This window comes from Pleurodeles waltl, chromosome 11 (assembly GCF_031143425.1).
Source record: "Pleurodeles waltl isolate 20211129_DDA chromosome 11, aPleWal1.hap1.20221129, whole genome shotgun sequence".
Taxonomy (NCBI): Eukaryota; Metazoa; Chordata; class Amphibia; order Caudata; family Salamandridae; genus Pleurodeles; species Pleurodeles waltl.
This window is the reverse complement of record NC_090450.1, coordinates 575,081,253-575,369,610: the sequence shown is the minus strand read 5'-3', so window position 1 is coordinate 575,369,610 and position 288,358 is coordinate 575,081,253.

Below are 288,358 nucleotides of genomic sequence, written 5' to 3'. Positions count from 1 at the left end.
GTAAACGCACCCTCAAAGTGCATGTCTGGTAATAAGCCCTCAGCAAGAACATGAACAGATCAGCGTCCAATGAAATTAAGTGCCTCACAGAAAGGCAAACTTTCAGTGCACATTCAAAAAGGCACCTGAGGCATAAAAAAACAGACTGCACATAATCCAAAACCGGTCTGAATGACAGAGACCAGTTGCAATCCAGTTCTTCCAGTAGTGGTGCTCCGAAATACTGCCTCATGCGTTCACAACACAGTTGAGCTGGTGAAAGCTCTTTCAGTCGCCCTTGTTGCAATGAGGCAGCCATTGCGAATAAAAAAACAGCAACAGCTTGATGCCATCTATTATAGCCAAAGTAACTGGAAATCCCCCGAAAATATTGAGTAGATGGCTAAAGCTATTGAGCTAAATATAGAGGAAAAGGTGGTAACAAAACCCAAACCAACATCCTTAAAGAAATCTACAATCCCAGTAGTACTAGACGTGTTAAAAAGTAGTCCCATGTGTCCACCAAAGTGTCCCAGAAAGTTTGTATTTAAGAGGGACTGTTTTTCTGCAGATAACCTCGCCAATTGGAGCGCACGGATTCTTGTGTGCAGATGTCAGCGCCACATGCTTTTGAAATAATAAAGCCTTTAGTCTGCTTAATTTGTCAAAATTCAAGTTTGAAATAGCAATGTGAGACCAAATATCTGCTACTTTCGTCTGTTGTGTAGGGGGAAAAAAGAACATTCCTGTAACAGGTGACACTTTGGGACTCCAAAACGATGTATGCTATTCCGGCTCGCAATCCACAACAGTCCCCACTGTAAAGAAGCACATAGCTTCCAATAACCTCATGTATTAACCATTCAGCAGGCGATATTTCAGCCACAGTGAAGGGCTACTTCTCGATGTTTAACATAAATTAACTTCCTTGCTACTGCATCAAATTAAATGCTGGAAATATGTCCCTCGCGCTGACATATTGCCAGGGAACCTGACCAGATTTCAGTGCCAGTAGTGTCCAACCCAGCTGCATAATGGACCTTAGCTGACTCTGTCCATGATGTAAAAAATGACATGTCAGTTTGTAAAATGTCTATTGCAGATGAAACGATGTTGTTTAAAGTGTATATGCGGTCAGACAAGGTGTTAATTCCATTATCTTCAATGGCTAATGCTTTCTGTAAATTTTCCTGATCTATTTGCCTTAATCAGGCAGTGGCCTCTTGTTGAGAAAGTTTTCAAATTTCGTTATAAATTGCGTATCAGAAACAGTTTTTACATTGTCATCTGGGGCCTAACAAGAAATTCTGCAAGTCTGTGTTGTTAGAGAGGAGACTGGGGTGAGGAACCTTTTAACCATTGCTGGCACAATATCCCTACACTGTGTGTTGTTACTATACCCGAATGTTCTGATGACACATAGTGAAGCCCTGGTCTATTCGTTCTAAACCCCCCTGTGGAGTTTACAAAACGTGAATGACAACCATGTGTGTCCACTGGCCACAATAACCACCCGCCGGGCTTGAAAGTGATGTGGTAAATTTTCCATTTTGGACCCACCCATCGAGCTGATATTCAGTTGCATTAATGTATTTTGCGATTCATAAAATTTAGTAGGGATATGGGGCACATTCAAATCCTTAAAATTTGCCAAGCTTAAACAACTTGTCTGTTGTAGAGTTTCATTTCAAAATATCATTTGAACAGGTATCAGGCATGCTCTAAATAAAGCTTCCTTTCCCCCTATTTGCCAATTTTTAGTTCCCCATACACTTTTTAAATCAATCGACTTCAGCAAATATTAAATGCCTTCTATAGCCAACCGGGAAACAAAGGAATCAGAATAAATCAATTTTGTATCAGTTAATAAGATATGGTGCATTTCCATTACTGGCAATTTAAAATAATACGACTCAACATTTTTAACATTGTGCCCAGAAAAATATGCAAACTTTTTAGAGTATGTTTTCAAACTCCCCATTGGCGGAGTTGGACAATGTTCCCATTGTGTGTAATTAAAAATAAGTCTTTGGAGTACTTGCTTTGTGAATGTAATGATGTCCATAATGTAGGAGGCTGGCCTGGCTTATAGTGGGTACCTTGTGGTACTTACACCTTGTGCCAGGTCCAGTTATCCCTTATTAGTAGAATAGAGGCGTTTCTAGCAGCTTAGGCTATTAGAGGTAGCTATGGCAAAGCAGCTTAGGCTGAACTAGGAGACATGCAAAGCTCCTACTATATCACTTATATCATATAGCACAATATCATAAGAAAACACAATACTCAAAAATAAAGGTACTTTATTTTAGTGACAATATGCCAAAAGTATCTCAGAGGATAGCCTCACTTAGGAGGTAAGTAATATACACAAATTATATGTACACAAACCTAAAACAGGTAAGTAACAGTAAGAAAAGTAGTGCAAACAATGTAGAATCACAATAGGATGCAATAGGTAGACATAGGCCTAGGGACAACACAAATCATGTACTCCAAATGTGGAATGCTAATCACAAATGGACCCCAGGCCTATGGGAAGTTGTAGAGGGTCGCTGGGACTGTGAGAAAACAGTAAGGGTGTCCAAAATAACTGTGAGAAAGTAGCCTCTTTCTAGCCTTGTTACCCCTACTTTTGGCCTGTTTGTGAGTGTATGTCAGGGTGTTTTCACTGTCTCACTGGGATCCTGCCAGCCAGGGCCCAGTGCTCATAATGAAAACCCTATGTTTTCAGTATGTTTGTTATGTGTCACTGGGACCCTGCTAGCCAGAACCCCAGTGCTCATAAGTTTGTGACCTATATGTATGTGTTCCCTGTGTGATGCCTAACTGTCTCACTGAGGCTCTGCTAACCAGAACCTCAGTGGTTATGCTCTCTCTTTACAAATTGTCACTAACAGGCTAGTGACCAATTTCACCAATTTACATTGGCATACTGGAACACCCTTATAATTCCCTATTATGTGGTACTGAGGTACCCAGGGTAATGGGGTTCCAGGAGACCCCTATGGGCTGCAGCGTTTCTTTTGCCACCCACAGGGAGCTCTGACAATTCTTACACAGGCCTGCCCTTGCAGCCTGAGTGAAATAACGCCTAAGTTATTTCACAGCCATTTACCACTGCACTTAAGTAACTTATAAGTCACCTATATGTCTAACCTTTACCTGGTAAAGGTTGGGTGCTAAGTTACTTAGTATGTGGGCACCCTGGCACTAGCCAAGGTGCCCCCACATTGTTCAGGGCAAATTCCCCAGACTTTGTGAGTGCGGGGACACCATTACACGCGTGCACTATACATATGTCACGACATATGTATGGCGTCACAATGGTAACTCCGAACATGGCCATGTAACATGTCTAAGATGATGGAATTGTCTCCCCCAATGCCAGAGTCTCTAGCTCAGACCCGGGTACTGCCAAACTACCTTTCCCGGGGTTTCACTGCAGCTGCTGCCAACCCCTCAGACAGGTTTCTTCCCTCCTGGGGTCCAGCCAGGCTTGGCACAGGAAGGCAGAACAAAGGACTTCCTCAGAGAGAGGGTGTTACACCCTCTCCCTTTGGAAAAAGGTGTTAGGGCTGGGGAGGAGTAGCCTCCCCCAGCCTCTGGAAATGCTTTCATGGGCACAGATGGTGCCCATTTCTGCATAAGCCAGTCTACACCGGTTCAGGGATCCCCCAGCCCTGCTCTGGCGCGAAACTGGACAAAGGAAAGGGGAGTGACCACTCCCCTGACCTGCACCTCCCCTGGGAGGTGCCCAGAGCTCCTCCAGTGTGCTCCAGACCTCTGCCATCTTGGAAACAGAGGTGCTTCTGGCACACTGGACTGCTCTGAGTGTCCAGTGCCAGCGGGTGACGTCAGAGACTCCTTCTGATAGGCTCCTCCAGGTGTTGCTAGCCTATCCTCTCTCCTAAGTAGCCAAACCTCCTTTTCTGGCTATTTAGGGTCTCTGCTTTGGGGAATTCTTTAGATAACGAATGCAAGAGCTCATCAGAGTTCCTCTGCATCTCTCTCTTCACCTTCTGCCACGGAATCGACCGCTGACTGCTCTGGAAGCCTGCAAAACTGCAACAAAGTAGCAAAGACGACTACTGCGACCTTGTAACGCTGATCCGGCCGCCTTCTCAACTGTTTTCCTGGTGGTGCATGCTGTGGGGGTAGTCTGCCTCCTCTCTGCACTAGAAGCTCCCGTGGGTCGACGGAATCTTCCCCCTGCAACCGCAGTCACCAAAGAACTGCATCACCGGTCCTCTGGGTCTCCTCTCAGCACAACGAGCGAGGTCCCTTGAACTCAGCAACTCTGTCCAAGTGACTCCCACAGTCCAGTGACTCTTCAGTCCAAGTTTGGTGGAGGTAAGTCCTTGCCTCCCCACGCCAGAATGCATTGCTGGGTACCGCGTGATTTGCAGCTGCTCCGGCTCCTGTGCACTCTTCCAGGATTTCCTTTGTGCACAGCCAAGCCTGGGTCCCCGGCACTCTAACCTGCAGTGCACGACCTCCTGAGTTGTCCTCCGGCGTCGTGGGACCTTCCTTTGTGACTTCGGGTGACCTCCGGTTCACTCCACTTCGTAGTAACTGTTCCGGCACTTCTGTGGGGGCTGCTTGCTTCTGAGTGGGCTCTTTGCCTTGCTGGACGCCCCCTCTGTCTCCTCACGCAATTGGCGACATCCTGGTCCCTCCTGGGCCACAGCAGCATCCAAAAACCCTAACTGCGACCCTTGCCGCTAGCAAGGCTTGTTTGCAGTCTTTCTGCACGGAAATACCTCTGCAAGCTTCTTTACGACGTGGGACATCCATCCTCCAAAGGGGAAGTTTCTAGCCCTTGTCGTTCTTGCAGAATCCACAGCTTCTACCATCCAGTGGCAGCTTCTTTGCACCAACAGCTGGCATTTCCTGGGCATCTGCCCACTCCCGACTTGATCGTGACTCTTGGACTTGGTCCCCTTGTTCCACAGGTACTCTCGTCTGGAAATCCATCGTTGTTGCATTGCTGGTGTTTGTCTTCCTGGCAGAATTTCCCTATCACGACTACTGTGCTCTCTGGGGAACTTAGGTGCACTTTGCACCCACTTTTCAGGGTCTTGGGGTGGGCTATTTTTCTAACCCTCACTGTTTTCTTACAGTCCCAGCGACCCTCTACAAGGTCACATAGGTTTGGGGTCCATTTGTGGTTCGCATTCCACTTCTAGAGTATATGGTTTGTGTTGCCCCTATCCCTATGTGCCCCCATTGCATTCTATTGTGACTATACATTGTTTGCACTGTTTTCTATTGCTATTACTGCATATTTTGGTATTGTGTACATATATCTTTTGTATATTTGCTATCCTCATACTGAGGGTACTCACTGAGATACTTTGACATATTGTCATAAAAATAAAGTACCTTTATTTTTAGTATATCTGTGTATTGTGTTTTCTTATGATATTGTGCATATGACACTAGTGGTACTGTAGGAGCTTCACTCGTCTCCTAGTTCAGCCTAAGCTGCTCTGCTAAGCTACCTTTTCTATCAGCCTAAGCTGCTAGACACCCCTCTACACTAATAAGGGATACCTGGGCCTGGTGCAAAGTGTAAGTACCCCTTGGTACCCACTACAAGCCAGTCCAGCCTCCTACAATACCCCACCCCAAGACCCTGAAAAGTAGGAGTAAAGTTACCCTACTACCCCAGAAAGACAGTATAGTCGAGATAGGGGATTCTGCAAGAACCACAAGCACCAGCAAAACACTGAAGACGGATTCCTGGACCTGAGGACCTGTAAAGGAAGGGGACCAAGTCCAAGAGTCATGAAAGTGTCCGGGGAGAGGGGGGGGGGGGGCATGAGCCCACTAAACCCCAGATGAAGATGCAAAAGGGCTGCCTCCGGGTGGAAGAAGCCAAAGATTCTGCAACAACGAAAAGGGCTAGGAACTTCTCCTTTGGATGGAAGATGTCCCACGGCGTGCTAGAGGTTGCAGAAGTGTTTCCAGACAGAAATACTGCAAACAAACCTTGCTAGCTGCAAGAGTCGCGGTTGAGGATTTTGGGTGCTGCTGGGGACGAGGAAGGACCAGGATGTCGCCGCTTGGAGGAGGAGACAGAGGGGGCGCTCAGCAACTCAGAGAGCCCCCACAGAAGCAGGCAGCACCTGCAGAAGTACCGCAACAGGCACTTAGAAGATCTGAGGACAGCGGTCGACTCAGAGTCGCAAAGGAGGGTCCCACGATGTCGGAATCCAACTCAGCGAGTTGGACAATGCAGGACAGAGTGCTGGGGACCCAGGCTAGGCTGTGCACAAAGAAATCCTTGGAAAAGTGCACAGAAGCCGGAGCAGCTTCAGATCACGCAGTACACAGGATTATTGTCTGGCGTGGGGAGGCAAGGACTTACCTCCACCAAATTTGTACAGAAGGGCCACTGGACTGTGGAGACACTTGGACCCAGCTCCTGTGTTCCAGGGACTTCGCTCGTCAGGATGAGAGGGGACCCAGAGGACCGGTGATGCAGAAGTTTGGTGCCTGTGTTGGCAGGGGGAAGATTCCGTCGACCCACAGGAGATTTCTTCTCAGCTTCCAGTGCAGGGTGAAGGCAGACAGCCCTCAGAGCATGCACCACCAGGAAATAGTCGAGAAAGCCGGCAGGATGAGGCGCTACAATGTTGCTGGTAGTCAGCTTGCTACTTTGTTGCGGTTTTGCAGGCGTTCTGGAGCAGTCAGAAGACGAAGAGGGAAGTGCAGAGGAACTCTGGTGAGCTCTTGCATTCGTTATCTGAGAAATAGCCCAGAGGAGAGACCCTAAATGGCCAGAAAAGGAGGTTTGGCTACCAAGAAAGGAGGCTTGGCTACTGAAAGAGGTAAGCATCTATCAGGAGGGGTCTCTGACGTCACCTGCTGGCACTGGCCACTCAGAGCAGTCCATTGTGCCCCAACACCTCTGAATCCAAGATAGCAGAGGTCTGGGACACACTGGAGGAGCTCTGGGCACCTCCCCTGGGAGGTGCAGGTCAGGGGAGTGGTCACTCCCCTTTCCTTTGTCCAGTTTCGCGCCAGAGCAGGGTTGGGGGATCCCTGAACCGGTGTAGACTGGCTTATGCAGAGATGGGCACCATCTGTGCCCATCAAAGCATTTCCAGAGGCTGGGGGAGGCTACTCCTCCCCACCCTTTCACACCTATTTCCAAAGGGAGAGGGTGTAACACCCTCTCTCAGAGGAAATCCTTTGTTCTGCCTTCCTGGGACTGGGCTTCCCAGACCCCAGGGGGGCAGAAACCTGTCTGAGGGGTTGGCAGCAGCAGCAGCTGCAGTGGAGACCCCGGAAAGGCAGTTTGGCAGTACCCGGGTTCTGTGCTAGAGACCCGGGGATGCATGGAATTGTCCCCCCAATACCAGAATGGTATTGGGGTGACAATTCCATGATCCTAGACATGTTACATGGCCATGTTCGGAGTTACCATTGTGGCGCTACATATAGGTTGGGTAGCATTTTTTCCGGATCTTCTCCTTCCCCCACATGAGTCTGTGTTTGATGCTGTTGCCTTTGAAATCTCTAAACCCATTCTGGTGCCAGTAATACAGATATTTACTGAAGGACTGGATTGGACTTTTTTATTGGAATTTGGGGTTGTGGTTGTGAGCTGACTGGTATTATATGGTTGGGAGAATCTTTATCCCATCCTACTTGGTTGCGATATAACGCGGGTGCCTGTGCTATCGCCCAATCAATAGCGCCAGCCTCCCTGAGGTATACTCTCATCTTACTGAATCACGGTACTGGTCCTTGACCTGACCTGCAGTATTCTGCTTGACTCTGTCAGGTTCCTCCCACAAAGCCTCTAGTTGCAGTTTTCCTAAAACCTTTTTAACATAAGCCCCCCCCCATGAATACCCCAAGTCTGGCCCTCAAAGTGATCTCTCCAAGGGTTTCCAAGTAAACTACTGCCTTAGGGTTACATACTAACCTTAACCAGTATACCACTTGTCTTAGGGCTGATAGTTGATATTGGCACCAGGCTCAGCTGTGCTGTGCAAATAGAGTCTTCAGGGGGGTTCCCGGTCCCAACCCCAATAAAGATCTTAGAAAATTATTCTCAGCTACTTGCAGCACATTGTTATTCACATACCCCCAAAGCTCTGCCCCATAAAGAGCTGCGACCACTGCCTAATGGGCGTATACTTGCAAGATTATACTGATGCTTCTGGTGCCAGCCTTGTGCCCAGGGGCAGCTCCTCCACAAGGGCGGAGGAGCATCGCCCCTGTGGCCAAGAGCCAGAAGATGAAAAATTAAACAATAGTTCCACTATTGTTTTATTTTTCATATGCTGGCTCAGCCTGCAGAATAAGGAGGGGCAGGGCTGGGTCATGGCAGGGGGCATGAGTACAGAGAGCACCTAAGTGCACATGTGTTTTTGGCCGTCCGTCTCATGTGGGCCAAACATGCATGCGCACTTAGGTTTCTCCAGCCCGGCTGTGTTTAACAGCTGGGCTGAAGAAACTGCACAGACCTCATGGCTGTGTCTGAGCAGCAGTCCAACCACTCAGACCAACCCTGGTGCTGCTTTTATGCTAGCTTTAGCATGAAGGCAGCACAGGGATTGCTGGGGAGCCTGTGCTGGTGTCCTAGTGAATGTTTGGACACCAGAAGATGAGCAGCGAGTGAGATGGCAGTGGAAATGGAAAGGTTAGAGTGTTTTAAAATGCTATTTCATTCTTTCCCCCGTCATCCCTCACACCCACCCCCACTGAGAATTGCGTCAGCCGCTGCAGCTTGTGCCTAAACTTCAGAATGGCCCCAGCTGCTGGGAAACATCCTTTATGCCGAATTTTTTATAACGAAGTCCTGGTTAACGAAAGCGGAACAACGCTTTCTTTAACCACGACTTCGTTATTTTGTGCCTTAACCACGCATGTCCTGAACAACGAACATGCATGGTTAAGGTACAAACAAGGGAGTCGGCTGAGGAGGACGACGCAGATGACAAGGTGACGACTCAGGTAAGTGGGGGGTTTTAGGTTTTGGGGAGGGGGTGGGGTTGGGGGGGTGGGGCGTTTTTGGTTTTGGGTAGGGGGTGTGGGGTTGGGTGTTTTAGGTTTTGGGGTGGGGTTGGGGGGGTGGGGCGTTTTGGGGAGGGGGTGGGGGGTCAGGGGGTTTTAGGTTTTAGGGTGGGGTTGGGGGGGTGGGGCGTTTTTGGTTTTGGGGAGTGGGTGGGGGTCAGGGGGTTTTAGGTTTTGGGGTGGGGTTGGGGGGGTGGGGCGTTTTTGGTTTTGGGGAGTGGGTGGGGGGTCAGGGGGTTTTAGGTTTTAAGGTGGGGTTGGGGGGGGGTGGGGCGTTTTTGGTTTTGGGGAGTGGGTGGGGGGTCAGGGGGTTTTAGGTTTTAGGGTGGGGTTGGGGGGGTGGGGCGGTTTTGGTTTTGGGGAGTGGGTGGGGGGTCAGGGGGTTTTAGGTTTTGGGGTGGGGTTGGGGGGGTGGGGTGAGGGATGTAGGGTGAATGGTGCCTATTGCTAATGATTTTATCAGGAATGCCTTTACAACGAAATATTGTTGTAAAGGCATTCGTGGTAAAATCATTAGTAGTAAAGACGAGGTCGGTGTTCCGACCTCGTTGTTAAGGTTAGTAGTAGTTTAAAATTCGGTGTTCCGTCATATAACCCCAGCTGCTTGCTTTAGGATTATAGCCGCCTTCCATACATGACTGTCCCAATTTAAATTTTCCAACAACTGTACACCCAGTTAGTCAAAGTGCTTAGTAGTATCGATTGGTTCGCCATCAATCACTAGTTTTCACCTGAGACTAGAAAATTGCTGCAAAGGTACCAAGTAGCCTATGGGTTGCATTCTCTGTACTGGTCATGAGCACCATGCCATCTGCAAATAATAATATTGGGACCCTCCTGTCGGCTACAATAGGAACATCTCACTGTCCCTCTAGGAGGTAGTCATCACATCATTCAGGAAAAGGTAAAACATTGGTGCCACCAGCACACAGCCTTGCCGGACACCCTTTTGAATCTGGAAAGGGTCTGTACACTCCTTACCCGGCCAGTATCTCACTCTGGCTGTATTACCTGAATCCAGTGCCTCTATAGCTTTAACTAAGGCAAGATCACTCCTAAGCCCAGCAGGGACCTCCATAATTTGCCCTTATACACTGAATGAAAGGCAGCTTTCAGGTCTATAAAAACCAATTACAGCGAGAACCTCTTAATTACTGTAAATTTATGTAAGATCATATAAAGGCGAATGACCAGATCAATAGGTCCTACACGGGACCGGAATCCTGCCTGCACTTCTGTAATGACATCCTGGGTGTCTACCCCTCCCTGCAAGTGGCTAAGAAAGGTTTTCCCTAAAACCTTCCCAGGTTCATCAAGGAGGAAGATCGGCCAATAGTTAGCAGTGCAGCCTCGATCACTCTTCTTGTAAATTGTGACAATTATGGCAGATCACCAGGGCGAAGGTACTGCAGCCACTTGAGGGCTGCATTAACCACTTTAGTGAGGACACTAGACCAATATTAGGGCACCTCAAAATGACGGTCCACAGATACCAAATCAGTGCAAGGAGACTTATGCTTCTTTATAGCAATCCAAAGGTCCAGCTAAAGCAGTACTATATAAGGTACTAAAATGGTGAACCGAAACAGACAGACCTATATGGGTTTCTACAGCATTTACTGTCCTCTTCCCCGTCCTAGTTACCAGTTCCCAGAATTTCTTGGAATTGTTCTCAGCTGCAGCCTCCCTCAATTCTGCCCATTGAGCCTTCTGGTACAACAATTTCTTGGCGCCTAGGAAACACTTGTAGTCTCTTCTACACTCTTCTCTTCGCTAGCGGGGCTCCCATGACGCTGTGCTAAGGCATAGGAAACATCTCTTTTCATCCTCACACACGTTAATACCAACTACCTTAGACACTGTGGGTTTAGACCACAAGGCCCGAAGGCCACTTACCATCTTGTCCTATGTGGCTAGGATCGAGGGGCTATCACTGGTCAGGGTATCTATGATGGTTGCTCCATAGTTGTCCACTATATATTCAAGTTGCGGGAGTTCCTCCTTCTGCAGTTTGACAAGGAAATATCACACCTGTAATTCCTTGCAGCCAGGTTTGTCGGGCATTTTTCCCCGATGGCTAACATCCTCATTCTAAGGGCAAGTGGTTTATGATCACTCTCCACTCTGTGGATCACAACCGCGTTAAGGATGGACTCGTAGGCTTCCACATTAACAATTACATAATCAATAACTGAGGAACTTTTCTCGTTGTCAAAGGTTGCCTTCGCAGCACCATCTGACTTGGTGTGATCATTAACAAAGCGAAGTTGGTAATTTAGCAAGAGGTTGGAAAATGCCTCATCCTTTCTTGTGGACTTAAATTAGCACATAGCTGACTTAGGGATTCCTAGGTTATGGTCTTCCATCAGTTTAATTATTATTGATGGCATCACAGGGTTGTGTATTAAAATCTCCGCAGATCATCATCGGACTCCTACCTCCTTTACCCCTCCTCATTAATTTGTCATCTATCATAGCCCATTTAATACTTCCAATATATGTAGAGCAATCATCCGAGAGCGCTTGAACCTACGGGGACCAGCCTGGTGGGATATATATATTCAGAATGTCAAAACCATGTCAACACCCCTCCCCCACCGTCTCTACCCCAGGCCTAAGCCTCACATGCTGGAATATTAGAAGAAAGTGACAGGGATTAAAGTTCTACTTGCTCTTACATGAAACCCATAGTGAAGGACGACTAGATGGCCGCCCCTTCCAAGAACGGGCATCTAGTGTGTCAACCCCCAAGAACCTATTTATGCATATTTCACTAAGGACCCAGGTTTCTTGGAAGCAGCAATTATCATGTTGGTTGACAAATTATCCTCCATTTTGCAAGCAAGGCCTGCTATGTTACATAACAGAATTTGCATGCATTCCCCTCTGCGTTATTACAGGGGGGAAGGTATGAAAGCAGTATATGCAGACGAGGTGTCAGAATGGAGGGGAAAATCCTTCTTTACTCGGTCAAATCTCACTCTGGAGGGAGTTCCTGAGTCTAGCCAATGCTTACGCTATCCATGACCAACCCTCATAGTCATTCCCAAGTTTCTTCTCACCACGAGTGGGAATCCTGATTTGCCTACTATTTTTGTTGGAAGTAATGGTCAGGATCTCACCCACTCTATTGCCATCTGTCGAGGACCCCCTCATTGCCCCCATTACTGCAGGTCCAAATCTGTGCAAGCTGCCAGTGCTCATCATATCTATATTGCTCCTGCACCCCTCATCCAGGACCAGTTTCCTCTTGGCTAATATCAAGGCAGGGCTGCACATCGACCCCCCTTATGTGGAAGCAATCTATATGGCTGAGAACGAGTCTGGCTATACCAGGCAGTGCAAATTTGAAAAGAGCAGAAGGGCAAGAGGCAAGTGGCCCATCTGAAGGGGCAGTGGGGTGGGCACAGCTCTCACCACGGTCAAACCGCTGTTGCTTGCTCCCCAGCTTCAGTAGTTTCATATCACTAGAAGAAAGTACTCTCAGCTCTGGAACATCAAAGAAGAGAGCCTGCTGCGTTGATCTATTTAAGGGTTGATTTAACCCGACATCTGGAAAAAGGTTGACAAACTCCAAACAGCACCCATAATTTCTTCTTCCAGATAGGATGCCAACAGAGGCAGCAGTGGGGTCTTAATCGGAGCAGAGGTCTTCTGTACTGTCTCTATAGCTGATCACTGGAGGTGCAATAAATGGTAGAGCGTCTGGATTGAGGCTGGAGGACACCTCAGGTTCCTTAGAAGTAAATGCACCTCCATGCCCAGTTTGAGCTGCCACTATATTCTGAGGCCAAAGCAGGGAACTACCGGCGTTAGATGCTCTACTTATGCACTTCCTAACAACCGCTCTCTTCCTAGAGACTTTTTTCTGCTTGGGCATCCTTGGCCTTTTAGGATGTATTAGGCAAGTTGCCTCTTCAGTTGGACCTCCCGAACTTCGGTAGCTGTCACAGTGGGGGGCTGGAGTAGTTTCAGAACCCCCTGCATTGTCTAGACTCCTTCCATCCTGCCTTGGGACATCAACCAGCAATGGAGAGACTGAATTGCAGGAATCTATATTATTCACAATTGTCAAGTCCTTTTGGCTTGCAGTTTGAATTACCCCACTGGATGCATGCCACTTGGAGTTAAAGAACAACCATTTTAAAGAATGTACTGGGAATAGTGTAAACCCCTTCTCCTTTTTCGCTGCATTCCCCTTCTTCTTGGTGCCCACACTCAGTCCTTCATCTTCTTTGCCTGAGGCTTTTCCCAGTGACCCAGAGGTTCTCACCTCTGAATCCACATTGCCAATCAATTCTTGTTTAGAGTTAGTAGTAACAACAGCATTTTCAAGGCTGCTAACCTGCTGCTCCTCTATGGGCTAGCTATCCCTCCCCACTGTGATAGCCCCACCACCCTCTCCACAACCACATGCTCCATTAGCACGAGGAACAACCATAATCCCATCAGTTTGTGTTTCACTCTCAATTTGTATTGGGGTATGCGTCTGAACAGTGTTTCCAGATGGAACATTCCTTTTAAGTATCATACATTTGATCTGGCTATATGGTCAGTTCCCCGAAGAAATTTCTCCACTACCACAAGGATTGTTGCTAGATGATTATTTAGTACAGCCATAGCCTCAGAAATTACAAAACCTTGTGGAGACTCTGCGGGTATGGGAGTACCACTCAAGTATTGGCTAGCAGGGATACTGGAGAATGGAGTCATTCAAACAGAGCCCCCCAATAGAGAGAATACTGCAATTGACAGATTTAATGTCAAGAGCAGCCTCTGTCTGGGCCACCTCAGAACTGTCATCTAGTATTGATGGCGCATCGGGCAATTCACAGGGTCCAATCCTTCTTGCACTTGCCTTGTTATTAATAACTACTGGGCTACAGGGTACATCTGGGAGTATATAGTGAAGAAACATCACAGAGCTTTCACTCAGGTAATCACTTTTCCCTTTTCATTTCCCATCTCCCTGGTAATCGCTTGGCACTATTGGCTCTCCATTGCAGCAACTGTGGAATGGGCCTCTAGCTCCTTCCTTCTCTGGGACGAAGACACAGATTTGTTCGCTTCCTTTGAAATATCCATCAAACTTTGTTAGCTTTTGAAAGTACAACATAATCTCTTATGGGTTTGCTCACACATGGGTACCAGTGCTGGGAATCCAGACAGAGCAGTTTCAGCATCTCCAGCAACTCTCATTTCAATGGTTCCCTCTAGGCTTCCGCTGCAGTGCTCTTCTACAATACCCTCCAAGCCATGTCCCTGTGTCATTACTTGCTTCACTGACCCTAATAGCTCAGCAATCCGCTGCAGGAGGGGCACCTTATCCACCTTCCGACAGAAGTTAGTTATTAGCCCGAAAGAAGGTCTAGAAATGGCCTTGCTCTCTGTGGCCTCATCGCAGCTGCGGTTATTGGCATCCAAAAAAGTTGCAGGGAGGCAAGGAGTGGGCCCTGTAGACTCAGGACCATAAAGGGCATCAGCTATCCCTGCCATAGTCCTGGGCTCCTTCCGTCCAAATCCTTTTGCTTTGGGGTGCGTTATAATCAACCTATTTAACACTCATTGGGCACCTCAGTATTTCGTATGCTCTTTATCATCGTATTTCTGCAAAGTTGTGTGCAATGGCCAGACCTCACTTAATAGCCAACTGTCTTAATGTCCAGTACTGCGAGTAGCTATGTGACTTGTGTCAATATCACGCTGTATCATACAGTGCACACTAGAATTACAAGGGTTGCTGCAGTATTCACCACACAGATCAAGGTGGCGGGGGAGGACACGGAATAGAGCAAGCCGCACTGAGACCTAGACTGGCTGCTTTCATGCCTCTCTGGCTCCTCTCTAGAGCTCTAATGCCACAGCCATGCACACCACTCCTGTCTTGAACTGCCACAGCACACTCTATATATCCCTGGTGTATGGGTCATCATCTAGGCCAACCGACTTGTGAGGGTCTTCCTTTACCAGTCCTGCAGCCCCTTATTCATGTGTCCTTATGCCCTTAATCACCTTCCCATCTGTGCTTAATTCTATTCATGATTCACCAGAGCGCTGGTAATGCAGGGGTACACGGAGTACAGGCTGGGAGCTGGCAAAGTAATGGGAGCTGGATGCCGTGCAGTTTGGTGGCTCGCGGTTTGGCAGCAACTCACCCAACCTTCACCTCCGCCTGTTAATCTGACCACTGTGGGGGTCTAAGTGGTCAGGTCCTAAGGAGCCCGCAACTTACCCCGCCTGCTTCTCACACCTCTCCTTCTATGTCAGGCCGATCCCCGCTGGCTCTCCTGCCTCACCGCACCGCTATATGTCACTAGTCCGTGGCTCCCCTACCCCGGAAGAGGAACTTTGATTCTCACGTCACTTCACACCAGTGAACTTTCCTCACTCGACAGTGAACTCTCCTCTCATATCAGCTTCCAGCACCTATCTGATCCTGTGGCATGAGGAATTATTGAGACACAAAAGATTCATTGGTACTTTTTAATCCTCGGTCTGAAATGTGTTGATACCACGTTATCTAACAACCTAGTATGAATACTAAGAGACACATTAATTGGAGTACAGTTCTCCTCGCGTGTGTGTGATATTAAAACTAAAATATAAACTACTATAAAGAAGCAATAGTAGGAATATGTCAAAAGACAAAGAAGGAAAAAGCAAACAAAAATACATAAATTTAGTTTTACTGGTTCAAAAGACTGTCCATACGCAGAGGTGGAGGGAGGTATTTTTACAGTGACAATAACCTCCCCCCCCACCTCTTGTTCTATTTAAATGACAGGGTCCATCCGAACATCCAAAAGATGGATCTATGTCTTCCTGCCATCTACCTTGAAGATAGTGGGAGTGACCACTGTTACGGTAAAAAGACCCTCAAATTTGGATTCTTCCATTTACTGACAAAGTTCCTCACATACACCTCATCGCCTTTGTGCACAATTTGGAAGCTGACCTCAGCGGTGGCATGCATTTCCTTTCCTTTAGCTACCTGTTTAGATATGTACTTTACAACTTTTGTTAACTCAGAGAGATAGACATGCATTTCATCATTCAACATTTTAGCTGTATTTTCTCCCTGTGCCTTGCTTCTAGTGGCAGGTATTTGCATATTCATAAGTCTCCCTGTCACTATCTGATGGGGTGTCAGGTAATGATCAGAACTAGGTGTGTTCCTAAGGGAGTAGTATAGTGCTAATGGTAAGCAATACAACCATGTTTTATGCAACATGGTGCATAGCTTGCTGATCTTATTCTTCAGTAAGCCACTGAGGCTCTAAACAATGTCATTACTCTGGGCACGATAAACAGAAGATAGTTTATGTTTTATCCCTAACATTGTCATGTGTGAAAATTGCATTAACAAAGTGTGTGTAGTTATCAGATCTTATCCCTTCTGGGATTCCCCAGCAGGAATCATCTTCAGATCAAGAACGTAGCAGCTGACTTAGCATCACAGTAGATGCATGGTCCTGCTTCAATCCAGTGAGAAAAAGGACAAACCACAACTATGAGATATGATAGTTGCTGCACCTTTCTATCATGCCCACAAAACAGAGATGGAGAGTCTTAAAAGGACCTTGTGGTTATAGTATCGTAAAATGTATCACATTCAAGGCAGGATTTGGAGGGAATTGTTGACAAACAGTACAGTTATGAATGTACATGCTAAACACATCAGAAAAGCGGGAAACAAACCAATCTAGATGATAGTTTGAGATATGGGCTGGTAAGCTCAACTGGTCAAGAGGGATTATAAGTAAAGCCTGAGGCATCATTGGTTAACCTATAGATATTTGCCTACAGATTACATCATCCCCTGACTGGGAGCATCCTCTAGTTTCCTATAACCGTTTTTCATGCAATGGAGCAGTTTCCTGTAACTCTTGAAGATGTAAACCTGCTGTGTCAGCATGATGAGGTGTAACATCTGGGGTACCGTTTGATTCAGACTCAGATGGTGAGGCAGCCAGAGCAGTAAAACAGGGACATGTTGTGAACCTGATGGTCCAGAGGGTGTGGAGGGGGGGTGTGGGGAGGAGTGCGCCTCGCTGGGTCTTTAGCTGCCCAATCTGCTAATGCACTCTCCCATGACACAAAATCCAGTCTGTTTGTACGTGCCGCACATTTCACAACAGTCACTACCTGTGGTAAGGCAAATGCCTCTATTAAAGTTTCTAAGATTACTATGCGTAACAGGACTCCAATCTGACTTCAGGAAATCACTCTTGATCCATCTCACAATGCTGGAATGTACAGTGGTAGTTACATAAGCCAAATCTTAATAGATCATAATAACTTTTTCTATTCCTTGCTTAAAAGCCACTACCCACTACTTAACTCTGCTGCATGTGCAGAATAATGTGCTGGTAGTAACTGCTCCACTATACTGAGTGTCTCTGAAGAATCATGCTGCTGTGCCCTGACTACTGCTGCAGCACCTGTGTATTTGACTGCTGTATCCTGGTCAACAGTAAAGGAACCATTAACAAAATAGGCAATACTAATGGGAATAGGATTCTCTGTTGCTTCACTAGATTCAATAGGAATCTACGTTGCACAGTCATGCACATCATCCTCAGAATCAAATATAGGATCAGCAACAAATGTTGCAGGATTCACCATATGACAATTCACAATCTTCAAAGGTGGTAGTGACAGTATCACTTTGTATCCTGACACTCTCTGTGTATTTAAAGTATGCTTAGCCTTCGGAATAATAGCAAACACTGCATGTTCTGCATAGAGCATCAACGGTGCCCCCATGACAATGGGGGTACTCTTCTAGACTGAAAAGGCTGCAATAGTGAGAGCTTGCTCACAGGGATAATGTCCTCTCATCACTTGAATTCAACTGTCCACTAAAGTATGCAATGGGTTTATGCCCTAGAAAATATTTTTGTGCAAGGACTGCTGCCATCAACTGACCATTGCAATGGCAAATGAGAAAACTCCTTAGTGTAATAAGGAGTCCCTAAACCATGGGCATTCATTATCTCAGTTTGCAATTTTTGAAAAGTCTCCCTCATTTCTGGTGTCCATGTTACCTTATGATTTCTATCTTTCTCCTGTGTAACAGAAGTCAGCAAGGGGGCTATTAAAGTGATGTAATCAAAGACCCATTGTCTCACATAATTACAAAGGCCAAGAAACTTCTGCATTCCCTTAACAGTTTCTGGCTCAGCCATTTGACATATAGAAGCTGCTCTCTCAGGAGTTACTTGTTGACCAGAAGTTGACAATAACTAACTAATGGCCTCCTCCTGACAATACTAAACTTTGTTTTTCTTTACCTTGTAAACCCCCTGTGTGAGAGTAACCAAAAGAGATATAGTAACTTTTCTACAAAATTGTTCTGTAGGACTGCAAATGAATATGCCATCGACATACTGCAACAAAGTACTGTCATGCAGAAGGTTTGACATATCATTTGTCACCACCCAGTTGAAAATGCTAAGGGATTCACAATACCCTTGCGGCAAACGTGAATACAAATACTGAGTACTGCCATAGGAGAACACCATCAAATAATGACTGGATGGAGAGCGATGCTAAGGAACGCATGCTTGAGTTATGACAGAGAAATAAATGTGCATCCTGAGGGATATTTGTCAAAATAATGGAAGGATTTGGAACAATTGGAAATTCTGGCACACTACATCATTCAGGGAACGCAGGTCTTGAAACATACACCAATTATTACTCTTAGATTTCTAAACTGGACAAATTGGGATGTTACAATGGGGATTTCCACTGGTAGATTAATCCTTGCTCTAACAATGCCAGTGTAGTAGGGGCAATGCCCTCATCTACTTCTTTAGAAAGGGGATGCTATCTCACCCATGGTATGATAGCACCTTCCTGTAATGTAATTCTCAGCAGAGTAGTAGTACCAATAAGGCCTACATCATGAGGACCCTTTGCCCATAAGGTGTCTACTTGGAAAAGATCTGCAGCAATGGCTCTACCTGGTGTGGGCGTGCTCACCACCAAAATTGTCCTTAACTGTATGTCATCCTGAAAGACTATAATCATCAAACAATTGATTTACAGTATTTCGTTAGCCCCTTTGCTTGCCAGGCCTTTTCCTCTTAAACCATTTGGGGCAGTTCGCGCTGAGGCCCTCATAACTTTCTGTCCACATAAGCTACCCATGCCATATTTGCGTCCTTTTTTTTCAACATCCTAGGGATTCTAGAGGTACCCAGAGTTTGTATATTCCCCTGTAGGAGACCAAGAAATTAGCTAAAATACAGCTGGAATTTCGTTTTTTTTTCTAAACAAATAAATGGGAAAAAAGGGCTGCAGAAGAAAGCTTGTATTTGTGTCCCTGAAAATGGCATCAACAAAGGGTTTGCGGTGCTAAAATCACCACCTTCTAGCTTTCAGGAACAGGCAGACTTGAATCAGAAAACCACATTTTTAAAACACAATTTAGGCATTTTACTGGGGCATACCACATTTTTCTATTTTTTTGTGCTTTTGGCCTCCTTCCAGTTAGTGACAGAAATAGGTGTGAAACCAAAGCTGGATCCCGGACAGCTAAACATTTCTGAAAAGTAGAAAGAATTCTGAATCCAGCAAGGGGCTATTTGTGTAGATCCTTCAAGGTTTGCTTACAGAAAGTAACAGCTAAAATAAAAAAATATTGAAATTGAGGTAAAAAAAAAAAAAAAAAAAAAGAAACATCTCTGTCCACGTTTTCTTCCATAACTTTTTCCAGCTATGGCAGATTTTTTCAAGCAATATACCGCTACGTCGGCTGGATTCTTCTGGTTGCGGGGATATATAGGTCTTATAGGTTCGTTAAGACCCCTAGGTACCCAGAGCAAATAAAGGAGCTGTACCTTGCTATGGGTTTTCATTGTATAACTGGTATCCAGCATTTCATTTGGTGAAATATAAAGAGTGTAAAATAGGTATCCAGGAAACCTTTGTATTTCCAAAGAGGCCACAAGATAAGGTGTTGAGAAGCAGTGGTTATTTGCACATCTTTGAATTCCGTGGTCCCCATATTAGCATGTGAATTACAGGGCATTTCTCAAATACATGTCTTTTTTAAACACTGTCTTACATTTGGAAGGGAAAAATGTAGAGAAATACAATGGGCAATAGCACTTGTTCTTCTATTATGTGTTCCCCCAAGTCTCCCGATAAAAATGGTACCTCACTTGTGTGGGTAGGCCTAATGCCCGCAACAGGAAACGCAACATTGGCACATCACATTTTTACATTGTTATCTGACATGTTTTTTGGAAAGTGCCTCGCTGTGGATTTTGGCCTCTAGCTTAGCCGGCACCTAGGGAACCTACCAAACCTGTGCATTTTTTTAAATCTAGAAACCTAGGGGAATCCAGGATGGGGTGACTTCTGCGACTCGCACCAGCTCTATTAACCAGAATCATTTGCAAACCTCACAAATTGGCAAAAAAAAACATTTTTCCTCACATTTGGGTGATAGAAAGTTCTGGAATGTGAGAGGAGCCACAAATTTCCTTCCACTCAGCATTCCCTCAAGTCTCCCGATAACAATGGTACCTCACTTGTGTGGGTAGGCCTATTGCCTGCGACAGGAAATGCGCCAAAACACAAATTGGACACATTACATTTTCCCAAAGAAAACTGACCTGTTCTTTTCAAAGTGCCTAGCTGTGGATTTTGGCCTCTAGCACACCCAGCACCTAGGAACACCTAGCAAACCTGGACATTTCTGAAAGCTAGACACCTAGGGGAACCCAGGATGGGATAACTTGTGGCGCTCTCAACAGGTTTTGTTACCCAGAATCCTTAGCAAACCTCAAAATTTGACAAAAAAACACTTTTTCCTCACATTTTGGTGCTACAAGGTTCTGGAATATGAGGGGAGCCACAAACTTCCTTCTACCCAGCATTTCCCCATGTCTCACGATAAAAATGAAACCTCACTTTTGTTGGTAGGACTACTGACCGAAGCAGGAAATGCCCCAAAAAGCAACATTGACACATCAAATTTTGACATTGACAACTGACGTGTTTTTTGGAAAGTGCCTAGCGGTGTTTTGTGGTCTCTAGCTCAGCCAGCAATTAGGAAAATCTACCAAAACTGTGTATTTCTGAAAACTAGACACCTAGGGGAACTTAGGATGGGATAACATGTGGTGCTCTCAGCAGGTTCTGTTACCCAGAATCCTTTGCAAACCTCAACAATTGGCAAAAAAAACACCTTTTCCTCACATTTTGGTGATAGGAAGTTCTGGAATCTGAGAGGAGCCACAAATTTCTTTCTACCCAGCATTCCCCCAAGTCTCCCAATAAAAATGGTACCTCACTTGTATGGGTAGGCCTAATGCCCGCAACAGGAAATGCCACAAAACACAACATGGACACATCACATTTTCCCAAAGAAAACAGACCTGTTTTTGCAAAGTGCCTAGCTGTGGATTTTGGCCTCTAGCTCATGCGGCACCTAGGAAAACCTAGCAAACCTGGACATTACTGAAAACTAGACACCTAGGGGAACCAGGATGGGGTAACTTGTGGTTCTCTCACCAGGTTCTGTTACCCAGAATCCCTGCCAAACATCAAAATTTGGCCAAAAAAAAACTATTGTTCCTCACATTTCAGTACTGCAAAGTTCTGGAATCTGAGGGGAGCCACAAACTTCATTCTACCCAGCATTCCCCCATGTCTCCTGATAAAAATGGTACCTCATTTGTGTGGGTAGGCCTAGTGCCCGCAACAGGAAATGCCCCAAAACACTGCGTGGACACATCAAAATGATCAAATACAAAACTACCAGTTTTTGCCTGGGGGAGGGGAGGGGGGAGTGCACTTGCCTTTTTGGTTCTGGGCTCAGCATGTAATCTCAAGAAACCCAGACACTTTGGAAAACTATACACCCGTGGGAGTCCAGGGAGGTGTGACTTGCATGGATCCCCTAAGTGTTTTCTTACCCAGAATCCTTAGCAAACCCCAAATTTAGCTAAAAAAAAATCAAATTTTGCCCACATTTCTGTGTGGGATCACTGCACTGGCACAAATTTACTACCACCCAACGTTCCCCTCAGTCTCCCGATAAAAATGATACCTCACTTGTGAATGTGGTGCAAGTGCCTGTGACAGGGAAGAGCCAAAAACATGTCGAAATGGAGGGGGAACCAAAGCGGGTCGAAAAGGGAAGTTTGAAAAAACACATATTTAGGCTGACAAGTGCAGCAGAATTTATATCGGTATAGATGAGACAATGCTGGGTGGTAGGAATTTTGTGGATTCCTGCAGATGCTGGAAGGTTCAATCACAAAAATGTGGGAAAAATGTGTGATTTCAAGCAAAGTTGGAGGTTTGCAGGGAATTGTGGGTAAGAAAATGGTGTGGGGTGCATGTGAAGCACACCACCCTGGAATCAACCAGATGTTTATTTTTCAGCTGTGTCTAGGTCTTGTAGATTTTTCTACATGGTAGCATCCCAAAGTCCAAAAAGGGCAGCCCTCATCACTCCAAGGAGGACGATTTTGAGAGTTAGACAAGCTCTCATGGCCCAAATGTAAAACCAAAACCCAAAATAATCAAATGTCCTCTTCCTTGCCGTTGGGATAAGATCTTTTAGTGTGAGGGGGAGCTGAAAGACTGTTACACCCTTCAGTCAGGTGTGAAATGGGAAGCGATTCCCCTTCCATACCTGCCCAGGTGAGGGAGGTGGGAGGTCCGACCGGCTCAATAAATATAACACACACACCCATAAGACATGGTTGTAATCACAGGCTATCAGAGCGTCATAGGTCTGTGCTCTCTCTAAAGTCTCTATTTGCAGTATAAACTCACTGTCAAATATCCAAGAATCCTGATCTTGGAAAAGGAACTCTTTGGGTAACTGAACCTCCCTTCACAATAGCTCTTGTGTTTCTGTCATTATTGTGTACACCCCTGTGGTAAATGCTTCTATATCAGTGGGTTGAACTCTAATTTGATCTCCAGTGGAAGAATCTACTGTTACAGCCATGATCCAGGAAGGAGAAAGTCCAGGAGTAGAACAAATCATAGCACCTCAGGTTCACAATAAACTGTCATGTTTAGTTTAGCCATAAGATCTCTCCAAATAGATTACCTGGGGCAGCCGGAGAGAATAGCAAACAGCTGTCAATGTACCTCCTTCTGTTTCCATTTCCACTTGTTTAGCAAACAGAACCCTAATTAACACCCCAGAGAATCCTTGTGTGTCTATCGATCTATTTGAAATTGGAAGGTCTCCCTCTCCAATACGAGATTGGGTTGCTTCTGTGTGTATCTACGAGGAATTCATACCTCTTATTATTGATAAATACAGTCACAGTGGATTCTTCATCTGGCCTGTACGTCAGTAACAATACTGGACACATGGGAATGCTCTACGGGCATCTTCACTGCATATATTCTCCCACGTGTTTCCTCCCCTTACAATCACACCTTCCTGTCCACTTTGAGATTGAATTGCCATTGGGGGTATGTGGTAACGTTGCTGTGGCAGCATTTATTGAACTTCCTGTATTACTGGTTGCTGCACATTTTGTGGTGGCGTTTGAAGTACATATAATATTTGCAGGTTTGCCTGTGGCTGCAGTATGGTATTCACTGGCAGACTGTAAACCCCTGTCCCATTTTGGTCATCACATCTCCTAGTCCTGCAATCCTTAATGAAATGTTCATATCTATGACAATAATGACATGTTTGATGCATCCTCTGGGGACCTCTTCTGCCCCTTACTCTACGTCCTCCTCTACTACTACCTTGTGCCCTTCCACTATCCTGTTGTACTGTTGTTGGGCAATCCCTGGGACCATCATTTCAGTAATCTGGGCGGTGGTTGATACTACAGCCCCTTCCACTCCTGCCTTTTTTGCCAACTTAGCTGCTGCCTTCTCTGTTTGTTTCTCTCTTTCTCCTGTTTCTTTTTACAAAAATGTATTATACATGCCTGTATCTCCTCCAGGGTTAGGCTTCCAACGCCACTATATTATCAAGATAATCATGCATATCAGAGGGTAAACCCTTCTTTACTACATTATAAAACAAGACACCATTTCCCCAAGTTACTTCCCAACTCTGCCCTATTTCTTGATGCATTTTTCTTTCATCCTACTGAGGAATTGAGCAGGGTCCTCATTCGGCTGCAGTGATTGAGTCATGAGGGATCTGATGTCTGGCCTATCAGGACACATCTTCCACAGTTGATCCCAGACTACCGTCCAAACTAAAATGAATGGGGAACCATCATACCTAGTGTCCATATGGGAAACATTTCTCACCCCACCCTTGTGGAAAATAGTATCCGTCTCATCTCCTACTAGAGAACTAAGTAAACTCTTTATGTCCCCTACTACCAGGGTAATGCCTGCAGTTCTTTTAGCAAAGAATCTAATCCATTTCCCTGCTCCCTCTGTAAGTGGCGGTAACAACTGGTTAAAATTCCCCTTGTCCATTTGTGGCCAAGGAACATTTGCCCCAGGTCCCTTAAGTATCAGAAGCATTTGATATACGGAAGTAACAGAATGTTGGGGTTGTGCTGCCTGGCAAATTTCTGCCACACATGCGAACATTTCTGCATATGGGGATTGACCCAATCTAGATCTCCCTCACCATAAAGAATGCCATGTCATGTGGAACAAAAGACCTTTGCCGTGGCCATGGACTCATCTGCGCGGCAAAATCTTCAGTTCATCCTGCTAAATTATCCACATAGTGTACAACACTCTCCTTCAGCAACTATCTCACTAGTTGTGAGATCAGTGCCACACAGAACCGACTAAACACTCATCTGCTGCACTGGTCTATCATGTAGTGATAATCCTCCTACAACTTCATAAGATTCCATCCTGGGATCTGGCTGACAAAGTGCTGCATAATATTGCATCTGCTCAAGCTCTGCTCCTCGGGGTTCCAATCACTCCCTTCATATAATCAAGCTTGATAAGGGGCCTTTCACAAGAGCTAATGTCATAGGAAGGGTGCCTCGCCTCTGGAGATCGAAGTATTTCACCCATGTTGTCTACATGCTTATGTAATGACTACTCTATTGTCAATCTTCCCACAACTTTCCTGAACCTGTCCTGAAAATTATCTCAATATCCTTATCTCCTTGCTTCCCTCGCATTTCTTCTTTCCTCACTTTGAGATAACCAATTTCTGAACGCTCTCTGGTGAAACTATTATACTCCCCTTCTCCTTCTGTCACAGTGGTAGATTTTCTCTTGTCCTCCTAGAATCCTCATCTCTTTCTCGGGATACTGGTCATCGCACCATAATAACAGTCCTGTCTACATAGTCATTCGATCTAGCACCATCTACATTTCTCCGTTGTGGTTCAGACATCCGCTCCTTAACTACCCTTCCCGTTATATCCCTCTTCTGTAACAAATACAATGTTGCTGATGAAACAAGCGACTGATCGTCACTTTCTCTTGGACTCCCCTCTATCCTCCTGGGGAGAGGATGGAACTAAATGTAGTGTAAACTGTGCATCTAATTGCCCTGAAAACTGAGTCACCCACCCTTACATGTCTTGGAGTACTTGTCTATTGCCGTTTAGACATCTGTGGGGCAACATTATGGGATCCCTTCAGAGATTGTGAAGGGGTCTCAACCTCACGATTCTCAAATCCCACTGCAGCTTCCTGTAGCTGTGCCAATAGATAAATACCTGGTACCTTGGGAGAAATATTTGCAGTCATATGGAGGTGGGAGAGCAGACCGGGAACTAGATGTATCGGCGTTTGAGGAGTACTTAGACTTTTCACAAAAGACTCCCATAAGGCTAAAGTGGCTTCTCGCTTCTCTAATTTAACTCCTGCATATTTGTTCTTGAGATGTGTAAAAATGTGTGTGCTTGAGTGGCCTTAAACCATTCCTTACAATGCTTTTGTAAGCTTTTTTGACCAACTGGAAAGGTCTTTTGCATGTGTTCTAAGGGACCATAGTCCCCCGTATTCCTATATTTTTAAATTTCTTACACTAGTCCTCACAAATAAGAAATCCATCAATTTGTCTTTTCAGTCATATTAAGCATTATACCTCACAACAACATTACACAAAACCATCACTGTGGCCACATTTCTATTTACATGTGCACATGTGCATTCATCAACTTATTTTAAAAAATATAATCACTTCAACTACTTCAAAATGTTATTTGCAATTGTTTGACTCTAAACTGTAAACTACGTTGGTAGTAACGGGTCACTTCCCTCCGCGCTCAAGAGAGGATAACCCTCAAATTATGCGTCTCATAGACCCTACAATGACTGCTGGGCATTAGGTCCAGGACGGTGACTTGAGAGTTCAGATCACATTTGGAGGTATAATTTAGCGACATCAGCTTTTCAGCTGTCCGTCTATGTCAAGATATTGGAAAACATATTGGATTCCCAACTTCGAATCAACCACATTGACCACTGTCAATCTTCTACCGGGAAACACACTCTACAGACTATGCAGTGTCTTAATTTAATATTGTTTCAACACTTGTACAAGATCTTGAATGCAATAACCTTATTTACAATACACATGTTTACCATTGCCAAAGGGACAAGTCACATCATATAGAAAACATGGAATAAGGTCAACATTATCCTCCCCTTACAGCTGGCAACTCTGCATCCTACCCGCCCCGTGAATAGGCAGAACTTTAGGCAAAATGGTGTCTGCTTAATTCATCAAAGATGCTCAATAGTCTATGCAGCAGGGGTAGGCGGTATTCTGACAGTAGCAGTTAGTTGAAGATAAATGGGACTCCTATCTGGCTTGCCAACAGTTGTAGGGAAACAAATAAAAGAAAATAGGACTCATCTTGGCAAAACAAAAGAAGGTTTACTGTCGCAGCAGGGATCGTAACTATCCCCACAGAGGTAGACAGCTGTCTCAAATGGCTGGTAACGTGACCTCATATTTCTCACCTTGAAATAGTTTCACTTTGAATGAATTATATATCCCAAACTACAATTCGTATGCATACTTTAGTGATCTGTAAATATATGCATATTATAAACGTAATGGTGGCCTTTCACTAACTTATTAGTAACATTAATTGTATCCTTCTCATCAGTCTTACCCTTGAACTTGCTTGCAGTGCACGTATGTATATAAATATATTACGCAGTGGCGCTAGCCACTGGGTAGTTATAGTTAGGTCTGCGTTTTGTTTTCCCAATAACTTTGGTGCCTTTTGGCAAAGCTTCACAAAACTTTGGAGTGATCCAACAAGCGAGGGCCAAGAAAAAGGAGGGGTACCAAAACACATCTTACCCATTAATTTTACCATACAAAAATTGAACAGCGATGCTGAAAAAAAACGCTGAATGGAATTACACCAAATTTGCCAGAAAGCTGGATCTTGGTCCAGAAAGCATGCTTTTTGTAATTAGGTGTAACTTTTTTTCAGTAGTTCTTTTCACAAAGGATCCTTCGGTCAGAGAGATCTGAAGGTGAGATCTGATTGGCTGCCACCACATCAATAACGATGGCGCAGCATCCAACTCAGGACTTAGTCCTGATTGCTGAAAAAAGGTACAAAAAGACATAAGGGGGCAGGGTAGAGATACCCTAGCCCACTAGGCATGCAGGATGTGTCTAGGGGGCCCGCCTGGGGTCAAACCTCCCCCCTTAAATCTTGCTGCAAATTCACAGAGCATTCGCTACTGGAATAAAAACCACATGGGGTATGCCAGGGCCCGTGGGGTGGCAGAAAATGTAATTTAAGGAAGTGCCTATGTGCCCCCACCTCCCCAAGCCTCTGGAAGGCCCCAGGGATCCCATCCCCAGGGGCTGACAATACAAGAAAAGGGAGAGTGCATGTGGTCCCTATCCTTGAGCCTGCTTAGGCCCCGGGGACTCCATCCACCATTCAAAAAGGGAGGAGGGAATGCAGCCACCCTTAACGACCTGGGAGGGTGGCACACAACCCCCCCTTTCTGATACTCCATGGGCCTCAAGTCCCATCCCTTAGGCCCATCACCACAAGAAAGGGGAGGGGTCTCGTGGCCACCCTCCCCAAGCCTCCATAGGCCCTGGGGCCCCAATCCCCCAGGGCAGATCTAATATTAAAGGATAGAGGGTATGCATCCCCCCCCCCCACTTAAGCCTTTAAAGGCCCAGGGGCCCCATCCATTAGGCCGGCTCAATTACTGCATCCTGGGGAGACCACCTCGGGGCACAGTAGTTTCCCTGCCCACAATGGCACGGGCAGGAGAGCATGCCAGATCCCACCAAGGGGGAGCGTTTCTAAAGCTCTAACCACCCGAGAGCAGACATGCCCTCCCTGCTCGCAAGAACTCGGGCTGAGAAAGCATGTCTACTCCCAGTCAGCAGGAACTTTAAAAATGCTCTTGAAAGTTGGAAGCAGACTTATTTCATTGCGCTAGCTCTTGCGGACAGGGAAACTTGCATTGCTCCCGCCCAGCAAGAGCAAACAAAAGTAGCTGATCAGGGAGGGAGTGATGTCAGCACCTGCAGCCCACAGGATCGGTTCCCCCCCAGCTCACCCAAAACTACAGTTAAGTAGACGCCACACTACTGGCTCATGGGGGGGGGGGGGGGGCACATGCCGCCTTCCCTCTAAAGGCCCCGGGGGATGGGGACACCTGGGCCCCTTGTGTCTCGTGGAGGGGGTCTGCACGCCCCACCCAAACAAATGTGTTGGCCCTGGGGCATGGGGTTCCCAGGGACCTTAGTCTCTTGGGGTTAGGACCATGCGCCCCCACCCCTGAATAAAAAATAAAAAAAAGGCTCTAGGTGACCTGGGGACCAAACTGGCTGGGGGAGAGGGTCAGACAGTCAAGGGTATTCCAGAATTGCAGTGGGGACAAAACCCAGATGAAAATATTTAATTAACTGCAGTTCCAAGCACTCATTCTACTTAATTGTGTAGGTGGATAGCAATACATAAGGCCACAAAATGAAAAATAGAGGGAATATTAGAAAGCGTGGAACAATAGTGATGTTAATTATCTTTTCGTAACTGCTGATTAAATTTGTGGGCAAAGAGCAGACCAAAACTGATTGAAGAGGTGGGGACATAGAAAAGAAATTAAGATGAAGGGAAATGTGAAGGTCTTCCCAAAGGAGCACCAGGGAGAGCGTAGGTAGATTCAAAATCGAAGTTTATTGCAGGTGTAGAAGAAATTCTAGCCACAGTCAAGCAATAGATCACACAAATGAGCAATCATTGTTTCTTAAAGAGAACAGATGATCTACATAACGGGGGCATAAGTGCCAAGTTTTCAGACTGCACATGTGTGACATTTCCATGGTTTCAGTGCACTTATGAGCGACATTCAATGACCAAATGTGTGACACTCAGGGTGACACCTTCTGGCGAGCAAACTCAAGCACTGAGGTCCATGGAAACAGAAAATATCGGAAAATACACCCATATGACCAATGAGAAACTATAAGAAGATCTTGAAACTGCTGCAAAGCACCTGAAATGGTAGAGGACTAACCTAGTGCCCTTGTAAGCTGATCGTACAGTAAAGCAATTGTGTATCCGTGACATTAAACAATAAACCACACTGTGAGAAGGCAGAAGGTCTACCAGGCTGGGCGGCGCCTTTCCTTCCACCTCTCACTAACTCACAGGACAACTGTCTTCTCTCTTTACAGAATATAGCGTATGACCACTTTAAATAGGGTTTCCTGGAAGAGGAAGGGACTGAGTCCCATTCACGTTCTCAAAGGGATATGACTTAGGCAGGTGAGTAACAAACTGCAAACCAGGGAAGGTCCCAATAGGGGAACCCCTGAGGTTAGACGGGGAGGTTTGAACAGGAAATGCTTTTTATAGACAAAAGGGTATTGGTGGTAACGTATGCTGTGCATATGTATTTGGTTATTTCTTGTGCTTTCTTTTCCCCGCATGCACACCGTGTGAATGGTGATGGGTTTATGAACAATAGAAGAGTAGAGTCACTTACCTGTCGTACTCTCCTTCTTTTCTGAGATCCTCTGCTTGGTGTCCTGGTGCCCCAGAGACGTTGCCTGAAGGAGAAAAGGAGAAGAACTTAAAGCTTTGAACTCTGTGTCTCCCATAATAACAACCAATTAGCAAAATAAAGGAAACCCTAACCGAGCTTTCATTTTGTCATTCTTGCTAACCCCAACCCTGACACGTCTTTCAGAGTTAGTAATTAATTAATGTTTTATGTACATATGCAAATACATACAGTTAAGTAAACAAAAAATACTGCCATAGATTGTCACTTGCGTTATAAAATAAACAAAGAACTATTAACGTCCATACATACGTATAGTCAAGACTGATTACAACACCTTCCAAAATGGGCAAAACTATCAATCTCAAACAGCAGTGACCGACACTACTGACCAGCAGATGGCGCCCAGTGCAACAATCTTTTTCGCACCCCATGACCTCCTTCTTCACAGCTTCCCTCACAACCACTGTCCAACAGCACCCCTCATTTCTACATAGTCCCTCCGTCACACACATTTGATTTGTTTTTTGGCACTGCTCATGCCAGCATAGAGTGTCAGAGCATATTATATCATAGAAGCATTACACAGAGACAATGAATCATATGTGTGTAAATCAGTCCAGGAAATGTTACATGGACAATGAGGATTACAAGGTGTAGGAGTCACATGTCACAGATACTAGTAGGCAGTATATTTTAGAAGTATTTGGTCTGGAGAAGCACAACCTCGGTTTAAAATGTACCACAGTGGTTGGGGTTGGCTTTAATAATAAGAATGCATTTGTACCCAAGCTAACGCCTTTTAGCAACATTAAGTTCTGTGATATGCACTATACACATCCTTTGCAACAGGCATGTTAGCCTTCTGTGCTACTGGTGAGTTAAAACTTGCACTAGACAAAACTCTGATCTCTCTCCAGCAGGAATATTAAACAATACATTATCTTTGACTTTTCAACAGAGTCACTGACCGTGCTGGAGAAATAGGACCTCTTGCTTCTCGGCTTAGATGCTGTAGCTGCAGTCTGTGGAGTCACTCTCCCTCCATACAGCAGCTCAGACTAGTGCTGTGATGTGCTGGAGACTGCCAGTCCGAAGACGCAGACTGGCACAGTGATCTAGACGATTCCAACGCTCTTCACTACAGACTGTAAAGAACTGTGTTACATCTCATCTGCAGCTGAGCTGTAGATTAAAGTCATGGTGAAGAGGGCATGCTGTGGGGCACGCTGTCTTCGGAGCTGTGCCCTGTGCCTTTATACACTCGTCAGCCCCCATTGACCCCCCTCCCTCCCAAAAAAAACAGAGCAAGACAGCATGTGTCTAGGAGATCAAAGATGACACTCCTTGGACTTTCATTTAGTTCACAGCAGCAACAATTCTTGGTGGCCTGGGCTGGCTGCAGCAGGAATATGAAATAGTGTCTAAAAGGCTCCGGTTGGAGCATATTTTCTGTCACTCCACAAATGAGGTGACTGCTGAACTTCATTGGTTGACTCAAGACTAATACTCCACCTGCCGCCTGGCAGCAGAAGACCTTTTTGTGGTGGGCAGCAGGCCTTACAGCTACACGCACATGCATGCTACTATTGCTAACCAATTAGTGCCGGGAGGGGTACACAGATCAGCCTCGCTATGTAACATAACCAACACACAGTCCAGTCAGGATGAACCAGCTGGTCCCGTCAAAGCAGAACATAATATCCATTGGCGCCTGTGCGCAGTCTGCCTTGAGTGCGTCACTTTAGCCTTACGAAAAACAGCAGATTCTACCATGACAAGAGGTTATACACTCAGCTTTTTTAATAAGCTGATTTGCGTGTGATACAGAGACTAAAAATGCGTTAGTGTAACGTGAGATGTGTGACACTTGGCAGGGGTGCAGGGGAAAGCTATACTAGAAAGGAACAAATTATATAAAAATATTTACAAATGTAAGAACAAAATACCATACTACTCCCTTCCCAAAATACATAGGAATAGTTTTCTTAGACTTGCCCCGATGATCCACCACCACAATTCTATTAAAGTTCCAAGTGCAACCAACGTCCATTCTAGCTGCACTCCAGGCCCGATAAGAAGCACTGAAATGTGAAACACCGTGTCTTTTCCTGGTAACTTAGGCCCTCATTACGATCCTGGCGGTCAGGACAATTTGGGGAAAGGTACTGCCAACAGCTGGCGGTACCTTTTCTCAAATTATGACATTGGCGGTTTGGCTCAATCCAAACCGCCAATGTACCAATCCGGCCGCCAAGGTGGTAACGGCCCTGGGCTGTAGACTTCGGTCTCCCGGCGGCGTCACAATCCAACCCTCGGGGTTATGACCCCGCGTACCGCCATGGTTTTCGTGACAAGCGTACCGCCACAAAAACCATGGCGGTAGGCACTATCAGTGCCAGGGAATTCCTTCCCTGGCACTGATAGGGGTCTCACCAGCCCCCCTCCCCAGAGTCCTCCCCCACCCTTCCCCTCCTTACATTTACACACCCACATGCGCACATATACACAATCATACACACATGCATACCCACATCCATCCACGCATGCAATCATACACACCCACACACCGCAACACACACAACGTACACTCACAGTCATTCACGCATGCATTTAACGCGACTCACACCCGCATGCATGCATACAAAAACAGACACACAACACCCTCACACACGCACATACCCCCCCACCCCTCTCTCCTGTCAGAGAACCCCACTTACCTGCTTGCAGGGGGTCCTCCGGCAGGAGACGGGATGCGGCGCTGCTGTCAGCAGCAGCATCCGCCAGCAAAACACCGCCAGGCCGTATCATGGCTCATTATTACGGTAGGCGGTGTTTTGCTGGCGAGGCGCTGCTTCTGTCAGCAGCACCACCTTACCGCCGTCTGCCACCATGACCATTGAAAGTATTCCACCAGCCTTCTGGCGGAATTCTGTTAAGGGTCATAATGCGGGTGGGCGGCTGGTAGCCACAGCGATGGTATGTTGGCGGCCGTGGCGGTAGGCGCCATTTGCCGCCAGTGTCATAATGAGGGCCTTAATCTTGACCCGGTCACCCACCTTGACTGTTTTAAGTTTGACAGCTTCCTGGTGATCATATTTTTCCTTTCTTTGCATCAGTACATGTTCCTCTCTTTCCTTCAATGTCATTCCTTCCTGATCACACTCACCCTCCTTATCTTTTTGTGTAGTTTTTACCCAAGGTGGGTTTATAAGGGTGTTAGGAATCCACTTTCTAAACAGGAAGAATAGACTTACCCCGGTGACTAATGAGGAGTGAACATATACTCTGTCACCCTTTCCTTTACTGCTTGCACCCAAACCCGACTGCTGGATTTGGCAATCTGAAATGTCTCCTTTAATGTTCTATTAAACCTTTCTACCATTCCATTGCTGTTGGGCTGGGAGACAGAACAACTTTTGTTTTTTATTCCCCTTTTATATAAAAATCGTTCAGTTTCCTTAGACGTTAATTGCAGCCCATTGTCCCTAAGTATTCTTGCTGGATACCCTTCTCTACTAAATACTTCAGAAAGAAACCTTAGTACAGCAGAAATGTTAATCTCAGATGCCACAGAAACTTCTGGCCACCTAGATAGCATGCATATGGCAACAATTAAATATTTGTCAACTCCTCTTGAACTTACTGGACCAACAATGTCAAGACCAAACGCCTCCAAAACTTCACTTGGAATACCTCTGCAAGTCATGGGAACAGTTGTCACATTCATGATTTTATCCCTCATGTCTCACGCTCCACAATCTCACACACATCTTTCTATCATTATGTCCAGTCCCGGCAACCTTTGTGAACTTTGCTCAGCAACGGCTCAAGTATGATAATGGGAAGAATTAATCTAGCCCCTCTCAAAACTACTGCATTTATTACAGACATATCATGAAACACCTTGGCCAACCCTGGGAACTTTTTCAGGGCTCCCACTCTATTTTCTTTCAAAATGATCTAACTGCAAAACTGAGCAAGTTCTTTGTCCAAGTCCAGTTCTTGCAACCACTAATCTTCAGACACACAACCTCCCGCTACACTAGAAACCTTAACTTCCTCAGCACTCCTCCACTCATCACATCCACCTTCCTGATGCTCATCATCCACAGACAACCTAGAGAGAGATTCTGCCACACAATTCTCTATTCCAAAAATATAAATGACAGAAAATTGAAAATCCTGAAGGCCCACTAACCATTTACGTATCATGGAAGATACTTTGTCCAATCCCTTTATGTCATGCACCTCTTGTAAAGGTCTGCGATCTGTTTGAACTAGGAATCTAAAGCCAAACTGCCTGAAATTCCTAATGACCTAATGTACTGCAAAGGCTTCCTTTTCAATAGTAGAATATCACTCTTGGCGAACAGCGCTCTTTGTAACAGTATATCCGGCTTGCACTGGCTGTGCGTGTTCTTGAGTTTTGTAGAGAGCACGATCCTGTGCGTGTGATGCTCAGGCTCATGGTGAGGTGATGTTATGCATGTGTTCCTCAGGCTTGCAGTCTGCAAAGCCTGGGGAGGAGACGTTGCCAAAAAATAATAATATATATAGATATATGTATTCAAGAGTCTGCCCAATATTTATATGGTGTAAGAGTAATCCTAGCAAATAATAAAGCTTAAGGTATGCGGAATGAACTTGCAGGAGGTGGCGTTATTAAAGTTTATAAAAGAGTCAGTCAGACAATCTTTATTTCTGCCTAATGGCCATAAAAGAACATAAGAAAATGATTAAAACAATCTAAAATGTAATCCTACATAATACAACCACACATTAAAACAGTTTAAAAGGGATAATAAAAATAGTCCAAATCATCCTGAATCCACCCTTTTCCCTCTAAGCCTTCACATGCACAGCAGGATGCTAAAAACAGCAAATACAATACACCTCCTGGTGTTGCTTTTTAACATTCTAAACGTGATTCTGAAGTTCCTCAGCCCCCCAGTTACGACGCAGTGGCAATATCCACTTCTTCCTACTCCCATGGTATGCTGGGCACAATAATACCACATCGTCAGCAACCTCCACCTCTTCTGGGCAGAAAGGACAGGTTCTAATTGAAACAGAACTAAAATGCTAGCATACAGCAGTGGAAGGGCACAGGGGTAGAATCCCTAAGTGAAATTTGATATACAACAACCTGGCATAATGGGGTCCAGCTTCATCCAAATAAGGTCCCAAGGACTACTCCAGTTTAAACTCCTCAAAAGGAGGCAGTAAGGGAAACCACCCTAGGGAGACTCAAGTCATGCTGATCTACAAAATGCCAATATGCTCTTTTAGAGTCTGCATAGGAATTAGTACAGAATCTTCAGAGCCGATCGAGAGACTGTCAAGCCCTATCTGCCTTAAACAGTCTCTCACTGCCATTAACCAAGAAATCTTTTTTTTTTGCCTCCGCCTCCCCCATTACCTCTTCAAGAGCCCTGCAGAGTAAGCTCAGCTCAGGAGCTGCCCATAATCTCTGTCAAAACAGCAGTGGTTTCAATCTCACCACATCATTCATTTTCCTCAGTGCATGATCAAGCTGTAACCAGTACAAGGGAGTACTAACTGGAAGATTATTTAGGCTCCTTATGATTGGTTTTCGACTAAATCAAGAAACCTAGCTTCTAGGTATGCCCATAATTCACCACTATACAAAGACGCACCTAGCACTTGTACATCTCAAGGCCTGGAGAAAAAGTTTGAAATGCAGAGGAACGCTGGGCTCTCGAGATACCCCCACAATAGTGTTCAAGCCTAAGTTTACATTTCTGTACCTGAGCTAACCAACCAAAATGCCTTTACAATGTGATCCCCAAGTAATCAGATACTCAAATGCATTCTAGCTTTTCCCAATTGAGGATTGGATTCAAGCAGAAGTTGATCAAGGATTGAAGACCATACGAACGAGTTACTTACCTTCGGTAACGACTTTTCTGGTGGATACATTAGCTACCTGTGGATTCCTCACCTAATGAATACTCCCATGGCGCCAGCATTCGACGGAAATCTTCTTCCTAGTCTCTGCACGTCGACGAGGACGTCACTCTAGCCCACGCGACGCCGTCTGACGTCATACAGGCAATAAGAGGTCCTCGCCGACGTGCCGACGTCAGTACCAACATTTTTTACGTGCATGAGAACAGCAACCCAATGCAATGAAAGAGCAAGGCAACATCCCATAACATTGTAAAATGCACAACATTGCAATAAAATGGCTGTAAATGTAATATAACTCACTTTTTTTTTTTTTTTAAACCAACAAATATATGCAAATCATGTATATACACAAAGATATATACATATATATAAACATATAAATATATACAAGTATCCATATATACAACATCTATTGCACCCTTGAAGACCAAGAGGAGCGCACTCAAGGATTACTTGGTAAGACCAGAAAGGCAACGGGGAGGCGGGTGGGACCGTGAGGAATCCACAGGTAGCTAATGTATCCACCAGAAAAGTCGTTACAGAAGGTAAGTAACTCGTTCTTCTGATGAATACAACTACCTGTGGATTCCTCACCTAATGAATAGAGTCCCAAAGCAGTACCACTCCCAGTGGTGGGTGGCGAAATGGTCAAACCAAGAAATCCTGCAGCACTGACCGTGCAAAATGGCCGTCCCTTCTGACCTCAGAGTCCAAACAGTAATGTTTCGCAAAAGTGTGAAGGGACGACCAAGTTGCGGCCTTGCAGATGTCGACCACAGGAACACCCCAGGCCAAGGCCGTAGTGGCCGACTTAGCTCTGGTGGAATGAGCTCTAATGCCATCAGGAGGATCCTTCTTTGCCAAAGAGTAACAGATTTTAATGCAAAGAACAACCCACCTGGAGAGTGTTCTCTTGTGGACTGCCTTTCCTCTCCTCTTGCCCACGTATCCGATGAACAGCTGATCCTCCAGCCTGAAGTCCTTCGTTCTATCTATGTAGAAGCTTAACGCCCTCTTTGGGTCCAATCGATGTAGTCTCTCTTCCTCCTTTGAAGGATGAGGCGGAGGATAGAACGTGGACAAAGTAATTGTCTGGGCCAAATGGAAGGGTGAAACAACCTTCGGGAGGAAAGCAGCCTTGGTCCTCAACACCACCTTACCCCCATAAAAAGTTGTATAAGGGGGTTTTACCGATAAGGCTTGCAACTCACTCACTCTCCTTGCAGATGTTATAGCCACCAGGAAGACTGTTTTAATAACCAAATACCTTAAGGGGCAAGAATGCATTGGCTCAAAAGGGGACCCCATAAGGAAAGTGAGGACCAAGGACAAATCCCATTGAGGCATAACGAATGGTTTTGGAGGATATTTATTTAGAAGACCTTTCAAGAATCTGAGAACAATAGGGGATTTAAACAACGATGGTTGATCTGGAAGACAAATGAAGGCTGACAGGGCAGACAAATAACCTTTAATGGTAGCCACTGCACAACCTTTCTGCGCTAGAGACAGAGCAAAAGACAAAACATCTGACAGATGAGCATGTAAGGGATCAATCTGTCTCTCTCCACACCACATAACAAATTTAGACCACCTATTAGCGTAGATAGATTTAGTGGAGTGTCGCCTGGCCGCTAATATAACATCCACTACATCAGGCGGGAGAGAGAAGGAACTCAGGTTGCCCCGTTCAATCTCCAGGCATGTAGGTGTAGACTCTGGAGGTTGGGGTGTAAAACCTGCCCCTGCGACTGCGAGAGGAGGTCTGCCCTGAGAGGGAGACGGAGCAGAGGGCACAGTGAGAGTTGGAGAAGGTCGGAGTACCACACCCTCCTTGGCCAATCCGGAGCTATTAAGATGACTTGGGCCCGGTCTTGGCGAATCTTCCTCAACACTTGAGGAATCAAGGGTATGGGAGGAAACGCGTAAAGCAACTGGTCGCACCATGTTATCTGAAACGCGTCCCCCAATGCTCCCTGCACCGGATACTGGAGGCTGCAGAATAACGGACAATGCGCGTTCTCCCGAGTGGCAAACAGATCTATCCGAGGAAACCCCTACATCTGGAAGATTAAACGGACTTGATCTGGATGGAGACGCCACTCGTGGTCGGCCAAGAATTGGCGACTGAGACTGTCCGCACGTACATTCAAGACCCCGGCCAAATGATTTGCTACCAAGCAAATCTGATGGTCCTTTGCCCAGGACCATAGTCGAAGAGCTTCTCTGCAGAGAAGGTACGACCCTACTCCTCCCTGTTTGTTTATGTACCACATCGTGGTAGTATTGTCCGTCAGGACCTGTACCGACTGACCACGAAGGGAAGGGAGGAAGGCCTTGAGAGCCAGACGTACAGCCCGTAACTCTAACAGATTGATATTAAACATCTGTTCCTCTGGAGACCAAAGTCCTTTGATCTCCAGATCCCCCAGATGCGCTCCCCACCCTAGAGTGGAAGCATCCGTTATGACCGTGGCGACTGCGCGAACGGCTTTCCTTGCGAAAGATTGTTGCTCGCAATCCACCACTTCAAGTCCACAGCAGCATCTCTGGAGATCTTGACCGCACCTTCTAGATCTCCCTTGTGTTGAGACCACTGCCTTCGGAGGCACCACTGAAGAGCCCTCATGTGCCAGCGAGCATGCGTGACCAACAGTATGCAGGAGGCAAACAGACCGAGCAGACGAAGGACCTTGAGGACTGGAACTACCGCTCCATTTCGAAACATTGGAACCAATTCCTGAATATCTTGAACCCGCTGAGGTGGAGGAAAGGCTCGATTCAATGTTGTATCCAGTACTGCCCCTATGAACAGGAGGCGCTGAGAGGGCTCCAGGTGAGATTTGGGCACGTTCACCGAAAAGCCCAGGTCGAACAACAACTGGGTTGTTGACTGCAGATGATACGACACAAGCTCCGGGGACTTGGCTTTGATCAACCAGTCGTCCAAGTAAGGGAATACTGCTATCCCCTTCCTTCTGAGCTCTGCCGCAACCACCGACATCACCTTCGTGAAGACTCGAGGTGCCGAAGTAAGACCAAACGGGAGGACCGCAAACTGATAGTGCTGCGACCCTACCACAAACCGGAGATACTTCCTGTGCGACTTGAGTATCGGGATATGAAAATAAGCATACTGCAAGTCGACAGACACCATCCAATCTTCTTTGTTCAACGCCAAAAGCACCTGTGCTAGGGTCAGCATCTTGAACTTTTCCTGATTGAGGAACCAATTCAAGACCCTCAGATCCAGGATCAGTCTCAACCGACCATCTTTCTTGGGAATCAGGAAGTACCTTGAGTAACAACCTCGACCCCTTTCCTGCTCCGGAACCAACTCCACCGCGCCCTTTGAAAGGAGGACTTGAACCTCCTGTTCTAGCAACAGGAGGTGTTCTTCTGAACAATAAGATGGGCGGGGCGGGAGGGGGGGCGGAAACTCCCGAAAGGGAAGGGTGTAGCCTTTCTCCACAATACTGATAACCCAAGTGTCCGTTGTAATAGTCTCCCACTTGTGGAGAAAATGCCGTAATCTTCCCCCTACAGGAGAGGAGTGAGTGGGAAATGGTGGAAGCCTAAGGCTGCTTTCCCTGCTGCACCCCTCCAGAGGATGAGGAAGAGGCAGAGTGCTGCTGAGAGGCTCCTCTGGTGCGGGCCCTACCCCTCCCTCTAAATGATCTATAGGGATGAGAAGAGGCGGGTTGCTGGAATTTCCCCCGAAAGGAAGAGGAGGAAGAGCCACGTCCAAATCCACGAAACCTCCTGAAAAATCTGGAGGAGGTAGAAGAAGGGGCTTGTAGTCCTAATGATTTGGCTGTGGCCCTGCTTTCTTTGAACCTCTCCAGGGCCGAATCCGCCTTGGCCCCAAACAGTTTGTCCCCATCAAACGGGAGGTCCAACAGGGTCGACTGCACGTCCGCAGAGAACCCTGAGTTGCGAAGCCAAACTTGTCTCCTCGCAACCACAGCCGTGCCCATCGCCCTAGCCACTGAGTCAGTCGTATCCAACCCAGATTGGATAACCTGGGTTGCAGCAGCCTGGGCATCAGAGACGATATTCAAAAGCCCTTGGGGAAGCTCCGTATGGGAAGATGTTATTTCGTCCATAAGAGCATAGATGTACCTCCCCAAGATACAAGACGCGTTGGTGGACTTCAACGCCATGCTGCAGGATGAGAATATTTTCTTGGACTGAGAGTCCAACTTCTTGGAGTCTCTATCCCCCGGCACCGTCGGAAAAGATCCAGGCGCAGATCTAGAAGAACAGGAGGCCTGGACCACCAAGCTCTCCGGCGTAGGGTGTCTGGACAGAAAGCCAGGGTCAGATGGTGCAGCCCGATACCTCCTGGCCACAGCCCTATGAACAGCCGAGGAAGATACCGGCTTCTTCCACACCTCCAATACCGGATCAAGCAAAGCCTCATTGAATGGTAAAAGAGGCTCCGCTGCAGTAGAGGCCAGATGCAGGATCTCAGTCAACAAATTCTGCTTCGCCTCCGCTACCGGCAAAGGCAATTCAAGAAAGTTAGCTGCCTTTCTTACCACAGCGTGAAAAGTGGGTGCCTCCTCAGTATACTCCCCTGGAGATGACAAGTCCCACTCAGGGGAAGTATCCAGCCCACTAGCTGTATCCAGTCCATGAAGACCCTCGCCAGAATCCTCTATCTCTCCTTCCTCCAATACCCGTTGGTATTCCTGCTCCTCTAAGAGACGGAGAGCACGCCTCCTAGAATGTAGCCTCTCTTCAATACGCGGCGTCGACATGGCATCCGCCGAATTCGAGGAACGACGCCGATCGCCGGATCCATCCGACGCCATGTCCGGCGCCACAGGCAGCTTCGACGCCGAGGTAGGAGCTGGATGCAGAGAGGCGCGTCTCGGAGCCTCCGATGGTCCTGTCGGAGTCACTGGTCGAAACTCCGAAGTCGACTGGATGGAAACCTCCGGGGACAAAACCTCTGGGGCCACCGGAGCGGACACCGGAGTCGACACCGGCGCCGAGCCCACATTCCCTAAGGAGAGAAAGGGCATGAAGGGTGCTGGCCGTAGCGGCGCCGGAGCACCCAAGGTGAAAGCCAACGGCCCCGAAGGACCAGTTGGAGCACCTCCTGGAGCCATCTGCTGAAAGATGGTATACATCGCATTCAAAAATGCGGTATTATCAGCTCCAGGGGCAGGAAAAGCCGGATACTGGGGTGCCTGGATCGAAGGCGACCCCGACGCCAGCCTCGACGTCTGCGACGCCGGAGAGAACACCTGAGGCTGCGGCACTTCAATCACTGAAGATGTCTGCCCAGGCGAAGTCGGCGAAGCCGGAGAAGGCAACGGCGTCGATGGATGTGGAGTGACTGTGGGACTGACCTCCCAAGTCTTACGACGCCGAGCCGAAGGCGACCTCGATCGAGACCTCTGGCTGGAATGGCGCCGTGAATCCCTACAGCGCCGGGAATCTCGATGGCACCGATGAGTCTTCGGCGAGGAGGACTTCCTATGATGCTTCTTCTCCTTCCTCTTTGACTTCGCCATGAAGAGTTTAGCCTCTCGCTCTTTTAGGGACTTGGGATTCATGTGTTGGCATGAATCACATGTTGCGACGTCGTGGTCGGAGCTTAAGCACCATAAACAGTCCGAGTGCGGGTCCGTAACGGACATCTTGCCCCCACACTCCCGACAGGGCTTAAAACCAGACTTCCTCTGAGACATAGTAACTCTCAGATAAAAATCACGCAGCAGAAAAACACACTGTAACTTCGAAAGCAACAGTAGCTCCCTCGAAGATAACCGTTTCGAATGCACGGAAAAAAGGGAACTGACGTCGGCACGTCGGCGAGGACCTCTTATTGCCTGTATGACGTCAGACGGCGTCGCGTGGGCTAGAGTGACATCCTCGTCGACGAGCAGAGACTAGGAAGAAGATTTCCGTTGAATGCTGGCGCCATGGGAGTATTCATTAGGTGAGGAATCCACAGGTAGTTGTATCCATCAGAAACGTGGTTTTACTGTGGTTTATCTCAAGTGCCCACTGCCTGCTGAAGTCCTCAAAATCATCCAATAATTGCTGAAGACCCATTGGTGATCTGTATAGTAACAGGGTGTCGTCCGCACACAGAAAGGCATGTATTTTGACCACAGCGAGAAACGGAGCATCACCCCCACCCTTTGCCTGATGGGAAACTATGTCATTAATATAAAGGAAGAAAAGAGTAGGGGCCAGCATGCAACCATGCCTCACACCCCGGATGACAGGAATGGGCTTGGTTAACTCGACCTGAGGGCCACACCTAACCTGTGCATAACTATCCCATTGTAATTGAATGATCATCTCTAACAAATAGGCAGGGACACCCAACAAGGGCAAAACCTTCCATAAAGATCCTCTAGGCACAAGGTCAAAGGTGGGTCGGAGATCAACAAACATCACATAGAGCTGGCAGCCCCTCAGAGTCACGTACTTCCAAAACAACATTCATAATCGGAAAGCTTGATCAATATTACCAATACCATCACGAAACCCAGTCTGCAGCGGGATGAGGACATCTGTGTCTGCCATTTATTCACACAGCCTATTTAACAAGATTTGGCTAAAGAACTTTTGGCGCAGAATCTATAAACCTGATAGGTCTATAATTGACTGGGGATAACACGCAGCCCTTTTTTTAATAAATTAGGATTATTTCAGCCCCTGCCCACATAGTCGGTATAGGAGCTTCAGGCAAAAGGCAGATAAAAAATATTACAAAATAGGGGCACCATATGTCCTTGAACATTTTGAACAGCTCTCCAGGCACTTTATTAGGGGTGATCATGTGCATGACATGTTACTATCCTGCCTTGGGGTTACGACCATATCCACTATTAAAGGCCATAGCCTAATATTCAGCAAGTTGTAATCAATTAGGCTGGTGTGCTGAGGGCGGTTAAACGTGTGGCTCCTCCTCTTATTGGATTTAGATCGCCCATTGCATGCCCAAAGCCAATTATTCAAAACAGACCCATTCAACTGCAAAATTGCAGGGGTCCATTTCTTCACTGGGGGCTGAGGGGGCGGGGTTGGGGACCCCAGAGACCTCCCCAACCCCTTTTCCCCACCTGCAAAACAATATCTTCATCATTACTAAGGTCCTCCATAAAAGCTGTCAACGGTTAAAATTTACAATTAAACTCGCCAACTGTTTTAAAAGTGTTAGGAGCCACACTGGTCAAATGTCTGCTAAGCAGATTGATTCCCTGCAACTCCCCTGCACATCCTCCAGGCCTACAGTACAGGTTGAGTGAGAGAAATACCCCACCAGAAGGAAATGTGAGGACTACACTTTGAATATCTGGACTACCCAGCTTAATCTCCTTAAGCCTACAACGTAGGGAAATCTTAACCCAAATAGAGAGTGCCCCTCCCGCCGTAAGCAATTGACCCTCAGTAGAAGGACTCAAAGGATCCGGGGGACTTTCAGATGTAGCCCCCTGCCTAATAAGAATCTCTAGCAAATATAACCTTTCAGTCAGGGGAGGTAGATATTTTTACATTACCGATTCAAACCGTTCCAGGATGATGTCCCAGTCAATCTGATGTATCTTGTTAGACTGCTGTGAAATTAAATCTGCCCACCCCTTCGCACCACTACATCAACTACTCCTTATACCGGACGGGCAGTGCCCCCAGATTTGGCTTTCCTTTTACGATTTTTACAGGGGCCAGTATCACTGGAGGGTGTAATATCTGAGTCACAATAAAGAGTATTAGATGACTGGGACACAGTCAAAACCCCAACATCAACAGCAGACGGCTCTGGTGTGCTCAATAGTCATGTAAGGACCGGTTCTGAAGGTAGGTTAGCTGGAGAAGATAACAATCTGCTGGGAACAACATCAAAATCCAGAGAGAGACGCTGCTCAGCTAGCTCAATCTCCTTGGAAACAATGCAAACTACTCACATTAAAAATGAGTCTAAAGTTGATCCTTTAGATTGATTATTGGCAAGGGGGCCTTATCCCCAGTTTCTTTCCTCCTCCCCATGGGTATGACTAGCCACAGTACTCCCTGATTGGTAAAAGCAAAACTGGCTAATGACAGGCCCCCAGGGAAGGAACCAAGGTGGTGTCCTCGTTCATCCTCTTCCTGTCTCCGACGGGCCCGCCCTTGGCCTAGGAATGGCCGGCATGTCCTCGCGCTTTAGAGCACCAAGAAATGCAGCAGCTGGTCACGGTGCAGGAACTGCTTCCTGGTGCTTGCTAGGAGCTGAAGTCCTTCCCCTTCGACACACGCAAGAGCCAGCCCAGCAGGACAAGTCCTTGCACTTTACAGGGCCAAGAAATGCAGCAGCTGGTCACGGTGCAGGGGCCGCCTCCTAGGACCCCGATACTTGCTCCTTCTCGCCAGGCACAAGAACCTTTATAAAAGATTTTTCAGTAAGTAGGCAGGACAAACAGACTTCAATCCAACTGAAAGTCGGAATGAGATCCTGGGGCTTTGCATATAGACCCCCAAAAGTAATCCAAGGATAAATGTTTACACTGAAGATAAGATGCCGTCCGATCTGTTTTTAAAAACTAGTAGTGCAGTGTTAGAGTTTCTTGATACGAGGGTAAGTTGTCGGTTGTCACCAATGTGAAATGCATCTTAAAAGAGCACCAAGGAGAGCGTAGATGGATGCAAAATGTATTTATTGCAGGTACAGAAGACACTCCAGCCAGTCAAGCAACAGCTCTCACAAATAATCAATCACTGTTTCTTTGAAAAAAAATCCATTCTAATACAGAACACATAAGGAGAACATTCCATATATCTAACAGGGGAAAGCTATACTAGAAAGTAATAAACCAAATCATAAAAATATTTACGAATATAAGATTGAAATACCACAGGAAACATTCTGGATTAAAAAGCAGAGAACTGTCCAAAATGGCCTTAACACTGGTAAGGAGTTATATACATTGCTTTGATCTTTAGAGTAGAGACTGCTACTATATCTGCAAACATATTTTATGTTTTGGCTTTGTTTAACACAATTTATAATTGTTGAATTCCTTAGGTAATTCATTCTAGTTGTTTCTTTATACACACTGGACATGTAAGAATAGAAATTAAATCCTGTTACTTCTGAATACGAATTCCTGTGAAATACAAGTGTAAGCATTGTTTTTATTGATGTGTTTAATGATGTTGAATAATTTTGGCATCTGTTGCAAAAAGAGTAGAATTTAATATTCTCTAATGCATACATCATAATTTCAATGAGGGTTCTGTGGCACATGTAAACAATGAGGGCTTATCAAGCTGGTAGGAAGGATTCAAAACCCCCCAAAACACTGAAAGAAGGGTTTGAGACCTGAGGGTACCGAATAAGGGTTGGAGACACAAGGATACTGTTTGAAATGTACACTCCTGAGCAATTAAATATAGCATGTTATTAAAGTATTCTCAATATTAAGAATTCTAGTAAGAAAAACCCACAAGACTGATTATATCTCTTGAAATCTACCAGCCATTTTTGTTTTGTTTTTCCTTGTTTTTCTACATGCAACAGTCTTTTTTTTTTAGCTCTTGTGTTGCAGAGAAGTAGCCACTTTTCACTTCCAGATACCCCACATTGTGGTAGAATTTACAGTATTCAAAGAGTTATAACTGCAATTTAAGATGACATCTCAATCCTAAACCATTTAGTCATTGTGTAGTTAGGCTGCCATCATGTTAGGTTGCTGTTGAGTAAAATAAACAACAAGACTGAGTCAGGATTAATCTATATGAATTTCAAAATAAACAGTCTAAACTTCTAAACATCCATCCCAGTTGGAATTATTTTCAGCAATTGAATATCCCTAGATACCTAGATTTGGGCAACCACTTCAATTATTAAGATATATACTACTAGCAAGTTGAAGGGTGAGACTGATGAGAAGGATACACCTAAGTTTACTAATAACTTTGCGAAAGACAGATGTTATATGTAGTAATCTATAAATATATGCATATTAAAAAGTATGCATTGAGAGGGTGAAGTGAAGCACTAGTAATGAATTACATTTTGGGGCATATGACCCATGCAATGTGGGACTATTTCAATGAAAGAACGATTGCCTCACTGAAATGATGGAACATTACCAATGTATCATAATAGAGTTAGATGTGAAACCATCAGTATGAAAGGACAGTTAGAAGACATTCAAATTAATGGTGCTATGTAGGTAATTAATAGAAGTTGATATGGAATCGTTCGAAGAGAAGTTAATATGGTTGGTTGGAAGAGAATCGATGAGTCCACATTAAATGTACTGATGTATCATAGTGCCTGACACCAAGCAAGAGGGACACATCATAGCTCAGGGTAGATACTAAAATGTGCACCAGTAGTATGCATAATACAACAATGATTATTTTAAAGTGTAAGAATGCACCCATAATATAAAATGTAAAGACATTTTAGAGACATTTTGAAAGAGTATTCATTTGAAATTTATGAGAAGACTCTACATAAGTCGATTAGAATCTCAGTGATTGAAGAAACAAATGTGAATGGTCAAACAATGGTAATGGGCACCATACAATGTGTGTACCATTATTGTTGGCCTAACATCAGTAAACCATGGCAGCGATGAGGGTAATGCAATTAACAGTAGAAATATGATACAACAGGTTACTGAACCATGTTAACTATGGGTGTAACACAACCCACTTAAAATTTGACGAAATTGTTTAATCAGTCATAAAATCTATCGAAATTCCATACAATGTTGCCACCATTGTTTTTGCTTCCTTTGTCTTTTCTTTTTCTTACCATTTTTTTCTCTTCTTTTTGTCTCGAACAACAACAATCTTAATTGAGTAGCAATGAATTATGGTAATTTAGAAAACGAGAAAACAGAAACAAATAGCAACACACTGTAACACACTATAATCACTAAATTAACTTTATGTATAACATTTGAGATGTGACAGAGTGACAAAAGGTTCAGAGAAAGTTATTTTGGAAGTAACACAACTTAATTCTCATTACAAGTTAGTTTGTGTGCTGTTTTTAATATTTTAATTTTTGTTAATAATTAATGTATATAGAACGTACCTTTCGTATGTTAATTGCAGAAGTGATTATAGTGCATATGGCAGGGTGCCATGTAATAAAAAAAATAAAGGCAGGACATATACTTTTAAGTTCTCATGTCCTGGTAATGAAAAACTCCCCAAAGTCGCTTTTCATTACTGTGGGGCCTGCCCTTCTCCTGGGCCAGCACTAGGAATTCCTTATATTACCTTTAACCCCTTCTGTGCCCAGGACGTAATGGTTACGTCCTGCGGCACAGTGCTCGTGTGCCCAGGACGTAACCATTACGTCCTGGGCACAGAGCCCAGAGGGAGCGCTAGCGCTCCATCTGTGGGGTTGCTCCCCCCACCCCCCTGTGACGTCAGCGCGTGATCGCGCACTGACTATCAGAGAGGCCTCCTCCCATCGCGCTGGAAGCTGAAGAGAAATACTCAGCATTTCTCCTCCGATCACGTGGAGGAGGCATGAGAGGCTTCAAAGGGAAGGAAGGGGGCAGGGGGGCAAATTTAATTTAGGCCATTTCTGCCCCCCCCCCCCCCGGGGGCAGAGCGGCCTATTGTTATTAGGCCGATCTGCCCCCAGGGTGGCAGAAACCTCTAGGCGCCAGGGTTAATTTTTTTGAGTGTTTTTTTTTTTTTTTTAGAGATGGGGAGCGACCCATTAGGCAACGGTCACTCCCCTGGGGGGTAAATTGTATTTAGACCATTTCTGCCCCACTTGGGGGCAGATCGGCCAATTTTAGGTCAATCTGCACCCAAGGGGGCAGAAACCACTAGGCACTGGGGATCTTTGTTTTTTGCGCCATTGTCACGCAAGGTGAGCGACCCCGTAGGCAAGGTTCGCTCCCCAGGGGGGAGGGGGGCAGGGGGGCACGGGGGGGAATTTAATTTAGGCCATTTCTGCCCCCCCAGATCGGCCTATTGTTATTAGGCCGATCTTCCCCCGGGGCAGAAACCTCTAGGCGCCAGGGCTAATTTTTTTGTGTGTGTTTTTGTTTGTTTGTTTTCTTAGAGATGGGGAGCATCCCATTAGGCAAAGGTCGCTCCCCTGGGGGGCAAATTGTACTTAGACCATTTCTGCCCCCGGCCGATTTTAGGTCAATCTGCCCCCAAGGGGGGCAGAAACCACTAGGCAGCGGGGAGCTTTTTTTTTGGCGCCAATGTCACGCAAGGAGCGACCCCGTAGGCAAGGGTCGCTCCCCGGGGAGGGTGGATGGGGGCGGGGGGCAGGAGGGCAAATTTATTTTAGGCCATTTTTTCCCCCCCCCTGGGGTCAGATAGGCCTATTGTTATTAGGCCGGTCTGCCCCCGGGGGGGCAGAAACCTCTAGGCGCCAAGGCAAATTTTTTATTTGTGTTATTTTTTTTTTTTTTTTTTATTTTTTAAATAGGGAGCCACCCATTAGGCAAGGGTCGCTCCCCCGGGGGCAATTCGTATTTAGACCATTTCTGCCCCCCTTGGGGACAGATCGGCTGATTTTAGGTCAACCTGCCCCCAAGGGGGGGCAGAAACCACTAGGCACCGGGGATCTTTTTTTTTTTTCGCCAATGTCACACAAGGGGAGCGACACCGTAGGCAAGGGTCGCTCCTCGGGGGGGTGGGAGGGGGCAGGGGGGCAAATATATTTTAGGCCATTTCTGCCCCCCATTTCTGCCCCCCACGGCCTATTGTTATTAGGCCGATCTGCCCCAGGTGTGGCAGAAACCTCTGGGCGCCAGTTTGTTAGAGGTGGGGAGCGACCCCTTAGTCAAGGGTCGCTCCCCTGGGGGGAAAATTGTATTTAGACCATTTCTCCCTTGGGGGCAGATCGGCCGACTTTTGTTAGGCAGAAACCACTTAGGCACCAGGGATTGGTGTGTGTGTATGCGTGTGTTTTCTTTAGGGGGGCAGCCCTTTGGGCAAGGGTCGCTCCCCTTGGGGGCACATAACTGTTGTGCCATATCTGCCCCCATTGGGGGCAGATGGGCCTATTTTTGGAAGGCCCACCAGGCCCACCAGAGGCCAGGGAAGTTTTTTTTTCTCCAAAAATAAGAGGTTGGGGGTATGGCCATACCCCCACCCCACATAAATGGGGACAATGATGTTCTGCCCACCAGTGGGCAGATGGGGCAATTACCCCTGATCCACACCCCGGGGGGCAGAAAGTCTACTAGATGCCAGGGAATTAAAAAAAAAAAAATATTGGGGTGGTGGCTACCAACCAGTATGGGCCTGGTTACACCTCCACCTGAACTGAAGGGGGTAACAGTCTTTCAGCTCTCCCCCGCACTCTAAAACACATTATCCCACAGCAAGCAAGAAGACATTTGATTATTTGGGGTTTTAGTTTTACATTTGGGCCATGAGAGCTTGGCTTACTCTCAAAATCGTCCCACTTGGAATGGTGAGGGCTGCACTTTATGGACTTTAGGACGCTGCCATGTAGAAAAATCCACAAGACCTAGACACATCTGAAAAATAAACATCTGGGTGATTCCAGGGTGGTGTGTTTCACATGTACCCCGCACCATTTCTGTACCCACATTCCCCCTGCAAACCTCTACTTTGCTGGAAATCACACATTTTTCCCACGTTTTTGTGATGGAACCTTCCGGAATCTGCAGGAATCCACAAAATTCCTACCACCCAGTATTGTCTCATCTATACCGATAAAAATTCTGCTGCACTTGTCAGCCTAAAAAAGTTTTTTTGCAAACTGCCCTCTTGGACTCCCTTTGTTCCCCCTCAATATCGACATGTTTTTGGCTCTTCCCTTTCACAAGCACTTGGCCCACCTACACAAATGAGGTATCATTTTTACCGGGAGACTGAGGGGAACATTGGGTGGTATGAAATGTGTCCCAGTGCGGTGATCATACACAGAATTTTTTTTAGCTAAATTTGAGGTTTGCTGAGGATTCTGGGTAAGAAAACATTGGGGGATCCACGCAAGTCACACCTCACTGGACTCCCTCGGGTGTCTAGTTTTCAGAAATGTCTGGGTTTGGTAGGTTTCCCTAGAAGGCTGCTGAGCCCAGGACCAAAAACGCAGGTGCCCCCTGCAAAAACATGTAGTTTTGTATTTGATCATTTTGATGTGTCCAGATAGTGTTTTGGGGCATTTCCTTTCGTGGGCAGTAGGCCCACCCACAAAAGGTACCATTTTTATCTGGAGACTTGGGGGAACGCTGGGTGGAAGGAAATTTGTGGCTCCTCTCTGATTCCAGAACTTTCTGTCACCGAAATGAGAGGAAAAGGTGTTTTTTTGCCAAATTTTGAGGTTTGCAAAGGATTCTGGGTAACAGAACCTAGACAGAGCCCCACAAGTCATCCCATTTTGGATTCCCCTAGGTGTCTAGTTTTCAAAAATGCGGTTGTTTTGCTAGGTTTCCCCAGGTGCCGGCTGAGCTAGAGGCCAAAATCCACAGGTAGGCACTTTGTAAAAAACACCTCTGTTTTCTGTGAAAAAATGTGATGTGTCCACGTTGTGTTTTGGGCCATTTCCTTTCGCGGGCAGTAGGCCTACCCACACAAGTGAGGTACCATTTTTATCGGGAGACTTGAGGAACGCTGGGTGGAAGGAAATTTGTGGCTCCTCTCAGATTCTAGAACTTTCTGTCACCGCAATGAGAGGAAAAGGTGTTTTTTGGCCAAATTCTGAGGTTTGCAAAGGATTCTGGGTAACAGAACCTGGTCAGAGCCCCACAAGTCACCCCATCTTGAATTACCCAAGGTGTCTAGTGTTAAAAAATGCGCTGGTTTGCTAGGTTTCCCCAGGTGTCGGCTGAGCTAGAGGCCAAAATCCACAGCTAGGCACTTTGCAAAAAACAGCTCTGTTTTCTTTGTGAAAATGTGATGTGTTCACGTTGTGTTTTGGGGCATTTCCTGTTGCAGGTGCTAGGCCTGTCCACACAAGTGAGGTACCATTTTTATCGGGAGACGTGGGGGAACACAGAATAGCAAAACAAGTTTTATTGCCCCTTGTCTTTCTCTACATTTTTTCCTTCCAAATGTAAGACAGTGTGTAAAAAAGACGTCTATTTGAGAAATGCCCTGTAATTCACATGCTAGTATGGGCACCCCAGAATTCAGAGATGTGCAAATAACCACTGCTCCTCAACACCTTATCTTGTGGCCATTTTGGAAATACAAAGGTTTTCTTGATACCTATTTTTCACTTTTTATATTTCAGCAAATGAATTGCTGTATACTCGGTATAGAATAAAAACCCATTGCAAGGTGCAGCTCATTTATTGGCTCTGGGTACCTAGGGTTCTTGATGAACCTACAAGCCCTATATATCCCCGCAACCAGAAGAGTCCAGCAGACATAACGGTATATTGCTTTCAAACATCTGACATTGCAGGAAGAAGTTACAGAGTAAAACATAGAGAAAAATGGCTGTTTTTTCACCTCAATTTCAATATTTTTGTATTTCAGCTGTTATTTTCTGCAGGAAACACTTGTAGGATCTACACAAATGACCCCTTGCTGAATTCAGATTTTTGTCTACTTTTCAGAAATGTTTAGCTTTCTGTGATCCATCGTTGGTTTCTCACCCATTTCGGTCACTAACTGGAAGGAGGCTGAAAGCACAAAAAATAATAAAAATGGGATAGGTCCCTGTAAAATGTCAAAATTGTATTGAAAAATTGGGTTTTCTAATTCACGTCTGCCTGTTCCTGAAAGCTGGGAAGATGGTGATCTTGCCACCGCAAACCCCTTGTTGATGCCTTTTTCAGGGAAAAAACCACGAGCCACCTTCTGAAGCCCTTTTTTCCCCATTTTAAAAAAAACAATACAATTTTCACTGTATTTTGGCTAATTTCTTGGTCTCCTTCAGGGGTTAAAATGTAATTCCTAATCTGAGAGGAGTACCTGCATCATGTTTAGTACCTTTGGAATGGTAATAATGAATTCTCTCTCCTGGTAAAGTCAAATTTATTACTATCATTTAAGAAATGCCACTTTTAGAAAGTATGCATTTCTCTGCACACACTGCCCTGTATGCCCACAGTATCTCTAATACACGTCTGGCTTGGGTTAGGTGACAGCTACATTTGTGCATTCCCTTCAGACACCCGCAACACAAGATACTCCACTGCATCAGCATTCATCTGCATACTGATGGGTCTTTCTGGGAAGGTTGGGAAGGGCTCACACTTACTCCTCAGAGGGGTAGTGTCTGGAGTCCACACAAAGGGGTGGATAACCTCCCACTGATAGTCTGGAGTGGAGGCTGATCTGAAAGGGGGACCTGTGCCCCTCACAAGAACTCTTTTGTAGTCCCCCACATATTAAAGGCACTTTTTGATACAAATATTGGGCCCATGACCCACTCAAGGCAGTACATTTCTGGACTCAAGACATGCTACTGGAGTAAGGACTATTGTGTGCCAGGATTGCCAATCTGCAAGGACTGACTGCTCTCAGGAACTGCTGCCCTGCTTAGTTGTGCTGCCCTGCTGCTCCTGATCTCTGCCCAGCAACCCAAGACTCAAGCTCCAAGCCCAGAGTGACTCCAAGCGATCCTGCTTTCCCCTCATCTGTCGCCCCACAACTCTTTGGCTTCACCATTTGACTTCACCAAGTGGCCCCTGCCTGGCTTTGCAACTCTCATTGCACCAACTTCACCCCAGAGGCCTCTGCCTACCTTTGCCGCTCTCATCGCAACAACTTCACTCAAGCGATTTCTGGACTGCTTTGCGGCTTGCGTCGCATCAACCTCACCCGGGCGGCCTCTGCCTTGCCGCTTCAACTTCTCACCTAAGCAGTTCCTGTCATGCTTTGCTGCTGGTCTCATCATAGCAACCTCACCAAAGCAGTTCTACCCTGCTTCACTGCTCTCGTCTCTTCAGCTTCACCTGAGCGGCCTCTGCCTTGCGCTTGTTGTGCTCCCCGCTTCAACTTCACTCAAGCAGCCAACTCCACAGCTCCACTGCTCGTACCACGTCATCTTCAACCCGGGAGGCTCTGGCCCTACCTAGCCGCATCCCGCTCATGGTAAGAGAATGACCACGGACATTGGACACCCATGCAGAGGAGTCCCTGGCACCATTTTTTAGTACCATTACTCTGTTCTTGCACATTTATAGTACTACCTTCAGTCTCCAAAGCGAAATACTTCTGTATCATATTGAACCTAAAAAGTATGTAGATAAAGAAGCTTTATTTTTCTAAATAACTGTGTGAAGTCTTTTACAGTGGTGTAGAGTAAGTGAGTGAGTGAGTGTGTGTGTCTCTCTCTCTCACACACACAAGTACTTTACACATTACCTCCTAAGTCAGGCCTGCCTGCTCTGCACCAAGCTACCAAAGGGTGAGCACAGGCTAATTTATGATGTCTCACTGACTTGCCCTGACTACAGCTGTGGTCCCTAGTTAGACAGGGTGCTTACTGCTGCCAACTAAAGACCTGGTTTCTAACAATAGATTTGTCTTGTAGCAACAACATTTAATGTGGAACTAAGTATCTAAACAGCCGTTCCTGCCACTGCAGAAAAGACATAGTGAGCACAACTGGGTGGATGTTTAGCGGACCAGCACATACTACTTGGCAATATTTCCAGATAGTGCTTGACAATTTAGCTTTAGTTTATAGATATTCCTAATAACAAATACGTCCTAAATCGCAGCTGGAATGCTTAAAGCAACAATAAAAATCATAGCACTGCTCTGAACAATTAGCAGCGGGCCCCTTGGAACATGAGACCCCAGGACAATTGTCCACTTTGCCCACGCCTTAAAACACCTCTGGGTATCAGAGAGGCAACTGCCAGGCTCAATACTCCTACATCCCAATTTTTGTGTGTCAACCATGCCTGAAATGCTTGTTCTCAGAATTTAGAGAATGTTTGTGCCTGACTTATCTTGAGTTGCTAAAAATAATTTCAAATGGGTATCAACAGGTCTTCTAATGGAGAACTTCACTCAACTGATTATCTAAGGAGATATCCCAAAAAGGGCTGAATGGGTAGTTTCTAGAGTCTGAAGAATATGTTCCATGCCACTAATGATGGATGAGAAAGGGCGATGAAAGGGAGCTATTAGGGGTTTTGGCCCTTTCCCCCCCTTTTCTAGTTTGTGTTATGTACTGTTTTTGAAAGAGTGAAAAATGTGTATGGCTTATAATGTTAATCAGTCTGTAGATGTAGACTACAAATGTGATTCTTATATTCTCCTCAGTTTTGCTGGTATTCTAAAAAGGACATTTGTCTATGCAAGTTAAACTTACACATGCAAATAGTGATGTGAATTAGGCCCCAATTGTCATTGATTTGCTGAGTTGCAGACAAACACAGAAATGCCTCGAGAAGGACCTAACATGTAAAGTCATGGCTTTCTTCCAGCCCAATTCAGGTGTTGGCTCTGCCAATGTAATCTTGGCTTCTAACCGGCCACCCATGGGGCTGCCAGCAATCTTACACTTCCGTACAACTCTCGTTTCTTCCAACAGATTTCCCTTGACTGTTATGAAGTTTGTTTTGTGAAGCGTTAATATGCCTTCTTAAGCGTGGGCACTATTTTGCTTACACATAAATGTGAGATAAAGTGAAATTGGCAAGTCATTTATCTGGCCCAGTATTGCAGAAATAGTTGCTGCTTGCACGACAGGACATCGTAAGGTAGGATATTTTGTACTTAAGGAGGACTTAAGCCAAAACGGAAAAATGAGGTGGGTGCTTGTGTAGGCCATGGTAGAGTTCATCCAAATCTGTGAAAAAACATGCAACAATTTACAGAAACAATGTATAAGAATCACACACATTTTTCTAAGATCAATGCCAATATTGAAAAAAATACATACATCTGCACATACATGTGTAGATTTAAAACAAGTAAATTTACTCTTACACTTGAGGGACAGTTAGTGGAATGTGGCCTGTTTGTGGGGCTAAAGTGGGAGGCAAGAGGAATGTATGTTTGACACTGTTGTTTTCAGCTCCTTGGCCGCTCTTTGTATTTCCTGTCTTTTCCTTTAGGTCCACTTCGCGCGTAGCCACAGCTTGATTGGCTTGGCAAATGTTGTTTGTGCAAACAAGACCCCTGTCCCAATATCTCACTGCTAATTGCAGTCAGTTAAGGTTTTAACCTGGAACATCTGGGGCCTTAATGTTCGGCACACGGCGCAAGATGTTCTTGCATACCTGCAGACGAACGAGTTACTTACCTTCGGTAACGACTTTTCTGGTGGATACATTAGCTACCTGTGGATTCCTCACCTGATGAATACTCCCATGGCGCCAGCATTTGACGGAAATCTTCTTACTAGTCTCTGCACGTCGACGAGGACGTCACTCTAGCCCACGCGACGCCGTCTGACGTCATACAGGCAATAAGAAGTCCTCGCCGACGTGCCGATGACAGTACCAACATTTTTTACGTGCATGAGAATAATAATAACCCAATGCAATGAAAGAGCAAAGCAACATCTCTTAATATTGTAAATCACACAACATTGCAATAAAATAGCTGTAGATTTAATATAACCTTCTTTTTTTTTTTTTTTTTTTTTTAAACAAATAAATATATTTATACATACGAATCATGTATATACCCAATATATATATAGATTTATATATAAATATACACATATATACAAATATCAAACATGCAAAATGTATTGCAACTTTGAAGACCAAAAGGAGCACACTCAAGGATTGCTTGGAGAGACCAAAAAGGCAACGGGGAGGCGGGTGGGACCGTGAGGAATCCACAGGTAGCTAATGTATCCACCAGAAAAGTCGTTACCGAAGGTAAGTAACTCGTTCTTCTGATGGATACAACTACCTGTGGATTCCTCACCTGATGAATAGAGTCCCAAAGCAGTACCACGCCCGGCGGTGGGTGCCTAAATGGTCAAACCAAGAAATCCTGCAGCACTGACCGTGCAAAATGACCGTCCCTTCTGACCTCAGAGTCCAAACAGTAATGTTTCACAAAAGTGTGAAGGGACGACCAAGTTGCGGCCTTGCAGATGTCGACCACAGGAACACCCCTGGCCAAGGCCGAAGAGGCCGACTTAGCTCTGGTGGAGTGAGCTCTAATGCCCTCAGGCGGATCCTTCTTTGCCAAAGAGTAACAGATTTTAATGCAAAGAACAACCCACCTGGAGAGTGTTCTCTTGTGGACTGCCTTTCCTCTCCTCTTGCCCACGTATCCGACAAACAGCTGATCCTCCAGCCTGATATCCTTCATTCTGTCGATATAGAAGCTCAACGCCCTTTTTGGGTCCAGGCGATGTAGTCTTTCTTCCTCCTTTGAAGGATGAGGCGGAGGATAAAACGTGGACAAAGTGATTGTCTGAGCCAAATGGAAGGGTGAAACAACCTTCGGAAGGAAAGCAGCCTTGGTCCTCAACACCACCTTATCCCCATAAAACGTTATATAAGGGGGTTTAACCGATAAGGCCTGCAACTCACTCACTCTCCTTGCAGATGTTATAGCTACCAGGAATACTGTTTTAATAACCAAATACCTTAAGGGGCAAGAATGCATAGGCTCAAAAGGGGACCCCATAAGGAAAGTCAGGACCAAGGACAAATCCCATTGAGGCATAACGAATGGTTTTGGAGGATATTGATTCAGAAGACCTTTCAAGAATCTGAGAACAATAGGGGATTTAAATAACGATGGTTGGTCTGGAAGACAAATGAAGGCTGACAAGGCCGACAAATAACCCTTAATGGTAGCTACTGCACAACCTTTCTGCGCTAGAGACAGTGCAAAAGACAAAACATGTGACAGATGAGCATGTAAGGGATCAATCTGTCTCTCTCCACACCACATAACAAATTTAGACCACCTATTAGCGTAGATAGATTTAGTGGAGTGTCGCCTGGCCGCTAAGATAACATCCACTACATCAGGCGGGAGAGAGAAGGAACTCAGGTTGCCCCGTTCAATCTCCAAGCATGTAGGTGCAGACTCTGGAGGTTGGGGTGTAAAACCTGCCCCTGCGACTGCGAGAGGAGGTCTGCCCTGAGAGGGAGACGGAGCGGAGGGCACAGTGAGAGTTGGAGAAGGTCGGAGTACCATACCCTCCTTGGCCAATCCGGAGCTATTAAGATGACTTGGGCCCGGTCTTGGCGAATTTTCCTCAACACTCGAGGAATCAAGGGTATGGGGGGAAACGCGTAAAGCAACTGGTCGCACCAGGTTATCTGAAACGCGTCCCCCAACGCTCCCTGCATCGGATACTGGAGGCTGCAGAATAACGGGCAATGCGCGTTCTCCCGAGTGGCAAACAGATCTATCCGAGGAAACCCCCACATCTGGAAGATTAAACAGACTTGATCTGGATGGAGACGCCACTCGTGGTCTGCCGAGAATTGGCGACTGAGACTGTCCGCACGTACATTCAAGACCCCGGCCAGATGATTTGCCACCAAGCAAATCTGATGGTCCTTTGCCCAGGACCATAGCCGAAGAGCTTCTCTGCAGAGAAGGTACGACCCTACTCCTCCCTGTTTGTTTATGTACCACATCGTGGTAGTATTGTCCGTCAGGACCTGTACCGACTGACCACGAAGGGATGGGAGGAAGGCCTTGAGAGCCAAACGTACAGCCCGTAACTCCAACAGATTGATATGAAACACCTGTTCCTCTGGAGACCAAAGCCCTTTGATCTCCAGATCCCCCAGATGAGCTCCCCATCCTAGGGTGGAGGCATCCGTTATTACCGTGGCCACTGGTGGCGACTGCGCGAACGGCTTCCCCTGTGAAAGATTGTTGCCCGCAATCCACCACTTCAATTCCACAGCAGCATCTCTGGAGATCTTGACAGTACCTTCTAAATCTCCCTTGTGTTGAGACCACTGCCTTCGGAGGCACCACTGAAGAGCCCTCATGTGCCAGCGAGCATGCGTGACCAACAGAATGCAGGAGGCGAACAGACCGAGCAGACGAAGGACCTTGAGGACTGGAACTACCGCTCCATTTCGAAACATTGGAACCAATTCCTGAATATCTTGAATCCGCTGAGGCGGAGGAAAGGCTCGACTCCATGTTGTATCCAGTACTGCCCCTATGAACAGGAGGCGCTGAGAGGGCTCCAGGTGAGATTTGGGCACGTTCACCGAAAAGCCCAGGTCGAACAACAACTGGGTTGTTGACTGCAGATGATGCGACACAAGCTCCGGGGACTTGGCTTTGATCAACCAGTCGTCCAAGTAAGGGAATACTGCTATCCCCTTCCTTCTGAGCTCCGCCGCAACCACTGACATCACCTTTGTGAAGACTCGAGGTGCTGAAGTAAGACCAAACGGGAGGACCGCAAACTGATAGTGCTGCGACCCTACCACAAACCGGAGATACTTCCTGTGCGACTTGAGTATCGGGATATGAAAGTAAGCATCCTGCAAGTCGACAGACACCATCCAATCTTCCTTGTTCAACGCCAAAAGCACCTGTGCTAGGGTCAGCATCTTGAACTTTTCCTGTTTGAGGAACCAATTCAAGATCCTCAGATCCAGGATTGGTCTCAACTGACCATCCTTTTTGGGAATCAGGAAGTATCTTGAGTAACAACCTCGACCCTTTTCCTGCTCTGGGACCAACTCTACCGCGCCCTTTGAAAGGAGGACTTGAACCTCCTGTTCTAGCAACAGGAGGTGTTCTTCTGAACAATAAGATGGGCGGGGCGGGATGAGGGGCGGGAACTCCCGAAAGGGAAGGGCGTAGCCTTTTCCCACAATGCCGAGAACCCAAGTGTCCGTTGTGATAGACTTCCACTTGTGGAGAAAATGCTGTAATCTTCCCCCTACAGGAGAGGAGTGAGTGGGAAACGGTGGAAGCCTAAGGCTGCTTCCCCTGCTGCACCCCTCCAGAGGACGAGGAAGAGGCAGAGTGCTGTTGAGAGGCTCCTCTGGTACGGACCCCACCCCTCCCCCTCCCTCTAAATGACCTATAGGGGAGGGAAGAGGCGGGTTGCTGGAACCTCCCCCGAAAGGAAGAGGAATAAGAGCCACGCCCAAATCCCCGAAACCTCCTGAAAATTCTAGAAGAGGCAGAGGAAGAAGGAGCTTGCAGTCCTAACGATTTGGCTGTGGCTCTGCTCTCCTTAAATCGTTCCAAGGCTGAATCTGCCTTGGCTCCAAACAGTCTGTCCCCATCAAACGGGAGGTCCAGCAGGGTCGACTGCACATCCGCAGAGAACCCTGAGTTTCGGAGCCAGGCCTGTCTTCTTGCCACCACAGCCGTGCCCATCGCCCTGGCCACCGAGTCGGTCGTGTCCAGCCCAGACTGGATAATCTGGGTCGCGGCAGCCTGGGCGTCCGAGACCACATCCAAAAGACCCTGGGGAAGCTCCGTGAATGAAGACGAAATATCATCCATCAGCGCATGGATGTACCTCCCCAGAATGCACGTGGCGTTGGTGGCCTTCAACGCCAAACTGCATGACGAAAATATTTTCTTGGACTGCGCATCCAGTTTCTTGGAGTCTCTGTCTCCAGGCACCGTCGGGAAGGAACCAGGCGCTGACTTTGAGGAACAGGAGGCTTGCACCACCAAGCTCTCCGGCGTAGGGTGTCTAGAGAGAAAGCCAGGGTCAGATGGTGCAGCTCGATACCTCCTGGCCACAGCCCTATGAACGGCCGAGGAAGACACCGGCTTCTTCCACACCTCCAACACCGGATCCAGCAAAGCCTCATTAAATGGCAAGAGAGGCTCAGCTGCAGCAGAGGCCGGATGCAATACCTCTGTCAGCAAATTCTGCTTTGCCTCTGCCACCGGCAAAGGCAGGTCCAAAAAGCTCGCTGCCTTCCTCACCACAGCATGAAAGGAAGCAGCCTCCTCTGTATATTCCCCTGGAGATGAAAGGTCCCACTCAGGGGAAGTGTCCAGCCCACTGGCTGTATCCAGACCATGCAGTCCGTCTCCAGAGTCCTCAATCTCTCCCTCCTCTAGGACTCGCTGGTACTCTTGCTCTTCTAAAAGACGGAGAGCACGCCTCCTCGAATGAAGTCTCTCCTCGATACGCGGAGTCGACATGGCCTCCGCCGACGTCGAAGAACGGCGCCGATCTCCAGAAGCATCTGACGCCGCGTCCGGCGCCACAGGCAGCTTCGGCGCCGAGGCAGGAGCCGGAGGACGAGGTCTTGGAGCCGATGGACCAACCGGAGTCACAGGGCAAAATCCTGACTTCGACGGAGGGGCAACCTCCGGGGCCGAAACATCCGAAGCCACCGGAGCGGCCACCGACGCCGGCACCGGCGCCGAGCCCACATTCCCAAAAGGGAGAAAGGGCATAAAGGGTGCCGGCCGAAGAGGCGCAGGATCACCCAACGAAAAGGCCAAGGGCCCCGAAGGACCAGCCGGAGCAGCTCCTGGAGCCATCTGCTGAAAGATGGTATACATCGCATTAAGAAACGCGGTACTATCGGCTCCAGGAGTGGGAAAAGCCGGATACTGGGGTGCCTGGATCGAGGGCGACCCCGACGCCGGCCTCGACGTCTGCGACGCCGGAGAAAACACAAGAGGCTGCACCACCTCAATCACTGACGCCTGACCAGGTGAAGTCGGTGACGCCGGAGAGGGCAACGGCGTCGATGGATGCGGCGTGACCGTGGGGCTGACCTCCCAAGTCCTCCGACGCCGAGCCGAAGGTGACCTCGAACGAGACTCCTTGCTGGAGTGACGTCGTGAGTCTCTACGGCGCCGGGAGTCTCGATGACGCCGGTGAGACCTTGGCGAAGAAGACTTCTTATGATGTTTCTCCTTCTTCTTTGACTTTGCCATGAATAACTTGGCCTCGCGCTCTTTGAGGGCCTTCGGATTCATGTGTTGACATGAATCGCAAGTCGAGACGTCGTGGTCGGAGCTCAAACACCATAGACAGTCGGAGTGAGGATCTGTAACTGACATCTTGCCCCCACACTCTCGACAGGGCTTGAAACCCGACTTCCTCTGAGACATTGTTACCGCAGAGAAGACTACGCAGCAGACAATACACTGTAACCACGAAGGTAACAGTAACTCCCTCGAAGATAACCGTTTCGAATGCACGGAAAAAAGGGAACTGTCATCGGCACGTCGGCGAGGACTTCTTATTGCCTGTATGACGTCAGACGGTGTCGCGTGGGCTAGAGTGACGTCCTCGTCGACGTGCAGAGACTAGTAAGAAGATTTCCGTCAAATGCTGGCGCCATGGGAGTATTCATCAGGTGAGGAATCCACAGGTAGTTGTATCCATCAGAAACTCAGTAGATACATGCTTCATGCAGCAGCTGCATCTCACAAAGAGTACTCAGGTGCGTCTGCAGGCAGGATGGGTGGGAGAATGGCTTGGAGCATATTATTCCAACTATGCCTGGCGCAATGGCTGGGATGTGTGATTTATATCTCTGGATAAATACTCAGTGATAGAGGCTTCGATGAAAAGGCCTGAAGCCCACTGATCCTCCGTGTCAATGGTATGGCCACAAGGAAGGCAGTCTTGAAAGCAAGAATCCTGAGGTGACAATTGTGTAGAGACTCAAAGTTAGAGCACATGGAGAAAGTGAGTACAAGACTAAGGTCCCACTGAGGCATGATGAAGGGTGAAGGTGGAAACATGTGGTAACTCTTTCAAGAATGTCTCCATGCATGAAGGCGGAGCATGATCAGTTCGAGTGGGGAACCCTGCACTGCAGATGCGACAGACGATCCTCCCAAAGGGCCAGCCTGACAGGAGGATCGATGGTCACGCTCAATAGCTCAGGATACCAAATTCTCAAAGCCCATCATAGAGCCACAAGGGTGACTTGGCCCTGTCGTTCCTGATTTTCTTGAGAACTCTGGGCAGGAGTGGTATGGGCGGAAATGCGTACAGGAGGAGTGACCTCTAATTACCATGAAAAGCATCTCCGAGCAAGAGCCGCCTTGGAAACCCCAGCACGCAGAACTGCTGACACTGTGGTTTCTCAGCCATGGCAAATAGATCTAACTAAGGTTCTGCCCACTGCTGAAAGTTCTTCACCTATATCCGGATGGAGACACCATTCATGATCCACTAGGCATCTTTGGCTGAGTTTGTCTGCTCTGGCGTTCAGAGATCCAGCAAGGCGTTCAACAACTAGGGATATGCCCGGACATTCCAGCCATGTCCAGAGGTACAGGGCCTCTTGACAAAGAGTCCACAACCCCATCCCGTCCCGTTTGGTGCAGTACCACATGGTGGTGGTGTTATCTGAACAACTGTACTAGTCTTCCTTTGATGGAGGATACAAAGGCTTTCAAAGCCAGCCAGATCGCTTAGAGCTCCAGTAGGGTGATATGGAGTCACAATTCCATTGCAATTCCATTGTAGACCAGAGGTCTCAAGATCTCCGATTCCCAGATGGCCACCCCATCCCACGAGTGGTGCATCTGTCACCACTGTGAGATTTGGTTGGGGAAGGGAAAGGGGTCTGCCTATGATCTGGATCGTTGTTCGTTAGCCACCACTGCAGATCTTTTGCAGTTCCCTAGATCATGTCAGAGAGGATCCCCTGATACCAGCGGGCATGTGTCACAAGCAGCATGCCCAAGGCCATGAGGCCCAGCAGCCTGAGTCAGTCTCAATGAAATCCAACACAGAGGGTGAAATACTGATATCATAGCCTGAATAGCCTGGACTTGCCATTCAGGAGGATAAGCCTGAAAAGGTACTGTGTCCAGAACAGCTCTGATGAAAGGGAGCGTCTGAGAGGGAGTCAGGTGTGACTTTGGCATGTCTATAGTGAACCCCAGCAAGTGCAGGAGGTCCTCTGTGGTCTGGAGGTGGGAGATGACAGCCTGGGATGAGCCTGCCTTCAACAGCCAGTTGTCAAGATAGGGGAAGGCTGGCATCCCTGGTCCCAATAGATAAGCTGCAACCACCATCACCTTGGTGAACATCCGAGGGGCACTGATAAGGCCTAAGCATGGTGAACTGAAACTGCTCATGGCCTATCGTGAACAGCGGGTAATGCCATTGGACAGGCAGGGCAGGAATGTGGAAGTAAGCATCTTGCGAGTTCAAAGCTACTAAACAGTCTCCTCGGTCCAAGGAAGCAAGGGAGGTAACGAGCCACCCAAATATGAAGTGCATGGCCTCATCAAACTCTTGGAGTTTTGCGGGTCATTCTGGCTCCCTGAAACTCTACCAGAAGCAGAGCCAGCCCAGGCATTGGCTCAAATGTGGTGCCAGGTCTTGAATGATGACACTCCCTCATCTCATCGAAAGACTTCAACAGACGGGGTGTAGTTGAAGACCTATTCGACTTCGTGCTATTCTTACCTGAGAGGCCCGACGACTTTGAATGCAACAAAGATCTTGGACTCTGCAATCGATCCCTGGACCTTCCTCTCAACTGGAATTGAAGCAGTCACAGCATCACATGTCGAGCTTCAGGACCTTCAGGTTCATGGTGCAGCAGTCGATGCAGGTCTTAATGTCGTGGTTGTGCTCAAGGCACAAAAGGCAAATAAGATGCGGGTCCGTCACCAACATCGGCCGGTGACAAGCACCACAAGGCTTGTAGCCGGCCTTCCTAGATGACATTCCGGACACACCAGGAGAAAAATCTCTCAAAAATGCGCTGACAAAAGTCAAAAAAAGCTCAGTCAAAAAGTGACTGACGGGGTTGCTCTTCCCAGATTTACGCTAGTTGGCACAGAAAGAAAAGAAGTGACGTTAGTATGCTGGGGTATCACCTATTACGCACTGCTCACATCACTTCTGGCACAGATGACTCAATGGGGAGCCGATCGACACACAGTGGTACTGCTCACAAAAAGTTTTAGGCACAGAGTGTTACAGCTTACAAAAGATTTTTGGATCCAGTCCGACGCCTAGGAAAATTCAAAGGGAAGGAACCTACGGCTATAAGTCACTATCAGATTAAAAGCAATTTAATTTAATATAAATGAATCCAATATTAATTTTTTTAATATAAAATATTTAATAACAGATTTAAAAATAAAATAAAAAATAAGTTCATTATATTCTATGGCTGGAAGTTGAAATAGCAGTGGTTGGTCATGTGTGGTGCTGGACTTACTTCAGCTCTGAGCTGGAGTACATGTATGACTTCTGGGTACTTTGTGACTGTGGTAACTATACAAGGGCAGTTTATGAATAGCAACGGGCTTCCTCTTTTGTGGGTCGGTGTATATTCTTACCTAAACCCCTTCTTACTCCTGTCTTAAACCCACTCCTCCTTTAAAAGTAAACATTCTCCCATTTTCTAGCCAAAATCCTCTGACTCTTCCACAATTCCTACTAAAACGTGTACTTGCATGCATAAAGATATCTGTATTGAGGGTGGAGATCTCTGCACAGGAAAGATTGGAGAGACAGAGGCGTAGACCTCCAAATATAGGTATGTTAACATTTTTCTGTATGTTAATGGTATTATTGTAGTAGCACTAATATACGATTGTACGACGAAACAACGAATTAAAAAACAACTACTGCCTTAACAACGAGGTCGGAAAACACCGACCTCGTTGCTACTACTAATGATATTACCACGAATGCCTTAACAACGATATTTCGTTGTAAAGGCATTCCTGATAAAATCATTAGCAATAGGCACCATTCACCCTACATCCCTCACCCCACCCCCCCAACCCCACCCCAAAACCTAAAACCCCCAGACCCCCCACCCACTCCCCAAAACCAAAAACGCCCCACCCCCCAACCCCATCCCAAAACCTAAAACCCCCTGACCCCCCACCCACTCCCCAAAACCAAAAACGCCCCACCCCCCAACCCCACCCCAAAACCTAAAACCCCCTGACCCCCCACCCCCTCCCCAAAACCAAAAACGCCCCAACCCCCCAAACCCCACCCCAAAACCTAAAACCCCCTGACCCCCCACCCCCTCCCCAAAACCAAAAACGCCCCACCCTCCCAACCCCACCCTAAAACCTAAAACCCCCTGACCCCCCACCCAAAACCAAAAACGCCCCACCCCCCCAACCCCACCCCAAAACCTAAAACCCCCTGACCCCCACCCCCTCCCAAAAACCAAAAACGCCCCACCCCCCCAACCCGACCCCAAAACCTAAAACCCCCTGACCCCCACCCCCTCCCCAAAACCAAAAACGCCCCACCCTCCCAACCCCACCCTAAAACCTAAAACCCCCTGACCCCCACCCCCTCCCCAAAACCAAAAACGCCCCACCCCCCCAACCCCACCCCAAAACCTAAAACCCCCTGACCCCCCCACCCCCTCCCCAAAACCTAAACCCACCACTTACCTTCGCCAACTCCCTTCTTTGTACCTTAACCACGCATGTTCGTTGTTCAGAACATACGTAGTTAAGGCACAAAAAACCGGAGTCGTGGTTAAAAAAAGCGTTGTTGCGCTTTCGTTAACCACGACCTTCGGGAAAAAAAAGTAGTAAAAAAGGATGTTTCCCCTCATATACTACAAAGCACAGTTTGTGTACAGGCTACATTGTTTATATTTTTTTAACAACCCTGAAACGTTTAGAAAACAAGCTCATTGAAATATGCAGCATCTCTATTAATCTTGTATACATTTCAGCAGTGACAGTTTGAGAATCCTGATGCTTCCCTCACAAACGCCTCTTTGCATCCTCCTCTTGGCATCTTTTCTGTCCTGATGCCTGGCTATCAGCACCATTATACAAATCTCTCTAAACGCCCCACATTATTGTTTCAACATTTAACTGCACACCCTCATGCTTCATGCATTCAGTTATTGCAATGAGTGACTGGGTGATGGAGGGGCATGGTCTAGGTGTCTTTCTACAAAGACTAGCTACACTGGTACGTTTTGCTTTCCCTCTGCCTGGAGACTAAGGCAGATGTAGAAATTCTACAGCCAATTACCAGAATTTCAAAAATATGTAATACATCTGTAAAATATGGGTGTTCAGGGTACTGTCCCTAGTTATAGGGCTACACAGTGCATTCACTTTGTGTGTTTCCACCTGAAGCCCAACACGTTTATGAAAAACATGTTCTACTCCTAAACCACCTGGGGCTATAATCCAGTGATGGATAAAGGGATGAGCCAATAACAAAGGCGAAACCGGTCCTGGATTGCCTGTGTTCCGGTTCACGGAGGACCTAGCTGAGCAGTTCGGGCTGGACTGTTCCCAATGGAGCAGAGTCCAGACTGATTTGCATATAGCTGGGTCGAAAATGAGGTGGCGTGGTGTGCAAATTAAGGCTAGACTAGAATACTTTAGGATAAAGGAATGGTGCAGTGAGTCGTTCCACCAAAGGCAGACTGACATAGATGTCCAAATCCCCTCAACGCGACGTGCTTGCGACCCCCCCCCCCCCCCCGCCCGCCTCCCCACGTTCCCCCTCTGGCAAAATATTTGAAACCTGGCATCCTCCCTCTTGCCCCAACCACTCCTATGGTTAGGTAAATAACTGTGGAGGTGCTGCAAAAAACGAATGTTCCTCCCCCTCAACACATTATGATAATCGGAATTAATGCTTCTCACTAATGTATTTCACAAAATAGCATTTAACAATTTCTCATAATAAATACATTACTTAATTCTGGCAATCTTTGTCATGGTGATGCTTAATGCCCACTATTAGAACTGTTAAGCTGAAAATAATGACATCTTATTCAAATTCCAGACAATTTACAGGGTCATTTAAACCCTGGTAGGTAGCACGTCGACTTGGTAGAAGACTTGGCTTCTGACCTCCCTGGAGTAACAGCGCCTGTTGTATAGAAAGATGCCGGTTTGCCTGGCAGCATCCCTCTGCCTTAGTTGCATCCACTGGTACAGCAGAGCTGAATTCCTTGCGGCTGTCATGTTTTCTACCCCCGCTGGGACTTCATTTTTTTGTATTGTGTTTGTGAAATACAAAAAATGAAGGGCCATGACACACGGGAAGATTTCTTCCTGCACGCCAGGGCTTTTGATTATTTTCCTTGTCTGGGACCGCAGTGCCCCACATAGCGCTTCCTGGCAGGGATATCCAGTATTGGTATTCGACCTAAATAGAGCAGGATGACAGCCAGGGTATCTGTATAGTCCTCTGAGTTTCTGCAGGCTGAGGCTCCACCAGTAACTACGCTGTAGTTCCTCACGTCGAAATAGGTTACGAGATTCCCTTCGTTTGTGCTGTGAAGCCAGATGGTGCTGGTGCCACGGTGCATGATTAACAAAAACTGAAGAGTGATGGGGTAGAGTAGGGTTAGCAGTGGCACCTAACTGACCAGAAACCACTGTGACTGAATGCGACTTCACCTGACCACAAATATCAGACTTGTATTAATGAAAAGAACACCCTCCTGGTTGGTGGCGTAGATCCCAAACCTGATATTCTGTTAAGCGGCCTTACAGCTTCCAGCCCCAGGCTTTCACTTGATGCATACTTGTAATCTGGCCTTGTAGCCCTAATGAACTGAAAAAAACGAGAAAAAAAACTACAACTCTCAGAAGTCACTGAAAGTTGAAATACTGTGTCTCAGTATGGTAAAAGATGAGAGATCAACAAATTTAAAGCGAAAGTGAAAGAGCAAACGGTGGCAGCAAAATAGTCAACTGAAGGAAAAGTAAGAGCACTTGCAGTTTTAGAATCGACCTAGAAAAAAGCAGAACATAAAATAAAAACGTATGAAGAAAACTACAGAAAAAAATACAAAGATGCTAGCAAGCTGACCTGTGGTCTTTATAAAAGGCACTATTTCTCCAATGTTAACCACTTAGCTGCTGGGCCTTAGACACCCCGCACCCGCAATCCCACCCACCCCCCCACGCCGAGCCCTTTTTTTGATATTTAGAGTAGTTTGCTCTTAGGCCTTCATAACTTTTTGTCCACATAAGCTATCCACACCAAATTTGCGTCCTTTTTTTCCAACATCCTGGGGAATCTAAAGGTACCCAGAGTTTGTGGGTTCCCCTGGAGGAGACCAAGAAATTAGCCAAAATACAGCTAAAATTTTAGTTTTTTTTCTTCAGAAAAATGGGAAAAAGGGCTGCAGAAGAAAGCATATGGTTTTTCCCCTGAAAATGGCATCAACAAAGGGTTTGCGGTGCAAAAATCACTACCTTCCCAGCTATCAGGAACAGGCAGACTTGAATCAAATAAACCAAATTTTTCAGCATAATTTTGGCATTTTAATGGGGCATACCCTATTTTTACTATTTTGTGTGCTTTTAGCCTCCTTCCAGTTAGTGATAGAAATGGATGTGAAACCAATGCTGGATCCAGGACAGCTAAACATTTTTGAAAAGTAAGACAAAATGCTGAAGTCAGTAAGGGGTCTTTTTTGTAGATCCTACAAGGTTTTCCAACAGAAAATAACAGATGAAAAAAAAAATATTGAAATTGAGGTGAAAAAACTGCAATTTTTCTCCACGTTTTACTCTGTAACTTTTTCCTGCAATGTCATAATTTCAAAAGTAATATACCGTTACGTCTGCTGGACTCTTCTGGTTTCAGTTATATAGGGCTTATAGGTTCATCAAGAACTCTAGGTACCTGGAGCCAATAAAGGAGCTGCACCTTGCAATGGGTTTTCATTGTATACCAGGTGTACAGCAATTTATTCGGTGAAATATAAAGAGTGAAAAATAGGTATCAAGGAAACCTTTGTATTTCCAAAATGGGAACAAGATAAAGTGTTGAGAAGCAGTGGTTATTTGCACATCTCTGAATTCTGGGGTGCCCATACTAGCATTTGAATTACAGGGCATGTCTCAAATTGACGTCTTTTTTTACACAGTGGCTTACATTTGGAAGGACAAAATGTAGAGAAAGACAAGGGGTAATGCACTCTTTCTGCTATTCTGTGTGCCCCCAAGTCTTCCGATAAAAATGGTACTTCACTTGCGTGGGTAGGCCTAATGCCCGCGACAGGAAATGCAACATGGACATATACCATTTTTACATTGATATCTGAAGTGTTTTTCGGAAAGTGCATAGCTGTGGCTTTTGGCCTCTAGCTCAGCCGGCACCTAGGTAAACCTACCAAACCTGTGCATGTTTGAAAACTAGACACCTGGGGGAATCCAGGATGGGGTGACGTGTGGGCTCTCACCAGGTTCTGTTACCCAGAATCCTTTGCAAACTTCAAAATCTGGCAAAAAAACACACTTTTCCATCAGATTTCGATGCTGCAAATTTCTGGAATCTAAGAGGAGACACACATTTCCTTCCACACAGCATTCCCCCGAGATTCCCGATAAAAATGGTACCTCACTTGTGTGGATAGGCCTAGTGCCCGCAACAGGAATAGATCACACAACAGTCAATGTAGGTCCTTCATGAGGGCAACTGTTGACCCTGCAGTGATCCATTGCTGACGCAGGCACTAGGTACAGGCACTCAAGTGAGGTAGCGTTTTTATCAGGACAGGTGGGGAAACACTTGGTGGTAGGAATTTTGTGGATCCTGGCATATTCCTGTAGTTTGTGTGACAGAAATACAAGAAAAAAACGAGTTTTTATTCAACATTTCACATTTGCAATGTATTCTGGGTAAGAAAACTTTGGGGAATCCACACAAGTCACACCTCTGTGGACTCCCCCGGATGTCTAGTTTCCAGAAATATCTGGGTTTGGTAGGTTTCCCTATAAGGCCACTGAGCCCAGGACCAAAAACGCAGGTGCCTGCCTTACAAAACCAGGTTGTTTTGTGATGGATAATTTTGATGTCTCCACAATACAATTTGGGCGGTGGAATTTGGGGCTGAACTAAATTTGGGAGCTCCCAAGAGAGCACTCTCTCTGTGCTTGCCACCACATGCACCTGCGCTCTGGGTTGGGCTAATCCGCTATTATCCCGCTGCACAGACTGTGCTTGCGAAGTGAAAGCAGGACTGTCCTCATCACCTTCCTTTTAACGTATGGAAGAGGAATATCGAATGGGACTCTTCCGACTGAAAAATCACTCCCAGAGTCTGCACCATTGTCCTATCCCACAGATGCAGTCTCAGTATCTGCTGTCTCAGCCTATGATCCTACGTCAGAGCTGTCCTCTATAACCAGAGTGAGGACTTGAGCAGCAGTCATCCAACGAGATGTCATATCTGCTACTGGCTAAACTGTTGCTCTAAAACACTAGCCTACATAGACAGTCACAGAATTGCTGGTGGATGTGTGTGTGGAATACATGCAACAGTAGAGGTCACCTTACCTTTGCTGCTTCCCTCAATCAGCACATTCTTTCAAGACACTAAAAAAAGACACAGTATTACTTCACCTTGTCACATACCAATCGTCACAGTCTTTAGTGACTCTAGCGCCCAGTCCAACAATCATTATTGGTGCTCCCATGACCTCCTCCTCGGATTCCCTCACTACCACCCAGCAAAAGTGCCTTTCATCTCTCCACATACATTTCATTTGGATTATAGTGCAGTTAATGGGTGACTTTCCAAATGTACTCAGCTATTTGCATAAAATACAGATTTGATCTTTGCAGTAGACATATAAACCTTCTGCGCTACTTTATGGCATCAAAACTGCCACTACACAAAAGTCTGATCCTTTTGTAGAAGAAACATAATCACAAGACTTACTTGACATTTTTATTGCTGCCTAAAAGGTACAGTTGAAAAGTTGAAGTATGTGCATTGCTTTCAAGACGTAAGCTGCAACAACTGCAAGACAACTGGTGGTGAATATATATATATCTTTTATATGTGGGTGTGGTTTTCCTGGGGGCCGATTGCAGCCCCCAAGGAAACCACACATGCGTTGACAAAAGTGATCGCTATATATACATATATATCTGTCTAGATAGATAGGTATATCTATGTAGATAGATATAACTATCTACATAGTTATATAGATAGAGAGAGCGATCTATATATTTTTTAATAGCTGTATGGTTTCTCAACTATTAAAAAAATGAGTACCCTCACAAGGGGTCGCCCTGCTCACGGGCGAATCCCTGTTAATTTCTTGTCTTTCTTTTTTTTTTTTATTCATTTAAAAAAAAAAAAAAAAAAAAAACTGTGGTGGGGGAGGGGGCGCAAACCTACCTGTAAAAATAAATAAATATGCCCCCAGAAAGGGGGCAGCCCGTTTACCGAGGAGGCCAACCCCCCCCAATTGAAATCCCTGCTGTCTAATGGGGGTTTCCTGGCCCTCCATCACAGCTGTGCTGCAACTGAGGGACAGGAAACCGGTTCAGGAAGGCCTTGTTTCGAAAGGAAAGAGTCTCCCCTTTCAAAAGAGGCCTTCCTAAACATCGGGAAGGCCGTTTGGGGCTGTTTTTTCCATTGGAGCAGGAAGCGGCCCTGTGGCCGCTTCCTGCTCCAGTGGAGTAAAAAAACAGTGATGTCAGCACGCCTCGCGGTGCGCTGACGTCACAAATGGGCTGGGGGAGACACGGAAGATCTTCCATTTCTCCTGGGGTATTTTTTAACCCCCTCCCTGGTGTCAGCCACTGGTCGTGACCTGCACCAGGGAGGTAGAGTGGGCCTCGGCGCACTAAAGAGGTTAAGATGTCACTGCACTGGAGACCTATAAAAGATGTTATGATTCTAAACAGAATGCCCAACTTTCAGATGGCTTGTCGACCTCTCGCTAACATGATTACTCCCCCATAAAAAGACAGCACACACAAACTCCCAAATCCCTTGGTAGTTCAGATGGCCCATACATCTGTACTCCGAGATTTAGATAATCTTCAAATTACATATCTAGAACAGCCTCAATCTATATCGAGTCTCCAGCCGTGACAAGCTATCCATCTTTACTCACAGCAGAAATATTTCTTTTGCAGTAATCAGGTTATCATTCCGCCCCCAAAGGTCCTGGTACGGCAGCACTTATAACTGTACAAAGTAAGACGTCAGAGATCTGTGTGTAATGTATGTCACAGGTTCCTAACAAGGCGAGAAAGAACAATCAGCAAATGGAATTACTGCCGAGACAGCTTCATTTCTGTAGTGCACTGATAGTGTCATTTCTAGACCAGAAGAATTTTACTATATGTAAAAAGTGAAAACTTGTAACATTTGCTCCTAAAGAGCATCTAAACTGTACCCAAAAGCATCTCAAATGGCAACCACCGTAAGTCTCACCTCTTCTCCACACCCAAGTACTCTGTGGAATGTGCCTACAGCATCCTTTGCCTGTAAATGTTCCTGATATTAAGGGAGAATAAACCCTGTAAAATCCACAGAAATTCTACACATGTTTATTTTACAAGTTATCAGTGGGGAAAAAAAGAAGTCACTGCATTCTTGGCACAGTTATCCCAGTCACTCCTTCCAGTGAGTCACAATTATTTAAACAACCACTACACAGAGCGCCTAGTAGTTGCACAATATCAATGTGTATTTAAGTCTTTCATTCTCACAAAAAAACGCCTCTGGGCAAAGCTTGCTCGTGGTATTGTTTTTTTTAGGGTACACGAGTCCTAGGCAAGACTTGTATGAATTAAAACAATTGTTTATAGGCCACCGAACCCCACATGAATTCTGGGACAGTAGTTCCTCCAGGTCAAGGGGGTGTAACATATACCGAGAGGTAGAATCCGTGCAGGATTTTCACATCATCTATATAAGAAACATTAAAATAGTATTAATCTAAATGGAACTTATTACATAGGGCAGACTTTAGTGCTTGGTGAACAAGGTACTCCATTGCAAACGCAATGGAGTAGGTATCCTGTCCGCCAAACCCTCGGTCCTCCAGATTCATTTAGAGATGTCTAGGCCTTACGTTTAATGTCAACAGAGACCCTATAGGCTCCATCGATGAAAAACTTCCTCAGATGGCCCAACAGAGTAGGTGCCGTAGAAGGGCACCAGAGTCGAGTTTAGCGCTGGCGCTGCTTGTGCAACAGTCTTTTTTGGCACCCTCCACCCCATGCTCACCTCCTCGGATTCCTTAACTACCACCCGGAAAATGTACCCCTCATCTCTCCATAGCCATCCATTCACATACATTCATTTGTTTTAAATTGCTTGTAAAGGCTGGCATTAATAATCCATTCAGCTATCCACATAAAATATAGTTCTGTTCTTTACAGCAGGCATATTAACCCTCTAAGCTACTTTATGGCGAGACAAAGCTGCCACAAAACTTAAATCTCTTCCCCTAGCGGGAACATTAATCACAATAGGTATCTTGACATTTTAATTGCTTCCTGAAGCCTGGTCATACAAGGAACTTTTCAGCAGGTTCTTTTAAATCGAAAGTTATAAAGTTATTCCTAAAATACAGCGCCCCCTGAGGTCAGCGCCCCCCAATCCAGGTCAGCATCAAGTGAAGCCGCACCACTCGCACCACCCTAAAGCCGGCCCTGGAGGACACTACACTATTCGTCCTGTGTAGTGTGGACCATGTAATGTCTTTTTTCCCCTGTCCATCACAAGTAAAAAGTAAATCCTGGGTTTGAGGGACAGGAAAAAATGTCTCCCACAACCTGGGAGAAATCTCTCAGGATGTAGGGGCTCCTTAGTGTATTGTTTTATATTTATCAGTCCCACATTTACCTTTATCCCATACTCATGTCTTAATTCAATTTCAGCTGATATGTGAATCATCACTGAAGTAAGCCTTCACAACTACATAAAAACGAATAGATCAGTAAATGAGTTAATTGCATGTTTCTTTATTTTTTGCTTCGGATGACAATATGCCATCACAATTCAATTTAAGGGGTATGAAGAAGGCTCTAAAAAGATATTGTCACACCACAGATTGCTTTAAACGAGATTGGTTTCTTGTATTTTCTGTTACTAAGGTGCTCTTTTTCTATTCTTTAGTAAAACAAAAATTGCATTGATTTTCTCTTCCTCTTGAATGCGGGCAATAATTCCCACTGCATCGTATTTTAATGTTTTCTTTCCTTAGTTCACTTGACAGCAAGCCACCTGATACTACATATGTTAAATGTACTTTTTAATGAAAGATGCAAATATAATTATCATACAGGTAAATTTCACAACCACGAACCTTTTCTAAAATAACTGGCTTCTTTCCATATGGTAAAGTTTATTCTACTTACAAAGGCCGTGTTATAAAAAATATTAAATCACTTCTTCAGGGTATTTTACAAGAATAGAATTGAAATTCTGAAAATAATCACACAGAAACTTGATATACTTTGGGGTCCTGACAAATAATGTAAATATTAATCTATACAACTTCCCCTAGGCTGACGTTGAATTGGACAGTGGAAGCTAAGGAGAGTAGGGTGTCAACGCTAGAGGAGCAGGCAGTGGAGCTTTCCTCCACTCTGAAGACGATGCAGTCTTTCAGGTCAAATGCAGTGGAGGCCATAGTGAAACTGGACGAATGGTTTGCAGCTTGACAATCTGCATAAGGTGGCTCTACAGGAGGATACTCAGCGGAAACCTGTGGAGGGCCAATGAGGAAAGATGGTCTCGATTTTGTCAAGGCTGTGTGACATAAAACCTGAAGTAGATAGACTACTAAAAAGGGCCAATGCCGTCTCGACTAAGAAACAGGCAGAGAAAGGGAGCAGATGTGGCTCACTGACCATGATGGAAAGGTGAACGCAGATTTCCAGTCAAGACAGGAGGCAAGCATTATGCATAAACACTTATTGCTGCTCCATGAGCTTTTCAAAGTGACATTTAAACCAGACAAATTCCAGAACTAGAACATATTGGTCGGTCCTTATAAACCAAAGTCCAGCAGCCCTCTTCCTCCCTTTTAATTACTGCTACGTGTCAGTGAAGTAGGTCGTTATCTTACCTTGAATACTTCTTTAGTGTTAGAAATGCGGTCTTTGGTTGGCAGTCAGGTTACCCCCTGTTCAAGCAAGGACCCTCACTCTAGTCAGGATAAGTCACACACAATCCAAATTAGCTTGTACCCAACCTCTGGTAGCTTGGCACTGATTAGTCAGTCTTAACTTAGAAGGCAATGTGTACAGTATTTGTGCAATAAATCATGCAATAACACAGTATAACACCACAAAAAGTATACGTTGAAATATCACTGTAAAAATAATATAAAGTGTCTTTAGTCTTTAAAAAGCAACAAATGTCTCTTGCAAGCACAAAGTACATGGGTTACATTCAAATTCTCCGTAAGGGACCACACAGGAGGAGATGTGTGGAAAACGGGGAGGTGTGCATTGATTTTTCCAGCACACACAGATGATGCGTCGATGAAGGTTTCACGCAGGGCAGGCTTTGCGTCGATTTACAGCACTTAGACTGGGATCCTCTTCGGGTTCCAGGGATTTCGGACGCCCCTGGGACGATGCGTGGAAATCCTGGGCATGCAGAACGAAGTCACAAGAGCTGCGTCGATCTGGTGGGCGATGCGTGGAAATTTCTGCTGCACGGCAGGCGCTGCATCGATTCCTCTCAGGAAGACGGGCTGCGCCGTTCAGGCTCAGCTTTGCGTCGATCCAGTGGGCCATGCGTCGACTTGCGGTCACAACGCTGGCGCTGCATCGTTCTCCTCTTCGGGAAATCGGGCTGCGTTGATCCGGTTCGACGTACAGTGATTTTCTCATCACAATGCAGGCTGTGTGTCGTTTCTTGCAGGCTGTGCGTCACTTTTCGCCGCACAAGGAGTTCTTTTGCAGGAATGAAGTCTTTTTGGTCCTGAGACTTCAGGGAACAGGAGGCAAGCTCTATCCAAGCCCTTGGAGAGCACTTCTCAGCGCAGCGAGAATACAGCAAGGCAGCAGGTCAACAGCAGGGCAGTGGTCCTTTGTAGAAAAGCAGTCAGGTGAGTCATTTAGGCAGCCAGGGACTTCCTCTTGGCAGATTGCAACTTCTGGTTCAGGAATTCTTTACCAGTGGTATCTTGTCCAAAAGTGTCTGTGAAGTAGAAGTGTCTACTTAAGAAGTGTCTTGTGGAGTAGAAGTGTCTGAATTGGTAGGGTCGGAGACCCTGCTTAAATACCCAAATGTGCCTTTGAAGTGGGGGAGACTTCAAAGAGTGGCTTTAAAGTGCACAAGGTCCCCTTTCAGTTCTATCCTGTCTGCCAGGGTCCCAGTAGGGGGTGTGGCAGTCCTTTATGTGAGGGCAGGCTACTGTCCTTTGACATGTAAGTGTCAGGCCCTCCACCCTCCCAGCCCAGGAAGACCCATTCAATATGCAGATGTGTGCAAGTGTGACTGAGCATCCTGTGTTTGTGGTTTGTCTGAGTGAATACACAAGGGAGCTGTCAACTAAACCTAGCCAGGCGTGGATTGTAAGGCACGGAAGGATTTAAGTGTAGAGAAATGCTCACTTTCTAAAAGTAGCATTTCTAAAATAGTAATATAAAATCCAACTTCACCATTAAGCAGGATTTTGAATCACCATTCTGGCCATACTAAATATGACCTGGCTACTCCTTCAGATCAGGATCTGCCACTCAAACAGTATATGAGGGTAGCCCTAATGCTATCCTATAAAAAGGAGCAGGCCTCATAGCAGTGTAAAATGAATTTAGGAGTTTTACACTAGCAGGACATATAGAACACACATGTTCAAGTCCTGCCTTTTACCTACATAGCAACCTGCCCTATGGGCTACCTAGGGCCTACCTTAGGGGTGACTTATATGTAGAAAAAGGGGAGTTTAAGGCTTGGCAAGTACTTTTAAAAGGCAAGTCGAAGTGGCAATGAAACTGCACACACGAGCCCTGTAGTGGCAGGCCTGAGACATGGTTAGGGGGCTCCTTATGTGGGAGGCACAACCAGTGCTGCAGCCCACTAGTAGCATTTAATTTACAGGCCCTGGGCACATGTAGTGCACTTGACTAGGGACTTACAAGTAAATTAAATTAAATAAGCCAATTGGTATGACCCAATGTCACCATGTTTTAAGGAGAGAGCATATGCACTTTAGCACTGATTAGCAGTGGTAAAGTGTGCAGAGTCCAAAAGCCAGCAAACATTAGGTCAGAAAAAGAGAAGGAGGAAGGCAAAAAGTTTGGGGGTGACCCTGCAGAAAGGCCATTTCCAAAATGTTGTTTATTATATTTTATTATAGCCTTAATTATATATCTGTCTATAATTTCTTATAATTTTAACTTGGTAAAGTTAAGGATGAACAGTTTTGTTGGTGGATTTAGAGATTCAAGAGATGGTGAAGAAAGGTGAAACAGAAATGTAAGAAGATTAGCAGACTTTTCGAAGTAAAAATTTTTGAGTGAAAAAGAAAGACAATGGTGAGCACCCAGTGATAAATTTAAGAGATTATAACTGATTTGTAGAGTACAAGTTATTCAAGATGGAAGTCATCCATCTGTTAAGAGGCATTTTACACTTGAAAGACTGGTTGGTGAAGACAGATTTGAAGAGTGAGTATTTCACAATCCCTATGTCAAACTAAAGTCAAAAGTGTCTTCATTTAAAATGGTTAGGAACTCTATATCAATTTGCATGCCTTTCTTTCGGATTGACCTAGGCCCCTTGGCGTCTACATGCGTTTTGAGGCTTGTGGCAGCTTATCTCAGAGACAGGGGATTTTACACAATTATGTATTTTGACAGTTTTTGTCAATCTCTCAGAATCAGGTGGGGCTTAAGATTCTATGTCAGGACCATGGGCTCAGATTATGGTTTACTCTCTCATTTATTCCACTCAGCAGCCTTAATCACAGAACGAATTGAAAACTACAACTCCCATGAGACTTTCAGTACGTCAATGCAACAACCACAGAAAACATCCAAATATAACAAACATCCAGGACCAGCAGATATACTTCTTACTTCGCTGCTCCACAGCCAGATAAGTGCTTTTTCCTTGATATTCATTGTGCCTTATTAATGTATAATTTGGATATGTACTGCTCAGTCATATTGCTCTAGTATCCTTAGTAGGGTGTTTACTGAACAAATTCTGCATTATGGGCTTTGATGATTTTGGCTTTTAATTAAAGCCTATGGGCTGGGAGATGCCTTGGGCAGTTTCTCTTCACCCACCAAGACTGACGCCAGCTCCAGTCGTGCTCTAGCGCCTATTTGTGAGCTCTCGCAGGTGCCGGTCTTGTGTCTGCCTTCAGCAGCTCTTACGCATTAGAGCTCTCCTGGCCTGCAAGAGAGGCACATGGGCGTTTCCTTGCTGGAATTCCCCAGAAACTCTTTGATGTGTGTCTGCCACTGGGTATACAGGGAGTGCAGAATTATTAGGCAAGTTGTATTTTTGAGGATTAATTTTATTATTGAACAACAACCATGTTCTCAATGAACCCAAAAAACTCATTAATATCAAAACTGAATATTTTTGGAAGTAGTTTTTAGTTTGTTTTTAGTTTTAGCTATGTTAGGGGGATATCTGTGTGTGCAGGTGACTATCACTGTGCATAATTATTAGGCAACTTAACAAAAAAATATATATACCCATTTCAATTATTTATCATTACCAGTGAAACCAATATAACATCTCAACATTCACAAATATACATTTCTGACATTCAAAAACAAAACAAAAACAAATCAGTGACCAATATAGCCACCTTTCTTTGCAAGGACACTCAAAAGCCTGCCATCCATGGATTCTGTCAATGTTTTGATCTGTTCACCATCAACATTGCGTGCAGCAGCAACCACAGCCTCCCAGACACTGATCAGGTGAACAAGGAGGCCATGTCATTAGATTTCCTTCTTTTATACCCTTTCTTGCCAGCCACGCTGTGGAGTACTTGGACGTGTGTGATGGAGCATTGTCCTGCATGAAAATCATGTTTTTCTTGAAGGATGCAGACTTCTTCCTGTACCACTGCTTGAAGAAGGTGTCTTCCAGGAACTGGCAGTAGGACTGGGAGTTGAGCTTGACTCCATCCTCAACCCGAAAAGGCCCCACAAGCTCATCTTTGATGATACCAGCCCAAACCAGTACTCCACCTCCACCTTGCTGGCGTCTGAGTCGGACTGGAGCTCTCTGTCCTTTACCAATCCAGCCACGGGCCCATCCATCTGGCCCATCAAGACTCACTCTCATTTCATCAGTCCATAAAACCTTAGAAAAATCAGTCTTGAGATATTTCTTGGCCCAGTCTTGACGTTTCAGCTTGTGTGTCTTGTTCAGTGGTGGTCGTCTTTCAGCCTTTCTTACCTTGGCCATGTCTCTGAGTATTGCACACCTTGTGCTTTTGGGCACTCCAGTGATGTTGCAGCTCTGAAATATGGCCAAACTGGTGGCAAGTGGCATCGTGGCAGCTGCACGCTTGACTTTTCTCAGTTCATGGGCAGTTATTTTGCGCCTTGGTTTTTCCACACGCTTCTTGCGTCCCTGTTGACTATTTTGAATGAAACGCTTGATTGTTCGATGATCACACTTCAGAAGCTTTGCAATTTTAAGAGTGCTGCATCCCTCTGCAAGATATCTCACTATTTTTGACTTTTCTGAGCCTGTCAAGTCCTTCTTTTGACCCATTTTGCCAAAGGAAAGGAAGTTGCCTAATAATTATGCACACCTGATATAGGGTGTTGATGTCATTAGACCACACCCCTTCTCATTACAGAGATGCACATCACCTAATATGCTTAATTGGTAGTAGGCTTTCGAGCCTATACAGCTTGGAGTAAGACAACATGCATAAAGAGGATGATGTGGTCAAAATACTCATTTGCCTAATAATTCTGCACTCCCTGTATTGCAGTGACTTCAGGAGCACTCCACGGGGCGTTGTTTGCTGAGTGGTAAGTGCCCCTCGCTCCGCAGTCCAGGAATTCCTCAGCGCGTCGGGCCATCAATTTCCTTCTGCTATCAGTGAAGGCTAATTGGTTGACCCGAATGCAACGCTTCTGCAGTGGGTTTTTTCCCCGAAAACTATACATAATTAGGCTCCAGTGAAACAGTTTTCACCGCAGAGCGCTGTTTTTCCCTCCTCATAATATACTGACAGGCCCATGGATTAGACGGGCCGTAAGTAATTAGTGTTATCATCAAGCATTGGCATGTACAAGGCTTTTTCCCTGCTTCTGCCGGCATTTATAGTCCCACTGTTCTTTAGATTGCATACTCTTGTTCTTGCCTGACCTATATTTCCCCAAAACAGCAATGACTGGCGCTTCCCATGATTCTTCGGAGTCCATGCAGGAGGAACAGGCACTGTTCCCCATTCATGAGGAGCTTGTGGAAGGAGGTCTCCTCTACGCTGCAACCCCTCAGTCAAAAGTGAATGGAAAAGGTGGTCCGTGGTACCTTATTACCCCTGGTAGGGGATGGCCGGAGACATGAGCCTCCTAATGACTCTAGGGGAGCGCATAAGAGTGCAAATTGGTGAGACCTAATTTCGGCGCCCTACCAACCTATCTCCTCGCATGCTTTTGAGAGACTTTGCCAAGCCTTCCGGAAGAGGCACCTTGATGCCCAGGAGGCTCCAGACATTTTCCAGCCTAGAGATACCCCCAAAGACAATTCTGCTCCCCTCAGGGAATGGGCAATGCTGGGGATGATTCTGATGACTCAGATGGGGACTTGGGTGACGAACCAGGCTGGTGCAGACCCTGGAGACTGGAAGGCGACACTAAGAAACCGAGGCTTAATGAAGACAGAGATACGGACTCCACAGGGGTTCCGTGCATGCTCAACACAGAAGATATATACCACCCTCACTTGGTGTATTGGGTCCCTGCGCCAAATGTGGCATGTTGGGAAGTGGTCAGGATCAGGAAACCAATGCCCAACAGGTCCGGGGGTGTGGGCTTATGGGTGGAATGTCCAAGACGCTCTCTGACCCCAAACATTGATGCCTGAATGACTACATTCATAACACAATTTGTCAAGGACCTGCAAAATGGCCTCGACCAGTCCTAGCGCTCATGTCAGGACAAAGTGCTTGATGTCCTGGAGCTGCTTACAAACAAAAATCTTGGATAAGACAGTAGATGCCAAGGAATCAGGCCATACGATTGAACCAAATATACTATCCAGTTGAGTCCTGTGCTTTTTGGGAAATGCTAATTGTGCCCTTTCAATGGAGCGGAGACGCTCTCTCTTCCATTAAAACTGTGCCTAGATTAGTGGAGTTGGTCGCAACCGAAGCTGGATCAGTGGCGAATCGGGGCCTCTTTGAAGACCCGTTTATCAAAGAGTTGTCACTGTTGTAAGCAACATTTTTCTGATCGAAAAGAAAGAGAAAGGTTTCAGACTAGTTAATAATCTGAGAGAATTCAACAGGTGGGTGGTGTAGCGCAACTTCAAAATGGAATTCTCAGGGACATATTTCTACCAAATGATTGGTTTATAAGTCTAGATCTAAATGACGCCTACTTTATCATTCCATTTTTCACGCCTCACAGATGCTTTCTAAAGTTTGAATGGAACAACCAATTTTTTTAATTCACTTGCCTACCCTTCGGGCTATCCTCGGCACCCTGGTGCTTCACTAAGGTTCTGAGGCCAGTTATGAAATGGCTCTGGGCCCAATGAGTCTGGCTAATAGTGTACCTGGACAACGTTCTCCTTATGCACCAGGACAAATCTACCCTACTATCCCACCTCCAAATGACAAAGAGCCTCTTAGTAGACCTGGGTTTTATTATCATTGCGCAGAAGCCGGACATCACTCGGGCCCAACGATGACATTTCTGGGGTTCAAGGTGGACACAGTACAGCAGTCCCTTCGACTGCCACAGAGGAAGATGCTCCTGATTCAACAGGAAATCACAAGACTTTGGACAAGAAAACGTTCTCGCTATCACCTGGCCCAGATAGTCAGACTTCTGTCTTCATCAATACAGGCAATCTTCCTGGGCCCACTACAGTAGTGCTACAGCAACTCAGAGCGCAAAACCCCACAAAGGGTTTCACGTATACGCAAGAGATTTCCCTCTACCAAGAAGCTCAGAATAAACTGGTTGCTCGACCATATCAAGGTCAGTGGTCAAAGCAGGAAGAAAGCCTTCACATCAACTGTCTGGAACTCCTCGCAGTGTCCTTCGCGGTGAAGAGCTCAAAGGCTAACAGTGTCATGCTCCAGCCTCTTGAAGATGGACAACATCTCCACAGTTCAATGGGGGTACATGATCCAAGGTTCTAGTGGATCTGCCAAAGGGCTTTTGGGAATACTGTCTCATCCATCATTTCATGGTGACAGCAGAATACCTTCCGTGGTAACAGTCAGAGGTCTGGCAATCAAAGCACCTGAAAGATTACAGTGCGTATCAACTGGATCAATCTTTCAGAAACTAATGGATCATTGAGGGCCATGTCATGTGGACCTTTTGCATCGAGGCTCAACAACCAATTTCCTTGATTCTTCAGTTGGAGCCCAGATCATCTAGCAGAGGCAATTGATGCCTTCCGTCAGGATTGGAGCCAATTTCGGAGAAATGCGTTTTCCCCTTCTCTATGACAAAGAGGCTCACTGTGTTGATCAGACAACAGAAGGCAGAGGTCATCCTGGTGACACTGCTTTGGAGAGTGCAAGTTTGGCATCCAGTTCTTCTGGAACTTTTCATGGATTTTCCAATCCCACTTCCCGACACATCATTTCTGATGGTCTCTCATGGCAACTTACACCCACTGGTGTAAGTCAGGAATTTCCTCCTCAAAGCATGGAGGATTACGCAGACATTGGGAAGTCCTATACCTATCGACACAGACAGCCTCCCTCATCAGTCGCGCATGGGCAGAATCTATGATCAAGAGATACGGCTCGGCATGGAGGAGATGGGCACGCTGGTGTGTGCAATGGAAGCTTGATCCCATGGGATCCTCGTGTAGTCCAGACAGTCAACTTCTTGTCAGAACTAACGGGCAAAGGCTTAGCTTATCATACCATCAATGTTTGTCGGTCAGCAATATTCTACGGGTCACATCCCTATGCATGATATTCCGATCAGGGAACATCCACTAGTCTGCAGACTCTTGAGGGGCATTTGGTTATCCTTTCCTCCGGAACTGAAATATTTATCCTTGTGGGATGTCAATGTGGTCCTCCGGATGCTCGGGGCTTAGCCGCATAATCAATATTTATCACGCAAGGCATTAACAGGTGTGTTGGCAATTTTGTTATGCCTTATTTCATGCAAAAGAGTGTCTGATGTGAGAGTGTTGGATGTCTCTGCTCGAATGTTCACCCCAGATGGGGTAATTTACTACCTCATGTCAAACAAAGCCTAATACCAGAGTGGGACACTACCCGGCTTTCCATTAACATCCCAAGTTATGCGCAGTCCGCTCTCAGGCCTTCGAAAATATGATTTAGGAATAGAGACAGCATGAGATGGCACAACATTTTCTTTCCCGCAAGACCCACCGCGGCATCATGGAGCGATTCAGCATCCAGGCAGTAGTGCTTTGTGAAGGCGTGCGTTGTCCTCCATGTGGCTGCACAACAGATGTCTGGAAGGGACAAGAGTGCACAAGAAGTGGACACTGCACGTGTAGAATGTGCACGAACTTTATTGTCCAGCGGTTGACCAGCTTTTTGATGGCAAAAGGCTATGGCACTGGAAATCCATCTGGAGATGGTTTGTTTAGAAACAGGAAGCCCTCTCCTGGGCGCAATGCCACAAACAGCTGACTGGATCTTCTGATTGACGATGTGCGTGCAAATAAAATTTAAGGCATTGCTTGACGTCCAAAGAATACAGCGATCTTTCTGCTCCAGTCTGGGGTCGAGGAAAGAAAGCCTTTAGGACCACAGGCTCGTTCATGTGGAAACCAGTTGGCAGCTTTGGAATGAACTTCGGGTTTGCCTGTAGGATGACTGTGTCGTCTGTAAACCTCAAGAAAGGCTCTTGGATGGTAAAGGCCTGAATCTCCCTTCCTCTGCGAGCTGATGTCAACGCTAAGAGGAACGCTACCTTCCAGGTAAGCTACTTAATGTCTGATTTATGAATAGGTGGGAATGGCTCCTTCATCAACTGAGTTAGGACTGTATTCAGTTGCCAAGATGAAGGAGTTTGTTTGGCTGAAGGAAAGGATCGGAATAAGCCCTTCATAAACTGCTTTATCAGCCGATGAGACCAGAGAGACGGTCCTTTGGGTGGTCACCTATATCTAAAGATAGTAGCTAAGCGGACCTTAATGGAAGCATGGGCGAGACCAGACTTCGCCAGTTGGAGAAGGTACGGTAAAACCTGTTCGTAAGCGGACGAACACCATTCACAGAACACCATAAACAAAACCGCTTCCATTTTAATGTATGTGTCTTATTGGTGCTGTCTGCCCGAGCTTTAGCTAAAACTGTTTGACAGTCCATGGGAATGTTTAGATGGCCGAATTCATTGAACTCAGGAGCCATGCACATAACCTGAAATGCTTGGGATCCGGATGCCTCTCTTGGCCCTGGCTGACGGCGTGCAGGTCCGAAATGGGTGCTAGTTTGATGGGAGGACACGAGGATAGCAACTGAATCTCCATGTACCACAGCTGACTTGGCCAAGCTGGAGCAATTAGAATTATCTGGCAGGGCTCCGATTTGATCTTGCTGATGACCCGGGGAAGAAGGGGTATCGGAGGAAAGGCGTAAGCATAAATCCCTGACCATGCTATCGAAAGGGCATTTCCCCACGACCCGGGCTAGGGATGCCAGCTTGCATAAAACCGGCATTTCGCGTTCTGAGGTGTCGCAAAGAGGTCCAGGTTCGGTGTGCCGCACCTGCGGAAGACTGCATCCAGTGTAGTTTGGTTCAGTTCCCACTCGTGTGAAGATGTGCTCAGCCTGCTTAGAGAGTCTGCTGTGGTGTTGCTGAATCCTGAAAGATGTTCCGCCCGTATGTGCACTGAATTCTGAATGCACCAGGTCCAGATGAGCTGAGCTTCTGTGGAGAATAAGTGAGACTGAGTTCTGCCTTGCTTGTTTATGTAGTGCATGGTGGTAGTATTGTCCGTCCGGACCAGCACTGATGAACCTCGGATTATCAGTAGAAAAGCTTGTAGTGCAAGATACACAGCTCTGAGTTCGAGGAGGTTGATATGCAGCGTTGCATGAGAATTGGGTCATCTGCCGCTGACTTGCAGATCTTGCAGACATGCTCCCCATCCCTCCATCGAAGCATCCGTCGTGATGGTGAACGGAAGGATTTGATTCAAGAACTCCAGACCAACCGAAATGTTTGCTGGTGTTGACCACCACTGAAAGGAGTGGGCCATCCTTGGTGTTACGTGAATGATGCCTACGAAGGACCCTTGCACCTGCTTCCACTGTTTGTCGAGCTCTTCCTATAGAGGGCGCATTTGAAGACGACAGTGTGGAACTAGGTTGATACAGGAGGACATCATCCCCAGTAATGATTTGAACCTCCGAAGTGAAAGAGACTTTTTTGTTCAAACTAATTTTGCCAAGGTCCAAAGCTTGAGTTGGCGTTCTTCTGTAGGAAAGGCTTTTATAAGAGTCGTGTCCAATATAGCATCCAGAAACACTATTCTTCTGGTAGGCTGGAGGTGTGACTTGTCTCTCTTGAGAGTGAGACCTAGTTGTTGTAAAAGACGTAACGTGGTCTTGAGGGAGTGACGTAGAGCAGAAATATTCAGAGCCTTTAGTAACCAATCGTCCAGATATGGGAATCCCTGGTGCTTGAGACGTCTCAGATATGCAGCCACTGGGGCTAAGCACTTTGTGAAAATCCGGGGGGTGGATTTGAGCCCAAAGGGTAGCACTCTGAACTGAAAGTGGTGGCCGGCTACCATGAATCTCAGAAATTTCCTGTGCTTGGGGTGAATGGGAATGTGGAAATACGCATTCTGAAGATCTAGGGAAGCCATGAAGTTGCCTCTGTTGAGAAGCTGTAGTACGTCCCTCAAAGTTACCATTCAAAAGGATTGTTTTTTTTAGATATTTGTTGCGCTGCCTCAGATCCAGGATGGGCCTCCACAGATGGGACTTCTTTCTGATGTGGAAGAATCAAGAGTAGAAACCTCCTCCTCGCTGCGAAGAGGGTACCATTTCTATCGCCCCTTTGGACAACATGTTTGCTATCTCTAGGAGGAGAAGATGCAGATGTTGTTGGCGCTCCCGGTAAGGTGGAGTTTCGGGAGGCCTGGAAGTGAAATCTAGTAGATGGCCATGAGTTATGATGTCCAGAATCCACTTGTCACTTGTGATCTGATATCAGCGTCGTAGATGACGGGACAAGGAGGGAGGTATAGCCAGCCCCTGGAGGCTGTCATTGCCTGCGTGAGGCATCCTTGGACTGTCTTCCTGATCTTCCTCTAGGAGGTGGTCTGCTGTATGCTGCCGCCAGAGGCTGCCTTTGATGGTACTGGGGTCTTGATGACTGATACTGGGAAGAGAAGGGTGGATAGCGAAAGGGCTGGTAGCCATCTCTAAAAGAGGAGTGGCCTCTACCCCTAGCTCCTCGAAAGGGAGTACTCTTGTACTGTAGGGATCCCAACAACCTGGCAGTATCAGTATCAGACGTGATCGCCTAAAGGGCATCGTCGACATGCTTGCCGAACAGGTCTTGGCCATCGTACGGGAGATCCAGGATCTTTGTTTGGACGTCTGGCCTGAAATTAGTGGCTTTGAGACATCCTTGGCACCTTAAGACAGCTGAACCAGCCAGAAGCCTAAATCCCATGGCCGCAATGTCCAGGGCGCAGTCAATCACTTCTTCAGATGTTCGCTGACCCTCTGTAATAATCATTTTTGCGTCCGACTTGTTGACATCCGAGAGGTCCTATAAAGAGTGGGAGATGTCAGACCACAGCTGCCTGTCGTACCTGCCCAGAAGTGCCAATGAATTTGCCGCACGGACCACAATTGCTGACATAGAAGAGAACCTCTTCCCGATATTGTCCAGGCTTCTTCCATCCTTATTAGGAGGGGCTGATAAAGGCGCAGAAGGTTTTTTTGAGCATCTCTGGGCAGCCTGGGAAACCACAGAGTCTGGCTAAGGGTGACCCACTAGGCACGCAGGAGCGTCTTCTGTTGCCTTATACTTTTTGCCCAGCTTAGGTAACACCGCTGGTACTGTTGCCGGGTTTTTCATAATTTTTAGCCCTGGACTCCGGACATGGTCAATGATTGGGATAGCCTTAACTGATTTTGTGTGCGGCTCTTTAAAATTATACAGAACGCAGTCCTGCTGCGTAGATGGTAATTGCAGCTCAAACCTCATTGCAGCTTTCTCCAAGAGAAAGAGCCAATATCCTCAGAAGGAGATTCGACTGCCAGTGGATCCGGAGAAGGGGGTGCCGGGAGAACATACTCATCCCATTCGCGCTGGTCGGATAACACCTCTCCTTCTTCTGCCGCTTCATCAGAAGAGGCCTGGACCTGAGGACTCTGTGGAGCTTGAAGAGGAACTTGTGGCGTCGTAGGAAAGCTGGCAGAAAGCCCGAGTAGCCGGAGCAGAAACTACTGGCGTGGGATCTTTCCTCGGTTGAAGGTAGAAGCATTATCTGTAGTCCGCCAGCATAGCCTGGAGGTCGGACACCAGACTGGAGGGCAAAGATACTGTTTCCTCCTGTTGTGGAGCTGGGTCATAGTACTGTTGGCCATAATATGAATCGTCGTCCGAGTACTCCTGGCCTTTCACGTGAAGCTGCAAAGGACTCCTAGCTACTTCAAACATTGCTTCTTGATCTGAGCCCTCATCCTCATCATCTAAAAATCTAGATGGTAAGAGTCTTGAAACTTTGCTCGGAGATGTAACAGAAGGTGTTAAGCGAGCTTTAGAGAGCTTTTTAAGCAGAGTATGTTGCGCAGGTTGACCCAGAAGTAGTGTAGATGGTCTTTGCCTTTTCATTGGAAACAATCCTGGTGTTGAGGGCAAAAAAACACTTGTCGGCGGGGGCGTCGGCGATACCGTCGTCGCTGGAAACATTGTCACTGACGACAGTTGAACTGACGAGAGTGTCGTCGACGGAGGTGTCGTCGGAATTGTCGTCAACTGAGGTGCCCCATCTCTTCGACGCTTCTCGCGCCGACGACACATCCGTTGGTGAAGATGATACTGCCGTCGATGAAGATCCAGAAGCAGCTGCCATCGACGTAGAGATGGTTACCACCACTGGCGTCACCGATGAAACGGTCGTCGAGGGTATCGTCGACCCTAGGCTTCTTGAATTTGTGAAGTACTTTAGGAGGAGGAGTGGCAGGCTCTGAAGCAGTATCCTTTACTTTTTTGAGGGATTCTGCACCCAGTCTTTTCTTCTGTGGAGAGCCATGCTTTGATGTCTTTTTTCAAGGTAGCTCTTGCCCCTCAGAACTTTCTTTTTTTTTTTTTTTAAGAGATGTTTTGGGGGCAGAAATAGAAGAAGAGGTACTGTCCTCATCAGAGGCAGAGTGTCCAGTCTTACCTCTTTGCAGCTACAAAAGAAGACAACCCTCCCTGTCCTTCAGGGTCTTGGTAGAAAACTTCCTGCAGATTTTGCAGTCCTTAGTCTTGTGGCTGGCGTACAGGCAGTAAATACACTCCTCATGTGGATCCTCCACATATAATCTCTTTTTTAAGCATGAGGCACAGGATCTGAAAAGGCCTTTCTTTGGTGTCTCTGACATGGCAGCCAGTTTGAATCACCAGAGTAGGTAGAAATATCCAAAAGCTGTAGAAACAGGTCTTTTGACAGAAAAGTTTGAGCAGAGCTCAAAGGAGACTCCTCAGCACAACGTGCGGTGGAAAATCAGAGGGAAGGCAGCTCCTCACAGGAGGGTCTAAAGGGGTGAGGCAATCTGATTGGCTCAAGTTTGAGTTTGGGTCTATTTTACAAAACGACTAGGATGGGTTATTGTATTGAGGCCTACTTCATGTATTGTGTGCATATATCTTCAGGCCTGGTTATATATTCCACCGGGGACTCCCATCTCGACGACGGGGATATTCAAGCATGTGAATCTATGAAAGTTCCAATACTGGAGTAAGAAGTGTTAATCAAGTTACAAAAAGAACTAAACAATGTCTTACTCAGTATTTTATTAAGGTTCGTCACACAGCATTAGTTCTGTATGGTAAGATGTCAAAAGAGTATGAGTCTAGAATAAGCCAGTTAGAAGAGGTGGTGGCTATCATTTGCTTTTGTCTGATGTTAAACCCTATAGAGCTGTAATCTCTTTTACTACAGTCAGGTGGGTAAGTATGCTAATGAATTAAGCTGGAGTGAAGTTAAGTATTTTTGAGGCACATTCAGTGTGAGGGGTAATGTTAAGTAAAGAGTTTTTCTCAGGTAGGCATTTGCAAAGATTTTAAAGGTGGCTTACTGGCCGAATGCAGATGTATTCTCTTGGTTTTATCCTAAGCTTGTAGAGCATGTTTCTTCTGTGGCTATTTAGGACTTTAAACATACCTAATGCTATCCTCGGGTCTTGATATGAATACATGTGACATACACACATATAATACAGCTCACAGTCTGGCAACCAACAAAAATATACACACTGAGGAAAATATTTTTTTTGCATTCACTTAAGTGAATACACCTCATGGATTTCTAAATTATATTGAAATAGAAACAAAGCATGATAGAAAAGGGTGATTGTAGATTTTGACTAAGCTGAATACAAGAACAGTTGGGTTTATGCCAGATAAGAAAGAGCTTCACAGATGGGGCTTAAAGGCATTAATTAGTCTAATTCTTCACCACATATTCCTTTCCACAGGGACACCAAAATGGCAACGGGGGCCTATTTTGAAGGATTATGGTTACTTTTCGAGAAAAAATAACATACACTGATGATGGTGTACAGTAGTTGTTCTCTTTCTGCATTATGCCACTTGTAAAAATTGCTATAAAAAAGTCTGGAAAGAAATCTATAAGACATAATGAAGACACTACAAATAAAATGCCACATGTAATTCACCTTTATTCTCTTGCTGAGCCGATTTATTTGATCTTGCATACTGTTGGTTGCTAATAACTGGAAAAGGATAGACAGTAAAAGAGAAGAACTTCAATACTTTCATAGCAATATGTCATGGACAGAAATGCAACAATTGCTTCTAAGTCTTCCTTTAAAATCCTTGAAGAACCTGTGTAATCGCAGAGTATACCAAGAAGGATTTTTTAGTATTCTTAATTGGGAGAAATGACTGGAGACCTCTCTTGGGGTTGTACTTGTAATATGTCTGAAGCACGTATAACTAGAAGGCATCTAAGCACTAAGCTGACTGAGAAGATGATGAAAACCCAGGGCAAGGCAAACCAAAAACACTCCCGCCTCTCAAAAGGGAGGGCTAATTAGACACGGTTGTATTGTGTGAAGAACCAGCACATACTCAATTATGTCCTAAATAGCCCTGCCTAACATAGCTGACCTTGCTTTAATGGTAGTTCCATTATGCTGCGGGTGTTACCCTCTTGCTCCTGCTGCAAGTGCTAAAGGGGTTTGCGATGCATGTCAGTAAAGGCTGTGTTAAGCGTTGAGCTATTGAGTCTATAAAGGAGATGGTGGGTATGATAAATTAAATGGACAGTACAATTCGAATTCTGGTCCAGTCAAGCCTCAAATAAACCACTGTGCAGTTTAGAGAGATCATAAGAAAAAGGTGCAATTTAATAGCAAAATTACCATTCGTCATTTTGAAAATGTTGGCTTTTCAACATAATCCACACAGACTGTAAGGTTTTCTACCTCATGAAAATTGCTAGTTTACCTTTCAGTATTAAGAACCTGTGACATAAGATTCTGAAGATGGACCCTGCTGTGGATACACTTTCAGTTCTTGCCGTTTGTCTTTCTTTGTTAAAAAATGTTACTTTTATGTTAATATCTTAATAGAACAGAATCAAAGAAGTTTCCTATTTTACTGCAAATATGATTGGCACATACACTCTGATTCTGGTGCTATAATTGTTTTTACACAGATCCTTTCCTTCCCTATAACGGGGAACATAATTGCATTCAATAATCTTCTAAACAATCTGTATGATCGCTGTAATGTCCCTCTTCTCCCTCATAATGTTTTGCAGAAACGAACACTGGCCCTGGGGAGGTGGCAGTTTTACACAAAATAACAAAAGGTCGCTTTCTGGATTAAGAGATACCTTTCTTCCAAATTTGTCTCAATTCTATCCAGTGGTTCAGGCGCTATTCCTGTTCAAAATCCCTTCAGAAAAATGCATGGGGAATAAGTGTTTTGGGACCTCCACCTTTTTCTTGGCCCCCTCTTGACAGATACATCAAAAAATTTCAAAACGTGACTCAAATGTTTAGGGAAAACTTTGTGAAGATTCGTCAAGTGTCACTAAACATATAGGCAAGTCAAAAAACGCTTTTTCTATAGAAACTAGGTCCTAACTATAATTACCTAGTGGTGACCTCCACTAGGTAATATATTTTTTTTATTTATATATTTATTCATATATATATACATTTTTCAAAAAGGCAGCCCATTTTTCCTCATTTGTATGCTTTCAATCTACCTCCAGTTTGTGGTGGAAACAGTTATTAAATCCATCAGTAGTCCCACTAAGCTATAGCTTTCAGAAGAGTAGGCAACATTCACAGTACAGCAAGGGATAATTGTGTTGATGCCTCGAGGTTTTCCCAAACAAACTGTTACAATAAGAAAACTGAAAATGAGTAGGGAAAAAAAGGGTGTTGTCACAATCTATACGTCTGTAACTTCTTGTCACAATGGGCGATTTACAAAACAATATACTGTTAAATCCACTAGACCCTTATAGTCACAGGGATATATACGGCTTGTAGGTTCTCCAAGAACCTGAGGTAGCCAGAGCCAACAACTGAGCTGCACTTTGTTTTTCTTCATTGTGTACCAGCTATGCAGCAATTCATTCAGTAAAATACAGACAATGAAAATGGGTATGAAGGAAACCTATGTATTTCTGAAAAGTACACCATTACTTACACAGCACATACAGAATAACATGAAAAATCCAACAAAAAACAGCATATTATTTTCTTTTTTTTCCCCCAGAAATATAAATCTATAGCAACACAGACCACAATCAGTTGCCTTTTACTCTCATGGATCCTCCCAATACTTAAGTTGTGTATGGTACAATGTAAAACAGAGATCTTCAAACTTTTTTGCTTACAGCCCTCCCATTCAAAATGTTTTTAAGTAGCTCCCCCCTTTCAAAACGTTATAGAAAGACACAGGGAGTGGGAGGGGTAGGAAAGAGTGTAGGGGTGGGGCTTATGAGATAATTTCAGGGGCATCTTTTCAGTAGCTCATAATCCACAGTAAGTGTCAGACATAAAAAGTGCAAACCAACTGAAATAGACAAAAAGCTACTTCCAGTAATTGAGGTCTTGTGAGCCCAACACAATCTTGGGTCCCAGTGCAACTACTCCTTCTGCACTATTGATAGCTGCGATCCTGACTAGCAAGCAATTCCCTCTGCCTCTTTCACCCCTTCCCCAACATGTCTGGTCATCACCATGTTTGTTCCTTCCACAATAAAATGAGCTTCCACATGTTGCTCACCGCTTTGCAGAAGGGGTACCCTCATCCCTAATGCTCTCCCTATATCACTACTGTAATGTTAGAAAGTCATAACTGTGATGCAGCAGACCCTTCACTCGCCTGGGCGCCAGTGCCACTTTGCCTGTTTCACTAATGAGAGCTACTGACTTGTGTAGTGAGAAGTCTCCTCTGCCCCTTGTCAAAACCCTCTCCTTCCTCCTTTCTACCATCCCTCTGAAGCCTATAGCTAAGGTGTCTTCTCTGCTTCAAATTTTCCCTCTCCTGGGCCATTGGTCAGATGCCTAAAACAATACTGGCACAGCAACAGTGCACTGAACCCTAATACAAGAAAATAATGAGTAAAACAGCCATAATAGGGGTTAAGGTGGGCCCTCACACCCCTGGGCCCCAATGCCACTACACCTGCAGCACCAATGACACCTACTCATCTGCCCATTCTGCTGGACCATTGTTTCTAGGCCTGAAGCCCAAAGCAGAGTGTTTGCCCCTTTGTGTCAAAATAATGAGAAAAATACCCACATCTCCCTCTCCTCCCATTGGTTGGGACGTTGTTCCCTGCAATACAAGGGTGATCTGGGCCCCAGTGCTCACAAGGAAAATGGCTTCCCAGCCTCACCCCTTTGAGCTAGTAAGACATCCATTACTGGGGTGTAGTGGCCCCTCACACCATTGCCCCAGTGCCAATGCACATACTGCACTAATGGTAGTGAAAAAAAATATCTATATACTGAGCCCACATTTCTCAACACCTTCTTCAGGGCATCACTCTGAGGAAGGGATAAGCTGTCTTATATGTAAATTTAAAAAAATAGATCCCAAATAACGCTTCCTTTCCTGGGCTATTTGATGCTATCCATGGATTTTGCTCTTTTACGCTTTCATTTGCACCATTACCCAGAGGCCCCCGGGGTCCGGATGATCAGGAATCTGAATATGACCCATTTGGTCTCCTCCCTTCCACCCTCTCGACTTACCTGAAAGGACATCTGCATGTAAACAGAGGTCAAAATTGACAGGGTGTATGAGGACTAATGTGCCCATGTGTTTTTAATGTTATAAAAACAGTTCCTATACTTTTTGTTAAAACAACCATCTCTGAATTGTTAATGGGGACCTATAGGTACTTCTGCATGAGAATGAAAGGAGAGGGGTTTAAAGTGCTTTAATTTATGAAGTACTTGAAATATCATGATGACAAAGAATTATTATTTTTGAGAGGTAATGTAAGGGTGCTACATTTTGGAAAGTGTCCTTTTAATGGATTTACTAAAATGCTTGCACTAGGTACAATGTGGTTAGCTATTACTAATATGCATTCTTTAAAAGCACTTGTTTTTAATATAAAGGGAAATTGAAACAATGCAACTCAGCAGCTATGCATTTTTCAGATAATTATGGATTTGCAGCATTTGCCACATAATCCACCACCTGTTGCACGATCTGCAGAAAAAATTGTTTCAATCTCAAATGGATCAAAAATTAGTAAAGAAAACTGGTGACGTGTATGCGCACAGTGGAAGGCTCTTCACAAAGGTTAAGTGGCCAACTTTCAGTTGCTTATTTCTGTATTTGGTTAGTGTTAGTGAGATGCAAAATCTTAGTGTGAAACCCCCTTTTACTACCTTCCATGCTAACAAGGTGATTTTGAGAACCAGGGTGGCTTTCCTACCTAAGGTAGTGACACCTTTCCATTTAGGACAATCTATCACACTTCTGTCTTTTTACTCGCCTCCCCATCCTTTGAAGGAGGAGGACAGGCTACATAGTCTGCACCCGAAGATAGTTATGAGCTTCTATGTAGACAGGTCTAAAGATTTCAGGACAGATGATCAGTTTTTCATTGGCTACATGGGCAAGATGAAGGGCAAAGCCGTCCACAAAAGAACACTGTCAAGGTGGGTCATTCTTTGCATAACAATATGTTATTCACTAGCAAAGAAGGATCCTCCTGAGGGCATTATGGTTCATTGAATCAAAGCTAAGTCTGCCACTTCTGTTTTGGCTGTAGGTGTACTTGTTGTTGACATCTGCAAGGCAGTAACTTGGGCTTCTCTCCACACTTTCGCAAAACATTACTGCTTAGACTCAGAATGAGGAGGGACGGTCATTTTGCCCGTTCAGTGCTGCAGGATTTCGTAGAATAGCCAGACAGGCACCCACCTCCAAGTGCTGTACTGCTTTAGGATTCTATTCAAAAGGCGAGAAATACACAGGCTGATGTATCCATCAGAAGAACAAGTTACTTGCCTTCGGTAACGCTTTTTCTGGTGGATACAGTATCTACCTGTGGATTACTCATGGTCCAGCCCACCTCCCCGTTGCCTGTCTGGTTATACCAAGAATGATATTAGTTGTATATATATTGTATATATGCATTTCTGGAAATGTATATATATTCAAAATGAATTTTTATATAAGGTGCATTGGTAGAATTCAAAAGGTGAGGAACATTCAAAAGATGAGGAATCCAAAAGGTGAGGAAGGTAGATGTGTCCATTAAAATTATGACTTTAAAGCAACATTGTGAGGCTCCAACCTTTGATCTATTCTATCTACACCTCTGACGTGCCTGTTGCAGTTTAGAATGCACACTGGTTTGCATGCTTCTGCTACCTGACCCCAAACAGTCACAGGCGCTGTAGTTTCATTGTGAAAAAACATAGTTAACCACAAACATAACTGCATCAAATTAGGAACTCAAACTGTGGCTGTATCAACCAGTAAATACAACTATTGAAATGTAATGGTCTACAAAGAAACTATTAATACAAACCACACAACGAACTTTCTACTCCAAAAAGATATTCCTTACTTGCCACGGACAGCTAGACTGAGGATCAACTACAGAGACACAGCAAGCTGCAAAAATACTCCACTAGAAATTAAAAAGAAAACACATACACACAAGACAACACACGACTGATCTTGCACAAATCCAAATGTGAATCTGAAACACAATAAAGAATAAGCTAAGTATGCTATAAGTATTGAAACAGTTAAAAGCAATTCAAGCATGGCAATGCCACTCATTTGAAGTAAACATTACAAAACAAACTTCCTTACCAAACACATGCAACTACGCAATCTGTAGATCTATCAGTGCCAAAACCGCAAGCATGAGTCGTCACCATAGAAATCAAGTTTTGCCATACAATAAAAAGGAGAAATAGGCCTACAAAATGGCCTCAGGAGCGTTGAACACAAAGGAGATGTGCATTACTATATACAGTGCAACCCTTGCACAATGTTCCGCTCTCTGACATACAAATTAGAAACAATCCATAGTGCCTAATGCTTTTCCTCCCTCCTTAAGAGCAAGTCACCCTAAAAAATACATGATCTGCCCGTGGTGGTAATTTAGGGGGTGGGGGAAAGGAAATGTAGAAAACAGATGAAATATTGATGGCCCCAGTTGGGGAGCGACCCTTGCCCAAGTCACAGCTGTGCATCATAAACACTATCCCTGGTGGTGTAATGGCTGCATTCCTTCTGCACAATCATGGTCCTACCAGTGATTCCTCAGCAGAAGTGCACTCAAGAGAGATGGAGCAAAAGTAAGAAGTCTTTACTTTGCCTCAGTGCCCCTCTGCCTGCCCGAATCCCCCCTCGAGCACAGGACATACCCATAAAGAAGTCCTCTTGCTGGCTGCCCTGAAAGAAAATGGCTTCCAGAACGTCGTCAGCTGTTTATTATGAAGTCGGCAGACCATGCACTTACTGACATCATTATTACAAAGGGAGATGGGAGGCAGGGGTGGCAGCAGAAGCACGTCCGCTGCCACCCCCAGAGGGAGCATGAGGTTGTAGGGGTTTGCATTTTGGAGGGGGAGAATGGGGAAGCACCAGTGCTTCCCCTGCAGATGGGTGCATGCACTTCCATGCTGAGGACGTGCAGGGCATATATACATATGTGCATACAAGTTTGTATACATGTATGCAAGTATATCTGTATAGAAGCCGTAACTCATATTGATACACACATGCGTACAAAAGTTTTATATATACATATATATATAATAAATAATTTATTTGTAATTAATTTAGTTATGTATTCATGTTTATTTATACCCTAGTTTATAAATATATATATATATGTGTGTGTATAGAGAGAGAGAGAGAGATAGAGACATAGAAACAGACATATATATGTGTTCATATAGATTTACAGATAACAGTGGCATCCCTATGTTATATCTTATAGAGCATTTGTTCACCGTTTCTTGGTGCTAGAACGTACAGACTAAACTAACCAGAAAAGGTTACTTGATGCCATAAGCTTGCTTCAATGGCCAAGTTTTCAGCAGTCTATGGAAGGTCACAAGATCTTTATTCAGTCGGACTGAATCAAGTAAAGCATTTCAGGTGGATGGGGCCAATACTGAGAAGCTGCGTGCCCATGATCATTGTTCCTGGAATGACAAGCCGATCGGCCTGGCTAGATCTCAAATTTTGAGATGGTCTATTTTCCTTAATTCTGACTGTCAGGAAGCTGGGACTACTTCCGCTCAGGGAACTAAATGCCATGCAGCATATTTTGAAGCTAATACGCTGTACTGGGAGCCAGTGAAGCTCTCTGTAGATGAGTAATATGTGAGAGCCGAAGCAGGGAGAAAGATCAGTCCCGCAGCTTCTTTCTGAGTAATCTGCAGTCTGTGTAGGTCACTATAAGGAAGCCCTACATAAACTGAATTAGCATGATCTGATTACGAGTTAATAACTGCTGTAACAACTTTCCTAGCATTTAACAATACCAAAGGTGTGATTTTGCATTTTGTCTTTCATAGAAGGGACCACTTAGAAACTAATGCACCTAACTGACGTTTAAGTAACAGATTTCCATCTATCACTAACCCCAAGACTCTTAGCACAAGTCGGAGTAGGTGTCGGGCAGAGATCTCTGAAGAAAAAGCTATTGTTCCATTGATTAAACCCATTTTTTGGTAGAACGATTTCCGTTTTGTTGGCATTCAGATTCAGATGGTTAGTTGCCATCCAATTTGCAACAAATCTTAAAGCGCTCTAGAATTCTATATTTTATAAAGGACAAGGGTACCCATGGATACCAAGGGACTAGGGATACCTTATAATATAAAGGAACAATGGCCCCTCATCAGAACTCTTATTGCTAATATAATGGGGAAACAATTATTCCCATTTATTTTGTCTAATAGACAATAAAATATTTACTGTAGTGCAATAACAAATAAATAAGTGAGTGAAAACACACACAGAAAGCAATTGTACTCACAAAGACTCAGGCACTCGTATGTGACAAAAAACAGGAAATTAGGTTAGTCACAACTGAAAGCAGCACTTATGCCCTTATTACAAAAGGGTCAAGGCGCAGAGTCACCAACGTTTCGATCCTTACAGAATCTCAGGATCATCATCAAGACTTAAGAACATTTTGCCAGGCACTGTATACACAATAGTACATAAGAATAAGCTGTCCGTATGATAAAAGTGCCCATGAATATGGATACCTTGCAAAAGCAACCTGCCGTCAGAAGGCTGGTTAACAAACAACCACTGCTGCTTCAAGGCAGGTGAAAAGCAAGCGCTCAACTAATTCACTACAAACTATGACCTCTTCTTTATTGATGATCAAGTAGCCCTGCTGGTCAGGAACGCGCTCCAGTCCAAGAGTGAGCGGGAACTGCAATAAGTGTTCTGATGAGGGATCAGTGTTCCTCTGGAATTTTATATAGCAACCAGCAGTGTTGTCTATATGAAAGAGTAGCTGCGAGCCATTTGCATAGTCATAGCTCCTGCATCCAAACGTAGATAGCGCATTGATTAAAGGTTTCAAATGCAAGTTAAACAAGAGGGGAGACAAGAACGACCCTTGAGGAACTCCACAATCCAGCCTAATGGCTGTAGAAGTAAAGTTGCCAGGCTTCACTATTTGTGTGTCATTTTCTAAGTATGCCCTAAGCCATTTCAAGGCTGCATCTTGCTTCCCCGCCTCCAATATACAGTTCATCAAAATCGTATGGTTGACCATATCAAGGGCAGCAGGGAGGTCAAAGGACCAAGGCAGCATTCTTGCCCTGATCCTCTGCAAGACGTTGATCATCGAGGACTGCTGTTACAACGGATTCAGTGCTATAGAATGGTTTTAAGTCTGCCTGTGCTGGATGAAGGAAATCAGTTACTTGTAAATTTCTGCTCAGCTTCTCAGTAACATGGGCCGCCATTACTTTGGCTGGAAAAGGGAGAAGTGAAATTGGGCAATAATTCTTTCACACCATCGGGTCGTCCCCCTGGTACTTCAGCAGTGGGATCACCTCCACATAGTTGAATGGCCTGAGGTACCACACCTTGCTGAAGTGATTTAACAGCTTTGGAAAGGTATGCTATTATCATGGGCATACCTTTCAAAATTACTGGGGGACACAGGCCCTTAGGTGAGCCTGATTTGACCTTGGTTAGAAGTGCTGTTAATCTGAATTTATCGAGATCTGGGAAGCAAGAAGGTGTGGTGGCACTGGTGTCCTCAATGAGCTCTAAGCAGTTGCAAGGGCTAGGAGATGGGATACTGTTCCTGATGGCTTTGATTTTGTCTATGAAAAAGAGATTCAGCTGGTCACATGTATCTTGAGAAGGTTTTGTCTTAACTGCGAGGTTTTTTGACGAGATAAGCTCAATTAGAATCAAGAAAGTTTCCTTCTGAATATTAGCAGCTTTTGAGATCCAGTCACTAAAGATTTCACCAATTTGTAATTTAATTCCTTATTCTTTTGGTCCCTCTTTAAACATTGTTTTATGCTCGTCCAGATAATCTTGATGCCACTGGCGTTCATTCTGATGCAACTTAAGTTGTGCTTTCTGCAAGTTCCTTATTAAACCTGGAAGCCGGCTTTTCTTATTTAACTATACGCTGTTCTTTCATGGGTGCAAAGTGATCTGCTGTCGCTTTTAGCCAGTGGTTTCTGCCATCAATGCAGAATCCCTTAAAGTCTGCTTTCTGCAGACAAGCATCAACTCCAACTCGTGTAGATTAACTAGACTCAATTTCCGAGACTTAATAAGTGTGGTACAATGTGTACTGGTATTGCTCTGGCTGGGAGTCGAAAATTTAATCAGGTAATGGTCAGACCAAATGCAATTGGGAAATCTTTACATTTTTATCTGCTATAGTGACTACTCCACCTCCTTTTTAAGGTCGAGGGTGCAAAGCCCTTTGTCCCTGGTGTAATCTCTCTGTGGGCTTTTAATCACACCCATGTCATTTCCATCAGTTTGGCTGGTTTGTGGGCTTGCCTTTTAAAATTTGCTTGATTTAATTAGTGAAAGGCATGCACACATCATGCCCTTTTCTGTGTTTAGCCCTCCTCGAGCGCACCGGCCAACTTCTGAAAACATACGAGGCACAATGTTTTCCGTTGGGTTTCTAGACTACTTTTTCTTTTTATTTCGTAGGCAGTACAATCTTGCTGGGCAGTAATCGAGCGCTTCGCATGACCTAGACCCCGTTACATGGATAACTGCACTTTTGTTAGTTACATTAATAATTGCACTTTTGCCTTCCTCATAGAGGAGGAAAACAAATGGGCAATATAACTGGCCGGGTGCAGATGGGTGCAGACAGACTTGCCTTAGCCTATACAAAGTGCATGCCTATAGATCGCCACATGTGCACATACTCATAATGATATCACTGTAGATGTGTGTGTGTGTGTATGTATATATATATATATATATATATATATATATATATATATATATATATATATATATATATATATATATACACACACACACACACACACACACACACACATTTAAATTGTTGTACTGTGAGTATTATTGTCATTTGGGAAGAACCAACTCTTGACTAATGTTGGACACAACAAGATTTATGTATTCTGCCATCCCTTTACACACACTGTCAAGGAATTAGACATTTGCAAAAAAAAGTCGGAAAACATTAAAAGAAAAAGAGGGCATTAGATTGAGAGGCATGATGGAAAACATGCGAGCAGAAGACAAGGATTTAAAAAAAGCAGAAGGGTACAAAAATGCAATTCGAACTCCCCAGCAGCCTCTTAGTTTTGCTCCAAGAAATTTGTTGAAAGTGACTTCCATGTCAACAATCAGAGAGTGGAAGCCTTCTCCTCCGCATGATTTTAAGGAGAAAGCCAAACTCCCCTCGAAGTACGCTTGCCAGTTGGCAAAAGAGCATACACCAGATCCCAATCTCCTGATTCTTTGATTCCTTTACAGCTTTAGCTTGCATATCTTACACTCCTACATCTCCTCTTCGGTTTCCAACAAGAGCATCACTAAGGGACGGTGTATTGCCTTTCCAAGAAGTGCTTGCAAGGAGCTGCTAAACTTAATATCCCACTGTTGATTTCTCAACCATCTGTCTTCCTTATTCTGAGACTCTACAACCGAAGGCACCACCGAATCATTTATTAACTTTAAGGCCAGCAGGTCTTCTAGAAACAGCTGAAGAAAATGCCTGAAACTAGCTACTGTCAAGGCTGTAACACCTCACCTAATGAAATAGTACAGGCCTCCTAAACATGATCTGGAGTTCTTAAAGACAGGCCTGAAACTGGATCCAGTCATTTTAACAGTGGTCCGGCTTCACCACTGGAGACATCTGTCCCACAAGAAAGATATCACCAAGAAATGTGGAAAGACATGTGTCTTTCCTTCTAGATTTCTCAAAACGCTGGTAACAAGATTTTATACAAATGATGAGGGAGGGCTCCTTGGTTACAAAATCCCTAATAAGTGTTGCAGCGGACTCTGCAGGATTAGGTGCTGTAGGATACTGCCATGGTATCACTTTGAGAAGGAACTCATGGCTTCACTTATCTCTAAACCCAGATGCACAACAGAAAATATAAACCTGCCTTTTTCTTGATCGTCTATATTTGGACATATTGAAGACGAGATGGTCATGAAAAATGAGGTGGAGACATTAAAAACAATCAGAGTAGCATAACAAAAGAAAATTTGTCAAACAACAATACAGAATCAGAACTCAGAGAAAGGAAAATACTACTATGAGAGAGATCAATCCCCGAGATGGTTGTATCAAACTCAATAATACCAAAAACAGGGTCAAAGACAGCAATATCAAGCAATATAAAAAACCTAAAGCCACCCCTCTAAAAACATCTTGTTCATGAAAAATTCCTCTGGAAATCGACAATGAAATGTCAACACCTCCTCCAGTTACCCACTCCTGTAGGAGGAGAGGATATGTCTCACTAGGAAGAGCAAAGGTTAATCACCACATATAAATAGGTCATGAACATCATAACCAGGGGATACTCAACATGATTCAAGGCAAATGTACCTCCTATACCTACAAAATCTTAAATAACTTGTCAACTATCAACATTAAGCAAGGTAGCATGCGTATTACTATCAAAGTGTGCAACACAAAGGGCCCCATTGAATCAACAAAACCAGTGAGTATACTCAATATATTTCTTGGTACTAAAGAAAGGTCAAACTCAGCAATGCAGGCCAGTTCTAGACCTACCGCTGGTCAACAAATTTGTTCTTGAGGAAAACCTCAGGAAGCTCTAATTTCATCAAATGTTCCCACACAAACAAGCATTTGCAATGAAATGGGTCTTGAGTTTGCTCGAGATAGAGCTATTAGCGTTGTACACTCCTAATCAGACTTTTCTTGCCACATAAACTGAAAATGAAAAGTAATACAATTTCACAAAAGGGAGCAAATTTAAAGTGCCATGCCCTGGGCGTCAAGGTGACTAATTAGAACAAAAAGACCGGTCTGGTTTTGCCTTTGTATAGTAAGAAGAAAAAAAAAGAACGAGCACGATCGGGCTATGTAAAACCTTGAATTCACAAAGGAGCGCTAGGATAAATAATAGAACTGAACTGGTAGCCATGAAAATCGCTCGATTAGTGCCCAGCGAGATCGTGCTGCCTACGAAATAAAGAGAAAAGGTAGCCCAGAAACCATACTGAAAACATGGATCCTCATATGTTTTCAGTAGTTGGTAAGTGCTCTCGCGGAGGGCTAAACACCGGAAAAGGCATGAATTATACATGCCTTTCACTAATGAATGCAAGCAAATTTTAAAGGCAAGCCCGCGAACCAACGAAAGTGATGGGCGTGGCATGGAAGTGGTTAAAAGCCCACACAGTTATTACAACAGGGACAGAGTGCTTACGCTCGACCCTAAAAAGGACAATTGGCTTTGTTTCAGGACACCTATTTTCACATTCCAATCTCTATTGCAAACATTCTGAGTGAGAGAAAACCACTACCAATCTACTGTTCTTCCCTTCGGACTAAAGGCTAATCCCCGAACCTTCTCAAAATGTATGGCAGCTGTCACAGTCTATTTAACAAAAAAAAAGAACATTATTTGTTTACCCATATCTCCATGACTGGGTTATAAATACAAACAATCAAGAGCAAAACAGGAATTTCAAACAATTATAAAGCAGCTGAAAAGGCTAGGCTGCCAAATTAATATGGACAAAACTATAAGAAAACTAGTCTAGTATATCATATGACTGGGAGCCAAGCAAGACAAAAAATGAAGTGTGTGTCCTCCATAGAAGAGTGTCATCTATTCTGCGAAAGTGTAATCACCTGACAAGAACTCCCAATCTTTTGGCTCGCCAATTGCATTCCTCCTAGGATACACTGCATTCTGCATCTACATAGTTTTGATGCCTATCTATTCATGAGGCCTCAACAACAGTGTCTTGAAGATCAGTGGTCCCAAAAAACAAGCAACCTGAATGATGCTATTCAACTAACAGCATCAGCCTTGTCAGGTGAAGTGATACTCTGGAACAGTACCTTCGAGAAGCCCACCCTTCAGCAGCTTTGCCTCTAGTTAGAACCTCACCAGAGTATCAGAGAAGCTATTTGAGGGGAGAGGAAGTAGGAAAAAGACCTGTAAAGAAGGAAAATACCACAAAAACAGGTATAATATAGCACACCAATTCTTTGGAATAATCAGCGAACCACTAGTGGATGATCAGACACCCATTCACTTCTTGGCAACTATTTACGGAGAACACACAATGCACAATATCAGTTGGGCTTGGCTGGTACATACAGTCTACGGAGACAGACAACAGATATTGCTTTCCCCAATGCTGTGAGTACTCCGAAATAACTTGTCTTGGATTGGGACCAATCCCTACTTTTGCTGTAAATCCAATAAACACACTGGTGTGATAAACGCCTCACATTCAGGAGATGGTTTTTAGGGAACACTTCCTCCTATAGTACCTAGCATTCATTTTGCTTTAAATGAAGGTTAGCTTAAGTAAGCAGAATGCCCGATTGTCTGCGCTAAACAATAGTTCTGAGACTATCTCTTGGACTAGAAATAATCAGCATATCATACCCGTTCTGTAGAGCGTGCCTCTCAGTTGAATTGTGCGTTTCTGCCTATGACCTACTGCAGCTAATATGTCCTGGAATCCACAGATGAAGATAATGTCCTCCGTAGGATGAGCCCCTGCTAGCAGCGTGGAGCCTTCGAGGTCAAGTCGTAGCTGCTCTCGATCGCTCCCATCAATAACAGGCAATTAATGACGAGTTCAACTATGGCAGCCATCTTTGCCTAGTCACTGACAATGGTGGCTATCTTTACTTAGTTACTTGAAATGGTGGCCATCTTTAACTAGTCAATGGTAATGGCAGCCATCTTTCACTAGTTACTGTAGGGGGGTACCAACTGCAATACCACCAGCTGCACCCTCCACAGTAGTGTTCTTTTCCACATGATCATCTGCCAGATTTCTCCACTGGACTGCTGATGCTCATCAAGTTGAGTGCGAGATGGGCATGTGAACATTTTGTGACAGGCGTCACCATTACTAACAAGGTGGTGCAACAAGAGAATCTCTTGAAAGGGGTCCATTTTCAAAAGAGGACTTTGTGACACATCATAGAAACAGATGCATCTTTGGCAGGTTGTGGAGCCCATCTCAACTAGCAGACAATTCAAGGCCCTTGGACATAAGAGAATGTATTACTTCGATTTTCAAGAACAGAAAGTGGTACATCTAGCCCTCAAGGCATATATTCAATCCATACCATTGAAAAAATTATGATTCAACTGGGCAACACCACCACTATGCACTGAATCAATAAGCACAGGCGAACCAGGTCAAGGCAACATTCTCTACTAGTACAATCAATCTGGCATTGAGCTCTAGCCAAAGGCATCACAATGACTGCCATGCATATTCCACAACCTCTGAATCAAGAAGCCGATTTCCTCAGCAGACTTCATGAGGAAAACCACAAAGATGTCCTCAATGATGAATTAGTAAAATACATTTTCAAAGAATGGTGAACCCCATCACTAGATCTATTACTAACCACAGCAAAAAATGCCAACACTTTGTGTGCAGGGGTCCAGAACAGAATTCAATAGGCAATGCCCTTTTGATGCACTGCTCAGCTAAATTTTTCTAAGTTTTTCCTCCAATCCCACTACGATTGGTGGTTTTCAGCCTGCCCAGTTCGGGGACAAAGATGATACCAATAGTACTAAACTGGCCAAAACAGGATTTATCACTTGGTTTAAAACAGGAGACTGCCATCAGTCCATTCCTCCTGACCAGACTTTAGTGCCAAATCTAACATCTGAGCCTACAATCCTTCAATTAGATAGCATAGCTCCTGACGTCAGACAATATGGACATATGGGCCTCTTTTCAGAATATATGGAAATTCTTGCTACACCTTAAAATGGTAGAGATTATGTATCTGGTGCCTTGACAAAGGACATAACCCTATCAGAAGAAGTAATTATACACAATTTACTTTCATAAAAAACTACATATCCCCACCATAATGGTCCATCTAGACGCTATAATAGGCTATAGAAAGTCCCCACAAAATAATTATTTCTTTAAAATTCCGGCCTTTAAAGGTTTTTTGGAAGGACTCAAACATTTCTATCCACTAATAAGGAGACCCTCTAAACCCTGGGAACTCAACCTGGTAATATCTAGATTAACGAGACCACCATTCAAATCCATCTTACGTGAAATACTATTTTCCTGATTGCAATTACATCGGCAAGAACGATTAGTGAACTACAGGCTTCATCTGCAGAAGACCCTTTTGCTATTTTTCATTTCAACAGAGTAGTTTTAAGAACTGATCCATTTTTCTATGAAAGGTAGTATCTGATTTTCACATCAAACTATTACTCTCCCATGGTTTTTATTTAACCCACGTAACGGCCAAGAGAACACTGACTTCACTAGATGTTAAGAGAGTTTTAAGATTTAACTTGACAAAATTAAGTACATCAGAAAATCTAAAGTTATTCCTTAACTACTGATCCATCAGACAAGGTTTAGCTACTTCCAAACAATGCAATGCAAGATGGATGTTAGCTTGTATAACTTTTTTGTTATTTACTAGTAAACAAACTTTTACCTGGTAAAACCAAGGCCAATTCCACTAGAGGAATAAAAGCTACAATGACTTGGACTAGGATTGTTCCCGTCACTGAAATCTGGGGAGCTGCTATGTGGAGATATCTTCACACATTCACTAAACCCTACTGCCCAGACTCAGATATGTAGGCAGAAGCCAAGGTCAAACAGGGCACGTTTAGGAATTTTTTTCAGTGATTCCCTCATTGATAAACACTCCTTCTGTGTAGAAATATTTAATAGTTTAATTTATGCCTAACAGCCACCACTGTATACATCATATAATAGCTTGTTACTCTATTCTAGAGTTTGTGACTATCAATGAAGATCCTAAGATGCAGAAGAAAATATTACATACCTGTAAGTTCTGTTTCTGCATCATAGAAATCTTCATTGAAGTAATAAGCAACCCACCCAGATTCTCAGCTATTAAAGTCTGTAGGCAGTTAGGTATTTTGCAATCATTTACCACTCTATCCATACAAAAACTGACCTTGGAAGGCAACTGCCAGTACAAAGCATTGTGGTAAGGGGTGCCTCTAAGGTTCTGTCAGAATGCGGTTCAAACAGTACCCTGCATGTGCCTTCGGGTGGCGTCGTTCGGAGCCGTCTATAAAGGCACCATGCCGGCACACGTACATCAGTCCTGTTACCCACAAACTTCCACACCAGAAGAGCAGAGCCATGGATAGAACGAACAGTTCGTCTGTGCAAGAAACTAGGGCCCTGAAAGGAACCATCCCTGACACTATTAGACATATCCGCAGAGCGGGAGACATGGGTGGGTGAAAGGATTCTGCAGCGAGGTAGTCTCTACCAGATAATGCGTTACCAAAGGTAAGCAAGTTGTTCATCTGATAGAGACTTGAAGCTGTGGATTCCTTACCTTAGAATAGATACAAGACATAACCTCCTGGCGGTGGGCTGCGGATAAATCTTCTCTCACTAGAAAGTCCTGTAGGACCGAAAGGCTAAAGTGTCCGCCTCTCCAGACCTGATTATCCAGGCAGTAGTGTTTTGCAAACGTGTGCAAGGATCCCCACATTGCTGTCTGACAGATATCCAGGACTGGAACACCTCGTACTAGCCCGGTGGTAGCAGCCTGCCCCTGGTGGAATGAGCTCTCAAGCCCTCAGGAGGCTGGTTCTTGGCCAGTGCGTAGCAGATCTTAATGTAGAGAACGACCCAGCGCAAAATGATTTGTTCCGCACTGCCCGACCCTTCTTTGCTCCCACGTACCCCACAAAGAGTTGGTCATCCACCCGGAACTCTGTTGTGCGCTCAAGGTAGAATGACAGCGCCCTTTTTTGGGTCCAGTCAGTGAAGTTGCTCCTCTTCCTAGAGGGAGGCAGTGGAACAAAGAAGGTGGGGAGGGTAATATTCTGACCCAGATGAAATGGCGTTACCACCTTGGGGAAGGAAAGAGGCACGTGTTCTGAGAACCACCTTGTCTGGAAACATAGTGAGATACGATGGCTTAGATGAAAGAGCTTGCATCTCACTCACCCTCCTGGCAGATGTTATTGCTACTAAGAAGGCGGTCTTGATGGTGAGCAGCCAGAGGGGACAGTTGTGAAAAGGCTCGAATGGAGCACATATGAGAAACGTGAGGAAAGTCCCATTGAGGCATAACAATGGGTGTAGGAGGAAACATATGTACAAGCCCTTTAAGAAATCTACGTACAATAGGAGACTTGAAAAGTGAAGGCTGCTCAGGCAGCTGACGGAATGCTGATAAGGTGGAAAGATAGCCCTTGAGAGTACCCAAGGCAGAACCCAGCTTGGCAAGGAATAGTATAAAGAGAAGGATATCCGAAAGAGAAGCAGAAAGCGGATCAAGAGATCTTTCTGCACAATAAAATACAAAATGTTTCCAATGGCAGGCGTACACCATTTTTAGTGGAGGGACGCCTGGCTGCCAAACTAACTTTTAAGACTTCAGGAGGAAGGTCAAAAGCCATCAACTCCGCCGCTCAATCTCCACGCCTGAAGGCGCAGAGTTGGCAGGTTTGGGTGGAGAATCTTCCCCTTCTACTGCAACAGAAGATCCTCCTGAAGGGGCAGCCTAATCAGAGGATCAATGCTCATTTCAGAAGTTCTGGATACCAAACTCTCTGTGCCCAGTCAGTAGCCACAAGAATTACCTGGTGTAGGAGGCTGGCCTGGCTTATAGTGGGTACCTTGTGGTACTTACACCCTGTGCCAGGTCCAGTTATCCCTTTTTAGTAGAATAGAGGTGTTTCGAGCAGCTTAGGCTGATAGAAGGTAGCTATAGCAAAGCAGCTTAGGCTGAACTAGGAGACATGCAAAGCTCCTACTAAACCACTTATATCATATAGCACAATATCATAAGAAAACACAATACTCAGAGTTACTAAAAATAAAGGTACTTTATTTTAGTGACAATATGCCAAAAGTATCTCAGAGAATACCCTCACTTAGGAGGTAAGTAATATACACAAGTTATATGTACACAAACCCAAAACAGGTAAGTAACAGTAAGAGAAGTAGTGCAAACAATGTAGAATCACAATAGGATGCAATAGGTAAACATGGACCTAGGGGCAACACAAACCATATACTCCAAAAGTGGAATGTGAATCACGAATGGGCCCTAGGCCTATGGGAGGTTGTATAGGGTCGCTGGGACTGTGAGAAAACAGTAAGGGTGTCCAAAATACCCCACCCCAAGACCCTAGAAAGTAGGAGTAAAGTTACCCTACTACTCCAGAAAGACACAATAGTCATGATAGGGGGATTTTGCAAGAACCACAAGCACCAGCAAAACACTGAAGACGGATTCCTAGACCTGAGGACCTGAAAAGGAAAGGGACGAAGTCCAAGAGTCGCAATAGTGTCCGGGGGGAGGGGAGCCCAGAAAACCCCGGATGAAGGTGCAAAAGGGCTGCCTCCGGGTGGAAGAAGCCAAAGATTCTGCAACAACGGAAAGGGCTCGGAACTTCTCCTTTGGATGGAAGATGTCCCACGGCGTGCAGGATGTTGCAGAAGTGTTTCCACTCAGAAATACCGCAAACAAGCCTTGCTAGCTGCAAGGGTCGCGGTAGAGGTTTTTGGGTGCTGCTGGGGACCAGGAAGGACCAGGATGTCGGGGGGGCACTCAGCAACTCAGAGAGCCCCCGCAGAAGCAGGCAGCACCCGCAGAAGTACCGGAGCAGGTGCTTGGAAGTTCTGTGAACTCAGAGTCACAAAAGGAGGGTCCCACGACGTCGGAGTTCAACTCAGAGGGTTGAGCACTGCAGGACAGAGTGCTGGGGACAAAGGAATCCTTGGAGAAGTGCACAGAAGCCGGAGCAGCTGCAAATCACGCAGTACACAGGTTTGCTGTCTGGCGTGGGGCGGCAAGGACTTACCTACACCAAATTTGGACAGAAGGGCCACTGGACTGTGGGAGACACTTGGACCCAGCTCCTGTGTTCTAAGGACCAAGCTTGTCAGGATGAGAGGGGACCCAGAGGACCGGTGATGCAGTCTTTTGGTGCCTGCGTTAGAAGGGGGAAGATTCCGTCGACCCACAGGAGATTTCTTCTTAGCTTCCAGTGCAGTGTGAAGGCAGACAGCCCTCAGAGCATGCACCACCAGGAAACAGTTGAGAAAGCCGGCAGGATGAGGCGCTACAATGTTGCTGGTAGTCGTCTTGCTACTTTGTTGCAGTTTTGCAGGCGTCCTGGAGCAGTCAGCGGTCAATCCTTGGCAGAAGTTGAAGAGGGAAGTGCAGAGGAACTCTGGTGAGCTCTTGCATTCGTTATCTGAGGAATAGCCCAGAGGAAAGACCCTAAAGAGCCAGAAAAGGAGGTTTGGCTACCAAGAAAGGAGGTTTGGCTACCAAGAGAGGTAAGAACCTATCAGGAGGGGTCTCTGACGTCACCTGCTGGCACTGGCCACTAAGAGCAGTCCAGTGTGCCCCCAACACCTCTGAATACAGGACGGCAGAGGTCTGGGACACACCGGAGGAGCTCTGGGCACCTCCCCTGGGAGGTACTGGTCAGGGGAGTGGTCACTCCCCTTTCCTTTGTCCAGTTTCGCGCCAGAGCAGGGCTGGGGGGATCCCTGAACTGGTGTAGACTGGCTTATGCAGAGATGGGCACCATCTGTGCCCATCAAAGCATTTCCAGAAGCTGGGAGAGGCTACTCCTCCCCAGCCCTTCACACCTATTTCCAAAGGGAGAGGGTGTAACACCCTCTCTCAGAGGAAATCCTTTGTTCCGCCTTCCTGGGCCTGGGCTACCCAGACTCCAGGGGGGCATAAACCGGTCTGAGGGGTTGGCAGCAGCAGCAGCTGCAGTGGAAACCCCGGAAAGGCAGTTTGGCAGTACCCGGGTTCTGTGCTAGAGAAACAGGGTGTCATGGAATTGTCCCCCCAATACCAGAATGGTATTGGGGTGACAATTCCATGATCTTAGACATGTTACATGGCCATGTTCGGAGTTACCATTGTGACGCTACATATAGGTAGTGACCTATGTGTAGTGCACACGTGTAATGGTGTCCCTGCACTCACAAAGTTCGGGGAATTTGCCCTGAACAATGTGGGGGCACCTTGGTTAGTGCCAGGGTGGCCACACACTAAGTAACCTGCCACCTAACCTTCACCAAGTGAGGGTTAGACATATAGGTGACTTATAAATTACTTATGTGCAGTGAAAATGCCTGTTAAATAACGTGGACGTTATTTCACTCAGGCTGCAGTGGCAGTCCTGTGTAAGAATTGTCTGAGCTCCCTATGGGTGGCAAAAGAAATGCTGCAGCCCATAGGGATCTCCTGGAACGCCAATACCCTGGGTACCTAGGTACCATATACAAGGGAATTATAAGGGTGTTCCAGTGTGCCAATGAGAATTGGTAAAATTGGTCACTAGCCTGCAGTGACAATTTTAAAGCAAAGAGAGAGCATAAACACTGAGGTTCAAGTTAGCAGAGCCTCAGTGATACAGTTAGGCACCACACAGGTAACACATATAGGCCACCAACTTATGAGCACTGGGGTCCTGGCTAGCAGGATCCCAGTGACACATATCAAACACACTGACAACATAGGGTTTTAACTATGAGCACTGGGCCCTGGCTAGCAGGATCCCAGTGAGACAGTAAAAACACCCTGACATATACTCACAAACAGGCCAAAAGTGGGGGTAACAAGGCTAGAAAGAGGCTACCTTCCTACACCTGGAGCGGGTCATTCTTGATCTTCTTGAGAACTCTGGGTAGACGTGATATGGGCAGAAAGGCGTACTGGAGGCCTGAACTCCACTTGCGAGGAAAAGCGTCGCCGAACAATTGCCACCTTGGAAACTCCAATGCGCAATACTGCTGACATTGCATGTTCCATGCGGAAGCAAACATATCTGACCAAGGCTCTCCCCACTGCTGAAAGAGTTCTCCAGGTGGAGACAGCATTCGTGATCCACTAGGCATCGATGGCTAAGTTTGTCCCGCCCTGGTGTTTAGAGAACCTGCGAGGTGTTGAACCACCAGGGTTATGCCCTTCTGTTCCAGCCATGTCCAGTGTCGCAGAGCTTCTTGATAAAGGGTCCACGACCCCACACCGCCCTGCTTGTTGCAGTGCCACATTGCAGTAGTGTTGTATTTGAACACCTGAACCATCTTCCCTTTTACAACAGGAAGAAATGCTTTCAATGCCAATCGGATCACCAGGAGCGCCATTAAGTTGAAATAAAGTTGATTCCGCCAGAGACCAGAGGACTCTGATCTCCACCTCTCCCTAATGGCCGCCCCATCCAAGAAGTGATGCAATCTGTCACCACTGTGAGATCTGGTTGGGGAAGGGAGAGGAGTCTGCCTCTGACCCAATTGCAGTTCACTAACCACCACTGCAGGTCTTTTGCACGTTCCCTCTGAGATCTGAACCGTGCCAGTGAGATCTCCCTGATGCTGTGCCCACTGGAACAGGATGCAGGAGGCCATGCAGCCCAACAGCCTTAGAGTCTGTCTCATCCAGGATAGATGCCGAAACACTGGTTTCATAACCTGAATATCCTGGACTTGCTGCTCGGGAGGATAAGCCAGAAACGGCACTGTATCCAGAACAGCTCCAATGAAAGGGGGCTTCTGAGAGGGAGTCAGGTGTGACTTCAAAACGTTTATAGTGAACCCCAGCGAATGCAGGAGGTTCGCCGTAGTCTGAAGGTGGGTAACGAGAGCCTAGGGCGTAGGAGCCTTCAACAGCCAGTCGACGAGGTAGGGGGAAGACTGAAATCCCTAACCTGCGCAGATGGGCTGCTACCATTGGAATCACATTTGTGAACTCCCGAGGAGCACTGGTCAGACCGAAGGGAAGCACAGTAAACTGAAAATGCTCGTGGCCCACCTTGAACCACAAGTAACGCCTGTGGGCAGGCAGGGTGAGGATGTTGAAATATGTATCCTGCAGGTCCAGTGCTACCATCCAGTCCCCTTGGTCTAGGGCAGACAAGAACTGAGCAAGTGTGAGCATTTTGAATTTCTCCTTTTTGAGGAATCCAAAATTGGACGAAGACTCTTGTTCTTTTTGGGAAACAGAAAGTAGCGGGAATAACAAACATTGCCTACTTCTGACATCGGAACCCTTTGTATGGCGCCCTTGGCCAAGAGAGCCATAACTTCCTTGCAGAGCAAGAGTATATGATCTTTCATCAGCTGTTCTTTTAGTGGAGGCATGGAGAGAGAAGGAAAGAATGGATGGGGAGGTAACAGCCCTTCTGTATGATCTGCAAGACCCATTTGTCCGATGTTATGGACCGCCAGTGAGGGAGATGATATTGAATCCTTCCTCCAACTGGATGCGTGTGGTCTAGGAAGACTTGGGTGCTGAGGAAGAGGGGAGCTGGGTGGTGGACGACTTCTGGCCAGACCCCCCTGTGTCTGAAGGTACCACGACCTCCTTCTCACGCAGGGTGCTGACCTGATGGAGGACATTGGCTGGTCTGTAGATGGCGTGGTACCCCACCCCTTCCGAAGCCTCGAAAGGGGCAAAAGGCAGACTGCTAGCGAGGATGTGCCGAGAGGCCCAAGGACCTGGCCGTAGCCCGAGAATCCTTGAAGTGCTCTAATGCCTAATCTGCCTTTTCACCGAACAGGCGTGAGCCATGGAGGGGAATGCCCATAAAGTGTGCCTGGACATCTGTAGGAAAGTACCCTCTTTCTTGACAAGGTTACCCCCATTTTCTGCCTGTTGTCGGTGTGTCTGACTGTGTTCAGTGGGATCCTGCTAACCAGGACCCCGCGATTATGCTCTCTCCCTTATAACTTGGTTACTTACACCCCACATTTGGTATTCTGGTGCCCCCATGCAAGTCCCTAGTATATGGTACCCAAGGCATTGGGGTACCAGGATATCCCCATGGGCTGCAGCATGTATTATGCCACCCATACGGAGCCCATGCAAAGTGTATCTGCAGGCCTGCCATTGCAGCCCGCGTGAAAGGGTGCATGTACCCTTTTTCACTACAGGTCAGTACACCAGGTCACTATAAGTCACCCCTATGGAAGGCCCTCCTAGCCCGGAGGGCAGGGTGCAAGTACCTGTGTATGAGGGCACCCCTGCAATAGCAGAGGTGCCCCCACGAACTCCAGTTCCATTTCCTGGACCAGTTCCATTTTCCTGGAAACGCATAAAATGACGGGGATGCAATTTTATGTGTGTACTGGACATAGGTCACTACCTATGTCCAGCTACATAATGGTAACTCCGAACCCAGACAAGTTTGGTATCACACATGTCAGAATCATACCTCAATACTGTTGCCAGTATTGGAAGTATTATTCAGTGCACTCTGGAGGCTCCTTAGGGGACCCCCAGCATTGCTCCTACCAGCCTTTCGGGGCTTTCCGTGCAGCCCAAGCTGCTGCCAGCCCTCAAACAGGTTTCTGCTCTCCTGCTGCTTGAACAGCCCAAGCCCAGGAAGGCAGAACAAACGATTTCCTTTGGGGACAGTGGGGTAACACCCTCTCTCTTTGGAAATAGGTGTTAAGTGGCTTGGGAGGGGTATCGTCTCCAAGCCACTGGTATGCTTTGAAGGGCACATTTGGTGCTCTCCGTGCATAAACCAGTCTACACCGGTTCAGGGACCCCCAGTCCCTGCTCTGGCACGAAACTGGAAAACGGAAAGGGGAGTGACCACTTACCTGACAATCACCACAACAGGGGTGGTGCTCAGAGATCCTCCATAGGGTGCCTGGGTTCTGTCACCTTGAATCCAAAGTTGGCAGGGACCTCTGGGAGCAGCTGAGTGGCCAGGTCAGGCAGGTGACGTCAGAGCCCCCTCCTGATAGGTGGTCACCTAGCTAGGTGACCAATTCCCCTTTCAGCGCTATTTAGGGTCTCTCTCTTGGGTAGATCCTCAGATCTGGCTTGCAAGACTCCAGCAGGACTCCTCTGCAACCTCTATTTTGACTTATAGCCACTGGAACCATGACTGGCCCCTCCAGGAACCGACAATCTGCATCCAGGACGAAGACTGCTTGTAACATTGTGTCCATGGCTCCTTCTAGCTTCTGCAACGTTACCCCGGCTGTGCATCCTCTGAGTGCAGCAAGTCTTCAGTCTGCATGAGAAGGAAGAAGGAATCTCCCTTGGAGCGAAGAAGTCACTCCCCTGCATATGCAGGCACCAACTGCAACATTGGCTGGCTGCGTGGATCTCCTCTCTTCCTGAGCTGCGTGGATCCTGTATCTCGGGTGGTGGGCCGGAGTAGACCTCTGTGCCAGCTGTCCAACTTTGGTGGAGGTAAGCCCTTGCCTTCCCACGCAGGACAGTACTCGCATGCACCACGTCTCTTGCAGCTACCAAGGCTTGTGGACATCTCCAAGGGACCATCAGGCTCCGTGTAGCCCCAGCCCCCAGCACTCCTTCCTGCGACGCACAGACCTCTGTGTGCTTCTTCTGCGGCGTGGGACCCTACTCCAGTTGTGCTACATGGGCTCCTCTGCAAGTCTTGGTTCCTAGTCCAGTGATCGCCTGTGAGAGCTGCATATTCTCCTGTGGACTCACTACCTTGCTGAGGGTCCCCTATGACTCCCCCCATGGGTTGAGTCCTCCAGGACCTTGCTGGTCCCCAGCGCCTCCACCTTTTCTTCACAGTGACTTCTGCCTTTGCCAAGGCTTGTTGGTAGCTTTTCCGTGACACTGACCAACTACAATCATCCATCCGGCGTAGGACGCTGAATGCATCCTCCAGGAACTCTTCACCTGCTCCAGGGCTGCATTCCTGACCTGTCCTAAAGTTGACCAACTCCTGAAACCACAGCTGGGTGGATAGTAGCTCCTGCTCCCCCTGGACTCTTCGGTGACTTCTAGACTTGGTCCCCTTCTTCCACAGGTCTTCCGCTTCAGGAACCCACCTCTGGTTTCTTGCAGTCTTGTCTGGGTGTTGTATTTTCTTCTTTTCCTTCCTTTTGGGTAGTTTGGGGAAAATCCACTAACTTACTCTTTTCTTCCTGGTGACTAGGGGGCACTGTGGTAATTTCCTTTTGGGTTTCCTAGTACCCCTAGCTCCCCTCTACACATTCCACTTACCTAGGTGAGGGTCCTGTGTTCGCATTCCATTTATTAGTATATGGTTTGGGTTCCCCCTAGGGTCACTACTGTCTGCATTGCATCTGCACTGTTTTCTATAATTTTCTATGCCTATTGAGGATTACTAGAGTACATATCTAGTGTGTTACTTACCTCCTATTGGAGGGCTGCCTCTCTAGTACCTTTTGGTAACTGTGTCACTAAAATAAAGTACCTTTATTTTTGTAACACTGAGGCCCTCATTACGACATTGGCGGCAACAAACCGTGAATGCAGCGGTATACCGTTACAGGCATTATGACCCACACAGAGAAATCCGCCACTATACAGACACCCACACAAGTTCGCCAGCCCAAAGCTCAGTGATAAACTGGTGGTACCAAAACCATCACTGTTACGCCAATAGAAATACGTCTACAGCATCATGACCCACGAATCACTGCGGCGGACATTGAACCATGGTAAACCGTTGGCGGTACACACAGTTGCACTCAAAGTACACACACACTAACAAAACTACACCACTTTGGACAATTCAAACTACACACACCTGACACACATACACACACCACACCCACACACCCAATTTAATATAAAACACCCACCCACAATACCCACAACCCCTTACAATGAAAAACAATATTGCCAACTGAGAGAGAGACAAGCCAGGAGCACCCACTGAATCTAAGCCACATAACACCATCACCCATACACCATCCACGCACCTCACAGCACAAACCCCAACACATCACCTCACACACCATCACACATACCACTCACACTACACCCATGGCACCACAAAGACACCCCAGGTTCTCAGAGGAGGAACTAAGGGTCATGGTGGAGGAAATCATCCGGGTAGAGCCACAGCTACTCGGATCACAGGTGCAGCAGACATCCATTGCTAGGAAGATGGAGCTATGGCGGAGAGTCGTGGACAGGGTCAACGCCGTGGGACAGCACCCCAGAACAAGGGATGACATCAGGAAGAGGTGGAACGACCTATGGGGGAAGGTGCGTTCCGTGGTTGCAAGACACCAGGTAGCTGCTGTACAGAGGACTGGCGGTGGACCCCCACCTCCTCCCCCACAACTAACAACATGGGAGGAGCAAGTGTTGGCGATCATGCATCCTGACGGACTCACAGGAGTTGCAGGAGGACTGGACTCTGGTAAGTCAAATCTTTACTCTATATCCCTCACACTACCTGCAAGCCATCACAAACTCCTACCCCTACCATCACCCCCATCACTCTAACACCTCACATATACCCCACCATCATAACCCACCCATACCAATACCAAGCCCTGCATGCAACACCAATGCATGGACACCCATCACACAGCATGCACACTAGTGACAATCACTTAGCCAAACCAAGCCCAACTCACACAAGCCAAAGCTGCCTTGCTAATAACAACCATAGAAGGAAACATATCCATGCACAAGATGGCACACGCAGATACAATAACACTGCATTTACATCCCCACAGGACCCCCACTCATCACCAGAGAGGAGGTGCCAGCCACACCCACTGCCCCCACAGAAGAGGCCCACAGTGATGACAGCAGCTCTGCACGCCTGGATTAAGATGACCAACCTGGCCCATCAGGGACCTCTAGACAGTCGGTGACCCTGCCACAGTCCCAAACAACCACAGAGCCTCCCCCTCAGGAGACACCAGCACAGCACCCACCCAGTGGGCCCATATCTGTCCCCAGGACACGTTAATCGGCAGCGTGTCCACCACTACAGGGGCCCCAGGCAACCCCACAAACACAGCACGATCAGGGTCCTGGGGTCAGTGGCAGTGGGCACACGGTTCAGGGGACAGAGGCACAGGACAACAGGGAAGCTGTGAGGACTGCTGTGCGACAGGGGGAGGACAGGCCCAGGGAACCCATTCTCCACAAGGCACTTGCATGGATCCTGGGAGCTTACCACCATTCCCAGGAGACCATGGGTCAGATACTGTACAAGTTGCAGGAGATCCAGCGGCTGCAAGAGGGACAGTACCTGGGGATCAGGGAGGACCCGAAAGACATCCACACCACCCTGGTCACCATTGCAGGGGTGCTGGCAGATATGGCCACCACCATGAGGGAGGCAGTGGCACACCAACTGGCCCCTGACACTAGCCACACCGAAGAACAGCCCTCCACCTCTGCCGGCGCTGGTGGACAGGAGGCCCGCCACAGGAACAAAAGGCCACCAGCACCTCACCCCCTGCAGAAGGAGAACCACCCCGCAAACGGTCTCTGCCATCCAGGCAGAAGCCAGAGAACATAGCCAAGACCCCCGCCAGGAAATAAGACTCTCCTGATTGTCACCCTTCTGTCCCACTCTGTCACCCTGTCCACCTTGAACTGCCATTGCTCCCCTTCCTGTGCCCCTTTGAACAATGCACCTTTGATACAAATAGACTGGACACTACCTTGGACTTTCCTTCATCAGCAACCCAGCCCATTGCAATACCCCCTCCACTTATTAGCACCAAAATAAACACCCTTTGAACAGTGGATTCTGAGTCTGTGGATTATATGACACATGTATTAGTTTCACAAACTGTAAACATTGCAAGTGGCCATAGACATAGGGAAATCAGGCTGCCATGTTCAATGTCAAACACAAAACTGCAATGGAAGGTGAAGTTACAGTGTCTTACCTGTGTGTCACTGGAAGTACTGTTGAATGAGTATACTTCTGTGGTCCACATCTTTTTCTTCTTCGTCACTTTCCACAGGCTCCACCGCTGCCACACGACCATCTCCAGGCTCATCCTCCTGCAGAAAAGGCACCTGGCGTCTCAAGGTCAGGTTGTGCAACATGCAACGATGATCTGGCACACCTTCTTGGGTGAGTAGTACAGGGATCCAACTGTCAGATGGAGGCACCAGAATCTGGCCTTCAGGAGGCCAAAGGTCTCAATTATCCTCCTTGTTCGTCCATGTGCCTCATTGGAACGTTCCTCTGCCCTTGCCCTGGCATTCCTCACTCGTGTCACTAGCCATGAAAGGTTAGAGTAACCAGAGTCACTTGTAAACATCGAGGAATACCTGTTAGCCACACACTCACCCTTACACGCATTCACATGGGAGATGTACTGGTCTGCCAAACACACCATCTTCACATTCAGAGAGTGAAAGCTTTTTCTATTCCTGAACACTTATTCATTTCTCCGGAGGGGGGGGGACCAAATGCTATATGTGTACTATTAATGGCACCAATGATGTTGGGGATATGTCCCAGGGCATAAAAGTCAGCCTACACTGTTGCCAAATCCTCCACCTGGGGGAATACAATGTAGCTGCACATGTGTTTCAGCAGGGCAGACTCTGGTCAGCACGTTGGAGAACATTGGCGGTGACATCCCTAATGCCATGGCCACTGTTGCTTGGAAGGAACCACTTGCCAGGAAATGGAGCACTGACAGGACCTGCACTAGAGGAGGGATACCTGTGGGGTGGCAGATAGCTGAAATCAGGTCTGGCTCCAATTGGGCACACAGTTCTTGGATTGTGGCCCTATCAAGTCTGTAGGTCAGGATAACGTGCCTGTCCTCCATAGTCACCAGGTCTACCAGTGGTCTGTACACGGGGATGTCTCCATGTCCAATTCATCCTCAGCGGTTGAACTATAGGGTGAAAAACAGTGAGCAGAGGGTCATATTCACACGTATGTTGAAATAATGAAGCATCACTTCCTTTACAGAAACAGTATGTGAATTCGAGAGTCAGTTGATGTGCCAATGTCTGCTGTGACGCAGTTAGGTGCCATGGCCTCTGCCCCCCTGAAATGGCGGCTGCCTGACCTGTGAGGAGAGACAAGTAGAAATGAGGTAATTCTGCTGGCATTGTGCGCCGCTGTGGTCGGCGGTCGATGAATGCCGCACAACTTCGCATTGGTTATCATTGGGCCCTATAGGTTCCAGGAGCCAATGGCGATGTACGCCGGCGGTGACGGTATGCACTGCCGCGGATGTGACCACCATTTTCTATCTGTTTACTCACTTGCTACCTGACCTTCAACAGGAGAGGACCTACACTGCAAGTGCTGCTGTGACCTGTGTCTGGAAGCGACAATGGCTTGAGTGTCTGGGGAAAGGGCCCCCGCCTTCACTTCACTTCAGTTGGAGAGACTAGTGGATGGGGTCCTACCCCAGTACACTTTACTCTATGGTCCTCCAGACAAACAGGTGAGTACACTGTGAGCATGATGCGTGGGCCATAAATGTATGGATTGCTGTGTGTAAGCCTCTTGTGGGGGGGGGGGGGGTGGCTAAGAGGTCCTAGGCAGAGTGCTGCATGTCTGGTGGTCAATGTCTGTGCGTAAGGGGATGGGAGGGATATTGTGGGCCATAAGTGTAACAGTCCGGACGGTATGACTAATCCCTTTTTCTATGCATATTTTCCTGCAGGTCAGCGTCCATCAGAAAAAGGGTATTTGGCGTGCTATCGCCAAGGAGGTGCGGACCCTGGGGGTCTTTGACAGGCGGAGCACCCACTTCTACAAACGGTGGGAGGACCTGCGCTGCTGGGAAAGGAAGACGGTGGAGGCCCAGCTGGGGTGCCCGTCGTACCCTGACCTCCCTGATGTTCCGCATCCTGGGGGTGGCCTATCCAGAGTTGGATGGGCGCTTGAAGGCATCACAGCAGCCACAAGGGGGTGAGTACAGATTCAGAATCATGACTTTGCGCGCATTAAGGTTTTACCTGGGTGGGGGATGTGGGTGCCCCTCGGCCAGGGCGAACATGGCAGGGTAGGTCCCTTGTTGGGCAGGTTCTGAAGCACTCCAACCCCAATATTGTTAGTGGGCATCTACTACTGGGCAGGGTCTTGTGGGTTTCAGGTGTGCAGCCAATGGCGTTAGGCAATGTACCCCAGGGGCTGGTGACTAGCGTTGTAACTGGTAGTGCATGGCATAGTGCATATGGCTGATCCCTGTGTGTTGTGTACGCCAACAATAGTGTTGTTGCTGGCATTGACCAGGTGTATCCTCTGTCTACCCCCCCTTTCTTGTTTCGTCACCCTGTCCTTGTGTACATTAGCATCATCTGGCGGAGGAGCAGAGGCACCAGAGACGGAGGGAGCTGCATCCCATACGGGCCTGGAGGGCGAATCCACCGACGGTGAGGGCACCAGTGGGACGGAGGGCGAGGGGAGCACCGCAACGGAGACAGGAGGGGACACTACCAACAGCGACTCCTCCTCCGGTGGAAGCTCCCTGGCGGTGACAGACACCTCTGTGCCCACCCTAACAACAGGTACAGCCGCCAACCCGTGTACCAGCACCGCCCTCCCAGCAGCCCCTCAGCGTGTTTCCCATGCCCGCTCACCCAGGAGGGTGGGCATCTCCTTCACCCCAGGCACCTCAGGCCCTGCCCCAGTCAGCCCTGCTGCCCTAAGTGAGGAGGTTATTGACCTCCTGAGATCCCTCACTGTTGGGCAGTCAACCATACTGAATGCCATCCAGGGTGTCGCAGGGCATTTGCAACAAACAAATGCATACCTGGAGGGCATTCACTCTGGCGTGGCAGCCCAAGAGAGAGCATTTCAGGCTCTGGCCTTCACACAGATGGCAGCCATTGTCCCTGTCTCCAGCCTCCCCCCCCCCCCAACTTCCTCTACCCAGTCCCAATCCCCTCAACCCCAGCCTATCCCAAGCACATCTTCAGACCAGCATTCACCCAAATCAACAAACAGAAGTAGCTCAGGCAAACACAAGCACCACACTTCATCTCACAGGCACTCACACAAGCACCATCCCCATTCAGACACACAAACATCCACTGCCTCCACTGTGTCCCCCTCCTCGTCGTGCACCTCTCTCCCAGTAGCGTCTCTGCTCACACCTGCATGCAATACATCCTCATCCACTACCTCCATCACCAGCACGCCCATCACTACACACCCCTCACTGGCAGTCACCACCCCCACACCTATGCACACGTCCCCCGTGTCCTCTCCCACTGTGTCTGTGACCCCTCCTCCCAAAGTACACAAACGTAAGCACACACCCACCCAACAGCCATCCACCTCACAACAGCATCCAGCTCATGCACCTGCACCCAAACACAGCAGACTGACACCGCCTACGACTCCCTCTTCCTCCACTCCCAAACCTTCACCCTCTTCCCACCCCAATGTCCCTAAGAAGCTTTTCCTAGCCAACATTGACGTCTTACCCCCCTCCTACCGTCTTCCTCCCCCTCCCCCCACTGTCCTTCAACTCGGGTCAGGGTGGCCAGACCCCAGCCCAGCACCTCAGCCGCCAAGTCCATGTCCGCTGTGGTTTCTGCAGCTGTCAGAGGCTCTAAGGGGGCACCTTTCAGCCCAGCCAGTGTGCCACCAACCCCTGCCAAGGCGAAGAAGATTCCGCCACCGAGCAAGGTCAAGAAGGGAACGGCGTCCAGCAAGGAGAAGGAACCACAACCACCTAGCAAGGCCACGTCAAAGACTCCTGCTGCCAGACCCAAGGTGACACCACCATCTGCCAAGGGCAGGAAGGGGCACAGAACAGCAGTCAAGGCACTTCTGCCGTCCAAGCCTGCAGGTGAACGCCTGGTGACTACCAGCACAACCACGAGCACCGCCACCTGCACAGTGGCCAGCACCGCCACCTGCACTGCCGCAAGCACCGTCACCTGCACCCCCACCTGCACCGCCGCAAGCACCACTACTGTCAGCAGCAGCAGCCCCAGTGGGCAGCCGTCCGCGGCTGCAGGGGAAGGGCTGGAGCCTCCCCCCACCACTGGCAGCACCCCCCCACCAGCACTGCCACTACCACCACTGTGAAGCCGTAGCCGCCGGTGGATGGACTGTAGCCCTGCTTCCATGGAGTATCATGCATCCTGGCCACTGCAAATCTCGTGGCTCTGATGCCCAGTTGAGGGACTGTGACCTGGCACCTCCCAAGTACTGATTCACTGGGCACAAAGCCACCTCCAGAACCAGTGGAAGAAAGCATCCACTCGCTCCATCCTTGGCAGGATGAAGCACACTGGGCACACAGCCCCCTCCAGAACCAGTGGAAAAAGGCATCCACTCACCCGGTCCTTGGTAGGATGAAGCACACTGGGCACAAAGCCCCCTCCAGAACCAGTGGAAGAAGGTATCCACTAGAGAGACTGTGGCTTTGCACTCCCCAGGACCAAGCAGTGGGCAAACCACCCACTTGAGAGACTGTGGCTTTGCACTCCCCAGGACCAAGCTGTGGGCAAACCATCCACTTGAGAGACTGTGGCCTTGCACTCCCCAGGACCAAGCAGTGGGCAAACCACCCACTTGAGAGACTGTAACTTTGCACTCCCCAGGAGCAAGCAGTGGGCATTGAGCCCCCTCCAGGAGCAGTGGCATTGTACCATCTTCCAGATGAGGTGCCCCCCCCCTTCCCCTTCCCCCTGAGGTGCATGTGTTTTCGACCTGATGCCCCTGCAGTGTTCTCTCCGTTTTGAGGCAGGAGTCAAGTGTGGGCTTGGCAAATGTATTATGGCCCAGTGGGTCACGGGCTATTTTTGTGTGGACATTGTCCCTCGTATTGTATATATTGTACAAAGTGTTCATTTACGTATTTCTACGGATTTCTAATATAACACTAATTTGACTCCATTCCTTTTGTCCTTGCGTTATTCCTGAGGGTTACAGGGTGTATATGTAATGTTATTGCATCTATTTGAGTGTGTGGTGTTGGGAGTGAGGGTGGGGGTGTTGCGTGTGTGTGTCACTCTCTTTTCCTCCCCCCCTCCCCTGTGTGTTCGGTGCAGTACTCACCGTGGTCGTCGTCACTGGCGTTGGTGCTCCTGGTATATGAGCAGATACACCAGCATGGGGAGGACCTGCAGCTTGGGCTCCATGGCGTCCTGGTTCTTCCTAGAGTGTTGAGAGGTGAGTGGTTTCCCTTCAAAGTACTGTTTCTTCCGTGCTTTTGATGGCATTGGTACCGCCCCGGAAAAGCTGGCGGATGGGCGGGTTGTAATTCTGTGGGCAGTACATTGTCTTCCCTCTGGCTGTTGGCAGTTACCACTGCAGTGTTTGTTGCTACCGCGTGGCGGTCGGAGTGTTAAAGTTGCTGTCTGTGTTGGCGGTTTCCGCCGTGGTAATGATTAAATTTTTGTTATCACCGGCCTGTTGGCGGTATTACCGCCACTTTAACACTGACCACCAGGGTTGTAATGAGGGCCATAGTTACTTGAGATAACTCTGACTATAACTGGTGAATTTCTATGGTTTCATATGTTTAAAATGTGAGGCTAACTATAACGTCCCTGTAACCTTTGTTTTTTTATTAAACAAATGTTTGTGGTTTTTTTTATGTATGTTAATTTTTATTACTATATGTTAATCCAATAACTGCCACATATTGTCTTTGGCCAGGCCCTCAGGCCATCCCCCTATAAGCACCCAACCTTGCACGGCTTTCACTCGTGTATGTCATGGGTTGCCCGCAAGGCCTGGCCTGCAGCCAGACCCTGCGGCCAACCCCCCTACCACCCAACCCCACACTGTGCATGGCCCTTTGGCTGTGTCGGCAGGACTTGTCTGCAGCCTGTTTCTCTGGGTGTGTGAATAGGTGTAAGAGGGTATATCTTAGGATGAGAGTGGCTGTGAGTCTGTATGCGAGTGCATTCATCAGTGTGTTAGTGGGTGCGTCAGTGTCTATGCAGGTCTGTGAGCGTGTATATGAGAGTGTCAGGGGGTCTGTGAGTGGTTGCGTGAGGGTCTGAGTGGGTATATGAGTGGATGCATGAGGGTCTGTGTGTGGGTGCGTGAGTTTCTTAGTGGGTGTGTGAATAGGAGAAAGAATTTGAAAAAGAAAGAAAGAGGGAGAGAGAGAGTTCTTTAGGCTTTGTTGTATGATATATTTAGAATGATATATTTCTGCGCAAATTGAAAATAAAAATGTATTTGGCAATTAAAAATAGTAAGATCACCTTTCAGTATGAGCTTTAAACATTTGCAGTTGAAAATAAAATAACTGAGGAAAATTACTATGGATATACCTAAAGTTGCACCCTGAGCTCTGTGTGAAGGTCTGTGACCTTCATCATTATGCTATCCATTTTCTTTTTTTACTGCTCTGTTTTTTTTAGCCCCTTCTGGGCTATCTTGGACCACAGTGGGAAGCCTTGAGGCCTCCTGTGTGAGCCTGCATTGCTCCAGCAAGCAGGTAGCTGCTTTTCATAGCAGCTTCCTGCTTGCAGGAGCAATGTTTTCATCTGTCTTGCCTGCACGCATATCTGCGGGCAGGGAAAACACATGAAAACTCATGTTTGACAGATCCCGCTGTCAAAAAGTGGACTTTGTTTGCTGTGACTTGACTGCAATTGTCAAAGCAGCAGCCAAGCTACAGCAAATAGCTATGTCCCAGGGGTGGGCACCCCAGGACATAACAGGAGCCGGCCCTGGGAAGTGGCAGTCCCCAGGGCCATCAGTGGCTCCTCAAGGAGAGCATTTCAGGCTCTGGCCTCCGCACTGATGACAGCCATTGTCCCGGTCTCCAGCCTCCCGCTCCAACTTCCTCTACCCAGTCCCAATCCCCTCAACCCCAACCTATCCCAAACACACCTTCAGACCAGCAATCACCCAAATCAACACACAGAAGTGGCTCAGGCAAACACAAGTACCACACTTCATCTCACAGGCACTCACACAAGCACCATCCCCATGCAGACACACCAGCATCTACTGCCTCCACTGTGTTCCCCACCTCCTCCTAGTTCACCCCCTCCCAGTAGCGTCTCCACTCACACCTGCATGCACTACATCCTCATCCACTACCTCCATCACCAGCACGCCTATCACTACATGCCCCTCACTGGCAGTCACCACCCCCACATCCATGAACACGTCCCCTGTGTCTTCTCCCACTGTGTCTGTGACCCCTCCTCCCAAAGTACACAAACGCAAGCACACACCCTCCCAACAGCCATCCACCTCACAACAGCATCCAGCTCATGCACCTGCACCTGCAGCCAAACACAGCAGACTGACACCTCCTACAACCACTCCCTCCTTCTCCACTCCCAAAACCTTCACCCTCTTCCTGCCCCAGTGTCCTTAATAAGCTTTTCCTCAGCAACATTGACCTCTTCCCTACCCCTCACACCCCCACCCCCTTCCCCTGTTCTTCACCTTGGACCAGGGTGGCCAAAACCCAGCCCAGCACCTCAGCCACCCAGTCCATGGCCGCTGTGGTTTCTGCAGCTGTGAGAGGCTCCAAGGAGGCACCCGTCAGCCCAGCCAGTGTGCCACCAAGACCTGCCAAGGCCAAGAAGGGTACGCCACCTGGCAAGGGCAAGAAAGGGACAGCATCCAGCAAGGGGAAGGAGGCACAACCAGCCAGCAAGGCCAAGTCAAAGACTCCAGCTGGCAGAAGCAAGGAGGCACCACCACCTGCCAAGGGCAGGAAGGGGCACAGAACACCAGCCATGGCACTTCAGCCATCCGAGGCTGCAGGTGAAGGCCTGGAGGCTACCCCACAACCGCTAGTATCGCCACCTGCACCGCGGCCAGCACCGCCACCTGCACCACTGCAAGCAGCACCACTGCCTGCAGCAGCAGCCCCAGTGGGCAGCCGTCCGAGGCTGCAGGTGAAGGCCTGGAGGCTACCACCACAACTGCCAGTATCACCACCTGCACTGCAGCCAGCATCGCCACCTGCACCGCCGCAAGCAGCACCACTGCCAGCAGCAGCAGCCCCAGTGGGCAGCCGTCTGAGGCTGCAGGTGAAGGCCTGGAGGCTACCACCACCACTGCCAGCACCGCCACCTGCACCGCGGCCAGCACCGCCACCTGCACACCGCAAGCAGCACCACTGCCAGCAGCAGCAGCCCCAGTGGGCAGCTGTCCGAGGCTGCAGGTGAAGGCCTGGAGGCTACCACCACCACTGCCAGCACCGCCACCTGCAGCGCAACTGCGATTCACTGAGCAGCCGTCACCGCTGGAGAGCAGTGTGTAGTGGTGACTACATGGGCTGCAGTGCGTCCTGGCCCCTGCAAAAGCTGTCGTTCTGACACCCAGGTGATAGACTGTGACCTTGCACTCCAAAACATCTGCATCACAGGGCGCAATGCCCCCTCCAGAACCAGTGGAAGAAGGCATCCAATAAGCCCCTCCCTGCCGGGATGAAGCACACTGGGCACAAGGCCCCCTCCAGAACTAGTAGAAGAAGATATTCACTCAGCCCCTCCTTGCCAGGATGAAGCACACTGGCCACAAGGTCCCCCCCAGAACCAGTGGAAGAAGGCATCCACTTGAGAGACTGTGGCTTTGCACTGCCCAGGGCCAAGCAGTGAGCAAACCACCCACTTGAGAGACTGTAGCCTTGCACTCCCCAGGACCAAGCAGTGGGCATTGAGCCCCCTCCAGGAGCAGTGGCATTGTACCATCTTCCGGCTGAGGTGCCCCCCCATTCCCCGTACCCCTGAGGTGCCTGTATGTTTTCGACCTGATGCCCCTACAGTGTTCTCTCCGTATTGAGGAAGGAGTCAAGAGTGGCCCTGGCCTATGTGTTTTGGCCCAGTGGGCCACAGACAATTTTTGAGTGGGCATTGTCCCGCCTTTTGTATATATTGTATATATTGTACATACTGTTTTTTCTTTATGAGCGTATTTCTAAGTATTACTAATATTAGACTCATTTGACTCCATTCCTTTTGTCCTTGCGCTATTCCTGAGGGTTACGGGGTGTATATGTAATGTTGTTGCGTGTGTTTGTGTGTATAGTGTTGTGAGTGAGGGTGGGGGTGTTGCATGTGTGTGTCTCTCTCTCTTTCCCCCCACCCCCCCTTGTGTGCTAGGTGCAGCACTCACCGTGGTCGTCGTCACCGGCGTTCATGTTCCTGGTGTATGAGAAGACAGACCAGCATGGGGAACACCTGCAGCTTGGGCTCCATGACGTCCTGGTTCTTCCTTGAGTGTCAAGAGGTGAGTCGTTTCCCTTCAGAGTACTGTTTCCGCTGTGCTTTTGAAGGCGTTGGTACCGCCCCGGAAAAGCTAGCAGATGGGCGGGTTGTAGTGGAGTAAGCACTACATTGTCTTCCACCTGACTGTTGGCAGTTACCACCGCAGTGTTTGTTGCTACCGCCATGGTGGTCGGAGTGTTACAGTGGCTGTATGTGTTGGCAGTTTCTGCTGTGGTCATGATTCAATTTTTTTTACCTCCGGCCTGTTGACGGTGTTACCGCCGCTTTAACACCGACCGCCAGGGTTGTAACGAAGGCCTGAGTGTTTTCTTTCATGTGAGTAAGTGCTGTGTAACTACACTGGTAGTGCATGAGCTTTGGATGTCTCCTGGATAAGCTTTGGCTGTTAATTCACAGCTTCCTCTAGAGAGCCTGGCTTCTAGACACTGCCTAGATTACACTAAGAGGTGATACCTGGTATAAGGTGCAAGTACCTCAGGTATCCACCACATACCAGGCCAGCTTCCTACAACATCCCCCGAAAAGCCAGATGTACGTAGCCAGGTGTGGCAACGAAGGACCACCATAGATGAAATCGTCCTACCCACTGAGTCAGTCATGTCCAAACCACACCCTATTGGAAACTTCGGTGCATCTCTCCCATCTTTAACAGCTTGTGTGAGAGTGTCCCGTACGCCCTCCGGGACCTGGGGCAGCACCTGTGCCACCGTATCCCATAAAGTATGGGAAAAATGGCCCAACAGGCAAGAGGTGTTTGCAGACCTCATTGCCAGGCTGGAGGAAGAAAACATTTTCTTTCCAAGCTGATCCAGCCTCTTGGATTCCCTATCCGGGGAAACAGAAGGGAAGGTACCATGGGAAGTGGAGGCCTGGACCACCAAGCTCTCCGGGGTGGGGTGATGGATGAGGAAACTAGGATCATTTGGAGCTGGGCAATGGTGGCGGACAATTGTCCTATTTACAGGAGCCCCTGTGCTGGGTTTGGATCGTGTCCCCAGCAGGACATCAGTGAGGGCTTCGTTAAAGGGTAACATTGGTTCAGATGTGGAAACCCCAGGCTGAAGCACCTCAGTCGGGAGGTTTGTCCTGACCAGCACTGTAGGCAAATCCAGGTCCAAGACCTCAGCTGCCCAACGCACCACCATAGCGTACGAAGCTGCCTTCTCCGTAGCCACTGTAGGAGGTTAGAGCACGCCAGCATCTGGAGAGGAGTCCAGTCTGCAGGCTTCCCCTAGTTCCTCACACCAGTCCATTTTCTCCTATCCATACTCCATATGATCTTGAGACCCCTCCCTTTCTTCACCTGTGCCTGGATGCTTATAATGAGCTCAGGCAATGATCTGGACCCTGTCAGCGCCATCGGAATCTGTGTCGTACAACACCATTTCGGCTCCAGATCATCAGTTATAAGGATGGGGCTTGCACCGCTGGCGGTGCAGGGAGCGTCAACATCAGCAACGATGCCGGAGGAGGCCGACTGTGTGAACTCACCATTGTTCTGGATGCGGTATAGGATCCAAGAGGGCCCATCGGAGCAAAGGCCTGAGCCGCTGGCCTGGAATCTGATGGGGCCCCTGCCAACCCTGCGGGTCCAAAAGCTCCCCACCATGGCCAGCCCGCTCGAATACGAGACGCATGGCTTCATAAAACTCCTTGAGCGGGGGTCGCTGTGGCTCCCAGGAAGGGGGAGGAGGAATGAAGTCTTCCCTGGCATCGGTTCCGTGGAACCATGCCTGGAACATCGATGTTCCAGAGTCACCTCATTGGTCGAAGTTCGCTTGGACGACTTCTTCTTCTTGTACCTCTTCCCCAAGTGCCTGGAGGGCCTCAAGTGCGAAGAACAGGGCTTGGGGCTCCTGGAGTGGTCCTGCAACCTCCTCCTCAATTGGGACCATGACCTTCTAATAGTCCAGCCAACCAACGTCAACCCCTCGTTCTCAAAGCTTTTGGGGCCATGGCCCGGCAGGCAGAATATGACTTTGAGACATACCTGGTGGGGGTCCGTCACCGAGATGGTGCAATGGCATGCGCCACACAGCTTAAACCCCGATTTCCTCGATGTCGCGCTGAACAGACTTAAAAAAAGAGTCTGAAAAAAGATCAAAAAAGGCCTATCAGAACCAGACAGAAGGTAGCTTGATTCCGGATCTGTGGTTAACCAGTGCGGAAGGAAAAGAACTGACGTACGCACACCGAGTGGTGCCTTTATAGACGACTGTGACGTCTCAGACGGCTCCAACAATGCTGACAATGACACGCGGATTCGAACGACGCCACCCGACATCATGCGCAGGGTACTGCTTAGCAAAAATTCTGGATTCCAAGGTGATGCCAGGAAATTCTAAGGTAAGGAATCTGCAGCTAGAAGTCTCTATCAGATAGAGAATATTCTAGTGTTTATGACATCAATGAGGGTCCCTACGATGCAGACACAGGACTACAGGTACATAACCTTTTTTATGGCCTTCCCATGCTCAATCACTTGTTGACAAGGATAGATGCCAGGGCCGCCATTATAATAGCAAACAGCAAGGATAACATAGGACGCTACTGGCTCGGTCCTATGGCGATTGGGAAAGCTAGATTGGAGGCAATTCACCTTACACTTGCAGTTGGTTCAGCATACAAGGGTGTGAAATTCCTCTAGCCCGACACCCAGGACATATTGTTTGGGGTCTAGGACAACAAGTTTCCATGTTTATTTTGTCTTTGGGACAAGTAGGCCAAACCCCCTGCAGCACAAACCATTTGGCTGCCAGTTTACAGTACCACAATATGAAGAAGGGAAGGGAACTGTCTGTAGTTAAGATAATATTTGTACCATTTGTTAATGCTGTTCAAACCTGTATTTGTGGTTCATTAATATAAAGCCTTCATTATTAGGGTGAGCACTCCAACAAAATGTTGTAAGCTCGGACTGCACTTGCAAGAATTAATATTTGCAGAAGCTTAAAAGCAAGAATGATGATTCTTTGCTTTCAAAATAAAGTGTTAACATAAAAAAGTAACTAGTGAAAAATAAAAGGTTTTGCTAAGGTACTGTGAAATTTTAGATACCATTTATTTGAAGCAACATTTAGTAAAGTGTGTTGATGCATGCTAGTATTTCCCCCAAATCATTATTCATAATAAAAAAAAAAAAGGAAAATCAGGGTAACCAGTTTCAACAAAATTATGGGAAACATGAAAATAAACAAGCATTGACAAAGCCAATAAGTCTGACAATTAAGTTCAGCCTTTTAGTTTTGCCAATGCATGACTTGTTTTGACATGGATTTTGTAAAACGCTATGGTTGTGGGAGCTGCCGGGGCATCACCATTAAAACAAAAATGGTGAAAATATTTTTTTTGTCTCAAAAGCCCACATTGCCACTGTAGTCCCTGGCATGTCTGTTGATATGTTCCCTGTGAAAGAGAAGAACGCTTTTATTCTGCCAGTCGATCGATAGATGGAAAGAGATAGGATTTTAATAGGAAAATAAATGGTCTTAACGCCAGACCTAAATAAGGGCCCACTTGTAAAAGAATGTCACAAAAGTGCATCCATGGTATACGTCCTTGCATTAGTTCAGGTTTACAGCTTTGATGAATTCACGAGAATTTACAGACGTAGGCCATTTTCATTCTCCTAGAAAATATTTGAGAACTGCATTGTAGCACGAGCAAATATGCAGTGTGGAAATCTGCTCTTGGTAAAATTTGTTCAGAGTTTACAAGTTCACTTTTCCTCCAACCTCTTTTTTCCCCCAACCCTGGAAGAAGCTTTACTTCTGCCCAAGTCAGAAGAAAATTTTAAATTTTGGGAAAAGATTAGAGAAGAGCTGGTGAAAACCCTTAAAACACGTACATTAATAGGTTTGCACAGACTCAAAAGAACATTCCAACCCTGGAACTGTTGCTTACCACTATCTCCAGCCCCAGTATGTAGATCTACAGAAAGATGGCAAAATAACGGAATTGCTAGAATTCAAGCCCTACTATGGTACAAGCCCTGGCATAATCGAAAAGGCTAGTATCAGAGTTCTTTTATAATGAGATTGCTACCATAATTTGTCACTGATGGACGAGGCATGAAAGGTACAAGTGGACTTTTTTGCAGGACAAGTAGATTTCTGAAGCAACCTGTCCCATGGACAAGTAGATATTCCATTAAATTCCACACCCATGAGCATACAGTAACTCGAACCACTCTATGGTCCGTTTACCTACAATCCAGTCACTTTAATACAGTAAACAAGTAATTCTATGCAACAGAGTCAAAAGACTTTTCAGTGTCTACAAAATGGCTATCACAGATAGTTCTAGACACGCTGGAGCATGAGGTCAAATAGCAGTTGTATACTGTGCTCTATGTAGTCTATATACACAGAATAGGTTTAAGCCCTTATCAAGTGGGAGAAAAGGCTATGCCATAATCATATGTACAAAGGACAAAATGCTTTCCAGATACATTTGTAAATTATTTATGATCATACAAGGCACTTCAATCTATTGTATATGCATGACAACAAAATGTAATGACATCAAATATATCCTCTTGTAATTGAACATCTTGTCTTAATCATCAGTTAATAGGTACAAGTACTACAACTCTTGTATTACTTTGTTTTAAACAACTTTGTTATGTAAACTTTAGAATTCTTGGTGAATTGTGAACACATAAAAATGTGCCCCCAAATAAAGTGTGAAGTGAAGCAATTGCAAATTACGCATCAACAGCGCAACAACAGCACAACAAAGGTAAACAATATTGGGGGAAAATGGGCAAGTCTGACTCTAAACACCAGTCCAAATGTTTCTTATGACCTCGCTTTTCGGGAGGATATGCCCGAAACTGCACTGTTTCCAGAATAGCTCTGATGAAAGGGAGTGTTTGAGAAGGAGTCAGGTGTGACTTCGGCACTTTGATAGTGAACCCCAGCGAATGCAAAAGGTTTGCCGTAGTCTGGAGGTTGGAGACAACAGTCTGGGGGGAGTTCGCCTTCAACAGCCAATCGTCGAGGTAAGGGAAGACTGGGACCCCTAACCTGCGCAGATGAGCTGTCACCAATACCTTCACTTTCGTGAACAACGAGGGGCAACAGTAAGGCCAAAGGGGAGCACGGTAAACTGAAGTGCTCGTAGCCTACCACGAATCGTAGGTAACGTCTGTGGGCCGGCAAGACGGGAATGTGGAAGTATGCGTCTTGCAAGTCCAACACTACCATCCAGTCTCCGGATCCAGGGCAGATAGGACCTGAGCCAATATCAACATTTTGAACTTCTCCCTTTTTAGGAAGAGATTGAGGGACCGAAGATCTAATATAGGTCGAAGACCTTTGTCCTTTTTCAGAACCAGGAAATAGCGGGAATAGCAACCACGACCTACTTCTGGCAACGGAACCCTCTCTATAGCTCCTTGGGCTTGGACTTCCCCGCGGAGAAGTGCCATATGATCCTCCGATATCTGACTATATGAAGGTGGCATGGCTGGAGGAGATGTCTCGAAGGGGAGGGAGTAGCCCCTTCTGACAATTTGGAGGACCCACCTGTCTGAGGTAATGGATTGCCATTGGGGCAGGTGATGGCGTATTCTGCCACCTACTGGCTCCTGATGTACTTGCGGACTAGGAAGGCTTGGAGGCTGAAGAGGGGGCGGGGTGGACTGGGCGACCCGCTGGCTCCCTGATCCCCGGGAACATGGGATTCCGCGCCGGTCGGTAGCCAGGGGGAAAAGGACGCGGTTGGGTGCCTCTTCCGTAGCCACAAAAGGGGCAAAAGACGGGCTGCTGGGGTCGAGGTGCGGGCACGAGGCCAAAGGACCGGGCCGTGGCTTGGGAATCCTTAAAGCACTCGAGCGCCGAGTCCGCCTTGTCTCCGAAGAGGTGTGTGCCATTAAAGGGCATGTTCATCAAGGATTCCTGGACATCCCCCGAAAAGCTAGATGTTCTCAGCCAGGCGTGGCGTGTCAATGCCACTGTCGATGCAACCGATCTGCCCAGAGAGTCAGTCGTATCCAGTCCACAATGAATCATGAACTTTGCTGCATCCCTCTCATCTGTTAAGGCTTGGGACAGGACAGTTCGGGCCTCTGGAACTTCAGGCAGCCCTTTCGCGACCGTATCCCTAAGAGTATGGGAAGAGCGGCCCAAAAAGCATGCGGTGTTCACGGACCGCAGCGCTAGACTATTGGAAGAAAACATCTTCTTCCCCAAATTATTCAGTCTTTTTGATTTCCTATCCAGGGGAGCGGCAGGGAATGCGCCAGATGAAGAAGAAGCCTGGATGACAAGGCTCTCAGGCATGGGGTGTTGGGTCAGGAATTTCAGGTCTGACGGTGCAGGCCGATGGCGGTGGGCAATCGTCCTATTCACAGGAGCCCCTGTGCTGGGTCTGGACAAAGTACCCAAAAGGACGTCTGTCAGTGCTTCATTAAAGGGTAAAAGGGGCTCGGAAGAGGAAGACCCCGGCTGAAGCAACGTCGGTTAGGATGTTAGGCCTAACCTCCACAGAAGGAAGCTCGAGGTCGAAGACCTCAGCCGCCCTTCTCACCACCATAGACTAAGAAGCACTCTCCTCCGTAGCCACGCAAGGAGGAGAGAGCATACCAGTGTCAGGGGAGGTGTCTAAACAACTGGCATCACCCAAATCCTGCACCCAGTCCATTTGGGGTTCAAGCTGGTATTCTAAAGGGTCCAGCGTCCCCTCCACAATCTCCCCATATCCATATCCACAAGAATAAGGGTCTGGATCAACCCTGGGCCCAGGAAAGCCCATAGAGAACGTAATCGGGGTCAATCGACGTTGTTCTGGCTCGTCGGGTATGAGGATAGGATCGATGTCGATTGTGGGCCCAAGGACGTCGGGAGCGACCCGATGCCGGGGAAGGTCACCGTGGCACGACCGGCGTCAGGACGGATCCGCGATTGGATCCAGAAGGGCCCTCCGGAGCCGAAGACGTTGGCTTTGAAACCGAGGGAACCCCAACTGACTCACCTGTGCCCGAAGGTTCCGAAGGTGGGTCGGACCTCCCAAAAATGAGGCGCATGGCCTCGTAAAATTCTTTAGGTTGGACATGGGTGGCTCCGGCACCCGGGAAGTCGGAGAAGTGCGGAGCCGACCCAGAAGAAGGCTCAGTTGACGGAGGCCTAGATCGTCAACGCTCTTCCCGCGTCGTATCATCCAATCGACGTGGTGAAGTCTACTTCTTCTTTTTGTGACCCAATGTCCCAATGACTTGAGGACGAAGAGTGGTGGTGACTCCGCGGCTGGTCTCGAGACCTTCCTCTCAAACGGGAACATGAGCATCGAAGAGCTGAGTGCCAGGCCGCCATGAGCTTCAGGGACCGCTCCCTCAAAGCCTTTGAGGGATGGTCCAACACCCGGAGCACGACTGCGGGTCGTGATCGCACTTCAGGCAACAAAGGCACACACGGTGCGGATCCACCACCGACATAGTTCAGTGACAGGAGTCGCAGGGCTTGAATCCGGTCTTATGGGACATCCCTCAACGCATCCACGACGTAGTCAGAAAATGACTGAGGTAACTCTTCTCCGGATCTGTGCGTAGGCTGGCGCGGAAAGAAAAAAACTGACGTGAGCACACCGCGGTGGCGTCTACATTTGACCTCAATGTCATCACAGCGAGCACGACGGCAACAACACCCGCGGAGTCGACTGACGCCACCTGACTGCATGCAGAGATACTACTCGAAGAAAAATCTCCGGATCCAGACTGACGCCTTGGGAAATTCAAAGGTAAGGAATCTGCAACTAGAAGGCTCTATCAGATGTTGTAGTTTACTCCGTCTGGCTCCCAAACTATCCCGACCTATATTTGAAAAGGTTTCAGCAATAATTTTTGGCAGCTTGCACTCCTGATCCTGCGCAGGAACATCCTGGAGCTATTGCCGTATTGCCAAAGCTACTGCTTCCCCTTTAAGGTTACTTAATATTATTGAGTATACTGTGGCAAAGTTGCCCATTAATTGCATCCTCAGGTCTAGGGCCGGGGCAGCCCAATATTAATCTTGAATACGTTTAAACACTTCAGAAGATTCGGAAGTGTCAGCGTACTGTGTGCGGTTGAATAGAGTGCAGCAAATACTGTACCCCATGTGGTGCAGTTATCCAGTGAGGGAACCATTCCAAATGGCAAGCACATTGTGAGAATTCTATGTTTATCTTGGGGTCCTATATTGGGAAATACTGTTTCCAAAGCACTTATTTTTTTGTGCTGACCAAAACTGAATTTCTTCGCATTTGGTGGGTACTCTACCCACGACTGAATGCAATGTCGCTGGATTAATACCTGCTGAGACTACATGTGGTTGCGCTGGAGCAGCCATTGCTGGGCAGTATTTAATGTTTGCATCACAAACTGTATTAAGCATCTATATACTTGTACTAAATCATTATACAGGAGGCGCACTTCAACTACCCCCACTGTATTAGCATTAGGGTGTGGTGAATATGTGGCCAGCTAGGACCTCTACTACTCAAAGGACCTAGTTTAACATTTTGTGCAGTGTGTGGTAGGGCACCATCAAGCCAATTTTGGCGTTCTTGATAAGATGGAGGTATTTCTAAATATGCACATGCTATGTATTGCAGGGTTTGTTAGCAAGAGTGTAATGGTGAATGGTGTGTGTGTTCCCTTTTGCTGATGGAAATAGTGACTCAAGAATAAAACATTTCAGTTCTATATGCTCCATTTGCCTCAACTACAAATGTAACTGCTCCTCCCTCCTCTGCGAGGCCATTATTTATTAAGTGATTTGTGAGGGGGAGCCCCCTGTTTGCGCAATAACAACAACACACATGGTGCATGGTACTCCTAAACCATTAACCTAGAAGTCTTCTTTTAAGAGTCTATATTGTAAACCATCCTACTCAGGAGTTCCCAGACATCCCAAAGTATTTGGACGTGGTGGGCTCACTCACCTAATGTTACATGCTTCATCGTCAGCCACCTCGTCCCACTCTGGTAAGATGATGCTACCAGAGAGGACTCAATATCAAATGGGGCTATCTTGAGGGAGTTTTTGGATATTATCTAACTGGACAAGGAACTCAGGTCCACATACAATTTATACATATCTCAGGATAAACACCAAAAAGTGTTTTTTTTTTATTAAGGTGGTAGCCTCAATTTGATCACAATAACACCCTAATTGTATTAAGAAGGGGTTCTAATGAGTATTATGCCCAAATGACACCCCTATATATTGCCTGCTGACATGTTATTGCCCATGTGTTGTTAGCATGAAAGCTCTCGGGAATTACTCAGGACTTAAATCTAGGGCCTTAATCCAAAAGATTATTTCAGGAAGGTGATATAAATGAATACAAGTGGTGGATCTACGTTACATATTTTGCTACTTTGTGGTATAACACCCCTATCATAAAAAGAAATTGAAACTTTGAAGGGTGAAGTGCTCAGTTACAGACATATCAGTGGCCCAATAACCAGGCAAAATTACTTAAATACTTCCCTTAGGGAGGCCCATTACTTTTTTTGTAAATATGAGCAGAATGGGTATTCCAATTAAAAACAGACACACAGGGTCTCAATGATAACTTATGAGTAGGAAGGGTTACAATATATAGGCTGCTAAAAGAAGAGTTCTATATTAATGGTTTAGGAGTACCACGCCCCATGTCTGGTGATATTAAGTGAGGCTAGCGTGGCCTCCATTAAGCCTCAACGTTCTCCCTCTGTGTGTAAGAGGGCGAGTACGTCCTGTTGAAGTGGAAACCACTTTAACAGGACGATTAATATTATTCTGAAACTAACTAAGATCATTCTCCAAAACTGAAAGAAAAATGGAAGGATTAACCTTCAATGACGAGGATGTTTTGCCCATTTGGCAGCACCCTCATTAATGGGAAAGACTACTTTGGTGCAAACTCTGTCTCATATGAGCGACTGGGACTCACTGTTCGAATTAAAAAAGGTCCAGGTGAAAACGATCCTGTATGGAGCTATAATGACAGAGTATCTCAGGGGCAATGCTGCCCCCAGGGTTTTGATTGTGACAAATAAACCAAGAATATGCCTAGATGATAAGGAATTCAAGAAAGATTGGTCTGTAATCACCTGGAAGTGAACCAGAGATTGGCTGGTTCTAATCATCAAGACAGCCAAAAGACTGTCAGATGCCATGTTAAATGAGATAAAAACACAAGAGAATGCCCTAAAAACTCAACTAATGATCTCAACATACAAAAAGAAATGTGAAGAAGTAAATAAAGTTTAACTGAGTATAAAGAGTTTCTGACAGTCTAAAATTAACAAATTCCAGAAAGATTTAGCCAAATTTTCTTATGAGAAAGCGTACCCCTATACCAGGGAGGATTACGTGAAGAGAGAAAGTAATTCCTCATACACCTCAGAAGACAGCGATGGTTCCTCTGGAAGTGAAAGATTGTCTGAAAAGTCACAGTTACCTAGGAATATAACAGGCCAGTGTAAGAGGAGCTTCAGTCAACCCCCAACACCAGGGAATGCATACAATCCAGGACCAATGTATCCCCCACCCTAGGGGTGGCCTCCATATGGCTTTGCCTAGGGCCCTCCCTGAATAAGTTTCCCATGGAAAGTATCCCCACCAATGGAACCTTTTTTAGAGCGAGGCAGGGGAGGGGACGATGGAAAAACAGAGAACAGATGGTCTCTTGGAAAGACAAAGAACAAGCAGAGAAAACAAAATACAAAAGGAACCCCAACCGGTCACAGGCCAGTCAGAAGGGACAATATGATAAACCTGAGCAAGAAGGTTCTTACAGAAACCCAAATTAGTGTTATCCATAAGGGCCTAGGGTTTGTACCAACACCAAAAAAAGACCCCTTCCGCTTGAGACTTGAGATAGCAGAATTCTTTCAAAGGATTGGATTATATCGCAAGTATTTTTTCTCATGTGAGGGAACAGACCCTGAAAGAGAAAGGGAAACCAACACAGGGCTCCATAATTAATCCTCGTTTACCCCTGCTATTCAACAACTACCACCTGGGGTAGCTACATTTGAACAAGCTGCTGACCGAGGTCTCAAATCTATTTCACAGAATAATCAGAGGAGATTACAGAACTTCAGCAAGGCAGAAAGGGAGGCACTGAAAGACCTAAAAGCAGATGACTCAGTAATCATTAAACCAGTATATAAGGGGGGAGGAACAGTGATCCTACTAAAGGAAATGTACCATGCAGCATGCAAAAAAATCTGGGCAACCCCTTATATTACAAAAAGTTTCCAAGAGACAGTACACCTAAGATCAAGGAAGAAATAGCATTCCTAGTACAAGGGAGCCTAGACAACAGGTGGATAATGGAAAAAGACGTGTCCTTCCTAATTAAGAAACAAAAACCCCTTATTTCTAAATCATGCCTAAGGTTCACAAAAATAAACTGCCCCCCTCCCCTCTCTCCAAGTTTGTGGATTTCTTTTTAAGGCAATTGTTAGCACAATGCCATCATACTTCAAAGATGCAAAAGATATTCATAACAATCATGGGGATGTGAGTTTTGACCCAGACACATTACTAACTCTGGATGTGGAATCACTCTGCACAAACATTCCCCAAGAGGCAACGCGGGAGGCTAATGAACACCTCCTTATCTCCAGACAGGAGAGAAAAATGACACCAGTAGAATTCATACTTGATTGCGCACATATGGTCCTTACAAGGAACGTATTTAAATATAAAGTGGCATTTTCCCTCCAGACACATTACACATCCATGGGCAGCACGGGTGCCCAGAGCCTGGGCTACCTCTCTGTACACAATTTTGAAACAGAATTTGTATACTCAGAAGACAATCCATTCCCGAATCACATAAGATTATGGAAAAGATATATCGATGACATCTTGGTCATTTGGAATGGCACAAGGGAAAAAGCAGAGGAATTCACTGCCTGGCTGAATAGCATGGATCAGTTCCTTAAATTTACCATGACCATGAGTAACAGAGATACCATTTTTGGACGTGCGAATTTATCATGATGGCCGGGTACTCAGGACAGTGGAATACTACAAACTGACTGATAGAAACCCCAACCCCAAAAGGACACCAACCTTGCGGGGGATGTGGAGTTTGTGTTTTCACAAGGAAGTGCAAAACAGTGGACCTCTGCATGTCCAGACTTTGGATACTAAATCAGCTAACAAACTGCAACTCAAGTCATGTGGTCAATGTGTTGAAATGCCCCTGTAATCTCCTTTACGTGGGTATGACAACAAGGAAGGTGAAAACACAAATCATCAAATACAGGATTTCTATAAGATGCAACAGAGATAATGCCAAGCTCACCAGACCCTATGCTGAAATGAATCACACAGCAGACGACAGAGTGGGTTGTCATAGAAAAACTGGAGCACAAACATATTGATATGAGTAGGGCCCTTCTTAAATCTGAGCAGATATGGGTACTCAGATTAAAAACAGACACAAAGGGTCTCAATGATGACATTCCTAGGAGTTCCCTCAACAATTGAGTACTGTTATTATTGTTAAGGATACTGCACAATACATCCATCACCCCTTATAAATAGAACTGAAATGTAACAACTTGAGTCAGGGTTGGCTCCTATGACTAGTTTTCTCCTTTGTCGGTCTCAATTATGGCTCATAACCAAAGTGGACACTGACTGTAGCATCAATGACACAACCGAATACTCCTATTTCAAAAGCCATGCGCACGTGGCACTTTTTGGCTCCTATGACCATTTTGTTATCTTCATCAATAGTAAGGCCCAAAACAGGGACTTCAATTCCCAGAGTACACTTGGGTTCTTGCAGGCTGTATTCTGCCTTCACTTTGGCAGAGAGCGAAGGGTGCTGTACGCCATTTGTAATGCCCCCCTCCCCCATTAACCCCCCATGCCTTCCAAAAAGTGCAAGTGCGCACTACAATGCCCAGAGGGTAGGTATTCCTAAACGAATCCCCCGCAAACATGCGTAATGAACTATGGGTGTGGCGTGGGTGTTGTTCTGGAACTAGTCACCAGCCATATTAGCACCCCCCTCCCCTTCCATTGAAATCTAGTATGCACTAGAATGCCCAGAGGGCCAAGCAAGTCTGCGCGATACAGGTATACCTGATGGAATCCCTAGTGACCACGCCGATAATGGGCTATGGGCATTGCGCACGGGTCTGAGAACCAGTCCTGGCTGCCAGCTGCACAGGTGAGTGGATGCTTTACTTTAGCTTCACTAATAACCAATACGAACAAAGCATTCTGCCCCATACCATTGGCTAGGAGGCACTTTGCTCAGATGATGAAGGGCATGCTAATTACCACACAGAACTTTAATACCGGCCTCTTGCAATTGGATGGCACATGTAACTTGCGGGCATTTCTCCTTGACTAAGTGAGTACCATACCACGGGGAATCGGGGGAGGGGCAGAGCTGTGTGGAGGCACTCAATTTTGTGCAATACGAGTAATTAAATCAGAACAAAATGAGCTGCATTATCTACAATATCAGGCCTCTGACCTCAATACAGCTCATTCAAGCATTTTATTAACTTATACGTTGACACTGTGTCCTGAGTGTGTCTATAGGAGAATCCAGGTGGGGGCCGCGCAGAGTTGTGTGGAGGCACTAAATCTTGGGCAATAAGAGTAATGTAGCCAGAAATACATTAGCTGCATTATCCATGATATCAAGTTTTTAACTTCAATGTAGCCCATACGAGTATTTTATTAACATATACTTTGACCTTGTGTCCAGGGTGTGAGTATCGGAGACACCCCTTCGGAACAGACCATGAGGCTAGTAGGCCATTTAACATAGGCAATTTACCTTTAATCAACATAAGCCAGATGATTTGTATGTTTGTTTTATTCATGTGTGCCCTCTGTCACTTGTCCCTTGCATGTTAGTGTGTCTTTTTATCATGTGTGTCATCACCTACCTGACAAAGTAATGTGCTTCCCAAAGGGGAGCATTTAAGTAATTTTGCTTGATTATTGGGCCACTGATATGTCTGTAACTAAGCTCTTCATCCATCCTATTTTCTATTTTTATCTGATAGGAGTGTTCTAACACAAAGTAGCAAAATATGTAAGGTAGGTCCACCAAGACAAGGCAAACATTATTCTTGCTAACAACATGTTCCCAATTTCCTTAATTGACCAGCCAACCCATAAGGGCAGTAAAGTACAGTGCATCATAGTTCAGTCAGGTTCACTAGACATATCCCCCTCAGCATGAGATGCAGTGTTCAAGCTTTCCCAGCATTTGCAGCGAGCGATATTGAACTGTCAGGGAAATCATCAGCAGGCACCTTCAGGCAGTCCATCAGGGGTTCCCATGCCCTGGCTTTGTCAATGGTGCATCGCCCTCTCCGCACTTCTTGAAACAGCACCCTGCCCTCACAGTCAGCCCACTGTAACAGAGCAGTTCTCCATTTATGAAGTTGAGGAGCGGAGGTTGCTTTCCAACACATAGTAATCTCTCTCTCTTGGCCAATACCAAGGCTAAATCGACAAATGGAGCAGAAAATGTATGCTTAGACAGGTGGGGAAATCCACCCAGTTATCACACCAGGAGGGTACAGGGTATTGCTCTCTCAGTAACCTCATTCACACATTCAATTACATCTGTCCAGTATTGTTGCAGTGCAGGACAGGCCCACATCATGTGGAACATCTCAGCCCCTCCCTCCACACAACTGGGGCACTGCGATACTCTTGCACCATATGTTCGCATGATTTTTTCTAGTGTAAGATATGGTCTATGCAAGCAATATTAGTTGATAAGCTTAAACCGCTCATTGAGGGAGACTGCAAATGTATTAGTAAGGATGGAAGCCCACTGCTGGTCAGAAACCTGGGTGGAGGACCTCCTACCGACTAGGTTTCAGTACTTCTAGGGACACATTAATATTCGCTTGGTATAGAATAGGGACAGCGCTGGTTTTCTCCAATGCTGTGCAAAGTACTTGACTGCTATCATGTGTCGAAGGTTCCACTGGCCTACCACCCCAGTGGTTCCACAATGTTATTACAGTTGTGTGGTGCATGAGAAATTGACCCTGGGATAAATCAAATGTTTGTGATAGCTCCTCAAATGGCAGTAGTTATCCATCTCTAAACAGGTCCCCCAGTCATGATATACCCCTTGAGGGCCAAGAAGCTAAGCTTTGCCAGCAGCGTTGGATAGTTCGCATTTCCAGTCCCCCTACCGCCACTGGCCACCTGGGGATCATGATAAGCAGGAGTAGTATGTGTAATGTAGGAGTGTCCCCTCCTGCTTGCAGAAGAGCATATAGCCACTTGTTGAGCCACTGGAGCTGGGCAGCCAAATAGTATATTTCAAAGTCAGGAGCTGCAAGACCACCATCTGAGGTGAGACTGCGCAGTTTAGTCAGGTCCACCCTATCTCTAACCTTGCCCCCAAATCAACTCCACCAGGATTGAGTCCAGTTCCCTGAAGCTGCTAAACAGGATCAGTACTGGCAGAGTAGTGAAGTAATATAGCAGTACTCCCAAGATTATCATTTTAGCAACTGAGATCGTACCAGCCACTGAGAGGGGGGGGGAGTGCTCCAGAAGGCCTCCCCTATGCAGAATGCCCTGACCGCCACCCCAGTGTTCCCATTTAAGGTGTCTTTAATATTGTGGTATATTTTCACTCCAAGGTATTTCATACAAGAGCCCACCCAACTCAGTCTGTGCGGTCTCTGCATTCAAGGGGTCAGCGGGAACAAGAGTGACTTTTGCCAGTAAATCCGCAGGCCCGAAAGAACACCAAACTGTTCCATAAGTGTGACTGCTCCAGGTATGCCCTTTCTAGCATTGGCAATACATTTCTTAAAACCTTGAGGGTGTTATTTTAATCATATCAAGGATACCACGTTAACAGAAATACCAGTTTTTGTGGTTTATTCTGAGATATTTTTACATTGTATCTTGACCTGAGTCCCTTGTCCAGTTAGATAATATCCAACAGCATTCTCAAGATAGCCCCACTAGAGGTCGAGTTCGCCCTTGTAGCTTCATTTTACCAGAGTGGGGTGAGGTGGCCGATGATGAAGCACGTCACATTATGTGAGTGAGCCCACCTCGCCCAAGTCTTTGGGATGTCTAGGAAATCCTGAGTAGGGAGGGTTACAATTTAGACTCTTAAAAGAAGAGTTATAGGTTAATGGTTTAGAAGTACCACGCACCATGTGTGTTGATGATGTGAAGTGTGGCTTGCATGGCACTCCATTAAGCCTCAATTTTCTCTCTATGTGTATAAGAGTGCTGCTATTACAACATGATGCGGTTCCGCCATATTTAAAAAATGTGTGGTTCAGATATAGGGACAACAACTGGGAAATTAATCCTTTTATAGCTTCAAGGTTGAACAACCTACAGCAATAAATAGGTACTGCCTATCTTAGCTGAGGAGGAGATCCCTAATACTATGGATAACCCTCACCTCAGTGTTATGACAAAGAATATAAACTTTGCAAGCTATCAGAAAGCAAAGTTTCAACTCTATTAAGGAAACAGAGGCAAGAATTATCCCACCTATGGTGGAGAATGTTTCATGTTAATATTTTCACATGCAATTCTCTATTAGTTGGAGAAAATAAGATATATATTATGTTACAAAGGGGTTTAATATTGTTGTGAAACATGATTCAACATACATGTTCGACCATTACAGGGAGTGCAGAATTATTAGGCAAGTTGTATTTTTGAGGATTAATTTTATTATTGAACAACAACCATGTTCTCAATGAACCCAAAAAACTCATTAATATCAAAGCTGAATATTTTTGGAAGTAGTTTTTAGTTTGTTTTTAGTTTTAGCTATGTTAGGGGGATATCTGTGTGTGCAGGTGACTATTACTGTGCATAATTATTAGGCAACTTAACAAAAAAAAAATATATACCCATTTCAATTATTTATTATTACCAGTGAAACCAATATAACATCTCAACATTCACAAATATACATTTCTGACATTCAAAAACAAAACAAAAACAAATCAGTGACCAATATAGCCACCTTTCTTTGCAAGGACACTCAAAAGCCTGCCATCCATGGATTCTGTCAGTGTTTTGATCTGTTCACCATCAACATTGCGTGCAGCAGCAACCACAGCCTCCCAGACACTGTTCAGAGAGGTGTACTGTTTTCCCTCCTTGTAAATCTCACATTTGATGATGGACCACAGGTTCTCAATGGGGTTCAGATCAGGTGAACAAGGAGGCCATGTCATTAGATTTCCTTCTTTTATACCCTTTCTTGCCAGCCATGCTGTGGAGTACTTGGACGCGTGTGATGGAGCATTGTCCTGCATGAAAATCATGTTTTTCTTGAAGGATGCACACTTCTTCCTGTACCACTGCTTGAAGAAGGTGTCTTCCAGGAACTGGCAGTAGGACTGGGAGTTGAGCTTGACTCCATCCTCAACCCGAAAAGGCCCCACAAGCTCATCTTTGATGATACCAGCCCAAACCAGTACTCCACCTCCACCTTGCTGGCGTCTGAGTCGGACTGGAGCTCTCTGCCCTTTACCAATCCAGCCACGGGCCCATCCATCTGGCCCATCAAGACTCACTCTCATTTCATCAGTCCATAAAACCTTAGAAAAATCAGTCTTGAGATATTTATTGGCCCAGTCTTGACGTTTCAGCTTGTGTGTCTTGTTCAGTGGTGGTCGTCTTTCAGCCTTTCTTACCTTGGCCATGTCTCTGAGTATTGCACACCTTGTGCTTTTGGGCACTCCAGTGATGTTGCAGCTCTGAAATATGGCCAAACTGGTGGCAAGTGGCATCGTGGCAGCTGCACGCTTGACTTTTCTCAGTTCATGGGCAGTTATTTTGCGCCTTGGTTTTTCCACACGCTTCTTGCGACCCTGTTGACTATTTTGAATGAAACACTTGATTGTTCGATGATCACGCTTCAGAAGCTTTGCAATTTTAAGAGTGCTGCATCCCTCTGCAAGATATCTCACTATTTTTGACTTTTCGGAGCCTGTCAAGTCCTTCTTTTGACCCATTTTGCCAAAGGAAAGGAAGTTGCCTAATAATTATGCACACCTGATATAGGGTGTTGATGTCATTAGACCACACCCCTTCTCATTACAGAGATGCACATCACCTAATATGCTTAATTGGTAGTAGGCTTTCGAGCCTATACAGCTTGGAGTAAGACAACATGCATAAAGAGGATGATGTGGTCAAAATACTAATTTGCCTAATAATTCTGCACTCCCTGTATATGCTTAATGAATTGGACTCAGTGTCAAACAATTAGACTAATGTTTAATTTATTATCATTGAATGACCAGAAAATGGAACAGAAGAAAAGTTATCACAGTTCTGAAGGCTGCCGTGCGAAGAAAGAGAGGTGACAGGGAACCCTCAGTCATTGTCAAGGTGTTGTATGCAGCAAATTGGCTAATTCAAATGTTTTCCTTTCCCACTGCTTATAGGAAATGTAGTTTTGTTGTTGTTTGAACCTATGAGGCTGCTGGAGAAAATCATGCATAATCCTCGTCTCAATTTCTAACAGAATTGAATTTTCCTTTAGAATAGCTAAGAATGTTTTCTTTCTAACCAGACTCTGGAAACTTTAAAGTTATTGCAGCATCAGTGTCACTATCATTAAGCAACTTTGGGTTACTTTTTGTAATACAACTATTCCATATATTATACACAATTTACTACAAACAACATGCCCATGCCTTACCCTATTATTGCCCGGAGGAATCCCATTCACTGACTAAGAGGCCTTTGATATGTTTTACTCAGATAAGACTGGTCTTTATTCAAGTGAGTTAAAAAGTCTCTGTCATTTTGCTTTCTAACAGCTCAAAGGAACAACATTGGAATCTAATGTGTCAAAGATAGACTTTTTTGTGTTTCAAATCAAAGCAGTTGTTCACTCTCATCAATATATTCAGAAATACATCCTTGCATGGATTCTTTGGCTGCAAGGAATTTTATTCTAATTTTATGGTGGGCCACTGTGTGCACTGCTCTTAAGTCTTTCTCTTAAACCTGTCCTTTTGTACCCTTTTCATCACTTGCTCTAGCTAAAGTAACCATGTCTTGGCACAGAGAACTCACAGTGGCACACCAAGCTACTTGAAATGTCTGCATACTTATACAAAGCTCTTGCGATAATAGGCAGAGCACTAGTCCTGGACATCTGCGACTTTCCTCCTCTCACTTCTACGTAGCTATGAGGTCTTCTAGGGTGGTCTTTTTGCTTAATGTCCGGGTGCTGTGAAGTCATGGAGTGCTACGCCTAGTTCTTCCAGATATGACTACCCAACAGGGAAGCACTAATACCCTGGCAATTGGCACTTTCTTCAAATAGGGGCCAGTTTATTTTTCCTTTCTGTAGTTTGGTTCTTGAGTACCAGCAGTTTCAGCCTAGCATTCACAAGCCTAAAGATCAAGATTTTACTTTCTAAATTCAAGTATTTACATGCCTGCAGATTTTGCTAGAAGTGGCCCTGTCATATATACACAGAAAGCTTTATATGCATTTGTGACTTTTTACTTTTGCAGCTTTTAGGCCCTAATCTGAAGGGGGAAATCCTTCTGTCCACCATGTCATTGTTGGGACACAGAAAATCCCAGACCATAACAGGTACTACAAGCTACTAATTCTTTATAGTGATTTGACAGAAGGATTAAATTAACTTTGTGAGAACTCACCATTATTCCGTAGGCTTTCTCATATTATTGTCCTGTCAGCATAGGAGATACATAGAGATTAATTTGGAAGCTGTTTCTGTAGCTGGTTGATAGACTTTGGGAAGCAAATACCACACATGGGGAAGCACTTCATACTTGGGCTAGCGTGCTATACTGACACGGAAGTACAGACGCACTACTTTCTCTTACAAAAAAAGAAGTGTTTTGTTATTATCCTATAACTGAGGGATTGGTGGGAGGTTGCTGACAGTGGGAAGAAAGCTACAAGCTAGGAGTATCTGAGTTACCATGTAAGTATTCTTGCCTTTTGCCCTGTCTCCCACTCTGATCTTTTGGTTTGACATTCAGGGTACAGAATAGAACACAGTATTAAGCTGCCTAAGCCTATGCACACAGTTTCGGCGAAACTTGCTGTCAAAATTGTGTTTCACTTTTGAGGATACCTGTAATGCTTCTCCAGGATGGACTTCTTTCTCGTTGATTGTAGTTTGCTCCTCCAAATCCTAGATACTGATATAGGCGCTAAGGTTCTGTTTGTCACAATGCATCTAGATTTGACACTCCCCTAACGGCCAACACAACATCGATAGCCAATTAACAAAATTGCATTTCGTGAACTGACCTTAAGTTAATCGATTCAAGAGACTATAGAGAATTATTTTAAACAAAATGATTATGGGATAGGTGCATAATAATAATAATCCAGGATTTGTAAAGCACTGCAAATCACGTGTGAGGGTCTCAAGGCGCTGAATTGTAGGCACAGGACGATTAAGGCCCTGATTACAACACTGGCGGTCGGTGTTAAAGCGGCGTTAATCCCACCAACAGGCTGGCGGTAAAAAAAAATGGGAGGGTGGTAACAGACGCTGGGCTGGAGACTTCGGTCTCCAGCCGGGCAGTCGTCACAATCCCACCCTCGGGCTTACGACCCTGCATACCGCCATGGTTTTTGTGGCAAAATTACCACCACGAAAAACCATGGCGGTAGGCACTATCAGTGCCAGGGAATCCCTTCCCTGGCACTGATTGGGGTCTCCCCTGCCCCCTCCCCCTCCACAGAGCTCTCCCCCACCCTAACCCTCCCTTGCCTGCCCCCGCACATATACACACCCATATACACACATGCACACATGCATACCCACTACCACCCACGCATGCACACATACATACCTACCTACACACCGCAACACACACCAACATACCTTGTCACACACATGCATTCACAACGCACAACACTCAAAATCACTCATTCATGCACGCATTCAACGCGACTCACACCCGCATGCACGCATTCCAATACATACACACACACACCCCACATACACACAACACCCCCCTCTCCTGTCGGAGAATCCGACTTACCTGCTTGCAGGGTGTCCTCCGGCTGGAGACGGTCTGCGGCGCTGCTGTCAGCAGCAGCGTCCGCCAGCAAAACACGGCCAGGACGTATCATTGGTCATGATACGGTCGGCGGTGTTTTGCTGGCGTGGCAGTGCTGCTGTCAGCAGCGCCGCCTTACCGCCGTCCGCTGCCATGACCGTCGGCGGTGTTCCACCAGCATTCTGGTGGAATACCGTCGGCGGTCATGATACGCGTAGACAGCTCGTAGCCAAGGTGGGAGTATGTTGGCGGCCGTTGCCGTGGCGGTAGTTACCGCCAATGTTGTAATGAGGGCCTAAGTGATTAGTCTAGAATCACAGGATGGTCAGTCCATACAGAGACTCAAACTTGGTTCCTCTAGCTCCAAAGTCGGCAGCTCGGGCAGTTACACTGTACCCTCTACCCCATTGAACCATGGAACATGGTATGGGACATGGCCAAGGCAGTCATTAGAACTGACGTAATTTCACACACTGCCGCTATATTCGACACCCAGAAAAATATAGATCTAGAAAACCAGATAGGAAACCTGTAGCTCTGCCACAAACAAAATAGCTTCCATTGGGCATACAGAGAAATGATAATCACAAGGGTTGAACAAGAACATCTCCTAATTAAGGAGACAGCCAACAAAACGCTTTACATGAACCAGAAATACGACGAGAAAGGTAATACAGCGATAGGTTATTAGCATACAAGCTGGGGAAACGCCAAACTAGAAACACAATCTCATTAATAATAGAAGAAGCGGGACACACACACTTCACAACACCATATATGACAGCAATCCATCACTACTAAACCCCTAAACAAAATAACCCACAATAGTTACCTGGAACCCCTGGGAACTTGATTTCTCCTTGAGCAATGGCCCTATAACTAATGACAAAGTCAGGTCCACTATTAAACAAATCAAACCAAAAAAGCACTGAGTCAAGACCGGACTATCAGCGTCTTTCTACAAAGCATATAAACATACTACCACCCCCACTCACAACACTATACAATTCATTTTTGCAATCAGGAGAACTCATTCCCACAATGACCTAGTCCACTTTAACTCTATTATTGATGCCAGTCAAAGATCCCAGCTCTTGCGCCTCCTGAGGCCTAGGAAAATAATAAAAATAATACTAGACTTGCAAGTCGAGTAACCTGAATAATCTACTCGACCTAACTATAATGTACTTGACCCGTAAATGGGTCTCAATTGGGGTTATCGCAGACAAATATTTTAGTTTACAAAGTCTCCTTTTTCTTCATTCTCACATATGAGAACACCTCTAAATATGTGAGCTTAGCATTTCTGCTGTACAACGAAAGCGCTTTTGTTTGGTTACATAGACTAAATGGTTGCTCCATGTATATTACGAATCTAGCCCACAAAGGGAACATATAATCCATGACTTCCCTCTTAGTTTACTAATAAAATTGCCATCAGGGTAGAAGTTTATGTTTAAACACGTACTTTTAATGCATATATTACTAAAGCATGAATAGGCAGCACACTGTCATTTACAGACTGTAAATTTCCAAGAAACGTCCTAAACTCATTGCACTAACTTTCAGCTTTACTGATAATACAAAATAGTGCATTAACAATCTGTGAAAATTGGGTTTCAGAAAGCATATGTATCATTTGCAAATCACCAAGCAAAGTGTTGTGATTTGTTTTCATCCTTGTATAATATTTTTCATCACACAGAAGTACAAAAAATGGGCTATAACAACTACTGAAATATATTTTGAAATGTTTGCACATTCAACATTTAACTAACTATTTATACAGCAGGTCAGAGAGTTCACCTTTGAAAATGCTGGAACTCAGCAGTCAGAAGTAGAATTAATTGTAAAACAATCTGACCTTTGACCGCTCTCTCTGAACACAGAGGTTCTGTGACAAGATCACAAGAATTAAAGGCTTGTTTATTGCTCCTGCACTTTCTTACTAAAAAGAACACCTGTTCTTTGTCAACTTGCCAGAAGGGGAGAGTAGGTCCTGAAAATAGCTCGACCTGATAAAATATGATTCGACCATAGCGAGTGAGTGGGTAGAATTTCTGAGGCATGCTCCTCTAGGCTGATCGTGTTGCTGAACTTCAGAATTATAATCTTTTCATCCATCCTAGCCTTGCGCATTCACAATGCAGGACCCCTACCAATACTGCTAGAACAATCAGGGTTCATTAAACACAGACAAGCAATTCACAATACCAGGCTGGCATACAATTTAATTGACACAGTAAACAAACTCAATACATGAATGGCCTTTCTTGCTCTAGATACAAAGGTGGCTTTCGATAGAGTAGATTGGCAGTTCATAACGAAAAAACTTGCCAAAAGAAGGATAGACCCCAATCTTTCCACTAATACCGACTAAATTTAGACAGCCCAAGTCAAAGCTAAAAATAAATGGCCAACTATCTGATAAACTGATACTTAAGAAGGGCACGAGGCATGGATTACCTTTGTCCTCCTCAGCAAAGAATCATTCGTACAAAAAAAAAAAAAAAAAGCTATTGAGAGATCCAAGGCCCCCCGACTTGGAACCTAAAGAGTACTTGCTTCTCCTGTTCGCAGACAATGTGCTTTAATTCATGATGGACCCTGCTATCTGTATGCCAGCACTAGTCCGAGAACTGGACCTATTTGAGAAGGTCTTGGGATCCAAGATAAACGATACTAAATACTCTGCATTAGGGATCATGGACCCCCAAAGGTTCTCCAAAACCGTACTACAGAGAGGGATTTTCACTGGAGAGAGCACCCGTTAAAAGACCTAGGAATCACAATAACAAACAATACAACACATACTCCGCAGGCAACATCCCACCTTTATTACACATCCTTTATAAGGACTAGTATAAATGGTGGCAGATAGGGACCTCCTGGTTAGGGCAGGATGTAAGTGTTAAAATGAATATCTCTGCCCCCTCCCCCATCACTTAAGCAAATCAAACGGAAACTCTTCCACATTGCTTGGGGCAACCAATCCCAAAAGGTTTCTAGATACATGATGTTGAAGAAACCTGCAGACATAGGAGTAGGGCTACCTACAATTGAAGGATATACACAGGTGCATGGCACCGGATCCACAACACCACACTCAGTACAGGAGTGGAAAAACACTGCACCAAGATCCCACTGGCTAACATACTCTGGCTACCACGTTAAATATAGGCCAAACCCATCCACCTCACTCCAACCTATGGTGATCCTTTTAGACCATTGGAAGTCAGTAGCTCGTATTCTATGCCTGACCTCCTTCCCATCCCCCACAACCCCAGTTACTCATAACCAAGAGTTCCTGCCAAGCCAACAAGACCCAGGCATCTCTCGATGGACAGAGGGGAACCAGCTACAAATTGGAGACTTTTATAAAGACGCAGCATTAGTAGATAGGTACACTTGCATAGTTCAATTTCAACTCTTCCCAAGTGATGAATACATACTAACCCCACATGCTACACTGATGAGAGATGTTTGAATCCAAAATAAAGCCCTAAGGGACAGAGGTGCTCCAATATGAAACAAAAAAAGGGGCTTCCCTATTATACACTCCATCCACTTACAAATTTGTTGGAGCAGAGAGTTAGACCAGGAAATATTAAAAGACACATGGGGACAAGGTATAGACCTGGGCAGCAAAATTGTCTATCTCCTAACTAGATCGTATCTCACACGTTAGGATAAAAGCAGTCACAAGCTGATTAGACCTCTGTTACAGGGGATGTGGGGAGAGAGGAGATACAATACATGTGAAGGATATGTCCAATGCCCTGTAAATACTAGAAGAAAGTAATCCTAGAACTGCAGGGGATACCAAAACTGAAACTCTTAAAAGTGCCTTGTTCTACTGCTGGGGCCCTTGAATACAACTCCATATACCCACTGACAACCCCTTTGGATAAAGTCATGACACACCTACTATTGGCTGCTCGTTAGCACAATTCTGGAACCTAGTCATTCCCCCATCCCCCTCACCATTCACGCACACACACACACTCCATGCACGACACACCCCTTAAATTTGAAAAGACCTGGGATTCATTTTGAACTTACATGAAGACCGGAGAAAGATATTGTGGAGCCCTGACAAGCAGATCGCTGGTTCTTCGCCTTTTGGGAATGGACACAATGTCCTCAACCCCAAAGACTTACTCCTCAAATGATGACCTTTGGACATCCTTCACCTCCAATCCAACTACAACAAAACCGCTACCCTAGAGTGACCCACCCTTCCCACTAATTAGACCTAGGGGGCACTCATGTACACCCCACACACCATCAATGGGCACAATCATATACAATGGATAACTATGCATCTGTAAGCTTCAGTCAATGCCTTGTTAGTGTGTACCATTTGAATATTATGTACTTAAAATGTTGAACTATGTAATGAACCTATGTTAATAAATACAAGTTTAAAAGTAAAAAGAAAGAAAAAGTATATTGCTAGCAAAATGTTTTGTATTTGGGATGAGCCACAAAACCAGGCTCCAGATTTCTTCAACGGCATACCTGGGGAGCACAACCAAAGCCTCCTTACCTCAGGTGGAATATGCTCAGATGCTGGATGGATGGTCTGACACACATGGGTAAAGCAGTGAGGGATGGAGGATGCTATCCATCTTGCACTGGTGGTGTTGACTGCAGCTTGGCTGGCTGAACTCACTGCCTCCATATGAAACAAAGAATTGGCTTGCAATCTGTAAGGTCCTAGTATTATCAAGTTAACAAACTGTAATGAGTTCTTGGCTTCAAGGGTTTGCAGTTTTCTTTACTAAGCAGAGACTGCATGCAGGCCCATAAAAATATGGGGAAAAAAGGGACTTGTTCAGATGACACTCGGCCAACACTCGGTGATGTAAGGTGGAAAAGGCCACAGGGACACTTTGTCCCAGTGTCAGAGTATAAAGGTCTGAGGTGAATAGGGTCTGAAGCTCATTAATAAATCTGGCATGGTTATGACGAGCATGAAGGATGACTCTGCAGAGAGGAGCTTCAAGTCAGAGGAGGCTACAGGTTCAATGGTTTATGCATCCCTTGAGAAAGTATGGGCCGTAGAAAAGTGGCCACTGGGCCCTAGATGTTGGTCAAGAAAGAGGGAGTTGATTTTTGACAAACGGCAGATTTCTGTATGCATAGTGCTGGTTTTGAGCTGTTAAATAGAAACACTTTTTGTTCCTGCAAGACAGGTATTTGGGAGCAGCTCCAGTAAGTTCTCTGAACACAGCCAATCATTGCTAGGAAGCCAGAAGTAATCTGAGCCATGAACAGAATATTGAACTTCTACATGGAGAGGAACTGGTTGAGACCATAAAGATCAATGATGGGGCAGCGGTATGCAGTGTTTTTTCTTACAGCTAGCAGGTGTAATATCCTTGTCTCCTGACCAACTGGGGCACGGGTGGACGGATATCACCTGAGAGGAGCTACACTACCAAGAAGAACCATGAATATGGTGATCAGAGTCTAGTGTTGATACTGAAAGGAAAGCAATACTCCATTGCAGAGAAGAGAGCCTCACGCAAGGGAGCTGAAGGTGGTGGATGGACTAAAGGGAAGTCATTAGAATGTATTAGTGTCTTTTGTGGTCTGGGTGGTCTTAATCTTTCGCTCGAGATGCTCTCTCTTGTTTCAGATGATCAAACTGAAGAAAGAGGAGGCAGGTAGGGGACGCTTGAACCAAAAACAGGCTCTGACTTGAAAAGACTGCTAAGCTTTTACTTGCTGTGGAGTTCTGGCAAGTACTACTTAGATGGTTCTCAGCGGTTTGCCCAGGACCTTGTCCATCTTGTACTTGAGGGACCCTTGAAAACTTGACTGAAGGAGTAGATGAACACATTCTTAACAGCGACTAAGAGTTCAATGTGTTTTTTTCATGGGCCTCAGGCTTTATGTATTGTAAAACAAGACTTTAGTCATGCCTGTCTGTCTGTGTAGAAGCTTTTGTTGATTGTCTTTGTGGCTGTAGCAATTAGGTTCCAGGTTATCAGCAATATCTGTTCTGTCATATCTTTACAGGTAAACAAAGTTATACTCTTTTATGGCATCATTTCGAATTGAACTTGTCACAGAGTGATACCTGTGGCAACCAATTATCACAACTGACTGAGCCAGGCATTTTCCAGAGAAAAAGACACCTTTGTATTGGGGTGCACGATACTGGTTGTCCAGAGTTTTTGAAACAGCTAGCTTGGATTGTGGCTTTGTCAGACCTCCTGAGCCTCATTGAGGACCTGGGTCCTAAAGACAATTTGAGGTTACGGTAAGGAGCCAAGACCACTACCAGAGCAAGAATATCCTTTTTCTTCAGTGTGATAGAACATAGCCTTATAAGGGGAAGAAGACTTCAAGAGCTGGTTACTTGAAGTTTTGCTAATCAATAATGTTACCATTAGAATTCTTGGCCTGGATCAGTTGGGGACAGTTGGACAGATGTTTGCATTGACATAAGAAACAGAGGGATTTGAGGCTAAGCCTCTTTATGACAGGAGCTAGATCATAGACACCCAGAGCTGTAGAAAGGGCAAAAGAAGTGGGAACGATGCTGGTCCCTAGCGATCCAATAGAATCTTACTGGCTATTAACTGTAAAATCAGAGTATTCATGAATGAGTCTAACCTGAGGTAGAATCTAGATATCTTGGTGACTACTGAGCTTGGATCTGAGGAAGACACAGTAGGAAGAATGAGCTCAAGAATCCTGTGTTTGCAATCCGAAGGATCATAGGACTTGTGTCTGTCCATCATGGACACAGAGAGCTAGAGAGGCTGTGAGTCCATGTACTGTGTGACCTGCGCTAAAATATATGGAAGGGGAAAAAGGAGAAAAGTGTGGCATTCAATTCAATTTCAATTTATTTTATTTCATGATTTGGAACTCCAAAGAGGTCCAGATGTACAAAACTCAACAAAAACAATAAATACAAAAAAATAGAATCAATAAAGAATAAACAACAAGGTTATCTTTAAAATACAATACCTCAGGTCTCTACCCATCACTTTTGTCTTAGAATACCGTTCAATATTTACATATCTAGAACAACAGTCTCAAAGGAAAACTTCTGTATGATCACTTTAGTTCTCCATCCCTCTGGTCAATTACACAAATATGATCCTATGCAAAGCGTTGTGATATACAAAAGATAAATCAATAAAAAAATATACACTCACATTAAATCCCACAATTAACAATAAGACCAATATATATTTAAAATATCTTAAAACTAAAATCCTAGAACAAAGGAATACCTTCTATAACCATTAGACAGAGTCAGAGACCTCTGCTGCTGAGTGAAATTTAAAGATTATAGAGGGTAGTCTATAAAATGTTATATTTTCAGGTGATTGCCCAGAAGCTTTATGCAAAATAACAATTCCATAACAATCTACTATGTATATAGTGCATTAACCCTAAGATAATAGCTTCTGGGAAGTGCCTGCACATCACGTTCCTACCGGCTTATTTCGCATTTTATATTCCTATGAAGTGAAATGTTCTTAAAGATAGTTCATTAGGAAAGTACATTCCGTTCCATCCACCAATGGATAATAAAATCAATAAAGATTTCAAAAGGACTTAAACTTAAAAGTCCTAAAACAGAATATTTCATTCAGTGGCTTGTACATACATTTCAAAACCTCTCCTGCTAAACACATATTAAAATTCAAGAAAAGGTGTTTCAGCCATTTTTATCCTTAATTTAACTAAGGAGGGACAAACAAATAGCACATGCTTAAAATTCTGTACCCACAACTGACAGAGATCACAAATGTTTGAGGATCCATCCCACTTGGAAGTTAATTCTTTAAGAGGTAATCTATCTAATCTCAACAAGATGAAAAAGCGCCATACCCCATGTGGTAAGTTCCAAGATAAATATGGTTGGGGATATTTAAAAGTCACCAAATTTGTTAACGGCCTAAGCCTCCTCTTTTGGCATCAAGACTCAATATCCAACAGGAAACGTTTACCCCTTATAGCCTCTTTTAGGCTCTTTTTAAATAACAAGGGTGGTTGAGATAAGATAAGATAAGATAAGATCAACATCTAACTCAAGCAATTGCACAGTAAGGTTATAATTTCAAAAAAACTGCGATTTGTCTCTTAGCATACCAAAAACTTATTTGTATGCTAAATGTTTTAGGGTAAATTCTGCACTATGTGCTAAACAAAAGGCCCTCCGGATTACCGCTGCTAAGCCCTGTGTATAAGCACTCGTAATACCGAATTCAAGCCTTAACCCCTTCGCTGCCAGGCCTTTTCCCCCTCCTGTGCCAGGCCTTTTTTTGCCTATTTGGTATAGTTCTCGCTTAGGCCCTCATAACTTTTTGTCCACATAAGCTACCCATGCCAAATTTGCGTCCTTTTTTTCCAACATCCTAGGGATTCTAAAGGTACCCAGACTTTGTGGGTTCCCCTGAAGGAGGCCAAGAAATTAGCCAAAATACAGTGAAAATGTATTTTCTTTTTTTTTTTTAAATGGGGAAAAGGGGCTGCAGATGAAGGCTTGTGGTTTTTTCCCTGAAAATGGCATCAACAAAGGGTTTGCGGTGCTAAAAAAACCATCTTCCCAGCTTTCAGGAACAGGCAGACTTGAATCAGAAAACCCAATTTTTCAACCCAATTTTGGCATTTTACTGGGACATACCCCGTTTTCACGATTTTTTGTGCTTTCAGCCTCCTTCCAATCAGTGACAGAAATGGGCATGAAACCAATGCCGGATCCCAGTAACCTAAACATTTCTGAAAAGTAGACACAATTCTGAATTCAGCAAGGGGTCATTTGTGTAGATCCTACGAGGGTTTCTTACAGAAAATAACAACTGATTTTTTTAAATTTAAATTGAGGTAAACAAACAGCAATTTTTCTCTACGTTTTACTCTCTAACTTTTTCCTGCAATGTCAGATGTTTGAAAACAATATACCGTTACGTCTGCTGGACTCTTCTGGTTGCGGGGATATATAGGGCTTGTAGGTTCATCAAGAACCCTAGGTACCCAGAGCCAATAAATGGGGTTTTCATTCAATACCGGGTATACAGCAATTCATTTGCTGAAATATAAAGAGTGAAAAATAGCTATCAAGAAAACCTTTGTATTTCCAAAATGGGCACAAGATAAGGTGTTGAGGAGCAGTGGTTATTTGCACATCTCTGAATTCCGGGGTGCCCATACTAGCATGTGAATTACAGGGCATTTCTCAAATAGACGTCTTTTTTACACACTCTCTTATATTTGGAAGGTAAAAATTTAGAGAAAGATAAGGGGCAATAACACTTGTTTTGCTATTGTATTTTCCCCCCAAGTCTCCCGATAAAAATTATACCTCACTTTTGTGGGTAGGCCTAGCGCCCGCGACAGGAAATGCCCCAAAACACAACGTGGACACATCCCATTTTTTGACAGAAAACAGAGGTGTTTTTTGCAAAGTGCCTACCTGTAGATTTTGGTCTCTAGCTCAGCCAGCACCGATGGAAACCTACCAAACCTATGCATTTTTTTAAACTAGAGACCTAGGGGAATCCAAGATGGGGTGACTTGTGGGGCTCTGACCAGGTTCTGTTACCCAGAATCCTTTGCAAACCTCAAACTTTGGCTAAAAAAAAAAAAACACGTTTTCCTCACATTTCGGTGACAGAAAGTTCTGGAATCTGAGAGGAGCCACAAATTTCCTTCCACCCAGTGTTCCCCCAAGTCTCCCGATAAAAATGATACCTCACTTGTGTGGGTAGGCCTAGCGCCCACGAAAGGAAATGGCCCAAAACACAACGTGGACACATCACATTTTTTGACGGTAAACAGAGGTGTTTTTTTACAAAGTGCCTACCTGTGGATTCTGGCCTCTAGCTCAGCCGGCCCCAGGGGGTCAGAAATGGGCTAAAATAAATATGCCCCCCCCAAACCCCCCTGGGAGCGACCCTTGCCTACGGCGTCCCTCCCCATGCTTGACACTGGCACAAAAAAACAGATCCCCGGTGCCTAGTTGTTTCTGCCCCCTTGACCTAAAATCGGCCGATCTGCCCCAAGGGGGGCAGAATGGTCTAAAGACAATTTGCCCCCCAGGGGAGCGACCCTTGCCTAAGGGGTCGTGCCCCATCTCTACAAAAACAAACAAACAAAAAAAACACACAAAACAAAAATTAGCCCTGGCATCTAGAGGTTTCTGTTCCCCCTGGGGGCAGATCAGCCTAATAACAATAGGGGGAGCAAAAATGGCCTAAAATAAATTTGCCCCTCCACCACCCCTCCACCAACCCCCCCTCCAGGACCTAAAATCCAGGGAAGCGACCCTTGCCTAAGGGGTCGCTCACCATCTGTAAAACAACAACAACAACAAAATCCCCGGTGCCAATTGGTTTCTGCCCCCCTTGCTCATTTTAACCCTGATCACCGGAATATTAAAAGGTAAAGTCTTGTCTGCAAACAGTAGATAGGGTGGCTGGATTCCAGTGAACCAGCTCTCACAGTCTGCAAGTGAGTGCCTGTATTGAGGCCAGAAAGTTAATACATTTTCATTATTTTAACTCATGCGCGACATTCCAGTAATTGTGCTTTCATTAATTTTTTTTTATGCCAGTTTCTGACACGTTTTGCTTTTATCAAAGCTCATCAGAGGAACCCAGCATAGGTACATAATTAGTCATCTATGGTTTACAAGGCTCTTGCCTGAGGTGATCCAGTTATCTAGTCTGTTTTTGAACAACCTATTTGCTCTTCATGGTTTGCCTTCTATTTTTATCTCTGACCACTGAAGCAGAGTTTCAGTCTCATTTATAGAATGCATCTACTGCTCTATTAAATACGGACTCACACTTCTCCACTAAACAAAATACCCAAAACAATAGTCAGATGGAAGAAACTAACCAGTTTACTGAATTGCGGCTTCACTGCAACTGTGCCTGTCAGGAACAGTACAGAATAGATTTTCTGCCATTAGACGAATTTGTATACACTAATACCCAGCATTCGGCCATGTACTTAGTCATACAAGCAATCGCTGACACACCTTGGCAGTCATGATGCCACAGCTAGCCACAGTCCTGATGGTTATTGCGAAATCAGCATGCATGTGTATCTTCTTACTCATATGTATTCTAACGTCCTCAAAGCCAAGACAGAAGAACGTCCAGGAATAAACATGAAGAATGGCCTAGTATTCCATTAGTGATTTAGCTCTCCATTTCTGAGTTAGTGCCATTGATCTTTTCAGGGACCCCCAGAAGTGAAGGAGCTAGATTAATTTGTAAATACGTTCACTACTTCGGATAAAACAACAAAAAAGAGTGTTCAATTGGAGAGTTTTTGGAGAGGCTGGTAAGGCGGGGTTGAACAGCAAGCTGTAACCTACAGCAGGACTTCTCAAAGAATTGTCGAGGTTCCTGGGGGAGAGAGCTGCTTTACGAAACCAGAGATGCCTGCCTCCTCATCTTCTTTCCTTCTGAGTGCATTCACTACAACAAAGGAGCCCACAGGGAAAACTACAACTTTGCTTCTAGCTACTGAAGTGAGCCTCATCCATTCTTACTAAATAAGCTTCAGCAGAGGCGAGGGGACTTTGTGCATAACTGGTGGCTTCTATTACAAGCTGCATGAGTGCTAGAGACTGTTCAAGGCGTTCACAATCCAGCCTTTTCTCCTCAAACAACTTGATTTATCTGTTAAAAAAATAAATGCATTTTAAAAAAATGACTGATCATCGACGGAGATCACAAAAACTGATGAGAAAAAAAAGTCACTCACATGAACTGTCTTTATCTCCATGGTTTCACTCAGCAACTTCTTTTCCCTAAAATAGAGAGATGAGAGATTCTATTTTGTGATAAACCTGGTTGAATTAGGCGTTTTTTCTCCATGGGGTTTTATCTGATATTTTTTTTTTAAAAAGGTAAATAGCTCCTCATGTGTGTGAGATCACGGTACACACAATTTTAGAAATTTCATGTTTCCCAGACCAATGAAATGAAATAAAATATGCCCAAAAAGTAACATTTACAGTTCAGTTTGCCAAAATATTAAACCAATGAACAGTTATTACCTTCTTTAACAGTAGTTATGGTGGCTCTTCTAACTGCAGATTCCTCCCCTTTACAATAATTCCAGGTGAGGAGGATATAGCTAGCTTTACAAAAGCAATTGTTCCTCTGTTTCTCTGTGTCAGTAGGTGATGCTGAGGTTATTGCAACCAGGAAAAGTGTTCAGAGTTTGGAGACATACTGGACAGCTATGCATTGGTTCGAAGGCAGTGCACATGAGGAAAGCAAGGATTAAATTCAGATCTCACTGTAGCATCAGAAAGGATTTGGGAGGAAACATACAAGTCAATCCATTCAGAAACCTCATCATAACAGTTAGTTTGAACAACAATGACTTATCCAGCAATCATAAAAAAGACTTAAGGGACAGACAAATAACATTCAACGGTGCCCAATGCAAGTCCTTGCTGAACCAGAGCTAAAGCAAACGACAGGACATTCAACAGTTTGTCTCGCAACAGGTCCTTATCAAGGGTGCAACACCAGACTACAAATATGCCTGAGCACCACCATACAGAAACTTTGTAGAGGACACAAAAATGACATCCACAACTTAGGGAGCAAGATCGAACCATGTCAACTACCACCACTTAATCTCCATGCATGAACGTACAGATTGCACAAGTTTGGGTTTAGGACACCGTCTTGCTGTTGCAACACGAGATCGTACCGAAGCAGTAGCCAGATCAGAGGAAAGAAGCTCATGCCGATCCACTAGGATGACATGGGCCTGGCCATTCCGGATTTTCTTCAGAAATTGGGGCAGGAAATACAGTGGGGGGGAAAGCATACGGGAGACCTGTGCTCCACTCCATCCGGAATGTGTATCAGAGAGTGAGCCTTCTTAAAAACACCAGTTCGCAAAACATCCTGCCAGGTGATTCACAACCAGGGAAATGCTCTGATGTACCAGCCAGCTCAGGAGACCGAGTGCCTTTTCGTTCAGGACCCAGAACCCCAACCCACACTGCTAGCTACAGTACCACATGGCAGACATTTTGTCCATGTGAACAAGAACCATTCTTCCTTTGATGGACAACAGAAAGGATTTCAATGCCACCCGAATGGCCTGCAACTGCAACAGCGTGATATGGGAAAGGATCTCTACCAAAGACCAGAGTCCTCGGATTTCCATCTCTCCCAGGTGACCTCCCCATCCCAGCAACAATGCATCCATCACAAATTTTAGTTCTGGGAGGGGCAGAAAGAGGAATATGTCATCTGACCTACTGTGGTTGAGCAGTCACCATTGCAGGTCTTGTGCAGTCTCCTCCAAAACAAGGATGGAATCTGACAGTTTTACCTTGTGCTGGACTCACTGAAACTTCAGGTACCAGTGCAGAGCAGGATGCAGAGAGATCCAGGACCAAGGTTGAAACATCAGGATTGTTGCCCGCAAGTCCTGGATTCACTGTGATGGACAGAAGGCCCACAACTGCACAGTATCAAAGATGGCTCCAATGGAAGGAAGCCTTGGAGATGGAGTCAAGTGTGACTTTGGCGCATCAACAGTGAACCTGAATGATGTCAAGATGTCCGCTGTCGTCTGGAGGTGGTCGACAACTGACAGTGGCAAGCTAGCCATCCAGGTAGGGGAATACTGGAATTTCCAACCTCAGAGGTGTGCTGTGACCACCACCACCATTTTTGTAAACACATGAGGAATGCAGGTGTGTCTGAAGGGAAGATGGCAAATTTAAAACGTTCTTGGCCGTCCTTGAACAACAAGCAGCGGCTGTGGGACTGCAGGACTGGTTCATGAAAGTAGGCATCCTGGAGGATCAAAGTATACCATCCAGTTGTCTGGATCCAGGGCAGACAGAAACTGGGCCAACTTGGGCATCCTGAATTTTTCCTTTCACAAGTAAGTGCTAGGAGGGTAGAGATTTAAACTAGGAAAAGGAATACGTCCTTCTTTGGCACAAGGAAATAGAGGAGCAACCGCCAGTTCTTTTTTTCCAGGGCTGGAACCCTCTCTATGGCTCCTGCAACCAAAGAGTGTGCCCTCTTAAAGCAAGATAGACAGGTGCTCCTCTGAAAAATGCTCTGAAGTGGGCAGAAGATGTGGTAGATAGAAAAGGAATGTCACAGCACGGACTTGTAGAATGATCTAAAGGTGCCACCTGTTGGATATTATATTTTGCCACCTCAGGAGACAATGCTGATCCGGTCTCCTATAGGGCCATCGTGCACCACTAAGGGCAATCTATGCGGTTTGGAGGCCAAGCGTGATGCCGAAGTACCACACTAGTGCTGACTGTTCTGCCCAAGCAGTCAGTAGTGTCCACTCCAAAACGGATAATATATTTGCCCGCATCTTGACCATCCTGAATGGGTTGAGCCAGATTGTTCCAATATTCGTCAGGGACTGTCAGCAAGATCTAATAAACCATGTACCATAAAAGGTGGAAGTATCTCCGAAGCAAACAGATGACAGTGACTGACTGAAGGTATACACCCACTGAGGAAAACATTAGCTTTCCAAATGCTTTGATTCTCTTTGACTCTCTGTCTCAGCCAGTTGTAGGGAACAAATTGGGTTTCACCAAGCTGATGGAAGCCTGAACCACCAGACTTTCAGGTGTTCAGTACTGATTAATTAGGTCTAGGGTGCCTGACACCGGCTTGTTGTGCCTGGAAATCTGCCTGTGCACCGGTGGGCAGGAACTAGATTTACATCTTCTTTGAACAGTAGTAAAGATTTAGAAGAAGTCTGTCTATGTTGCAAAGCTACTCTTATTGCATTTGTTTGAACTTCCTTAGTGGCAGCTGTATATTTATTACCTCTCCTGCAAAGGAGGCTTTGTATTCAGTTGATGACTCATGGAAGAACACAATTCAGTATGTTGGGAAGTGTCCAACCCACTGGCCTCCTGCAAGTCCATTTAAAGTCTCTCATCATCATGATTAGGGGGAAAATAATCCCCATAATTTTTTCTGTCATCTTGTAAAGCCGGTTGACTCTGATCAGAATTTATAAGAAAAAGTCACTGCAGTTAGTGATCGATCCGGCTCCAAGGTAAAGGCATTGTTCTTTCTGTCTTTGTTGGACTGAACTGCGACAAGGTGCATCAGTCCAGTTGCAAGAGGCAACCTCGTCGAGACTGGGAAATATTCAGCTCCGAGTCCGATATGACTATTGAGGCAGAATTTTCCTTCAGCGCCATCTGGGCCGGCATCTACTTCAAAGGGACCGGTGAGTATTTTCATGCTGGACTGAATTCGCCTCTGACGTCACAGCAGAACCTGAGATGGGTTCAGGAGGCACGGACGGTGACAAGTGCAGCTGTAACCTAACGTTGCCAAAAATCCTTGCGGCCTAAAAGAGCACCAGAGGGAGCCAGACGAGTACCACAGATTTGCAACATGTCCTCTTTAAAGGTTTCATTCTGCGTGGTCAAGGGCATCAAGATGGCATTCGCACTCTAAGAGTGCTCCGGACCCCTCCGTCATCCGCCTCAATAAGCCACGCTGTCCCTGTGCCTACTTTGCCCCAGCCGGGGGCCACGTCTGTGAGGAGGTGCGGTGCGGCGGAGAGCCCGACTTTTTCCCGGTTGTCGCAGCAGAACCGGAAACGGGTTCTGGCGACCACAGCTGGTGCGGGCAGCCTGCGCGCAGTCTAGCAGGAGAAGGCGGGCCGCAGGCAGGCTTGGGCAGTGGTGGACGGTCTGCTGCGCAGGCGAGGGCGCGGCTCAGATCGGGTGCGTCGCCTGCCGTACCTGGTGTTTATGCCGCGTCCCGCAGCAAGGAAGAAGAGTGGTGTTGTGGCCCCCTGGGCTGCGGCCTGTGGTCCGTGTCGCAGCCCAAGGCCTGGTGAGAGCTGGTGAGGCGGGGGGCATAGACGGTGCCCCTCGGCCCTGTGGCCGCCAACAGAGGACCTAGCTTGGAGGAGTGAGCCGTTCCCGCCAGTGGTGGGGCTCGGATCTGCCGGTGGCGTGCCCGGGCTGGGGTGCTGCCGCGACCCCCCCCTCCCTGAGAGGTTGCCAGTTAGTTGTTTCTGGCATTAGGGGCATCCCTTGGGGCTGCAGACTGCGGCCGCGCTGTGGCCCGGGGCCAGGGCGGGGAACCCGGTGGTGATGTGGAGATGGGGCCCTTGCCCCCCCCAAGGGGGGGAGGAGGAGGAGTGGTGAGAAGGCCGTCAGGACTGTGGCTGGGGACCTGCAGCCTGGGTCAGGAGGAGAGGTCGGAGAGGTGGCAGAGGACCAGTTCTGCCCTGAGGCTGATGGTGGTGGGGGTGACGGCCGGCAGCTGGTGCTCTGGAGGTGAGGGCTGGCCTGGGGGGAGCCCAGGATGTGATGGACAACAGGGGCTGAAGATGGCCTGAGGGAGGCCCTGGAAGACTGTTGAGAGTAGACCAGCGGACCCCGGATTCCTAATCCCCCCCCCCCCCCGAGTGCTGTGTTGGGGGGTCCGGAGGCCCCCTTGGTGTTGGAGTTGGTAGAAGAAACCGTTCCCTCGTCCTTGGGTCCATATGCGCAACGGGAAAGGACAAAACAACCAAGCAGCCTCCGGCATCGCAGCAGCGCATTGACCAGTTTGCCAGACAGGCTGCCCCGCGAGCAGCAGGAGAACCAGGGCCCGAGGTGGATGGGGTGAATACAGTCCTTCAGGCCATCCAATCTTCGCAGATGGCTGTTGAAACCAAGGTTGTGAGGTGAGAGAAGACGTGGGCTTGCTGCGTCAAGACCTCCGGAAGGCAGTGGGACGCATCAAAGAGGTTGAGGACCGGATTTCCCAGGCTGAAGATGAGATTGCAGAACTCAAAATTAAAGTTGCCCAGCTGCAGACACGCCCTGGCGAGTTACACCATAGGGCGGAGGACGCAGAAAATTGCTCCAGGCGCAACAACCTGCGATTCGTGGGATTCCCGTAGGGGGTAGAGGCGAACTCGGCAGTCAACTTTCTGGAGCATTGGATTCGGAAGTGGGTCCCGGAACAGCGGTTGTCCCCCAGATTCACCATTGAGTGTGCCCACAGGGCCTTGGTGCCCCTGCCGCCGCCTGGGGGGCCTCGGCGGCTGATGATCACAAGATTCCTGATCTTCAGAGACTGGGATGCGGTTCTGCGGGAGGCCACGGCCCAACCGGACCTCCACTGGGATAACAACAGGATCCTGGTGTTCCCAGACTACACCAGGGAGGTGCAGGCCAGGCGGCGCTCGTACGAAGGATTCAAGCAGAAGCTCCGGGCACTACAGTTGACATACATGCTCCTCTTTTCTGCGCGCCTCAAGGTTTTGATGGCAGGGAAATCCTTCTTCTTTGACTCGCCGGAGGCGGCGTGAGAGTGGCTCAAAGAGGAACACCTTGTGAACCAGGGGAGTTCCCCCCGTCCGGGGGGTGGTCGTCCGATGTCTGGGTCAGTTGGCTCCCCGGGGGCGCGGAGCAGCAGCAGGCGTACCCAGTCCCGTTGGAGGTGAAGGAGCGGTCTCCGCAGTGGTTCCTTGGAAGACGCACAGTCAGACCCGACTCCCTTGGGTGGAGAGACTGCGCCAGATGGCCCGGTATAAAAGCGATCGGCTCCGGATGTTGGGGGGAGCGCTTGACCCAATCTCCCTTCTGAGGCTGACCTGTATACTCTCTGTATGCTTGGGGGGCTGAATGGGCGCCCCCCCATCGGGCCGGGATGGCGGACGACCGCACCACTGATCTTTGAACCAGCATTGGCGGCAGGCCGCGTGGGCCGCCCGGGGACGTGGGGTGCCTCGGACACACCCGGTCCGTCAGAGAAGGAGATGTGGTCTTTGTGGGGACTCAGCGGAAGATGTTTAACTGGACCCGGCTCCCTCCAGAGGAGAGACTGTGCTGGGTGGCCCTGAGGGGAAGAGGACAACCTGAGATGTTGAGGGGGAGCGCCCGAGCCAATCTCCCTTGCTCTCCTGATTCTGATCCTTTGCACTGTGTACACTTGGGAGAGTGTGGGCGAATGGCCCCTCCTGGAGACGAGGCGAAGGACAGCGGTTGGCCAAATTGCAGAACTCCCACCTAAATGGAAGAGTCCACCACTCCACAACTACCGTAGACACTTTGTACCTACTGTTTGGGGCGACAGATGCTTCTGGGGTGGAAGTATGGGGAGGGGGGCAGTTGGGGGGAGTTCAGGGGTTGTTTAGCTGTTTTTTGCTATGGTTGACTCAATGTTTTTCTTTTCACGATGGGCTTGACAGTTCACAATGGAAATGCCGGGTGGGTACACGGGGCACATGGTCCTTAATCTCTTGCTTATGTCCAAATCTGCTAAGCGGGTGTTATCCTGGAACGTAAATGAGCTCCTCGATAAAATCATATGGTCAGCGGTGTTTTGCACCCTCCGTCGCTTTGCTCAGTCTGTGGTAAGGTTGCAAGAGACCCATCTGCTTGGTACTAGATGCCCCATGCTGCTGAGGGGAGGGTGCGATAAGGTCTATCATGCGGGCTTTTCCAGAGGCTCAAGAGGGACGGCCATTTTACTGCACCGTTTATTGCCCATGGTGGTGACTACCTCTCATTCGGATCCACAGGGCCGGTATGTGGTGATCTCCGGGCTGGTGGGAGGGCACCCCATCAATATCCTTAGTGTTTATGCCCCTCCAGGGGCGCTGCAGAGTTACCTGACAGCCCTTGGGAGTGTGGTGGCGGGGCTTCCCCCGGGGCTGACTGTCTTGGGGGGAGACTTCAATTCTGTACTGAATCCAGAGTTAGACATCATGGGGCCTTGGTCTTCGGCTCGAGCGGCCAGGGCGTCGGGCTGCTTAATTGGGTGGAGGGTCTTGGGCTCTCTGATGTCTAGCGAATATGGCATCCCCGGTTGCGGTGGTACACCCACACGTCGGCAGCGCACCGTACCCACGCCAGGATAGATCTCTTTCTTGTTCCGGCCCTCGACGTACCCCGGGTCTCAGGGGTGGAACTACTCTCACACAGGGTCTTGGATCATGCGCCACTCTTGCTTCGGTTGGATGATGCTGATGCGGGTCACGCCCGGTGTGGCGGCTCAACGCCTGGTTTCTCTATTAACCTCAGCTCAGTGTCATCCCCGGGTACGCTCTGGGCTGCCTGTAAGGCCACCCTTCGGGGGCACACCAAGCACCTTCTTCGTGTACGGGAGCGGGCGCGCAGTCAGGCAGTGTCAGTGTTGGAGGCCCGGGCGTTGCGCTTGGAGGGCCACCTTGCTGAGGCCGAAAGTGAAGCGATCACAAGACAGATTATCCTGACTCGGCAAGAGATGAAACACGTTACTCTTGAGACGGCGAAGCACATGTGGTGGGCCTCAGTGGCCTGGGTTTATGGGTGGGGAGACAAAAATGGCAAGCTTCGACACTGGCTAGCGACTGGCCCGATGGTGGGAAGAATTGTTCCAGAAGTCACTGATGAATTGGGAGCGGTCTCGCGATCACCCAGCGAGATTGCGCAGACCTTTGCCGCCTATTATGTAAAACTGTATGAGGAGCGCCCCAGGCCCATGGCGGAGAGGAAGGAACCCCTTTAATATGAGGTATCCTTCCCGAGGATTTCGATGGCGGACAGGCAGGAGTTAGATTAGCCTACTGGGGTGGAGGAAGCCGGAGTGGCCATATCTGAACTGGCGGCGGGTAAGACTCCAGGCCCGGATGGGTTCCTGGATGAGTTCTATAGTAAGTTCCGGGATGTCCTTGCCTCTCATTTACTAGTCATGTGTGAGGAGGCAGAGAGGACTGGGGGATTCCCATCGGGACTGGATCAGGCAACTATTGTAGTAATTCCTAATACGAAGCCCCCTTTGCGGAGTTGCGCAGAGTACCGTCCTATCTCACTCCTTTATACGGAGGTTAAGATTTTCTCCATGATTCTGGCTGCCAGGCTGAGAAAAGCGTTGACCTTGCTAATACATCCAGACCAGTGTGGCTTCATGCCGAATAGGAGTACTAGGCATTGTATCAGACGATTGCATGTAGCTCTGGTTAACAGGGCTGTATTGGCCCCTCCACTGGCACTCCTTCCTGTGGATTTCAAGTAGGCATTTGATACAGTGGATTGGTCTCATCTCCGTGGGCTGCTGGAGAGGGCTGGGTTTGGACCGTGATTCCGGGCATTGGTGAGACTCCTCTACTCTAACCCCACGGCCTGAGTGCAGGTGAATGGGGTGGTGTTGGATCGGTTTCCAATCCAGAGGGGGACTCGTCAGTGCTGCCCTCTCTCCCCGCTTTTATTCGCGCTAGAGATGGAGTTGCTGGCGAGGCTGATAAGAGAGGATCCTTTGATTGATGGGTGGGCTTGGCCCACTGGGCAGGGGGACTGCATAGCATTGTATGCAGATGACGTGCTTGTGTTCTTGGCAAATCCAGTTAGAAGCGGTCCTCAGGTGTTGCAGCTTTTAGGCCTGTTCGCAGAAGCGTCAGGTCTGGTAGTAAACCCCCGTAAGTCTCTCCTGGCCCCACTGAGTCTGACCAGGGACAGCTATGATTGGCAGCATGATACCCCCCTTCGCCGAAATAGTTTCCGGTACCTTGGAGTACACGTAGCACTCTTCCCTGAGCTAGCTTGGTCCCTTAATGAGGCACCCTTTACTAAGAGAGTTAAAGAGGACCTCCAGCGCTGGTGGTCGCTACCCTTCAATATTCTGGGCCGAATTGCATTGTATAAAATTATGGTGCTTCCTCAGCTCCACTATATGCTTCAAAACTTCCCACACCATATTCCTAAGAGGTGGTCTAATGGGATGGAGGCGGTGGCGGTTCCTCTGGCACGGGTCGCGCCCCCGGCTGGCGCTCCGTACCTGTCAGGGAGATGTCTACGAAGGGGGATTGGGGATGTCCAACCTACGCCTTTACCACATGCACCTACTGGTCATTCACGACTGGTTGGGGGGAGGGGCTGGTCGGACCCTGCGTACCAGTTAGAACTCTTGAAGATGGGCCTCCCTGGCCTGTTGGGGATGGTGTATAGTGACTACTGCGAAACGTTCCGGAGGTGACTCGGGTGCGGACGACGGGGTGGTGGCGCCGTCTCACCCAGCAGACACCACTGTGGCGGGGTCTGTGGCTGGGGGAGGTTTCAGCACTTCAGGGATTCCACAAATGGACCTCATAGGTATCTCTCAGTTGGGGGATGTTTGGGCTGGCTCCCACAGGAGGTTGTTTCAGGAGCTTCAGGAGCAATTTGAGCTTAATAAATCCCAATTTCACAAATACCTGCAGCTCAGGCATGCATTACAGAGGCACATTCAGGCGGGGACAGATCTCCCGGAATTCAGCCCCATAGGGGCCAAGGTTATGATGGGCACTCTGGGTAAGGGAGGCGTTGTTGAGCATCTACCGCTCGTTGGTCACTAATACTACCCAAATGCTTGACAAGCTCCGGGAGTGATGGGAGCAGTGGGTGGGCCCGATCGATGATGGCGAGTGGAGAGAGGCATTGAAGGCCCCACTGTCCCTGAACATGACCTCCCGACTCAGAGTGGTGCAGACATACTTTCTACATGTGGCATACCTCACACCCGACAGGTTGCGTAGAGACGGCCTATGGCCCCAGGTGGATTGTCCCCGCTGTGTTTGGCCCCAGTGCAGACTTTTTCCACATGGTGTGGTCCTGTCCTCAGATAGCCAAATACTGGAGAGCAGTGCTCAGTGAGATCTCTGGAGTTATACAAATGGAGGTCGAGGTCACCCCGTTGTCAGTTCTTCTGGGGGTACTTGATGTGGTGGGTCCCAGCAGAGCACTCCGGACATTTGTGGGTGTGGCCTGCCCGGTGGCCAGGAGAGACATTGCAGCAAACTGGAAGGCGAAGACCTCCCCGGCGATTACCAAGTGGCGTTGTGGGGTGGACTGGTGTGCTCAGCAGGAGAAACTGGTCTATGAAGCACGGGGGCACCCAGCCAAGTATACAATGGTGTGGGGAAGCTGGGATGGGGCAAGGAGACTAGTCTTATCACAGTGGGGATGTGTAATCCAGCGAGTGGGGCGGTGGCTCCAATGTGTGTTTCAGCCTGTTCTGCCTTGCACCTACCCAATGTGCTATTGTGTTATTGTAATTGCGCCAACTGTACCAGTGACCTGTTGTGTTCTGTTTGTACTGTTCAATATAAAACTAATAAAAAAGTTTTATAAAAAAAAAATGAAAGGTTTCAATCTGTTATAACATCACATATGGACCCAGAGGCTCAGGGTAATCAACTCCTCGGTAGGGGCCAGGAGTGAGATAGTAGGCACCTTGACATCATTGCAACTTCTCTGGCTTAAAGTGGTGGGACTGGGACAAAACCAGCTTGGCATTTCTGCACTTCTACTTCAACATCAACTTACTGGAAGACATGAACTGCAACAAGGAACTGTCACAGTAATCGCCCGAGATTGGGAAGCAGTCTGCATCCTCAAATGCAAACAGGAACAGTACTTTCAGAATTTCAGTGTTGGGGACGTACAGCTTGACTTCTCATTACCAGGTTGCTTTTGGGTTCATAAGGGAACACTTTTTGCAGGACTTGGAGTCACAGTCAAACCCCAAATATTAGAGGCACAAACAATTGTTTGCAACAGTCCCTAAAAAGGTTTATGAGGACACACTGCTCCCTTTACACTGGAAACAAGAATTATGAGAAAAAAACATGTCAATCGATGAGGAATAGTGGGAGCAAGCTACGGATCCACACAGTGCCCCCTACTGGTGGGAGGGGGGACTAGCATTTAAATCTTCTGAATCCAGTATGGTGCCTTTGGATATTCTAAAGGTGAAGAATCTGTGGTTAGAAGTATCAATTAGTCGAGACAGCACAAAGCTGCATATGTGTACCACTACTGTGCATGGACATCTGTTCTGTTTTGCACTAGACACGAATGACAAACTGAAGATGACAGTGTGCTGGAATAACTTGGTACAAGGATTAACTTCACAGAATGCAGAGGAAGGAGGGAGGAGAGGAATTATGAGCTGTAAAGATTATGCACCAGAAAGAGCATTACTGAGGGTAAGAAACTTGTTGAGGTCGAGGGTCTGAGGAGTGGACTCACCCCAAAAGGTCCTACAGGATCAAGCAGGCAAAACAACTGCATTGCTCACTGTCTAGGGAGTACTGCTTGGTTAATGTATGCACAGACAACCATTTAGCAGATTGAAACAACTCTTGTTAACACCACCAAGGCTGCTTTAGCTCCAGTGGAAAGGCCCTCAAGGGGCTCCTCCGTCGCCGAGGCATAGAATTATTTTATGCACAGGACAGTTCACCTAGAGTCAGTTTCCGTACCATATTTGCCTTCTTAGCACCAGCACAGCCCAGGAAGAGATGGTCATCCACACAGTATTCCCCCAGGCATGGTATGTAAAAACTGAGGGCTTAATACGATTAAGCTGAAAGAGGCCCTCCTTGTCTTTCTGGGGACTGTTCATAAGAGAAAAAAGACAGAAAGGTTTAGGAGCTGAAATTTGGCACAAAAAAACCTCAGTTTTTAGCACTAATATGTCTGGAAAAAAAAGTGGAATAAAGCTCAAGTGAGTAATGAAATAAAGGAAGATTTTCATTTGGAGATGGTCTGCAGTGAGCCTGCCTTGAGCAGCCAGTCATTGAGGTACAGGAATACAGGTATCCTTGACCTCAGAAGGTGGGCAACAACCACTGCTATTACCTCTGTAAACACTAAGTGGGCAGAGATGAGACCAAAGAGTAGGGCGGCAAACTGGAAATACTCAGACCTCACCACAAACTGAATGGAGAGTCTTTAGGACTGCAGGACAAGCACATGAAAGTATAAGTACTTCAAGGCCAAAGACGCCTTACCATCCCTCAGGTCCAGGACAGAAAGAGCCTGGTAAGAGCAAGTATTTTGAAGTTGTCTTTCTATAGCAAGGTATTCAGGGAAACAAAGATCCAACACTGGGTACCAGGAAGTAGAGTGAATAACACCCCCTCTTCTTTTCCCGATTTCGGTACCCTCTCAATAGCACCACTGACAAATGGCAACTTACTTTTTTCTGTAAAAGGATTATGCATGATTTGCTAAAACATGAGCAGTAATGGGAGGGATACAGGGAGGAAGGAGAGATAGGAGTTGTAGGGCATTTCCTGTTTCAACAATTTGCAGCACCTACTCATCTGGAGCGATGGATTCACAGCCAAGTAGGAAAAATCTAATCATTACCCCAACCGGCTGTGGATGGTCATGCAAGGGGAAAATAAAAGCAGCTTGGAAAACGTTACAGAGAGTGAGGAGGAGGTGGAAGATTGCTGCTCTTGGTGATGTAAGTGACCTCAGCCATGATCACATGCTTCGGAGCCATGAAAAAAAATCTGGACCAGTTGAACAAGTTGCAAGGACTGCCATTGTCAAAAGACTAGACCCCATGAGTGTCCTCTGAACTTTCTGTGTTGCTGGGGAAACAGACAGGCTGGTGACATCAATCCTCGACAACAGGCTGTAACAACAGGCTGTAACAAGACGATCTTTAAAATATTCTAGCTCCCGGTTGGACTTTTTTTCTAAGGAGGCTATGTTGGCATAGGCCATGTGTATTATGGAAGCCTGAATGAAACTGAAAAACCCAATGGCTTGCATCTAGACATGCCACCTGATCATGAAGCTGGTGCTCATGGCACAATCCACAATCAGTTCTGTCAAGGGCAGCTCTCAACATACATCTGGTAGCTTCTTGTCCGCCCTAAATTGTTTTGCAAAAGCCTATCCTAGATTTGTGAAGCAAAGCCAGCAGGATATCTCTGGCCATGTCCCAAAGAGCCTGGATCACTGAGCTTTCCAGGGTTTGATGCTGAGTTAGAAAGGACAGGCCACCAGCGACTGTTCTAAGTCATCTAGCCACTGAATGAGTGAGACTTAATAAGCACAGCATGGGTTTGGTAGCCATTAAAATGTGTTTTGGGACCTCATTGAAAGGCAGCAAGTGTTCCAATGTGGCAGGCCCAGAGTGAAATAAAAACAAGCTTGTTGTTGAAAATGTAACAAACACAGGTAGCTGTAAATCAAGTACCTGAGGTGCCCTGTGGACAATCACTGCAAAAGAAGCCCTTTTCTCTGTAGGTGACCCTGGTGGAGATTCTAATTCAGTCTCAGGAAATGTGTCCAACTCACAAACACTTGTAAGTCAATTTTCAACCCAGCATCTGTATTGTGAGGGTGGAGCCAGTTGTCTCCTCTTCATCATGAAAAAGTGCTAAAGTCTCTGAGCTGCATTCGAATCAGAACCAAACAGAGTTTCTAACGTAGTACTGGCATCAAATGAGTGGCAGTGGATCACCCAATGTTGATTTTGCCTTGATTTTTATAGCGCAATGTAGGTCCAGCACTGGAGGTCAGCACTCTGAAGAGGCCTAGCTCAGCTGGTGTGTGCCAGGAAAAGGCGTGGGCCCCTGGCTCTGTAGAGCCCTAAGTCATTTCAGAGGGAGCCAGCATTGACTTTAACATCTGCAGCATGGCCTCAGTAAAAGTCTCCATTTGCTTGGGCCAATGACAAACCAAAGCACAAGCTTCAGAATCAGCTTGGAGTCAGAGTCAAGTCCTTAGCATGCTGACTGTGTGGCTTCTCAGCTGTTCTGGTGTAACTTATGGCATGACTTGGGCTTAGACTTACCCGAAGACTTTGATCAAGATTGGAGCTACTGTAGAAAGGGCCCCAGGATTTAAAGAAGGAACAGGATCGCAATCTCAAGTACAACTGTCTACTACGTTCTGCAATGTGGAGTTTCTCTTCCATCTCCCTGATCACTTTAGATGTATCAAGGCTTATTTGTTGCACAACTTTGAATCTTGACCAAAATCTTGGCACTACAAACTAATGTGCACATTCAGGACATTTCTGCTTTCTGAAGTCATAGCATGGTTTAAAATGTGTCATCCTCAGGGATGTCACTTTAAGTGTCTACTGTTGGAATTTGGTGTCAGTAGAACTGAAGTTGGGAGCAGGGCTCAAGACCCACATGGAAAGTTGCATAAAGTAAGGGACTGACACCAGAAGCAAGGGTGGCATTCATGTGGGATTCTTTATCATCACTTCCTGGGCAGCACACTGTTGCAGAGTTCACCTGCACCACCGACTGATGCACAGGAACAACTGGATTCAGTATGCCACCTGAGATTATTCTAAAGGTGAGGAATCTGATCCATCAGAAAGGTTATTTGCATGAAAACACCACTGAAAATAGTGTATTATATATAAATTAAATACTCTGGTGTCTCAATATTAAAAATAAACAGAAAAATTCAACCCTGCCTCCGTAAGAATCTTGGAAGATTGCACTATCCCCATTAACCGCATCAGTGGGTTAAATAGTTTTTTTTAAGCTGTATTAGCTATTTTTTGTCTATTATTACCAAGGGTTTTGGCTACCGTTTGACATCATTTCTGAAGAAAAAAGTGTTCTTCTCCTTGACTTTCCATGGAGTTGTATTGCTTGTGTGAAGGTTTTGAGGTTGTAGTTGACGACTTCCTAAAATAAGAGGGGTCTCAACTTTGTTGGTTCTTTTTTATTTGATATTCTCGGAATGTCCTCCTTCGGTGGTCTTTGTAGCTCATCTGAAATTAAATGTTATTCCTAATCGTTATAGGAATAATTATTTATACAGGTGGACTCCATATCAGATTGGGTTCCTCTTTTCTCCTCACAGGTTTGCATTCTACTTATCCGAAAACATCACCATTCCTGGCTTTTGGCCTGTGCTGGTTATCTTCACCTTTTGAGACTGCTAGTTGTTTAGTTTATGGAACAGAAAATATTTCAGTAGGCCCATTGGCATAAGAAAGTGCCTTCTTGCTATCCTTTCTTTTTAAATGAAGTGGTAACTCTCCTCAGTGTCTAGTATTCCCTAAGTATTGAATATGGGTTTGTCTCCCTAGGTAATAAATGTGATCAATAACCTAAGAATCAGCAATTAAAAATATTAAAACATATTTCTATATACACTATGCGGATCCAACAGATCTCATGCTAAGACCTGACTGACTGCCACCACTTCAACCAGGAACTGGGCGGGGAGTGAGGTGGCGGAGTGGAAGGTACATATCTGGGGGAAGGGGGCACTTGTGGCTTCTTCCCCAGGCTGATTTCAGCCCCGGGGACCTCAAACCCCAGGCTGCAACTGCAAAAGGGAGAGGGGCCATGCAGGCTCCCTCTTGGAGTCATTAGTGGCCCTGGGTGCCAATACCCGGGACATATCGGTTTCCCTGCTTGCACTGGCGTAGGAAGGGAAATCTGTGTTTCCTCTCGCTTGGCTGGAGCACTTTCAAAACTCCTGCCAAGCGGGAGCAAACACCAAGTCTGCTCCCGCCCGCTGGGAGTGAACTTTTCATCTGTTTCCCTGCCCGCACTGAAGAAGACAGGTTAATAGATGAAAAATGTTTTGCATCCGCAGGAAGCTGCAGTTTTAGCTACTTCCTAAGGGCGGGAGCAATGCAGTCTCCCGCTGGAGGCAAAAAGGCACCTGGGACTGCGCGGACCCCCCTGTAGCCTCCAGCCATAGTGTGGTGGGTGCCCTCTGTGGGCACCAGGGCACCCAACCCTATGTTGGTTGGGCTCCGGTAGATGGGCTCCCTGGGCCGATATCGACCTGGGGAGAGGGCCGCGCCCCCCTCCCCCTTTAGACATTGGCTGTGCCCCGTGGGATGGGGTCCCCAGGGACAAAATCTCCCTTGGAAAGGGGGCTGAGTGCCCCTTTTACCTATAAATATAGTGTTGGGCCCTGGGGGATGGGGTTCCCAGGCTAAATACAGCCCAGGGAGGAGGGCACATCCCCTTTACCCTAAAAAAAAAAAAAAAAAAAAAAAAAAGCACCAGGCCCGAGGGGTGGGGTCCCCGGAGTCAAAAGCAGCCCAGGGAGGGGAGCCCACAGGTTGGTTGCCTTTCAGGGGTGACCAAAATTGGCCCAGGGAAGGGGGTACAAGTGCCCCCCTCCTCCACAAAATGTGCCAGGCCCTGGGAAAGACGTGCCCAGTGACGAAATATCCCATCCCCATTATAGTGCCAGGCCCCATGGGGATAGGATTCTCTGGGTCAAAATCAGCCTGTGAAGTGGGGCCGCACAACCCCCTCTCCCTGAAATATATTGCCTGTCTCTGGGGAATGGAGGCCCCCAGGGCCAAAAGCAGCCTGGGGAGGGGGCACACAGGTTGGCTGCCTTTATCGGGGGCCACAGGTAGTTATAGTTAGGGTGACCAGAGATGGGGAACTTTTGGATTTTTGTCCCTTAAAAACTCTGACCCCTTTGATGAATGTCTGTAAAACTTTGTGGACCTGTGCCCCCTTTTAGTTGTACGAGTTCTGAACATTTTGCAGCATTTCATGAAGGGGATGCAAACAAAAAAAGGACTGCAAAAGAGGCTTGAAATCCAATTAATTTTCCATAGACTTTTGTATTACACGTAGTGCGAAAGCCGTCAGATGGATTTTTCTGAAATTTGGCAGTATAGCATGGTAGGGTATGTAGATGATCCTTTGGGGGTAGTGTAGGCAAGTACAGTAAGTAAAGTTAACAAATAAGGAATTTTGCTTTAGCTTTATCTGTGGCCGAGGGAGTTTCAAGGTATTACTGCTGTACAAAGCGGTGACAAGTCATTATCTGATTGGATCCGGCAGACAAGATGTTTTAAAGGCCACTTTGCTGGTGTTGTAGTTTAGAGCCTTGAAAATAGGTGTTCGGTTTCAGTATGTTTTTCCCTACCTATTACCACTTAATGTACAAGGTAATAGGTAGGAAAATAATTATAAGTTTCTATATATTTTGTGGTACCTTAAAAATTGAAAACAAAAAACACTTCACAAATATAGTGCACTAAAAAGTGTCTTTAGAATGTTTTACATATTTAATTACGTTAAAAAAGTCTACGACCTATCACAGTAATCCCTAAAATGTACTGCATTACTTTTAAAAAAGTATTTTAAAAATAAGCATTTGGTAAGAACACGGTACATGCTCTGTAGTACAGCAGTCCTGCCTAAACTGGTTAAATAAATATGTAGAAACATCTACAAAAATTTCCATATCCATTTCTACTTTAAGAAACTAATAGTCTGGGAAACAACAATAAAACTATTTCTTACCTATGTTTAAGCCCCTAAGCCACAACAACCCAAAAGTCAATGAAAAGGATTACGGCTGCCTTTTACATTTGATAAGGCAGACATTAGCCAATTATACACTGCCTGATTATCACTATTGTACCACAATATACCACTAATTTAACTGGGGCACAATATCCCACAGGGGAACACATTTGGGATTCTATTGCATTGGCCTTATGTTATGCAGAGAGATCCAAGGGCAGTGCAATATTTATGTGACATTTACAAAACTATGCAAAGCCACCATACATCAGCCTGCTTGGTACATGTGCAGAAATAAAATGCAGAGCAAGTCACTGCCTTGCGTTACCCTGCACACCATAAGCTACAGTCCTGCAAATTTCAACAACATTCACACCACATTACACTGCATGGCACTACACTAGGCACCACTCAACTCTACGTTATTCTACTGTAAGCCACTCCACTGTATGCGACTCCAGTATACACTACTTCACTTTACGACACTCCACTCTAAGCTATTTCAATGTATGGCATTCCAATGCATGCTACTCCATTGTATGCCACTCCTCTGTACGCCATTCCATTCTACGATGTTCCCTTAAACAACACTCCACAACATGCTATTCCACTCTACCCCACTTCACTGTACGTTACTGCAGTATCTGTGACTGCCCATAGGAAACACCGTTGTACACACTATATTGTATGCACTCAAGCCTATGCCACTCCATTGCACACTACTCGACTATACGCTATTCCACTGAATGTCACTCCACTGTAAGCCATAGCACTCTATGCTATTCCAATATAATGTATGCAAACCACTCTACTACACTCCATTCTACACTATTCCACTGGACACCACTCCTTTGTACCCCACTCCACTATATGGTATTCCAGTTTATCACATTGCACTGTACGCCACTCGTCTACGCCACCCCACTGTGCACTGATACATCAGGCCTACATTTCTTTTCTTTTTTTTGTCACTAGACCTGTATGTCAAGTAACTTGAATGATCTACCCAACCTAACTAATGTACTTGACCCATAAACAGGTTTCAAATGGTGTGATCCTAGGCAAATATTTTATTTTGCAGTCACCTTTTTCTTCTTTCTCTTACGAGTACACCTTCAAATATGTGAGTACAGCATTTCTGCTGTACAAAAAAACCCGCTTTTGTTTGAATAAACAGACTAAACGTTTGCTCCATGTATATTAGGAATCTAGCCCATATAAGGGTACATGTGATCTATGACTTACCTCTTAGTTTAATAAAAGCATTGCCATCAGGGCACGAGTGTTTCTCAGTTTATGTTTAAACACTCACTTTTAATAAACAGATTACTAAAGCATGATGTGGTAACATACTGTCATTTACAGACAGTACATTTCCAAGTCCAAAACCCTTTCCACTAACTTGCAGCTTTACTGATAAAACTTTATAGTATATTAACAATAATTAGTGATAACTGTGTTTCAGAAAACAAATTTATCAATTGCACATCACCAAGAAAAGTGTTCCAATTTATTTTCAGCCTATTCAATTATTTTTATACGACGCTGAAGTACAAAAAATGGGTTTTCTCAGCTACTGAAATATATTTGGAAATGTAAGTACTGTTGACTTCTATTTAAATGTGTGTTAGGAAAAATCTGACACATACAGCCTTTCACTTTATACCCATAGTACAGCAGGTCAGATAATTCACCTTACAAAATTCTGGAACTCTACAGTCAGCCTGTCAGCCTCCTCCACAACCTTGGGGACCACCACCTCCCCGGGGCTATATTAAAAATAATTATAGAATCCGCTTTGGACCCTCATAGCCCCAGGGACCACCACATAACTGGGAGATTGATCGTAGGAGGGGGACACACTGCCCCCCTTGAGGAGCCACTGATGGCCCTGGGGACTGCCACTTCCCAGGGCCGGCTCCTGTTATGTCCTGGGGTGCCCACCCCTGGGACATAGCTATTTGCTGTGGCTTGGCTGCTGCTTTGACAATTGCAGTCAAGTCACAGCAAACAAAGTTCACTTTTTGACAGCGGGATCTGTCAAACATGAGTTTTCATGTGTTTTCCCTGCCCGCAGATATGCGTGCAGGCAAGACAGATGAAAACATTGCTCCTGCAAGCAGGAAGCTGCTATGAAAAGCAGCTACCTGCTTGCTGGAGCAATGCAGGCTCACACAGGAGGCCTCAAGGCTTCCCATTGTGGTCCAAGATAGCCCAGAAGGGGCTAAAAAAACAGAGCAGTAAAAAAAGAAAATGGATAGCATAATGATGAAAGTCACAGACCTTCACACAGAGCTCAGGGTGCAACTTTAGGCCAAAGACAATGTGAGGCAGTTATTGGATTAACATATAGTAATAAAAATTAACATACATAAAAAAAAACACAGACATTTGTTTAATAAAAAAACAAAGGTTACAGGGACGTTATAGTTAGCCTCACATTTTAAACATATGAAACCATAGAAATTCACCAGTTACAGTCAGAGTTATCTCAAGTAACTATGGCCCTCATTACAACCCTGGTGGTCAGTGTTAAAGTGGCGGTAATACCGCCAACAGGCCGGTGATAACAAAAATTGAATCATTACCACGGCGGAAACCGCCAACACAGACAGCAACTTTAACACTCCGGCCGCCACGCGGTAGCAACAAACACTGCAGTGGTAACTGCTAACAGCCAGAGGGAAGACAATGTACTGGCCACAGAATTACAACCCACCCATCCGCCAGCTTTTCCGGGGCGGTACCAATGCCATCAAAAGCACGGAAGAAACAGTACTTTGAAGGGAAACCACTCACCTCTCAACACTCTAGGAAGAACCAGGACGCCATGGAGCCCAAGCTGCAGGTCCTCCCCATGCTGGTGTATCTGCTCATATACCAGGAGCACCAACGCCAGTAACGACGACCACGGTGAGTACTGCACCTATCACACAGGGGAGGGGGGGGAGGAAAAAGAGAGTGACACACACGCAACACCCCCACCCTCACTCCCAACACCACACACACAAATAGATGCAATAACATTACATATACACCCTGTAACCCTCCGGAATAACGCAAGGACAAAAGGAATGGAGTCAAATTAGTGTTATATTAGAAATCCGTAGAAATACGTAAATGAACACTTTGTACAATATATACAGTACGAGGGACAATGTCCACACAAAAATAGTCCGTGGCCCACTGGGCCATAATACATTGGCCAAGCCCACACTTGACTCCTGCCTCAAAACGGAGAGAACACTGCAGGGGCATCAGGTCGAAAACACACATGCACCTCAGGGGGAAGGGGAAGGGGGGGGCACCTCATCTGGAAGATAGTACAATGCCACTGCTCCTGGCGGGGGCTCAGTGCCCACTGCTTGCTCCTGGGGAGTGCAAAGTTACAGTCTCTCAAGTGGGTGGTTTGCCCACTGCTTGGTCCTGGAGAGTGCAAGGCCACAGTCTCTCAAGTGGGTGGTTTGCCCACTGCTTGGTCCTGGGAGTGCAAAGCCACAGTCTCTCTAGTGGATACCTTCTTCCACTGGTTCTGGAGGGGGCTTTGTGCCCAGTGTGCTTCATCCTGCCAAGGACAGGGTGAGTGGATGCCTTTTTCCACTGGTTCTGGAGGGGGCTGTGTGCCCAGTGTGCTTCATCCTGCCAAGGATGGAGCGAGTGGATGCTTTCTTCCACTGGTTCTGGAGGTGGCTTTGTGCCCAGTATGCTTCATCCTGCCAAGGATGGAGCGAGTGGATGCTTTCTTCCACTGGTTCTGGAGGTGGCTTTGTGCCCAGTGAATCAGTACTTGGGAGGTGCCAGGTCACAGTCCCTCACCTGGGCGTCAGAGCCACGAGATTTGCAGTGGCCAGGATGCATGATACTCCATGGAAGCAGGGCTACAGTCCATCCACCGGCGGCTATGGCTTCAGTGGTGGTAGTGCTGGTGGGGGGGTGCTGCCAGTGGTGGGGGGAGGCTCCAGCCCTTCCCCTGCAGCCGCGGACGGCTGCCCACTGGGGCTGCTGCTGCTGACAGTAGTGGTGCTTGCAGCGGTGCAGGTGGGGGTGCAGGTGACGGTGCTTGCGGCAGTGCAGGTGGCGGTGCTGGCCACTGTGCAGGTGGCGGTGCTCGTGGTTGTGCTGGTAGTCACCAGGCGTTCACCTGCAGGCTTGGACGGCAGAAGTGCCTTGACTGCTGTTCTGTGCCCCTTCCTGCCCTTGGCAGATGGTGGTGTCACCTTGGGTCTGGCAGCAGGAGTCTTTGACGTGGCCTTGCTAGGTGGTTGTGGTTCCTTCTCCTTGCTGGACGCCGTTCCCTTCTTGACCTTGCTCAGTGGCGGAATCTTCTTCGCCTTGGCAGGGGTTGGTGGCACACTGGCTGGGCTGAAAGGTGCCCCCTTAGAGCCTCTGACAGCTGTAGAAACCACAGCGGACATGGACTTGGCGGCTGAGGTGCTGGGCTGGGCTCTGGCCACCCTGACCCGAGTTGAAGGACAGTGGGGGGAGGGGGAGGAAGACGGTAGGAGGGGGGTAAGACGTCAATGTTGGCTAGGAAAAGTTTCTTAGGGACATTGGGGTGGGAAGAGGGTGAAGGTTTGGGAGTGGAGGAAGAGGGAGTCGTAGGTGGTGTCAGTCTGCTGTGTTTGGGTGCAGGTGCATGAGCTGGATGCTGTTGTGAGGTGGATGGCTGTTGGGTGGGTGTGTGCTTACGTTTGTGTACTTTGGGAGGAGGGGTCACAGACACAGTGGGAGAGGACACAGGGGACGTGTGCATAGGTGTGGGGGTGGTGACTGCCAGTGAGGGGTGTGTAGTGATGGGCGTGCTGGTGATGGAGGTAGTTGATGAGGATGTATTGCATGCAGGTGTGAGCAGAGACGCTACTGGGAGAGAGGTGCACGACGAGGAGGGGGACACAGTGGAGGCAGTGGATGTTTGTGTGTCTGAATGGGGATGGTGCTTGTGTGAGTGCCAGTGAGATGAAGTGTGGTGCTTGTGTTTGCCTGAGCTACTTCTGGTTGTTGATTTGGGTGAATGCTGGTCTGAAGATGTGCTTGGGATAGGCTGGGGTTGAGGGGATTGGGACTGGGTAGAGGAAGTTGGGGGGGGGGGGAGGCTGGAGACAGGGACAATGGCTGCCATCTGTGTGAAGGCCAGAGCCTGAAATGCTCTCTCTTGGGCTGCCACACCAGTGAATGCCCTCCAGGTATGCATTTGTTTGTTGCAAATGCCTCTCGACACCCTGTATGGCATTCGTTATGGTTGACTGCCCAACAGTGAGGGATCTCAGGAGGTCAATAGCCTCCTCACTGAGGGCAGCAGGGCTGACTGGGGCAGGGCCTGAGGTGCCTTGGACGAAGGAGATGCCCACCCTCCTGGGTGAGCGGGCACAGGAAACACTCTGAGGGGCTGCTGGGAGAGCGGTGCTGGTAGGGGGGGTGGTGGATGTACCTGTTGTTGGGGTGGGCACAGAGGTGTCTGCCACCGCCAGGGAGCTTTCATCGGAGGAGTCGCTGTCTGTAGTGTCCCCTCCTGTCTCCGCTATGGTGCTCCCCTTGCCCTCCGTCCCACTGGTGCCCTCACCCTCGGTGGATTCGGCCTCCTGGCTCATGTGGGATGGAGCTCCCTCCGTCGCCAGTGCCTCAGCTCCTCTGCCAGATGAAGCTAATGCACACAAGGGCAGGGTGACAAAACAAAAAGGGGGGGAGAGACAGAGGATACACTTGGTCAATGCCAGCAACAACACTACCGTTGGCGTACACAACACACAGGGAGCAGCCCTATGCACTATACCATGCACTACCAGTTACAAAGATAGTCACCATCCCATGGGGTACATAGCATAACGCCATCAGCTGCAAGCCTGAAACAACAGGGCCCCGCCCAGTAGTAGATGCCCACTAACACCATTGGGGTTGGAGTGCTTCAGAGCCTGACCAACAAGGGACCTTCCCTGCCGTGTTCGCTCTGTCCTAGGGGCACCCACAGTCCACATCCCCCACCATGTAAAACCTTAACAAGCGCAAAGTCATGATTCTGTATCTGTACTCACCCCCTTGTGGCTGCTGTGTTGCCCTCAAGCGCCCATCCTACTCCGGATAGGCCACCGCTAGGATGCGGAACATCAGGGGGGTCAGGGTAGGATGGGCACCCCTTCCTCGTTGGGAGGCCAGCCCCAGCTGGGCCTTCGCCGTCTTCCTTGCCCAGCGGCGCAGGTCTTCCCACCGTTTACGGCAGTGGGTGCTCTGCCTGTCAAAGACCCCCAGGGTCCGCACCTCCTTGGCAATGACACGCCAAATACCCTTTTTCTGATGGGCGCTGACCTGTAGAAAAATAAAAATAGAAAATGGTATCAGTCATATCGTCCGGCCTGTTACAGTCATGGCCCACCATAGGCCTCCCATCCCCTTACACACATACATTGACCACCATACATGCAGCACTCTGCCTAGGACCCCTCAGCGCCCCCCACATGTGGCTTACACACACAGCACTCCATACATTCATGGCCCACGCATCATGCTCACAGTGTACTCACCGGTTTGTCTGGAGGACCATAGAGTAAAGTGTACTGGGTAGGACCCCATCCACCAGTCTCTCCAACTCCTCCGAAGTGAAGGCAGGGGCCCTTTCCCCAGACACACGATCCATTGTCGCTTCCAGACACAGGTCACAGCAGCACTTGCAGTGTAGGTCCTCTCCTGTTGAAGGTCAGGTAGCAAGTGAGTGAACACTTAGAAAATGGCGGTCATGTCCGCAGCGGTGCGTGCCGTCACCGCCGGTGTACATCGCCAAAGGCTTCTGGAACCCATAGGGCCTAATGTTAACCAATGCGTAGTTGCACGGCAGTCATTGACCGCTGACCGCTACACCACATAATGCCAGCGGAATCACCTTATTTCAACTTGTCGCTCCTCACAGGTCAGACAGCCGACATTTCAGGGGAGCACAGGCCATGGCACCTAACTACGTCACAGCAGACATTGGCACATCAACGGACTCTCGAATTCACATACTGTTTCTGTAAAGGAAGAAATGCATCATTATTTCAACATATGTGTGAATATGACCCTCTGCTCACTGTTTTTCTCCCTAGACTTCAACCGCTGAGGATGAATATGAGATGGAGACATCCTCCCGTGTACAGACCCCTGGTGGACCTGGCGACAATGGAGGACAGACACATTATCCTAACCTACAGACTTGATAGGGCCACAATCCAAGAACTGTGTGCCCAATTGGAGGCAGACCTGATTTCAGATATCCATCACCCTACAGTGGCCATGGCATCAGAGATGTCACAGCCTATGTTCTCCAACGTGTTGACCAGAGTGTTGTCTGCCCTGCTGAAACACAAGCACAGCTACATCGTATTCTCCCTTGTGGAGGATTTGGCCACAGTGAAAGCTGACTTCTATGCCCTGGGACATATCCCCAACATCATTGGTGCCATTCATGGTACACATGTAGCATTCGTGTCCCCCCTCCCCCCGGAGGAATGAACAAGTGTTCAGGAATAGAAAAAGCTATCACTCTCTGAATGTGCAGATGGTGTGTTTGGTAAACCAGTACATCTCCCATGTGAATGCCAAGTATCCTGGCTCAGTGCATGATGGCTTCATCTTGAGGAATAGCAGCATTCCATATGTGATGTCTCAACTCCAGAGGCACAGGGTGTGGCTAATAGGTGAGCCCATTGTCCCCACCCAGTTGATATCGGTATATGGGTGTGGGGTTGTCCCTAAGGGTGAGTGTGTGTCTAACAGGTATCCCTAGAATATTTACAGGTGACTCTGGTTACCCCAACCTCTCATGGCTACTGACCCCAGTGAGGAATGCCAGGGCAAGGGCAAAGGAACGTTACAATGAGGCACATGGGCGAACAAGGAGGATCATTGAAAGAACCTTTGGCCTTCTGAAGGCCAGGTTCCAGTGCCTCCATCTGACAGGTGGATCCCTGTACTACTCACCCAAGAAGGTGTGCCAGATCATCGTTGCATGATGCATGTTGCACAACCTGGCCTTGAGATGCCAGGTGCCTTATCTGCAGGAAGATGAGCCTGGAGATGGTATTGCGGCAGCGGTGGAGCCTGTGGACCGTGAGGAAGAGGAGGCAGAGGAAAAAGATGTGGACAACAGAAGATCACTCATACAACAGTAATTCCAGTGACACACAGGTAAGACACTGTTACTTCCCTTTCCATTGCAGTTTTGTGTTGGACATTGTACATGGCAGCCTGAATTTCCATATTGTATGCCCACTTACTGTACCCTTTGGCATCTCTATTTTCAGATCTATGTGCCCCACTCTAGATCCTGGTGTGTTCCCTGCTGCCCACTACAGGTCATACATATGTATACAGGACTGTACAGTTGAATTGCAATGTTTACAGCTTGTTAAACGAATACATATTTGAATCAACTGACAGACTCCATACTTGTATTAGCTCCAAGGGTGTTTATTTTTGTGCAAATAAGTGGAGGGGGTATTGCAATGGGCTGGGTTGCTGATGGAGGAAAGTCCAGGGTAGTGTCCAGTCTATTGGTATCACAGGTGTATTGTCCAAGGGGGCATAGAAGGGGAGCAATGGCAATTCAAGGTGGACAGGGTGACAGAGTGGTGACATTCAGGAGAGTCGTATTTCCTGGTGGGGGTCTTGGCAAGGGACCATTTGCGGGGTGGTTCTCCTTCTGCAGGGGGTGAGGTTCTGGTGGCCGGTTGGTCCTGTGGTGGGGCTTCCAGTCCACTAGCGCCGGCGGAAGTAGAGGGCTATTTATCAGTGTGGTTAGTGTCAGGGGCCCATTGGTGTGCCACTGCCTCCCTCATGGTGTTGGCCTTGTCAGCCAACACCCCTGCAATGGTGACCAGGATGGTGTGGATGTGTTTGAGGTCCTCCCTGATCCCCAGGTACTATCCCTCCTGCATCCGCTGGGTCTCCTGCAACTTGTACAGTATCTGGCCCAAGGTTTCCTGGGAATGTTGGTGTGCTCCCAGGATCCCTGCAAATGCATTGTGGAGAGTGGGTTCCCTGGGCCTGTCCTCTCCCTGTCACACAGCAGTCCTCCCAGCTTCCCTGTTGTCCTGTGCCTCTGTCCCCTGCCCCGTGTGCCCACTGCCACTGACCCCAGGTCCCTGACCATGCTGTGTTTGAGGGGTTGCCTGGGGTCCCTGTTGTGGTGGACACACTGCTGATTGACATGTCCTGGGGACAGAGGTATGGGCCCACTGGGTGGGTGCTGTGCTGGTATTTCCTGAGGGGGTGGCTCTATGGTGGTATGGGACTGTGGCAAGGTAACCAATTGTCCAGAGGTCCCTGATGGGCCAGGTTGGTCATCGTGATCCAGGCGTGCAGAGCTGCTGTCATCACTGTGGGCCTCTTAAGGAGGGGGGGGGGGACTGGATGTTGGTGGCACCTTCTCTCCGGTGTCGTTGAGTGGGGGTCCTGTGGGGATGTAAATGCAGTGTTATTGTATCTGTGTGTGCCATCTTGTGCATGGGTGTGTTTCCCTGTATCGTTGTGATTGCTCTGTCAGCTTTGCTTTGGTGATTTTGTGGGCTAGATGATTCTCTCTAATGTGCATGCATTAGTGATGGGTGTCCATGCAGGTCTGTGATGGGTGTCCATGCATTGGTGTGCATGCAGTGCTTGGTTTTGAGATGGGTGGGTTGTGATAGTGGGGTATATGTGAGGTGGTGGAGTGATGGTTGTTAGGGTCGGGGTAGGAGTTTGTGATGGCATGCAGGTAGGGTGGGGGGATATAATAGTAAAGATTTGACTTACCAGAGTCCAGTCCTCCTGCTACTCCTGCAAGACCCTCGGGATGCATACTTGCCAAGACTTGCTCCTCCCATGTTGTTAGTTGTGGGGGAGGAAGTGTGGGTCCACCGCCAGTCCTCTGTATGGCTACCTGGTGTCTTGCAACCATGGAACGCACCTTCCCCCGTAGGTCATTCCACCGCTTCCTGATGTCATCCCTTGTTCTGGGGTGCTGTCCCATGGCGTTGACCCTGTCCACAACTCTCCGCTATAGCTCCATCTTCCTAGCAATGGACGTCTGCTGCACCTGTAATCCGAATAGTTGTTGCTCTACCCGGATGATTTCCTCCACCTTGACCCTTAGCTCCTCCGCTGAGAACCTGGGGTGTCTTTGGGGTGCCATGGATGTGGTATGTGTGAGGGTGTGTGGGTTGCTGTGTTGGGGTGTGTGCTGTGAGGTGCGTGGATGGTGTATGGGTGACGGTGTTTTCTGGCTCAGATTGAGTGCGTGTCCCTGGCTGGTCTCTCTCTCTCAATTATCAATCTTTTTTTTCGTTGAAAGGGTTGTGGGAAATGTGGGTGGGTGTTTTATAGTGGTTTGAGTGTGTGGGTGTGGTGTGTGTATGTGTGTCAGGTGTGTGTATTTTGATTTGTCCAATGTGGAGTAGTTTTGTTAGTGTGTGTGTGTATTTTGATCGCGGCGGTGTGTACCGCCAACGGTTTACCACGGTGATTCATGGGTCCTGATACTGTGGGCGTACTTCTGTTGGTGTAACGGTGTGGGTTTTGGTACCACCAGTTTATCACTGACCTCTGGGCTGGTGGATTTGTGTATGTGTCTGTATAGTGGCAGATTTCTCTGAGTGGGTCATGTTACCGGTATACCGCCGCAGTCATGGTATGTTGGTGGCCGACAGAGCGGTAAGCGGGATTTACCGCCAGGGATGTAATGAGGGCTTATAACTTATGCCCTAAGGTAACTATAACTCGTGCCCTTGCAAAGCACTATTAATTACCCCACAAATTACGGCACTCATGAAATCTTTGATAACATTATTGATAATATCAATGTATTATCTATAGTGAAATATTTAACCAAAACATTCTGCATGTAAGGGGCGCAAGTTATAGTTACCTTAGGGCACGTGTTATAGTTACTTGAGATAACTAACTATAACTGGTGAATTTCTATGGTTTTGTACATTTTAAATGTGAGCCCCTGTAACCTTTGTTTTTTTAAGATCACACACACACACACACACACACACACACACACACAAGAAATTCACTGAAAAAACAAAGGTTATAGGGATGTTATAGTTAGGAAATATAATTTTTTTTAAACATAGAAATCCCCTTGAAAGACCAAAGGTTACAGTGACGTTTCGTTAGTTCTGACTTTACTTCCACAAAAGTTCAGCAGTTAAAGTTATGGTTTGCTGAACTAACTATTACTCGTGCCCTAAGGTAACTATAATAAGTGCCCAACCATGCGCAGCAAGGGTTGGCGGCAAAGCCTGAGGCCTACCCCCTATAACCTAGCCTACCCCCAACCCCACACCCCTAATGAAGTGCTTCTTTGTTTGGTGGAGATGCAATCCTATTCCTGTACATCAAGAAAATGTTTTCAAAATTGGTGGGAATGATTGTCCATCAAGATGGGGCTTCTGGCCATTTTTACATACTTGTAGTATTTAAAAGGAAGAACATGATCTCTGGTCTCATCAGCAGATAACAAGAGAGAACTCACTCATCAGTCACCACGCGAGATGTTCCGCTCGAAAAAAGCAAACACCTCCATCAAGGCTTACAAATAACATTTCAAGGTTGAAAAGCAGAGGGAAAAAAAACACTTGTTCTGCCTTCAGAATGCGCAGGAAATTAGGATGATTAATACTTTACAGAACTGGATCTTGGGCACCTGCTTTGTTTATATATGTTACTTCTTCCCATTGAGGTTTAATTTCTGTGAAATGAGCATTGTGCCAGAATGAATCCTGCCCTGTCTATTCTTCCTAGAAGAGGCCAGTCTTTTGTGAATAAAGTCTGCCCAACCGCAGTACTTTCTATTAGCCGATTAGTAAGTGATATCTCATTGGGTGAATGTATAGTGCATCTCCTCCACTACAGCCTCATAAAGGACGCCGAAGTAATGTCTCCAGTGACCTTGTGTGTCTATAACTTTGCCAATGTAATTGTTCCTCAAGTGTCTCCATCAGATAACTTTTCAAGATGGAACTGCAGAGAAAATACACTTTGTTGATTTGTACTTTACAGAAGTGTTTCTTTGTTTGGTACAGATGTAATCATATTCCTCTGCATCAAGTACGTCAAGTACGTGTCTCCAAAAATGGAGGGAAAAGATCTCAGGGTGCCTTTTAGTAAGTTGTCCATCATCGTGGGAAAAGCAGTTGCATACCACAAATCTATTGGGGGGGGGGGCAAAAGAGTAGGGCTTTTAAGTCATTTTACATACTGGTAGTTTTTAAAAGAGAGGACACAACCTCAGGTTCACCTGAAAAGAAACAATCCACTCATCACAGTCAACACATGAGATACTGCACTCGCCAAAACGCAAGGATGCAACCACCTCCATCAAGGTTTACAGATAACTTTTCAATGTGGAAATGCAATATAAAAAAACACACACATCTGCTTTACCTTGACCATGCCAAAAAAATGAGGATGATTAATACCACAGAAGTGGTTTCTACTTGGGCACCTGCTTTGTTTATATCTGTTATGTGTTTCCTGTTGTGGTTTCATTTCTGTGAAATGAGCATTGTTCCAAAATGAGTCCTGCCCTGTTTATTTATCCACGATAAATCCGCTGGGCAGGATTCATCCATTTTTTTTAAATGGCAGTGACTGCAGGGGGAGCTTCAAGGACCCCACAGTCCCAGCTGGCTCCCAGCCTCCTGTGGGAGCCGGCATTGCTCCCACATAAAGCGAGCTGTTTGAAATGCAGCTCCCTGTGTGCAGGAGCAATACTTTCATCTTTTTCCCTGTCCACATGTCTCCAGGCAGGGAAAGAGATAAAAACTCAGCTTACCGCATGTGGGAGCATTTAGACCGCTCCCCGCTTGCTGGAAGCGGCGTGTTTGCTTTTGCTTGGCGGGAACGGTCATAGTACTGCCACACAAAAGCAAACAGTTATCTCATGAGGGTGGGCACCTCGGAGATAGCAAAAGCAGCCCCTAGGGGATGGAGGTTCCCAGGGCCCTATATTGCCCCCCTTTGTTCTGCACGGGCCGGCACTGGGGAAGTGGTGGTTTCCGGGGCCGTATATAGCCTGGGAGGGGGTCCACGCAGCTCCCCCCTTCTTTAAAAATTTAAAAGGCCCCGGGTCGTGTTGGTCTCTAGAGTGTGGGGGGCCCGTGCAGCCCCCACATTATTTTTGTATTTGCACTGGGGAGGTGGCAGTCCCCAGGGCCCGCGCAGCCCTCCCCCTAATATTTTTTTCTGTGTAGCTCCAGTGAGGTGGTGATCCCAGGTTGCACGCAGACCCTCCCGTGCTGAACATTTGCATTAGTCCGGTGAGGTGGTGGTCCCCGGGAGATTATTAAGCCTTTGGTGGGGACCCTGTGCGCCCCCTTCACTTACTGGGAATAAAGTCTGCATGCCTCAGGGACCTGGCCCACCGAAATTCGCAAATTTCACTGTGAATCAAAAAAATGCATTTTGCCCTAGCAGAGTCCCAGGGGGATCCCAGGACCAAGGCTAGGGGTTTAAGGTATTCCTACCCTGCCCCTTTTTTCTTTTTTTGGCAGTTGTTTTGGGAACTCACTCGAAGCAGAGTCCCAAAATGGCTGCCAACACTTCCTGGTTGAAGTGATGGCAGCCGTCAGATCTCTGGATGAGATCTGGCGTATTCGTGTAGTCGTTGCTGCCCTAGATATACAAATTTGCATTAGCTTTAATTTCTCTAAAACTAATGAACACATTTACACCAAATAACAGGAAGTGTGCTCTCTGGACCAAAAGCTACCTTTCTGCCGAATTTGGTGTAATTCCATCCAGCCGTTCGGGTTACAGTCATGTTCAAAATCCCTATGGGAATTAAAATAGGAAACACTTTTTTTTCACCCTTTCCCCCCATTCTTGGCCCGCTTGATGGATCACCCCAAGACTTTCCATATACAACAAGACACTTGGACACACTTTTTGGGGAAAAATTTCATAAAGATTCAAATGGCGCCAAAGATATAGCCAAGTCAAAAAACGCTTTTTCTATGGAAACTGGGTCCTCACTATAACTACCTACTGACGACTCCCAGTAGGTAATTATATATATATATATATATATATATATATATATATATATATATATATATCTCACATAACTTAACTCTGTTTCAGTTTCCAACGCAAGGTTTTGGGTTTGGAGACTTTGTAAGACTGTGATGCAGCCCACCCTTTTCTCGTAAATTGCCCCACGTCCCCACTTGTGGATGCTCAAACTCACTTGACTAGAGATATACTCCTTCAGAAATGTGTGCCCCTCAGGTCTTTGAAACAGGCAGGGTGCGCTGCAGATGATAGCAGGGTCTCCCCTTCATTGATGGATTCTTCTACAGGTCCTCAGTTTCTGTCCTTCCGGTTCTCCTGCAAATATGGCTGTGGCAGCTCCTCTACGGTGTTCAGGATACCACAAGCTCCTCTCTATCCTTCACCTTCCTCATGTCTGCATCCTCAAAGCCCCTTCTCTGTTCCTCCCTCTTCTGAGTCCAGAAGTGGAAGAAATTGGAGTATTTTTTGTATTTTTTCCTTTCTAGTGATCCGTCATGTTTACTTCAATATTGTTTTCCATGGTTGCTAGCAGTCATGTAACGAGGCCAGACTGGGAAATTTGACAGGTTTGTCTTCAGTATTGCCACATTTACCCTTTTTCAGATTATTCCAATTGTGAAAATGTGTGAGATACATTGAACAGAAGACTGTGTTGCCCTGCTCTTTCCTTTTTCTGTGTCTCACTTCAAAGGAGTATGGCAGTAACAAATAAAATTATCTTAAAACTAAGGGGGTTTCCATTTATTGTGGCTCATCCAAATGAGAGGTCCGTGATCTGTATAAAGTATACAAGTTTGACCTTCCAGATATTATTGTAGCTTCTCTGTAGCCCCTTTGATTGCCAGTCATTCGTTTTCAATGGCTGGATATAGTTGTCCCTTGGGAATAGTTTGACTGATGAACAAAAAAATGGTTTCTCCATGTTGTGACTATTTGACATAAACAGCTTAGATGCATGAGTCTGAAAGATAAAGGTTGCTATGAAACTGAGAGACTGTAATATTTATTTGAAAGATATTCAAGTTTTTAAGGTATCCAATGCCTGAGGCGCAGCTTAAGGTTGATTAAATTAATGGAGGCTGTTATTTTCAAAAAGTCTGTCAATTGAGCTGAGAGCCTAGAATAATCAGGGGTAAGTAATATATGATACCCTAGGATTCCTTGAAAATCTAGAATACCTGGGAAGGGGGGGGGTATAGAAGTTACTGCTTTCACTTTTTATTCCTGGGGTTTCTAACAAACCGTTCCCAGAAACGTAACCAAGACATTAACTTTATTATAGGCCAATTTGGATTTGTTGCATTAATGGCAAGGCTGTCATTTTGTGTGCCAAGCAATATAGCTGTCAGGAGTTTTAGATGGTCTTCCAATGTTTTACTAAAGATCACAATCTAGATATGTGGATACATAACACTGTTGCGGCTCAACAAAGTATATCATTAGGCACTGAAATGTAGCAGGTGCACCATGCAAGTTACAAAGGAGTATTGTAAATTGGAAAAGACCATAAGGGATGACAAAAGTGTTTTTCCCCCATTATCTTCAGGGCATAACTGAACCTGTCAATATCTCTTTGTGAGGTCAGTGCTGGAGATATACTGCAATTCCCCTAGCTGTTCTATAATTTCACCTACCCTCAGTAACAGCTAGCCGTCAAATTTTAAGATTTGTTTTACTGCCTGGAAGTCAATAAAAAAGCTCATTGTTCCATATGGCTTGGGAACAAAAGCTATTGGTGAACACAAGATCACTGGAGGAAGGTTCTAGGACTTTTAATGCTAATATTTGTTCTACGGTCTTCTGAATTGTACTGAATTGTACTACAGTGGGCCTTAGAAATGTGACAAGAATAGTTTAAGCATTTTTCCTGGTTCTGTATAGAGTGTACAGCCATTTGAGAGTTACCCAGAAGATCAGAGACAGTTTTAACAAATGCTGAAGGCAAACTTGTAAGCTTGCTTTTTATATATCTCTCAGATTTTCCCCGAGAAAGAGATCAAACAGTACTATTTATTGGTTGATGGAATATAACCAGCTGTTTATCCCTAGACACAAGATCAAGCCATTTTTTAAAAAGATTAATATGGTAGATTTGGTCTCTTATTATTGTTGTGCAACTTTTAAGTAATTCTGCTCACCTTCTCAACCACTTTATGAGGTCAATGCCATTCTGAATGCAGTTTATCATCAGTGGTAGGAAATAAAACCAGAATCAAATCACCTGATTTTAATTCCCTTGACTTAGAATCTTGATTAAAGGTTACTCAGATTGTTGAGCCCTTTCTAAATTACTTTGTGCTAGTTTCCAACAATTTTCCTAGTCGAGACGTCAGCGGAGTTTACTCTTGTTGATAGTATTTTTCAAAGATCTCTAGATTTCTAACAAGGATCTGGGTTCTGGGCCAAACAATAGTTCAAAGGAAGAACAACCTAGGCTAGACTGGGCTTGGTTTCTGATAATGAAAAGAGCTAGAGGTAATGATCAGTACCAATTTTTTCCATCCTATATTAACATCTTTTTTAATGTACGTTTGAGGGTACCATTATACCTCTCCACCGGCCCACTGATCTGTGGGTGATATATTGAAGTACAAAGGTGTTTAATTCCAAGTTGTTGGCAAACCTGTTACATAGGCTATGAAATACAAAGTGGCCCTCATGGATCTCAATAGGGGGTCCAAGCTGTGATCCCTGGTTTGACCACTGCTACCCTGAGAAGAGCCCATGTGACCCCTGGGATCAGATTTGATATAAGCAGCATAACCCAGAAATGGGCAAGGCTACTTTCCAAAGAGGAAAAGTGAATTTTGGAAAAGGCTGCAGTAACTGTTTGTTGTTAAAGCAAAACATGAATTAATTAATAAACAAAAGCCTCTGCATCACACTGTAAATTGGGTCTATACTTTTTTCCACTTTTTTACTGCACAGTTAGCAGGATGTGAGAAAGGAATGGATTTGCTTTGCTTGAACCATGGTTAGACAGTTTTCTGGTACTATTTAGCCACATTGCAACAGTGCTGTAAAGAAACAAGTCACAAGTAAGAAATAATTAACCAGTAGTCTAGTGCTTCAGCTACGGCTCTCGGAAGACTTGGAGGGATCCTCCTTCTTAGGTGGGAGTTCTGCAGTAAGAAATGTGTATAGCTTCCTAGTGACAGCAGAGGAGACTTGTTCTCTGTGACCAAGGTGTGCCAAGAAGGTATCATGAGATGTGTTTCACAGGGACCAGATGACTGCAATTTCATGCCCTGTGGTCATTCCAGTAACTGCAATATATTATATGACAGAGATGTACCAGTCAAGACTGATTTGCATATGGCTGGTTCCAACCTGGGTGGTATGGTGAGCAAAAATGATGAATTTAACCCAGATCTGTGACTGGGGATGAGTGTTTGAGAAGTTTCAGCACAACGTCTATCATACTTTTGTGTTGCTAAAAAGTAACCCTAAGGGGCCAGGGTATGCCCACACTGGGTCCCTTGCTCACTGTGCCACTAGATTCATACTAGCCTGGCTGATGAGTGGCGATACCCCGAAACCCGTCCCAGGAAGCTGGTTACTGGTCCAGGGAGGGCCTGGTCTGGCAGTTCAGGCTGGACTGTTTCCCTGGGGAGCGGGGTCAAGACTGATTTGTATATGCCTGGGTCCAAACTGGGGTGGCATGGTGACCAAAAGAACGATGGCTTTAACCCAGATCTGTGACTGGGGATGAGTTTTTGAAACGTTTCAGCACTCCGTCCTTCATCCTTTTGTGTCGCTAGAGATGTGCCAGTGTCAGCCAAGTCAAGTTTGCAGGCATCAAAAAGACCACAAGTATTTATTTGGCAACACTGCCAACCTGACACAGAGTGGGCAGAAGACAATCGGATCGCCACCAGGTCCACCGGTGCTTATCCCTGCCATCATGTCTTACGATAGATCAGAAATGCAGTTTGAGGTACTTGTCATTTCCTTTATTTTTTAAATGATTAAATAGCCTGTCAAGGTCAGGAGGTGCGTGTATGCAGTTTATTTAGGGCTGAACTAAAGAGTCCAAATATCTTTATGAAAAGGGTTGTAACACCCTATAATGAATAAGAGAATGCAAACTACCATCAACAATACTAAAGAGTAACAGTAGAAGAAAGTTTAACGAGGTATTCCAGTTGACTGGTTTTAAATGGTTTTTGGATCAGCTTGGGCATATGATTTTTAAAAACGTGTTGCTAACATTTCTGGCAGTAAAACTATGGACCCGATTGCAATCTTGGCAGGCAGAGTTACTCTGTCACAAACAAGACGGATGTGGTGTCAGCCGTATTATGAGTCCACTATATCCTATGGAAATCGTAATTCAGCAGACTGAATATCCGTCACGTTTCTGACAGAGTATTCTATCCACCAAGATCATAATCAGATCCTCTGTGTCTGGGTAAACTGCAATAGCCCACCTCATATGTTTTAACGTACATTGTTAAAATTACTTTATTCACAAGATTTAAACAAACGTTCACCATTATGTTTTTACTGATATATCCTATCTGAACTGACCATTGCATAATCTGCCTAACTGCTATATTAAACAAAACCTATCTGCTGTAAATTGTTGCCGTGCACAGACACATACACAGTTCGAAATGTAAGAGACTTACTTCATTCCTTTTCTGTAAGTGACCATGCAGGAACCCTTTTCAGAGGGCCACAGGGCATGTAGGAGCTACTTGGATCAACCGTGGTTGATGCTGCAGTGCATTCAGCAGTGAATCCCCCATTGCCCCAAAGGCCCGGTTTCAGTCTTACTTGCTTTTGCAGTATGGCAGCGAGTGCCCTCTCTTCAGGCACTCCCAAGTTCGGATCCTGTAAAGTGAAGTCAGGCTGCTTGCAATGAACGCTGCATCAGCCAGCGGCGCAGGCTCTTACTGTCAATCAGTGTTGCCGGTCGGTTTCCAGTGATCAGGTGTCAGCAGAAACAAAAATGAGGTCCTCAGTGGCATCCTGCAATCCTTGGGTCAAAACGGTTAGGTGCAATTGTCAGGCAGTAATGCACTAATCCGGGCCACAACAAGATCAGCCGCCCCCTTCTGGCACATGGGTTTACCACATTGCTCAGTATCAGATGCTGACTCTCTGGTGCGATCACCCTACAAATGGTGGACAAGAGTCTCATGCTCAAGTCCATTTAAGTTAACACGTGTCACTCTCTGACATACAGGGTCACCGCAATGAGGCAGTGGGGGCTAGGAGCCCTCTACACAGCATTCGATATTTGACACAGTCTACGGCAGCCCTCTCCTAGCATACGGGGGAGGAGTCGCCAAAACAGTCTTGCACATGGGCTACGGCCCAATCAGTGCACAGACAAATCCTTACATCTCGCACAGGGAGTCCTCACGGAAGGGTTCCTCACTGGACCTTGCTTTCGCCAAAGCATCTGATGTGCAATAAAAGAAACTTGTTTTGTGACGAACTCAAAGCATCTATAGTATTTCCAGCTAACAACTGACTGAATTAATATGGATGGTAAATATGTTAATTATTGTTCCTTTTGTTGTCTCTACACTTTTGAAATAATCCGTTTTTTATTTTAGGTCTTTAGCAACTGACCCATGGAGGTGGGCAATATTTGTATAAAATGAAGGAGAAACAGTTGAGTAGTGCGGTTAAATATACCTCAGTTGTACAATTGCTATTTATGAGCTATACAATACAGCACACATGCAAGTGTGGAATGTTTGCAAAAATTAAAACATTTTTCCATGTTAGTGCCTCCCTCAAGGAGGCACTTTTTTTATGCAAGCCGAGTCTAGCTATCTTTAATAGACCAGGCTTTGCAAAAAAGAAAATGGGTACTTGGATTAATCATCTTAAGTAATGCCCCTTTGATGCAAAGTAGAGCAAAGTGTGATTTGCGCTGAGAAAAGTGCATCTTCCCAGTGCTTTGCACTCGAATGTAAACACCCTTGAAAATGTTTGTGCTGCTTTGCATCACTTTACATGACTCATCCCAGAGCAAAATCCAGGGCATAAAAATGGCCCTACGTTTCTGTTAGGCAAGCTCTGATGTGAAATTTTTAAAAAGCGTTTTTTTTTTATGAGCAATGTTATTATGGCAGGAATTTCGACTGGCCACTGAGTTTACTATAGGGATCCAATGGAAAAAAGGGCCTGAGCAAATGCCCATGCCTTGAAATGTCTCAATCCATGTGCAACCAATACTTTTCTTGGCATCCTCCCGACCTACAATTTCCTCCCAGAACAACGTCCACTTCCATTATTAGTACTAAAGGGCATTTAAGGGTTAAAAAGGAGACAATGTGGTGAAAAGTGATCTACCATGCTTCCCTTCCTTTGGCTAGGACCGCAGCATGCCACCAAGTTGGCAGGTCACAATTTGTTCAATCTTTTTTTTAAAACTTTATTAATCTTTTTGGCAATAAACAGAAACAGATCAGAACAATAATCTGAATGGAGAAACATATAGTGCAACTGTAAACATCAGAGGAATACATGCCTGTTTATACAGAGTCAGATACCACTGCAGCTGCTGAGGCAGTTGTAATAGGGAGCGGAGTGAGTAATAACGGAAACATCAGAGACGACAGAGGGTAAAGTATGCTTGAGGCAGTGTTAGCAGTCTGGTCTACAGGGGTAGAGGGAGCCCCATATGAGAGCATATATCGTCATGAACTGGCAGCATAAGAGCGTTCTTGCAGCGCAAGATAGTTTCTGAGGGGTTGCCATATGTCATGTGGTTTGGAAGGAGGTGGGAGAAGGGACGCGTAAACATCACTAGTGTCACAGTGTATCAAACTACAAATCCAGTGAGTTGTAGCTGGGCATCGTTTGCTACCCCAATGCCGGGCAATCTCCCTCTTAGGCAGTAACAGCGCAATCGCTACAAATCTGCAGACTCTGGGGTTGGATGGGAGGTATCTCGGCTACATAGCCCAGCAGGACCAATAGCGGGACAGATGCAATAGTTGTGTCCACAATCGTGGATAGTCGTGCAAACACGGCTCTCCAATATGTGCTGATGCAAGCACAATTCCATGTCATGTGGAAGAAGTCGGCATTGGGGGCCCTACATTTTGGGCAGAAAGATGGACAAAAGGAGTTCCACTTGGCCTGGGTGAGAGGTAGGTGCGTCTAAGGAACTTCTAATGTATCAATTTATGTTTATGGTTAGAGGAGATCAACTTAGTCTGTGTGCAGCCAAAATTCCAAACCTTATCTGACAGTTGAAGTCCCAAATCTTGTTCCCTTCTTTCTCCTCATTCAGGAGTCGCGGGTAGGTAGTAACTCAATCGATGCATGGTATAATTTAGACAATAGCCAGCATCCCTCAAGATTATCTATTACCAAAATCAAAGGAGAGATATAGTCTGTGGCAATGGGTAGGAGGTGATCTGAGCACGCACTGTGTGGGGAGTAACCATGTGACAGAGCGTGTCCCTCTGGAAATAAATCACCGAATGTATGAAGCTCCTAGTGCAGGAGAGTATGCTGGACCAATTTATCCTGTGTGGGGAGTAACCACTTGTCGGACAGTGGGAGTGCTGAATAGGGAAGGTTTCTCCCAAGCAATCGAAGGAGTCGCTGCCACTCCCAGCAAGTGGTAGCGAAGGGTTGTATATCCACTGGATCCATTGGGAAGCTAAAGGCATGGGGACTATTGATCCCGCTCCGGAATGGCATAGGGAAGGCAGACGTCTGGATGAAATCAGTGGTGTGAGTACTGACACTGGGCAGCAGGATAGTAAAGCTGTAAATGAGGGACCCCAAATCCACCCCTGAAATAGGGCAGCACCATTGTCTCCCAAACCACCCTTGGTTGCCGGCCAGCGTAGATCAATCGTAGTGATAGTGTTTTAAAAGTAGAAAAAAGGCATTAGTGAGGGTGGATCGGAATGTTGCGAAACATGTACAAAAACCGGGGAAGGACCACAATCTTGATGATGGCTCTTCGCCCCGCCATCGTTAGCGGAATGCAACACCATCCCTCGATCAGTGAAGTTAAGAGGTCAGTCACAGGGCCATAGTTCAGTCGTACTATTTGTTCCTTGTCCCTATGCAACCAAATACCCAGATAATGAACGGGCCTGTTTCCACTGCAGTGGATAAGAGCATGGGAATGGTCCTGTGGAGTCAGTGAGGGGAAATTGTTTAGTTTTCACCCAGTTAATACAGGGTCCAGAGAACTCACCAATTCTGTATGAGGGGGTTCATATTTTCTTCAGGGTATCTGACAAAGAGCAATACGTTGTCTGCGTACAAAGAGAGAAGAGGGGGACCGGTGCGGAACTGAGGTCCTTGATGGAGATGTTTTTCACAGAGGCGGCAGACCAAAGGCTCTGTAGCCATGTAGAAAAGAATAGGTGAAAGTGGAAACCCTGTGTAATGCTATCTGTATTCAACCACTGCTCCATCTTGACCACTGACTCCATTTAGTCCTTAACTTAGCTTTAGCTACTGTTACGTTAGAGGTGTAAAAGGTGCAGTTATTTTTCCACGCACAAGTTATGCAATGTGTTTTTCGCTCAGGTTTTCCCTCTATGTGTTCTCTTCTCACCAAGGGCTAGGACATAATATGGGGGAGCGAAAGTAAGATAAGGATGCCCCAGGAGAATGTTTATTGTACGGCAAGGAACAGCTTGGTTTTGAGAACGCACCTTAGGATGTGGCCAGTCTCAACGTGGTTTTTTCTAAACTGACCTGAGGTAGCCAGCATTTGAACCAGAACTCACAGAATGGGAAGGGGGTTTCTAGAATTCTCCCCTTCAGCTTGTTTAAGGTATATAAGAGACAGAAACTAGACGGCTGTGGAAAAGATTGAACTCGGGCAGGAGAGGACACTCTGGCCCTCATTCTAAGGCCGCCCGCCAGACTTCCCCCCTCCAAAATACCGCTCCGCGGTCCAGAGACCGCGGAGGGTATTCCAAGTTTTCCCCTGGGCTGGCGGGCGGCCGCCAAAAGGCCGCCCGCCAGCCCAGGGGAAAACAACCTTCCCACGATGAAGCCGGCTCGTAATCGAGCCGGCGGAGTGGGAAGGTGCGACGGGTGCTACTGCACCCGTCGCGTATTTCACTGTCTGCTATGCAGACAGTGAAATACTAGCGGGCCCTCTTACGGGGGCCCCTGCAGTGCCCATGCCATTGGCATGGGCACTGCAGGGGCCCCCAGGGGCCCCGCGACACCCCCTACCGCCATCCTGTTCCTGGCTGGCGAACCGCCAGGAACAGGATGGTGGTAGGGGGTGTCAGAATCCCCAAGGCGGCGCAGCATGCTGCGCCGCCTTGGAGGATTCATTTGGGCAGCGGGAAACTGGCGGGAGACCGCCAGTTGTCCCGGTCCGACCGCGGCGTTACCGCCGCGGTCGGAATGCCCAAGGGAGCACCGCCGGCCTGTCGGCGGTGCTCCCGCCCCCGTTGACCCTGGCGGTTCTGTACCGCCAGGGTCATAATGAGGCCCTCTGTCTGCTATCACTCCCTTGAGGGCAGATGTCTCTCTTTCTCCACAGTTGACTGGGTTCACGACCTGTTGCTGGCAAAGAGATGAAGCAAGAAAGCCCCATTGTGATTATTTCTAGCTTTGCATTGTGCATGAATATATAATCACTGTATATGCAGATATACAATCCATGATTAAAGTTGCATATTTTCATTATTTGTTTCTATGTACATTATTATTCTACTACCATGATTTTTTTGGGAAGTGTATTCATGTTGCTGCATCCGACCTACAGGTCACCTCTATTCGAACCTGAAATAGTGCTTTAATAAAATGTATTACTCAGACTAAGAGTTCTGCACTGGTGGAATTCCTTTTACTATTGTTTCCTCTCAGTTTAAAGTAAAGCAGTACAATTTTATTTCACTGGGGTGATTTTCTGCAAATGTGCACTTGTGTTGTACATCATTGCAAAGTGCATTGATGAATGTGTTTCTCAGACAGAGGGTTGCATCCCAGAAATTCCTTTCAGTATTTGTGTATTTCTTCTTGGTCTGCAATAAAGTAAAACACCCTATCTAGTACCTCTTGTAATATCAAACGGGGCAGTGATGGACTCGTTGGCCCGAATGCGTGCCTGCGGCCATGAGTATAGAAGTTGTATCAAGAATAATAAGCCATGAGGGAGGCCCAACTTATGCAGTGCGGCCAGCTGAAAGGGCCATACATGTAAATCAAACGCCTTCTCTGAGTCCAGAAGTGCGATGCAGCAGGCACCTTAGGTGAGATTATATGGAGCACCAAAAAAATGGTAAGCATTTTATGAGAAGTGGAGCGCCTGGATATAAAAGCCTGATTGCAGTGGAGATATGATCTTGTTGAGCAGCAGGGACATGCGTGTGGGCAAACTTTTCGCCAATTTCTCAGTGTCGAAGTTGATCAAGTATAACAGGCGAAAGGACACACAATGTAAGGGATCCTTGCAGGTTTAAGAAGTAACATTATGACTGTGTAACACAGGGAGGGAGGATGGCAGCCAGTCTTTAAGGATTCCGCATGCATTTCTAGGAGCTGAGGGGCAAGAATTTGTTTATACATTTTATAAAAAGAGCCCGTAAGGCTGTTTATTCCAGAGCCTTTGAGCCTGCGGGGCGTCAATCGCTTGGATAATCTCTTCACGAGCGATGGGTTCGCTGAGCAACTGTTGTTGGAGGTGGGACAGCCAGACCATGGCAATTTTGGATAAGTACTCAGTAATAGCAAGTGCCCATTGTGGTATATAATTTAGTATAATACCAGAGCAATTCCTGTAGGATCTCTATATTAGCAGAGAGCCAAGCACCGGAGTCGTCTATGAGCTCTGAAGTATGAGAACTGCCTGGGGGGGGTGACGCAAATGTCAGGCCAAGGTGTGGCTCAATCTTTCCCCCTCACCATACTGCCAAGCCTTTGTGTACTTGCCGAGAAACAAAACCTCCCGCTCTTCGGTTTCCCTGAGCTCCTCCAGGAACAATTGTCGTCTAGCCAGTTATGGACCACTGAATGAGACGGAGTCAGGATCATCAATGGCTTGAAGATCAGTCTCAAGACGGGAAAGTGAGTTCTGAATTGCCCTTAGGACTCCAGAGTGTTTGGAAATAACAATCCCCCTTATATAACCCTTAAAGGCTTCCAAGAGGACTGCCTGTGTTGAAACCGAGCCCTTGTTTAGTTCAACGTTGTCAGTGATGGATGTGCGAAGCTCCGTCCAAAATGCCGGATCCATCAAGGCCGAGCATGGGAAGCGCCATTAGTGCTCTCGACCCCAACTATATGGGATCCCAACTACCAAGCTCACAGGTTCATGATCCGATAATGTTTGTAGTAGATTGCTGATCTCCCCCCAGCCAGGGTGTGACAGCAGTTGACAGTATTCAATGATCAATCAGGGACCAAGTGTCATATGGTGCTGAGTAAAATGTGTACTCTGTGAAGTTGCCTTGCAGGAGGCCCCATGCATCCTGTACAAAGGGTGAATGAACCTCACAAAGGGAGTGAAACGCATGCAGGGAGTATGATTTAATGCTAGGGCCTGAGACGAGAAATCTAAATGAGGATCAAGAAGATTAAGGTCCACGTCCATTATAATGTGTGAGGCATCGACCCGGTCCAACAGAGACCCCACAAAATGAAAAAAAGACTTGATCGTCTGAATTCGGGGCATATATGTTCAAAAACAGGGTTGTCTGGCCAGCCGGTGCCCTGGAAACTGCCACAAAATGCCAGCTGGGGTTTGTATAGTGAGCTGTAGGTTGAAATGGTATGGATTTGTGAATTAATATCCAGACCCCACCGGGAGTATGTGCTATAGCTCAAGAGTTATCTATGTGGGCCCAAGTGAGCAACAAAACGGTGAGGCTCCTTCGGGGAAAGATAGGTCTCCTGAAGAAAAGCAAAACTGATCCCCTGTCTGGTGAGATACTGCAGGACCAGCTTGCCCTACCGCGGGCTGTTGATGCATCTGATTTTCCATGTCATGAACTTAAGTTCTAGCGAGATGTCCTGGTCTCTGTGTGCTGGCGTACAAAAAAAACTAGATGGATGCAAACCATGTGTACCTGCTGTGTTGCAGTAACTGGGTAGGTCAGAAATCTACGATGATCACATAACAATAACATCCCATTAACTGATAACACCCCTCCCCCCACCCACACCGGACCCAACTGTGCGCAATGAGCCCCAAGAAGCACTGAAAACAACATTCAATTAAACAAAAACATAAGAACACAATACTTTAAGTATTGCAAGGACGGTACACGACAAGGGAAGGGCAACACTACAACCACCAGGCCTATGATCGGAGGTTGCAGCAATATTTGAGATGCTGTGAAGGGTATCACACAACAAAAAGGCCCGCGATAGCTGGATCAGTAAAGCCGGGGGCGAATTGTCACCAATGTGTCAGTATAGACCCAGTGCGATCAGTCCAATGCAGCCAGTTCCGCCTCCAAAGTAATTTGTTGACAGGTTGGGCGATACTGGGGCCTTGTCATGGTTCGGGGAATTATTGTTCTTGTATAGTTTACAGAAAGCCATTGCGACATCTGGGTTATCAAAGAATTAAGCCTTGCCATCCACCTGCACCGCTATTATCACGGGTATAACACAGCAAACATAAGCCCCAGTTTGCAAAGCACAGTCCTAAAGTCGTTGAATTTGCAACGGGCACCTTGTACTGCAATAGTGCAACTGGGGAAGAATAAGAGCTATATAGCCTGAAAAGTTATGGTTCCTGCCTCATGCGCTAACCTCAGGGCCGTATCACGGTCACTATAATTAAGTAATCTTGCAACAACTGGCTGAGATGGAGTGCCGGGGGGTAACCTAGGGCCCAGGAATCTGTGCGTCCGCTCCACTGTGAAAGTAGAAGAAAATCTGTCATGCCTAAATAGCTCAAGGAGGAGGTGTTCGATAAAGTGATCAATTCAACCAGTGTCCGTGGTTTCCACAAGGCCAGTAATGCAGATTATTCCATCAAGATCTTGCCTCGAGGTCTTCGTTCTATATTGCAACTGTTTGAAGGATCTTTTCCACTTTCTCCAATCTTTTCGTACACCGCCGGCGTCATCCTCAGGGGTCCAAATGCGGTCTTCCGCACCATCCAATTGCTGTTTTGGCAGTCCAGCCGTTCTCCCATGCGGTCAAGGCAGGTTGTTAGGGTGTCAAAGAGGGCACTGATGGCCCAAAAGCCTACACAGAGCTCAGTTATAATGGTATTGATATCTGAAAGAGTCGCCCTAAGGGGGTCCGCCGCACCGCCACCCATGAGGTCACTGCGCTCAGTCTCTGGTGCCTTCAAACGGCAGCTTGCGCTGCTTGGGGTCCCCCCGACCCAGAGCAGAGTAGCAGGCTTAGTGAAAGGAGATATGCTGGCCGGGAACAACTTGCCCCTGGGTGGGCGAACAGTCAAGCAGAGTGCACAGTGAGTCAAGACCCAGTCTTGTCAGATCACACACAATAATGGGAGAGAGCGTGGAGCACTAGTGTTGGTTTATGTAAATGGCAGAACAAAGGCAGGTAAGATTATTCAGGCAGTATGTCCCAGTCCACCAGATTACTGCAAGGAAGGGGGGCGAAGGCATCCCACATTTTGGGCAGAACCGTTTGTGGGTCCAATAAGCTGCGCTCCTAATGTGTTGATGTACCTCTCAAACGGCGCACGGCCAAGGCCACCTCTGGCCTGCAGGCTTTCACTCCACCAGCAGATACAGATCAGGCATCTTGGCTGTATCAGGAACGTCAGCATATGTTCCGCACCATGTAGGCCCCTTGGTAGCTTCTGTGGGTGGAGCAGCATAAACCCCAGGTGTGCTGGTACCGCAGTCTTCAGGCCACGAACAGATCTCATGGTGAGAGCAATCTTGGGCCAGAGCTCGGGCTATGGCGGCAGTCCGACCGATGAGTCTTTAGCGTGCGGCTCTGCAAGGCCAGGATGCACGCACCATGTGGCAATTCACAGCAGTTCTCCTGGGTTTCACAAACTACCCGCCGCCTCCCCCTCCTTCCCCAGCACCAACAGTTTCAGATGTCTTGTAGGTGAAGTCCTGGTTCGACGCAATGCTCTCTGCGTGACCTGGCAGGAGGCTCGACAGCCTCGCAGGCTCAGGCTCACCCATGGTGCCGGTCACCACGGGCCTCGGAGGCAGGCCAGGTCGTGGGCCACCCAAGAAGATGGTAGTGCACGGCTGCGGGCCGCTTCACTGTCGGAGTTGGCTCAACTGTGTTCTCAGGACCGGAGGTGCATCTGTCCCCTGATCAGTGCAGCAATGTTGCAATGTAGCACGCCTCGTAGCAAAAACAAAGGACAGCCATGTAGCCATCTTGGCTGCGGATGTGGCCACTCCCACCACAATTTTTTACATTTTTTCCAGGATAAAAGGTTTTCAAGTAATCTCCACAAGTAAAGGGATATGGCACCAGGGCTTTAAGTGGACTGGGTCCCACTGGCTCTTAGACCCGGCAATAATTAAAAAACAGACATCAAGTACATTTATATTTCACATGTTTACATGTCTTGCCTTCCCTATGAGTGTTAGCTATTTCCAAGATGTTGTGTTTCTGTATTTTTTCGTATAACAGATTTCTCTTTTATGGTGTATACTTTGAACTGAGACACCTCAAGGTGTGTATAATGGGCCACAATTGTGAGGTGGGAGGTGTGTGTTTGTGTGTGTGTGTGTGTGTGGGGAGGGGTGTCTATCTCTCTCTCTCAAGGCAGTGTGAGTTTCTCACAATGCCGATCAGGACTCAAACAGGTGTTCAGAATGCTTGATCTTCCACTCCTTGGCCTCTATGCATAGCGCACAGAGCAACAGTAGCGTATTCCAGTTGCAACTGTGATTCCATGCAAATGTTTGTGAAGAAGGTACACAGTTTTCAATATTTTGACAAGGTGAAAGTAAAAGAAAATATAATGCTTATAGGTGAGTGCGTGTTTTATGTGTTTGGTGTAGAGAAGTAGATAAAAGGAGGTTCATTCGGTTGAGTGCTATAGAGGAAAGATGAGGTGTAACGTGCAATAGGACGAGATGTGGAGAGAAAAAAGGGTATACACGTCTAACGTAGACTGAATTTAATGCAAGTGATGAAACACTCTAAAGATCACTACCCCTTACACAGGTAACATTTAATTAAGTCTCACATTTTCAGAATTGAAACATTTTCAATATTAATCATTTATCTTAAAAGCCAACAACCATTGACAAAGTAGTCTGCGTGTATGTCAGGTGTGTTATAGATCAGAGAGGAGCCAAAATACGGTTGGGAGGTGCACTATGGAAATCATAGAAATGTAGTTTATATGTTTAACCCCTTCGCTGCCAGGCCTTTTCCCCCTCAGGTGCCAGGCCTTTTTTGGCTATTTGGGGCAGTTCGCACTTAGACCCTCATAACCTTCTGCCTACATAAGCTACCCAAACCAAATTTGCATCCTTTTTTTCCAACATCCTAAGGATTCTAGAGGTACCCAAAGTTTGTGGGTTCCCCTGAAGGAGACCAAGAAATTAGCCAAAACAAAATTAAAAGGGAAAAAGGGCTGCAGAAGAAGGCTTGTGGGTTTTCCCCTGAAAATGGCATCATCAAAGGGTTTGCATTGCTAAAATCACCGGCTTCCCAGCTTACAGGAACAGGCAGACTTGAATCAGAAAACCCAATTTTTCAACTCAATTTTGGCATTTTACTGGGACATACCCAATTTTTTAAAAAAATTGTGCTTTCAGCCTCCTTCCAGTTAGTGACAGAAATGGGTGTGAAACCAATGCTAGATCCCAGAAAGCTAAACATTTCTAAAAAGTAGACACAATTCTGAATTCAGCAATGGGTAATTTGTGTAGATCCTACAAGGGTTTCCTACAGAAAATAACAGCTGAAATAAAATAAATATTGAAATTGAGGTGAAAAAAAAACCAGCCATTTTTCTCCACGTTTTACTCTGCAACTTTTTCCTGCGATGTCAGATTTTTTAAAGCAATATACCGTTACGTCTGCTGGACTCTTGTGGTTGCGGGGATATAAAGGGCTTTTAGGTTCATCAAGAACCCTAGGTACTCAGAGCCAATAAATGAGCTGCACCTTGCAATGGGTTTTCATTCTATACCAGGTATGCAGCAATTCATTTGCTGAAATATAAAGACTGAAAAATAAGTATCAAGAAAACCTTTGTATTTCCGAAATGGGCACAAGATAAGGTGTTGAGAAGCAGTGGTTATTTGCACATCTCTGAATTACGGGGTGCCCATACTAGCATGTGATTTACAGGGTATTTCTCAAATAGATGCCTTTTTTACACACTATCTTACATTTGGAAGGAAAAAATGTAGAGAAAGACAACCTGGCAATAACACTTGTTTTGCTATTCTGTGTTCCCCCAAGTCTCCCGATAAAAATGGTACCTCACTTGCGTGGGTAGGCCTAATTCTCGCGCCAGGAAACGCAACATGGACACATCACATTTTTACATTGAAATCTGAAGTGTTTTTTGCAAAGTGCCTAACTGTGGATTTTGGCCTCTAGCTCAGCCGGCACCTAGGGAAACCTACCAAACCTGTGCATTTTTTAAAACAAGACACCTAGAGGAATCCAAGATGGGGGTGACTTGTGGGGCTCTGACCAGGTTCTGTTACCCAGAATCCGTTGCAAACCTCAACATTTGGCAAAAAAAAAAAAAAAACGTTTTCCTCACATTTCGGTGACAGAAAGTTCTGGAATCTGAGAGGAGCCACAAATTTCCTTCCACCAAGTGTTCCCCCAAGTCTCCCGATAAAAATAAAACCTCACTTGTGTAGGTAGGCCTAGTGCCTGCGACAGGAAATGCCCCAAAACACAACGTGGACACATCACATTTTCCCAAAGTAAATAGAGGTGTTTTATGCAAAGTGTCTACATGTGGATTTTGGCATCCAGCTCAGCCGGCACTTAAGGAAACCTACCATACCTGTGCATTTTTTAAAACTAGACACCTAGGGGAATCCAAGATGGGGTGACTTGTGGGGCTCCCACCAGGTTCTGTTACCCAGAATCCTTTGCAAACCTCAAAATTTGGCTAAAAGAAACACTTTTTCCTCACATTTCAGTGACAAAAAGTTCAGGAATCTGAGAGGAGCCACAAATTTCCTTCCACTCAGCGTTCCCCCAAGTCTTCCGATAAAAATCGTACCTCACTTGTGTGGGTAGGCCTTTTGCTAGCAACAGGAAATGCCCCAAAACACTATCTGGACACATCAAAATTATCAAATAGAAAACTACCTGTTACTGCAGGGGTGGGGGGGAGGGGGGGCACCTGCGTTTTTGGTCCTGGGCTCGGCAGCCATCTAGGGAAACCTACCAAACCCAGACATTTCTGAAAACTAGACACCCGAGGGTTTCCAGGGAGGTGTGACTTGCGTGGATAACCCAATGTTTTCTTACCCAGAATCCTCAGCAAACCTCAAATTTAGCTAAAAAAAAGAAACACATTTTTCCCACATTTCTGTGTGGATCACCGCACCGGGACAAATTTACTACTACCCAACATTCCCCTCAGTCTCCCGGTAAAAATGATACCTCACTTGTGTAGGTGGGCCAAGTGCCTGTGACAGGGAAAAGCCCAAAACATGCCGAAATTGAGGGGAACCAAAGCAGGTCCAAAAGGACAGTTTGAAAAAAAAAAACATTTTTAGGCTGACAAGTGCAGCAGAATTTTTATCGCTATAGATGAGACAATGTTGGGCGGTAGGAATTTTGTGGATTCCAGCAGATTCCGGAAGGTCCCATCACAAAAGAGAAGAGACGGGCCACTCACCTGAAAAGCAGGGTGTCTGCAGGGGCAATGGTATGCCCCAGACCTCCTGGAACACCTCTCGGCACTTCCTGGTGGACACAGAAAACCCGGCAGGTGTCCCAAAAGGAAAAGGGGAGTGGAAGAGAAAGAGACAGAACACTGCCATGTCTTGCAGGTCCAGCCAGGCACCCTGTATCTTCGGGGGGGGCAGGTCGTTGTTGACAGTGATAGTAGAGTTAGTGCACTCAACTTCCTTGAAACTGAATCTCTCTTGCTGCTAGCCAGGACCCCAGTGCTCATTGTTTGTGGCCTGAATGTGTGAACCTGTGTAGTGACTAACTATGTCTCTGAGGCTCTGCAAACCAGAACCTCAGTGCTTATGCTCTCTCTGCCTTTAAAATTGTCAATATAGGCTAGTGACCATGTTCACCAATTCTAACTGGCATACTGGAACACCCTTATAATTCCCTAGGTACCCAGGGTATTGGAGTTCCAGGAGATCCCTTTGGGCTGCAGCATTTATTTTGCCACCCAAGGGGAGCTCAGACAAAACTTACACAGGACTGCCACTGCAGCCTGAATGAAATAACGCACACATTATTTCACAGCCATTTGACACTGCACTTAAGTAACTTATAAGTCACCTATTTGTCTAAACCTCACTTAGTTCAGGTTAGGTGCAAAGTTACTAAGTGTGAGGGCACCCTTGCACTAGCAAAGGTGCCCCCACATAGTTCAGGGCAATTTCCCCAGACTTTGTGAGTGCAGGGACACCATTACATGCGTGCACTACATATAGGTCAATACCTATATGTAGCTTCACAATGGTAACTCCGAATATGGCCATGTAACATGTCTAAGATCATGGAATTGTCCCCCCATGCCAAATCTGGTATTGGGGTGCCAATCCCATGCATCCCCGGGGTTTACTACAGACCCCAGGTACTGCCAAGCCAGCTCTCTGGGGGTTTTCACTGAAGCTACCGCTGCTGCCAAACCACAGACAGGGTGCTGCCCTCCTGGGGTCTGGGCAGCCCAATCCCAGGAAGGAAGAACAAAGAATTTCCTCTGAGAGAGGGTGTTACACCCTCTCCCTTTGGAAATAGGTGTTAAGGGCTGGGGAGGAGTAGCCTCCCCCAGCCTCTGGAAATGCTTTGAAGGGCACAGATGGTGCCCTCCTTGCATAAGCCAGTCTACACCGGTTCAGGGAACCCCCAGTCCCTGCTCTGGCGCGAAATTGAACAAAGGAAAGGGGAGTGACCACTCCCCTGTCCATCACCACCCCAGGGGTGGTGCCCAGAGCTCCTCCAGTGTGTCCCAGACCTCCGTCATCTTGAATCCAGAGGTGTGAGGGCACAATGGAGGCCTCAGAGTGGTCAGTGCCAGCAGGTGACGTCAGAGAACCCTCCTGATAGGTGCTTACCACACTAGGTGGGCAATCCTCCTCTGAGGGCTATTTGGGGTCTCTCCTGTGGGCTTTTCCTCAGATAACGACTTGCAGGAATTCACCAGAGTTCCTCTGCATCTCCCTCTTCGACTTCTGCCAAGGATCGACCGTTGACTGCTCCAGGACACCTGCAAAACTGCAACAAAGTAGCAAGAAGACTACCAACGACATTGTAGCGCCTAATCCTGCAGGCTCTCTCGACTGTTTCCTGGTGGTGCTTGCTTTGGGGGCTGCCTGCCTTCATCTTGCACTGGAAGCCACAATTAAATCTCCTGTGGGTCGTCGGAATCTTCCCCCTGCTCCAGCAGGCACCAAACGTCAGCATCACCGGTACTCTGGGACCCCTCTCATCCTGGTGAGCGTGGCCCCTGGAACACAGGTGGTGGACCCAAGTGACCCAGACTGTCCAGTGGTCCAACTGTCCAAATTTGGAGGAGGTAAGTCCTTGCCTCCCCTCTCCAGACAGAAATCCTGTGCACCGCGTGAAGTGCAGCCGCTAGGGCGTCTCTGCACTTTTGCAAGGAATCCTTCATCCAGAGCCTAGCCCAGGTCCCCAGCACTCCGTCCTGCATTGCTCAACTCGCCGAGTTGAGCGCCGGCTTCGTGGGACCCTCTTTTGTAGTGTTGAGATGACCGCCGTGCTCAGTCTTGTTGAACCCGTGTTCAAGGACTTCTGCGGGTGCTGCCTTCTTGTGCATGCGCTCTCTGTGTTGCTGAGGGTCCCCTCTGTCTCCTCTCCCAAGTGGCGACATATTGGTCCTTCCCAGGCCCGGGCAGTACCCTTTTTCTTCAACTGTGACCTTTGCAGATAGAAAGGCTTGTTTCAGGTCTTTCTCTAGGGAAAACATCGCTGCATCCTCCAGCACTCCGTGGGACATCTTCTGCACAAAGGAGACGTTCCTAGCACCTTTCGTTGTTGCAGAATCTTCAGTTTCTTCCATCTGGAGGCAGTCATTTTGCACCTTCATCCGGGGTTTAGTGGGCTCCTGCCTCCCCCGGACACTTTCACGAGTCTTGGACTTGGTTCCCTTCCTTTGCTGGTCCTCAGGTCCAGGAATCCGTCTTCAGTGCTTTGCAGTCTGTTGTGGTCTTTGCAGAATCCTCTATCACGTGTTTAGTGTGTTTCTGGGGAAGAAGTATCCTTTTATTCCAACTTTTCAGGGTTTTGGGATGGGGTATCTTGGACACTCTTAGTGTTTTCTTACACTCCCAGCGACCCTCTACACACTACACTAGCCTAGGGGTGCATTCATGGTTCGCATATGATTTGTGTTGCCCCTAGGCCTATTGCATCCTATTGTATTCTACAGTGTTTGCATTACTTTTTAATTGTTTTACTTACCTGATTTTGGTTTGTTTGTATATTTTGTGTATTTTACTTACCTCGTAAGTGAATATATCCTCTTAGATATTTTTGGCACATTGTCACTAATATAAAGTACCTTTATTTTTAGTAACTCTGAGTATTGTGTTTCTTGTGATATAGTACCTATATGATATAAGTGGTATAGTAGGAGCTTTGCATGTCTCCTAGTTCAGCCTAAGCTGCTCTGCTATAGCTACCTCTATCACCCTAAGATGCTAGAACACTACTAATAAGGGATAACTGGACCTGGCACAAGGTGTAAGTACCCTCAGGTACCCACTATAAGCCAGGCCAGTCACCACACCCAATTAGAAGCACATGTCTACACCACACCCAATTAGAAGCATGTCTACACCTGCTCACATTAGCAAACACGCATTGGTAAAACAAGCATTGATAAAACCAATTGTGTAACACAGCACATTATGTTTACTTAGAAACATGAAGGTTTAACCAAGAACAGAGATATGATTTAACCCTAATCCCTGGGGATGCTGACATAACGCAGGAGACACCCTGGGGATTCCTGACAAAATGTGTGATTTCCAGCAAAGTTGGATGTTTGCAGGGCATTGTGGGAGGAAATGGTGTGGGGTGCAAGTGAAGCACACCAACCTGGAATTAACCAGATATTTAGTTTTCAGATGTGTCTAGGTCTTGTGGATTTTTCTACATGGCAGCGTCCAAAGGAAAAAAAAGTGCAGCCATCACCATTGCAAGTGGGACGATTTTGAGAAATACCAAGCTCTCATGGCCCAAATGTAAAACCAAAACCCAAAATAATCAAATGTCCTCTTGCTTGCCATGGGATAAGATGTTTTAGTGTGCGGGGGGAGAGCTGAAAGACTGTTAGCTCCTTCAGTTCAGGTGGGGGCATAATGAAGCCGATACTGGTTGGTAGCCACCACCCCACTATTTATTTTATATTTCCTGGCATCTAGTAGACTTTCTGCACCCCCGGGGTGTGGACCAGGGGTAATTGCCCAGGGAAGAATAACTTTGGCCCCATTTGTTTGTGGTGGTGGTGGAAAAATCTTCCCTGGTCTCTGGTAGGCTTTCTGCTCCCCTTGGGGGCAGATGAGCCTTCCAAAAATAGGCCAATCTGCCCCCAAGGGGGGCAGATATGGCCAACAGAAATGTGTCCCCATGGGGAGCGACCCTTGCCCATGGGGCTGCCACCCCAAACAAAACACACAGATACACACACACCAATCCATGGTGTCTAGAGGTTTCTGCCCCCCTTGGGGACAGATTGGCCTAACATAAATAGGCCTATCTGCCCCCAAGGGGGCAGATATGGCCTAAATACAATTGCCCCCCAGGGAAGCGACCCTTGTCTAAGGGGTTGCTCCCCATACATAAAAACATAAAATAAATAAAAAAATATATATCCCTGGTGTCTAGAGGTTTCTGCCCCCCCTGGGGGGAGATCCGCCTAAATATATTAGGCCGATCTGCCTCCTGGGGGGGCAGAAAAGGCCTAAAAATATTTTGCCCCCCCCTCCCCGGGGAGCGGCCCTTGCCCAAGGGGCCGCTCCCCTTATTGAAATTTACAAAAAGAAAAATCCCTGGTGTCTAGTGGGCATTTCTGCTGCCCGATCGTATCGCGATCGGGCATTAGAAATGCTGTGAGAGACAAGAAAGGAAAAGAAAGGTCTTTTCTTTCCTTTCTTGTCTCTCCCACCCCACCTCCCAGTCGGAAGAGAAATGCAAAAGCATTTCTCTTCGGGGATCGTGCTGGATGCACGCTCCCAGCACAATCCGAGGTGACCTCTGATGAGGTCAGCGTGCGATTTGCGCGCTGACGTCATCAGACGTCACTGGGGGGATGGGGGGGTGCAAGGGGAAGCGATCCCCCGACTTGAGGGTGTTGGCCGGGTGCAGGACGAGCTGGTCTCATCTCAGGCACACGGTTCCCGTGTGCCTGGACAAGACCAGCTCACCACAGGCACCCTTGGGGTTAAGCCATCCTCTTAATTACGTAGGCCACACTCCTTTTAGAGACTCCCAACACTTTGGTCATCCCACGTAAAGCCCTGAATGGCACCTTCCGTATAACTGTTGACCAATTTGCACCAAGCAGAACATATTGAACGGTTGAATTTTGAAGGGCAATGCCTGAACTTTTGGTTCAGGCTCACCATGGGGCAGGGTTAAGGTTGCAAAAGATTGTCAGTGACAAGTTTAACAACAAAGGCACATATTAATTTATGATATATCGATAAATACTGCTAAAAGTGATGTGTAACATACAGTGTGCTTAATTGCTCCCTCTTTGTAACCGCAGCCAAATACTGGTGTCTTGTAATAGTGTACATGGATTAAGTCACTGATTGCTGCCATCATAGTCCTAAGCTCCTCTTGTTAAGGTTTATGTTGCCTTATACAAGTTACACATTCATTCTATGGACTGTTTTCTGGTTACTGTTGTACTTGAGGAATTCTCAGCATGCGACATGCTGGGAATTCCAATGATTGGAATAACCAGCTGAGGGTTCTGCAATGATAGTTACCTGGAGGCTGGCAAGGGACGGGAGGCTGGCAAAGGGGGGCTCCTTGCTTCCTGTGTTCTACTTAGAAATAAAGCATGAGTGAAACCTCTACTTTAGTTTCTGGTGGTGTGTGTGAAGAATCTTGATCTTAACATTGGTGACGAGCGCCAGCCAGAAAAAAAGGAACACAGGTCAGAGGAGCGACAAACTCACAAAGAAGTGTATAAGGAACATAATATTCCTGGGAAACATCGGAATTCGCAAAAGGGGTATGGAATGTGTCTCCGAAATCGTTATTAGATCAGTATCAGCAGTAAGGCGCGTTAATTAAAATAACTCTTTGCATGCGGATACTTACGGATAGCGAGCCGCTGTTTCTTCTTCCAACAACTAGCGCGTGTGAATGACAAGTCCAACGCGCAAGCATATAGCATCAAAACAAGCTCTATCTGCCATAAAAATAGACACACAGCGACGCTGTGGTGACCATTTTGGGAAGTTGGGAACGACAATAGAAACGAGGATACCTTTGATGCTTACAAGATATTGAACGGTTCAGCGACAGGCACACTTACGAATCTTGTGCTTGTATACCAGCGAAAGGCACGCTCATCAAGGCAGACAACAGTGCACAATGACTCATGCACATAAAAATGTATAAACTAAATTAATAGTGCAAGGCAAGGTTTCTAAAGTTATATTAACGATTATTACCATTATTGCCACATACAATCCAAATCCATTTTGTTTTTTTAAAAAGATTATTATGGCTAATAACAACCAAGGAATAGTACCACCAGCTTTATTTCTTACCCAGCCACGTAACCCACTAGTCCCATAGGAAGAGTCGATGGACATATTTGAAAACTATTTGATGGTATTAGATGGCCAAGATTTGAGGCCTGCAAGAAAGAAAGCAGTCATTCTCAGCACTTTGGGGCAGGAAGGACAACATATATTCAAATATTTGCCCCTGGCACTAGACCAGGATGGGCAACAAATGACAGTTGTATATAAAGAAGCAATGAAAAGACTGGAAAAAAGATTTGGAAAAGAAGTTGACATTGTGATGGCAAGGCACAAGTTTTATACCCAAGCACAAGGAATGGGAGAAAGTATAGATGAATTTGTTTCGAGATTAAGAGAACTGTCAATTAAATCCAAATCTGGAGCGAATGGCTGATGAATTAATACGCGACCAATTGATCGTACAGTGTTGAAGCAAAAAACAAATGCAAGAAAGGTTATGGGCGGTAAAAAATTAAATGTTAAAAGATGCAATTGAAATAGCAAAGATAATGGAGCAGTCTGAATATTGCATGAGGAAAATGGACAAAAAGGACAAAGGAAATAATGTTGAAGCTGATGTTAATAATATAAGTAAAGAGGGTGGTGATGTATTGGCAAGTAACAAGGGTATAAGTGAATGCAATAATAAAAATGCATTTAGCAATACTGGCAAATCTTTTAATAAGGTGTGCACTAGGTGTGGAAGCAAGTTTCACAACACAGACTCAAAAACGTGTTTTGCTTTAGGTAAGGAATGCATGAAATGTGGGAGAAGGGGGCATTTTGCACGTATGTGTAAAACTGGATCCAAGTCTAGAATAGGAGTTGTTCATGAAGAACGATTAGCTTTGGAAGAAGGAACAGATAGAGTCTTGTCAGTAGATAACGTGGGAGAAGGTAATAACAATTTAGTCAGGCCACCCAGACCAACAGCAAACTTTACGGTGGAGGGGAGGAGTGTTCAGTTAATGGAAGATTCAGGGTCACTGTATACTATCATACCTAAAGAAATATTCACAAAAAATAGCCTAATGTACGCCTTTCACCAAAAGACATTAATCCTGGTGGTTACCAGGGAGAAAAGATAGATATAATCGGTTACATGCCAGCAAAGATTGAATTTCTAAAGAAACAAGTTGAGGGAAAGGTCTATGTAGCAACCAATTGTCCACCAATTTTGGGGTGGTATCACCAATACGACTTACACATTAAGGTAGACCCCAGAGCACATAATCGGATTATGTTAGTAGAAGACATGACTCTTGAAACAGTTTTGGAGGAAAATAAGGAAGTTTTGAATGACAGATTAGGAGAACTCAAAGAATATATGTACATAAAATTGTGGTGAGAAAGGATGCATTTCCAATTTAACACAAATTGAGGAGGGTACTTATTTAGGCTCGGGAGGAAATACAAAAAATGATTTTACATATGGTACAAGAAGGTATAATTGAAGAGACTGAAACATCCAGTTGCATCTCTCCAGTTGTAATCACACAAAAATCAGTTGATTGTTTGAGTTTTTTTGTTGCCCTCCATTCACTCAATCAAAATATTGTTGTGAACAACTATCCGTTACCCGACATAAATAAATTAATTTTATTGTTACAAGGGGGAAATTATATCTCAATAGTGCTTACCAACAAATTAAATTATATAATGACTCCAAAGAACTCACTGCATTCATTACAATGGAAGGGGTCTTCCAGTTCACTAAGACGCTGTTTGGTCTTGCCTCTGCTGCAGGGGTTTTCAGAGGATGATGAGTGATATTTAAAAGGTGTTGATAATGTTATTTATTTTCAGGATTACATTCTAGGTTTTGGCGATACAACAGAGAGCCATACCAGCACCTTAAAGTGTGTAATGGACAAAGTAAAGAAGGCAAGCCTTACATTAAAGAAAGATAAATGTACATTTTTGGTTAAAGAGGTTGAGTACTTGGGTTATACTTTATCGGAACAAGGGGTGAAACCAAAAAGAAGCTTGCTGGGAGAAATCAGAAAGGCCTCTACTCCCCAGGACAAAGATCAATTAAGGCAGTTTCTGGGACTATTTGAAATTTATAAGGAACTTTGCTGACAAAACAAAATGTTTAAAGGAAACTTTTGCGCAAAGGACAGAAATTCCAGTGGGAAGAAGAACAGAGGGTTGCTTTCCAAAAAAACTATTGTAACTGTTTATGCAAGTGCTACTGGTTTGGGGGCGATCTTGTCACAAGTACATGGTGGGAAGGAGAAAACAGTGGCATTTGCTTCACTATCACTGACCAAGACAGAAAGGAATTACTCTGTGATTGAAAGAGAGACTCCTACTGCTCCATGGGCCATTGAATATTTTAGGACCTATGTGTGGTGTTGGAGAGTAAAAAAACTTTGCACGGACCACAAACCATTATTAAGGGTGCTATTATCGGGAGGTATTGGCAAAGTGTCTGCACGGTTAGCCAGACTAGCAGCACGATTGCAGGAGTACTAATTTATAATTGAATACATTCCAGGGTGGCGCAATGTCCAGGCAGACTGTCTATCCCGTCTACTGCAAGATTGGCAAGAAGTAGACAAAAACATGTTCAAGAATGGGTAAAAGAAGGCGCAGTGGCGAGTGTTGATGACGTAATGGAGTGTACCCAGGGCATAGTATCACAAGAAGAACGGTGCAAGAGTATGGAAGATGATGCTGTCATGAATGCAGTAATTAAATTGATCAAAGAGGGAGGGAGAGGAGAAAGTACAGTTAGGCCCTCATTATGACACTGGCGGTAAGTCCCGCTTACCGCCATGCCGACCGCCACCAACATACCGGCGCCGTGGCGGATTACCTCTACCCATATTATGACACACACATACCAATCTGTCACTCTACAGACACACACACAAGTCCGCCAGCCCGAAGGTCAGTAATAAATTGGCGGTACCAAAACCCACACCGTTATGCCAACATAACCATGCCCACAACATTATGACCCACAAATCACCGCAGCAGACATTCAATGGCGCTAAACCATTGGCAGTACATATCGTCGCGCTCAAAATACACACAACCTAACGAAACACCAACACATTGGGCAATACAAACTACACACACCTGACACACATACACACACCACAATCACAACACTATAAAACACGCACAATGCCCACAACCCCTCATGATGAAAAAAATATTGCCAACTGAGAGAGACAGACCAAGAGCACCCACAGAACCAGAGCCACAAAACACCATCACCCATACACTATCCACGCAGCTTACAGCACACACCCTAACACATCACCCCACACACCTTCACACACCACACACATACTACACCCATGGCACCACAAAGACACACCAGGTTCTCACAGGAGGAGCTAAGGGTCATGGTGGAGGAAGTCATCTGGGTAGAGCCACGGCTATTCAGATCCAGGTGGAGCAGACATCCATTGCAAGGAAGATGGAGCTATGGCGGAGGATCGTGGACAGGGTCAACGCCGTGGGGCAGCACCCTAGAACAAGGTATGATATCAGGAAGAGGTGGAACGACCTACGGGGGAAGGTGCGTTCCGTGGCAGCAAGACACCAGATGGCAGTACAGAGGACTGGCGGTGGACCCCCCCCACCTCCTCCCCACAACTAAAAGCATGGGAGGAGCAAGTCTTGGCAATCATGCATCTAGAGGGCCTGGCAGGAGTAGCAAGAGGACTGGACTCTGGTAAGCCAACTCTATACTACTACTATCCCCTACCTGCATGCCATCACATACACCCACCCCTGCCCTCACCCCCATCACCCCACCACCTCACATAGACCCCACCATCACAACCCACTCATCCCAATGCCAAGCCCTGCACGTAACACCAATGCACGGACCCCCATCACAGACCTGCATGGACACACATCACTAAAGCATGCACACTAGAGACAATCACCTAGCCCACCAAATCACTACTCACACAAGGCTAAGCTGCCAGGGCAATAACAACCATAGAGGGCAACACACCCATGCACAAGATGGCAAACACAGAAACAATAACACTGCATATGCCCCCATCCAACGTCACCGGAGAGGAGATGCCAGCAACATCCAGTCCCCCATAGAAGAGGCCCACAGTGGTGACAGCAGCTCTGGAAGCCTGGATCTGGATGATCAACCTGGCCGATCAGGTACCTCCGGACAGTCGGTAACCCAGGCACAGTCCCATACCACCACAGAGCCTCCCCCTTCAGGAAACACCACCACAGCACCCACCCAGCGGGCCCATACCACTGTCTCCAGGACACGTCAATCAGCAGTGTGTCCACCACTACAGGGACCCCAGGCCACCCGACAAACACAGGACGATCAGGGACCTGGGGTTAGTGGCAGTGGGTACATGGTCCAGGGGACAGAGGCACAGGACAACAGGGAGGATGGGAGGACTGCTGTGCGACAGGGGGAGGACAGCCCCAGGGAACCGACTCTCCAGGAGGCACTCACCAACATTCTGGGAGCATACCACCATTCCAAGGAGACGATGGGCCAGATACTGGACAAGTTGCAGGAGACCCAGCGGCTATAGGAGGGACAGTACCTGTGGATCAGGGAGGACTTGAAGGACATCCACACCACCCTGGTTACCATTGCAAGGGTGCTGGCAGACATGGGCAACACCATAAGGGAGGCAGTGGCACACCAACGGGCCCCTGCCACTAGCCAAAAGATGAACAGCTTTCCACCACCGCTGCCGCTAGTAGACAGGAGGCTCCGCCACAGGAACAACAGGCCACCAGCATCCCTCCCTGTGCAGAAGGAGAACCATCCCGCAAACGGTCCCTGCGATCCAGGCAGAAGCCAGAGAACATTGCCAAGACCACCACCAGGAAATAAGACTCTCCTGAATGTCACCCTTCTGTCCCATTCTGTCACCCTGTCCACCTTGAACTGCCATTGCTCCACTTCCCATGCCCTCTTGGACAATGCACCTGTGATACCAATAAACTGGACTCTACCCTCGACTTTCCTCCATGAGCAACCCAGCCCATTGCAATACCCCCTCCACTTAGTAGCACCTAAATAAACACCCTTGGAACAAATAAGAGTATGGAGTCTGTCAACTGATTGAAATATGTATTCGTTTAACAAGCAGTAAACATTGCAATACAACTGCACAGTAATGTAAACATAGGTATGACCAGTAGTTGGCAGCAGTTAACACACCGGAAGCCAGAGTGGGGCACAGATATCTGAAAATAGAGATGCCAAAGGGTACAGTAAGTGGCCATAGTAGTGGGAAAATCAGCCTGCCATGTACAATGTCCAACACAAAACTGTCAATGGAAGGTGAAGTTACAGTGTCTTACCTGTGTGTCACTGGAAGTACTGTGGTATGATTGATGTTCTGTTGTCCTCATCCTCATCCTCTTCTTCGTCACTGTCCACAGGGTCCACTGCTGCCATACGCCCATCTCCAGCCTCATCCTCCTGCAGAAAAGGGACCTGGCGCCTCAAGGCAAGGTTATGCAACATACAGCATGCCACGATGATCTGGCACACCTTCTTGGGTGAGTAGCACAGGGAACCACCTGTTAGATGGAGGCAACAAAACTTGGCCTTCAGGAGGCGGAATGTCCTCTCAATTCTTCTTCTTGTTCACCCATGTGCCTCATTGTAACGTTCCTCTGCCCTTGTCCTGGGATTCCTCACTGGGGTCAGTAGCCATGAGAGGCTGGGGTAACTAGAGTCACCTGCAAATATCAATGGATACCTGTTAGCCAAACACTATCCCTTAGGGCCAACACCATACCCATACACCAACATATACTGGGTTGGAACCATGGGCTCACCTATTAGCCACACCCGGTGCCTTTGGAGTTGAGCCATCACATATGGGATGCTTATATTCCTCACGATAAAGGCATCATGCAGAGACCCAGGATACTTAGCATTAACATGGGAGATGTATTGGTCCGCCAGGCACACTATCTGCACACTCATGGAGTGAAAGCTCTTTCCATTTCTGAAAACCTATTCATTTCTCGGGGGAGGGACAAAATGCAATATGTGTACCATCAATCGCCCCAATAATGTTGGGGATATGTCCCCTTGCATAGAAATCAGCTTTCACTGTGGCCAAATCTTCCACCTGGGGGAAAACAATGTAGCTGCGCATGTGTTTAATCAGGGCAGACAACACTCTAGTCAGCACTATTGAGAACAATGGCTGAGACATTCCTGCTGCCAAGCCCACTGTCACTTGGAAAGAACCAGTTGCCAAGAAATGGAGCACAGATAGGACTTGCAGAAGAGGGGGGATCCCAGTGGGGTGAAAGATAGCAGATATCAGGTCTGGCTCCCACTGGGTACACAGCTCTGTGATTGTGGCCCTGTCCAGCCTATAGGTGAGGATAATGTGCCCGTCCTCCATTGTTGCCAAGTCTACCAGGGGTCTGTACACTGGGATGTCTCCATCTCCTATTCATCTCCAGCAGTTGTACTCCAGGGGGCAAAAGAGTGAGCAGCTGGTCAGTATTCCACATTTCTAAACTGTACACTGTATTGCATATTGTGACAGTAACAGTATGTTTTTGGATAGGCCCAAATGGTGCCTATGTGTACTGTGACGCAGTTAGGTGCCATGGCCTGCCCCCGATGAAATGGCACCCGCTCGTCCTGTGTGGATGGACATGTGGAAATGAGGTAATGCCGCTGAAGTTGTGCGCCGTTGCGGGAGGCGGTGAAGTACCTCCGTGCAACTCCTCATTGGTTGTCATTGGGCCCTATGGGTTACAGTGGCCATGGTGAAGTACGCCGGCGGTGACAGTATGCACCGCCGCAGACGTGACAGTACGCACCGCCGCAGAAGTGACCGCCATTTTCTATCTCTTCTCTCACTTGCTACCTGACATTCAACAGGATAGGACCTACACTGCAAGTGCTGCTGTGACCTGTGTCTGGAACCGACCATGGCTCGAGTCACTGGGGAAAGGGCCCCTGCCTTCAACACTGCGGAGTTGGAGAGACTGGTGGATGGGGTCCTACCGAGTCACCCAATGCTGTATGGGCCTCCAGACCAACAGGTGAGTACACTGTGAGCACGATGCATGGGGCATGAATGAATGTAGTGCTGTGTATGAGGGCCTCGTGTAAGGGGATGGGTTGGTGGAAGGGTCCTGGGCAGCATGCTGCATATATGGTGGGCAATGTCTGTGCGTAAGGGGATGGGAGGGCTATGGTGGGACATGAGTGTAACAGGCCGGACGGTATGGCTGATACCTTCTTCTATGTTTATTTGTCTACAGGTTAGCGCCCATCAGAAAAAGGGTAGATGGCATGCCATCACCAAGGACGCGGACCCTGGGGGTCTACGGCAGGGGAAGCACCCACTGTCGCAAACGGTGGCAGGACCTGAGACGCTGGGCACAGAAGACGGCGGAGGCCCAGCTGGGGATGGCCTCCCAACGAGGAAGGGATGCCAGTTGAACCCTAACCCCCCTGATGTTCCACATACTGGCGGTGGCCTATCCAGAGCTGGATGGGCCCTTGAGGGCATCACAGCAGCCACAAGGGGGTGAGTACAGTTTCTAAATCTACTACTTGCACGTGGTGGAGTGGTCTACGGATGTGAGCCTGTAGGTGCATCTAGGCCAGGCTGGACATTGCAGGGTAGGTCCCATGTTGGGCAGGGGCTGATGAACACCACCTCCTACAAAGCTAGTAGGCATCCACTACTGGGCAGGGGTCTGTGGGTGTCAGGTATGCTGCTATTGGTGTTAGGTATTCCTGTAATTGGGCTGGTGACTAGCATTGTGACTGGTAGTGCATTGCATAGGGCGTAGGCCTGTTGCCTGTGTGAGGGTGCTGTGTATGCCAACAGTGTTGTTGGGGCAGCCACTGACCAAGTGTATCCTTTGTCTCTTCCTCCCCCCTTTTTGTTTTGTCACCCTGTCCTTATGTGCATTAGCATCACCTGGCAGAGGAGCAACGGCACCAGCAACGGGGGAGCTGCATCCCACATGGCCCCTGAGACTGAATCCACAAACGGTGAGGGCACCAGTGGGACGGAAGGCGAGGGGAGCACCATGGCGGAGTCTGGAGGGGACAGTTCTGACAGTGATACCTCCTCCGATGGAAGCTCCCTGCTGGTGGCGGACACCTCTCTGCCCACCCTAACTACAGGTACAGCCGCCACCCCCATACCAGCACCGCCCCCCCAGCAGCCCCTCAGTCACTTTCCAGTGCCCGCTCACCCAGGAGGGTGGGCATCTCCTTTGCCCCAGGCACCTCAGGCCCTGCCCCAGTCAGCCCTGCTGCCCTGAGTGAGGAGGCTATTGAACTCCTGCGATCCATCTCTGTAGGGCAATCAACCATAGTGAATGCCATCCAGGGGCTGGCAGGCCATTTGCAACAAACAAATGCATTCCTGGAGGGCATTCACTCTGGCATGGCGGCCCAACAGAGATCAATCCAGGCTCTGGCCTCCTCCCTGTTGGCAGCCATTGTCCCTGTCTCTAGCCTCCCCCCTCCAACTTCCTCTACCCAGTCCCATTCCTCTCAACCCAACCTATCCCAAGCACACATTCAGACCAGCTTGCACCCAAGACAACACACAGGAGTGGCTCAGGCAAACACAAGCACCACACATCATCCCACAGGCACTCACACAAACACCATCCAGATGCAGACACACCAACTTCCTCTGCCTCCACTGTGTCCCCCTCCACCTCGTCATCCACCACCCTCCCCGTAGCGTCTCCACTAACACCTGCATGCACTACATCCTCATCCACTACCCAAATCACCATCATGCCTATCACTAGACACCCCCCACTGGCAGTCACCACCCCCCACATCCATGCACAGGTCCCCTGTGTCCTCTTCCACTGCGTCTGTGCCCCCTCCTCCCAAAGTACACAAACGCAAGCACTCAGACACCCAACAGCCATCTACCTCACAAAAGCATCCAGCCCATGCACCTGCACCCAAATACAGCAGACAGACCCCTCCTACAACCGCTCTCTTCCTCCACTCCCATACCTTCACCCTCTTCCCACCCCAGTGTCCCTAAGAAGCTTTTCCTCTCTGCCATTGACCTCTTCCCTACCCCTCCCACCGTCCTTCACGTCGGGCCAGGGTGGTCATAACCCAGTCGAGCACCTCAGCCACCCAGTCCACGGCCACAGTAGTGTCGGCAGCTACTGCAGGTGTGAGAGGCTCCAGGGAACCAGCCATCAGCACTGACAGTGTGCCTGCACCAGCTGCCAAGAGGAAAGGACAGAAGGCACCACCAGCTGCCAAGGGGAAAGGCAAGGAGGCACCACCAACTGGCAAGGGCAAGGGTAAGGAGGCACCACCAGCTGCCAAGGGCAAGGGCAAGGAGGCACCACAAGCTGCCAAGGGCAAGGAGGCACCACCAGCTGCCAAGGGCAAGGAGGCACCACCAGCTGCCAAGGGCAAGGGGCCTGCCCCTGCAGGCAGGAAGGACAGGAGGCCTGGTGCTGGGACTGATTCTGAGCCCCCAATACCAACCATGGCGGTTCAGCCGTCCAAGGCTGCAGGGGAAGGGCTGGAGCCTTCCCTCACAATTGGCATTCCCGCCACCAGCAACACTGCCAGCACCACTGCCAGCAGCCGCCCCAGTGGGCAGCCGTCCGAGGCTGCAGGGGATGGGCTGGAACCTCCCTCCACCATTGGCATTCCCGACACCAGCAACACTGCCAGCAGCAGCCGAGTGGGCAGCCACCCGAGGCTGCAGGGGTTGGGCTGGAGCCTACCCCCACCACTTGCATTCCCGCCACCAGCACCACTGCCAGCAGCAGCAGCCCCAGTGGGCAGCTGTCCGAGGCTGCAGGGGATGGGCTGGAGCCTCCCACCACCACTGCCAGCACCCCCACCAGCACCACCAGCCCCAGTGGGCAGCTGTCCGAGGCTGCAGGGGATGGGCTGGAACCTCCCTCTACCACTGGCATTCCCGACACCAGCACCACTGCCAGCACCACTGCCAGCAGAAGCCGAGTGGGCAGCCACCCGAGGCTGCAAGGGATGGGCTGGAGCCTACCCCCACCACTTGCATTCCCGCCACCAGCACCACTGCCAGCAGCAGCAGCCCCAGTGGGCAGCTGTCCGAGGCTGCAGGGGATGGGCTGGAGCCTCCCACCACCACTGCCAGCACCCCCGCCAGCACCACTGACAGCAGCAGCAGCCCCAGTGGGCAGCTGTCTGAGGCTGCAGGGGATGGGCTGGAACCTCCCACCACCACTGCCAGCACCGCCTCCAGCACTGCCACGAGCACCACTGCCAGCAGCAGCAGCCCCAGTGGGCAGCTGTCCAAGGCTGCAGGGGAAGGGCTGGAGCCTTCCACAACCACTGCCAGCACCAACACTGCCACTGCCACCACTGAGCAGACGTCACCACCAGCGGGCAGTGGGTAGTCCTGCCTCCATGGACTGTAGTGCATCCAGGACCCTGCAAATCCTGTGGGTGTGACACCCAGGGGAGAGACTGTGACCTTGCACTCCCCAGGTGCTGCATCACAGGGCAGCAGGCCCCCTCCAGAACCAGTGGAAGAAGCCATCCACTCACCCAGTCCTTGCCAGGATGAAACACACTGGGCACCAGGCCCCCTCCAGAACCAGTGGAAGAAGCCATCCACTCACCACGTCTTTGCCAGGATGAAGCACACTGGACACCAGGCCCCCTCCAAAACTAGTGGAAGAAGTCATCCACTCACCCCATCCTTGCCAGTATGAAGCACACTGGGCACAAGGCCCCCTCCAGAATCAGTGGAGAAGCCATCCACTTGAGAGATTGTGGCTTTGCACTCCCCAGGACCAAGCAGTGGGCAAACCACCCACTTGAAAGACTGTGGCTTTGCACTCCCCAGGACCAAGCAGTGAGCAAACCACCCACTTGAGAGACTGTGGCTTTGCACTCCTCAGGACCAAGCAGTGGACAAACCAACCACTTGAGAGACTGTGGCTTTGCACTCCCCAGGACCAAGCAGGGGGCAAACCACCCACTTGAGAGACTGTGGCCTTGCACTCCCCAGGACAACGCACAGGGCATGTAGTCCCCTCCAGGACCAATGGTGTTGTACCATCTTCCGGCTAAGGTGCCCCCCGTTCCACATCCCCTTGAGGTGCCTGTGTATTTTCGACCTGCTGCCCCTGTAGTGTTCTCTCCGTGTTGTAGCAAGAGTCAAGTGGGGCCTTGGCCTAAGTGATGTGGCCCTGTGGCCCACGGACACTGTGGACTGGGCAGTCGCCCTCCATTTGTATATATGTACAGGGAGTGCAGAATTATTAGGCAAATGAGTATTTTGACCACATCATCCTCTTTATGCATGTTGTCTTACTCCAAGCTGTATAGGCTCGAAAGCCTACTACCAATTAAGCATATTAGGTGATGTGCATCTCTGTAATGAGAAGGGGTGTGGTCTAATGACATCAACACCCTATATCAGGTGTGCATAATTATTAGGCAACTTCCTTTCCTTTGGCAAAATGGGTCAAAAGAAGGACTTGACAGGCTCAGAAAAGTCAAAAATAGTGAGATATCTTGCAGAGGGATGCAGCACTCTTAAAATTGCAAAGCTTCTGAAGCGTGATCATCGAACAATCAAGCGTTTCATTCAAAATAGTCAACAGGGTCGCAAGAAGCGTGTGGAAAAACCAAGGCGCAAATTAACTGCCCATGAACTGAGAAAAGTCAAGCGTGCAGCTGCCACGATGCCACTTGCCACCAGATTGGCCATATTTCAGAGCTGCAACATCACTGGAGTGCCCAAAAGCACAAGGTGTGCATTACTCAGAGACATGGCCAAGGTAAGAAAGGCTGAAAGACGACCACCACTGAACAAGACACACAAGCTGAAACGTCAAGACTGGGCCAAGAAATATCTCAAGACTGATTTTCCTAAGGTTTTATGGACTGATGAAATGAGAGTGAGTCTTGATGGGCCAGATGGATGGGCCCGTGGCTGGATTGGTAAAGGGCAGAGAGCTCCAGTCCGACTCAGATGCCAGCAAGGTGGAGGTGGAGTACTGGTTTGGGCTGGTATCATCAAAGATGAGCTTGTGGGGCCTTTTCGGGTTGAGGATGGAGTCAAGCTCAACTCCCAGTCCTACTGCCAGTTCCTGGAAGACACCTTCTTCAAGCAGTGGTACAGGAAGAAGTCTGCATCCTTCAAGAAAAACATGATTTTCATGCAGGACAATGCTCCATCACACGCGTCCAAGTACTCCACAGCGTGGCTGGCAAGAAAGGGTATAAAAGAAGGAAATCTAATGACATGGCCTCCTTGTTCACCTGATCTGAACCCCATTGAGAACCTGTGGTCCATCATCAAATGTGAGATTTACAAGGAGGGAAAACAGTACACCTCTCTGAACAGTGTCTGGGAGGCTGTGGTTGTTGCTGCACGCAATGTTGATGGTGAACAGATCAAAACACTGACAGAATCCATGGATGGCAGGCTTTTGAGTGTCCTTGCAAAGAAAGGTGGCTATATTGGTCACTGATTTGTTTTTGTTTTGTTTTTGAATGTCAGAAATGTATATTTGTGAATGTTGAGATGTTATATTGGTTTCACTGGTAATAATAAATAATTGAAATGGGTATATCTTTTTTTTTGTTAAGTTGCCTAATAATTATGCACAGTAATAGTCACCTGCACACACAGATATCCCCCTAACATAGCTAAAACTAAAAACAAACTAAAAACTACTTCCAAAAATTTCAGCTTTGATATTAATGAGTTTTTTGGGTTCATTGAGAACATGGTTGTTGTTCAATAATAAAATTAATCCTCAAAAATACAACTTGCCTAATAATTCTGCACTCCCTGTATATGCTGTTTGATTTTGAAGCATTCTTTTCTACACTTTTATCTTATTACACTCATTTTAATCAATTCCTTTTGTCCTCGCATTATTCCTGAGGGGTACGGGGTGAATATGTAATGTTACTGCATCTGGTTATGTGTATGGTGTCGGGGTGTTACGTGTGTGTGTGTCACTCTCTTTTTCCTTCCCAATCCCCTGTGTGCTAGGCGGGATTACTCACTGTGGTCGTCTTCGCCTGCGTTGGGTGTTCATAGTGAAGAAGGAGATAAACGAGCATGGGGAACACCTGCAACTCTGGCTCCATGGCGGCGTGGTTCTTCCTTGTGTCTCCAGGGGTGAGTCCTTTGCCTTCTGTGTACTGTTTCCGCCGTGCTTTTGATGTTGTTGGTACCGCCCCGGAAAAGGTGGCGGATAGGCCTGTTGTAATACAGTAGGCGGAACATTGTCTTCCGCCTGGCTGTTGGCGGTTAACGCCCGGTGCTTGTTGCTACCGTCGTGGTAAAGTGGTTGTCTGTCTGAGTGGTTTCCGCAGTGGTCATAATTCCATTTTGTTACCGCAGGCCTGTTGGCGGTATTACCGCCGCTTTATCACCGACTGCCAGGGTTGAAACGAGGGCCTTAGTGTTCCAATTCGACAATTTTTAAAAGGTGTTGGAAGAATTGTCTTTGATTACAAAGGATATTGTTGTGAAGGGGGCAGATTTGTTCCTCCTGAGGGGGTAAGACACAAATTGTTCATATTAGTACATGAATTACATTTAGGCCAAATTCTAACCAAGAAAAGATTGAAGGAAAATTTCTAGTGGCCTGGCATTGATAATGATGTGGACAACTGGGTTGAAAGATGGATAGATTGTAAAGAAAGTGAAAAAAGATTGAAAGTAGGGAAGCAAAACATTTTAGGAATAATACCAGACCCTGGAAAAGATTGGCACACCATTTGCATGGACTTTATAGGCCCAACAAGTGGAGTTGCATCTGATCTGATCTGATCTGATGTGTCCACTAGTGATGGGGGATGTCCACTCGAAAGGATTGATTGTCAAATTCTTGAGGGAGATCACTACTGGAAACACTATAAGAATTATGCAAGAAATATTTTGGGAGGAAGGATGCCCTGTAAGATTGATTACAGATATAGGGACACAATTGGTTGCAATCGAGATGGAAAGATTTCTAAAAACATGTGGAATGTGTCACTCTTGTACCTCTTTATATAATCCACAGGCGAATTAAATAGTTGAAAGATGAAATCGGATGGTGAAGGGTATTATTCAAATGGCCTTAAGTGGTGGGAAGGATGTGCGTACAATGGTGAATAACTTAGTATGGGCTTATCGCACTACTAAAAAAGGTGTGACAGACAAGATACCTTTTGAGGTAGTGAGAGGAAGGAGGGCAGGCACGAACATGAATCCTGCTTGGATGACTGTATTATTTGACGGGGAAGGTGTTAATGGAGGGGAAGGTGAGCTGGGAAAACCGAACCAAAATTTGAAAAGGGTCATAAAAAAGGAGATTTGGTTAAAATAAGATCTGGGCATGTAAGTGATCTTACAAAATTCCGTGGACCGTACAAAGACAAGGAAGTGCATGATTTTCATGTTGTGTTGGAGAATGATGAACGGTGGAATAAAAGGAGAGTAGCCCTATCCAGCAAAAGTAAAATGGGGGCGGAGAGGAGAGATGACCATGAGAAGTGTGTAGTGCCTTCTTAATTATGAGTGATGATGAATTGTTGAATGGAAATGAAACAGGAGAGAACTGTAATCATTCACTGTATTCAAACAAGAGAAATGAATACAAGGTGTTGTAAACTTCCAAAGTATTTGCATGATTATGTTAGGTAAACCTCAATTCACACAAGAGAAGTGGATCTAAAGTTGGTCAATTCAATATAGATAGTTTTGTAGTCTGTGAGAGGAGAATTTTTTTTAAATGTTATAACTTAAATAGTAGTTTATTCATATATGCATTTTTCCCCCACATATGTTTATGTGTAAAATTTATTTTATTTATATAAAGAGAGTGGATGTGTTGTACTTAAGGAATTCTCAGCATATGGCATGTATAGAATTCCAATGATTGGAATGACCAGCTGAGTGTTCTTTTTTTTAATGTTATAACAAATAGTAGTTTATTCATTTATTTATGTATGCATGAGTTTTTTCACACGTGTTTATGTGTAAAATGTGTTTTATTTTTATAAAGGGAGTGGATGTGTTGTACTGCTGAGAATTCTAATGATTGGAATGACCAGCTGAGGGTTATGTTAGGACAGTTACCAGGAAGCTGCCAATGGATCAAAGGCTGGCAAAGGGGGCTCCTTGTTTTCTGTGTTCTACTTAAAGAACGAGTGAAACCTCTACTTTAGTTTGTGGTGGTGTGAAGAAACCCGACCTTAACAGTTAACCAAACCACTGTGAACGTTAGGAAGCGTAACAAAACAAATACAACTACCTTATCACCACCAGCCACAGTTTTAGTCTACTATAATGGAGGCCCCGTTCCGGCTGTGTCCCTCAAACAGTACGTAGGTAACGGGACGTTAATAGAGGACACTGGTTTAACGTCTGAGTACTCGACTTGCAAAGTATTTTTTCAGGCGCCCAGCCTCTTTACAGCTTCAACTTTTCACTCTATCAAATCGCGTATATTTGTTTTCAATCCATTTTTTTTATCTTGCCTTTTCCGCTGTCCCCTTTTTTTTTATTAACTCTTACCCTCATGTTCTGTGACGTCGCTGGCCGCGAGTTCCTCTTTCCACTTGCGGAACTGGAAGGTCCGGAAGACGTTGCCAAACAAAGTGCGAGGCGTGTCTGAAGTCACCGGACGCATGCCTAATAAGGCAACAGCTAAGGGAGCGCGCACCCCACCCACGGCTGGGCACTCAAGTTTGGCGCGCGCTTTACAAGCATAGCAAAATTTAGTTTTCTCAGCGCGCGTTTAGCTGTCTGCGAACCCAGCTCCTGGTCTGTTTTTCTCGCACGTCCACCGTCGACAATATGACGCCGCCTAATAGAAAGGTAGAAAGCGCACGCCCCCGTCATTACACCATCTGAAAAAAAGTCTCAGGCCCCGCATAAACGACCCACTGCTTTTAATGATGCTACTAAGTGAGACACCCGCCCCCAAGCCAATAAACCTCACGCAAGCTAACACTACCTCACCACAGCCGGATTCCAGAAAAGAAGAAACAAACCTCTGCCGCAGGCAGCCTGTTACGAACACATAAATCCACGTGCAACCGGACCGTTTATGCCCCGACTAAACATAGCATCCAGAATGCAACATAGCCTCTTCAGAAGCCGTCAGTACCGCTCCCTTTTCCGCGATTTCATCACACACCCCACCCAGCACTTTACTATCTGTCAGTATGCCTCCTGCATACAGGTCAGCGTTTGGGGACATAGAAGAGTAACATTATGAGACTTAAATCGGGGGCTTTTACGTAAATTTTAAGAGGAAGAAATCTAAAGTAACGATTTCTGCCCAAAAAATGGGGATCGATCGTTTTAAATCGGAGTGTTGCCATGTATGCTTCCTGCAATAACACCACACGCCTTCATTAGCAAAAAAGGCCACTTTATTGGCAGGTTTGTAGAATGACTTCATAACACTACATAAAATATTACTAACCAACTCTCACCAATAAATTGAATTCCAGTCATTCGCCCGTCTCCTTAAACTCCGAACTTGTGAACATTGTAATAACAGCCCGCCATATGCTTCTAACACTTTTCTTTCTTTTTCCATCCCAGCCTTTTCCTTCCATTCCCAAATCACTCTCACTCGCACCCCATCAAGCAACCTCTAGCAAAGTCCCTTAGTGTTGATCAGAGCTCCAAACGTAATCTTCCAATCCCCTGTGCACCCCCTCCCAGGGGATGGATACATCCACACCACATACTCCATTACTCTAAAATAGGTCATTTTAAAGCATTTTACCAATGTGACCTGTAACTTTCCTTCCAATAAATACTGAACAATAACGATGCAAATAACGGGTGAGTGGGTGTGCCTCAACTTTCCCTGCCTGCACACTTGAAAAGTGGAGCCTAGGACTGAGTACCCTTTACCCCTTATATTCCCATCGCCTTCTAATACTGTCCCTTCCTGCTCGCCACCGATTCCCTTTTCCCTGTCTGAGGCATGTGCTATTTTCCCGAAGCTACCCAAGGGTAGACAAGCTTTCTCCTGGATCCCCACATACCGCAGCTTAGGAAATATCACTCAGTCCAGGGTTGCCAAATGACAATTCGGGACACACATACACTGACACCCATCATTGGTGTAAAAGGTCATTTATTGAGGACAGGATTTAAACATGAACATCAATAAACTTCAAACTGTATCCCCCATTTTAACAAACCCTAACTCTTAAAGATTCCCTTGATCCTCTTTCTCTCTTCCAAAACCTCCCTTCAATTCTCCTCCCCTAGACACTCCCCTATTCCTCTCATGCCCTCCTTGCTTGTAACATACCCCCCCCACTCTGATCCTTCACCTCCTTGTTTTTCCCCTTGGAAGGGCCGACAAGCCCGCATCTGGCTCTCCACCCTCCCCAATCTGAACCCTATAGAATCACCTGCCCTAACTGACTTCAAACCCCCTCTTTTCACCCCCCGTTCCTGCGCCCCCTAATGTAATTTTTTCTTTCTCACCCTCTTTAAAATGCTGGGTCGGTGGGTGGTCAAACCTCCGCCCCTTCATAATACGGTCGGCGTGGAAAAGAGTCCGACCCACCCTCCCACCCCCCCTTTTAAACCCTCGTTAAAAACCCACCCCCACTTACCTTTGTCCAATCCGGCGCTCCTGCGCCACTTCCTGTCCTCCCGAACGTGCCTGCGGAGAGACTAGAACGAGTCTCTCTCTCCGCGGGCCCCTCCATCGGGACACACATATAGTGACACCCATCATTGGTGTAAAAGGTCATTTATTTAGGACAGGATTTAAACATGAACATCAATAAACTTCAAACTGTATCCCCCATTTTAACAAACCCTAACTCTTAAAGATTCCCTTGATCCTCTTTCTCTCTTCCAAAACCTCCCTTCAATTCTCCTCCCCTAGACACTCCCCTATTCCTCTCATGCCCTCCTTGCTTGTAACATACCCCCCCCACTCTGATCCTTCACCTCCTTGTTTTTCCCCTTGGAAGGGTGGACAAGCCCGCATCTGGCTCTCCACCCTCCCCCATCTTCTGCCATCCAGCAAAACCCGCTTGGCGTTTTGCTGGCCCACCCCGGGAAAAACAACCGTCCTCAGGTGTTTTTTTTATTTTTTTTTATACTGCCCCTCTCCACACTCGTCTGGGTACAAATTCTGTCCACACCAAACATGTCCCGCATAGCTTCTGTTTCAAAAGTTCCAAGTCTCTCTGCATAAGTTGTATCAATGTGAACCCCAATAGCTTCACCAAGTCATTTTCCCCCAGATGAATCAGCAATAAATCAGGGCATCCCCATTGCAGCATGTTACCAGTGATAAATGGAAGCAAACTTCCCCACCTCATGCCACTCTTCCCCCGCCAACAAACTTCGTGGTGTCTGATAGGCAGTCCCATCGACCTGCCGTAAATTTGTTTCTCCGCAAACTTCGCCGCCCAGTGAACGAAGGAATGGCCGACCAGCCATGTCACCATCTTGTCTTTCTGTGGCCCAGCCACACATCCTGCGAAGAAAAAACACTGTAAAGGCTGTCATGAAAACTTAAACCCCCCCCCTAATATGTCTTTGATCATTGGACCACCCTCCTGATGCCTTAAACCCATCACGGCCTGACATAATGCTCGCAGCATCTAGACTTCCATCTACCTATGGCCTTAATCTTAGCCCAATCCCAACCTAAATGAGCTGCCGCTGTAGCTGCGCCAATCCTGAACGAATGTGTGCCAAAATCCACTGAACGCACCTGCCCGCCCAAGCGCCATCCTCAAAACCTGCAACAGCTGATAGCTAGTAAGCTTCCTCCCTGACCCATGTACAAACACCCCACTTTCTCCCGTCATACGCAGCTTTTTCTTAAAAGCCATCCATTCTTTTACTGGGCACGCCAACTCGTCCCCCCCCCTATCCAGCCATACCCATTTTCCTTTCCCCAACTGATCCGTCTTTGAACGCCTGAGCCAAATACCCAACCTGTCCCTATGCATGCAAATCTCCTTAACCTTCACCCCAGTCTCTTTCCCTACACCCAACAATTCAGATACTCGAAAAGCGCCCCAAAACATCCAAACCATACATAGGCGAAATAAACCCACTTCGTACTCATCCGCACAACATACTGGCAACACATGCAATAACTCCAGCAGTATTTCAAAAGTAATGGGTTCTCTTGCTGGTTTAACCGCACTAGCCCTGACCCTGCCCCAACCTTTCAACATCCTTCCTAACAAATCAATACGCGCTGGATCAGAACCAAAGAAAAGTTTCCCATAAAATGAAAACCCTGCCAGCTTCCCACCTATTGTAGCTGGGGATAAACCCTCTTCAGTCAGAAAAAGCACAAAGCGTAATGCCTGTGCCTCGAGGGCCTGTGGACCTTGTGCCCAAAAATTGCCCAAAAACACCTCAAAAGATTGAACCTCCAACCATGCAAGCCTGTAACTCCACCACGTGGATACCGCTAAAGACATCTCTACCAGCCCCGTGATCATCACACCCCCCACTCCAAAAATGTCTGCCGGGACCGCAGTCTTGCTCCATTCCGCTCCTGGCGCCAACTCGCAGAAACGCTGCCACTGTGAACGAGACAGGGAATCTGCAATCTAATTGTAAACCCCGGGAATGTGTGCAGCTTTAAAAATAACATTTAGAGATAAACATCTAAGCATAAACTGGCGCAATAAGCGCAAAACTCTGAGATCCCTAGCCCACTGTCTGTTGATTAACTCCACTACTGTCATGTTGTCCACCTGAAAAACCGCTGTCCTGTTGGCCATTTCCTGACCCCAGACTGCCAGTGCCACTAATAGTGGAAAAAACTAAAGGAAAGCAATGCTCCTCCCTTGCTGTAGCCATTGTGGTGGCCATGCCTCGGCGCACCACCTCCCGTCCCAGTAAATACCGAAACCCGAAGCTCCCGCTGCATCAGAAAAAATTTGAACCTGCCACACCGTGTCAATGTCACCGAAAGACATGGGTACCCCATTGAATTTTTTCAGAAAGGTTTCCCATACTTTGATGTCCTCTCTCAAGGCCAACGAAACCCTTATCCTATGGTGTGGTAGCACTGCTCCTGACATGGATAGCCCCAATCACCTGAAAAACGTCAGTCCTCCCCTCACCACCCAACAATTTTTGAGCCGTTCGCAAATCCATCTTGCAAAGTGTTCGCACCACCGCCAGAAATTCAATTGTCACTTTTGTCGCTGCAATCTGGCCATTAGTGCGTCTGCATCTAATTCAATGCCCAAAAAGGTCAAAACTGATAGCGGCCCCTCTGTCTTTTCAGGGGCCAATGGCACTCCTGTCTGCTGAGCTAGTCTCTGAAAATCTGCCAGCGCCCGACCACAGGCCCCGGATGTGGCTGACCCTACAAATAAGAAATCGTCCAGGTAGTGAGTCACCGTCCGGTGGCCACTTATTCTGACAAAAACCCACTGCAAGAAAGTGCTGAAGGTTTCCAATAGAGTGCATGATATTGCACAGCCCATGGGTAACACCCTGTCCACATAAATGGCTCCGTCCAGCTGCATACCCAGGAGGTCAAAATCTGCTGGATGAATGGGTAACAGCCTAAAGGCAGATTGTATGTCACATTTTGCCATTTCCGCCTTCCGCCCGCACCTCAAAACTAACTTCACTGCATCATCCACCGAGGCATAAATCACTTTGGTGTCTTCTTGCGCAATAAAGTCATTGACCAACGCACCCTCAGGCCATGACAAATGGTGAATCAAGCGGAACTCGCCCAGTGCTTTTTTGGGTACAACTCCCAAAGGGGATATCATCAATTGATCGCTTGGCCAATCATAAAACGGCCCTGCTATTCTCCCCAGTGCCACCTCTTCTGCCAATTTGTCACGCACTATCTGAGGCTGCTCCTTAGCAGACCGCAAGTTGTCTGCCCACCTCCTCTTTCGGGGACGTTGATAACCCACCCGGAAACCTTCTCGAAACCCCCACTCCAACTGACGAGCCTTATCCGCATCTGGATAGATGCGTAACCAAGGCAGCAGAATCTCCAGTCTAACTGGCGTAAGACCCCTTTGGCGCAGTAGCGCCTTGCGTGCCCCTTCGTCTAGATGCCCTCCATTGAAAAACATTGAGTGACTGGGTGACGGCCCCCACACTTGGAGCAGTCATGTTTAAACCTACACTGTGGTCGTGAGCAAAAACCTTTGTTGAAGTTCCAACAAGCCCCCGTGGTGGACACCTGTGCTTTGGTAGCCGCGCCTGCCCCTCCCGGGGCGGGGCGTGACTGAAAAGGCCTATACACTACCAGCAGCCCACTCGCCGTATGCGTGGACGCCGAAGATTGCGCCGATGCCATCCATTACATCCATAACTCTGGATCTACACCCCCCCCAAGGCTTCTCCGGATTTACACTCACCCGAGCCCTAAACTCTTCATCATAACTCAGCCATGCAAAGCCCCCAAAATGCATCTGTGCCTTCCTTTTGATGTCCATGTACTTGAAAAGTGCTATGGCCCTGTTCGATACTTCTCAGAATATATACTGGCGAATATCAGAAAAGCAGACGTCCAATTGTCCATTGTGATAGGAACCCTGGGCCTGCGTGCCAATTCCCATTCTTCCTCCTTAGATCCCTCCTTGGCCTGTATGTCCCTATGTAGAAGCTTAAAGACGTCTACATACTCATGCTTCCATATCCTCGTCTTTGTTTTGTCAGCCACATGAGACCCCAGGGGCATGGCCAAACCCATGTACGGGTGTCGTTTCCTATGACTTCCCCCCTCCTTGTCCTCTGTGTTGTCCCCTGTCGTCTGACTACCTGCTGCTGTAACTGCTGTGGAAGAGGCCTCATTGTCCTTGTTCGCATCTCCCTTCTGTCCTGAAACCAACCCTGTTGTCTCCAACACTGACCCATCCCCCACACCAATGGATTTGCTTGTGCATGGCACCTTAGCGACCCCCCCGTCGCCCCAGACTGACCACCATCTCCCATTACCTCCGTCCGTTTCCCCCAAATTGCGCCGCGTTCTCCTCATTGATCTACCACGTGACATCGTTTGCCGTACTCCTGATGGCCCTTCAGCTAAACCGGTGTCCTGTAAAACAATAGCAGAGGAAGAGGTTGCGCCGCACTTGCGCCCTCGCCCCCCCTTCTTGACACCGCTCACCTCCTCATCCCGAATCTCTCCGTCTTCCCAATCATCCCTGTCTTCCTCATAATCCAATTCCAACTCTTCATCGCCTACCCACTCACACCTGTTTTCAACATACCCCCGTGGCTTTGTTGGCATTGCAGCTGTTGTTTCCTGACCCACATGGCGCAAACCATCATTGTGGTACCCACTCTCCAGCGGTGTAGAGAAGGCCGCGGCAGACCCCTCTAGTGATCCGGGCCAACATGTTTGGGCCGTGTTGCGCCCCCTTGGCATTGCCCTTCTTCTGCCAACCTCAGCTGTTGGCATTGACTTACTTCTTCCCACGTGGCCGTGTGCGCCACTGGGGCTTCCAGCGCCGACCGGCCCTTCGGCCGCACTAGCCTCTTGACCCCGTTCCACCTCAGTTTGTGGTACCCAGACCCAACTCCCCGCACCTGAACTAGATGGCTGTGGCCCCCTGGCGTCCGGGACCTCTCTAGCCCTTTTGATTGCATCACCACTCCCGGTCCTTGCACAACGGAGCCCGCCTGGCCTCAGTTTCTGCCACAACCCTGCGCTGCACTCGAATCCTGGCTTACAGGTCCCATGCCTCCGCATGGTCCCAGCCTTCTTGCACAAAAGGGCCTGGGGCCCCAAGAGCCCCTGCCTCCCCGCCTACCTTGGGTTTTGCTGATCTGGCCTGTCTCGGGGCTGCCCTGGTTCTGGCCGCCCCCACCACCCCCCTGGTTTTTCCAGTGTACTTCCCTCGCTTTTTGGCTGGGGCCCCCGGGCCCTCCAAGCTGTTGGGCCCCCACTTTGGGCAGGAAAGGTCTAAGGGGGCCCACCCACCACTGGGCCCAGGCAAAGGCTGCTCACTCTCCTCTGGCTGTAAAACAGGGACCTTGCCCTTCGCAATGTCCCCGTCTGCCCCTGGGGGCCCCTCCAATATTGTGCCTGAGCTACCCTCTCCTATGGCCCCTGGACCTGACACCTGTGTGCCCTGAGTCTCCCCACTGAAAATTAAAGGGCTGGGCGCCTTAAGCATCCCCACCCCGTGTCTGATTCCTGTTCCTGGGACCCCCCCCTCTCCTCCCTGTCTCCATCTGAGTCTTGGGACTCGCACACGGCAATTGCAGCCGCTACCTGGCTCAACGCAGCCCGCGTCGGCCGTGTCATTCCGACCCAGGCCTGGTCCAAGACTCCAGGCCTGAGCAGGTCGGAACGGCCGGCTTCGCCCAAAATGCGAAGCGCGGCTCTTACCGCCTCAGCGTCATGGCTGGTTGCCATGGCGCTGCCCGCTCTGAGCGGCGAGAGCTGCGTGAATATAAAACAGTTGCGGGCCCTACTAATCCCGTGCGCAAGCAGACACCCCTGGGGCACCTGTCGCTAAAGCGCTGAGGCCGCAGAGCCCCACGCTTCAAATATATGGAATTGTACACAAACGCGGGGCCCGCCTGGCCCCGTGTGCAAAATGACCCCCTGGGGCCCTACCACTAAAGCGCTGAGGCCGCCGAGCCACGCGCTACAAAAATACTGAAACCGGAAAAAATGATCGCAGGGCCCGTCTGGCCCAGCGTGCAAGCCGACGCCCCCTGGGGCACCTGCTTTTAAGGCGCCAAGGCCGCCGAGCCTCGCGCTTCAATAATTGCCAAAATTAAAACATTTGGGGGGCCGCCTGGCCTCACCCGTAAACTGACACCCCTGGGACCCCTGTCCCTAAAGCGCTGAGGCCGCCGAGCCTCGCGCTTCAAAATACCAAGAATTGGAAAAGCAGTCGCAGGGCCCGTCTGGCCTTGCGTGCCAGCCGACACCCTTGAGGCACCTGCTGTTAACGCGCTGAGGCCGCAGAGCCTCACGTTTCAAATCAACCGAAACCACAATCAGAGGAAAATTAAAACCTCCCGACCCACCCTTAAATCTATGTACCCTCTCACTCGCCTGATCCACGGACCTCAAACCTCTGCCCCTCCTAGTACGGTTGGCGCGGAAAAGAGGCTGACCCACCCTCCCCCTTATAAACCCTCAATAAAAACCCACCCCCACTTACCTTCGTCCAATCCGGCGCCCCTGCGCCACTTCCTGTCCTCCCGAACGTGCCCGCGGAGAGACTAGAACGAGTCTCTCTCTCCACGGACCCCTCCAATGTCACCAGCACAATTAGTTCCACTCAGGACGTTTGATTTAACAAAAACGCACTTTGTGAGAGTTGCAATCTTAATTCAGTTGTTGAACTAGTTGTACATATACACATAAAAAGAAAACAAATTGTGAAACGGAAGCCAATGGCTAGACTAGTGGTGCCTGAGTGACAATATTTAGTCTTAAAGCAGTCAACAAATTAAATTGAAACTATTGCAGGCCAGGGAATGAATCTGATGGCATCATTTCGTCCACCCAGATCTCCGGGTATTGGAGAGTCTGAACATACCAGAACAGCCCCTTCCAGTTCAGATAGACCATATATTAGAAGGGACTATATCCCCACCGTTTTCCCCTCAATCACCGAAGTCGAGTGCTTGATCCCCACAGCCCGGCCTACCCAAGATGAACCTGAGCATTTCATAAGTGGCCAGGAGTCGCAGGTTGGTAGAACTGTAAATGGCTCAACTTTGTATCTGGTACTTGAGATGAATGCATTCTTGTTATCCTGCTGATCAACGGAACAAAAATTTACCAATCTGTGGATGAATACAGGAATACTTGACAGAACCGTCTTTGACTACAGCACAAAGTTTTTCTGCAGCATAATATAAAAGGCATTTACTAGCTTTTGCTGTCTGGAACCACCACTCTTCTTTGAATAAAGGTGTATTTGTAAAGAAATGGCTTTTAAAAAAACCTTTAAAGCCCATGCCTCACCCATGGCATTAAACTAGTGACTTAAAAGGCTTCTGAATCAAGTACATTTCTGCTGTACTTCAAAGCAATGTATACTCCTCACAACAAATCTTGGCTGGAGTGCAGCTTGTGCCAAAGGTTCTGCTTACTCCCCTGGTCTGACTTTGAAGACCAACATTTTAATCCTGTTGTAACACAAACTCTTGCTAGGCACAACCCAACACATCTTCTTTTTAAGGAACTAAGGTAAAACATAACCAAGAAAAACAATGAACAAAGAAATCACAAAGATAAAAACAGCTCTTATTGGTTTCTGGTTTCTTTTTTTTCTACCTCATTCCATCACTGTATGGGAGGTCCTCATGTTTCCCATGGATAATAATCTCTGCCTTTGCCTTACATAGCCACCTCCTTGTATTCTGCCTTTTGACAACTTCATATCTTCACCCAGACCTCTAAACCCGACATCATAACACTGCAAATTGTAACTGTCCAATGCAACCCAGAACACGTGTCACTTTAAATACACTCCGTGCATTATCATAATTTAATTCCATCACTTTGACCACCCACATGATCAGCAAAGGCCACCTATATCTGGATTTTATTTTGCTCACTAGTCAGCACTATCTCACTTGTTCCTACTCCCTTTCAACATATTGCTAACAGCTGTTCCACATGCCACAAAGTGAGATTTTTCTTTCCTGGGTCCTACCTCACGTGTTTTTCCCACTTCTTTCTAGTGATTCCCAACGTTTTGGTTACATGACTTTGAAAGCTTAACTCCATCCAATATTGGAGACGTCTGTGCTTGGGAACAAAAGAAAAATTATGCTGCAACTTTTAGGTGTGGTGCAATATTCAAAAGGTCATGCATGTTCCTTCCATCACCCCTGTCTGACAAATCAAGCTGCATCCTCAACTGCTCCACCCAGTTTCATCAACTCAGTCATCAAGTTCCAAGGTAAATACACAGATGTCCTTATATGTATGATGCCATACTGGACTAAAACGCCACCTTTTTATTAAAGACCAAACCATGATTATCAGTCACTAAGTTGTTGCAATACTGTTTTTGCCAACAATGTCTCTTTCATAAAGTCATTAACAGTAAAATATGGTCTGAGTTTGCAAACATTTTTTTTTCTGGCCATCAGTAGCTGATCATAATTATGTTATTTTAGGCCCTGACTGAACACTTCTTTTGCAATTTAAAATCATATCCTTCCCAATCTTGTCAAATTCCATCCACCTGATGTTAGTCTTTTCTGTCCATTTCATGGCATCATTATCCAGATGCTTCTTGTTTACCTGATGCAAAATGTTCTCAGTCAAATACATTCAGAACAAGCAATCACATTTTGTGTATTCTGCTGTTTTTGCTACACCGTGGTAAGGTAGCAGTTCCTCCCAAATTTTTTTTGTTATACCAAACACAGTCTGATTTTCTCGACCACCTGAAATAATACATGCTCTTCTAAGTTCTTCTCGTTTGTAATAGACAGAGTCCTAATATATGTTTCTGGCCACCACACAATAACCATCCTTTTTTTTCTGACCACTCTTCATTAACTTTGGCAGGTAGGACGCATAATCCTAGCAGCATAATAGTTTTGATCGCATGCACCTATTTCAAACAAAGTGAATTCATGCAACTTGGTAATTCTCAACATGACCTTCCTGCTACTTTGGTGGTCAACACATTTTCCATGGGCGTGTTTCCTTTGCCATCCAAAATAGCTGTTCCTGACAATGAATGTCCTAATAACACAGTTATGCCTCGTTTTCTGTGACTCTTGCCCCAAGTCACAGCCATGTGTCAAATACACCTCTTTAACTTAACCCTTCTTTATCATCATAACTATGTTTTGCATCAATGACTGCTGCCATTCACTAGTATGATGGACTTATCAAGCATGTTAAAGGCTATTAAAGCAGGTTTCCCTTCAATCAATTCTGCAATTCTTGTAAATGCTGTCTCGAGCAAATAAGTTCATACAACTCTCCTTTTTTTATTATTGACTGCGGCGGTTGAGTCTTGTCTTTAAACCGGTAAATACAATTGGCCTAGTAATCTTCCAATCCCAAACACTTTTTATTGGAAGATTTATCATCAGCACATCACAATTACATTTGTATCAAAAGGTGCCTGGTGGCAACTCTTACAGTTCAATCATCTTCAAAGTAAAATCCATTACAATGTTCCCCAACTTTTGCCATCTTCCCCCTCCCGCACATCCTCCATGAGTCTCTCCCACAATGCAAGAAAAAGTCTTTCTAGGTTTTGGTTGTCAAGTCATCCCTCTACATGGTGCAGTAGAGCCCTTAGGGTGTTGGGGTATCTCATAGCTCCTTTCGAAGGTTGGGTACATGTGATACAGGGTATTTAACGTACTGCCTCCGCATACATTCTATGTGCGATGAGGGGGCTGGGGCAGACAATCTCCCCGGTGATGATTTATGTGACTATGATTCTGGCTCTTTCAGGCAGTCTACCAGCACCTCCCAGGCCCGTGCCACCTTCACTGCGCGCAGTCCCCTCCTGGCCTCTCTGAGTAGCACTTCCCCCTCATAGCTAGCCCACTTCTGGAGCTCCTTTCACCATATGGCAATTTGGCATCCCCCAGGAGCCTTTCAGTGCCTTGTGTTTACTCTCTTTGCCAAACCGAAGTCTAGGTCCTAGAATTTGCCTGTGACCTTTGTTTTGGAGGTATGTGGGAACCAGCTTAATGTGCACTGGCTAGGTGAACACGAAACCTCTCTGGAGATGGTGTCTGCTACCACTGTTGTGACCTCCCAGTAAGCCTCCAACTGATGTAGTCCTATGTCATGTGTTTAAGCTCATCCCTTACCTCCCTGTACCTTGGGCATGCCGCATCTACCATCTATCTAGACAGCGCTGAAACAAAGGGCCCCTCTGCAAGGTCTGGGGACTGTCTGCCTGCCAGCCATTGTGTGTACCATTGAAGTTGAGCCAACAGATAGGATTCAAACTCTGGTACTGTCAGTTCACTGTCACCCAACGGGTGCTGTAGTTTAGAAAATGCCACCCTCCTCAAGCCCAATCCCCACAGGAATGCCATAGTCAGGGTGTCTAATTCTCTGAACATTGCCCTAGGGACCCACACTGGGAGTACTGTAAAGAAATACAGCACTTAGGGGAGAGCTTTCATCTCAAGTAAGGCCACCCTTCCTGCTCCTGACAATGGGAGCGTCCACCAAAGCTCTGTGCTCGATCGTAGCAACCTGATGGCTAGTCCCATGTTCCAGTCTAGCAGAACCTGCCTGTCATGGAAATATTTTACCTCCAGATAGCATAGGCAGCGAGGTTCCCACTTCAGCTCTCCTAGTCTCTCTGGTGGGGGGGGGGGGAAATTTGCTCTCATGGGGAATAATCAGGATTTTTGCCAATTTACCTGGCGGCCTGACAGGGAAACAAATTCTTCTAGCATGGCCCTAGCTCCCTCTAGTTCTGTAATCATGTGCCTGAGGAATATTATGAGGTCATCCACATATAAAGCTATGCAGTGATGATGGTTGCCTATCTGGACCCCCCCAATATCTGTTCCCTTCTCCTGCAAGACTGGCTAGCGGCTCCATTGCCAGGCAAACAACAGGGGCAACACTGGGCATCCCTATTGCGTCCATTGCCCCATGCTGTAGCTCTCTGAGATGGTGTGCCCCACTCGGACTCTGGCTGTGGGAATCATGTATAACAGTCAGGTCCATGGCAAGAAGCCTCTCCCTAGCTGCATTTGATCCATTACTCCATACAGAGAGCCTTTTCTATGTCAACAGCAAATACCGCAGCCTCTGCTCAGTCATAGGTTATGGCTTCCAGCACCGCCAGGAGGCGCTGATAATTAAATGCTGTGTTCCGACAGTTTATGAACCCGCTTGGCCAGAGTGTACTAGCTTGGGCATAAGGGGAAGAACTATGGAGGCCAAGATCTTGCTGAGAATCTTGTAATCGATATTGAGCATCAACAGCATCATGTAGGTCCTGCCGTTGTGTGCCGGTTTCCCTGGTCTTAGTAGGGGCGCTAATAGCGCGTCTCAAATGGAGTTCGGCATGGGGCCTGTGTCCCTAGCCATCTTGTAGAGGTCCACTAGTTTGGGGCCTAATTTGCTGACATATGTCTCATAGAACTCAACTGGGAGCCCATCTGTCACCGGCGTCTCACCACGTGCCAACCCTTTTATCACCACTCTTATCTCCTGGATAGCGATTTTGATTCCCAGTTACTCAGCCTCTTCCTGCGTGGGGCTGTGGGGCTTGAACAAATTTGAGCAACATCGTGGACATGATGATTGGCAGATGTACTACTGATTGATTGGATTGAAATTGAACATTTATAATAAACCCGGCTGTGGGGTTTGAACATATTTGAGCAACATCGAGGACATGATGATTTGAAGTTTTACTACTGATTGATATGATTGAAATTGAACATTTACAATAAACCCTAAGACTGAGGGAACCACGTTGGAGACTGCTACGCCTCTTCAATTTTGGACTATGTGCTACACCATCCAATGATACTTAAGTTTGGTGTTTTTTCTTCTTCTATGAAAACTACAGAGACTATATATAATACTTTTACATTTATTTACTCATTATCAATTGTATATATATTCACTGAGTGCCTCCTTTTGTAAACATTTTTTGTCTGTTTGTTTATCATTCAGTTGGGGGTCAGGGGTGTAGTCCCCCAGGAGTGCACCGTGTGTGATTTGTGATTGTTCATTTACTTACCTCAGGATCTCAGAGTGCCAAACCTTTCCCTAAAACTAACACCCTTTTCGTTTAGGAAATCTCTTCCTGCGTGAGGGTTGTGAGAGGCAGTGCAATGTACGCTCATTATGTTGTGTGATGCTCGTGTAGAGCCTGGTATAGTACCGCAAGAAGTGACTGTGGATCTCCCCTTGTCTATATGACCGGGAGCAGTGCTTAATTTGTAAATAAAAAGGTGCCTGTGCCCAAAGCCCTCCTTTTAAACAACACGGCTGCTGCAATTAAATGTGGGAACACGGAATACTGAGGAGGCGTAATCCTGAAGCAATCTCGGGCCTCTTCAATCCATGTAAAGCCACTCCCTGCCCCTTCAGCTCACTCTTGCAGCTTTCTACTTTTTCCCTTTGTGACGCTTTTTCGTTTTCCCCTTCATCTGTCTTTCCCATGTGTCTTCTGCTCGCAGCAAATGCTTGAGGCAGAAGAATAAGCCCCGGGTCCTCAAAAATAAGTGCCGGTGCTCAGCACCGGAAACAACAAGCACAAATTAAGCACTGACCGGGAGCCTTCCTCTGTATTGAGCTTCACTAGAACTGAGCCTCCCTTAGCCAGGTTAGCAAGCCAGGCCAGCAGGTATCCAGTTCTGTCATGTTCTGTGTGAGCTCACACCATGTATTGTTTATAGTCAAAGCAGCGGAGTCTCTCTACCTGGTCCACCATTTTCTCTTTAGCATCCAGTAGGGTTTGCTGTCATTCTGGTAGTCTTGCCCTGCTCTTCCCTAACTCCCTCAGCTCCTGTTCTGCCCGTTTGACCTCCCACATCAATGTGCCCCCGATTCCCACTTACTCCCCTATTCATTTTCCCCTAATCACCACCTCAAAGGCATCCCACTCCACCAGGGGAGAAGAGGCTGTGCCGCTGTTATCTTCAAAATATCGTCTAACGTGCTCCCCAATCACCTCCCAGTACAGAGGGTCCTCCAATGATTCTGTCTTCAGTTGCCATTTAGGAATGCATGGTTTGGGGTGCTCCCACCTCAATTGTAACAGTACTAGATTGTGATCTGATATTGTTCAGGCTGATATTCTACCTCTGTGTACATCTGGATTGCAGAGGAATGATTCCAGATGTATGTGAAGGTCGTGCAAGCTTGAGAAAAAGGAGTAATCCCACGTCTGTGGGTGCATCCGGTGCCATGTGTCTGTTAGTCACCATTGGGTGTGCCAGTTGGTGAAGATCCAAGCTGTCCTTGGTACCTGTGAGTCCCTCCTATGACAGCAGTATGGACCAAGTAGGGGGCCAGTAGGCCTGATAAATTTGCTAGCACCTTGATCAACATTTGGGCCATAGATGTTAACTAGTGCTATGTCTCAACCTTCTGGGTGACACGTCACCACTAAATATCTACCCTCTGGGGCTATTAGGTCTCCCGTGCGTTGGAAAGGGAGAACTGATCTGATTCAAATCAATGTGCCTCTGGTATAGGCTGAGTACGTAGTGTAGTAAGCCTGATTTCTCCATTCTTCTGTGCAGCGCGGTCCCCTCTTTAGCCATGAGGTGTATCTAATGTAGCAGTGCTACATGGATCACTCTCCTGTTCAGATAGAAAACACTTTGTACCATTTTGTCATTGTGCGCATCCCACTAATGTTCCAAGAGAGTAATTTATAGTTGATGAGTGTAGCCACTGTTCTAGATTACTATTCCCTGATTTTTTGCCTCTCCCACAACATAGCCCAACCTTGTCACAACATCAACCCAATGCAATACAAGGATGTGAAAGCAAGTGGGTTACAACTCATATACTCTCTTTTAAACAACAAACAACATTCATCCCAATTCCTACTCCCAGGACAAGTAGGCAACAACCCCCCCATCCAAATGTTCAAACAATCTACAAGCGCTTGCAGGAGGACCCATATGCAACATTTACATAGGGGTTGTGCCGGTCATGCGCTCCTTGCTAGGTCCCCCCCACCCAGCATCCAATACTAGTGACATTTATGTGGCTCAGGGGAAAACCAGATTGCCGCTCTCCCACCGAAATCTCCCAGCTCAATCACACATTTGCAGCCCCACTACTGTACCAACAGGATAATTAGATCATATAATTTAGTCTGATGTCCCAGGAGTCACAGTTGGTAGTTCAGTTCTTGTCTCTCCAGAGGAGCTGGACCTACTATCCGAGTCCAAGATCCGCGCACCCTCGTCCTCCATCATTGACTTGGGACTTGCTTCATTGCTGCTCATCGTTGCCACCACTGCTGTCACTTTCTGGTGTACCTGTTGCACTCTGCTTTGGAGGGGGCAGACCTGCTGAGGTTGGTGGGCCGTCGTCGTGATCCGGCCCTGCGAGGGTGGCCTCCCTTGGAGCTCCGACTTGGCCCAGGCTGCGGGTGCTTGTCGATCCAACTCCAAACCTCCTCCGAGGTCTGGAAGAACTGTGTCCCCTCCTGCATGGCCTCTCTCAGCCAGGCCGGGAACAGCATTGCATAAGTTAGGGCCATCTGCTGAGTTTTTTTCTTGGCTTCTTGGAACATAGAGTGTTTTTTCCACAGGTCTCGTGAAAAATCTGGGTAGATCCTGATCGTGCTGCTTTCGATTGTGAGGTCTCCTTTCGTCCTTGCCCGACTCAGGATGTGGTTGAGGTACTTATAGTAGATCAACCTGGCCACCATGAGGGGTCCTCAGGAGTGGGGGTTGTGCCAGAACTATGTGTGCTTTCTCCAGAGCAAAGAATGAAGAGAAACCCACCACTGCAACTTCCTCCTGAAGCCATCGTTCCAAATAGTCCACCATATTATTCCCCTCAACGGGCTCCGGCAGGCCCACAACTCATATGTTGTTTCACCGTGATCTATTTTCCGCATCTTCTGCTCTCATCTCTAATGTCTGAACGTTTGCCTCCACAGTGGATATTCGCTGAGTCATTTCAGTCAGTGCGGAAGATCCTTCTTTCAGGTCTTTCTCTGTTGTGGGGACTTGTTCTGCTAGGCGGCAATGGTCATTGCGCAGAAACCTCATATCCATCCCCTATGAGTTGGTTATGGCCTCAAGTACCTTTCAAGAGGCTGTAATTGCTTACAGAGTGTCTTGGAAGGTGGGGCCCCAGGTGGGTCTGGGCCCAGAGGCCCCATGGTTCTCCAAATTGGCAAGGTCACAGTGGCCTTCTTTGCAAGGGGAGGGAGAGGGGTAGGAGCCCGGCAGAGGCATTCTGCGCACTAAATATAAGCTTAGGGGATGCAATGTGCATCTCAATTTGTGGATCCTAATGTACTCTCCAGAGCCTGGTGCCTGTTTCCTAAAAATAAAGATGGCAGCCATCTCTTTTTTTTGTTGAAAATCAGTTTATTGTTATTTTGAACATATTGTAGCATTTAGACATACATCAAGAGCAGGATAACAAAGTTGTGCAATTATTAGTAGATTAAATTAGCACAACTGTCGAAAGTAGACAGTGGAACGATTAACAGCGAAGACTTAGAGCAGATGGTTCAACCACACATTATGGAACTTGCATAAAACAGGATTAATTAATGTACGAGCATTACCAGAGAAGACCATACACTGGAATCATGAGTCTCATAGATAATTTGAAAAGCTGCAGGTACCACAGTGTCACTTTAAACCACTTCGGAAGATCATTGTGTACGTACAACAGTATGCATTCAAGCGCGTATCTTCAAATAAATCACAATTAACAATAAGAACAGAAACGAACTTTGGAGGACTGTCTCTACGAGCAGCAGGCTGGGGTTGAAGCGCATCCTCAGGGGCACAGGGACCCCCCCGTTTTTGTCAGTTCGCATCAGCAGAGGGCGGAAACGTGCACACACCACAGACCCCTGCCTCCCCCATAAACCACACTCACAGCCCAAAAGCCGAGGTCAGGTCTGCCGCTCAATCCCCAGCACCCAGCCCCTCATGTTCCCGCACCAGGAGTAGATACACGCTCACTGCAGCAGTCAGACCGCTTCCTCCACAGCTGAGCCCTGCCCCGAACCTCGCAAGCATACCAACATCGCCTCCCTGCTGACTGATAACGGATATTTGCGCAGCCCCAGTGCATCCTCCCTTGCCAACACCACTCCCTCCGTGCCAACCCACACCTCAAACGAATATCTCCAGGCCCGCTCAACTGGTGGGTCAGACGACTTCCACTGGCGGGTTATCAATCTCTTGGTCGCTATCAGGCCTAGGTCCAGAAATCGTGCTACAGCCTTATTCTGCGTGTCCCTGGGAAAGAGGCCCAGTATACAAGTCGCCTAAGTGAACGGGACCGGTTGCGACCCGCACTCCGATAAGCAACCTACCACTGCCCCCCAAAAGCGGCACAAGGATGGACAGGACCAGAGCATATGAATCATGTCTGCGTCAATGTGGGAGCAACGGGGACAAGCTGCGTCGCAGCGAGCAACATATCTATTTATTCGGGCTGGAGTGAGGTATGCCCTATGGATGATATAGACTTGAATCAAGCCGAATCTGGAGTTACGTGGTATATTAACGTGTCCAGAGAGAGCTGATTTCCATGTGCGTCTGTGAATGAAGTAGTCGCATCTCCATCCCAAGCCGCACAAGATGGCAGCCATCTTAGTGCAAGGGTAGGTTGCAAGCAGCGGTCTTGGGAGATCTCCCAGTAGCCCCTACAGGATCATTGATGTCCCCCTGATTCACATTGTACCAGTGTCACTGTCCTCCATGGCAGCAATCCTCCGCTATTCTGCCTGCACTGTATCACCATCTTCCACTACGTGCCCATGCTTGTATAGGCCCGCTCCTGGACCAGCTTCAGCCATAAGCCTCACCACAACTGCAGCACTCCTCGTGGGCTTGGCGCATTAATGTCAAGGCTTATGGTTCCTCTAGGCAAATCAGTAGCCCAGGAGCACTCTTCGCCACCTGTCACTCCTGGCCTCGCAGAGGCCCCCGTCAGATGCTCTTCTCTTGCAGTGCACGTGGGACCGGTTCCGATCTGGGCCCGTGGTCGATGCTGGGAATCTGCCTCTCGCCACCTCCTGCATCGATGGGTCTCAGGTTGCACCGCTTGTGCCTTCCGCACCGTCTCCAGAAGCAGGAAGGGAGAGTCCCCTGTCAGCGGAAGCCCTCCCAACTGCGATCCAATACCCCAAGGTACTTTTGATATTCAGCAAGTGGGGGGTAGCACCTAATGGCTTCACTCACTTTTGGTTGCCCTCAATGAGCGCTCACGTGTCACGGGCAGCCAGCAGGGGGTCTCAGCCTTCGATTGTCACTGTTCCACGCCCCCTCCCGTTGGCCTCACCTCATCAGCCACGTGCCATTCTGGGCTCACTGCAGAGACCTCCTGGGCTACAGAAGCTGGTGCAATCAGCCACCCCTCTCCTCGTATAGCAACCCGTTCTGCCGCAGCAATGACATTCTGCTCCCTGTACATATGCATATGTACATATAGCTGGAGGCACTGCTGCAGGCCAGTTGCTTTTGGTAACAGTTTGTCTGTTCCTCACGGGCCTGCAGCCACCATCTTTGAGTCGCCTCCTTGCGGTAGCACCTCCTCTTGCCTGCACAGTTGATCAGCAAAAAGTTATATTTATGAACTGTGATTTGTCGGAGAACGATCTTCAATACAATTATGTATATAAAATTTCTTGTAAGAGATTATTTTGCTAGAAGTGTAAATATCTTTCAGACTTCCCCAAATACCGGGCTCCATCACTCAGGCGGGTGTCGGGGGACTCACCATTGCCATCTGAGGTCCCCAGAGCCAGCCAGAAATTACAGGATGGCGCTGGATGGAGGTTCACTAGAGAAGCTCTGTACAATGCTTCCTACTCCACTGGTGTCAGGCCCCCCCCCCTCCGCCAGTTCCAAACAATTTTTCATATTCTTGTGAGTTGGACTCACAGCTGCAATGTCAACTATATTTTCCATACGTGTCACTCCATTCCATGGGATGTGAAGTCATAAATAGTCTACACCTTCCACACCTATCCTACATGTTGCCTCTTTTTTTTGGGTAAATCCACTTTATCTCAAAATATTTAACACTTCATGCCCATTGAAGCAAAACAGATGTGGTCACCAGCCAAAACCCATTTGTTTAAACACCTTTCATGAGGATTTAGGCTGTCAATCTCTAAGCAATTTTACCTAATGGTACATGGCTGATTAATCCTCCATCTGCCACCACCCACCCTCAGAACTGCAAGCATCTCACGTAAGTCCCTAATTCCCACAATGAGATTCTTAACATTGACACACATTCGGGTACTGCTGATCAGCTTTGTAGAAGCTACATTTTGTACCAAACACCTTAAGTACTAAAATATGTCCTTCTAGCAAAGTTGTTTCAGCTCAGACTTCAACTACTCTCTCAACATTATTAGAACACAATTACGCTTATGGCAGGCATAATTCTTTTGAGCAAATGGTTGAACAAAACCTTTCAGCATGCTCAGGTTACACCGGAACGTGCCGCTGGACCATTTGCTATCTCACCTTCTGTTGAGTGAGTGGCGTAGCAGAACTTGGGTATGGCTTGACCTTACATCCTGAGGCCACATTTTTCCTTACAGTGCTTGTGCATCCTCCTTGGTACCACCCAATAAATACAATTTTCCATGTGTTTCATTTAAATACTTATATTATCAAAGTCACTGTGTTGAGTAACTTGTACTCAACACTTCTTTCAATTGTTGTTTTCTGCCCACAACGGAGCAGACCTTTGATCCCAGTAACATTTCACTGCACATGTTGCTCTGTATTTCTAGCTGAACATCATGTAGCAAAACAGTTTCTATGGCTTCTGTTAAATCTGCCAGTCTTAACTGGTTTTCCCCAAACATTTTGTCTTCCTTTTCCATTTTTTGCTGATCTCTGTTTTCCTGGCCTTGGGACTTTGCACGTCACCACTGCTAATCAGTTCTAAAGTGAATGTGCTCACTTCTTAAAACATGGTAACATTGACTTATACCCATTTGGCATTTTTAATTTACTTCTAAATCCCTAGTAAAGTGGTAGCACATGCACCCGGGGCCTATAAATTAAATGCTACCAGTGGGCCTGCAGCATGATTGTGCCACCCGCTTCGGTAAAGCTTTCAAACATGTCTCAGGCCTTCCACTTCAGCTAGTGTGCGCAGTTTTTAACTGCCATTTCGCGTTGGCAAATTTAACCTTTTGCTAGGCCCAAACCTTCCTTTTTAATACATATGTCACCCCTATGGTAGGCCATGGACAGTCCAGAGGGAAGGGTTGTAGTAAAGTATCCTATTTTTGCCATGGCTACCCCCATTTTCTGCCTGATGTCAGTGTGCTTGAATATGTTCACTGGGATCCTGCTAACCAGGACCCCGGTGATTATGCTCTCTCGCCTCTAAATTCTGTTGTTACATACTGGTAACCCAGTATTTCACCCAAAGTTAGCCTACTGGTGCCCCCTTATAAGTCCCTAGTATGTGGTACCTAGGTACCCAGGGCATTGGGGTGCCCAGAGGATCCCTATGGGCTGCAGCATTTCTTTTGCTACCCATAGGGAGTACATGCAAAGGGTTCTACAGGACTGCCATTGCAGCCTGTGTGTAAAGGTGCCTGCACCCTTTCACTGCCACTTACACTGCACCAGAACACTTATAAGTCACCCCTATTACAGACCCTCCAGCCCTGAGGGCAGGGTGTAGAGTACCTGTGTGTGAGGACACCTCTGCACTAACTAAGGTGCCCCCATGACCTCCAGGACCAATTTCCCAGACTTCGTGAGTGCAGGATGACATTTTACGCGTCTACTGGACATAGGTCACTACCTATGTTCAGCTACATAATGGTAACTCCAAACATAGGTATGTTTGGTATCAAACATGTTGGAATCATCCCCCAATGCTTTTGCAAGCATTGGTTGTATGACTCCGTGCACTGTGGGGGCTCCTTAGAGGATCCCCAGTATTGCCATTCCAGCCTTCTGAGGCTTTCCAGGCATCCCCAGCTGCTGCCACCTCTCAGACAGGTTTCTGCCCTCCTGTTGCTTGAGCAGCTTAAGCCCAGGAAGGCAGAACACAGGATTTCCTTTGGGAGATGGGTGTTAAACCCTCTCCCTTTGGAAATAGGTGTTACAGGCTTGGGAGGGGTAGCCTCCCCAAGCCACTGGAAATGCTTTAAAGGGCATATTTGGTGCCCTCCTTGCATAATCCAGTATACACCCGGTTCAGGGACCCCCAGTCCCTGCTCTGGCACAAAACTGGACAAAGGAAAGGGGAGTGACTACTCCCCTGTCCATCACCACCACAGGGGTGGTGCTCAGAACTCCTCCAGAGGGTCCCTGGGTTTTGCCATCTTGGATTCCAAGTTGGCAGGGAACTCTGGGAGCATCTGAGTGGCCAGTGCCAGCAGGTGACGTCAGAGCCCTCCCCTGATAGGGGCTTACCTGTTTCGCTGACCAAACCCCCTTTCAAGGCTATTTAGAGTTTCTCTCTTGGGTGGTTCTTCAGATTCGGATTACAAGACTCCAGCAGGAATCCTCTGCATCCTTTACTTCACCTTCTCACAGAAGAAACTACATCTAAACTTTCCAGGAACTCTACAAACTGCAACAAAGAAGCAAAGCCGACTTCTGCAACATTGTATCCTCAGCTCCTGCCAGCAAATGCAACTGTTTCCTGGTCGTGTATCCTCAGAGGTCAGCCTGTCTTCAGCCTGCACCAGAAGAACGAAGAAATCTCCCTTGGAGTGAAGGAGTCACTCCGCTACTTCAGCAGGCACCTCGCTGCATTGACAACCGGCTGTGTGGGTCCCCTCTCCTGACTAGTTGCGTGGATCCCACATCACGGGTCGTCGACTGAAGGTGTCCTGACAGTCCTGACGTCCTACTGTCCAACTTTGGTGGAGGTAAGAGCTTGCCCCCCACGCAAGACAGTACCCCCATGCACCACGTGTTTTGCAGTTGCCAAGGCTTGTTGGCATCCTTCCATGAAGTTCTTTGTGCACCGTGCAGCTCCAGCCCCCAGAACTCCTTCCTATGATGCACAGCTTCCTGAGTGGTTCTCCAGCGGCGTGGGATGCTTTGTTGTGCTGCGTGGGCCGCCTTTTTCACCTTTTTTGTCCCCGTGCTGTGGGACTCCTGTGCGTGCTGCCTGGTTTTCTGAGGGCTGTTTGAGTTGCTGAGAGCCCCCTCTGACTCCACCTCCTGGCTAGTGCCCACCAGGTCCCTCCTGGTCCCAGGATGTGCCATTTTCCGCTAATTGTGAGCTTTGCGTGTGCCAAGGCATGCTGGCGGAATTCAGCGATGCAACCCAGACTGCAATCATCCATCAAGCGTGGGACATCATCTGCACCAACCAGGAAACCGCATTTGTCAACTGACTGTTGACTTCACCGGTGGTTCTTCTTTTGCACCTTCATTTGGGTTAGCAGGGGCTCCTGTTCTCCCTCGACTCTTCTGTGCTTCTGGGACTTGGTCCCCTTCTTCACAGGTCTTCAGGTCCAGGAATCCACTGTTGGTGTCTTGCAGTCTCTTCTGGTTCTTGCATAATCTTCTTTCTTGTGTTCTTGTGTGTTCTAGGAAAGTTACTGTGATTTACTCCTACTTTCCTGGGCTTTGGGGTGGGTTCTATTACTTACCTTTGATGTTTTGTAATACACCCAGTGCCCCTCTACACACTACACTTGCCTAGGTGGGCAACCAACATTCACATTCCACTTTCTTAGTATATATGGTTTGTGTTCCCCCCTAGGCCCATTTCTAACTATTGTGATTTTCACTATTTGCACTGTTTTCTAACTGTTTTTACAGCTATTTCCGCATACTAGTGATTTGTGTATTACTTACCTCCTATGGGAGTATAGTCTCTATGATATTTTAGGCATGTGTCTCACCAAAATAAAGTACCTTTATTTTTGCAACACTTAGTATTTTTTTTCATGTGTGTGAGTAATGTGACTACAGTGGTATTGCATGAGCTTTGCATGTCTCCTAGATCGGTCTTGGCTGCTCAGCTACAGCTACGCCTAGACAGCCTGGCTTCTAGACACTGCCTACATTTCGCTAATAAGGGTTAACTGGACCTGCTATAAGGTGTAAGTACCATAGGTACCCATTCCAAACCAGGCCAGCCTCCTACAAGGGTGCAATGCATTTAATAATACCTTTAAGTTTTATATGGCATAGTAGTGAAAAACCCTCAAATGAAATTTCACTACTGCAAGGCCAATGTCTCCCATGGGATAATATTAAACATTTAGGCCCTCATTATGACCCTGGCGGTCGGAGATAAAGTGGCGGTAATACCGCCAACAGGCCGGCTGTAATAAATATGAAATTATGACCACATCAGAAACCGCTCAGGCAGACAGACACTTTAACACACCGACCGGCAGGGCGAAACCAACAGGCACCATGGCGGTAACCGCCTACAGCCAGGCGGAAGACAATGTTCCACCCACTGTATTATGAGACACCAATACGCCACCTTTTCCGGGGCTGTACCAACGACATCAAAAGCCTGGTGGAAACAGAACACAGAAGGGAAAGGACTCACCTGTGGAGACTCAGGGAAGAACCACGCCACCATGGAGCCCGAGTTGCATGTCTTCCCCATGCTCTTCTACCTTCTGCTCCATTACGAACACCAACGCCGGTGAAGACGACCACGGTGAGTACTGCCGCCTAGCACACATGGGAGGGGGGAGGAAAAAGAGAGTGACACACACACACAGCACCCCCTCCCCCAACACCATACACATAACCAGATGCAGTAACATTACATATACACCCCGTACCCCTCAGGAATAATGCAAGGACAAAAGGAATTGATTCAAGTGAGTGTAATCAGATAAAATAGTATAAATAAGTGCATCAAAATCAAAAAGTATATACATATTTATAAATGTTGGGACACTGCCTAGTCCTTAATGTCTGTGGGCCACAGGGCCACATCACATAGTCCAAGGCCCCATCTTACTCCTGCAACAACACGGAGAGAACACTGCAGGGGCATCAGGTTGAAAATAGACAGGCACCTCAGGGGGACGGGGAATGGGGGGACACCTCAACCAGAAGATGGTACAACGCCACTGGTCCTGGAGGGGGCAACATGCTGTGTGCTCTGTCCTGGGGAGTGCAAGGCCACAGTCTCTCAAGTGGGTGACTTGCCCACTGGCTAAGGAGGGGTCAACATGGGGAGTGCAAGGCCACAGTCTCTCAAGTGGGTGACTTGCCCACTGCTTGGTCCTGGGGAGTGCAAGGCCACAGTCTTTCATGTGGGTGATTTGCCCCTTGGCTCTGTAGGTAGGTACATGCCCTGAGCTTGATCCTGGGGAGTGCAAGGCCACAGTCTGGCAAGTGGGTGACTTCTTCCACTGGTTCTGGAGGGGGCATTGTGACCAGTGAGCTTCATCCTGGGGAGGATGGGGTGAGTGGATGGCTTCTCCACTGGTTCTGGAGGGGGTATTGTGCCCAGTTTGCTTCATCCTGTGGAGGATGGGGTGAGTGGATGGCTTCTTCCACTGGTTCTGGAGGGGGCATAGTGCCCAGTGAGCTTCATCCTGGGGAGGATGGGGTGAGTGGATGGCTTCTCCACTGGTTCTGGAGGGGGCATTGTGCCCAGTGAGCTTCAGGACGGGGTGAGTGGATGGCTTCTTCTACTGTTCTGGCGGGGGCATTGTGCCCAGTGAGCTTCATCCTGGGGAGGATGGGGTGAGTGGGTGGCTTCTCCACTGGTTCTGGAGGAGGCATTGTGCCCAGTGAGCTTCATCCTGTGGAGGGTGAGGTGAGTGGATGGCTTCTTCCACTGGTTCTGGAGGGGGCATTGATCCCAGTGAGCTTCATCCTGTGGAGGATGGGGTGAGTGGATTGCTTCTTCCACTGGTTCTGGAGGGGGCATTGTGGCCAGTGAGCTTCATCCTAGGGAGGATGGGGTGAGTGGATGGCTTCTTCCACTGGTTCTGGAGGGGGCATTGTGCCCTGTGATGCAGATCCTGGGGAGTGCAAGCTCACAGTCTCTCAACTCAGTGACACACCCACAGGATTTGCTGGGGCCAGGCCACACAACAGCCCGTGGAGGCAGGACTACACACTGTCCACCAGCGGTGACGGCTGCTCAGTGGTGGAAGTGGTGGTGCTGCTGGTGGAGCTGGCAGTGGTGGGGGGAGGCTCTAGCCCATCCCCTGCAGCCTCGGATGGCTGCCTACTGGGGCTGCTACTGGCAGTGGTGGGGGGAGGCTCCAACCCATCCCCTGCAGCCTCGAACGGCTGCTCACTGGGGCTGCTGCTGCTGGCAGTGGTGCTGGTGGCGGTGCTGGCAGTGGTGGGGGGAGGCTCCAGACCATCCCCTGCAGCCTCGGACAGCTGCCCACTGGGGCTGCTGCTGCTGGCAGTGGTGCTGGTGGCTGTGCTGGCAGTGGTGGGGGGAGGCTCCAGCCCATCCCCTGCAGTCTCGGACGGCTGCCCAATGGGGCTGCTGCTGCTGGTGGCGGTGCTGGTGGTGGTGCTGGCAGTGGTGGGGGGAGGCTCCATCCCATCCCCTGCAGCCTCGAATGGCTGCCCACTGGGGCTGCTGCTGCTGGCAGCGGTGCTGGTGGTGGTGCTGACAGTGGTGGGGGGAGGCTCCAGCCCATCCCCTGCAGCCTCGGATGCCTGCCCACTGGGGCTGCTGCTGCTGGTGGCGGTGCAGGTAGTGGTGCTGGCAGTTGTGGGGGGAGACTCCAGCCCCTCCCTTGCAGCCTCGGACGGCTGAACCACCATGGTTGGTGGTGGAGGCTCCGACTAAGTCCCATCACCAGGCCTCTTGTCCTTTCTGCCTGCTAGTGCAAGCCCCTTCCCCTTCCTTCCAGCAGCTGGGGATGTCTCCTTGCTCCTTTTGGAAGCAGCTGGAGATTGCTCCTTGCCCTTCCTTTCAACAGCTGGGGATTGCTCCTTGCCCTTCCTTTTAGCAGCTGTGGGTGCCACCTTGCCCTTCCTTTTAGCAGCTGGGGGTGCCTCCTTGCCCCTCATTGCAGCAGCTGGGGGTGCCTCCTTGCCCTTCCTTGCAGCACTTGAAGAGTAGCTGCCTGGTGCCCAGGATCCTCTCCCACCTGGAGTAGCTGTGGACACTACTGTGCCCGTGGACTGGGTGGCAGAGGTGCTTGCCTGGGTTTTCACCCCCCTGGCCTGACATGAGGGACGTGGGTAGGGGTAGGGAACAGGTTAATGGTGGAGAGGAAAAGCTTCTTAGGGACATTGGGGTGGGAAGAGGGAGATGGTTTGGGAGTGGAGGAAGAGGGAGTGGTGGTAGGAGGTGTCTGTCTGCTGTGTTTGGGTGCAGGTGCATGGACTGGATGCTTTTGTGAGGTGGATGGCTGTTGCGTGTCTGAGTGCTTGCGTTTGTGTACTTTGGGAGGCGGGGGCACAGACACAGTGGGAGAGGACACAGGGGACATGTGCATGTAAGTGGGGGTGGTGACTGTCAGTGAGGGGTTTGTGCTGTTAGGTGTGCTGGTGATGGGGGTAGTGGATGAGGATGCAGTGCATGCAGATGTGAGTGGAGACGAAATTGGGAGGGAGGTGGACAACGATGAGGAGGGGGCCACAGTGGAGGCGGTGGATGTTGGTATGTCTGATTCTGGATGGTGTTTGTGTGAGTGTCTGTGCGATGAAGTGTGGTGCTTGTGTTTGCCATGTCCACTCTTGTGTGTTGTCCTGGGTGCATGCTCGTCTGACTGTGTGCTTGGGATAGGTTGGGGATGAGAGGAATGGAACTGGGTAGAGGAAGTTGGAGGGGGGAGGCTAGAAACAGGGACAATGGCTGCCATCAGAGAGGAGGCCAGAGTCTGGATTGATCTATGTTGGGCCGCCATGCCAGTGTGAATGCCCTCCAGGAATGCATTTGTCTGTTGCATTTGGGCTGCCAGCCCCTGGATGGCATTCACAATGGCTGACTGCCCAACAAAGATGGATTGCAGGAGGTCAATAGCCTCCTCACTCCGGGCAGCAGGGCTAACTGGGGCAGGGCCTGAGGTGCCTGGGGCGAAGGAGATGCCCACCTCCTGGGTGAGCGGGCATGGGAAACTCGCTGAGGGGCTGCTGGGAGGGAGGTGCTGGTATGGGGGGTGGCAGCTGTAACTGTAGTTGGGGTGGGCACAGCGGTGTCCGCCACCACCAGGGAGCTTCCATCGGAGGAAGAATCCGTGTCTGAACTGTCCCTTCCAGTGTCCGCTGTAGTGCTCCCCTCGACCTCCGTCCCACTGGTGCCCGCACCATCGGTGGATTCGGCATCCTGCGTCCTGTGGGATGCTGCTCCCTCCGTCGCCTGTGCCTCTGCTCCTCTGCCAGATGATGCTAATGCACATAAGGACAGGGTGACAAAACAAAAAGTGGGGGGGAGACACAAAGGATACACTTGGTCAATGGCGCCAACAACACCCCCATTGGTGCACACAACACACTCACACACAGGGAACAGCCTTACGCACTAGGCAATGCACTACCAGTCACAATGCTAGTCACCAGGCCATGGATAGGGACACCTAATGCCAATTGCAGCATACCTGAGACCCACAGACCCCTGCCCAGTAGTGGATGCCTACTAGCTTTGTTGGAGCACTTTCACATCAGAACCCTGCCCAACATGGGACCAACCCTGCAATGCCAGGCCTGGCCTAGGGGCACCCTCAGGGCCCACACCTACCACCAGGTGCAAGTTGTATATTGGGGCAATGTACTCGCCCCCTTGTGGCTGCTGTGAATCCCCCCAAGTGCCCATCCAGCTCCGGATAGGCCACCGGCAGTATGCGGGCCATCAGGGGGGGTCAGGGTTCGACGGGCACCCCTTCCTCGTTAGGAGGCCATCCCCAGCTGGGCCTCCACGTTTTTCCGGGCCCAGCGCCTCAGGTCCTCCCACCGTTTCCGACAGTGGGTGCTCCGCCTGCCGTAGACCGCCATGATCCGCACGTCCTTGGTGATGGCACACCATATACCCTTTTTTTTTATGGGCGCTTACCTGCAGGGAAATGAACACAGGGAAAGGTATTTGTCCGACTGTTACACTCATGGCCCACAATGCCCCTTCCCATCCCCATTAGCACAGACATGGCCCACCATACATGCTGCAGGCTGCCCAGGGCCCATCCACCACACACCCCCTACATGAGGCCTTCACACACAGCACTCCATGCATTCACGCACCATGCATCGTACTCACGGTGTACTCACCTGTTGGTCTGGAGGCCCATAGAGCATTTGGTACTAGGGTAGGACCCCATCCACCAGTCTCTCCAACTCCGACGAGGTAAAGGCAGGGGCCTTTCCCCTGTCACACGAGCCATGGTCAGTTCCAGACACAGGTCACAGCAGCGCATGCAGTGTAGGTCCTCTCGTGATGAAGGTCAGGTAGCAAGTGAGTGAACAGATAGAAAATGGTGGTGACATCCACGGCGGTGCATACTGTCACCACTGGCTTACATCACCATTGACCACTTGACCCCATAGGGCCCAATGTTAACCAATGAGGAGTTGCACTGCGGTTTTTGACCGCCTCCCGTGCGGCACACAACGTCAGCGGAATTACCTCATTTCCACCTGTCCCTCCAAACAGGACAGGCGGATGCCATTTCAGAGGGGGGGCAGGCCATGGCTCCTAACTGCATCACAGTACACATATACACCATTTGGACCTCTCCAACAAAATACTGTTACAATCACAACATTCATTGAAGCGTAGAGGTTGGAAATAAGAGATAATGACCAGTTGCTCAACATTTTGCCCCAAAGATTGCAACCGCTGTGGATGAATAGGAGAAGGAGACATCCCCAGTGTACAGACCCCTGGTGGACTTGGCAACAATGGAGGACATGCACATTATCCTCACCTATGGACTGGACAGGGCCACAATCACAGAGCTGTGTGCACAATTGGAGCATGACCTATTCTCTGCTATCTGTCACCCCCCCCCGGATCACCCCTTTTGTGCAAGTGCTATCAGTGCTCCATTTCCAGACAACTGGCTTCTTCCAAGTGACAGTGGGCTTGGCAGCAGGAACATCTCAGCCAATGTTCTCAATAGTGCTGACCAGAGTGTTGTCTACCCTGATTAAACACATGTGCAGCTACATCGTTTTTCACCAGGTGGAGGATTTGGCCGCAGTGAAAGCTGACTTCTATGCAATGGGACATATCCCCAACATCATTGGGGCACTAGATGGAACACATATTGCATTTGTCCCCCCCCCCGGCGAAATGAACAGGTGTTCAGAAATCAAAAGAGCTTTCACTCCATGAATGTGCAGATGGTGTGCCTGGCGGACCAGTACATCTCCCACGTCAATGCAAAATATCCTGGGTCTGTGCATGATGCCTTTATCGTGAGGAATAGCAGCATCCCAAATGTGATGGCTCAACTCCAGAGGCACAGGGTGTGGCTAATAGGTGAACCTTGGTTCCTACCCAGTATATGTTGGTGTATGGTGTGGGCCCTGAAGTTTAGTGTGTGGCTAACAGTTGTCCCTCGATATTTGCAGGTCACTCTGGTTACCCCAACCTCTCATGGCTACTGGCCCCTCGGAGGAGTCCCAGGACAAGGGCAGAGGAATGTTACAATGAGGCACATGGGCGAACAAGAATTATAGAGAGGACCTTTGGCCTCCTGAAGGCCAGGTTTCGTTGCCTCCATCTAACAGGTTAATTCCTGTGCTACTCACTGAAGAAGGTATGCAAGATCATCGTGGCATGCTGTATGTTGCACAACCTTGCCTTGTGTCGCCAGGCGCCTTTTCTGCAGGAGGAGGAGGCTGGAGATGGCCATGTGGCAGCAGTGGACCCTGTGGACAGTGAAGATGAGGAGGCAGAGGATGAGGTCAACAGAAGTGCAATAATTTGTCAATACTTCCAATGACACACAGGTAAGACAGTGTAAATCCACATTTAATTGACAGTCTTGTGTTTGACATTGTCACTGGCAGGCTGATTTTCCCACTTCTATGGCCACTCATTGTACCCTTTGGCTTCTCCATTTGCAGATATTTGTGCCCCACTATCGCTCCTGGTCTGTTGACTGCAGCCAACTACAGGTCTTTCCTATGTATTCATTACTGTACAGTTGAACTGCAATGTTTAAACCTTGTTAAACGAATACATACTTAAATCATTTGACATACTCCATACTTGTATTTCTTTCAAAGGGTGTTTATTTAAGTGCTAAGAAGTAGAGGGGGTAGTGGGATGGGCTGGGTTGGGTTGATGATGGAGGAAAGTCCAGAATAGAGTCCAGTCTATTTGTATCACAGGTGCATTGTCCAAGGGGGCATAGGAAGGGGAGCAATGGCAGTTCAAGGTGGACAGGGTGACAAAGTGGGACACAAGGGTGACAATCAAGAGAGTCTTATTTCCTGGCGGGGGTCTTGGCAATAGTCTCTGACTTCTGCCTGAATCGCAGGGAATGTTTGTGGGGTGGTTCTCCTTCTGCAGGGGGAGGGGTGCTGGTGGCCTGTTGGTCCTGTGGCGGGGCCTCCTGTTTACTAGCGGCAGCGGAGGTGGAGGGCTATTCATCGGTTTGGCTAGTGTCAGGGGCCCGGTGGTGTGCCACTGCCTCCCTCATAGTGTTGGCCATGTTTGCCTGCACCACTGCAATGGAGACCAGTGTGGTGTTGATGTCCTTCAAGTCCTCCCTGATCCCCAGGTACTGTTCCTCCTGCAGCCGCATGTTCTCCTGCAACTTGTCCAGTATCTGGCCCAGCGTATCCTTGGAATGTTGGTATGCTCCCAGGATCGCGGTGAGTGCCTCCTGGAGAGTCGGTTCCCTGGGCCTGTCCTCCCCCTGTCGCACAGCAGTCCTCCCAGCTTCCCTGTTGTCCTGTGCCTCTGTCCCCTGAACAGTGTGCCCACTGCCACTGACCCCATGTCCCTGATCGTCCTGTGTTTGTGGGGTGGCCTGGGGTCCCTGTAGTGGCAGACACACTTCTGATTGATGTGTCCTGGAGACAGAGGTATGGGCCCGCTGGGTGGGTGCTGTGGTGGTGTTTCCTGAGGGGGGAGGCTCTGTGGTGGTGTGTGACTGTGCCTGGGTAACCGACTGTCCAGAGATCCCTGATGGGCCAGGTTGGTCATCCAGATCCAGGCGAGCAGAGCTGCTGTCATCACTGTGGACCTCTTCTGGGGGGGGACTGGATGTTGCTGGCACCTTTTCTCCAGTGACATTGGCTGGGGTACCTGTGGGGATGTAAATGCAGTGTTATTGTTTCTGCATGTGACATATTGTTCATGGGTGTGTTGCCCTCTATGGTTGTTATTGCCCTGGCAGATTTGCCTTTGTGTGAGTTGCTATTTGGTGGGCTAGGTGTTTCTCTCCAGTGTGCATGCAGTGGTGATAGGTGTCCATGCAGGTCTGTGAGGGGTGTCCATGCATTGGTGTTGCATGCAGGGCTTGGTATTGGGATGAGTGGGTTGTGATGGTGGGGTTTGTGGGAAGTGGTGAAGTGATGGGCATGAGGGTAAGGGTGGGGGTTTGTGATGGCATGCAGGTAGAGGGGGGATAGTAATAGAGTTTTGACTTACCAGAGACCAGTCCTCCTCCTCCTACTCCTGCCAGGTGCTGAGGATGCATGATTGCCAAGACTTGCTCCTCCCATGTTGTTAGTTGTGGGGGAGGAGGTGGGGGTCCACCGCCAGTCCTCTGTACAGCTAGTTGGTGTCTTGCTGCCATAGAACGCACCTTCCCCTGTAGGTTGTTCCACCTCTTCCTGATGTCATCCCTTGCTCTGGGGTGCTGTCCCACGGTGTTGACCCTGTCCACGATTCTCCCCTATAGCTCCATCTTCCTAGCAATGGATGTCTGCCGCACCTGTGATCCAAATAGCTGTGGCTCTATCCGGATGATTTCCTCCACCATGACCCTTAGCTCCTGCTCTTAGAACGTGGGGTGTTGTTGTGGTGCCACGGGTATAGTGTGAGTGGTGTGGGTGAGGGTGTGTGGGATGATGTGTTGGGATGTGTGATGTAAGGTGCATGGATGGTGTATAGGTGGTGGTGTTATGTGGCTCTGGTTGTGTGGGTGCTCTTGCTGTATCTCTCTCTGGTGGCAATTCTTTCTAGTCATAAAGGGATGTGAGTATTGTGGGTGTGTGTTTTATACTGGTGTGGGTGTGGTATGAGTATGGGTGTCAGGTGTGTGTAGTTTGAATTGTCCAATGTGGTGTAGTTTTGTTAGGTTGTGTATATTTTGAGCGCAGCGGTATGTACCGCCAATGGTTTACCACCATTGAATGTCCGCCGCGGTGATTCGTGGGTCATCATGTTGTGAGCGTAGTTCTGTTGGTGTAACAGTGTGGGTTTGGATACCGCCAGTTTATCACTGACCTTTGGGCTGGCGGACTTATGTGTGTGGCTGTATAGTGACAGATTGGTATGTGTATGTCATAATATGGTTGGCGGTGTTATGTTGGCGGCAGTCGGCATGGCAGTAAGTGGGATTTACCGCCAATGTCATAATGAGGGCCTTAATAAGCTGTAACTTCCAAATGGGAACAAGTAACCACTTCATGTTCAGTGTCTTTGGAATTGCAATGGAAAATCCTCTCTTGTGATAAAGTCAGATTCTTAACTACAATTTTGAAAATGCCACTTTTAGAAAGTTGGCATTTTCCTGCCTTAGGCATTTGGTGCCTGCAGTCTGTCTCTGGGTCACATGACTGGGTGTAGTTGACAGTTGGGGTTTGTGCATTCCTCCTAGACAGCCACACAGAATAGAGAGCTAAGGTATGCCTGGATGGGCCATCACTGACAGGGTGGGAGGGAGGAATAGACTGTGTCCTGCCTCCACACAAAAGGCTGCATATCCCCAGTAGCAGAACTGGATATAAGTATTTAGTACACTTCTGGGCCTGTGGAAATTCTTTCAGGAAGAATGACTGCAGTGCTGATGAAAGGACTGCCACTCTGCTGGACTGCTACACTGCTGTGCTTACCTGCTGCTGGCTGCCCTCCTATTTGGGTGAGAAGGACTGGATCTGCTGAACCCAGGACCACCAGAGTGACTCCAAGGGCTAGTTGGCTGGCCTCAGGTATAGAAGACTTCAACAACCTTGAGCTCAGCAACTGGACTCTGTCATCCCTGAGTCTACCCTGCCAAGTGGTGCCACCCCTGTCCTGGACCCTTGAAAGTGGGTCTAGGATGCTCTGCCAGCCTTTGTAGATCCAGCAGAACTGATGCATCTCCTCTGCTGTGCAACCCTGAGCAGAACTGATGCATCACCGAAGCTGCGTGGATCTTCTCCGTTGCACAGCCAATCCAAAATAATACATACAAAGCAAGAGAAAAATGAGAGTGTAAACAGTTACTATGATCATCTCCTTCAGGTATACCAGCAAAGCAGTGGGATGACAAATCCACTAGCGGAGGCGTTTGTCACTACGTTTGTATACGGCTTACAACAGCCCATTCAGACGCATTTACAAACAGTCTGCGTATGCTGGCAACAGGAACCTATAGATAAGGTATTAGCAGCAGCCAGGTACTGTGCAGACTATCAAACACATCTGCAGAAGGCAGAAGAAGAAAAGACAAAAATAAAAAAGATAAAGTTAATGGTGGCGCAGGAGCGGTTCTACAGCGGTAGCCAGGGCAAGGGGAGGGGCAGAGGACGGGACAGGGGGGCAAAATGAGAGAGCATCCTTTCAACCCCCTCCGGGCACTGCATGCCTTCACTGCAACCAGCAGGGACACTGGAAAGCAGAATGCCCCCTCTTATCAAGAGGACAGAGCGGTAGGAGTCAGTCGAGACAACAACACGGAACACCACCACCGCCTTACACTGATAATGTATTTGATGCCCCCACCAATGGCACACACCAAGACAGGCCACAGACACCTCAACCCCCCACCGCCACACCGGACTGGTGGTGGACAGGGGGTTAGAGAGGAGAATGGGTTCCCATATCCGCCTCCTCCAGACACATACTTCATGGGTCCGGTAATATCAGTGGATCAAGATGGTCCATATGTAGACAGGACAGTGTTGAGTAAAACAGTACCATTCTTAGTGAACACAGGAGCAACAAGGTTGATGCTGAAAGCATCCGACATATCAGATGCACCACTATCAGGAACACAAATAACAGCTGTAGGAATGACAGGACAACCTGTGAAAGAATATCTAACACAGCCACTGAAATTCAAAGTAGGCCCTATCATTGTAAAACATCAATTCACCTTTGGTAGACATTGTCTAGTTAACTTGCTGGGAAGGGACCTCCTATGCAAGTTACAGTGTACTGTCAGCTGGTCACCTGAAGGGGTATTTCTGGAAAGTAAGGAGAATGGGATAATGCTACAGGCATTTATGAGATGCGATCACCAAGAAGAAGTTCATGTGCAGGGCCTCCCACAAGAGTTACAAGACTCGGTCCCTAGCGAGGTCTGGGCACAGGGACCAAATGATGTGGGGAGGATATTGGACTACCCCCCAGTGCGGGTGACACTGCACCCCAGAGCATCACTGCGACAAGTACCTCAATACAAAATAGCTAAAAAGGGGAGGAGGGCATAGCCCCGGTAATAGAGGACCTCCTGAAGAAGGGGATATTAAGGGAGATACGAAACAACCCCTGCAATACTCCGATTCTTCCGGTGAAGAAGGCCACCAAGGGGCCAGATGGGGCCCCAGTGTACCGATTTCTTCAAGATCTGCGAGAACTGTGAGAAAGTAGCCTCTTTCTAGCCTTGTTACCCCCACTTTTGGCCTGTTTGTGAGTGTATGTCAGGGTGTTTTCGCTGTCTCACTGGGATCCTGCTAGCCAGGGCCCGGTGCTCATAGTGAAAACCCTATGTTTTCAGTATGTTTGTTATGTGTCACTGGGACCCTGCTAGTCAGGACCCCAGTGCTCATAAGTTTGTGGCCTATATGTATGTGTTCCCTGTGTGGTGCCTAACTGTCTCACTGAGGCTCTGCTAACCAGAACCTCAGTGGTTATGCTCTCTCTGTACAAATTGTCACTAACAGGCTAGTGACCTATTTTACCAATTTACATTGGCTTACTGGAACACCCTTATAATTCCCTAGTATATGGTACTGAGGTACCCAGGGTATTGGGGTTCCAGGAGATCCCTATGGGCTGCAGCATTTCTTTTGCCACCCATAGGGAGCTCTGACAATTCTTACACAGACCTGCCACTGCAGCCTGAGTGAAATAACGTCCACGTTATTTCACAGCCATTTTACACTGCACTTAAGTAACTTATAAGTCACCTATATGTCTAACCTTTACCTGGTAAAGGTTAGGTGCAAAGTTACTTAGTGTGAGGGCACCCTGGCACTAGCCAAGGTGCCCCCACATTGTTCAGGGCCAATTCCCCGGACTTTGTGAGTGCGGGGACACCATTACACGCGTGCACTACATATAGGTCACTACCTATATGTAGCTTCACAATGGTAACTCCGAATATGGCCATGTAACATGTCTATGATCATGGAATTGCCCCCTCTATGCCATCCTGGCATAGGTGGCACAATTCCATGATCCCAGTGGTCTGTAGCACAGACCCTGGTACTGCCAAACTGCCTTTCCTGGGGTTTCACTGCAGCTGCTGCTGCTGCCAACCCCTCAGACAGGCTTCTGCCCTCCTGGGGTCCAGCCAGGCCTGGCCCAGGATGGCAGAACAAAGGACTTCCTCTGAGAGAGGGTGTTACATCCTCTCCCTTTGGAAAATGGTGTGAAGGCAGGGGAGGAGTAGCCTCCCCCAGCCTCTGGAAATGCTTTCATGGGCACATTTGGTGCCCATTTCTGCATAAGCCAGTCTACACCGGTTCAGGGACCCCTTAGCCCTGCTCTGGCGCGAAACTGGACAAAGGAAAGGGGAGTGACCACTCCCCTGACCTGTACCTCCCCTGGGAGGTGCCCAGAGCTCCTCCAGTGTGCTCCAGACCTCTGCCATCTTGGAAACAGAGGTGCTGCTGGCACACTGGACTGCTCTGAGTGGCCAGTGCCACCAGGTGACGTCAGAGACACCTTCTGATAGGCTCCTTCAGGTGTTGCTAGCCTATCCTCTCTCCTAGGTAGCCAAACCCTCTTTTCTGGCTATTTAGGGTCTCTGTCTCTGGTGAAACTTTAGATAACGAATGCAAGAGCTCATCCGAGTTCCTCTGCATCTCTCTCTTCACCTTCTGCCAAGGAATCGACTGCTGACCGCGCTGGAATCCTGCAAAACTGCAACATAGTAGCAAATACCACTACTGCAACTCTGTAACGCAGATCCTGCCGCCTTCTCGACTGTTTTCCTGGTGGTGCATGCTGTGGGGGTAGTCTGCCTTCTCTCTGCACTAGAAGCTCCGAAGAAATCTCCTGTGGGTCGACGGAATCGTCCCCCTGCAACCGCAGGCACCAAAGAACTGCATCACCTGTACCCTGGGTCTCCTCTCAGCACGACGAGCGAGGTCCCTTGAATCCAGCAACTCTGTCCAAGTGACTCCCACAGTCCAGTGACTCTTCAGTCCAAGTTTGGTGGAGGTAAGTCCTTGCCTCCCCACGCCAGACTGCATTGCTAGAACGCCGACTTTTGCAGCTACTCCGGCCTCCGTGCACTTCCGGCAAAAATCCTTTGTGCACAGTCCAGCCTGGGTCCACGGCACTCTAACCTGCATTGCACGACCTCCTAAGTTGTTCTCCGGCGACGTGGGACTCCTTTGTGCGACTTTGGGTGAGCACCGTTTCACGCATCCTAGTAGTGCCTGTTTCTGGCACTTCTCCGGGTGCTACCTGCTACTGAGAGGGCTGCTTGTCTTGCTCGACGTCCCCTCTGTCTCCTGACGCAATTTGCGACATCCTGGTCCCTCCTGGGCCACAGCAGCGTCCAAAAACCCTTACCGCATGATTTGCAGCTAGCAAGGCTTGTTGGCGGTCTTTCGGCGGGAAAACACTTCTGCACGACTCTCCACGGCGTGAGGGATCCGTCCTCCAAAGGGGAAGTCTCTAGCCCTTGTCGTTCCTGCAGAAACCTAAGCTTCTACAGTCCAGTAGCAGCTTCTTTGCACCCGCAGCTGGCATTTCCTGGGCATCTGCCCATCTCCGACTTGCTTGTGACTTTTGGACTTGGTCCCCTTGTTCCACAGGTACCCTTGACTGGAAATCCATCGTTGTTGCATTGCTGGTTTGTGTCTTTCCTGCAGAATTCCCCTATCACGACTTCTATGTCCTTTGGGGAACTTTAGTGCACTTTGCACTCACTTTTCAGGGTCTTGGGGTGGGCTATTTTTCTAACCCTTACTATTTTCTAATAGTCCCAGCGACCCTCTACAAAGTCACATAGGTTTGGGGTCCATTCGTGGTTCGCATTCCACTTTTGGAGTATATGGTTTGTGTTGCCCCTATCCCTATGTGTCCCCATTGCATCCTATTGTAACTATACATTGTTTGCACTGTTTTCTAAGACTATACTGCATATTTTTGGTATTGTGTATATATATCTTGTGTATATTTGCTATCCTCACACTGAGGGTACACTCTGAGATACTTTGGCATATTGTCATAAAAATAAAGTACCTTTATTTTTAGTATAACTGTGTATTGTGTTTTCTTATGATATTGTGCATATGACACTAAGTGGTACTGTAGGAGCTTCACTCCTCTCCTAGTTCAGCCTAAGCTGCTCTGCTAAGCTACCATTATCTATCAGCCTATGCTGCTAGACACCCTATACACTAATAAGGGATAACTGGGCCTGTGCAAGGTGCAAGTACCCCTAGGTACTCACTACAAGCCAGTCCAGCCTCCTACATTGGTTGTGCAGCGGTGGGATAAGTGCTTTGAGACTACTTACCACTCTTGTCATTGTACTTTTCATAAGAGAAAAATATACAAAACAAGTTCAGTGTATATACACATAACCAAAAAGTTTTGCATTTCCTCTTTTCACTCTTTTCTAAGTGCTGAAAAGTACTTCTAACTTTCTAAAAAGTTCTAAAAAGTTTTTAAAGTTTTTTTTCCTGTCTTTCTAAAAGCTCTGACAAACTTTTTTCTCTTTTTCTATCACTTTAACTCTCTCTAAAAATGTCTGCCACAGGCCAAAATGTTGATCTGTCCAAACTTGCATATGATCACCTTAGCTGGAAAGGAGCAAGGAGTCTCTGCATAGAGAGAGGTTTGAGTGTAGGGAAGAATCCTTCCTTGGAATTGTTACTTAACATGCTTTAGAGAACAAGATAAGGCTAAAAGTGCCCCATCTGTTGAAAAAGTAGCTAATGGTTCCCAATCTGATCCAGGGACTCCCCCAGGAAAAGATTCAGGAAAGAAACTTCCAAGCCTGCCCATTACTAGACAGTCTAGCATAGTTGGTACTGATGTTGAGTCACACCATACAGATAGTGTTGTCTCACATCATAGCAAGAGCATTCATTCTCATCACAGTAGAAATGATGTTTCTGTTAGCCAAGCTGTTAGGGTGCCCTCTGTAAGGGACAGGTCTCCTTCTGTCCATTCTCATCATACTTCTGTTTCAAGACATGTCCCTCCCACCCACCCTGATGACAGATTGTTAGAAAGGGAGCTCAATAGATTGAGAGTGGAACAAACCAGACTGAAGCTCAAGAAGCAACAGCTGGATTTGGAGAGACAGACTTTAGAAGTAGAGAAGGAGAGACAGAAACTGGGTTTAGAAACCCATGGTGGCAGCAGTAGTATTCCCCATAGTCATCCTGCAAAAGCGCATGATTCCAGGAATCTGCACAAGATAGTTCCCCCTTTCCCCCTTATAAGGAGGGGGATGACATTAACAAGTGGTTTGCTGCACTTGAGAGGGCCTGTGCTGTACAGGATGTCCCTCAAAGGCAGTGGGCTGCTATCCTATGGCTATCATTTAGTGGAAAAGGTAGGGATAGGCTCCTTACTGTGAAAGAAAATTAAGCTAATGATTACAAAGTTCTTAAGAATGCACTCCTGGATGGTTATGGCTTAACCACTGAACAATACAGGATAAAGTTCAGAGAGACCAAAAAGGAGTCTTCACAAGACTGGGTTGATTTAATTGACCATTCAGTGAAGGCCTTGGAGGGGTGGTTACATGGCAGTAAAGTTACTGATTATGACAGCCTGTATAACTTGATCCTGAGAGAGCATATTCTTAATAATTGTGTGTCTGATTTGTTGCACAAGTACTTGGTGGACTCTGATCTGACCTCTCCCCAATAATTGGGAAAGAAGGCAGACAAATGGGTCAGAACAAGGGTGAACAGAAAAGTTCATACAGGGGGTGACAAAGAGAACACTAAGAAGAAAGATGGTGAAAAGTCTCAAGATAAGCATGGGGATAAGGGTAAAACCAAAGATCCCACTTCAAATCTTAAACACTCTTCAGGGGGTGGGGATAAAACAAATTCTTCCTCTTCTTCTCAACCTACACAATTTAAAAAGCCTTGGTGCTTTGTGTGTTAAAATAGAGGCCATAGGCCAGGGGATAAGTCCTGTCCAGGTAAACCCCCTGAGCCTACCACCACTAATACATCAAGCTCTAGTGCCCCTAGCAGTAGTGGTACTAGTGGTGGGACTGCTGGCAACAGTCAAGTTAAGGGTGTAGTTGGGTTCACTTATGGGTCCATAGTAGAAACTGGGGTAGTCAGTCCCAAGACAGTTTCTGTCACACCTAGTGGCATTGGCCTTGCCACACTGGCTGCTTGTCCCCTTACAATGGATAAGTACAGGCAGACAGTTTCAATAAATGGTGTTGAGGCCTTGGCCTACAGGGACACAGGTGCCAGTATCACTCTGGTGACTGAAAACCTAGTGCATCCTGAACAACACATCATTGGACAACAGTATAAGATTATTGATGTCCATAACTCCACTAAGTTTCTTCCCTTAGCTATAATTCAGTTTAGATGGGGTGGAGTTACTGGCCCGAAGCAGGTGGTGGTATCACCTAGCTTACCTGTAGACTGTCTCTTAGGTAATGACCTAGAGGCCTCAGGTTGGGCTGATGTAGAGTTTTATGCCCATGCAGCCATGCTGGGCATCCCTGAGGAATTGTTCCCTCTCATTTCTACTGAAATGAAAAAGCAAAGGAGAGAAGGCCTGAAAACTCAGGATCCCCCTCCATCAACAGGTAAAAAGGGTATCACAGTATCCCCTAACCACCCTACCATTCAGGATACTATTCCTGTGGTGGGAGAAACCTCTCCTAGGGTGGCACCTGTTCCAAGGGAATCATCAGCTGGCAAAGCTGTACTCCCTGAGGTAGAAGTACCTCTCTGTGGGATAACTAACATTGGTGAGAAAAAGAGCACCATTTTAGTTAACATGGAGCATCCCTCCAACCCTCCCAGAGAAACTTTAGTGCAGAAACCCTGCACTGCCTCACAACACTTAGGACAGCATCCCTGCCCTAGTGTGGAGCTCATAGGACAGCATCCCTGCCCTGCTCCAACCCAAGAGAAACAGCATCCCTGTTCTCTCTTCCAGCCATATGGACAAAGTTTTTGCCCAGCTATGGCTTTTCTGAGACAGCATCCCTGTCTGGCATTTCCATCACTACAAATAGGTTCAGTGGACAATTCCCACTGCTCTAAACTAAAACTTACTGATAGAAACTCTGAAAATACATCTTCACATTGTTGCTTAGCTAAAAAACTTCAAACAGGGTGGTTTACATCCCCACAGGGAAGTAACCATATAGTGGATGATAAAGGGAGTAACCAGTCTATTGCAGAGCTACTCTCTACTTATCACCACTTAGACAATAAAGTCTCAACTGGCCAAGGTTAGCCTTATTGTCCTTCGTTTGGGGGGGGGGGGTTGTGTGAGAAAGTAGCCTCTTTCTAGCCTTGTTACCCCCACTTTTGGCCTGTTTGTGAGTATATGTCAGGGTGTTTTCGCTGTCTCACTGGGATCCTGCTAGCCAGGGCCCGGTGCTCATAGTGAAAACCCTATGTTTTCAGTATGTTTGTCATGTGTCACTGGGACCCTGCTAGTCAGATCCCCAGTGCTCATAAGTTTGTGGCCTATATGTATGTGTTCCCTGTGTGGTGCCTAACTGTCTCATTGAGGCTCTGCTAACCAGAACCTCAGTGGTTATGCTCTCTCTGTACAAATTGTCACTAACAGGCTAGTGACCTATTTTACCAATTTACATTGGCTTACTGGAACACCCTTATAATTCCCTAATATATGGTACTGAGGTACCCAGGGTATTGGGGTTCCAGGAGATCCCTATGGGCTGCAGCATTTCTTTTGCCACCCATAGGGAGCTCTGACAATTCTTACACAGGCCTGCCACTGCAGCCTGAGTGAAATAACGTCCACGTTATTTCACAGCCATTTTACACTGCACTTAAGTAACTTATAAGTCACCTATATGTCTAACCTTTACCTGGTAAAGGTTAGGTGCAAAGTTACTTAGTGTGAGGGCACCCTGGCACTAGCCAAGGTGCCCCCACATTGTTCAGGGCCAATTCCCCGGACTTTGTGAGTGCGGGGACACCATTACACGCGTGCACTACATATAGGTCACTACCTATATGTAGCTTCACAATGGTAACTCCGAATATGGCCATGTAACATGTCTATGATCATGGAATTGCCCCCTCTATGCCATCCTGGCATAGGTGGCACAATCCCATGATCCCAGTGGTCTGTAGCACAGACCCTGGTACTGTCAAACTGCCTTTCCTGGGGTTTCACTGCAGCTGCTGCTGCTGCTGCCAACCCCTCAGACAGGCTTCTGCCCTCCTGGGGTCCAGCCAGGCCTGGCCCAGGATGGCAGAACAAAGGACTTCCTCTGAGAGAGGGTGTTACACCCTCTCCCTTTGGAAAATGGTGTAAAGGCAGGGGAGGAGTAGCCTCCCCCAGCCTCTGGAAATGCTTTAATGGGCACATTTGGTGCCCATTTCTGCATAAGCCAGTCTACACCGGTTCAGGGACCCCTTAGCCCTGCTCTGGCGCGAAACTGGACAAAGGAAAGGGGAGTGACCACTCCCCTGACCTGTACCTCCCCTGGGAGGTGCCCAGAGCTCCTCCAGTGTGCTCCAGACCTCTGCCATCTTGGAAACAGAGGTGCTGCTGGCACACTGGACTGCTCTGAGTGGCCAGTGCCACCAGGTGACGTCAGAGACTCCTTCTGATAGGCTCCTTCAGGTGTTGCTAGCCTATCCTCTCTCCTAGGTAGCCAAACCCTCTTTTCTGGCTATTTAGGGTCTCTGTCTCTGGGGAAACTTTAGATAACGAATGCAAGAGCTCATCCGAGTTCCTCTGCATCTCTCTCTTCACCTTCTGCCAAGGAATCGACTGCTGACCGCGCTGGAAGCCTGCAAAACTGCAACATAGTAGCAAAGACGACTACTGCAACTCTGTAACGCTGATCCTGCCGCCTTCTCGACTGTTTTCCTGGTGGTGCATGCTGTGGGGGTAGTCTGCCTCCTCTCTGACCTGGAAGCTCCGAAGAAATCTCCCGTGGGTCGACGGAATCGTCCCCCTGCAACCGCAGGCACCAAAGAACTGCATCACCGGTACCCTGGGTCTCCTCTCAGCACGACGAGCGAGGTCCCTTGAATCCAGCAACTCTGTCCAAGTGACTCCCACAGTCCAGTGACTCTTCAGTCCAAGTTTGGTGGAGGTAAGTCCTTGCCTCCCCACGCCAGACTGCATTGCTGGGAACAGCGACTTTTGCAGCTACTCCGGCCTCCGTGCACTTCCGGCGGAAATCCTTTGTGCACAGTCCAGCCTGGGTCCACGGCACTCTAACCTGCATTGCACGACCTCCTAAGTTGTTCTCTGGCGACGTGGGACTCCTTTGTGCGACTTCGGGTGAGCACTGTTTCACGCATCCTAGTAGTGCCTGTTTCTGGCACTTCTCTGGGTGCTACCTGTTGCTGAGAGGGCTCCTTGTCTTGCTCGACGTCTCCTCTGTCTCCTGACGCAATTTGCGACATCCTGGTCCCTCCTGGGCCACAGCAGCGTCCAAAAACCCTTACCGCACGATTTGCAGCTAGCAAGGCTTGTTGGCGGTCTTTTGGCGGGAAAACACTTCTGCACGACTCTCCACGGAGTGAGGGATCCGTCCTCCAAAGGGGAAGTCTCTAGCCCTTGTTGTTCCTGCAGAAACCTAAGCTTCTACAGTCCAGTAGCAGCTTCTTTGCACCCGCAGCTGGCATTTCCTGGGCATCTGCCCATCTCCGATTTGCTTGTGACTTTTGGACTTGGTCCCCTTGTTCCACAGGTACCCTCGACTGGAAATCCATCGTTGTTGCATTGCTGGTTTGTGTCTTTCCTGCAGAATTCCCCTATCACTACTTCTATGTCCTTTGGGGAACTTTAGTGCACTTTGCACTCACTTTTCAGGGTCTTGGGGTGGGCTATTTTTCTAACCCTTACTATTTTCTAATAGTCCCAGCGACCCTCTACAAGGTCACATAGGTTTGGGGTCCATTCGTGGTTCGCATTCCACTTTTGGAGTATATGGTTTGTGTTGCCCCTATCCCTATGATGTGTCCCCATTGCATCCTATTGTAACTATACATTGTTTGCACTGTTTTCTAAGACTATACTGCATATTTTTGGTATTGTGTATATATATCTTGTGTATATTTGCTATCCTCACACTGAGGGTACACTCTGAGATACTTTGGCATATTGTCATAAAAATAAAGTACCTTTATTTTTAGTATAACTGTGTATTATGTTTTCTTATGATATTGTGCATATGACACTAAGTGGTACTGTAGGAGCTTCACTCGTCTCCTAGTTCAGCCTAAGCTGCTCTGCTAAGCTACCATTATCTATCAGCCTATGCTGCTAGACACCCTATACACTAATAAGGGATAACTGGGCCTGGTGCAAGGTGCAAGTACCCCTAGGTACTCACTACAAGCCAGTCCAGCCTCCTACAAGAACTCAATAAGGCAGTCATACCATCATTCCCAGTGTTTCCAAATCCAGCCACCATCCTATCCAACATGCCAATCACAGCCTCCCATTTCTCTGTCTTGGACCTCAACCCAAACCTCAACAATGCTTTCTTTTCTGTGCCTCTTCATAGGGAATCCCAGTATGCATTAGTCTATCAAAACAATCTCTTCGCTTTCACTATCAAAGGGAAAAGACTAAAATGGGAAAGGCTATCTCAGGGGTTTTGTGATAGCCCCTTAATATTTTTCAATGCGCTACGAACAGATTTGGCATCCTTGCACCTACCAGGAGGGTCCACGTTGATACAATACATTGATGACTTGTTATTGGCCTCACCGTCACGGACGACATGTGTTCAAGATACAGTGGCCCTATTATGTCACATAGTAAGAAAGGGCCATAAGGTTTACCCCAAGAAATTACAGTTCTGCAAACCAAAAGTGCGATATTTGGGACATGAGCTGTCCCAAGGATCAAGGAGATTGCTGCCAGACAGGATAGCGACTATAACACAATAACCAAGGTCACAAACACAGAGGGAAGTGAGGGCTTTTCTCAGGGTGGCAGGCTACTGCAGACACTGGATCCCAACCTATTCCCTGATTGCACGCCTACTCCAGAACCTAACACACGTCCAAGTGCCAGACAAGGTACCATGGCCCATGGAATATGAGCAAGCTTTCCAAAAGCTGAAGAGGGAGCTGTGTGCAGCACCATCACTTGGCCTCCCAGATTACACTAAAGAATTCCACATATTTTGTCATGAGAAAGGAGGCTGCTCCTTGGGAGTATTGGCACAGAAACATGGTTCCTTCTACCGCCCAGTGGCTTATTATTCTGCCACCTTAGACCCATTAGCGTCTGGCCTTCCGCCATGCCTAAGGGCGGTAGAAGCAGCCGCTCTAGCGGTATAACAATCAGAGAATATTCTAATGGCACACATGCTGGTGTTGCATGTCCCACATGCAGTTGACACATTTTTGACTACCACTAAGACCCAACACCTCACAAATGCTCATCCCTCACGATACGAACTAACCTTGTTGGCACCACACATAGTGATTAAGAGGTGTACCACATTGAATCCTTCAAGCCTTCTGCCAACAGAGTATGGCCGTGATGACCCCACTATAGATAACTCCTTCCACGACTGTATTATTGAGATTGATGGACACACAAAGGTGAGACCAGACATTAGAGACACCCCGTTTCCAGATGCAGAGGGGGATTTGTTTGTTGATGGTCATGCATTAGGGACCATACTGGGACACTACAGGCCGCTTATGCTGTAGGAACGGCCAAAAGGTTGCTGGAAGGAGGAAGGCTACTGACAATAAACAGTGCTCAGGCAGCAGAATAAGTTGCACTTACAAAAGCATGCAAGTTGGCAGAAGGAAAGTCGGCAAACATTTACACATATAGCCAATATGCTTTTGGGGTGACACACAAGTTTGGCCAGTTGTGGGCGATGAGGGGATTCCTCACCTCGGCTGGCCAACACAAACAGCATGCACCATTAATTGCTGAATTGTTGCAGCGGCTACTTTTGCCAAAAAGGATTGCTCTTGTGAAATGCGCAGGTCACACCTCCGCTAGGGATTATGTTTCCATGGGAAATGCATTTATTGGCAGGGAAGCCAGGAGGATAGCTCTAAGTGGGTGCGACTATGAAATGGTACAGGTCACATCTACCCCACTGGCTAAGGAAGAAAGTGTGTATTTTGATCCCAAAAGTGTTCAACAACACGCTGGGGAACAAGAGCTAGAAGAATGGATGAGGGGTGGCTGCAGATAAAATAAAGAGGGTGTTTGGGTAGCCCCAAATGGCAAGATATGTTTCCCATCCACGTTGCTTTTCATGGTCCCTCACATGTGGGGGCGGGATGGGATGCTTTGGTTGTTTTCCCAGTGCTGGTTCAATATCAAGTTTCGGAAATGTGCAGAACATTTGTGTAAAAACTGCACTATTTGTGCACAGTATTACACAGGCAAGGGTACACCCACTGCTCCAGGCCACTTCCCACTGCCACCTGGACCATTTGAGAGTCTTCAAATGGACTTCATTGAAATGCCCCCAATGCACAAATTCAGATATGTCTTAGTAATAGTTTGCATGTTCAGCAAATGGACAGAAGCGTACCCCGCCAAGAACTACAATGCACAGACAGTTGCTAAATGCCTTCTAAAAGAGCTAATACCACGCTTTGGGGTACCAACTTTTAAGTTCTGACAATGGACCAGGATTCATTTCACATGTGATTCAGGGCCTTTGTAAAGGGTTAGGAATTACCCAGAAGTTGCAGTGCGCCTACCACCCCCCTGCAGCAGGAGCTGTTGAGAGAAAAAATGGGCTACTAAAGAACAAGTTAGGGTAAATATGTGTGGCGACTGAACTATCATGGATTACGTCGTCAAGTGTTTGACCTCACTTCTACAGACTCATCGGAACCGCTGCTGCGCGATGCAGGCTCATCACAGGCCTCACATCCTTCGTCGACGGCAGCCTCGATGATGAGGCTGAGCTGTACATCGCAGTCCAGCAGCGCCGCAAAACCAATGCATCGCCCCAACTGCGCGATTCATCCTCGATGCTGGACTTTGCATCGCAAACTCTAATCAACAGGATCCTCAACGGCAGCACAGGACCTTGCACCGCAGCATCTTGGAACCAACGCATCAGTTTGACTCTGCATCGTATCTTCAATGTGGACCCTTGAAATGCTCCACAAACCAGGATTCAAGGTACTTTCTTCAGCGGGGCTAACTGGGTCCCTGTAGCCAGCCGCACTCCATTGCAGTCAGCCTGAACTTGTGACTAGGTTACGAGATTCTTAAGCATCCTTTTAATGAGCCCACTTTTATATCTGTTATTGCAACCCATGCTTAAGATTTGGTAGATTAGTCACCTACGGTAAACATTCCCTAACCAGTACAATAAATGACAAAGCATCCTTGGCTGTTATGTTGGGACCAAACAGTTTGACACCATTCCTTCTCAAATAGAGTGTGTCCATGATGCAATCTTGGCAAACGGTAATCTTTTTTAGAAGACTGCTTCAGCCTAGTGATGTTAATTGTGATACCACAAAACTCCATAGTTCCACAATCTTGAAGTGTTTTTTTTCCTCAGCAGGAACAACACTATCACTTCACGACAATGTGGGTGCTAGAGGTTCTTGGTGGACTCAGTTTCATAAGACAAATAATTCTACTTATAGATTCTCAGAAGAAAAGTAAAAGGACCAAAGACCATAGTTAACAAAACATTAAAGTCCTAAATACACATACATATGTGTAACTTTTTTAAAACTGTTTTATTGATATTATACCAACATGGAAAAACAAAAACACAATGTACAGCACACATACACAGCATTATAGTATCTGACACCTTATAAATCACAATCATTATTGATCAGAATGTGGTCTGCGGTACAGGGTTTCGGACGTGTGGTTTTGTGAGTAGTCCCACCAACTCCCCCATACTTTCTGGTATTTCTGTGGATACCCTCTTGATTTATAAACATATTCTTCATCCTTGGCATATTAGACCAAAACCCCTTTGTCTATTCTTCGATCGGTGGGACCTTGTCTGAGCAGCAATGTCAGGCAATGTATCTTTTGTCAACCAGCAAGCCCGTACCCAGTGGCTACCTAGTGGCCCACCAACATCCCCATTCTTCCATTAAAACCAAGAGGGCCAGCCTAGCTTTGGGTGCTGTAACCTTTTCAACACAAGGAGCTTCTATTTAATGTTTTCCTCAACAAAGGAGATTGGCCCTTGCAGGAAATTTTTCAGGAACAAGCAATCCACTCACTCAGCGGAAAGCTAGCTTCTAGGGATTGGCAGAAACCTGAAATTATATATACAAGCAATGCCACCTGCTGCATTTTCTGGCAGTGAACAGGGGCGGTAACTACAAAACAGTCTACTTGGACCCATGTTGCACACAATAAGAGGAACACCTAAATAAAGCATGCAAGTCACTGTTTATGCAATGTACAAATACCCTTATATTTGACATTCATTTTCTTCTGATCTATTACCCATCAAGCCCATGCACAGCATTTGCTGGGAAAGAGACTGACAGTTTCAGAGTATGTAGATTATTATTCCAATTATTCCAATTTAATTGTCTCAATCCTTAATATCTAGATAGGCCTCACAGACCTTACAGCTGTCTCTAGTGTACTGACAAATTTTGAAACACTGTGGTTCACTCAACTGAGATTCCCCACACATGACAAAGGCCATACTCTAGGTATCATATTTTCTATAAACTGTATCATGAAAACAGGCTTCCTGGTTCCAAAATCCTGGTCAGATTACTTAGTTATACCTTTTTACACAACACCAGGCGAAAGGAATCAAACAATTACATGGCAAAAGGTTTTGAAGCACCCATGGAAAAATCTTAGATGAGCCTGTCATTTACAAGAACCTGTTGGCAACCAGATTGACTGCTGACTACAAATTGCAGTTCTGCAGCTATGTAGTAACATTCCATGTCTGGTGGTTGGAGGTCATCTCCTCATATCTGAGCTTTACTATTCCCTGTTTCAGACTCCTCCTGCTACCACCCAGACTGGGTGACCCATGACATGATTCTGTTCCCTGAATGCTAAGTTTACCACTTCACTTTAAGGACACTGTTTCCAGTTATGGAATTGTTTTGATAGACTAATGCATTCTTGGAGTTGTAGTTTTGTTTTACATATGGTGGTTGGGGCACTAATGAATTACTGCACATTATTATAATAATAAAGAGTACAAATCACCGACCAGTTGGGTCAGGTGCATGAGAAACATAGGAGATCAACCACACATTCTCCCCTCTGAAGGCAACAGGCCACTATCTTCCTAAACAACTCAAAAAGCATAACTCCACATACTCTTAAATATCTAGATGGATTTCAAAATCTATTAATGTGGATTAGGGAAGGAGTCAATCAAGGTTCACTGGAACAAAGGTCATGAGAGCCCAGTGTTCATGTTATAAACATTTGTAATTTAATTGTAGCCTGAAACATAAATGTAGCCAATGGTTCGTTCAATTTTCATGGCCAATGAAGTATACCTATAGATAATATTATAAATGCACGTTACGATAAAACAATACATATACACAATGTTATAAACCTAAAAATAACAAGTGAAATGACTGGTTACATAAATTAAGTCATAAAGAACCTACTGGGCCCACCTAAAGCAATTGTTTGATGGATACATTTAATCTTGTACATGCTATTTCATCATATAACACGGAGAACAATGTTCCTAGTAAAATAAATCGGAGCCCTGGTTGTAATAAAATACACTTTGTCAGAGTAAAAAAAAGTACAGATTTCAAATATTTGTGAAGCTGACGGATAAGGACATTGTTATTAATACTCATCATCTAAATCTCTCAAAATCTTAAAATCAGCGTTCTTCAAATTGACTCAAGTATAAAAACGTCTTCATAATAATTATTTTGGAATCCAAAAAAGATCTGGTGATAATCCAGCATTACATGGGATAATACCCTTCTCTCAGATTTAGTACCCTTCATCTGAATACATGCCAGTGGTTCTTTATACAGCAACCAGACCCATAAAATAAATCCATGGCCAAAGTTCATGCACCAGGCCAGGGTATATTAAACAGGAATTCCAAGATTATTCCATCAGAGGCTTTTTCAGTGACTAGGGAGCCCAGGGATAGTTCCTCTTCACTATCTAGTGTTTTAGTTGTAACATAAGCAAGGTGCCTAAAATTAAGGGAAGTCTCCTCACATGGCATAAATTTGCATTGGTGCTTAGGATGTTTTGCGGTTTGTAGTATATCTGCTTGTCAGTGCCTTGTCGAACACTTCTGAGTGCACATTCAGCACTGACAGTCAGCAACAGAAATTAAGATATGGACGATCCATCTTCAGCATCAGGGGGGTTACAAGGCATGTTTCTCACAGTGCTTGTGGTAGCATACATTAGTTTCACCCAGTAACTGTAATTATTTGTCTAAAGTGGTGGTTCTATTGGTCAAGCAGAATTTCACTGGAAGGCCTTCACTCCTGAGTGATTTCCCAGTGTAACGTCCCTTAACAACACCTATTCATTCATCTTTAGTGCTTGCATTGGTCACCTCTTTGATGGTTCCATTAAACATAACAGCTATGTACAGCTATGTACGGGCAGTACAGAGGATCAAATCAACATCATCTATTGTGGAAGACAAACTTGGAATAGAGGGCAGTAGAATACAGGGATACCTTTACTCATCAAACTCAAAAGTGACAGGTGCCCCACCCTCGATATTGACGTCATAAATGACTGAGAGCCTTCCCCGGAATTGAGGTAGGTGTAGATGGGGTAACGTGGGTTTTGACTTCAGCTGAATATGTGTTACCCACATGTCAGGGTCCTTGTCATAGTGTCTAGGGCTATGGGATATGTATAATTGTAGCCCTACAGGTGTGTGCAGTATTTCTGAGTCTAAAAGGGCGTGCCTGGGCATGTTCAGACAGTCACAGCCCTGTGCCAGCTACAGTTTGTACAGTACAGTGTGTCCAGTCTTCTGGAGACTCCCTTCAGCATCTTTCTTCACTGGCCTAGAAGCCATGGCCTCATGTAGTGTTATAACCACCTCCATGGCATAAGGGCTCAGTGCAGCTCATCTAATGGTTCATTCCAGAGAGGCTCTTCTGTACTAATTCTCAGGTACTGAAGTTCTTGACATTTTCCCATTTAATGTTTTCCCGGCAGCAATGATTTACCCTGTGTTCATTACTTTTAGATTTCTCCATGGTCTTACATTTTGAACATTCAATGCCAGATTATTCTCTTTGCAATAGTAATGGTTTAACATTGCAATTAGGTGCTTTTACTCTGCTCTGGTTCTTTTGGCAAATTATATGTAGGAGGATAATACCTGGTGCACGAATCTGGCTCTGTTTGTACTATACCAAAATGAGGTATAGTGTTCACAGACTCCAGGGGTTCCCCAGAGGCTTAACAGAGGCTAAACTAGATAATACTAATGCTCTCTTTTGTGATAGTGTGGCCGAGCAGTTAAGCGTATCAGAGGGTAGTGCAAAGCACTTGTTGTACATGCACAGTCAAGAAATGAGGCACACACTCAATGACTAACTCCAGGCCAATGGTTTTTATTTAGCAAAAGTATATTTTGTTACTTTATTAGTAGAACCAGAAGAACTTTGTTGCAGGGAAGGTCAGTTGTCAATAGGTATCAAGCATATGTATCAAATGTACTTGTAAATAAAGCAGTTTCCAAGTAAGTAGCAATTTTCTATTTCAAAAGTTGACACACTGCAATTTTTCGTAGGAGTCCATAGAGCCCTAGGGGGGGAAAGTGTTAGCACAGAAAAAAGGTGTGTACACAACTTATGATTCCAGTCTTCGGGATTTAGGATGTCCACGGATCAAAGTTTAGGCTGACCTCAAAAGTGCACCACCAGCAACACGGGGCTGGCTGGGTGCAGTGGTCAAAGTTGGCATCGGGTTTGTAATGGAATCCCATAAGGACTGGGGTGCTCGGTAGAAAGCAGATTGCAGGTAAGTACCCGTGGTTCCAGGACACAGGCCTGGGGAGTTTAGGTAAGCACCGGGGGGGCCACAGGTTCACACCAAACACACACCCTCACTGGCACAGGGGTGGCCGGGAGAAGGGTACAATCACAGAGCTGGGCGCCTAATGCTTTTCAGTAGGGGGACCCTGGGGTCACAAAAGATGCTGCAGGCTGTGTCCAGGGGGTCGGTTCCAGGAAACCAAAGTCTGGTTAGGTAGGGAAGGCACCCGCTGGACGTTGCTTGCCCATTGGTCGGATTCCCTAAGGCCAGGGGTCTCCGGGTGCAGAGTCTCCTTGGGCGTCGGGATCTTCGTCAGATCGGGTTGCAGTCAGGGCAGGCCCTCTGAATTTAGGCTGCAGGTGTTGTTGTGTTGGCCAGGAGGGGTCAACCCAGGGTGGACTCAAGGTCAGAATCGCCTGGGGTCTTTCTCTGGGCCGGTGGGCCACCTGGACTGGGGCTGTAAGTGTCTGGTGGAGAGAGGGCAGGGCTTGCGGATCCTGGGCGGTTCTGGAGTCCTTTTGGTGAGTTATTCTGGGCAAGGCTGCTGTCCTCAGGAGTTCTTGGTCCTCTGCTGAGCAAGCAGTCCTCTGGGGGTTTGTAGAGGTCCATGGTCCTGCAGGTGTTGCCTTCTTTGAGCAGGGGTCTTTGAAGCTACAGAGAGGCTGATAGGGCTGGAGCCAAGTCAGTTGTCGTCTGGAGTCTTCACTGCTGGGGCCGGCTTAGCAGTCCTTCTTTCTTCTGAGGTCGCCAGGAATCTGGTGAGATAGGTACAGGGGAGCCCCTAAATACTAGATTTAGGGACATTACAGGGTCAAAGGAAAGTAGCCAATGGCTACTGTCCCTAAGGGTAGCTACACCCTTCCTGTGCCCACTCCCTTTTGGGAGGGGAGCACATTCCTGAACCTGTTGGTCACTGTCCTCCAAAACAAGATGGAGGATTCTGCAAGGAGGGGGTCACTTCAGCTCTGGACACCTTAGGGGTGGTCCCAGCTGAAGTGGTCACTCCTCCTTGTTTTTCCTAATATTCCCACCGGACATGCAGCCAAAAGTGGAGCTTGGTAAGGGGGGCGGGTATCTCCACTAGCTGGAGTGCCCTGGGGCACTGTAACAGGAGGCCTGAGCCTTTGAGGCTTACCCAAGTGTTACAGTTTCTGCAGGGGGAGGTGTGAAGCACCTCCACCCATCGCAGGCTTTGTTTCTGACCCCAGAGAACACAAAGGCTCTCACCCCATGGGGTCAGAAACGTGTCTGTTAGTGGCAGACTGGCACAGACTGGTGTGCCTTACACTAAAGGGTTGGGTAAAATTCCAGGGGCATCTCTAAGATGCCCTCTGTGTGCATTTTACAATAAAACCAACACTGGCATCAGTGTGGGACTGTTGTACTGAGAAGTTTGATACCTGGTTAGCAGGATCCCAGCACGCACTCAGTCAAGTTAGCATCAATACCAGGCAAAATGTGTGTGTGTGCGGGGGGGCACTTTCCTACACCTGGAAGTAGGCCGTTTTTGGAATACCATCTGTGGCGGCACTCACTGCATCATAGATGCCATTTACATAGAGGTTGTAAAATGTTAGTGCTTAGCAAAATCCTGTTTGACGCCTCTTTCAGTTGCTCAAACATTCTTTTTTAATCAGAGCCTTCTGTTGCAGTCATAAAGGCCAGCCCATCTTGAAATGCTGTCTTCTTGCGAATGCTGCTTTTTTTAAAAGGCTGTTCTTTTTGTTTTAATTAGACTCATGTGGATTTCTTTTATGGAAGCCAGAACCCATTTTTTAAGCTCAGCAATCATTATTAAACCAAGGGCTTTTTTTTCTCGAGGGGGATTGTGTTTTTTTTTTTTTTTAGGAAAGACTGAAGGTTTGATACCAGAGCTTTGGTATTTTGTTGGTTGTGTATGCCATGCAGACATCTTTTAGTTGGGTATTAGTCAATCATTTGTTGCTTGCTTAATGCTTCTTCCACTTTTTTTCATGCTTGTTTTAAACCGCCTCGATCTTCATTTGATGCTGATTGCCATATCCTGGTTTGTCTTTTGAGATTTGGCCACTATGCAGGAGTGCATGTAACTCAATGCTGACTCGTTTGTGATTGCTCTCCACTCCAGATTAAATTAACGTTTGGGTTTGTGTTCCCTGTGCTGCATCAGCATCATGATATAGTCCATGTGCTGTTGCCCGTGGCCGTTGTGAAAGATGGAATTTCTTTTTCATGGTCCTATGACTATGACCTTTGTCCCCCTAAAGGTTTGAACAGCACTTTTTCCCCCTAAAGGTTTGTTAGCATTGAGTCTATGTTGTCTTTCGCCAGGGGGAGTGGTATTTATATCTCTTTCTTTCTGTGTTTCCTCACTCAAACCTTCCCCAGTCCCCAATTTGACATTGAGGTCACAGCTATCTGTAGTCCTTTTCTTTTGCTGTGCTTGGTGTTATTATTTCCAGCATGGTTTTCAGCCGTTGGGCCTTTCCTTCTTTGGAATATAATGATAATTTTCATGCATGTATGCAGTTTATAGTACATATCGGGCCTCCATCTTTGGTGCAGTCCCTAATCACTGTTGTTTAGGGATCAGCATGTATCTTTCTCAAGCCCCTTAAGTTGTACTTAATTCCACTGTTTAATTTATCATGCGGTAGCATTCCAAACCATGTAGTCCCCTGTCATTCCCATACAAGGTTGTGTAGCCTTCTCGCTGTGTTTTTTTTTCCTTTCTTTGTATGGTGGGGATACAAATATATATATTGTAGCACAGGCCTTTCAGCATGTACATTACATTAGCTGAGACAAATTTAGTATGCTTTTTATTGTGCCATAAAGTTTCTAAACCTGAGCCAATCTGCTATCTCCTTTTGGTTGTTTTCCATGGCTTGCAGGAGGCACAAGGCCCCTTTGTGTTTTTTGGACCATTGTAGTTAGCTTTGGGGTAACTGTAGGTGCTGACGACCTTAACCCTAATATTCATGTCTCTTTTAAAAGTGAATTTGTGTTCTGGTCTTCCCGGCCATATTCAAGATTTTGCAACGTTTTAGTATGGATTTTTTGGTTGCAAATGCAATACAGTTTCAGGTTTATTTCAAATTAGGTTTTAGGGGTGCTTCTCTATTGTTACTGGTTGCTTTGTTACTAGCTCTTCTTAGCATACATTTGGGATGTTTTTTTTTTTACTTGGGTTCTTTGGCTGTTCATTTAGGCCTCCACTTGTGAGCTGTTTCGCTGTATACTTAAAATGATCCAAAATATATATTTCCATGCAAAGGTCATAGGTGGCAGCTTTGAAATACTAATACTAATTCCTACCTGTAGCTTTAGTTCATATTCTGTTCTCCAGTGTGTTATAGATGATTATTTATCAGCTGATGAAATGTATTTTGTGTCTACTCCCAAGTACCCATGTGTTGGTTCTGATCATTTAGGCCTATTTCGCAAATATTTAGCCGTTCTGCCCTTTTCAAAATAAAAAATATTGTCTGTATACCTGTTGCTAGAATGACATATCTTAATGTACGCATTATTATGAGTGCTGGGTATTTAATTTTTGCCTCATATCTTATTTTGAATTGTTTGGTGATTGGAAGCTTGACTCAAATTGCGTATGAGGAATTAAGTAAATACATATGCTGGTGCAATAGAGGTTTGGTTTGCTGGGGTCAAAAGTAGCTACAGTTTAAGTCCCCTGTATTTGCCAGAAACAAATGGTGATTGTCTGCAAAGTAACTGTGCATTAGGTTTACTTTAGCACAGTCTGGAACACCCAGATTCTCTTTTCGCTTTTACCGTTCAAATTCATTTGGTTTGCATTTTACCTTCTTGGGTGTATTCATTAAATGAGCTGTGGCTGTAAAGTAGAATTTAATTTTTAGTACGCATTCGCTAAATAAGAAGTCTGAAAATGCTTATGCAGGTAGAAATGGCCCTTTCCAGATATTATCCGCGTGGCAGGGGGTGGTCTGACATTTTGTGTACTTTCTGGCCAATATAGTAACATGTTACTCATGGGTTATGTTGAGTCAGAAAGTCGTTCTTCTTTTTTGAAATCATCTATTATTTAGAGCTCTTTGAACTGCAGATAAGATAAAAATCAGAAGTTCTACATGATATATACCGATCTTTCTACAGCGTGTTGTGTCATGAAGAAGTCCTATGTGTCTGCCTCATGTACTATTTAAGATGACCATTGCTCCTCCTTCATCCAAAGTTTTTTAATGACTATTCTTCTGTTGTTTCCTAAATTGTGTAAAGTTTGTTCCTCTAACACTGATCTTTTTTTAAATGTCTGTAATTGTTTCTTCTCTAAGTGGGGTAGCTTTGTAAAGGTAATACATGTAGAGGTGATTCCTGTGGCTAGGATATTGAAGTGGGATAATGTGTGGAGACCTTCTGTGTGTAGTTTTTGGTAATCTCTGTTCCCTCAACTAATTGCTTTAGTCTAATTTTATATTTGAGTTGGCTTATTTCTGCGCTAATTTTGAATTCATCACATTATGTCATACGTTTGGGCAATAATAATTTATTTATTGCTTTTGTTATATAGCACAAGGTAGACCGAACGTGTATCAGAGTGCTTTACGTAATTAAAGTTTAAAACATCCAGAAAAGGTGAGGTATAAAGACATCAGTACATCAACAATCAATGAAGGAAGACGATTAATTTCATGACTGGAAGTTCTTCTTCATGACAGAGATCTCTACAATTGATGGACATTATAATTACAATATTCATTATGTCCCTTATTTCTATTATCCTTCCTCCGCAACACAGTTGACCACCTTGAAGTGGCAGAGGGTAGGCTTATCAAGGTTGAAAGAAGTGGTGGAAGATAAAAGACTAATGAAGGCTCTGAAATCCTTCTCTCCCTTTACTCTAAGTAACTCTCAGGGAGGCTGTTTACCCCTTGCCTTTGCTTCTTACACTTACACTTCATCCTTCTAAAAAAAAGAGGTGTGCTGAAATTATTCATACCTCTTTCTCAATGTTGTTCCCAGAATTGGACTTTTCTTTTATTCCAGACGTTAACAAAGGTGTGTACAGAGGTGCGTACGGCCCCTCATCACAGCTACTTCCCCTACTAAATATCAAATTTGCTAGAGCAGATGTACCTTTCAATTGGCCTCATTGTCTCTGCTGTTTCTTCGGTTCTCGTCATCTATTATAATAATCATCATTTATGTGTGGCTAGTTTTTTTCATGACTAAAAGTTTGAAAGTCTTTATGTTTTGGCAGTTTTTGGGATATGTAAATATTCCTTTTCAGTTAATTTCTTACAACTTTGTCTTACAAACTTCTAGCGATACAGCGTTCACTGTGGTCATTTCCTTCAATCATATTTATGCTAATGTTTTTTTTGACAATTGTTTTGACATATTTATAATGAATATCACATTGTCTCTGGTGTGTTTGTTTATGATGTACCCCCAGTTACAACAGAGTTCTGTATAACCCAGGAAAGTGTTTGTTTTTTTG